General features: G+C 38.2%; 2 protein-coding genes across 27 annotated transcripts; both read right to left on the reverse strand.

Moving 5' to 3' along the window:
* Positions 1-9,164: 9,164 nt before the first annotated feature.
* On the reverse strand, positions 9,165-165,848 carry ESRRB (estrogen related receptor beta). 3 transcript variants are annotated; one of them, XM_034418177.3, is made up of 7 exons: positions 165,607-165,848; positions 60,374-60,783; positions 42,176-42,292; positions 26,080-26,190; positions 23,283-23,444; positions 13,522-13,791; positions 9,165-11,398 (listed from the first exon to the last, which is right to left on the reverse strand). In XM_034418177.3, coding segments are annotated over exons 1-7 (1,317 nt in total). In that variant the 5' UTR covers positions 165,609-165,848; the 3' UTR covers positions 9,165-11,153. The 3 variants fall into 3 exon arrangements, with proteins under 3 accessions (XP_034274068.1, XP_034274067.1, XP_087730044.1); XM_034418176.3 differs by lacking the exon at positions 165,607-165,848 and adding an exon at positions 112,141-112,522; XM_087873918.1 differs by lacking the exon at positions 165,607-165,848 and adding an exon at positions 105,903-105,977.
* Positions 165,849-219,461: 53,613 nt separating this feature from the next.
* On the reverse strand, positions 219,462-264,410 carry GPATCH2L (G-patch domain containing 2 like). Of its 24 annotated transcripts, none has more exons than XR_015728915.1 (11): positions 263,580-264,275; positions 261,915-262,579; positions 250,601-250,665; positions 248,470-248,646; positions 247,400-247,479; positions 240,675-240,742; positions 238,847-238,901; positions 236,752-236,837; positions 235,690-235,954; positions 229,244-229,341; positions 219,462-222,123 (listed from the first exon to the last, which is right to left on the reverse strand). XR_015728915.1 is itself a non-coding variant. In XM_087873924.1 (10 exons), the coding sequence occupies exons 1-10, from the start codon at positions 263,616-263,618 to the stop codon at positions 222,062-222,064; spliced, it is 1,392 nt and encodes a 463-aa protein (XP_087730050.1). In that variant the 5' UTR covers positions 263,619-264,275; the 3' UTR covers positions 219,462-222,061. The 24 variants fall into 24 exon arrangements, 15 of the variants coding, with proteins under 15 accessions (XP_087730050.1, XP_087730048.1, XP_087730058.1 ...); XR_015728916.1 differs by having other exon boundaries at positions 219,501-222,120; XR_015728918.1 differs by lacking the exon at positions 238,847-238,901 and adding an exon at positions 238,953-238,992 and having other exon boundaries at positions 219,501-222,123.
* Between the last annotated feature and the right edge of the window lie 23,948 nt (positions 264,411-288,358).

Here is a 288,358-nt window from a genome sequence, read left to right on the forward strand (position 1 = left end):
GAGGGTTGGGTTTATATCACTACCATCCCCACCCCTACTATTTCTTCTTCTACTACTACTTTGCCTCTACCTCATCTGATCAAAGAATATATTAAAAACATAAATTTATATTCTGAATATTCAGTAAAATATTATATTTTACTGAAATTAATGCAGTTAATTTCAAACATTTAAAACAAAATTTAAAACAGTTTTTTCCTGAATGCCATCACTCTGCTTAACAACTAATTCCCACAACACTGTCAAATAATTTGCTAAGGCTGTATTACTACTATTCTTATCTTTCTTACCAGTATCTATCTCTTTCCACTTATTACTGTGACCATGTTTCTTGTATCTTTCCTAATACGGTTTGATAGCTTATTAGTAACCTTGACTATCACAAAGTATTGTAACTTTTTATTCTTGATGAATGTATTTTATTCTCCTTATGTATATTGAGAGCATATACACCAAAGACAAATTCCTTGTGTGTTCAATCACACTTGGCCAATAAAGAATTCTATTCTTTCTATTCTATTCTAATAAATCCATGTTCATGTTATTGCACAGAACAACTTTGGGCAGGAGTTACTTTTATTAAAATTATGTTGTTTTGGTGGTATTTCTGAAATAAGCAGTCTGATTACCGTATGGCACATACAGACATATTTCTCCATTGTTTTTGCTAAAAATTAGAGCAATATTATATGACAACCACAAAATGTAACCTGAGGCTGATCATATTGATGAAACAATTTCTTATTTTCTGTCTGGAGTTAAAATGAAGAGCATTCCATATACGAAATGGTGAAATGAGAGGGTTGGTCCCAATTTATAAGCAAACTGATCAATTTTAGAAATCAAAACTATTGTTTTGCACTCTTTTATGCTCCTTGGAATTTTGTAATACACTTATAAGCTCAAAAAAATGAAAATACATATAAAACATTTCAGATGGGTAGGAAGATGTGTAGGAAAATAGCTTTAAAAGTCAGTTTATAAATTTACATTATTATATCATTCTGTATTACCGGTATATTATTAAAAATGTCAAAACCACTATGAATATTAGTGTAGTTTTTAAAAAGGAATAAATTGATATTCAAATGGGAGAGGACTGACTTATGAAAGAACAAATGTGTGCACAGGGTATGGCCAAAAGAACCAAAATGGCAGCCACAATGGTGTGATTTGTTTGTTTGTTTATCAAACTTGTACACCACCCATCTTGTTGAAGGTGACTCTAGGCAGCTTGCAGACATTGAATAAAATACAGAATAAAACATTAAAATGATAGCGATTAAAAATATAATTAAAATAAAACTAAACAGGATGGAGAGGGAGAGAACAAAGTGCTCATAGAAGAGGAGGTGGGGTGTTCTCTACTCCATCAGTCACCTCAATGGGCCACAGCCCCATTAGGACCTTAGGCTAGTTGAGATAGCAATGTCATCAAGTCTTTCAGAAGGGTGAAAATGTATCTGGGGGGGGGGGCAGGGAAGATGTTCTAAAGGGCAAGAGCCACACTAGAAAAGGCTCTTCTTCTAGATCCTGCCTGCTGAAATTCCTTGACTGAAATTCTGTGGCACAAGTGAGGCAGGCTAATCCCATCAGAGTGAGCCAAACCCATGCCATGTAATGAAGGTCTTTAAAGCAGGGGTGAAATCCAGCAGGTTCTGACAGGTTCTAGAGAACCGGTAGTGGAAATTTTGAATAGTTTGGAGAACCGGCAAATACCAGCTCTGGCTGGTCCTAGAGTGGGATGGGAATGGGGATTTTGCAGTATCCTTCCCCTGCCATGCCCACCAAGCCACACCCACTAAGCCTCACCACACCCACCAAGCCAAGCCCACAGAACCGGTAGTAAAAAAAATTGAATTTCACCACTACTTTAAAGGTGATAATCAACACCTTGAATTGGACCCAGAAGCAAACTGGCAGCCAGTGCAGCGCATAGAATAGTGATGTAACATGGGATATGTGACAAATGTTTTGTCATTTTCTGTACTTACCGTATGTTGCACAGACAAAAGCAAACTGTTCTCTGCATATTGGATTCTCACGTATATGGATAAAAATTCTTCTTTGATGATGAATCTGCTTATATACTGATTTATCACTAAATCAATGTGGAATGCAGATTTCCTTTGATAATTCATCCACATTGTCATAAGGGAATACTATGATGCAAAAAACCTTTTTCTGTTAATGAGTTATATTCTGGCTGTGCAATTCAAATTGACATACATCAGTCTTTCTCAATTTTTCTTCTGCTGCCTGAACCATGTGGAAACTGTGATCTGGGCACATCTGAAATATTCCAAGGTGGGAAAGTCTACATTAAGAATACAGGTAGTCCTCGACATACAACCACAATGGAGCTCAGAATTTATGTTGCTAAGTGAGAAATTTGTTAAGTGGGTTTTGTCCCATTTTACGACTTTTCTTGTCACATTGGTTAAGTGAATCACTGCAGTTGTTAAATTAGTCAAACTATTGTTAAGTGAATCTGGCTTCCCCATTGACTTTGCTTGTCAGAAGGTCGCAAAAGATGATCAAATGCTCCTGGGATATTGCAACAGTCATAAATATGAACCACGTGTTAAGCATCTGAATGTAAATCACGTGGCCATGGGAATGCTGCAATGGTCATTAGTGTGAAAAATGGTTCCAACTCACTTTTTTCAGTGCCTTTGTAACTTAGAACGGTCACTAAATGAACTGTTGTAAGTCGAGGACTATCTGTAGTAAAAAAATTAGTTAGAAAAATAAAGAATACAGTAAATAATTAACTGCATAAAACCGAACAGCAAAGTAGAAACCAGATCATGTCAGAATAGAATAGAATAGAATAGAATAGAATAGAATAGAATAGAATAGAATAGAATAGAATAGAATAGAATAGAATAGAATAGAATTTTTATTGGCCAAGTGTGATTGTGTGTCCAATACATATGCTCTCAGTGTACATAAAATAAAAGATACGTTCATCAAGAATCATAAGGTAACAACACTTAATGATAGTCATAGGGTACAAATAAGCAATCAGGAAACAATATCAATACAAATCGTAAGGATACCAGCAACAAGGTTACAGTCATACAGTCATAAGTGGGAGGAGATGGGTGATGGGAATGATAAAATGAGAAGATTAATAGTAGTGTAGACTTAGTAAATAGTTTGACAGTGTTGAGGGAATTACTTGTTTAGCAGAGTGATGGCATTCGGGAAAAAACTGTTCTTGTGTCTAGTTGTTCTGGTGTGCAGTTCTCTATAGTGTTGTTTTGAGGGTAGGAGTTAGAACAGTTTATGTCCATATTTTCACAGCCCTCTTTTTGACTTGTGCAGTTTACAGGTCCTCAATGGAAGGCAGGTTGGTAGCCATTTTTGGTAGCATATGATAAACATTGTTCATTCTCCTATTTAGGCCACTTGCTTTTATTAAAGCAGTTGCTTTAATAGTCCTCTCTCTTCTCCAGGATGGACGGGCATGCTTATGAACTCCAAATTATACCATGGATTAGAATTGGCCACAATTTTAATTTTCCAATGTGTCATTGGAGACAATGCAAGAAATTTAAATGGTAACTAATTCAATTGCCTGGCTACTCAAAGCAGATTTTTTAAAAATATGGAAGACTGGCCAGACTGCAGCCAGACAGTGGGCTCCATTACAATACCAGGATCACTGAAAGTACAAAATGCCAAGCAAAGGACCTGGAAAGTAAAATAAAAAATTATCTCCGAAATAAGGTTCATTAAAGACAGGTTACCAAGTTACAGTGATTCATAGCATAAGAGAAGTGGCTAGCACCAATGTCCTTCCAGTCAAGTCATCTAAGGTAGTAGACTCTGACAGTGATCAGTCTGGACAGCCATTACCAGAGAGAGAAGTCTAATTCTATATTTAGAGACTTTTAGAGTACACTCATTGAAATAATAGCACTTACGTCATAACTAACTTAAGGCTCATTGATTTATGACCGAAACTGGAATGCAGCCCAGAGGATGCAATTGATTCAGAAAATGTGTGGAGTTTTTTTTTTTATTATTATTATTATTATTACATTCACTGATTTTCCAGCCAGGTTTTTTTTTTAACTACAACCAAAGATTTCCCCTCCCCTCTTCATTTTCTACTGAGAATTGTTCCTTTAGCTACCGAATATAATCTGTTCTAATTGCACTTGGAAATAAAATCAGAACACCCCTTCCAAACTTAAAAGAAGAATTTATCCCAAGCTTATCTGACCTGGAAAAAGCATCTCTTGAGATTGCCAAACTAAGTGAAATTATGAGTTTTTGCATAGCTAGCACAATTTCATGTTGTCCACTTCTGTTTTAGGAGATTTTTGAAGTTTCCTGAATTCTCAATAGCAATAGCTATAGCACTTAGATTTATATACCGCTTCACAATGCTTTTTATAGCCCTCTCTAAGCGGTTTACAGAGACAGCAGATTGCCCCCAACAATCTGGGTCCTCATTTTACCCACCTCGGAAGGATGGAAGGACGAGTCAACCTTGAGCCTGGTGAGATGCAAACTGCCAAATTGTAGGCAGCTGGCAGTCAGCAGAAGTACCCTGCAGTACTGCATTCAACCACTGCACCACCACCACTCAAATCCTCAAATCCTGAATTCTCAAGATAGGAGATAACCCTCCTCTTGTGCCTCTAACACCCTGGCTGTGTTAGCTGTGATCAGGAATTGACAATTTCTTGTCATCCTCCAAATGAGAACTCCAGTCATCCTGACCCTAACACCTGAGGAGATTTTTACTGCCTTTGTAAAGGCCACTGTGGTTGGGACCAAATAAATGTCAGAGTGAAGATCATTCCAGAAGGCAGGTGCCCGGAACAGAAAAGACATACCTCCTAGTCTTGGCAGATGGTATAGTTTTAGGGAAGAACCCTGGGCACACCCACCCTGTTAGACATGTGGAACAATCCAATAGCATTGGCGGTGATTCCCCAGGCCTTGTAAGACTTCATGGTGATAAATAGGACCTTGAATTGCAGATTACAGACAGCCAGTGCAGCTTGCAAAGTAATGTATTACACTGTACGCATATAGCGGTATACCCATAAATATCCTGCCACTACATTCAGGATAAATTGTAGCTTCTGGGGTGCCTTCAAGGGCAGCCCATGTAGTGCACATTGCAACAAGCAACCAGGAGGCAGGAATAACAGTGAGTAAGGCCCCTCAATCCAGGTATGGGTGCAATTGGTACACATTACAAAGTTGTGCACCAAAGTTGTTCTCCTGCCTACAGTTGTTAGCTGCCATCTCTCAATGTCAGCAGCAGACAACACTGACATATTATAAATAGTATTATTTTTTTAAAAATGGAGAAGCAGACTTTTTTTTAACTCCACCACAAGACCAGGTGGGCTATAACTATTTGCTGCTCATATCCCCCGAATCCCAAAATAATGTGTCATTGCCCAATTTGGGAAGATGTTCTACAATAGAGACCAGTGGTGGGTTGCCCCCGGTTCGCACCGGTTCTATAGAACCAGTAGTAAAACCAGGAGGCTCTGCCCACTGACCTGGACGTCATGCACACTTGCTTCGCTCACGCGCGGGTGCGGCCCCATTGCAAACCGGTAAGCAAAGGTAAGTAGAACCCACCCCTGATAGAGACCTTGTTATTTCTGGAGAGTAGCCATAGGAGAAACCTAGAAACTTTTAGGGATTAAAGGGAGCAGTGAACTCAACATTCAAAAGGTGCTTCCTACAAACTTCACCCCATATGTTCAGTTGCAGATACTGGCAACAAAGTGGGATGAAAGAGGATTGCATTTATCCTTTATCCTTGGGGCCGACTTGAAAATGGAACTATGGAAACTATGGGATGGCTAAGATGAAAATCCAGATGCTCCTTGAAAAGTGAGTTTGCAAAGAAAATAATTAGTGTGAAAGCAAACTTGGACTATATAAATGTGAGCTGAGGTAGGTATATCCAAACCGCTATCGGCTGGACTAATTTACATGTATGCTTATGGCATTAATTTAGGTGTTTGGTCTATAATAAAAGGGAGAGTGCAAGGAAGGGCAAGGGTACCAATGCCATGTGTGTGAGCATGCTAGATCCATGATGGTAAACTTATGGCATGTGTGCCAGAGGTGGCACACAGTGCCCTTTCTGTGGGCATGCAAGCCGTCACCCAAGTTCAACTTTGCTGTGCATGCGCGCGCACCTCCCACCAGCCAGCTGGTCTTCGGGTCTCTGCCACACATGCGTGGGGGTGGGCCTCATGTGGGGGGGGTGCGTGCAGATGCACAGGAGCATGTGTGAGGGGGTTAATTGGTTAATTGATCTAACATGCATGCACGGGAGGCGGGCCACATGCAGGAGGCCACGCATGCATGTGTGGAGATCAGGCACGGGGGCCACACGCACATTGCATTTTGGGGGGTTCGGGTGCTTTGGGCACTCGGTCTGGAAACGGTTAGCCATCACTGTGCTAGATGCTTCAGAATATGCAATAAATACCATTTCAACCAGTTTTCTTTGTACATTGTTTTATTTCTCAGTTTGTTTGAAATTATCTGCAGCACAAGAATACATTTTTTAAATTTAAACAGGGCCTTTTTCTCCCCCCACAAAGAGAATAGTAATTGAGTAGATATTGTTGATTTTGCTTCTGAACTGTGACACTTTGCTTAAATTTGCACAAGCTTCCCATTTTAGAGGGAGGGGTGTGTCTTAAGCATCAAGCTATAGGAGCTGAGCCTGGTTTGGGCCACATTCATTAAAGAATGGCTACAAGTTGGAAACACAGCTTGAACATGTAAAAAATTCAACCGCTTACATTCTTCAGTCTTTCTTTATAATCTCCCCCCTTTCCCCTCTTCTTTTAGAGTTGTTTTAGCTTGGTTTCTAAATACAGTTTTAACAATTTCAGAATGGGCATCTAGTTATGAAGAACAATACAATAACCCCTATTTGGCATAAACAGTATTGTTTGGCTGGGGGTTTGGAGTTCCTTTACATTCCACTCCAAAGTAATGCCCATTATTTCTCAGATACAAGTGGAATGAATGATCTGAATTGATCTCCATCAAACCAAGGAAGTGATTTTCCCCCCCCTATTCAAGGCCAGAGATCTCTGTTTCCAGAGAGGAATGTAAAACAAGAGCAGCATCTGTTGCCTTCTGGGCTCACAGAAAAGGTTATGTTTCACAGACAACTATTGTCTGTGTATAAATACGCAAAGCTTTGGAAGGGAGAGAGTACATCACAGGATTTGGGTGTAGGCTCAGAAGAAGAATGATACACCTCTTTGGGAAGGTGCAGAGTTTTGCTAGCGTCATCACTATATCCTAATGAGGGCACTTACCTGCATGCCTTGTCCTAATCTAATCCTGGATTAGCATTTGGATAAGATTTCTGAATTGCCTACTCCATGGAAGCTATAATTGTACTTGCAGATAACAAACCATTCTTGTACTTAAAGAGACTTTCCTCACACTGAACCATTGTATATGCAAGATTGTTTAAACTGCTGTAAAGAACAAAATATATCTTTGCACATTCACAAATACACTTCCATATGGGATTGCCTGTTCTCTATTGCTGGTTGAGGGTATTCAGCCCCTCAGAAATCGCTGCTGTGGCAAACTACTGTAGTCTTCCTTTGGGACATGACTGAACATGCTAAACCAAAACATGCTGCAAAAGCCCCCTTATATCCTATATAAGGCAGACTGGATCACCTACAAATACGAAGGAAAATGCTTTTCTTTTTCTTGTTCTCTTACGTTCACTGAATATTATATGGTCTATTTACTAGAGTGTTGCAGCTGTTGGCTTTAATGATCCTAAAAGGGCCCAGTGAATAGCAGAGAAACAGGATCCTCATTTCTTCTAAAACATATTGTACATCAGTAGAATATATTCTAGATGGCTCAAAGATATGAGCCCAGTTTTCTTCCATGTCAGAGTCAGAGATTCTGCTGTTACTGACAATTGAATGCTGGAAATTGTGGGTCTGGGTAGGTTAAGAATGGCCCCAGTCAGTTGCAGGGCTAGGCAATCTTAACTGATCTCAAAAGTGATTTAAGATCAAAGGTGATAAGTAATTGGATATCAGATTCCCAGCAAATCCCAGAAATGTAGGTTAGACTGGAAGCCAAAAAAAAAGCCACTTCCATATTACTACTAAGAAAACTATGGAGAATGCACCCGTCAAGTCGCTAGGAGTTAAATTTAAGGTGAAGAGATTTTATTTTAGCTTACAAATGACTACAAGTTATGTACAATGAAAAAATAGGTTCACACATTGTACTAAATCATAATGTGACATCATCTGTATTTAGAATTAGAATAACAGAGTTGGAAGGGACCTTGGAGGTTGTCTAACCAACCCCTTGCTCAGGCAGGAAACCCTATACCATTTCAGACAAATGATTGTCCAATCTCTTCTTTAAAAATTTCCAGTGTTGGAGAATTCACAACTTCTGGAGGTAAGTTGTTCCACTGGTTAATTGATTTAACTTGTCTGGTTTTGCCTTAAAAATGCCATATGATTTAAACTCAGACTTACTCAAGATAGAATGATGAAGGAAATTGTGGCTTAAAAAATTTGTGAAGCAAATCATAGTTTCATCAGTGCAGGAACAAGCAATAATAGTTTCTACATTGATCTTCCTCCTTCCTGTTTGATTTTTTTATTATTATTATTTTCTCTAAGTGACAAGGAGGAATACTTCTTGGACATGCCTTTGAAATATACCTCTCAACTGAAATTTAAACCGTGCCTGTAACATTAGGTCATGAATAAAGAAATTATCTTATGAAATCAGACTATTGCTCCAGCTGACCCAGCATCTAATCTTTGGCAGTGGCTCTCAAAAATCTCCTTCAGTGGATTTTCACATCTGCAAACAGAGGCACCAAAGGATATACCTGGGAACTTCTATATGAGGAACAGGTAGCCTGTTTTTTCTTCTACCAATGATTACTGTCTTGGAGAAAAACTGTTGTTAGGACAATAGAAGCAGTAAGGGAACACACTGGAATTACGTGGAAAGAACTTCTCTCTCCTTTCACCCTATGTGAAGAGAGGAACGAAATTTCAAACTTTGAAGAGTAAAAATGAATCAGCGCATCCTTTGCCATTCCTCTAGAAGTGAGGTTTACACTTCCCCAAACAAAACTGCCAGGACAATATAACAAGATTCTACTATTTTAATGGACTTTGGCCACAAATAGTTGCCAGTGGGTAGCATAGCAATACTTTTTTTATGAAGAACATTTTGCACAACTTAGTGTTCTCTTGTTTTCCCCTCTTTATCTTATTTTTTTTTTAAAATCCTTTGGACTACAATCTCAAAATAGCAGAGATTAATTAAAAATACAAAGGTTAAAGCCTCTTTTCTCATTGCCTATGGAGAGGAGATGGGAAGATGGGAAGCATAACATCCACTTGGCAATAGGCTCCCCCCCCAATTATGTCTTTTATTGCTTTTATTGGGGTTTTGGAGTGTGTATATGATAGTTAGAGTGTGTGTGTGTGTGTGTGTGTGTGTGTGTGTGTCAAACTCCTTTTCTAAACCAACTTCATTTGTTTTGTTACCTTGGCTCTTTGAGTGTAATTAATTGCTGACACTCAAAAGGTGTCTGAAAACACAAACCCAAATACGATCGCCTTCTGTTGAAATATTACAAATTAGGAGAAAAGATATTAGCTGTGCTTTTGGTTCCAGGGGGTGATTTGATGAAATTCAACTAATCTCCCAAAGGGATAATCTGGACCCAGGTCAACTTGGAAGACAATTTTTGATGACCATGAGGCTCTACTTCTACCATCTTTCTCCTGGTGAGGGAAAACATACCAGCAAAGTTTAACCTGGCATTCATAAGAACTGAGAGTTAGGTCTGCAACTAAGGCTGGACAACTTCTGCTTTTCCATCTTGTGACCAAAACTCTGGCAAGAGCTATCTGTCCTCCCAATGGCAGTTTTCTAGGAAGTAGGATTGTGATAGAAAGGAAGAGAGATAGAAGCCATCCCCATATACTGCTGATTTTGTCTTAGCCTGAAAATAATTTATTTCCCTACACGCAGCTATTTAGATTGGATTCAAACAAATGGCTAAAGAATAAGAGAATAAGTATTAAACATTTCCCTTAAGGAATTTGATATACCGGTAATTCCCTTAATATGGAACATGAGTCCATATTAAGGTTTGAGATATTTTTTCCTAATCCATGAAAGGATCTATCTAATATCAGGATTTGCTGAAAGAGCTGAACAAAAGCCCTATCAGGACACGTTATCATTTTGGCTTGATTGTTGTGAGCAGTCTGAGTCTTGAGATTCATGCCAGGTGTTGAAGAAAGGAGGAGATTAGAGGTTTTAAAAATAATATCACATATAGGAGAAGAAAGGAATTGTGCTGGAAATTTTTTGGGGGGGAATAAGACAGGGTGTGGACTTGTTCTCTCTGCATCCTCTGAAACTGTAAGACCTTTCTCTCCCCAGAATGTATCGTATCTCCAGCTTGTGTAGCAACTACCACTGAGAATGTTCTGATTGCACAAGAATAGGAAAAGCCAGATGCTCAAGATCACAGAATATCTTACACAGTCACACCTGCTCTTCCCAGTAGGAAATAGGCCTCTATGTACACATTACAAATAACTTGAATTTGGACTGAAGGTGCTCCTTTCCAAAGAAGCAACTGGCACATAGTCCTGTGCCTTGACACACTTTATCAAGTGCCAGGTCTACTGATGCCCACATTTTTTAAAAAAATCCTCTCATACCACCATGCTATAAATGCTGTATTTTTTTAACCCCACCATTTCCTGCTTCAGATCTCCACATCCTTTCATTAGAAGGTGGAAAAAGCTAGGAATCAGCTGCCCTAGATAGTGCAAAGAGCATCACTGCTCAAGAACTCCAAATTTTCCTTGGTTCCCTCTGCAAGTGCAAGAGCTTAGTTGCGAATTTCCCACCAATTTAAAAAAAAACAAAACTTGATTAAAAGAGTTTCCATCTCTGTACATGATAATCTTCAGATGGCAGGCTGCCAGATGAGCGTTAAATAATTCCTCCACGTAAATGATTGAAAATAAAAGCCAGCTGCCATTTTTGGTTTCCTCCACGGCTGCTTCTCTTTCCAGTTTGTTTCCTGGGCTCTCCAGGTGGGGCTGGGCACATCAGACCTTGGCCTCGAGCATCTCAAGGAAGAGTTTGTGCATGGGGACTTTGCCTTGCAGTTTGATGCTGTAGAAGTGCTGCACAGCTTTGGCAGCTGTTTGCCGCAGGAGAGGCAGGGTCAGCAGTAGCTTTCCTGCACGTCGTGGTTCCTCATGACGTTGACTCAGCTCGTAGTCCTGAAGGGCTTCATGGAGAAGATCTTGTAGTTTCTGCACTGCCTCCATGTCCTCTATGTGCATTGAATCTTTAGAGGAAAAGCAAAATTAAGGAGGGAATCAGTCTAGATAAATGGGCAGGGAACATATTTAATCTCAGAACACAATGTTCCATGGTAGAAGGGAGTTATCTGAAGAACCAAGAGAAACAGCTTTTGGAAGGTGTATCCTATTTGAGAATCTATGCAAAAGGTATGTTGGAAGAAACAGACATATTACTAAATCAATCTATTTTTGCATTAAATTATGTAGCAAAGCGATTAGAATATAATTTTTGATATACCTGAGATATACATTCCTCTCTTCTTACATTTAATCTTTTTGATTTCAAAATGAACAACAACTTCAGCACTTGGAGCTTTATATCATGAGCTCAAAGACCGACCTAATTAATGTGCTACACTAACATTCTACATTCTCAAGAGATTTCTCCTTCTAGATCAACTTGAAAATACTGAAAGCTAATTTAAGAAGCCTTGAAACGTTGGATGGATTTGCCTGCTTTTTGATAATCAGATATCAGTTTGTTTGTCTATATTTCTGCTTTCTAATTTGTATACCGATGCGTGGATTGGAAGAATCCTCACTGAATTATTTTCAAAGCTCTTGCTGCAATTATGTGGGCTGGTAACATGTACCAAAAAAGAAAGGCAATTAGGAACAAAAGTAACAAAAACACTAATAATATATTAAATTTATATGACTACCAAATCAGGGAGACTCAAAATCAGTCAAAACATTTATTTTACATTAAATGAGTGAAATGGGAAATACGTAGCTTTGTATATATGAAAAAGATCTTGGAAAAATAGTTGATTGTAAGCTCAGAATGTAATTTATAATTGTGTCAATTGAAAAACAAATTCTAAATCACTGGAACTTATTTTTCATTTTATTCTGCTTTTGTCAACCCACTTCTGAATTGCTCTTTTCCTGCAACTCGTACAAAGAAATGCAGCTGAGGGGGGATTTGATAACACTTTTTAAATACCTGAAAGGGTATCATACAGAAGAAGCCCCTGACCTGCCTTCTTTTGTTTGAGAGTGCAAGACATGAAATAGTGGGTTTAAGTTACAAGGGGGCAGATTTTAACAGAATGTTAGAAAAAAAAATCCTCTTTCTAAAAATAAAAGCAGTTTAATAATCGAACTAATTACCTTGAGAGATGGTGGACGTCCCTTTATTAGATGTGCTCAAATGGAGTCTAGATAGCCATTCACATGGAGTGCTTTAATCTGGATTCCTGCACTGACTAGTGGGTAGGAGTCAGTCAATGGTACATAGCCTCTTCCAATTCTGTGATTTCATGGAAGGTTTTTATTGGCTTTCTCTTCTACCTCTGCCCACAACTCTGGGAATTTTTCCTAGTAGGACACTGGTATGAGCAGACAAAACAGTCCAAAATGCAGATTTTTGGATTGTTTTGTCTGAATTAAATTTTGGGAAGGCAATGGAATTTTACCAGCATGGTGACAATAGGGAGAACACTACTCACTTACTCTCTTTTATTTCTGAATAGAGTAGAAAAGGATTTATATTTAGATATGGGTCTGAGGAACAGGTTTAGAGAGATGGCATGTGTTTACTGGCTGGTAAGCAAGAAAGTAATTGGCTGATAGCTCATTGTGCTCAGCTTTTGGGCAGAAAGTAAAATAACTGATTGGCTGGTAGGTCTCTGTAACTTTAGTGTCATAAATATATAAACATGCTATGCTTTTAGTGTCCTTTGAGCCAAAAGATCCAAAAATAATTAACCCACCCAGATCATTTTCAGGTGCATTTAAATAGTGCAAAAGCTCTGCAAGATGATAGGTTGGTGGAAGAGGAAAAAAACCCAAAACCATATATAGTGATTATAAAAATGAGCCAATATTATGGGATTTATTTCCAGCAAGCCAATGCTGAACTGTTATCAATATAGCTCTGATGAACTGTTAATTACAAAATCAATAACTATTATTATTTTTTCTTATAGATGTCAGGAGATGGGGAGCTATTAGTCTGAATTCAGATGGAGGGCAATTTCTTCCAAAGGTGTAACAATGGGCTTATGCCTCCTTTCTAAGCACAGGTATCATTTTTTATTCTTACAAAAAAAAATAATAATCTCCCCACATTCCCAGCTGCTGATTCTTTTGTCCATGACTTTACCTGAATTGGCGAGAGCCAGGGCCTTCAGAGTGACAAACTCTTCCTTCTCCACCTTCAGCTTTTTGTACCTCCGCACCAGCTGCAGGATGGCCAAATAGAGCTCCAAGAGCCCCGTCAAACGTGAATGTTCCTCATCCATGATGTAATCTTCAGCATAGACCAGTTTATCCTCATACGGTAATGAGCGATACACAATGCCCAGAATGAGGATTTCCATCCAGGCACTCTGCAGTAAGCTCATCTGGTCTCCCAAAGAAAGGTTAGAAAATCCTGGCAAGGCAAAGGAACAACAGATTAAGAATATTGACCAAGTAAAGGCATCGGGTTGCTGCTTCCTAGAAAATTGGCAGAGGCAATTCATTTTATGGTGGTTGGGGGGTTTTTTTTCTTTTGACATAGGAAATGAACCCCAAAACAAATGCAAAAGTGTATCTTAGACTAACCTTCCGAAGTGGGTTGCCCTTTGCTGTATTGTGATTGCAACTTGCAGAATTCTTTGGCTGTTACAGAAAAAATGTCCATAGACAAACTCCTCAGTGAAGTGGTTTTGACTCTGAGCCAGTCCTATAGACGTACTTTAATAAGACAGAGGCCTATTCAGATTTTCAAAAGGGAAAGCAGCTTCATATAAGAAGCTACTTCCTATTTATCTGAACATTTATTCCTAGGACTGGACAAAGCATTCCCAAGAGATGCATCACCAAATACCATTCCTGAAGTGCTGGAGCAGCTGCCTTTGCTAGAAGGCCCTCCTAGATGACTCTCCATACGTGTGCATATAAAGCCCCGATTTTCATCTGAATGAACAGCAAATTGAAGTGGTGGAACCGTGCAAGTAAAGACAATGAGGAAAGCCTTCAAATCGCTGCACTGATCCCTATGGAGAATGTAACTGCTTTAATATTTAAAGAGCTAAGTGCTTCAGTCTTGCCAGCATGCCTTGTAATATGCCTTTTCTGGGATGTTTTGTTCCAGTCTAGTCATTGCCGTGTTAACATAAAAAGGAGAGAAAGAGAAGGATGATGCACTATACTTGAATGCACCCTTTTGAAACCAGTTAGTTATGTTATCATAGAAAACACTACTTCAAATCCACTTGTATTAAAGCAGTATCAATGTTGGGAGGGGATGAGGAGGATTAAAAAGGGCAAAATGGTAGTTGTAACAGCACTATCAAAGCCTAATACTTTGTAGATGTGTGCAACGTTATTATACAGAATGTACAAACGGAGAAAGGTCTGACCATGACTCAAAGAAATAGGGACTTAATATTAGCCATCACTGAATCATGCATTATTTCTCCTCTTTAATAAAGAGTTGAAATTTTTCTCATAGAAGAAGAGTGGGCCTTATTGGAAGATATAAGTTCTCACCTTAACTGGGTAAAATATCTTTGTAAGCCACTTCATCAAAGCAGCAACATCTAACTTTAAGAAGTCAAACATGATTTGATTGGGAGCTGCCCAGAGTTGGGTGAAAGATGGGCAGCTGTATAAATATTTTAAATAAATAAACAAACAAACATTAAATGACTATGGAATCCCAAATACTATAACTATATCTTCAGGACAAGGGGGGAAAGAACTACCCTACAGACAGGTGCACTGAATTAACTGTCAAAGTAAAAAGATAAAACACAAACAAAAAGTAACAAACTGTAACTAAGTCCATCAGAACCAGTTAAGTCTAATGACTGAGAACAAATGTGATCATAAATAAGACTCTCATCTGCTTTCCAATCGCAGATCTGTGAAAAATCAAAAATAAGCTTGAAAAGGAACTATTCCGTAAATGAAAACATAAATTTAGGCATTCTAGCAAGTGTGGGAGAGGAAGCGGGGAGATTTTGTGGTATAAAACATAAGGAAGTGTAAAAATAAACTTTTTTCTCAATATTCCAATTTAAAATCCTTAAAAGTGCTAGGAAATTTACACCAGTATCAGTAATGATTCCACTCTGAGATAAAACAATGTTACAATAATAATGATACTCAAGAGAGTATCATTCTATTTTCATTCTTGCAATATGAATATGTTTGCTTGTGGGATACTCTTTCAAAATGATTGAGAATAGGCAAGAGTCCTTGTATAAAAGATTTTCCTCCTTGCTAGTGATAGGAAAACAGAAGATAAAAACATTATTGGCAACTGCAGCCATGCCCCAATATTATAGCCATGCCCAAGATACCTCATAATATGTTAAAAATGTGTGCCTTTCAGAATATTAGAATTGTATCTCCTAACACTTCTGAAGGTACCAATTTGGGGAAGAATGTACTAAGAGTTCAAAATTTGGATGCCTTGTGTGAAGATTTAGTTAAATCAAAAAACATTCATGTTTCTTCTATAAAGGATACTTCAATTTCATTGCTTGGTAGCAAATTGTATATAAAAATAAAAAGTATGAGCAGTTTGGCCTAAAATTTTTCCATGTGTATTATGAGATTATTCTCTTCTTATTTTAGTCTAACTGCTTTCACTGTTAGTTTAGAGTTCTTTCATATGACTTAGTGATGTGCATGTCTCACTAACTGTGATATATCCTTATCCAGAAGCCTTTATTCCCCCCAAAAAACCCTCAGCTCATGCAGTTGTGTGTGCCTTCCTGCACTTGGGAACCAAGGGAGCCAGGATGTTTTGATTCCTCTTGCTATCAACCTGGCAATTAACAAAAGAGCCAGTGATTGCTATATTGACTGGTCGGGAGTTCTATTTTTCTATCTCAGCTATCTCAACTAAAGGAAGAGAGGGCAGAGGGATGGGTCAGTGGCATTTATTTATCACTATACCCTGTTTTGTATTTGTGTTGCCAAAGGAGGTAAGGGGTGATAATGGCACAGCAGTCCTTAGACATCCAATTTCCCTTATCGGGCCACTGAATAGAAAAGAGGCCGCAAGCCACATTAATTAACAGATACCAATCAGCTGTCACATGTTGTATGTGCGTGTATGAAGTCTGACGGGTAAGAGGTATGGATCAATAAAGCACTGGGGAAGAGGGCAAGAAGAAATTAGAGGACAGCTGAAGAGGAATCTGGGGCACTCTGGAGATGAATTACAAATTTGACCTTTCTTTGGCAAATGTGGAAAAAAGCTTGACTTGGCCAAACTGGGCTGCCATGCATTGGTGACCACCAACTTTTGCTCTGTCCTGTATCCCTGAGCAACAACCACCTACAATCAGTCATGGCTGAGTAAAGGAGCTTTTTGACTGTTACACTACGTTTACTTAGTAACAAAATTGTGTTCCTAAAGTTTTACATTTATTGGAGAATTACAATATACAAAGTACACAGATTATTTTAATGTCCATGCTTCAGAAGAAGTTCTAATTTCGACAGTAAAATTAAGACATGAAGATTGCCCATCACTTTAACGCATTAAAGACATTAAATCTACTCTGAGTCATCAAAGAACTCAAAATCTGAAGATGAAATCTAATATGAGATATTTTGCGCCAACCATATAAAAAGGTCTTCAGCCAGGTAAGGATTATATCAATTTTTAAATTCAGGTTCTTTTCTCATTTTGACAGGTACAGTTAAACATTTTAACTATGCACTTTGTGCTTGGATCTTGCATTAAGATATTCATCAGACAGTCTAGCTTGTTTTTCATTAATTTGTGAGACATCCCTTGATGAATTGCCTCAATATTGCTATATTTAACAGTACATACAACTTCAGATTTTGGCTGCAGGATTCTCCAGCTCAAACTGAAGTGGATGGTTAAAACTTCTTTCTCAGGTTCAGTTCTGTGTTCTGTCATTTATGTTTCCCCCAATCTTGTCATCTCAACTAATATTGTTAAATATTTTACATGAGACAAAGGTGCTTTTTCAGGAGGCAACTGGACTTTCTTGTTTTTTCTTTGAAGACATTTCGCTTCTCATCCAAGAAGCTTCTTCAGTTCTGACAGGATAGTGGGGAATGGAAGGATTTATATTCCTTGCAGACAGCTGGTCATTTGCATCGTTTTAGAGGGCCGTTGAAGCACTTTAGGTTTATCTGTGTACTCAGGGTCACTTGAGTAGTGCTCCTGGTTCCTGTAGTCTGCAATTTTTTCTCTTGAAATCCATTCCTACTCCCACACCATTCAAAGGGTGTCCATCCTAAATTGTATAGCTAAAAAGAACCAGGAACACTACTCAGGTGAAGCTTCTTGGATGAGAAGCAAAATGTCTTCAAAGAAAAACCAAGAAAGTCCAGTTGCCTCCTGAAAAAACACCTTTGGGACAATCATGATCTGGATGGCTGAGAATCTCTACAGAATTTTACATGAGAGTCTTTCCTTAGTTAACAATAAAAAGAAATAAGCATTGTTTATTCCTCACTGCATTCATAATTTCTACTTCTTCTCTGGTGCTCTTGAATGACTCTCAGAGAGTCAACAGGTGCCTATTAGGCTCCTGTTGAAAACTGATTTCTTTATCCAGGCCTTCACTGAAAGTTTATTGTGGAGGAATGATTTTTATTTGTTCATTTTGCCTTCCCTTCCCCACATTTTAATGAAAGTTCTTTTGGCATTACTTTATTTCATTTTTATTGTTGGATTTTAGTATTTTTACATACTAAGTATTTGTGAGCTATTTTATTTTGATACAAGATTGAATGAAGAATAAATTTGTAATGCATTGCATCTTTTCTGAGACTCCACTGTAGTGATTTCATTTCCCATCTTTCCAATGCAAAATTTGAAGAGAAAACACGGGAAACTTTGTTTAATTCCCATAAGAAAAAAACAACTATAATTAAATTTAAGAAAAAAAACTGAAAGCAAATGTCCAATGTTGCATTTTATAAAATCTTGACTTAATAGGCTGTTTAAGTGGAAAGAAATGTCCATTAAATCCAAATGTCTGTTAAATCCAAATTTGTATCATTGACATAATTTATACCATCTGCCCAATTACAGAATTGACATTTGCATATTTGTGTCAGGAAGAGTGATTTGGATGATGTAAACATGTGATTTTCATAATTACACAAATGTCACTAATTGACACAAATGACTTATGGTACATTATGTAAATTGTCTACTGTAGTAATTTTTTTGCTATTGCACCATGGGTGGGTTCTACTTACCTTTACTACTGGTTCGCAATGTGGCCACACATGTGCACTTGCTTTGCTCGCGCATGCGTGGACTCTTCTCCACATGTGCAGAAGATTCTGAGCATGCGCAGATCGTCATTTATGATGTCAGGGCATGTGGCCAGAGCTGATTTTACTACCAGTTCTATAGAACTGGACAGAACCGGGACCAACCCACCAGTGTATTGCACCAAGAGTATGCTTAATGGAGGTCTGGAGAATCAAGAGTTTACTGTATATGAATCTTTGCTGCAATTCATATTCAATAATGCAAATCAGGTTTGATCTGATTCATATTCCTAAACTGATTTGTAAAGTTGAACCAACTCGATTTGGACTTTTGAAAAATCAACCCACATCATATTTGAATTTTTGAATTGATTTGGAAAACTGAATTGATTTGGACTTTCAAACTGATGCATAAAAAGTGTACTTTTGCCCATAAACAAAAGTCTTTCAAATTTCCAACCCATGTTTATATCTTTCTAAATCCATTTGGAAATGCAATCATTTTATGCCTTAAATCATCTCATACAGTCAATCTGAAAATTTAAAAAAAAATTTTTTTTGGCAGTTTAGAAACTAAAGAATGTTAGCCTTAGTGCAATACTTAGTTGGAGAACTGCCAGGAAATTCCAGGTTTGTAGATTGGATTGGGAAGTTAAAACAAGAAAGAAAGGTATTGTATAATGGCCAATTACTTCCATGTCACTGCCCAGAAAATGCATGGATGTAGTCACCAAGAATCAAGTTTGACTTGAGGGCTTTATTTTTTCAAAGATTAGCATTCTAAATTAGAACATTTTTTATTAGAAAGATTCAGTTGACTAATTTATTATATTTTAAAAAGATCATTGTAGGTGAATCGTTAGCTTAAAGTTCAGGACACATAAAAGAAAAGATGATGAAAAAGATTTCATGCATGGATAATCAAATTTATGAAGATTACAACAAATTGGTATCATTTAAAAATGATAGAAACATTTGATCTATTAATAAGTCTTAGACAAGACACCTAAGATAGGGCTTTCATATTCAGTAACAGAATGTCACCAATAAGATGAAAGATAGGAGCAAACAGTAGATATCTGTGTATACTATGATTGGTTTGTAAAAAATAATAAAGGCATCTCATGCAACTATTTGAAATGAAAGACCAGAATCAGATACAGAGTTCAAAACTCTTGCTCTAGGAGCCAGGAAAATCAGTTTTGCCCAAGCTGTGGTTCAGAATCTTCAAAGGCACACCAGGTTGGACCATTTCTTTTTGAATATTAAGAATCTACAGAAGGACAACTTTTATTATACTGATGTTCTTTAATCCTCAGTTAAAGAAGTTTCATATAGGTTTAAGAACTTAAATAATAACTTTGCTATTTGGAAATAAACTTCTGGAATGTTACTTAAAAGGAATAACATTAGCACTCTTAAAAGTAAAAAAGATTTGTAAGGTTGGCTTATTTCACCAAGGTTAAATGTTTATTTTTTTTTTCTAAGCAACTTTTAATGTTTTTTTCTGGACCGGAGCTCCTTCTCTTGAGTCAAAACTCTTCAATTAAAGCTGTAGTATTTAGGTTCATGAAGTCATAACCTTACATTCTTTTTCAACATTTGAAAGCCAGAGTTTTCAAAGAGAGAAAACGCATAATTTGTAGCAAGTTGAATTCATAATCTGTTAATTTATTATCATTTCTGTCATCCTGGAGGGCCATTAGCAGCTGTAATAAAGAGAGATTTAATTATAGCATCTGAGATCGCTATAGACACAGTTGCTGTCATTCCACTAGCCGTATTTCATCCTGTGTGTGGCTTTCACCTTCTTAGCCAGGGTAACACCAAAATAGGCACATTGGGAGAGCCCCTCTCATCACAACATCTCAACAGACATTTCTTCTTCTTGCAGAGACCTATCATGGAAGTGGAAGCAACATTCCAGTCATTAATAGCTGGAAGGGATGAAATGCAGTTCAGTGGTGAGAAAAGTAAAGCAAGAAAGACCAAATGCACAGGTATAGAATAGGTGGTACCTGGTGGTCAACAGCAATAATTGTGAGAGGAGTCCTAGCCTACAATCACTTAAGTATGAGCCAGCAGTGTGCTGCAGCTGCCAAAAAAGCTAATGCATTAACAGAGAGATAGTATTAAGATCATGAGAAGTGATATTGCTGCTTTGTACTCTACTAGTGAGATCACATTTGGAATACTGCATCTAATTTTGGTCATTATTCAATACACTATATTGAATGTCTAGTCCAATGAAGGGAAGGACTAGGGATGAAATGATAATAGGTCTTCCAGTATTTGAAGGGCTGTCACAGATAGGAGGGAGTCAAACTATTCTCCAAAGCACCTGAGAACAGGACAAGATGTAATGAATGAAAGCTTAACAAAGAGAGATCCAATGTAGAATTAAGGAGAATTTTTTGTTGGTGAGAATAATTAATCAGTAGAATGGTTTGCCTTCAAAAATTGTGGATGCTCCATCACTGGAGGTTTTGAAAATGAGATTGGACAGTCATTGGTTTGAAAAAGTATAGGGTCTCCTATACTTTTATAGGAGTATATTATAGGGTTGGTCTAGAAGACCTCCAAGGTCTCTTCCACCTCTGTTATTCTGTAATTCTGAATCATATTTGATAAATCCCATAAATACATACAGTATTTTGATATATTCAGAAAAGAGAGTTTTAAGTTTTTTGCTCTCATAGTTTGATACTACAGGGAGTTTGCACTAGAATAAGGAACTTCTAGAGGCAGGTTTTTGGAATTAATACAGACTTAAAACATGTGTGTTGTATATACACACACAGGGTTCTGACAAACAAAAGGGAAGTTCCACTATGCCAAGTTTAAAAAAATCTCACATGAGTGCAATTATATAGTATTACACGTAGCTGAGCTCTTCCTTTCGACTAAATATTATTGATGGATATATAATTCTTTATTAACAGGGAATGCAAATAATTGAATTGAAAAATCAGGTCAGACTGCTAAATTTTGTTAATGAAAGTACAATTTAAGTAAATGTTGTATAAAGTACTTACTGTATTATCTCATGTTGGAAATATCACAATACAAATATGGATGCCTACAGCAAACTGCAATGGCATCAAAATGATGATGCACATGCAGTGAACTCATGAGGAAAAAGTTACTATTATGCACTTGACACCCGACATAGTATGTCACTCACAGTTTTGAATCATGTTGTTGTGATGCTTGTTTCATCGCTTCCATCCTACCAGCCCCACTCTTCCCCACTTTTCTAGCTCCTCCAGATGCTGGGCGGTGGGGGGTGGGGGAGTTATGATGCACTGAGTTGGTAGATGTTTGTTTAAAGACTTTGATCTGATCTGCCACTAGACAAATGTACCTATAGCCTCTCATGACCATCCACATATTTCCCAATTCAGTTTCACTAATTTCATTAAAACAATTATCTTTATTATTTCACCTATGCCTATGCCAATAACAAAGAACCAGCAAGTGAATTATATGTTCAGAATTTTTATCCCCAAATGCAAAATGAAATCCAAAAATGATTCAATTATTCAAGGAACAAATTGTTTAAGTTATATGTCAATTTCCAAATAATGGACTGCATTTTACAAAATGGCGCACTTTGCTTTAATAAATAATAGAGAAGGATGCAGTCAACTGTGGATCAGAGAAAGACAACAGCAGTCCACATTGAATCCAGAAAATCAATAAATATATTATCTGGGAAATGTTCCATATATTTTAGGTGGATACATACAATGCACAGTATATATCCCAGCAGTTAAAAAAATGTGGTATTGCTGCAACTAAAACTCCATTTGAGCAACAAAGTGTCTGGTTAACTACAAAATGATCTCAGAAATTCTCAGGCAGGAAGAACATATCAAAATGAAATAATTGGTGTGAGCTTTACAGAAGCCATAGTCTGCTTTGGCCCATGATTATCCTTTCTATTAATTCTCTTCAGCCCTTGGGTCTTCAGGCTGAGTTGCCTTAATCAGTAGCCTAACTCGGTTTGTGCTGAATCAGGTCCTGGCAGATTGTGCAACTAGTGAGCAGTGTAATCCCTAACAGAACAGGTCTCCTTCAAGAAGAGCACTACCAGGATTAAGATTTGCTGAGAAGCAGTATCTAAAGACTGACCTCTTTCTCCAAATCTCTATCTACTCCAGCTTTTCAGGTCAAAGTTAAATATATAGTGCAATCGCCAGGAGCTATGGATACATTAATTTACACAAATAAATCAATAATTGTGCTGGAAATCATAGTACAAGCAAAAAGGATATTGAAGCTACAAATTGTCCTCCTGTAACCTTTGTCTGCTAAAGAATACAGATTTTCCCTGTATCCCCTATGTGCATTAGCTCAGGAAACAGAAGCAACACAATACCAATGAACTAGATATATTTGCACAGTTTTGTTTCCACTTCCTGTTCATCCAGGTGACATTGGAAAGTGGAACTCATAGATTTCCTTTTTAGTCCAAAATGTATGTTCCCCCTTCCACATATTGAAAGCAACAACAGAAAGAAACATTTTGTTATTTGTGACATGCTGAAGAAGAGTGAATTGCTCCTGTGCCATTCAGCAGACAAAGATCTGTTTACCATTCCCCTACATGAATAATTTCGTCCCCACTTTGTGTCTATTTTAGCTCTCCCTTCTTACCTGGGATGTGCTTTGCCCAGCCAATGATCACAACAAGTTCTCTGTCTGCCAAGTCACAGAGCGTTGTCAATGCTTTGATGTCACTTTCCGGCATGGTAGGGTCAGGCATAGCATAAATCTTCTCTGGCTCTGCCACCAGTAAGTGGGAGACTATTTTAGTCACTGCAAATCCCAAAGCAGAAATTAGAATATACTTGTGGTGAACTCCTGCAACTAAAAAAATTAAAACCTTTACAAAAGAGAGAGCAAGACTTTTTTTTGTTTTTCTGTTTGTTTTGGATACGCTATTTGAAATGTATTAGAAATATAGTACTTTTTATCTAATATCTTCTCTTATGTTTATACATTTATACATTAATTTTGGATTCTTTCTCCAACCAATTATACCATCTATTCCATGTCTCGTAATAAATCGTTTCCTCTCGGTCTTTTAGTTCCATTGTTAATTTATCTGCTTCTGCACATTCTAGCACCTTTTTTATGATCATCGTATTTGATGGAGCAAATCTGTGTTTCCAATTTTGTGCAAATGAAATTCTGGCGGCCGTAATTATGTGAAGTATAAGGTAATAAATTTCTTTCCTAATCTTCTCTTTTATAATTCCCAATAAAAATAGTTTGGGTTTCATAGCAATTTTTCCCCCTGACATTTCCTCTAACCATTTTTGAATTTTTAACTAATATGCCTTTGCTTTGGGACATGTCCACCACATGTGGAAATATGTCCCATGTTGATATCATAGAGGAGCGAAATAGTTATTGTGTAATAGATAGGTATAAATTGTAGTGAATATAGAAATTAGTAAGTAATATATAAAATGTATGTGTATATAGCTGGTTAAAAGATAAAATAGACATTATCAAAGATGCTGGTATTGGAAAGCTGTAAAAATGTAACAAGAATGTTAAAGATGTAAATGTTGAATAAAAATTATTTTTAAAAAAAGAAAAGAAAAGAAATATACTAGTTTTTATCTTGACCCAGCAGTTCACTGGACAATTCTTCACTTGATATTGGGCCCTTTTAAAATGGAAATAGCATGCTGAACCTGTAAAATTAAGCAGGCAAACTATATATCCTACCACCAAATTTGTGACCCTTTCCTGATCCTCATATATCTTTACTCATGTTAAGTTTATTTACTTATAAAATATTTTAACCACCCATCTTACTTTAGGATAACTCTTGATAAATTTAAGGTAATTACCGATGTCTTTAAGATTCTTATATAAAAAATCAAGTTCTATTTCTGAAAATGCTGAATATTGTAACTAATCAGTGTTATATTGAAACAAATTTTGTAAGGGTACCTATACTAGTGCATATTTTCTATAAAGGAAATGGAACTCTCCTGAAATAATGTGAGGATGCAAAAAAAAGAAAAGAAAAAAGCCAATAACCTTTAACCCTGTGCCTGGGAGAAAATACAAATGAAAATAAAAATGAATCATTTCTCACTTCTCTTTACAAATTTTTCTAATTATTCATATGAGCAATTTTTACGTGAAGTGCATTAGATTCTGTTAGTTCATGCACACAGAACATAATTCTTCTGATCTTGTTGAATCTATTAATTACAGACACTGCAGAAGCAACATAGATTCTCTAATGTTCTCTAATGAGGACAACGCCCCTATCACAAAGGGAGCCTTATTTTTTTCTGTATATTTTTTGCACATATATAATTTCAAGATGAACCAAGAAATTGTTAAGAGGACCCATTAAATTAGGGATGGGCAACATTTGGCAGTCAGGAATAGCATTAATTTGGAAGCGAGAAGGGAGAGAACTGGGAGATAAGAAGGGATCCCAATGGTGATTTGGATCATTTTAACATATATGGATTGAAATTTTAAGAATGGGCAGTTTTTTAAATGTTTACTTTAATTATATTAAGTTTATTCTGGACCTCTTATCACAATCTTGTGTTTATGTACACACTGATTTTCAGCAATCACAATCAGAGGAGGTTCTGGGTGGAAAAAAGAAAATTTTGGGGCCATGCATGGTTGCAGGGAGATAATTTGCCAAAACCTGGTCTAGTTATTGTAGAAAAAGAGCTATGTTAATCTATGGTACTAGATAATTAATTCACAAGCAATAAAAGAAATATATTGATGAAGAAAGAGTATAATTAAAGTGTGTGCCTCATACAGGTGAAAACATTGAGCTAAATGTCCATTTGGTGTCAGCATTAGAACTATTTTTGTAGTTTGCCAAATGCTTCTAGAATTAAATATCATTATTACCCCTACGTCCTATCATGAAATACTTCAAAAATTATTATCAGCTGACTGAGGGAAAGAGTATTAGCAATGGACAAGCTGATAAATTGGCATGTTTTTTTAAAAAACACCTCAAAAAAAGAATTGGTGATGGTAGGTCATCATACCTATGTGGAGGTTGATGACTAAACAGCTACAGGAGCTGGGAAATAATAGTGTATTCCTTATATTTATACAAATATTTTCCATTTTTCATAAACTATCAACCCTGCCCTCCCATTCCAACCCATCTCCCAAATTTATTCTGCTACCTATCCCATGAAAAATTGAGAGACCCAGAAAGAAAAGGTGGAAGAAAATGTTGGTTGTGTCAGTGGAAATGCTTTCTATATAACATTCAATTTAGCTTTAGACTTGCACACTATAGCCTCAGATGACCTTATTTAGGCCATGCTATTTAATTGCTGTATAATTAAAATTATTGAGAATTTGATTCTTTCAATGAAAAGTTAAGGAGATCAATGATAATTGAAGGTTTAATCCATAAAGAGAATGTGCAACTGGCACCTACATGGTTTTTTGGCCGGAGGGGAAATCTGTAAACTCAAATAAGTACTACTTTCAGAGTCCAGTCTTCTTTTGTACTTCTGGCGGCCTCCACGCACTCGATCCAAACGCACTCCTGCAAGCAAAAGAACGAGATCTTAAGGATCTTACATGAGATTCTGAAAGGGGGAAGGGACATTCCTTTACCATCAATAGCAATTATAAATGCAGAAAGATTGATGGTACAAAGAAAGGGGAGCGGGAACATATTCCTAGTTTAACTGTCAAATATACATAAAATGGCTTCTAAGATTAAGTTTAGATAAAAGCATAAAATATATGTATACATCTGCAATTCTTTGACAGTTAATTGGAAAGGGAAAACAGTTTCTTCCAAGTTTGGTATATAAAACAGAGGCAAAGCTCAGTTGTTATTCCTGAAGTGACTCAGGAATTAAATAACTTCTTCAACAAATTAGCCTGCAAATATTTTCTAAAACCCAGATTTCTGAGGGCAAAAATTGTGACAGAAGATTTCATCTTCCTTTTGTACAAAAAAATGCCCAGTATGGCAAATTATCTTTGATAATATACTTGTGATAATCTAAAAAAAAAAACAAATTTATTTTTCCCATTCAGTAATACTGTTTTATTTCCATTAATTTCTGTATATATTTCAATTAATCTAAATATAGTTTTCAAATAATCAGCCCAATAAGAAAAAAAGACTTAAGATTGCATTATTAATTAACTCTAAAATTGGGTAAAACTGTTTTAGGTTTTCTTTCACTGAATATTAATGAATATATATTACCAGTATTTTTTCACTTCCTCTTCCAAATTAGAGATAAAAACATATAACACACCTTAAACATTATCTCTTCCTGTCTTTCTAAATCAATAGAATTGTTTTTCTTTTGTATCAGTTGTTCACTAATATCCATGGCAACCTGGCCCAACCATTAGGCACAATGAAGCAACCATCTCAAGCAGCAAATACAGGAGAGCAGACAATGGCATTGATTTGGAAAACAGAGCTGGTCGTGGATGGTGCCATCTTGGCTTTTGCCTTAAGCGGAAAAAATATTTGGGCATGATGAAGAGGACACCAATAGTTATTGACCCAATTCCCAGAACACCAGTCTGATTCTTGGGTAATCTACAGTTTGTAAAAAGGAGAAGCAATTAACCTTCATAAATATTACTGAAAAATTGCAACCTTCAAATCACAATGAATTCTTCTTGCAAAAATCACTCTCCTTTTCGGCTGAATCTGTAAGTACTTCCTATTTTACTTCACTGACAATCGGCATCCTTTTTATCTGTTTCTTAAACAAAGTCATGCTGAACTTTCATTCAGGCTCATAGACAAAACATTGTTCAAGGATCTGAAAACGTTACCATTTTATTTTAGGAATTTATGTATGAGTTAAAATGCTACAGCTTTGTTTATTAAGAACGCAATCAGTACATTCAGGTTTGAACACAATCAATAAAGGCTTACAGGTCAATCTTTTCACGTGTATGCTGAGATGTAAGCTGCACTGAGTTTCATGGAACTTCTAGATCATAGTGAAACACTGAAACCTTAGACGTGAAATTATTTTTTTAAAGTGGGATCCTTTAAAAAGTTGAGGACCTTTAAATACCATTAGAAAAAGTATGTGACTACTTATTCTAATGCTATAATGCTATTATAGCCTAAAGTTTAGACCATGGGTCCTCAAACTTGGCAGCTTTAAGACTTGTGGACTTCAACTCCCAGAATTCTCCAGACAGCATAGCATAGCTGGCTGGAGAATTCTGGGAGTTGAAGTCCACAAGTCTTAAAGCTGCCAGGTTTGAAGACCTCTGGTTTAGACAGACTGAAAGATTAGGCTAGATAAAGGGATGTCAAACCCAATCGCATCGCAGGCCATATTGTGACTTATTGTTTTTGCCCTTGTGGGGCCGGGATGGGCATGGCCTGCATGGGCCATATCCAGCCCGCGGGCCACTTGTTTGACATGCCTGGGCTAGAATAATAGTTGACATAATTGTTGACAGAATAGTTTATAGTAACATTAGCTTAACTTTACTCCAGGTGTGTCCAACCCATGGTCCACAAGTCCCATGCAGTCTTGGACAGTTAGTAACGCAGCCCCATAAGTTTGCAAACTTTTAAAGGAAGTTTGTTGTTTATCAACTATATTATATATTTTATATGTGATCCAAGACAATTCCTTTTTACTCAATGAGGCTCAGGCAAAGCAAAAGGTTGGACATCCATGCTTTTTACTATATTTTCTCTATTTAAATCTGGATGCATCGGAGGTCCAAATCAGGACATTAATACTTTGTTTGGTTGTTTATGCAATCTATATGGCTTCCCAACCTGCAACTCTGAGCAGCCAGCATAAAATTAAAACTTCATAACCTCTCCAAAACTCCACAAAAACCTAAAAGCAAAACATATAACAGCACAAATTGAGAACAAGATCTTCAACAACACAAATTAATAAATAAATGGGATTACTAATATCCTGATCCAGTGAATTCAATGATCCAGTGGATAAAAACCAAATTTTAAAGTCTTATTTAAGACCAACAGGGCCATTTAAATCTTGGGAAATGAAATTAAAAAATGACTGTTATTCCAAAGGGCAGATGCTTTATCAGTAAAGGCATGCCTTCTGGATCCATTAGAAGATGTTAGATTTAGATTAATAAAGAAACCCAATATATGCTTTCTTGGTTAGACGTCATGATTAAGGTAGATATAATCAAACAGTCCTTTTGCTCACCCTGTGCTATGAAGAATTTTCTAGTGACCAGAAACTTGTGTTATACTTGGAAACCTATAAGAAGCCAATGCAGCTCTGATGTTACATGGATGCATCCATAACTACCTATTCTGCATTCTGGACCAAGCACAGATTCTAGATGATCTTCAAGGATGGTAGAATACATTGCAACAGTTAAAGGGGAAGGTGACAAAAACATGAATAACCATGAGCAGCACCTCCTGAACCAAGGAATGGGAAGAGTTATACAAACACTGTTTTGGCTTATGCAAAAGACCCTTTTTATAAGTTAAGCAAAGACTCTTTTTGATCATATCTCCTTCGCAAGCAGGAACTTGGCGTCCAAGTGAAGATCCAAATGGTGTACCAATTCTGTCTGAGAGAGTGCAACACCACACAGAACTAAGAGAATGTCTCTGGATTTGGGAAGGACTAAAGCCCATAGCCACTGGAACCTGCTTAACAGATTAACAGAGGTGGAACGGACCTTGTAGGTCATCTAGTCTAACCCCCCACCCAAGCAGGAGACCCTACACCATTTCTGCTTGAGCTTAGACAAAACCTACTTATGCCCATCCAAACACCAGGAATATTTCACTAGCATCATTTGGTTGACTGGGGAAGAGATTTATAACTGCATATAATCAGTGAACTGATATTTAACCCTATGCTATTAGATATTATCTTTAATCTTTTTGTTTCTTAGTTTTACACTGATCACACAGATGAACATCATCATATGTCTTTACATTATGAATGATAAAATTCATCTTATCAATGCAGATTCATCCAAAAAGTAGTTTAATTTTTAACACATTTGCATAGCATACAAATGGTGAAACCTTTGGCTGTTTCTGAATTCCAAAAATACTACATCTGTAATCCACATGGTACTTTTCGGGGGGGGGATATTTATTATTATGGTTTTCATAGCATCCAATTTCAAATTGGATTTCTGCCACACAAGTTTCTGGGCCTTTTTTTCTGCTGACAAACTGCAGAGCAACACAGAGTTGCAGTTTGTCAGCAGAAAAAAAAAGGCCCAGAAACTTGTGAATGAGATTTCACAGAACCAGGGCTGTAGAACAACTTAGTTTATGTAGGTAAAACCTGGCTAGAAAGAATATGCATATATACATATACATATACATATACATATACATATACATATACATATACATATACATATACATATACACATATACATATACATACATACATACATACATACATACATATATATATATATATATATATATATATATATATATATATCATATCGTATCATATATCTACAGTAATGTACCATATTTTCCGGCGTATAAGACGACCCCCAACTTTTCCTGTTAAAATATAGGGTTTGGGCTATACTCGCCGTATAAGACTACCCCTCTTCCAACGTACATCAAATAAAAATTAAAAAACATCAGCTGGCTCAACCACAACGTAAAAGCAGCTGTGCTAGACCCAACATGGCCCCTGCAACAAGCAAGAACCTCACACAGCCACAAAAAGCCCAAAAAAACAACTTTCACACTTTACACACACAAAATTCCACATACAGCTTTGTGAGATTTTGTGTGTTTGTGTAGTTAGAGTGAAACACTACAGAAACACACTAAATCTCAGAAAGCTGCACAAATATTATTTTATTTTATTCTATTTTTATTTTTATATGAAAACTAAATTTAAAACTTCCTAAACTTTAAATGGCTAGGTCTAAAAAAGAACAACTAAAAAAAACCCCAATTAACTATTTTTTTAAAGCTTCCAAAGGGGGAAAAAACTTACCCAATAGAACAGGGGTCTCCAACCTTGGCAACTTTAAGACTTGTAGACTTCAACTCCCAGAATTCCTCAGTGAGCTTTGTTTTGCTGGCTGAGGAATTCTGGGAGTTGAAGTCCACAACTCCCTGCCTGCTTGATTGCAGGCAGGGAGTGGCTTGCTGGTGGAACTGATTCAGGCAAGCGAAGCAAGGCAAGCGTTGCGACTAGCAGCTAAGGTAAGCAAGCTGGAAGGGGAAAACTTTTTTCCTTTTACATGGCTCTGGCGATCCCAACTGCATTGCCTGATTAGCAGGCAACTCAGCTGGGATCATCAGAGCTTGGATCGCCAGAGCCATGTGAAAGAAAAAAAGTTTTTTCCTTTTACATGGCTCTGGTGATCCCAGCTGCGTTGCCTGATTAGCAGGCAACGCAGCTGGGATCGCCAGAGCTTGGATCACCAGAGTCATGTGAAAGGAAAAAACTTTTTTCCTTTTACATGGCTCTGGCGATTCCAGCTGAGTTGCCTGATTAGCAGGCAAAGCTGGAATCGTCAGAGCTTGGATCGCCAGAGCCATTTAAGGCTCGTCAGAGCCTTTTGGGCTGGTCTGCCTGGTTACAGGAGAATGACACCCAGCATATAAGACGACCCCCGACTTTTGAGAAGATTTTCATGTGTTAAAAAGTCATCTTATACGACGGAAAATACGGTAATGATATTATTACTACAGTAATATAATCTGCAACTGCCTCAACCCAATGGATATGGAGTTTGTCATTCTGTCTGAGAACACAATGTATATGTGCTTATATTCATAGTGGAGAGGGCCATAAGGGTATGCAAATTGTATTCACTAATGTATATACCAATGCATACGAAGGAAAAATGGTTTCTGCTGGCTATGTTCCAATTGCCATGCATTTTCTTTTCAAAGGTGTCTGCTAAAGTCTACTGTGAAACTTTTCAGGCTAAATTCTGGTATTTGAAAAAAAAATAAGCAGATAGCAGCCAAATAATACTGAAAATAAAATATAACACGACAAAACATTAAAACATAAACCACACAAAATATAATAAACCACACAGATTGGGAATAGGTACAAATACATTTAGACCTCTCTGGAATTATCAGTATGTTTAACGGCTCTGGCCCTGAATTGTTCAATGTACGTAACAGGGAACATTTGCACAAGGCTACGTCAAGTGCTATGATAACTTGACCATATCTTCCTTAGAGCAAGAATTGGTTAGTAAATTGAACCACCCAAACTTCAGCTCCAGGGCCAAAACTCATTACAGGATAAGGGAAGGAGAAGATAGGGAAGAAGTCACACAATTTACTAAAGAAATATACATATATTATATTTATAATATAATATATTAAACTTATTATATTATATTTATAATATAATATATTAATATATTATTACATATATAATATAATATATTAAACATTTTGCCCTCAGTACTTGGCTGGGAATGTGGCTGCACAGGTTGCAGAGGAATTAGGCATTCTCAATCAGATTAGAGAGGCACAAAAGAACTTAAGTGTATTAGAAGAGATAAGAGACCGAAGTACAAGAAGATTTAACCTCCACATCTCTTTTCCTTGTTGTGCATATGTCTTTTCATTCAAGGACTTTACCTCATTAATTTCCATCAAGACATTGTTCTCCTCCTGTTCCTGCATCCTGTTTGACACTCCTTGAGACAAACACTTTAATAAGGTCACTGTTGTTTCATCCCAATGCAGACATCATCACAGACAGTGTTAAAGAGACAGGATGTAAGCTAGCTGATTTATAAACATTTCATTCAGCCTTGCAAATGCCATTCAGAGAAATTCTGAGTGTTTGGGCTGCAGAGAAATGAGCTCCTATTTATTCAACCAAACAGGCTGAATAAACAGATACATCCGTGCCCTAACAAGTTTGCAATCTCACTCAAAATTATGGAAATGCAACTCAGGAGCTACATTCTACATGTAGCTCCTCGTCATCCTCATCCTCCTCACTGAAAACAAATGAAAGAAGCATGTACATTAGGACATTGTACAAATGTGTTGGATAGCGTAAAAATTATCAAAAAGTAATAGAAGCATTAGGCACTAGATTGAAAGATAAGCAGTCAGTCCATTCTACCACAAGACCACTCTCAAATATTAGTTCGTATGAGCAGATTCAATTCTGGCAAAGCATTGCCTGATATATCCTGGTCCTGCACTGTATCCAGGGCTTTGAAAACAAAATCTAGCACTTTGGACAGGTCCTTCAAGACTACTGGTAACAAGTTCATTGACTTCAAAATTAGTTTACCGGGATTGTCCTGCAAGCAATCTTACTCTCTCCTATTGTATCAACTGTAAACCAGCTTCCTAAAGGCAGCCACATTTTCCTCTACCTGTGGACAAAATAGATTTGTCTCTCTCTCTCTCTCTTTCTAACTTGCGCTAGCACTTGAGTGAGGAAAACTTAAATCCATAGAGTCTAAATACAATCTCTCAAACTTTAATTTCAATCTGCTTACTCTCCATCAGTCCATCTTAACTCACTTTAAGCATCTTGTTCTTTGAATGTTAATCTACTGTATGCCACAATTGTACACTTCTTTCTACCACTCCATGGCCTGACTTACACTGGATAAGAAATTCAAGAGAGAAGCAAACACTAAAATGCTTGGATTTAGCAGAGATGGACAATTTACCTGATAGGAAAAATGTGATTTGTCAGATTATTGGTCATGATTTATAGATTCTGGAAATGTACATAGAATGATTTATGCAAATTATATAATTTGAACAAAAGTCTCAATTCACAGAAATTAGAAATGGAGAAGTAGATAGATGACAGAACTGAACAGTTTGCAGAAATGGGAATAGAAACAGGATGAATATACTAAGCATAAGATGCCAACAAGAGGATGCCAATTGAAAATGAGATCATAGTAAGTTTCTGCTTTTAATGATAACTGCTGAGATTCAAAGTCTGACATTAGCTAAAATTTCATAACAATAGAGCCAAGTCATGATCACTATGTGAGAAAAACTGGGAACTGTTAGCAAAAGGTTCTGCAGTGCAAGCTGTCATTCTACAATACACCTGATCTAGTTTGTTGCTTCACTAGACAGAAAACAAGAGGAAAACAAATTCTCCTGCTGCCTTTTGAAGCAGCTACCAACCATGATTTAGTACTTTTGCATTAGGAGAGGGAGGCCATCTAACACAAAGCTGTTTTAAACAGTCCCAATTAGTTTACTTGCCTAATTAAAAGAAAACAAAATTCATTCTCAATTGTAATTTATCTGAATCATTAAATCTCCATGCATTTAAATGACTTAGCATATGAAGATAACAAAATGTTTTTCCCCCCCTCCGGGAAACATAACGGTGTGTGTGTGTGTGCATGCCTGCATGCCTGCATGCATATACTGGTACATGGAGTGATATGAAATACAACGCTTAATCAAAAATTTTCAGAAGAGGCTTTTCAAAGGGAAAATTCTGAACATTTTCTTTTTTAGCCCTATGCCCAAAGAAGGTATTTTGTTGAATCTCTTCAAGATGAGCATGGATTGATCTCTAATTTCTTCTACAATTGTCTAAAAACAATGTTAGATCTGAGGCACTGGGGAAGATGCAAAATGCAGCTGGTGTGCCAATATAGTGATTTAGCTCTGTGAATGCTGTCACTTCTGACATAAATTCCTGGAGGAGAAAGGGCCAAAAAGGAAAGAATGTCTATCCCTCACAAGCAAAAATGGGAATTGTTCAGAGAATTTGCTTCTAATTCTATCTCTTCTGAAGATGATGGAAACATGGGAACACCATTTAGCTCAGTTCCTGCATCTCACCATTTTTATGTAAAATCTGTTAGATAATGTTTTGAGGCAATAAAGCCTGCACTGCATGCTAGAATGAGTCTTCCATGAAAGCCTGCTCCTCACTAAATGCAATCTAAACTGTTTGAGGATGGCCCTTGGGTATACCTTTGCCTGATCCCTCTTCTTTTGGGATGTCACTGTCTTCATGCTAACTTTATGAAAGAAAAAAAATGAATTTGATTTTATAGAAGGAAATTATTTATAGGAGATATGAGCACCTTTTGGAAATCATGACCTGTCCTGGATGACCGAGAATCTCCATAGACATAGGAGATACGATGAAAAACAGCAGACCAATTATGGTGAGGGACAAAATACAAAAGCAAGCAACTGGGCACCTCTCTGGGCACATCTGAGATTGTAAGAACTGCTGTTATTATTACCTCAAAAACGGTCTCCCACAAACCTGTCACAACCCTACAGCCAAACTTTAGGAGGCCTGGTCTCCTAGGGTTGCTCAATACCCACAAAAGAACTGCTCTAAGCTTGTCAGATGAAAACTGGGTTGTACTTCCAATAATTAAACATGAGCACTGGATCGGGGAAGGGAGTTTCTCATCAAATAAACTTGTATAATGATCAGCTTCATATGCTACACTTGTTCCTATTTATCAAGGTCAACCTCTTTCATGGTCCTTGCATCTCATAAATCACTGCCCCATCTCTATTTCTTTGGGGATATATCTAGGGAAGTATGAAATGCTAATTGTTGTTATTTTTCAGGTACAATCTTCTTACTCTTGAAAATCTCTAAACTTTAAATGCTACCTTTGGGCATGTGGTGGTGAATGCATCCTTATCTTGTATACAAATGGACTAGCTATATGAATACTAAAGCACGAAGCAGTACAAAGTCAATGAACTCATATCCTGAGGTTTGACTATTTTTCAAAGCTCTTGGTAAGCGTAGAGAAAAAAAAATATTTTGAACCCAAAAGAACAAATGGTTTCCTGCCTTTTAAATTAGTAGCAAGGCAGCTTTTTTTTTTAAAAAAAAAAATCATATAATTTTCCAGCCTGCTTGGTGATGTTTTCAGAAATTTTTCTCTTTCCTAGGCTTTCACTTTCTGCTGTGTTTTATGTTGTTTTGGTTTCTGAATAAAGTGCCATGCATGGAATCCTGCAATAAAAAAAAAATCTGCCTGCAATATGCCATTACCTCATGTTTCAAATAAGTCTGACAGTTTTCTAACCATCCTGTTGGTGCCGCTTATGTTACAGAAGTCCTTTAAAAACATCTGCGCCCATATAATTCCTCTGCCGTAAAAGGAGCTGTTCTGAGGATCCATTCAAGTGGAAATTCAGTGTGGCCGAGCCAGGTGACATCTGCCCAACAAGTTTGAGATCAGATGTTCCCTCACTGGTCTGATAACAACAGTTTTTGGAGAGAGATCTTTTTCCTTCTTTTCTTAATGGGTGTTAAACAATTCCACCATTTTATTTTCTTTCCAAAATATTGGCTAAAGACTCAGTTTGTTACAAGTGAAAACAGCCAGATGTGTAGAGATAGAACAAATAGTATAGTTACATTCCTTCCCTACCCCCAAGACTAAAATACAATTAAAATGTCCAATAAACATCCCATGCAATGGAAAATGAACTTCAGGCCTAATATTAGTTGCCATGTTGAATTTCCATGACAGAATTTTTCTCAATTTTATCCTTATGATAAAAGAGGTGTACACACACACACAGACACACAAGGTTTGCTATATGTTAACTTATAATACAACAGAAGGAGATAGTTGGGATCTTTATACTACAGTAAAAGTTGTTCTTAAAATAGCTCAGTGTCTTTACAAATACACTTACCGACCCTAAAATAATCTGTCTGAAAATGTGTGCTGTTCACTGAGAAAACTTTGCATCATTCGCTTCATTCATCTAACTGTGTAGAAAGATGGTATTTCTGGCACAGGATTGAAGCAGAGTGCTCTATAAATACAAAGCCATTAAACCTGAGGCAGCAGCAACCTGATCAGGGCTGCCTTTTAATTTCCTGACATGAGCTGGCCACTAACCCAATTACCCAGAATCCCCGGAGGAGTCTTCATCCTTCCCAGGAAGCACAAAGAGAAAGCACAAACATACTGTCTGGATGTCAGCAGAGCTTTCACTGAAATCAAATATCCTTCAGAAAACACATGGAAATCGAAAGCTGGGGGGAAGGGAACTCAGCAGGGACACTTGACAGACAGACAGTGTTCTAGAATGGCAGCGTGCCACTGAAAGGGATTTAAGGAGAAAATGGGGGGGGTAGTAATTGTTACCAACTGAACATTTATTTTTTAACCAAGGGCCTTGCTTACAAGCAGTGGCTATAGCAGAAATGACTTTGGATTTCTGGTACTTGCAGACAAGACTATTCAGCGACGTAACATCTGTCTTGGTTTCTCTGGCTTTGATCTTCCCTCTGCCTTTGAGAACTGCATGACAAGCAGAGATTTAGCAGCTGAAGCATTTTTCTACAATGGAAATGCTATCAATGGGAAAGCATTCCTTGATAAAATTCAGCCTGTAAGTTAATGTTGAAGGCAACAGGGCAATATATGAAATAGTGCAAGGTCTTTGCAAAAAGAAGAGCAGCTTTAAAGTCAAGGCTCAGCTCAAACCATTTTTAGCTTAATTTTTGTTCAGAATGCAGCCAACCTACTGTATACTTATTTTCAATTCTGGAGCATCATTCAGCAAAATCAGAGCTCTGGTTTTCAATCAATTGTTAAAGAGCAAGTATGATCTCAATGTGCTTTCTCCACATACAAAGATGTGCCTTGTAGTACTCTTTAGATCTCCCTTGTCTTTATGGATGGCAGGATGATGGAGATTGTACTATGATATATTTAGAAAGCACCAAATTGGGAAAGATTTCTATAGATCAAAAATCACATCTACAACAGTCTTCAGGAATTTCCAATAGTTATCCCCCACTTGAACATAAAGCTGATCTGAAATAGGGTGATCCACATAATACTTGATATGGAACTAAAATGTCTAATACATCCTGTTTCTAATACAAAAATCCTATAGGCAGCAAAAACTCTTAAAGGTGGTTGGGAGTTCAGTATGTGGTAAAGGCAGAAGATAACATCAAATTCCCCAAAGACAATTTCAAATAAGGTATTCTGATGTTTTCTTGCACTTCCAATACAAATTTTTAATTTTAGTTTAATTTTTTAAAAACTTTAATTCTGTAGGCTGCCTGGAATCAATGTGTATGAGTTGGACAGCCATATAAATTGTTTAATAAATAAATAAAATAAAATTACATAATTGTCTAGGTAAAAATCCTTAACACTCAAACTCATATTGCACTCATAATCTGTGTTCTGTTAACAGAAACATCTTTGGCAGCAAGTTACTGGCTACAGCAACTGACTGCTATTCATGAGACAGAACTATCAACGGTATAATAATTAGGTTGACTGCGTTGTATTCCATTCAATAGGTTTTACTGAATTTTAGCTTGCTGTTGAACTTGAGCATCTTTGAATCAAATGGTAAAATATGAGCATTACCAATATATAAGGACATTTTGGAAAATTAAGGACATGCTTCTTTGATTTGCAAGTCAAAGAGTTTGCCTTAAGACTAAGTGGTCCACAAAAGAGCGCTGGGAGATGGATTGGAGAGGGAAACATTTTAAAAGACTTTCTGGCATTCCTCCTTTCCTACTCCTGCTTCTTTTTCATTAGGTTTCCCACAGGGCCTTGCAAATATAGATTATATCCAGAGTCCAGACCAGTGGTGGGTTTCACTTACCTTTACTACTGGTTGCATGCGCAGAGCATATTTGATGACATCCAGGTGCGTGGGCGGAGCCTCCCGCCGCTGCTGCTACCGATTCACCCGAACCGAGGCGAACCGGTAGCAGCCCACCACTGATCCAGCCTTTTTCAAAGACAGGCTTTCCCAGAGTATAGGATTTGGTTGCATAAGCTGCCAAGAGACCATTGCAATCCTGGTGCCTGCTAACTGCTCAAAACTATCTAAGGTATTCATAGCTTTCCAGCAACTCTTTCTCTCTCACAGAGGAAATGTTCAGAATAGCACTGAACCACTACTTCAGAAGCTGAAGATCACAAAAGAATGGCCTCAGCATAATACAGAAATATGAACTGAAACAAAAAATATATATGCGTATATGACATTTGATCTCAGTTATCCATTAGTGTGTCTCCTGGTTTTATTAAAATAATATCAGAATTTAAAACAAATATCTAGTGTCTTGCAAGAGCCTTGGTAGTACAGTGGTTTAATGCACCCTGTTATTAACACAGCTGCCTGCAATTTCTGCAGGTTCGAATCTTACCAGGCTCAAGGTTGACTCAGCCTTCCATCCTTTCTAAGGTAGGTTAAATGAGGACCCAGTTTGTGGGGGCAATAAGCTGACTTTGTATAAATATACAAAAGTATGAAGGCTATTGCTTAACGCATTGTAAGCCACCCTGAGTCTCCAGAGAAGGGCGGCATATAAATCAATTTTAAAAAAAAAAACATATCTTCCCTATTTCAAGCATGCTTGAAGGTCAAATTCTCCTGGCCAAAACCTGGAACCAATTTTTTTCCTCCAGGGTGATCTCTGAGAGCAAAACTGTATATTCAGCAAAAATACTTTATGTCACTTTGGACAATCTCTACAGATTTAAAGCCCCTGAAGGAATATTAACTGACACTTTTTTCTGTGAGAAGGATGATTAACTATAGGTTAAAAACCAACATACTGAATACATGTGCTCTGGACTTATATCTCAGAATTTAAATAGGTAGTTTTTCACTTAGAATTTTAGGTATATCAGTGAGTCTCTACTCTGCAGTATAAAGATGGAAGTAATTGAGATGGCTCTATGCTCATGCATCCTTTTAGTTATAGTGCATTGATTGGGGCTCTCTTAAAGAAAACAGCCACGATATCTGAGAAACCTATTGATTGTTCATTCTGTCCCTTCCTGCCTCTTTCTTATTCACTTTCTGCATTGCTCTACCAAGCCCCAGTACATCACAAGGGTAGTCTTTCATAGTCTTGAAGTGTCCCTTTGGAACCTTACTTTTTCCCTTTTCCCTTCCATTGACCCTATTTGAAATGACAATCCTTATCTTCCATCTTTTCTTTTTGGGGATGTCAAAAATTATTCCTCAGTAAGTGAACAATAATATGTAGATGATACATGAGTGGGACTGGAAGGCTGTGGTACATGTGTTATTAAATGTGTGGGTGGGAGTGGCTCTCAAGTATGAAAAATGTTGATTTCCACCAATGCTTCAGAGCAAGTGTCAAGACCTATTTTTAAAAAAATAAATAATAAAACCTAAGAATACCAATAGTTTTTCTGAAATTTGAATTTAGATTTGAAGATTCTGCTACCTTTCCATATGTGTGTGTGTGTGTGTGTGTGTGTGTGTGTATGTGTATGTATGTAGGTCTTTGGTTATTCGGGTTTTCTCCCACGTAAAATTGGAAGTGTCTAAAATTGGACACTTCCAATTTTATGCAGGAGAAAACCCGAATAACCAAAGACCTACATACAAACACCCATGAAAACCTCAGAAAACAAATATATATATAGTTTGCCGGACAATGATGTAATAAATATTCTGGAATTTGATTCCACATAATTCACTGTCGACTATTAATTTAGATGAGTTTATGGAGAGATTAAACAAATTCATGGAGAATAAAGCTAATCTTATTAGCTCTAGTCATGCTGGCTATATATTGCCTCCAATAAGGAAGGCACAAGGCAGTATGTCTTTCACTAAGGTACAGATCTGTGTGATACTATTACATTCATGTCAGCTTTTTAGCTTTGCTAGTCCAGCCAGACATCTGCTGAGAAAAGAATGCTGAATTAGACAGGATCATAGTCTGACGCAGCAGGTTTCTTGGGGTCTTGCAATCATACATCTACAATGATACTGATGAAAATGATCACAATCATTTTGTTTAGAGTTTGAAATAGCTCTAAATACTAAACATGAACCTGTATTTCTTCCTTTCGGTAGATTTTATTTTCTTTTTTCTGTATAGCCTTATTGACTGAAATAATATAACCAAAACATCTAAAACAGTTTTACATCAGGAATAGTTCCTAGCTAATTAGATACATTCATAGCTATCATGGGTAAGAATGGATGTTATGGCGAATACAGAGCTGTTGCTCTTCCACTTTATTTTAATGCATTTACAAATACTTCACTTTCCAAATCTTCCTGCAGCTTTTTACTCACTGTCTGAATGCGGAGACAATGAAATGGCCAACACCATCAGGTTATATTTCAAGCACTGCATTTCTGAATCTTAGAGGAACAGTTTAGACAAATGGCAGCTGTGTTTATCTAGGTCTGCCATTATTCTATGAATCCAAAGATAAGCACACTATAGGTCTGCGGTCATAAGTGCCTCCTGCCCCACCTCCCTAGCAGCCTCAATTCACCTGGCCAAAATTTGGTTCTGCAATTTGGCGTTCAAACGTCAAAATGTTTGCAGGCTTCAGTCTGAAATATTTGTGCATGTGTGTTTAGAACACACTGTACATCACCTGAAAGCATTTTTTTTTCCTCTGAGGAGACATTTAACAATTGGGTACAGCAACCTAGCTCAGGTTCTATTGCATTAGCTTCTGCAGCTTTTTACAATTACTTTAAGATCTCCAGCTTTTAAAATACAAAAATGGTCTAGTTTCATTCTGATCTTTTTTTCTCCTTTCTGCCCAAGTACCCATTTATGTCAAATAAGGATGAAGACAGATACAGGTAACAAACAGAATCTAACTCACACCCCCTCCCTTTTTTTTTAAAAGGGCTATCCTAATTATGTTTTTCATCTTAGTATTCTTCGGGGCAGTCCTAGATGCAATCTGAAACTTTCACCATATCTAGCACAGCCTAATTTGAATGGCTGCTACCTCTTTCACTCATTGCATCTTGAGAGCAACAATACAGAGACTCAATCACTCTAACATCATCCATCTTTTAACCTGTTTTTCTCTTCACACCTGCTGCTGCAGATGAAGAAGCCCTGAGGACTCAATAGCTTGCATGCTGTATTCTGTGGAGGATTTAATAAAGGAATTGCCCTAATAATAAATGGGCAAGAGAAAGCTGTTTCACAAATGAGATCTTTGCCTCCGCTCATCAGAGAAACAGAAATCTGTAGAAAAAAGTTTTTTTTTTCTCCATCATCTTCGTACAGCAAAACCAAGAAAATGATTTCTCTATGGTGAGTTTCTATATAGTATTTATTTATTGACTTTACCCATGGTAGTTTACAAAAATAATTAAACTATAACTTAAATAATCAAAATATAAATGAAAACAGCATGTCAGATTTTAAAAGTGACCATATATGATGATGGTAAGCCAGAACACTATCAATACATATCTGCTGATGGCGTATATACATGCACCCCTGGCCAAATATCATTTAAGGTTGGGATGAGTAAAAAATAAAAATAAAAATCAAGATGACTGAAATCCTGCAAACCACAATACTACTTCAATAGTACTGCTCAATCTTGATTTTTTTAAAAAAATCCCTAACTCTTCCATTATCTGAAGACCTTCCCTAGGATCATCCTCCACATTCTGAGGCAAGAGACAGTGAGATCAGATTAATTGAACTGCTCGTTTTTCAGCCATTCTCTTCTTTTGTTTCACTTTTGTATTCAGACCAAAAGCGCAATGCAGCCCACCTTACCTTCTTTCAGCATCCCCACTTTGAGGCATTTCATAAAACGACAGGCCTGACAGGATTTGCGCCTCCGTTTTGTGATTTCACACTCATTGGTAGCTGGACAACTATATTCAATGTTCCCTGCAAATAAGAAGTGAAACAAAAATGAGGACAGATGTAAGCATGCCCTTTAAAAAAAATACAAATCCTGAAAACAAATAAGAACGAGAACATTCATCAAAATCTTTCTGCCGGAATCAGAGGGAGTAGAATCAGCGGAGCACCAATCTACCTAAGTTCCTTGGACCAATTCACTTTTTGCCCTTTAAATATATTAATATTAATGACAATATTGTCTGAGGATTCCTATAACTGGACCTAATATGTCAAAACATAAGGGTCTAAATAAAACATTGCACTTATTTATTTATTTGTCTTGGGACAGAACAATCCCAAATGGTGCATGTGAATCCCAGTCATTTCCTAAAGAGCCTCCCTTCCCCCCTGTGAGCTGCTTTATAGTATATTAATATAAAGAAGGGTAACCAGCCCAAGGAGAGATTTGTGAGGCAACAGGACTCTATCATCAGTCTCCAATGAGAAACTGGCTGAATCACATCGATTCATAGTAAACATGTTTGGAGATAACATAATTCCAGTAAATAGTTCCATCTTTAAGACAGATAGAAATAGTGGAACTATCAGGGCAATATTTTGGCTTCATTCTTCAGAATGACTCAGAAAGCACATGAACAGTTGGGCTGGCTTACCACACTGTGAAGTGATGTAATGCATGTTTCTATCTAAAGAGCATCCTTCTGCCCAAACACCATTTAGTCTAAAGCTGAACTATATATCTGGAGGCAAATATTTCTTTCTTTCTCTTGGACACATTCATACAAGCACAATTACGTAAACGCAGCTTTAAATTTTTCTTGGCTCTGATTAACTCTAGCAATCAAGACTATTTCACAGTAGTTTGCAAAAGCCCTTTGCACGGAATGAGGTTTGATGAGATTGATGGAGAAAGAAATGCCAGAGTTCTTGGGCAATCGAGTATTAATTTCTTTTGCTTTCTTACCAAAATAAAAACACTGTGTGCACAAGCTAAAACTCAGCAAGGAAACAGGCTGGAAAAACTAAAAGTATTTCCCCAAACAAATCAGCACGATCTTTATCTTTTATCTAAAAAATAAAAAAGATTTTAATGGGCTGCTCTAAAAATCATCTTTGTTGGTCTTAAATCAAACTTGTAAATTTTCCTGCCATTGTTGTAAGATCCCTCTAATGCAGGGGTGTCAAACTCATGTCGTCACGGCGGTGTCACATGACACATCGGGACTTTTTTCCCCTTCAAAAAACCAAGTGGGGGCAGAGCCAGCACGTGACGCATCTGATCTGCGGGCTGCGAGTTTGACACTCCTGATCTAATGGGTCTGCCTTAACAATTTGGTAAAGAACACATCAAAGGGAAAGGGATTCTCAGGTCATGAATGAAACCAAAAAGTAACTCCCGAGTTAATCCATCAGAGCCGATTCTGAGAGTCAAACAATTCTCAGACCTCCAGGCTGCTACTCTGTGAAATCTCCAGCAATGAAGCCCGTCCATTCCCATTCCCTTCCCTTTGACTTTCTTTGCATTGTCTGATTTTCTCAAGAGGACCAGCACTTCCTCTTGGCCTATAATATATGGTCTCACACTTAAATTCAAAAACAGTACAGTTATCAGAACAAGTACTGTGGCTGAATGAACTCATGACAAAAAAAAACCCCTGTTTAATACACTAATACTTCAATATTAGTAACTGCAGCCTCAATTTCCTACATTTGGTGTTTTTCTCACAAAGGGCGGTATTTGCGGATTCAGAACCAGGCACAAATACAAACAGAAAACACTCTGAAGAGCAAATTACATGGTATGCTAAATATACTCCCTGTACCATCTTTACTCAAAAGTAACTATGAATGCTGAACTGGATTAAGGTCACTGTGCATTGGAGGGGAGGAAGAACCCTCCCCTTTCGATTTATGACTACCACATCAGAATCCATCAGAGGCAGCAAAAAATTATCCACTCTACTTAGAGAGCGATTCTAGGAAGATGGAAACTATGTGTATAAAAGGAGGATCAACCTTCTGGATACCATTCCAGTCTGTAATATCATAACACTGAAAAAGGTGATTTAGACTGAAAGTGTCCAACCCTTTCTTCATGCAAGAATCCAAATTAAAGCACTCATGACAAGAGATTGTTTAGATTCTTATTGGATACGTTCAGTGGAAATGAATCCACCACCTCTCTGATGACATCTAATTACACATTAAACTAGTCTTAATATTCAGAAGTATTTATCATTTGACTAGAATTAGTCTTGCAGTAAAGTAAGATTGTTATTTTCCAGTCAGTACTCTGGGATGATAGAGAACAACCCTTGATATTTAAAGAGTGCTCTGATAACCTCTCCCACTCTTGTCTTTTAAGAGCTACATATTCCTAATCCCTTCAGTTTCAAAACTGTATTTATTTTTGAAACCATATTATACTGTTACTTCATATTCCATTTATAATCAACTATTGTTCCGATACTGTTTTCTCAAGTACAATTTTGTGTGTGTATGAGTGAGTGTGTGTGTATATATATATATTAAGTGTTTTTCTATCAAGATACCTGGTCTACCCTAGTATGTGGGAGGAAGCATTCTGCTTCCCTTTCGCCTTTCAGCTCCAATCCAGGAGCCCTCAAGCAGTCGCATTCACGACAAACCATTTTATATCAAATTTATATTTTGCTGATAAAGATAAATAAAGTCTCCCTTTATTTCTTTATCAGCGAAGTATTATATATGTAGGTCTTTGGTTATTCGGGTCTTCTCCCACGTAAAAACTAAAAAAACGTAAAAACATAAAATCGCGAAAACCTGAGAAAACAAATATATATGTTTCGACGAAGTCTCATTCGTCATCTTCAGGCTGGTGTTCTCGGCTTCGTGCTTCCAGGAGCAATGTGAGATCGCAGCTGTCTCTTCCTTTTAACTGCTAGTGGGGGTGTGAGCTGATTGGGTGGGAACTTGGCTGTGTTCTGATTGGGTGGAGGTGTGTTCTGATTGGTTAGGGGCTTGGCTGTGCTCTGACTGGATGGGGGGTTGGTTGTGCTCTGATTGGCTGGGGGTGTGTTCTGTTTGGGTGGGGGCTTGGTTGTGCTCAGCTTAGTCTGAGTTGCAGGAGGATTTGAGCTGGTGAGCTGCGTTGTTGTTGTTTGGCTTCGTGTTTGTGGCCGTGCGAGCTCTTCATGATGGGTGTCAGTCTGCTTCATGTATGGATTGGAGGGGTTTAAAGTGGCTAATGATGCAGCTGCGGTCTGGCTTCTGGTCCTTGGTCATGGCTCATTATCAGTGTGGGTTTGAGTCTGCTTTCTGCGTGGATGTGTGGTGGTGACATCCTGTGTGGCTCTCATGAGTGTGGGTCTGGTGTCATTCGTCGTGTTAGGGACTCGTTTGTCAATAAGGGCGGGTTTCCAAATGGCTGGTATTTGGGAGGTATCGTCTCGTTTGTTCATGCTGTGTGGGCGTTTTTCTATCTCGATGGCTTCTCTGATTATTCTGTTGTTAAAGTGTTCAGTTTTGGCGATAGTTCTGGTCTTTTTAAAGTCAATATCATGTCCTGTGGCTTTAAGGTGTTGGACCAGGGAAGAAGTTGGTTCCTCTTTTCTGACTGAGTTCTTGTGTTCTTCTATGCATGCACTTATTCGTCTGTTGGTTTGTCCGATGTATGTGGTGGGGCAGGCGGTGCATGGGATTTCATATACTCCTTGATTTTCTAACTCAATTTTGTCTTTGGGGTTCCTTAGGATGGTGGATATTTTTCGGTTTGTGCAGAATGCTGTCTTGATGTTATGTTTGTGGAGGATTTTGCTTATTCTGTCTGTGGTGCCTTTTATGTATGGGAGGAGGGCTTTGCCGTTTTCTTGTTCTCTGTCTTGGATTTTAGTGGGGGTTTCTTTTTGGATTAGGTTGGTGATCTTATTTCTTTGGAATCCATTGGATGTTAGTACGTTAGTGAGAGTGTGTAGTTCGGTTTTTAGGTGTTGTTCGTCAGCTAAGCGTTTTGTTCTGGAAATGAGTGTCTTGGCTACAGAGTTGATCTGGGCAGGGTGGTGGTGTGAGAGTGCGTGCAGATAGCGGTTTGTGTGTGTTTTCTTCTGGTAGATAGTGTGTCCTAGGGAGCCATTGGATTTTCTGTAGACTAAGACATCCAGGAAGGGAAGTTGGTTGTTCGCTTCTGTTTCCATGGTGAACTGTATTTTGGGGTGTAGGCTGTTGAGGTGTGTGAGGAAGTTGTCCAGTTTTTCTTTCCCATGTGGCCAGATTATGAAGGTGTCGTCTACATATCTGAGCCAGAGTTTGGGTTTGTGATCAGATTTTTCTAGAGCTTGGGTTTCAAAGTATTCCATATAGAGGTTTGCAATGACAGGTGAGAGGGGTGATCCCATGGGTGCTCCTTCTATTTGTTTGTATTTCTGTCCATTATAGATGAAGTATGTGTTGGATAGGCAGTGGTTGGTCAGATCTAAGATGTGCTTGGGGGGGTTATATTTGTTTTGGATAATTGTCAAGGCTTCTTTGATTGGTACTTGGGTGAAGAGGGATATGACATCAAAGCTCACGAGTAGGTCATTGGGCTGTAAGTTTTGTTGCTTTATGATGTCTATGAACTGGAATGAGTTTTTTACGTATACCCCATATCTTATGGGTACATAAACCCTACAAAGAAGTAAGAAAATTGATATTGTACCTTTACAGGGAGGATACATAAGATATGGGTGTGGCCTACTGATGAAAGCAAACGAGCTAGAAATGGATCTATTTAGGTCTCCCACCTAGCAGTTAGAGCTTGCTAGCTGTTAGAAAGGAAAAAAGCCCAGAACCGAGTAGATGTGATTCTACTGAGCTGGAGCTACAAAAAAACCTTGGTTATGTAGGGAAAACCTGGCTAGAAGAAACACACACACACACACACACACACACACACACACACACACACACACACATATATATATATATATATATATATATATATATATATATATATATATATATATATATGCAAGTCTTGGCATATTCGGGTCTTTTTCCGTGTAAGGTTGAGAGTATCTTGGCAATGTTTCGACAAGGTCCTACTCGTCATCTTCAGGCTGGTGTCTTTGGCTTCATGCTTGTGTGATCGGAGATGCCGTCTCTCTATAAATACTGGTGGAGAGGTGTGGAGTGCTGGCTTTGTTGTTGTAAGCAGGTTGGTTGGCTGTGTTGTTACATCTTGATTAGTTGATGGAGTTGATGTTTGTAGATTAGTCGGCTGTTTTGTAACATCCTGTGTGGGCGAGGTCCTAGCTGTGTGCCCATTAGTCTTTTATGTTTTAACAACTTGGGTAATGGGTTGTGTGGTAGCATCCTGAGCTCTAGTGTTGTGACATCCTGAGTTCTGTGATGTATTGTCTTGAGCAGATGGCTGTGATAAAATCTCCCGGGCTTTGGTTTGGCTCCGAGTCTGAGGTCTTGTTATGTGCTCATGGCGTGTGTTAGTTTGCTTTGTGTGGGGATCGGAGGGGGGGGCAGCAGCTGCCGATGCCGCTGTGGTCCGGCCCCTGGACAGTGGTTGTATTTCATCTATGGGATGGGATTGGGTTTGAATCTGGTGAGGATGATTGGTGGTGGTGTCATGTGTTATCCAAGGAGCTGCCCTTGAAGACCATCCAGAAACTTCAGTTGGTCCAGAGTGCAGTGACACAAGCAGTGATGGGTATACCTCTGCTCTATGAGCTGTACTAGTTGCCAATTAGTTTCCAGGTGCAATTCAAAGTGATGGTTACAACTTAAAAAGCCCTTTGTGGAATAAGGCCAGGCTATCTGTCACTGGTATCTTTCTGCCTGTTTGATTAGACAAAGTTGGCATGTTTCATTGATCAAATAATGTCATCTGATGTGGGCCAGGAATCAGGTTTTCTCTGTTTCTGAATCTTCTTGTTGCTGTTCCTACCCCTTGAATCATAAGTTCCTACCATAATTTCTGCTTTTCTATGGTTCTATGTTATTTTTATTGATGACACTCAGAATTATCATGGAGTTGTGTGAGCTCCTATGGAAGGAAGGAAGGAAGGAAGGAAGGAAGGAAGGAAGGAAGGAAGGAAGGAAGGAAGGAGCAAGCAAGGGATTGGTTGGGGAAAAGTGCTTAAATGAGAGTGTGCAGAAGGTAAACTTAGGGTTTGAAGGATGTTTTGAGGTTTGTCAACAAAAGGACTTTCCTGGGTGCCCCTTCCTACATTACTGCCATTTTAATTCCACAGTTTCTAGAGCATTATGGGACATTTTACACATGGCTCCTAGCCACCTGACATTGTTAGAGAGCCTGGAAAATAATTAAAGGGAGTACAAGAGGAGTATTAGAAGTGGACTCTTCTTCATCATTGGAGTTTTGGTATTTTTCTGAGATGCCATACAATGTACCTAAAATGAATAAAGTAGGGGAAACTGAATAGTTTATAGTGTTTCTGGCTCACATGGATTAGATTTCTCTTAACCAGCAAATACAAATAATGCTGACATGTAAATGAGCAAACATGGCCTTCCCCGTTAAGATCACTTTTACCTAAAGGGGAAAAAATCTGTTTGGAAACAAGAATCAGTCATCAGTAACATGAGGTCATTCAAAAATCAGAGATCACTCTAAACCTTCTCCCAAGATCAAACTACATGCTGTACCAGGAGATCTTTTTGGGGGGGAGGGTGCTCAGAAAGCTTCCTGAGACCATGCATTTGATCTTAGATTTGATGCTATACTGGGACAACAAGCAGTTGACTCTATAAAGATTGTCTCTGCAATCAAAACTGCTCCCCTCAGTCTTCCTTTCCAAAACAGGCATTGGAAAAAGGGGAATTAAACACGCTAACAGATACAAATACCTCTCTGATACATTAGCAAATAGTAATTTTCATGCATTCAAAGAAATAGCTTAAGAGGCTCATAGGAAATGGAAGCCTCAAGTGGCATAAAACGGCCTGAGAAATATTTTATTTTTGTATTTATTTATAACAAATTTAACCTGCTTTTCATTAAAATTAGTACCAAAGAAGATGCAATAAAACAAGCCAATAAAACCATATAAAATGTCATTAAAACAATTCAAAGGCATAATAAGACAACTACAGCCTCACACTAAATGATGCATCAGCATAAATTAATCCTTATGGTGAAATAATTAAATCTAGAAATGGCACGGTCTCTGCTGACTAGAATGAGACAAATATGTGTTTGTTGGAAGAGGAGGTTGTGGATTTCTAAGGTGGGGAAGTGAATTGGAAGATTATGTTGCAAAGGAAGAGTCATGGGTGTTGTGCAAATGCTTTGATATAGACCTGGTCAGATATTTGCCTTTTCACCAGTGGTGAAATCCAGCCGGATCTATCCGGCTCACACGAACTGGTAGCGCCTGCGGTGGGAGGCTCCGCCCACCCACCGGGATGTCATTACGTCCCGTTTTTGACCCTCTGCGCATGCACAGAAGAGGTGCACATGCAGATAGCACATGCACACTCCCGCACGCTCCTGTTCCTGAACACGTAGTGAAGGTAAGTGGATTTCACCACTGCTTTTCACATACCTGCAAAGACAGGTGCAACTTCCATATGCTCTCCAAAATGCTTTCTTTTTTACAAATCTGAAACTTAGAATATTGCAAGGCATGTAATTCTTATTTTTTCAGCAATTAATTTAATTTAATTTAATATTTAAATTTATATACCGCCCTTCTCCCGAAGGACTCAGGGCAGTGAACAGCCAGAAGTAAAAAACATCAAATACAAAATATAAAAACAATTTTAAAATGAATTAAACAATTTGGTCCGACAGTTAAAATCCCCCATTAAAAATCCAAATTAAAATACACAATTGGAGAGATTAGGCCAGTCTGACTTGATGAAATAAAAAGGTTTTGAGGGCCCGACGGAAAGTACGTAAGTCTGGAATTGTCTGTATCTCCGGGGGGAGCTCATTCCAGAGGGCAGGTGCTCCCACAGAGAAAGCTCTCCCCCTGAGGGCCACCAGTCAGCATTGTTTGGCTGACGGCACCTGGAGAAGCCCCTCTCTGTGGGAGCGTACTGGCCAGTGGAAGGCTCTCGGTGACAGAAGGTGGTCTCGTAAATATCCTGGCCCTAAGCCATGGAGCGCTCTAAAGGTGGTCACCAACACCTTAAATCGCACCCGGAGGACCACCGGGAGCCAGTGCAGCTCACGTAGGAGAGGTGTTACATGGGAGCACCATTGCAATGAAGCATTAAAAGAAAGATGAACTCTTCCAGAGAGAAAAACTGTGACAGACGCGATGAAGCCTCACAGAGGGTGATATGGGCGTTAATATGAAAGAATGGCTATTTGCTGGGTGAGGGGAGAAATGGGTCATTTGGATTGCCTTAAAAACACTTTCACTTTCAAGTCAGGAGTCAGACTGATCAAACAAGGCTCCTCCACTGCAGCAGAGACCTCTGTGGTAAGGAGGGGGATACCATATAGCATTTCTGTCTCTTTTAGGGACAGACTCGAATGGATTGAAATGTGCAGCGATTGAAAGAAATATGATTTGGTGTAATTGACATAAGAAGTTAGGACCCACTTAGGATCAACAACAGGAGCAGGTGTTTTCTTCCTTGCCGAGCTGTATGCTGACAGCCTTGCTGCTACTATAGATTTACATTCAGGATACAGAGAGATTGATTAGAAGTTCCATAAGCTATATGCATCGGCTTCCATTCAGTCTACAATCTGGCACTGCACAGTAATTTCAATAATCGGGGCAGTATCAAATACCTCTAAAAGCTGGAATCTGAAATGCAGGCTTGATCTCCAGTGAAGAATTGAACTGCAGTGGCAAGGCAATCAGTCCATTCAGCTGCAAACTTATTTTTTCCAAGTTTGCAGCTGAATGGATGGATTGCCTTGCCATTGCAGTTCAATTCTGAATCTTTGCTTTTTTTTATATGCACAAGAAGTAGAATTTAAAAAAATAACAACAGTAAATGACTGAACATCAACTTCCAGCAACTCCAGGTACCATGGACAGTGGCAATACGGGCTGGGAATTGTAATTGTAATTGTAATGCTATACTAGGAGATTCATAGATTTCTAACCCCTGTAGCAACTTAACAATGTCCAGTTGTATAATGACATCACTGGACATAGGTTTTCCTGTATGAAATTGATTCCACATTAAATATACTTTTCAAGAACTGCATTCTGAGATTTGTAAAAAAAGAAAGAAAGAAAGAAAGAAATGAAATAAAATGAAAGATAAAATGCAGGAATATGGAAAGGGCAAATTCTACAGTTCCATAACTTCTCCACCAGTAAACTAGTGGAATGACACTTCTCCACACTCTGCCTAATCCCAAATCTGCTCCACATGTGTGTGTGTGAGAGAGAGAGGGGGGAGGGGGGAGGGGGGAGAGGGAGAGAGATTGCAGGCATACATCCCCCCCCCCAAGATCTCACCAGCCAGTAAGTTTGAGCTTTTTTATTATTATTATTTTTATTTATTTATTTTTATATGCCGCCCTTCTCCGGAGACTCAGGGCGGCTTACAATGCGTTAAGCAATAGCCTTCATACTTTTGTATATTTTATACAAAGTCAGCTTATTGCCCCCACAAACCGGGTCCTCATTTTACCCACCTTAGAAAGGATGGAAAGCTGAGTCGACCTTGAGCCTGGTGAGAATTGAACTCGCAGTAATTGCAGGCAGCTGGATGTTAAATGCTGCCTTAGTAGGAGGCATAAGCCTCCTACGCCACTCAGGTTCCTTTTTGTTTAAATATTGCTTTAAGTCATATTAATTAACCAGATTGTGCCAGGAGATCATCCCATTTAAAATACACCTCATTCAAAAGAAAGAATCTAGACAAACACTCTCAAAATATTAATGCCCACTAGGTGACCTTGTATGTATTTATAAAGGCAACATGCTGTAATTTGTGAAGTTGGGCAAGGACATTTTATTTATGAATGAAAGTGGATCAGCCTGTTTGTTAGGCTTCCCATGCACAGCAATAAGCAGAGTTTCAAGAAAAATGCATGTTTTCCTACCGCTCTGCCAGTTTATACATTTAAGTCTGCACAAAATTTATACCCATTTTTGTATATCCCTAATTCCCCCAACAGACGCGTTGTTGCAAGCAAATGTTCTGCATATATGCATTATTACTGTCTAATGCCATTCATGTATGCATTTTATGATTGGAAAACTACAATGCAATAATTGTGAGCCAAAGTAAATGGCAAAATGGTTTGTATTTTGGAAATTATATATTAAGCTTGTATTAAAAGAAAACAAATTTCTCTCCCATTCTTATTCTTATCTGAGGAAAAACCTACAAAAGCAGATGATGTATTCCCCACAAGCAAGCAATTCCAGGACAAGATAAACTATTGTCTTCAAATATTTAACAAAGTTCTCTGCTCTGTTGTTATTTTATTTTTACCCCCATCACAAAGTATGTCAATTTCTTTTATGAGTCCTGGGCTGCCTGCCAGAAGAAAAGAGCTACTCACACCACCTTGCAATTTCTGTAAGTGCCTTGTGATAAAGTGATGAGATTAACTCATCAGGATTCCAGTAGCCTTCTTCTACCTGGCAGTCATGCTGTCACTTCAGTCACTGTGGACTAGGGGCAATCTGGCAGACAATGATGGAAAGAGCTCCAAGGTATCCTCAGCAGCTAGAGGAGGAAGCAATGCATGCCAATGAGCAAGGAAAGCTACATGGATATTTGCAGGCTTACACTTGTCCATGAGAATATGCTCTCTGAACGTGAGTTATTCCACTGTACCACATCTAATTGAATCAAATGAACATTTCCCAACAATGCTTGAGGATCCGCACAATGAAAGTAGAACCGAAGCAGCTCTGAGCTTTTTCAGATAGAGAAAGAGATAGGAATGTGTGAGATTTAGCCTTCCTAGGTTGGCACAATTACATAGGGCCCTTGAACTGCAAAATATGTGCCCAAAGCCCAGATTTTTTTTTCCTGGTGGATAAACAAAATCAAATGTGTATCCTGACACACTGCAGCCCTCAAAATTTTGGTAAATAAGGCAGGCAATCTCATGTATTAAGTAGAGGTACCTTCTAGGACCTACTATAGGCCTTATTCTACTTCTACTTTTCTTTTCCCCTTCCATGTCAAACAGCTGGGACTAGAAGCTACTATTTACTATTTTTATATTACAATGCCTTTGGATATCAATTGTTTTGAGATACAGCGAAAACAATTTCTTTTATTCTTTTATATAGATTTCATTTTGAACATAATCTACACTGAATATTTGTTAGAAAATGTTTGGTAAAAATGCTGAAAATAAATAAATTGTTCACATCCCATGACTGAAGACTGTCATTTTTATTTCCCATGATTTTCTCAAATATTGTATAAACTATAAGAAGATTACTGAATGACCATTGTAATGTATCGGTTCCTTCTGATTATAGAACATCATCACATGTTATTAAGGTCATCTCCAATTCAAAATCCTTCATGGAAATCCTTAGAGACACTCTCAATAGGCTGTTTTAAGAGCAGTTTCCACATGCTTCTTTATTTTATAGATGATGGTGGTGGTGGTGATTATTATTATTATTATTTTATAGATACAGTTTTCAAATGGTTTAACCAACTGGAATGCACCAAACAGGGAAATTTCATCAAATCAGTTTTTAGAAACTAGCTACTCAATAGCATTTATTCATAATCTCCAAACGGATTATACTCTTGAGGGTTTCCTAGATTTCCTTCATAAGGTTCTATTCTTCTGAAGTAATGATCTATTCTTCAAAATGGCCCATACAAATCATAGGATTGAGACAAACAGCCTCAATGAGAATAATGAGAAACAGTTTACACTCCATTATTGCTCCAAACTTTACTCAAGCAAATGCCATATGCCCATGAATCTTGAAGAACTGTCCTTCCAAATAACTCCAAGGATGCCTTCTCAAATAACCTGGTGATCATTTATGAGGACTGCATCATATTACTTCCCATTCTTTCAATGAAAAGCAGTTCCTAACCACCTAAAACACATCACAATATTGCAACCAATAGAGAAATCTTCCAGAAAATGTACCAACACTGGAGGACTTATCAGGTTGGAAGCTATACCTGCACTAGCAGTAAAGCCATTACAATAGTACAGTCACAATGGGTTGATGACAAATTAAGAACATTTTATTCCATTCCCTAGACTGATTCAAAAGTCCTTCCTCTGTTGGGATTGAATAGTACATGCCTGCAGTTACACTAATGTACAGATATATCTAATGTAATTCAGAAACTATTATTTGAAAGTAATTGTCCACTAAGTTCAGGAGGAATTTCCATCATTTGATAGACATTACTGCCTCAATTCAAGATCAATACATCTATCATTTCTATCTAGTTTTGAAAAAGCAATAGGTACTAAGATTAAATGTAAACCTTCAGCCTATCTGGTGTTCCTATCTTATAGGTTTATTAAAGTAATAATTAAAAGCATGGGAATCCACTGTGAACATCTTCTCGGAAGTTGCTTTGTCTAAAATCACTTTCACAAACAAAATGTTGAACTTTAATGCACAATAACAGACAAGACTAAATGCTAAAGGTGTCACAGGCTCTTAAAAATCTTCGCACAGTTGTATGTAACAAACCATGATTACATTCTTATTTTAAATGGGAAAAAGTGGCTGGGTTAATCAAAACCCTTCATTAGAACTTTTTGATCACTTTTAAGAAGCTACATGAAGGTAAAATTTGTTATTGGAGCAGTTGCATTGGGAAGAGTTAAGCTTTTCTGCACTACAAACCTGGTTTACACTTTTATACTCCAAACACCACTATGCAATAGGAAAAAGATAGACAAGGGGAAAGTACATGTTTGCAATGGTAATAGCTTTCCTGACGGTTAATAGCATATTGAAAACGAAGGATTTTGACCATGGAAATGGAGCAAGGGAGAATCAAAAGCATCTGCATTTGCTTATCAAGTAAATAGGCAATCAGAAGAACTTAACAAAAACTGTCTGCTTTGACCCCCAACAAATTAAGCAATTGGTTATAATTAAAACTTTCTCATTAATCTCCTATTGCTATCACCCAAGGATGGAGGGCCAGTTATGAGATTTGTTCCAACATAACTAATAGATTTCAAAGAAAAGGGTATGAGCTGAGAAAATCTAGATGACCTAGATGTCCAAGATGTCATGCCTATAACTGATTATTTTTAAAGCCCCCATGTGGTTCATAGGTAGTTAGGTGGGAAACCATAAGGATTAGTCCTGGGCCTGTCAGTCTCTAACATTTTTATTCATGATTTGGAGAAAAAGGTAAAGAGAATGCTGGTCAAATATTCAGGTGAAATAAAACTGGGTGGAATAGTTTACATCTTTGAAGGCAAAAATGAAAATCAGCATGCTATTCCTCTGCTACAGAAGTCAGCTAAAGTATTAGAATGAAATTTAATAGAGACAAATGCAGATTTTTCTTCATTTAGTAGTGGTAGTTTTACTTAGAGGAAAAATCAAATGAGCATATATAAGATTAAGCATACAAAGTTTGATAATATGCATGAAAAAGATCTTTGAATTCAACTTGATCTAAATGTTGATATGTGCAAATGCAAATTTGGACTGCATCAACAGAAATATAAGCTCTATATAAATTGCAGAAAGTAATAGTTCTAGATTGCCAAGCATTTGTATTTGTATTTTTGTATTTTATTAAATTAGTATACCGCCCTTCTCCTGCTAGACTCAGGGCGGTGCACAGCCAAAATAAAAAAACATCCCAATACAAAATTTAAAATTTGTTAAAAGAATTACACACTTTGGCCCAAAATTTAAAACATCCCAACTAAAACCCATAGACAATTAAAATCTAACATCTCAAAAAGGGGGGGGGGTTACGCCAGCCCTGCTTGGTGGAAAAGAAAAGTTTTTAGGGCACGGCGAAAAGCCCGGAGATCTGGTATCATGCGTATCTCCGGGGGCAAGTCGTTCCAGAGGGCAGGTGCTGCCACAGAGAAAGCCCTCCCCCTGGGGGTCGCCAGCCAACACTGCCTGGCTGACGGCACCCTGAGGAGTCCCTCTCTGTGGGAGCGTACTGGCCATGGGAAAACATGGAACTAAAATTAAATAAAATGAAGACCCAAGCTAATGACAATAGATTGAACAACAAGTTTTAGAACTGATAATGAAGATACCGAAAAGGTAGATAGCTTCTGCCTTTTTAGGATCAACCAACAATAATAAAAGGAACAAGCAATCAAGAAATACACTGTAGGCTAGCAACTAGTAAATCAGCCATGAAGACATTGGAGAAGATATTCAAATGCCACAATGGGTCTATATCTACAAAGATCAGAATTATACAACCATGGTACTGTCTGTGATGCTATGAAAGGAGAAGGTGGACTTTGAAGAATCAGGATAGGAAGAGCATTGGCATCTTTGAACTTTGGTGTTAGAGAAGATCTCTGATTGTGACTATGTCATGAAAACAAATAGATAGATTATTGAACGAAATCAACTCAGAGTTGTCACTCAAGGAACAAGTGATCATATTAAAATTATAATAAGTACATAATGTGTATTTCAGACATATTATATGAAGACTAAGTTCTCCGGAAAAGGCTCTAATACTGGAAAAAAATGAAAGGAAAGAGAAGAGAATGAGCAGCAGCAAGGTGGATGGATTCAGCTTCAGTGGCAGTGACTGCACCATTGAAAGACCCGATATATCAGGCTAGGGACATACCGTGTCTTCATAAGAAAAAATACCATTATGGTCTCTAAGAGTCAACAACAACTTGATGGGACATAATCAATAAAATATATAACTTCTTTAAAAAGAAAGAAGTTTAGAAACGAGCATTTGGAAAGAAAATACATTTAAAGAAACATACTTGGGAAAAAATAGACTCAAAAATATATAATGATATAGAACTTTTATATGAATTATTAGCAGATACAGAAAATAATGGATTTATGAATAAACATGCAAACATGACATTGATTAGAAATAAACTGATCCATCAAGCTTTAGAGAAAGATAATCTTTCAACTGTTCTTTGACAATTTAGTATTTCAATATTAAAGGCCTCTTTTCTCATTTTAAAAAAATTGTAAGAGAAGATTGTGAAAAACATTTCTTATATATGTTGAAATTTTCTTTTGTTAAACTGCAAACACTAATAACTTGGTTTTCAGGTTCCAATATTCATGCATATGTTTTAAACCAGGGGTCCCCAACCCCAGGGCTGCCACTGCAGCCCATTCCGAACTGGGCCACGCAAACAGTGAGCGCCTGCATGTATGTGTGTGTGCGTGCGAAGCTCCACTTGCGCAAGCAGCGGGTGCTTACAAAATGCAAAATACTCTAATTTCCAACGCTTGTCAGTTTGCAAAACTATAGATAAGAGAATGCATGTTATAATACATTGAGTCTAGATAAGATTCAGTTTGGTGTAGCAGTTAAGACATCAGGTTAGAAACTAGGAGACTCAGAGTTCTGGGCCTGCTTTACACATAAAAGCAGCTGGGTGACCTTCGGCCAATCACTCTCTCACAGCCCTAGGAAGTAGGCAATGGCAAATCATTTCTGAAATCTTGCCAAGAAAACTGCAGGGACTTGTCCAAACAGCTACCAGGAGTCAACACTAATTTGAAGGGACAAAGAAAATGTCTGTTCGTACATTATTGATATGCACACATATTGAAAAATGAAGCAGATATACTTTTGTAGTTTGAAATGTATTGATTAGAAAACTGACAGAATAGCAGATTAATGACTACAGTTTACCACATTATATTACTATAATAAGGTCAATAAAATGCAGTGATTTTTGTAGCACGGCCGTTCTCTAAATTGAAGATTTAAGTTTTATAGCAGTTTTCACATACATGCCCTTATAACTTTTTATAATTTTTCTTTTGATGTAAGATCAATTTTCTTTCTATATTATAGAAGGGAAACTGAGTGTGATCTCTACAAGTCAGTTCATCTGGAACAAATTCAGTGTTTATCTGTTGGTTTATATTTTACTTGTTTGATGTATGCATAAGAACTAAAAGCAGCTAGAAAGTCAAAATGTCATATTTCTTCAACAGATGGTTTTCACTAGTGGTTAGTTACTGCTGACAGTTTCAACATCAATAGGATATAAAGAAAATAAATTCGTCCATTTAGGAGATTTAGTACAATAATTATATTACGTGATATAATTAAAATGATTACCATCATTTTCTGTTTAAAAAAGAACTGGCATTTGAATGTCTAATTGTTTATCTGGATCTAAGAATAACTGTTCACAATAATTCCTAGGCAGCGGATCAGTAGTTAACTTACTGGGATGTTTACAGAAATAGTTAAAAACAATCAAGATGGCAAGCCTGTAATGGAATAAGTTTGTGGCCTTGAGGAAAAAGAAGGAAAAATTCTGCCTTGGAAACCATCAGACAAGAGGGCCTGCCCTAATGGATCAGGCAGTTAAAACTGGTAGGCGGGAAGTTTGTATTTACAAGATCAATGTCAGCCCCCCCTCGTCCCCCCCCCCGGGCAAACCAGACAGGAAAAGAACTAGAGCGGCTCTAGTCCTTTATGGTATGGCTACATTAACAGAATCTGTCTGTCCCTCTGGTTTGATTGTTCCCTAGGCAGCATCTCTCCTTTTTCCTCAAGGCCACTAATGCATTCCATCACATTGTCACAACCGTGCGATCAGAACTTCACCCTTTTTTTTTTTTTTTGCATTCATTGCAACACAGATAAAAGAGGATAGAGCTTTGGGGGCTGCCATCTTCAGCTTTTTGATTGTCTCATCCAAAATGCCCGTTATAAATTACATTTTATTCTTGAAATGTCAGTATTAATCTGCAAAAATATTACTGATTTCTTGGTTTGGCATGAGCTTCGTAGTTCAAAAAAACATTGGTAGTTCAAAAGTAGAAAATGTTCCTAGCAGTCTAAGAATATTTCTCTCTTAGAGAAGCAACAATAACTGAATGAAAGAGTGCCCTGAATCTGCAGGATGAAAAAACTTAATTTAACTTTCACATGGATAAGAAGAGAGTTAAGCATCTACTTCTGAGGGTGAAACATTTAGCGACATCTTTGGCACTCAATAGATTTCTATTTGAGCCATGGTGGCCCAGTGGTTAGAATGCATATTGCAGGCTGACTCTGCTCACCAGCAGGAGTTTGATTGTGACTGGCTCAGAGTTGACTCATCCTTCCAAGGTCAGTAAAATGAGGACCCAGATTGTTGGGGGCAATTGGTTGACTCTGTAGTTTAGAGAGTCCTGTACAGCACTCTGAAGCTGTATATAAGTCTAGGTGCTATTGCTATGAACTAACATCCCCAAACATGCTGGCTGGGGAATTCTGGGAGTTGAGGTTCACAAGTCTTAAAGTTGCTAAAGCTGGACACTTCTGATTTAAATATGCAAAATTTGCAAATTCTACTTACTTGAGACTACCCAATAGCCCTAGAGAGTTCTCTAAATCCCATTCTGGAAGGTGCTTTTGCTGAATATATCTTCCACGCACAAAAACAGACAGTTCTTCTGGCCTCAGAACAGGGTTATTCTTGTATTACTTCCAAATTTTGGAATGCTTTTAGTTCAATTACTGATTCTCACCCTTAACATTTTGAATAGGGTGTAAAATAGATCTCTTTAACCCAGTCTTTTATAACTGGCAGCATTGTTTTTCCAATTATAAATATGACTCAGACTATTTTAACAGTGAAAAGAACTTTTTTTCTAAAACACATTAGATTATGTGAATGAGGTAGCAAGCATAGAAATAATATAATCTGATTTACCCAGAGTTGCAAAAACTGAAATAATATTGACAGCCAGGATTTAGAAAATTCACTTAGGGTTTTGGTGCCAAATTATAAGACGACAAGAAAAATGTTGCTAAGGTTAGCAAAAGATACCATTAAGCCTTTAGTGTGACCCTATGCTGTCTAAACTCACATTGCCAAATTGCTTACTTTTCAGGTCTAATCTCCCTTGAATATTCAAAATATTTAGCCATCATCAATTCCAAGATAAAACCCTATAGTGAATTCTGCCTGTCAGTCAACAAAAACAGTGTTTGATATAACCATTTCACTTGCATTTTCTCTCACCAACCTCCTACCTTGAATTGTCCGCTTGAAGAAGGCTTTGCATGCTTCACAAGAGGCCACTCCATAGTGATATCCAGATGCAATGTCCCCACACACTAGACATAGCCTTTTTGGGATGGCATTGAGCATATATTCGCATTTAGTGGGTGAATCTTCCATAATAGCACTGGCACAGTCGTCATATCGCTTGCGGCAAGGCCCACCACCAATCCCTGCACTGCCGAACATGGGTGGTGAGTCCAGGCCATTAGAATGGCCACCTATAGTGATGCCATAACCACCACTGGCATCAGATGAGCCACTAGGACTGTGATGGCTAATGGCGTCAATTCCAGAGGATGGACTGGATGGCTCAGTCTTGATGAAAGATCCACAACTGGAGGTCAAGTGTCGCTCATCTGTGGACATTCTGCCTAGTAGCCTGTGGGTTGCAAGAACAGAAAAGAAGCCCATTAGCTGAGGGAAATATCCTACCTAATTCAGATAGATCCCATTCTGGCTGTTGAATAATGCAATCACTGCCAGCATACTTTTCTGATAAAGCCCAGATAACTTGTGTTAAATCTATGGAATGGGGAGCAAAAATGGAATCGGTTACCCTTGTAAGTTGGGCAGCGATATACATTAGATTTATAAATAAATAAATTTTAAACACAATAAAACTGAGGCACTGAAATTGATAGATTTAATTTCCTTAAACTTCCCCAACCACCAAAATACAGTTATCCCTCAAGATTTACAATACTGCAACTTATAGAATTTTCCTCTAAAAACTATATTTGTTAAAGAGAACAATATACAAAACTGAATTGGGGAAATGGCTTGGAAAAAAATTAATTGGGCAAAATAATAAAAGCATGCTAAATGGACATGAACATTCATATGAAAAACAGTCATAATAATCACAAATTGATATGGAAATCTGATAGAAAAATATCAGTAAAACTAAAAGAAAGGAAATTAACAGGTTCATTTGTTCTTGGCTTTTTGAATAATGTAAGATAGTTCTAGGGAAAAAATGCATCTTAACTATAACACCAATCTGGGAAAAAATGTTTATGTGATGCCCTCATTGTTCCTAACCAGAGCATCACATAAATTTTTTCCCAGTTCCTTCTCAATGAATCACTGTCTAAGTTTTTGCAATATTACAACATGATCCCTGATATTTATTCTTTTCTTCTGTTACATCTTTTTAGAAATACACATATAGCCAGGGGAAAAAAGCTGCTAAATTTTTAAGGACAGAGCAGACACAGCAGCAGATGTGTGATTTTAGGAAGTGGTTTTTCCCAGCTCCTCTATATACATGGGACTTAGACAGTGATGAATACAACTTTTGCCCATATTCAGCAAACATCCCTGACACCACTGCGGTACAAACACTGCAATAAGATTTGAGATTTCTGCTAACTGCATCCATCTTTGTAAGTTCCATATGAATCATTTTCTGGCTAATTGGCACGATTAGTGCTTTAAAAGCTTCATGCAATTTTTAAAAGCCAGAGCAATGAATCATTATCACACCAGACCTGCATGCAGATAATTTTCATGAAATCATACTGAAAAGCCAATCAGGAGCTTCTTTCCAACTTTTTAAAGTTCTGATTATAGTAAGAATTAAAACAAAACAAATGCCAACTCCCCGCTCGCGGCGACAATCAGCTGAGGGAAAGTCCGAACTTCCCCTAGGTCTCAATTATCGCTATTAACGCAGCGGAAGGCGCCCCAGCCGGGAACGCCAGTCCGCGCAGCGAAAAAAACAGTTTGAATTAAAATTCCTTTTCAATTTTCTATCGAAATAAGTCGCTTAAACAAATAGAGAAATAAGCACTCCAGTCTGATCACTAGCGACTGAGTGAAAAGACTGGACATGCGCAGTTGGAGTAGGCGGGACAAAGCTGTGGAGGAAGATTTGATTGGCACCCAGTCGATCTAATGACAGAGAAAAGTAACCCATACAGTGGAGTGGCGGAGCATCGAGGAGGTAAATTAATAGGGAAAATATATCCCTCTGTTGGAACACTAAAATTCATGCAGTGGCTCACTATATGACGTACATTCAGGGCAGACAAAATCCCACGAGACTGATACAGAAGACAAGGAAAAGAAGACCATTTCCTCAATTTTGCTGACAGACCAGATCTCCTTCTCCCTCTTCCATCACCCTGTCAATTCCATCAGTTGGTTTTATATAATGCAATTTATCTATTCATCATTTTTTTTTCTCCCCATCCATTTTTTTCTTTTATACAATGTCTTTTAGACCGCAACCTTGTACAAAGAGACTTCATTCTATATTTCACTTTTAACAAGTAGATGCCCAGTAAGCCCTTCTAAGAACCTTTTTCATTGAAGACTGGAATAAAAATTCCATTAAATAAGGAAATAAAGAAAATGGAGTAACCAATACGAAATGAACCTACTGAATTTGTTGTCCTTATATGTTATGGTCCTTGGATGAGAGAGTTTTAGGATTTATCAAGAATTATTAGACTAAATAATAATAACCTGGCCTAGCCTCCCTTTTTAATTGTAAATTTTAAATTTGTCTAAAATTTTAGGGTTGTTTTAATCTGTTCTGGGCCAAATTTATTTAATTAGGTTTTTATACTGTTTTTAAATTTTGTAATTCTGTGTGTTTTATCTCTTGGCTGTTCACCGCCCTGAGTCCCTCGGGAGTAGGGCGGTATATAAATCAAATAATAAAATAAAAATAATATAAATATATAAATAGCTAAATAAAATCTCCATGTTCAGAAACAATATTATGGTAAAAATAGATGCAAGAAACCAATAACAATGGAGAACCTTTGTCAGAATAGAATAGAATAGAATAGAATAGAATAGAATAGAATAGAATAGAATAGAATAGAATAGAATAGAATAGAATAGAATAACAGAGTTGGAAGGGACCTTGGAAGTCTTCTAGTCCAACCCCCTGCTTAGGTAGGAAACCCTACATCACTTTAGACAAATGGTTATCCAACATCTTCTTAAAAAACTTCCAGTATTGGAGCATTCACAACTTTTGGAGGCAAGTTGTTCCACTGATTAACTTTCAGGAAATTTCTCCTTAGTTCGAAGGTGCTTCTCTCCTTGATTAGTTTCCACCCGTTTCTTCTTGTCCTCCCTCAGGTGCTTTGGAGAATAGTTTGACTGCCTCTTCTTTGTGGCAACCCCTGAGATATTGGAACATTGCTATCATGTCTCCCCAATCCTTCTTTCCATTAAACTAGACATACCCAGTTCCTGCAACCATTCTTTATATGTTTTAGCCTCCAGTCCCCTAATCATTTTTGTTGCTCTTCTCTGCACTCTTTCTAGAGTCTCAACATCTTTTTTACATCGTGGTGACCAAAACTGAATGCAGTATTCCAAGTGTGGCCTTATCAAGGCATTATAAAATGGTATTAACACTTCATGTGATTTTGATTCTATCCCTCTGTTTATGAAGCCTATAACTGTGTTGGCTTTTTTGGCAGCTGCTGCACTTCTTGCAGTGCATCCTGATGCATGATAAATAATCCTTGTAAAGCTGTTACACTTTCATGTCCATCCTGCAAGGTTCATATTCAATACAACCATCATTCTAATAAAAACACCAGTTTTTTAAAAGAGAAACACCATCCCACATTTGTTCTTTTGCTGGACCCATATAAAATGAATGTAAGTATAAGGAAGACACATAAAATCCAATACCATTCAGTAAGACAAGATTGACGGGACTTTTTATCCAAGGATACATCCACAACCAAAAAGTATTTTGCTAGGAACTCTTTATTTAAGCAAAGATGTTAAATGAAAGATATTTAATCCAGCTCTCCTAGGAATCGATGAAGGCATCTCCAGAGCTATTTCTGTCTGAATAGGCTTACAAAATCTAAACATGGCACTTTTCATCCTTCCTTTCCCTTCGTTCTTTCCTTTAAATATTTTCATGGCTATTCTCTGGATTCCCTCTAAACTGTCTCAGGAATAGTAATGTACCTAGACATGAACACTGAAACTGAAATATAGATGGATTACTCAGGGGAACAGAGAGTCTGCTTCCTAAATATGAAGTTTGAACTATTACTTATATAGTTGTCCCACTACTTGCTCAGTAAGACTCATATCAGCTTGCAGATTGATATCAATTCTATCCCCTCAGATTTCTCTAGCACAGCATATTAGCCATTTTGCAATCTATTAGCTGTTGCAATACTTCCTGCCTGCTACTTTCAAACTCATGGCTACTGGCAGAACTTCTATGCAATCCTAAAAGCTTCTTAAGCACAAACTTCTCCTTTGCTAGTGCGACAAACACAAGCTGCTTCTGAGACACCAGGAGAACTCTCCCAGAGAATTACTTGTGGGTTGAGAAATCATGTGGGTCCAATACAGAGGCAGTTATGTGTGTGATACTTTGGATTCTAAATGCATCTCTTTCCTTCTTCCCCAAGCCAGTATTTCCTCTTGAAAGCAGCAAATGTTACCTGTAGGTTTTGCTTACATAAAGACAGCAAATGGATGGATTTCCTCTTTAAAAAGGTTTAGTACTCAAATGCAGTGGCTATAGAGATTTTCAGTCATCCAGGTCATGGCTGACTTGTCCCAAAGGTGCTTTTTCAAGAGGCAACCAGACAGTTGCCTCTTGAAAAAGAAAAGTCCAGGTGCCTCTTGAAAAGCACCTTTGGGACACTCAAATGCAGTCTGGATTTTTAAAAAATCAAATCTTTTCATCTCAGCGTAAATGTACAACATACTGTCAGTTTAGCATCAATGTCAAAAATGACACATTTTATACTGGCTGTCAGCTTTAACAGGAAACATAACCAAATGAGCTAATTCTATTTTATTGTAGGGTTATAACAGAATCTTGCAAGTCTCAGAGTGCAAGTTTCCTCCCATATACTTTACCCCCAAGAAATTAGAGAACGTCCCTTCTGAGCCTCTTGCTCACCCACTGTCCCGCTGGGGAATATGCTACTTCTTATCCGACCATTCCCTATGCAGGAATTCTGGACCCAGTCTCTCAAAGTCATTTCCATATATCATTACACTGTACTTAGCTTAGTTCTTAGTTAAGAAATAAAATGTTCTTCATAAGCCTAATCCTCTTACCAAAATACAATTGTATCTTTTAGAATTCTTTGAATCCTGTATTTATTTTATCTTATCCTACTTCATTTTGGCATATTTTTATAGCCTGCATTTTTTAAAGTCTTGCCTTTCTCCTCCCTTGCCTTTGTATTTACTCAGCTTGAGTCAAAGGAAAGGAATAGAGGGTTGCCAACTTGAGTAATAATATATTGCAACATTAACAACAAAAAGTTTAAGAAAACCATTTAAGAGAACTAATTTCGTATATTAAGGCACATATTAGAAACTGAGAGACTGTGAGTTTTACCCCTACTTCAGGCATGAAGCCAGCTGGGTAATCTTGAGCCAGTCATTCTCTTAGTCCTAAAAAGGACACAATGACAAACACCTTCTGAAAAACCTGCCAATATAACTGTAGAGACATGTTCAGTCAGTTGCCAACTGACTGAACTGCCAACGCAGACTTGAAGGTATTTCCCCCCCCAAAAAATGCAACCCCCTCTTTTTAAATAAAATATAATCCCTGAATAAATTATAAGGAAAGCTTTCCATTTCAATGAAGAAGTTCCTGGAGCTTAACATTAAACTTTTTCCATTCAAAAGGCAGTTCTGCTCTGATACTACAGAAAGTAGTGAGTTGAATGGGATACCTTGGCTCACCCAGCTCACAACATTACTTAAGTTGCTCAGTGCAGAAGAGGCAGAGGTCTAGCAGAAAAAAAGATCTGGAAAAAATATAAATGATGCTAGTAATTATTAAGTTATACTCCCGTATCTGATTTCTTTTTTTAAAAGACTTGTCCTAAATAGACTGAAGATAATAATGGACATTTGTAAATTCCTTCGAGAAAGTAACTAAAAAGCAATAGGCAGGATTAATCGAAAGAAGATTTTCACAGGAAGATGGCATTTGCATCTCCCTGTACTTATGATGAGATGCATACAGTGGTTTAGAGGGAGGGGATACGATATTAATTGGCAAATTGGATTTGCTTGGAGAGTTCACTAATGAAACACTGGGAAGCTGGAGATTTTAGATCTTCTCGTTTTAGCTTCCTCTGGGGATGAGCTGCATAGAAGATGATGAAGTGATTTTGAATCTCTGGGATAATCTTAGTCTTGGATAGCTGGGCATGTGATATTGTGGAATCAATAAATTAGGATTTCCTGTCTCAGGTTGATTCATGGGATGAGTTTTATGGTTTTAGAGTCCAAAGGGAAAATAAAAATGAATTTGCATCCCAAATTAATTAGCACTATACTCAACTGAGCCATGCACATTGATAGTTTCTTGGTCTAAATATAGTTGCTGCAGCTTTTTTGATGCTGCAACTGACAGTGCTAATGAATTAAAGCAGGAAAGTACATTCAAGGGTACTCAGATTGGTTGGATTGATATATTCTGATTTCCAGGTTTACACATACAAAATAATACCAAATATTACATATTGGATGTTGGAGGGAAAATTAAATAAAGTTTAGAACTTTTTTGCCAACCGTATTTTGATTATCTGCCATGTTCCTCAAGATAATTTCCAGAGGGCAAGGCTGACAACAAACAGGATATGCTTTTGTATGTTTACACATACAAAATAATACCAAATATTACATATTGGATGTTGGAGGGAAAATTAAATAAAGTTTAGAACTTTTTTGCCAACCGTATTTTGATTATCTGCCATGTTCCTCAAGATAATTTCCAGAGGGCAAGGCTGACAACAAACAGGATATCCACACAGACTGCCTCAAAGTTGAGGTCCAAAATTAAGATTGTTCTAAAAATCAGCAGGTTTTATAAAGTAGTATTGACTGGTTATCTTCCATCCAGTAGCATACCTAGAAATATTATTTATTAGAAAAGCCTCCCTCTCCTGAGACTAGAACCCTCTTTTAAAATATTAGTTTAACAAGCTGCTCACAAGCATCTTAGTTACCTGCCATCTATGGGCCAGAGGGTGACCATGCCTGCTTTTAAAATATACTTTTGATTCTGAGAAATGAATCAAATACAGTTCTTTTCACTGTGAATCAAAAAATGTAACATGAAATCCACATTACATATTTGCACCATAAAGTTTATGCATTTAGGTACTCTTCAGAGATGCATTGTTAAAAGCCAGGAAAATACAGGATAATGATTTTATAAATAAATAAATTTCATATCCATAATTGGATTAAAATAGCTGGATTTTTTTTTAAAATAAATCCAGTGTTTTCACATATTGCATGTTTATGTTACAGTACAAGAAACTAGAAAATGGTAGGGAGTATAGTGTTTTTTGGAAATTTGGAAACTGGTAGTCCTTGCTTATGGCCACAATTGGGATCAGAATTTTCATTGCTAAACCAGGCAGTTGCTAAGTGAGTTGTGCCCGATTTTACAACCTTTTTTTGCCATGGTTGTTAAACAAATCAGTGCAGTTGTTAGGCATATTCCGCTTCCCCAATGACTTTGCTTGCTGGGAGCTGGCTGGGAAGGTCACAAATGGAATCGCATGACCTGGGATACTGCAACTGTCATAAATACATGCCAGTTGCCAAGCACTGAATTTTGATCATGTGACTGTGGGGATGCTGCAACAGCTATTAGTGTGAGGGCTGATTGTAATACACTTTTTCAGTGCTGTTGTAACCTTGAACAGTTGCTAAATGAATGTTGTAAATCAAGGACTACCTGTACTTCAAGACTTTCTGCAGAGGAGGCCTTTAACAAAGGTGAGAAACCTGTGGCCACAGCATTCCACAGAGCTCTTGTGATCCACTTTGGCATTCCTATATACCCTTCTAACATGGTTCTCAAGAGAGATTTTGGTTTCTGTAATTTTCCATTGTTCTACAGTAATAAAATCTTAGTGAAAATCCTCAAATAGGAATATCTTGCTTTAAACATCTCTCCATACTTGTGAGTTGCACCTTCCACATACGTTTTGCTATTCTTGGTCTGTTAAGAAATATTAAGTACCTCCTTTAGACACAAAAACAATTGTTCACCTTTAAGCCAAACAGCAAGTTATGTGGGTAAAAAGAACTGGAAATAAGGAAATTGGAAATAATACTTTTGTCACATAAATAAGAACCAAATTTTGATATTTTAGCTTCTTCTTTTTTTTTTCTTTTTTTTTTTTTGGTTCAGAAAGTGTATAGAATCCTAATAAATGTCATGGTATAGTTGATAATAGAAACTGCTATATTATAAAGAAAGAAAACAGAAACTAAACTAATTAAAAACAAAAATACTAAAACCTAAAAACAATGCTGTTAGATTTAAAATCAGAGAACAGTTTTCAGAAGCAAATATTCTTTCTCAGAAGAAAATATTCACAGATTAAAAATCCCATTGGAAAATTTACTGGATTTATATGGCAGTTTCTACATTCAAAGATAAAATAAAATCCCAAAGTAAAAAAAAAACATGACTTAAAACATGTAATACATCAGTGAATAATATACAAAATAAAGTGGCACAAAGATAGTGTGCACTAAGAGAATGGTTAAGAGAAACCATAAAGGCATACTCCAAAGGGGCGGTGTTCATTTGGGAACATTTAGCTACTTCCTGTTGGTATTTCCCCATCATAGTTTCATGCAGGAAAATATGGCAATATTATCACAATTACCAAAGAGATAAACAGGAGTGATTTAATCCATTGAACATTTTATAAAATGTTTATAGAGGTGCTAGGTAATTTACATGATTTATTTTATTTATTTATAAAATTTATTGGCCGCACGTTTTACCACCGGGTAACTCTAGGCAGCTTACAATTATAAAAATCTATCTATCTATCTATCTATCTATCTATCTATCTATCTATCTATCTTTCTATCTATCTATCTATCTATCTATCTTTCTATCTATATCATCTTCAGTATCTATCTATAAAAAAATAAGTGATAAAAGAGAAAATGATAAAAGGTATTAAAACCTACAGTAAACACAAATTCACAGCAAAAAATTAACAGCATTATACAAATATAAACCTAAAACAGAGAGTTAAGTTATTAAATAAATTTAGATCTAAATAAATTTAAGATCAAAGATACAACTAGTGTAAACTACTGTATGTCTAAATGCTGTTTATTAATTCTTTTTGTGTTAATTCTTTTTTCAAAAGCAAACAAGATGGAACAGAAATATACATTGGTATACATTTCAAAACCAGGAACTACCAGAACCAGGAAGCAGCAGAAAATTCTCTTGTTGTTACTGGGACCTCAGTATGAAAAAATACTTGGGCAAGAGGAGTCTATATTGTAGCAGATGATGTTGGTATCAGGGTTAGATACAATTGGAAAGCATTCCATCAGAGATCCAGAATCTTGCAATTTAATACATTTTAAAAAGGTAACCTGAACTGGGACTGAAAATAATTGGAAGGAGTGTAGGTGACTGATTTGCATAACACAATTGCAACATCAGGTCCTATTCAGATTGACTTCCATCTGGACCAGACACCTGTTCTATGCATGCCGGAACTAAATAGCCATGACAATCAGGTACTGAGTAGACAAGTGGTCCTTACTGAGCATTTTGTTCCATAAGTTATTTAAAGTCTCAAAAGCTCTTGCAACCCATTTACTTTCAGTGACAGGCTATCCTAATTGATCCCCCATATGGAAACTGTCACTGTTAATTTATATCTCAAGCAGAAATGAACTGACAATTACACATTGTAAATTTTTCAAATATTATTCTCTTCCAATTAGAAAAAAGTCTACTATGTATTCTGCTCACATGTTAAGACTGCATGTTTGCCACAATAACCAAAGCTAGTAAAATATGAAGAAGCTAGGAGCTAGTTCAGCACCCTGGACAGTTCTAAATGTGCATTCATTGAAATCTATAATACTGAACAGGACAGTCTGCTCAAATCTTGAGGTAGCTTGTGAATTTTGAGAATTGTTAACTTTTCTCAAAATTTAACTCTACATAAATTGAAGTGGGTGTAGATTAGAAAAAACTGTATCAAATAATGCCCGCATACAAATAAGAAATGTGAATTTTTTTTGTTACACTTTTAGAGGTTACCTCTGTTTGCTTAAGAATCCATTGATTATGCATTATTGACAAAATGGGCAATTGTTTAATTGCTTTGTATCAAATCTGTCTTATTGAAAATAAGTTATCAATAACTTATAATAAAAGTATTTGCTTAAAAATGTCCTACTGATTATATTTTAAAATGCAAAATGGAGCTAAACAACATTGCTTTGACACTACCCTTTTATTCTATATTGTTATCTTCCCTCTATTTAAAAAAATAAGGAGATTAAATCTTAGTACATACTAAATTAGGTTGCAATCCTGCCAAAATACTATTGAATTGTGTAAGATTTTCTATTGGAAAGATATGGCTAGGGTAGCTTATATGGGCTTAATTAGTATCATAGGGAATGAAAATCTCCTTTTTCTACCTAAAGTGTTCTTTAAATTGCCACCTTCAGCACAATAATTTTTTGAGAGAATTTCTTAGTAAAGAATAATATACTTATCTATACAGATAGTCCTCAATTTATGACCACAATGCAGCCCACAATTTCTGATGCTAAGTGAGACAGTTGTTAAATGAATTTTGCCCCATTTGCCACACTTGTTAAGTTAATCATTGCAGTTGTTAAGTAAGTAACAAGGTTGTTAAGTGAATCTGGCTTCTGACTTTGCTTGTCAGAAGGTTGCAAAAGGTGATCACATGAGCCCAGGACACTGTCATAAATATAAATCAGTTTCCAACCATCTGAATTTTGATCACATTACCATGGGGATGCTGCAACGGTCATAAGTGTGAAAAATGGTCATAAATCTCTTTTTCAGTGCTGTTGTAATTCAAGGACTACTTGTGTTCTTAAGTAAATGAAGATAGAAATATTCACATCAGACATTTTGAATGTTTAAACGTTTTACATGCATCTATTCATATATTCAGGAGAATATTAGTATTTTATGTGCTTAAAGGATAGGGCCATGTATATTATCCCACACTGGGTTCCTTCTGTATATTTCAATCCCAATCTGCCAACTGGATTTGCTTTAAAGTTAAAAACATCTGAGATTGGGACCCTCCATAAGCATGAATCTCTCTTCAGTAATCTTAAAAATAGTAACATTTATCTGTCTTCATATATAACTGACAATAGGTATCTCCTCTACTTTCATAAATTTTCTAGTTCCCCTCTAATTCACTTAAAATGCATAATACAATCTGTGAATTTATGTGAAAAAATATGCTTTAGAGACTAATCAAGATTTATTTCCACAGGGGACAATACAATCAATGATAATTGTAAGCTTGATTTTAATACTTCAGTGTATACTCAAACAAGTTTACAATAGAGATTAACTTTATATATAAGATTCTGGGGATGTATCTTTTTAAAATATAATAGAATATCTATCTGGATATTCCCTCTACAGACAGCATTCCGCAACCTAGGAGATAAGGTGACTTGATTTCTTTTGCGAGACTAAGTCTTGGATTCAGAATTTGGAACAACAACCAATCAGCAGATAAACTGTATCCAGCATGCAGGAGATGGCTATTATCTACCATCAAGCTGCCATAAATACAAAAGGAAAGCTAAAATATATACTGTAATTCATGGAGCTAAATTTATCCATCCATGTACTACTTACCAAATCACATAATTAATAACATGAGGATATTTAGCTCATTATCAAGTAATTAAATCAGTTGTAAAATGAATATTTTCTACTATGTCTAGACCAATCTTACAGATAAATTATATTAATATCATTGAGGCTAAATTTTTACACACAGCTAGGAGTAAATACCATTTAATTCAATGGGATGTACTTTTAATATGTTTTAGTAAACATATTAAGATTGTATTACTAATTTCCTAATTTTCATAGTTTTCTGAAATGATCAATTGCTAAAACTTTGAAAATTAAGTAGGCCAGATTTACTTTAAGATGAATTGATTTTGTTGAGAAGGAGTAATCAGAGAAGCAGCCAGCTGAGCTTGGGTCAGTTGAGGCACAGCTGCAGCAGGACAGCCCTGAGGCTTCAGGTTGAGAGAGTATGAAGCTGCAGACAGGCCAGCGAGGAAGAGAAGAAACTGCCTCCCCACCTGATCTGAGAACATGCAGGGAAGACAAGAGACAGGAGCAACAGAGGTTGGACTAGCTACTCGTGAGGTGGTGGTCTTGCCCTCTTGATAGGCTTCACCAGGAATTGGCTATTTAGTGCAGCAGGAGAAGGGAAACTACGCTGGAAAAAACACATCCATTTTGGAGCCTAGTGTTTGCCAGTCTCTTATTTGAGCTTCCTGACCCTGACTGTGGATTTTAGACCCTGGATTCATGGCTTGACTCTTGGACCTGCCTCTCAGAATTGCCTTTGCCTTGAATTCTGTTCTCCAGACACTGAATGGTGGACCTTGGTCTTTGTATCCTTGCCTTGCTTCTATTTTGTCTTGCCTTGTGGACTGCTCCAGCTTTGTGGATTCCGGAATTGAGTTGGGAATTTGTTGGGGCAGGAAGGTTGCCTTGATGTTGGACTGGGGATTTTCTGAGAAAGATTCTTGGAAAGGACTGGAAAGCTTCAATAAAATCCTTGAAGTCTCTATGCAGTGTGTGCATGTAAGCTGGAGCAGGAGAGAGTTGGACTTAATACATTTGTGGCCACATAGAGATTCTAAGCTGATTTCTGTTTTAACTCCCCCTTCCCAGGTTCTGCCACTCCTCCCCCTGCAAGTACTTTCCTGTACATACTACAAATTGTTCTACTGTCAATCAATATAATCTAAAACTTAGATAAAATTATAACTTTCATGTTATGGTCTGGTAAGTGATAAGCAAATAGGATTTCCAATCAAGATTGTGATCTATGACTTGATGTGAAAATGTAGAATAACTTCACATACAATCATTTATATGTATGCCAGACTCAGAACAAATTCCCAGACTTCATCACTGCAGAGGTTATAGGAAAAGAAAAAAGATATATAACTATTCTCCAACCATAACCTATTCATACCAAGTGGATTGGAATTCCTCTTCTTTTTTTATTGTCTTTCTATGAAATAGTGGGTCTCTTCACTGATAACAAAGGAACTTGCAGGTGGTTACTTATAAAATTAACTCCTGAATCCTTATCGGTGTAGGAACTGACAACTAACCAACAGATGAAATAGAAGTAGCAGAAATATTGCAGAAAACTAGGTACGTAAAATTGAAAATCTTGATTTCTAAATAATAGAAAGTAATAGTTCCATTATCTTGAGTACTGTATCTATTCTGAGACCATACTTTTTAATGGAGATGCAGGACATGATTAGATTTAAATAGACAGAGGAGAAAAATCTTGAAAAATCTGAAGGAATATCACACAGGAGGAAATCAATTTTTCTCTGTTGTTCCAGATTTCATATCACCAAACAATGTGTTTAAAATATAAAAATATATTCTAGTTGGATGTTAGGATATATTTCTAACAACATAATTTGAAAAATTATCTAGAGAAACGTTGGGGTATTTTTCATTGGCTATCTAGCAGGGATACTTTAATTCAGATATCCTAAAAAGCCTCTTTCCAACAGTAAGAATCTGAGATTCTAGGACTGAAATTACCTTGATATAATTTAATTTTAACTAGAATGGTTCAAGAGAGGTGCTTGCAGCATTACCAATCAAAGGAATCATGCAATTATTCCATCCTTCACTGGACTTTTTCTGAATAGAAAAATTGCCAAAGTATGAGAGATGATGGAAGGGATAAAAATGGAAAATGACATCATTTTGTACAAATATATGAATGAAGCAAGTTACTTGAAATTCAATCTCATCTGAAAACTTCTTTATACATATATCATGCCCAATGAATGTTTCCCTGTTTTGACTAGTTCCTTATTCTCTGAACTGTTGTTACTTATGAGAGCAACACATACATAAGGTCCAGAATCATGTACCATGCGACCTATTTATTCAAAGCATTTATTTATATGCTATAAACTATTCTGGAGCAAATTTTAAATGTTCATTGTAAGTCATAATTTTGTCTACTTTTCCTCATTGTAAAACAGAGCTATGAAAAAGAATTTGCTATTTATACTGAATACAGCCACTGTAAGAAGTGAAGCAAATGGCAAGGCAGAAATCAGCAGTTCTCAGGCCAGACAGAAGCTTTATGTTAACAAATGGATTAAGTTATATTAACTGAATGAATGGGTGCTTCCAATGTCATGACTATGAAAAGAAGGCCAACTCTGTGCTGATTCAAAAAGATGAGACAAAGGCTAAGAACTGAAACCCTGCAGCAGACATACAAATACAGGTTTTGATTTCTGAATATGGCAGCAGATCAATCATGCACACGCACAAACTATTTTCACACCTTTTTTCCCTGCAATGAAGACAAAATTACGTCTATGGGATTCTTCTATCAGTAAATTCCTGAATATGAAAAGAAGTGTTTGGAGAACTGAGACATATTGCTATGTTTTAAAAGAAGCCTGATACACATACAAACACATCATATTTTGAATTTTAGTTATACAGACACTTCTGATGTAGAGAATTTATTTTATTTTTTAAAAAAATATCCTTTGATCACCCTGAAGGAATGGTGAAATACAATGTTAGTATTGTAGGCTGGAAGTGGTTGATGCAGTGACAGAGAAGGTACATTCAATCTTTTGTAATTTTATTTTGTTTTTATATTTATAATGGTTTTTATATTTCTATGTATTATGTTGTAAGTCACTCAGGGTCATCTCAATTAGAGAGATGGACACTATGTAAATTTAACAAAGAAATAAAAATAAATAAATAAATAGCTTATATAAATGTTTGAAGAATTGTTTGAAGAAGAGTCATTCTGGGAAGCAAAATAGACAATATACAAATTTAATACTAAATAAATGAGATAAAAATAAAAATTCAACACAAATATCATTCAACATAATACCACTGTTGCAAAAGAAAGTTTTCTAATGGATTATATTAATTATTTTGTATAGATGTAATAGGATGATGATATAGAGGATTATATTGATACATTTAGATATTTATTTCAGCACTCACATATTTAATCAAGACAAAATAACCCAAGGCTGTCTAAAAAGCAGCATGGTCTTCTACCTACTTTCTAATCTCAAGTTACCCTATAAAATTTCTGTTAAAAATAGCATACTATAAACTGAGAAGAAATGCACATCAGGAAAGTTCAGGCAGTTGAAGTTAAAGTCAGGCAAAGAAAGCCAAACTTTCATTTAATGCAACAAAACCACAAAGGCCAAGAGTTCCCAAGGCAAAATAAACTGGACATTTTTGCATGAAGACATAAACATATAGAATTACATTCCAACATTTATACTCTAGTTGAGGCAGCCCATAATGGTACAAAGAAAAAAAGGGGGGGGCCTAACAAACCATCCTCTGCCCAAATAGTCATAATTGCGAACACTAAAAACACATTATACCTTTTGTAAATTCAACTACTGTATATTATGAATCAAATGTGATTCTTTATTCCAGCCCAATTTAAAAGTGAATATTCCAAACTATTTTAAAGAAGCAATTTAACATTTTCTTCTTACTTTAAATACAGTTCTTCAATATTCAATAATTAGATATTAATTCTTCTATTTACTACTTCTTTAACTTGACCTCTTGTGGTATGATGTTGCTATATTGCTAAAATGCTGTCATGTGTTTTGAGCACATCTTTTTTCCAAATTAAATGAGTATTCTTATGCTCAAAACAGTTTGCCCTTGTTGCTATCTTAACAGTGTTTGTTTTTCCTTGATTGGAGGCAACATTATGTCCTGTAATGTAAGGATACAAATTCAAATTACTTTTTATTTCATCTTCTGAAAAAGGTGAGAAAATTTAGTTCACAAAAATTAAATTATAGTCAACACTGCTGGAAAATATCTCTTTTTTAAAATACAAGCTGAGGTGAATGTTCATTTCTCAGCTATCTATCAAACCACCAGATCATTTTCTAGTCAGAGAGGAAATGCATTCAGCAGTAAATAGGACAAATAAGAAGTTTATGTTAGATGTAAAATTAATATTATTTTTAAACAACCCACAACCATATATTATTCTAAAAATCTTATATTATACAGATAAGAGGGTCAAGCAAGGTGGAGGGGGAAGGTGACTGAAAAGATGATCACGATAATCAAGATGAGAGAAAATCAAGACTTTGCTTCCAAGCAGTGTGTGGTTCGCTACAGGCAAGCTGAAAGTTTTTCAACGTATTTTTCTCCCCATGGCAACAAGCAAGTTGCTTTGAAAGTTAGGGGACCTTCAAAGATTATTTATCTTGTGATTAAAGCACCAGAGGGATGTTGTTAGTCTTACTGAGCCCATGAAAGCTACCTCTCCTGATTAACATTTGATAGTTTGTCATCCAATCAGTATCAGCACTTGTCAATGGAAGCAATAGGGATAAATTCCATTATATCTTGTTAGGTCCTCTTACTTACTTATAGCTATTGAAGGCTAAACATAGATATGACATCAGAGAAACATGAATGTATCTCCTGTTGTGTGTGTGGGGGGGTGTAACAGCAGTTCTTCTGAGGAGTAATTTGAATGACAGCAAAGCATCTGTCCTGCATATTAATTACATAATGAATATAATGCTTCCCCATAGGCCTAACATCAGAACTGCTTGCCTAGCAACTAAAGAGGTTACCTATTAAATGCCAACTAAAAAAATCTTAAGGGACTTAATAAACAGAAATTTGGGGTTGATGTGATGACTTTCAGATGACAATATAACCTTTTAAATTTGATTTCTAAAAGTGAGCTGGAGTTCACGATAAGAAAAATATAAAGAGATGGATCTGGCTATCAAAAGCACATAAGGAGTAACAAAATATGATGTGCTTGATTCTACAAAGAGAAAAAAAATAAAGTTATAGATGAAAAAAAGCCTCTGTCGTGTATTCAGCTATCAGCAACAACTCACTTAGCAGCTATTACACCATCCCAGGAAAAGACATATTTACTTTAAATAGTTCAAGCCCATCCATCTGCTGAAGCACCTTCTTCCCTTCAAAGCAAAACAGAAACACTCAAAGCCTTACTAGTTAGGCTGTGCAAAGAAAGCACACACAGATCACCTCTTTTTTTTTTTAATCATTAAAGCAGCCGCTTCCTATTCCAATCTGGTGTAACTGCTCCACATACTGCTTAACACTATCTCCATAGTATGTGCATGGACAACCAATTCACTTTTTTAGTGAGGTAGACTTTTATTAGCTTTATTAGTTTTGTTGACTCTTTATTGAGTCAAATTCTAAATATGTCTGGAATCCAGGTCAGCAAATTGTTTAACCATTTTAAACAAGGGATGTTTAAATATTTCCTTTAAAGAAGGAAAAGAAGGTACATGCCATTAGAGTATTTAGACCAGAGGTCTTCAAACTTGGCAGCTTTAAGACTTGTGGACTTCAACTCCCAGAATTCTCCAGCCAGCTATGCTGAGAGTTGAAGTCCACAAGTCTTAAAGCTGCCAAGATTGGGGACCCCTGATTTAGACTATCCAGATTTGTTATCTGGAAACTAGTATACACATAAATTGATTGTGATAAGGTATCATCTTGACTCCCAAAGCATACAGACCCACACACACCATTCTAGCCTCTGAGAACCCAGCTCTTTTCGGAGGCTAGAATGGTGTGGGTGGGTCTCTGTGCTTTGGGAGGCAAATTATACCTTGTCCCAAAACCTGGCTGTTCTCAGATCTTCAGGGACCTAATGGGGTGGGGCAGGGGTGGGGTCTACTTACCTTTACTACCGGTTCGCAACGGGACTCACTTCGCTCACGCACTTCTGCGCATGCACAGAAGCTTCCTGATGACATTGGGGTCAGTGGGCGGAGCCTCCCACCGGTTTTACTACCGGTTCTATAGAACCGGTCTGAACCGGGGGCAACCCACCACTGGGGTGGGGCCAGCCTAGTTATTTACTTTTGTTTACTTGAGATTTTAAGACGGTATTCTTAGCTAATGTATCTGCATTGAGTCCAAGGAACAAAACAGTTTATAACTGTGCAACAAATAATATATAAAATTATTACACCAGCTCAATTTTATACATAGTAAAGAAAATCCTTATAGTTATTCTAGATGAATGGGACCCTAGGCCTGAGTTCTGCCCCTCTTGTGCAAACCAGAAAAGAAACTTTTCCCTCATGGAATCTAAAATTGGGTTTAATGGGCTATTTAAGTGGGGTTGGATTTCATGTAACTATATGTGGGAAAAACTGCTGTCCATGGTGAGCTGCTAGGAAGACCTTTGAGAAGAAAAAGAGATGGGGGGGAAGCATGTTTTGAAGACACCGACCACATTGCACACCCCACCCTTCTCACTGGTCTTCCCTACTGTGCATGTTCCACTTGCCCTTGGAATCCTATCACTTATCACGCTGACTTCTCCAGATGGGGCATCTGGGCTATTGATCTGATAAATAAACAGCCTGCTCGCTCGATCAAAATGTTATTTTGCATTTCAATTACTGTTCACTAATGCAACCTTCATCCCGCCAAGAGTGCTGCTGGCAATGACACTCGACCTGGCATAGGCACTGTGAGGAAGTTCAGCAGCAGTGACTGCTGCAAGCACCTAACGGGACTCAACCCCCTTCCATGAAATATACAGAACGGAGAAGGAAGAGAGTGTCCTGCAAGAAAAGAAGGCAGAAGGGACAAAAAGCGGAGCTTGCCTGAGCCTATTATGGTCAGGAGAAAGGTCACACATATCTGAATCAGAGTTATTCCTGGCTTTTACTTAATTGGAGAGTTCATTAGATCTTTGGTGGGTTGTTGAAGCTGGATTGAGTCCAGTTAGTTACAACATCCAAGAATTCAATGATACAAGGACTGGAAATCAATCTGCAGTGATGGGCCAGCAGTGTAAACATTGAAACATAAAGGATGGGGGTGTTGCAGTTGTTGTCGCTGTTTCACTTGCCATTTTGGCAACAGAACTCCACCCAACTTTTAAATGTTAACTGCTTTTCTTTGCCACTCCCATCACCGTCAATGCCAAAACCACAGAACTGGCTGTGTTACGGCTTGGCCGGCTGCCTGGGCTACAGCTTCTTGAGGGTGGCTGCAAGGTGAAGCAAATGCTCTGCTTTCTACCTGCCCTGTGATCTGAGTTTGACTTTGAAGGGCCACGCTTGAAAAGAGACATTTGTTTAGTACATCTGTTAGGGAATACAAGGCAGGATGACTGGAAAAGATACGAAAGCGGTTTCCAATGACAAGCCTCTAAAGAAAAGTTTACAAATCAATAACAACAGCCATACAGAGGAAAACAAAATAAAGCAGCAAAGCCGTGTTGCACCAAAAATAAGAGGATATATTCTACAGACCATCAAGGTTTAGTATTTAACAACCATAAGTAATTATCCAAGTGGATGAACCAACTTTGCATTTCCTAAACCGTTGTAAGTGAATTACAATCCAGCAGGATCACCTACGACACCTACAAATGTCCTCTGTCTCCCCTTTCTAGGTTTTATTGATTTCATCACTTTAAAAAGATCTATTATTATAACAGTAAACATGGCTTAAAACAATTAAAGGTCACATCATAAAAATCAATGAGGTAACAGAAAACACTACGAAAAACAGGCAGACCAAGAAAAGGACAATAATAAAGTGCCCGAAAACCTCTGCAAAATGAAACGAAGTTAAACGCCTGGGACACTTCTTGTCAATGAGCAGGGAAGGGAAACTGCTTTGGGAAGCAGGAATGTGTTTTTAGTTCTGTTCTTTTGCCCTTGTTAGCAGCACGTCCACAAAATGACTCTGCACCAGTTCAGAAACAGTTTCTGGATCTCTGAGATCCCACGATGTTGGCTGAGTTTGGTAGCTGAGCCAATTTATTTCTGATTCAGCTGCTTTGTAACCCAAACTGCAACTTTAGTTTAATCTCTCTCCTGGCTCCTGAAAAGCAGCTGACCTTTTAAGAGAAATGATCTCACCCATATTGAGTTCCAGCCTCTGAAATCTAAAAGGTTTCTTTAGAACTAGCCATCCTCACTTCAGCCACCACAGCATTCTGCAACCATGCAGTGCGGAGTTCCAGTGTGATATTAGGGTTAAAATATTGGACTGAGAGTGGGGAAACTGAGGCATTGATTTCCTTTGAACTGGAGGCTCATTGGTGGCTCTGCATCCTTCAATTTGTCTCAAACTCATCTACAAGGCTCAAGGCTTTTGTTATGGGGGAGAAATAAGAGGAGGGAACACAATATGTGCCACTTCAAGTCCCTAAATGAAAAGCAACATAGAAATACGATAGATTATGATAGGCAAGTAGGCTTTAGGAGAAGCGCTAGTAAGACTGAGTGAAAAAGTCTGAAGAGGGCATGGCCAGACCAACGGTAAAAGATTTGAACACCCAGTCTCGAGCTAAGCATGAAGTAATTACCCATGTGGATTGTCAGAGCAGTGAAGCTGGAAAACTGATTGGATGATATTATGCCACATTCATGGCTCTCGGTAAAAAAGGAGAAAATGTTCATGGCAGTTGGACAGGTGGGGAGAACTGAAGTGCCCCTGAAGTCAAAAAGTGCCCAAATTTTGATGACATGGCTGTCATAGCACTACAATACTGTTAACTTTAGACTTGGAACATCATAAGTCATTTTTTTCAGCACCACTGAGCAAATAGTTGTAAACTGAGGACTACCTCTATATTACAGTTACACAATATAATTGACAAGCCAACTAAAGAAGATAAGCAATAAGCCTGTATAGATCTAAATGAATCTATCTTAGAGGAAGACAAGAGATAATCCTGTCTATGGAGATTCTCAGCCATCTAGGTCATGGTTGTCCCAAAGGTGCTTTTTTTTTCAAGAGGCAACTGAACTTTCTTGTTTTTCTTTGAAGACATTTTGCTTCTCGTCCAAAAAGCTTCTTCAGTTCTGACTGGATGGTGAATGGAAATTCTTCCATTCAAGGACTCTCATTGAAATTCTGTAGAGATTCTCAGTCATCCAGGTCATGGTTGTCCCAAAGGTGTTTTTTCAGGAGGCAACTGACTTCCTTGGTTTTTCTTTGAAGATGTTTTGCTTCTCATCCAAGAAGCTTCACCTGAGTAGTGTTCCTGGTTCTTTTTAGCTATACAATTTAGGATGGACACCCTTTGAATGGTGTGGGAGTAGGAATGGATTTCAAGAGAAAAAAATGCAGACTACAGGAACCAGGAGCACTACTCAAGTGACCCTGAGGACACAGATAAACCTCCAAGTGCTTCAATGACCCTCTAAAACAATGCAAATGACCAGCTGTCTGAAAGGAATCCTTCCGTTCTCCACTATCCTGTCAGAGCTGAAGAAGCTTCTTAGATGAGAAGTGAAATGTCTTCAAAGAACAACAAGAAAGTCCAGTTGCCTCTTGAAAAAAAAAAAGCACCTTTGCAACAAGAGATTATCCTCTTAAATTGGTGCATAGGGTGTAGGTTACCTATCCCTGCCATAGGCCCAAGAAATGTATCCCAATGTATTTGAGTAATAATGACCCATATTTGCTTTCTTTATTGACTATCATGTATAATCATTGTATGATACTTTTTGGGAGATTACGTCTCTTAAACCATCTCATTCCAATAAATATTGAAAAATATTGAAAAATGAAAACATGTTTTAGTGTTTTTACACCAAGGGGAAAGAGTAGCAAGAATCAAGAGGCAAAGTATCACTTTTTCAATATCAGTCGGTGGCTTCAGACAGACAAACCTTGGTATGTATAACATCACTTCATCTTACTCTCCTCTTCCCTGCTTACTAGCACCTATATAACTCTAGCTTTAGGAGAAATTTTCCAGAAATGGGAGACAAAGCTCCAAAGTGTAGAGAAATCACACAAAGTTCTGGGCTATTTACCTCTATTCTCCTTAGTGATCTTCATATTTTTAAATATTTAGTAGTCCGTTATTTTAAATGTTATTTTAATCAATTGGTTGGAGGTTTTATTTAGCTATTTTTATGGATATTTGCACTCTTACTCTATTAATTTGATCAAACATTATATACCTTATGATGATCCTGTTACAAGTATGCTGTAAACTGCAATAGTCAGATGTTAAGAAGGGTAATATAAAGCATATTATAAATGCAGCTAATAAACTAAGCAAAAATGAGAAGACAGGAAAGTATATGCCTTCCTCTATTAAATGAAGAGCAAAAGCTGGAAAGAAAGGGAGGAGCAAGGCAGATAATCAATTCACTGCCAAACACTTTAGTCAAAGTAGCTTCCAGGGACTATAAATTGGACCCCAAAAGCAGCTCTTCTTACAAACTAGATTGGGAGTGATGAAAAGAACCAACTGGGCTTTGAGAAGTAGCAAAAGCCAGGGAGACATGGAATCAGGAAATTTTGGGGAGGAAAAAAAACCTTCCATTGATACAATATATTGTTCATTCACAACCTTTGAGGATTTTATCCACTTTTTAAATTAAGCAGCCTGATCTGATTACTTGAATTAATATTTATTTATTTGTTTATATCCTGCCTTAATTATTTTTACAAAGAACTCAAGGCAGCATCCAATACACCTTCCTCCTATTTTCCCTATAACAACAACCCTGTAAGGTGAGTTGAGCTGAGAGAAAAATGACTGTCCCAAGGTTACCCAGCTGGTTTTTACGACTAAGCAGGACTAGAACTCACAGACTCCTGCTTTGCATCCTGATGCCTTAACCACTATATACAATATAAGATCAAACAATATTATCGTCTGATTTTCACAGTACATCGGGGAGGAATGGCTTGACTATATATTTATATGCATACACACATAAATAAAGACATATTTCTCTGTGTTAGGCTAAACTATATAAAGTGCACATTGTAGCATTAAACACTTATGCAATGTATATTTTCTGGAAAACTAATGCAAATTTTGTCCATTTTTTTATAAATACTAGAAACCCATGCAGAATTGTGAAAGAAAGAAGTTATACATGCAAAAATGAAATGGACCAAAATAAAGTAATTCATCCATCTTACATTTAAATAGAGCTGCAAGATTTCATAATTATATTAATTTATTTCAAACCTTCTTATTTAATTAAAAGTTGCTTTTGCTGAATTGTGCACCAATTTCAATTTTTTTTCATAAACACACATATATATCATGAGTCCAAAAGATTTATTCTACCTTCTCTCACATATAAGGGAAATTCTTCCAAAAGGATGAGTTAGAATGTCTATATGCATCAGCGGAAAATAAAGGAATCCTTCTTTTTTCTTCAAAATAATATACCTATCCAGATGCAAAGTTCCTCAAATGATGGATGGATTAAAGCTCTTACAATTAATCACCTTAGGCTGTAACCAAAAGATCTCTGCAAGGTGTTGCAATACTCAGACAATTTTTTTAGATCCCTACCTTCAAGGATAAGAAAGAGAGTTCTGTTTTCAGAGGGTAATATTCTCAACTTTCCACCACTTTAAGGCCATAGAAAGGGCCGGCTAGCATTTGTAACATTCCAATATATGGTCAATACTAACAGGAGACGTTTCAGGAAACACTATGGATCCCAACTCTCCCATTCCACCACCATCACTGCTAAAACTAGCCCCATAAAAGTCTGAAATGCAAATAGAATTACTCAAACTTTGAATTTCACTTCATTATCATCAATTAGGGAAAAGTTGATATGGGGAGAAAACCCCCAAAGTGTAAAAGAAGGAAAGTGTTACTCTTCCCTCACTTCTGTTCCACTATAAAACAGTTCTTTCATCTTTGGATTTTACCCCCAGAATAAGATTTCTTTGACTAGTAATAAGTCATTGGAGCAGCATTTTTCTGGTGGTTTTCAGCTCAAATATAGGATAGCCATTCTGCAAATTATATCAAGACAAAAATATTAAGGAAGGAGAAAAAAATGTTTTAAAAGATTCTTAAAATGAGATGTCTAGTAGAATAAGAGCCTTGATAGTACAGGGGTTTAGTGCACCCTGTAATTAACACAGCTGCCTGCAATTTCTGCTGGTTCGAATCTCTCCAAGGCTCAAGGTTGACTCAGCCTTCCATCCTTTCTAAGGTAGGTGAAATGAGGACCCAGTTTGTGGGGGCAATAAGCTGACTTTGTATAAATATACAAAAGGATGAAGGCTATTGCTTAACGCATTGTAAGCCGCCCTGAGTCTCCGGAGAAGGGCGGCATATAAATCAAATTAAATATATATATATATATACTGCATTACAGTAGGTTTACCAGATCTGGGCAGCAAAACTTAACAGCAAAGGGAAATCTAACCCTTTGCTTCCAATCAGTGGCTCTCTGGACTTTTGAAGTCCAGATGTGATCACAAAAAAGAAAGTGTTGGCTGGATCAGATATGGGGTGGGAAGAAAAAGTATTTTTTGATGTGAAGTGATCTGAATGCTGGGGAAGTAAGAAATTAATAAGAAATTAATCACACATAGATAAAACACCACATATGTCACTCAAGCAGAAAAAACTGGGTTCCTTGGGAAAACCACAATTGTGCAATCCTTGTGCAATAAATAATACACATACATTCATTTAAATCATGTGGATAATTTGTATTGGAATGTTACATGATGTAACACTTCATGTAGAGATGCATATTTATGTATTATGCATAGGACTATCACAGATAGAATGGAACTTTGCAGATTAATTTTATTTTTTTCTCCTATTATATTCAGCCTATACTTATTTCTTTATGTCCACTATAGATCTCAGGGTTTTTTCTGACCCATACACTTCTAACTTCCTACACCTTCTTTTGTTACGCTCCAATCTCTTTTGCTACATGCCAAGTTTGCATTTCAGGCCGGTAGTGCTTTGATCTCATCTGCAGCCCATTGATTCAGCACTTCGGTTTTCTATCTATAACTCTGTATTGTAGACTAAAATTTGAAAATTCAGTTCCAAGTTTAGATGGGTAAAAAAATGTACACATAATTCAAACTGTATCCAAATGATACAAAGGCTAACAGAATATACCATAGAAACTGTAGAAATTCAAGAGTCTGATAATAATTCACAAGCAGTGCATGCTCATATATACATATGCTATACAATTATATACTATATGCAATTTTTAAAACAATTAATTAATTTTTAAACTGTATATGCCATACAATCTGCATTTTCTTAAATAAGCAACTTGGGAGAGAGCTGACAATAATCATGAATGCAAGCATAGAAGACAAGAAATAATAGAGGTGTTTCTTAGGATTATTAGGCACACAGTTTCATTGGCCATTCAGCATATAGCTGATGCTATTTTCATTTTCATTAAAAAACATTCTTCTACTTATTAAATATCATGGTTCACTCATGTATTTGCTAGATATCAATCCCCATATTTTAACAAAGAATCATGAGTTTCAGTATGCAAATTAAAAGATGAAGTTATGCAAATAAGTGTCTTCAAAGTCACCATGTGTGAGGGAAAGGTAGTTCTCTGGCTGATGATTTGCCATTTGCTCAAACCGGGAACAGTAAAAAAAAAAAAAAAGCTACATTTACCCACCATTCCTGACCCTGAATGGCCCTGCTTCACTGACAGAATGCAAATCACCTGTCCCAGTGGAAGATTTCAGGAGGGCCTCGAAGCAGCCGTGCCAACCTTTCAACAGTCGGGGCTGCTTGGCTGCTTCAAGGAACAGAACCAGCAGGGCACTTGCCTCAATGAATGATTTGCACTACTGTTGTCCATAAGCCAAATGGGAACAATATCATCCCAAAATGAAACCTACCCTATTTTTAAAGTAGGGCACATATCTGATGTCACTGGAACTTATTACACACAGGTGTTCTGCAACCTGACTTGTCACCATTGTCAATATCTGCAAAGTGCTTGATTTAAATATGGTTGTTGTGAAACAATTTATAGGTAAATTTCCCCCTTTCATTTTGATTAGACAATAAAGGTTACTTGGTGAAGCCACTGGAGCACTGGAACTTGAATCACTGAATTTTAAGCAGTTGAAGCTTGCAAAGGCCTATCAAGGTCATAGTAAGCTAATTTAAGGTTATGAAGATATAACTGACAATTACTAGGGCTGAAATGATATAAAAAGCCTTTAAAGGAAGATTATTTAGACATAGATTTTCATACTTCTGACTCAGAACTAATACAGTAAAAGACCATCACTGCAATGCTTTCCACAGAGGCTTCCAAAATCTCCACAGAGAATTAAGGGAAAACACTGCCAATACTAAGGAAAGCCATTGTCAGTCCATGTAACAATACTGAATCAATAAAATTAAGGCTCTGACCTTAAGCTTTCTATATTCAACATGAACCATTTCGTTCTGTCAATGCCCATTTTACTAGGGTTATAATTTTGCCCAATTTACATTTACAAAAAATATATCACAGATTAGAACACCAGATTTCAGGACTATTCTGTGTATAAATATGGGAACAAATTCTGAACATAATTACTATAGCAAATTCTCACAAGACTAAAAGAACCATGGTTTGTAAGGTTAAAAGATGCAAGGACTGTACCATTGGGTAGAATGAGGAGAATCATGCAAGAGTAGCATCATGCCATTAACTCTATAGCAACACATATTACTGGCTGCTTCTTCAGTGTCGGTCAGTGTCATCATAACAATATATTCTGCAAAAGTTCAGATCTATTCACTGCACACACAAATCCACACAGTTGACTATACTAGCCTATTGTAATAGAAACAAATCTCATAAGAGCCCAAACAAATTCACGTCATAACAAATTTGTTCCAGAATTTACAAGATTTTTATATTATTGGTTGCGGTTGGCATCAAGTTTTGAGATCAAACTTTTCAATAGAATCTTGAAGCCTATCATTTTTAGCAATTTATAAAAGAAAGAATTCTGAAATTCAGCATTTGTATATATGTTCAGTTGTGATGCAAATGCTAGACCTGAACATGACCTATATAAATCCTGTATATAAACTTTATTACTCTACAATCTCATTGTTTAACTAGAATAATTAAAAGTGGGGCGAAGCATTTTATTGCTAGCATTGTTATAGAACTATGAATAAAAATTCTTACTAACCTATTACGAATTAGTCAGATTTTTCTCTACTAATACATGTCCTTCAAAATGCTATTCATCACTGCATCTATTCCACTTCTCTTCAATGCAGTCTCTCCTTGAACATTCAAGAGATTGGAATCATGAAGGTGTTAGGTTACAAGGTGTGCAATAACCTGTCAGATCACTGTTTATTTTAATCAATCGACTCAAAATAACAGTAGGGACTAATTATTAATAATCAAAGAAAATTTGATTATTTCTCTGCAATGCAGTGCTGACTGGATAGAGATGTAGATGCAGAACTAAAGTTCATTGATGCAATCTACAGAAGTTAAAATGCTGACTGCTATGATTTGATGAGGAAGGTGGAAAGAAGAAAACTAAGCACAGACTGATAGCATCTTCCAGATACAGTAATACATGTATCTGGTTCATGTTCACTGCTATTTTTCAGACCCATCAACATTCCTAAGCACAAATACCTGTAATACCAGGCCAGACCAATATGCCACTGTTCCATAGCATTTCCTCTTACTGATAGTGTTTCTGGGTCTCAAGAACCTAGTAGTATTCCCTAGTTATTAGTCTTCTGCATGCAAAGTCTATCTTCCAATCATGATCCAGCTCAAACAGTCCATCATCTCTAGCAGGTGGAGCCTCTCTGGAAACCTGAATCAGTCTAACTACAGAATACAGGAATACAAAATAACAGAGTTGGAAGGGACCTTAGAGGGCTTCTATGCCTTGCTCAAACAGGAGACCCTATACCATTCTGGACAAACGGCTGCCCAATTTCTTCTGAAAAACTCCTGTGATGGAGCACTCATAACTTCTGAAGGCAAGCCGTTCCACTGATTAAACGTTCTCACTGACAGGGAATTTCTCCTTAATTCTAAGTTGTATCTCTACTTGACAAGCTTCCATCCATTACTTCTTGTCTTGCTCTCAGATGCTTTGGAGAATAGGTTGACTGTCTTTTCTCTGTGACAGCTCTCAGATATTGGAAGACTGCTGTCATGTCACCCCTAGTCCTTTTGTTTGATAGACTAACTATACCCCATTCCTGCAACCGTTAATCATGTTTTAGCTTCCAGCCTCCTGGAGGCTAATCATTTTTTTGCTCTTCTCTGTACCCTTTCTAGAGTCTCAACATCTTTTTTTGTATCATGATGGCCAAAACTGGATATGGTATTCCAAGTGTGGTCTTACCAAAGCAGTATAACACTTTGGTAAGTGTTCACATAATCTTGATACTATTCCTCTTTTGATGCAGCTAGAATTGCATTGATTTTTTTTATTTTTATTTTTTTGGCAGCTGCAGCACCCTGCTGGCTCATATTTAAGTGGCTGTCCACTAGAGCTCCTATCCTCTCACAGTTACTGCTGTTGAACCAGGCATCACCTATCCTCTACATATGTGTTTGGTTTTTCTTACCTAAGTGTAAAGTATTACTTTTCTCATCACCGAATTGCATTTTGTTAGATAGGGCCCAGTGTTCAAATCTGTCAAGGTTCTTCTGGATCTCAAGCTTATCTTCTAAAACATCAGCTATTCCCCTCAGCTTGATGTCGTCTGCAAATTTGATGAGTTCTTCTTTTATCCCCTCATATAAATTGTTTATGAAGGTGTTGAAGAGTACTGGGCCTAAGACAGAATCCTGGTATACCCCACTGCATGCTTCCGTCCATGTAAATGTAGTTCCACTGAGGACTACACTTTGAGTGCAGTTGGTCAGCCAGTTACAAATCGTTTATTGTTTATGATACAGCTTTTAAAAAGAAGCAGTTTGATAGCCAAAGGCAACCAAGAATTCCATGCAGGCAAATGAGTGGTTGATGGAGGAGGAATACATGTTTCTAGTCTTTTAGCTCATTTCTTGATCTAGTGTCTGTCTCTCTCCCTAACTAGACAGAACTATTTTTTAAAAAGAAAAAATTAGCCTAACTAGCTTATAGTCTGCCATGCTGGCCATTGAATAGGAGGCTTTTTTTCTTCTACCTTTTCCCAACTTTTTCAAACTTATTATGAGATACAGTAGAGGAAAAACAAGTAGAACAGATTTCAAGACAATAATTTTGATGGTGAAAACTAGCCCTTTTGAAAATCACCACTCAGAAATGGTGTTTAAAATACTTCTTTTTTTTCCCCCAGTAATTTTTAAAGGTGACCTATTTCCTGTAGCAATGTTATCTCATCCAGGATTGTTATACAAATAAGTGAGAAACTCACATTTTGTTAAAACACCAAATTTCTGGCTCTGTGCCTCCATCCAAGAGCAACAAAAATCTATGGGCTACATAATGCCGCTTTTTCTGCATAGAAGGTTCGCTTATATTCACTAAGTGAATCCCATTTGTTTCACTTGAGCATCTATCAGTGGATTTTACTCTCCATCCATTTTAAAAAGGAAAACAAAGTGCCTACAACGTATATCCTTATTTAACAACATATGACAGCAATAAATTAAAGCAGATAATACTGTGATCCTATGAGTGTTCTATATGAGTAATACAGTTGGAGTTCCTTGTTCCTGATTCATTACCGGCAGGTCTGTCATTAAGATGGCTATTAAAATCAAAGTACCGTAATCCACAGAGCTACTAAAACTATGGGACTAAAGATATTCAGTAAAGGTTTGCAGTGAAGTTTGGAAAAGAGAAAGGAAGATTGTAGAACAAAGAAAGAAAACTTTGCACTCAAAACCCCATTGCTGGTTCTGTTTTTGACTGTGGATTAAAACTGCTTGAAATTTTTCTTTGTTGTTTATGAAAAGCTGACAAATAATCAGGAATGTCTTGCCTAGTGTCATGACTGAAACCTCCACAGTTTATCAACAGATCTTTTCCCACCCCCACCTCTCTGGAATGCCCCACCCCAAACAGGGCCTTCTGAGGTTGTTTTGCTAATGTATTCTCAAACCAAATTAAGGGCCTTGACTCTCGGTAAAGTCCATGAGTTAGTTGCCACAATGTACTGAATTAAAGATACCATCTTGGACTTAAATTACATTAGAGTCCCCACACACACACATGCAAAAGCCCAGTTTCCAATCAATTTTATAAAGGGCCATCAGCAGAGATACACTAATGGTATTGAGCTGAGATCTTTAAACTTAGGTCTTCAGAAAGAGTGCAGAGATAAAACAGGCACTGTAATAAAGAAAGAGCCCTTTGCTATTCCTTTCTTCAATGAGATTGCCCTACACACTACACATGGGAAAATAGTTTTAAAACACCAAACATGTCACCCAAAGTCTCCTGGCTTCTCTGCATTATGTAGCTACAAATACATCCTTTTCTCCTTCAACCACATCCCTACAACATTTGCCCTCATTTAAAAGACTTTAAATTATTTTATACTATTATTCAAATATCAACACATCCAATAAAACCTTACATTTATACCACAATGCTTATGTTCGAGCTCAGGTGTTTTTTCTTTTTAGAAGAAAAATTCTTGAGAAAACTGGTGTATTAAATCTTTGACTGAGAAACAAAGAAGGGGTTACTTGCATTGATTTAAATATTAAGGATTCTGACTGAAAATTGCAAACCTTTCTCTCAGTTCCCTTCATTGTAACAGCCTGTCACATTCATTACTGACGTATTCAATAATCTCAAACTCCTTCCCCCAGTTCAGGAGGTAATTTAGATGTAAAGTCTTTAATCCTCATAATGGGTCCTTCTTACCATTTCATTCCTGGTGTAACTTCCACCATGCCTTATGTGAGAACCAACAACTACCGATTTACACAATACTCTGAAAAGTTGCTCGGTATAGGTGCAACATCATCATTTCCAGTCAGTCCAACCTTTATGAAGTCTCAGAAGAATATGTGCTTCGCTGAAACAACAATTTCCTTTATTGTCAGTAAAAACCTTCAGTCAGTGATCTGTCCAAAACCCTGCTTAGTTCTTGCTTGATTCTGCTGTTAACTTTGGGTCTTTTCCTTTAAGAGTTAATGTTCAAATTTACCTGCATCAATTGCTATGTCACACAGTCAAAAGTCACTGGGATCATGGTTTAGATCCCTGAGAATTCGGAAATGAGATGGAACTAACCATGTCATGCCTTTCCAACCATATCATATTCAAAACTTCAGGAGAAAGTTCCTGCGCATCATCCCCATCCAAAGCAAGGAACACCAGCTGAAACAGGATTTTTTTTTCATATGAATTTGAAAGGTAAGGTGCAAAACTAGAAACTAGGAGACTGTGGTTAATTTATAATTTATAATCCTTTAGGCTTTGAAGCCGGTGACTTTGGTCCAGACATTGTCTCTTAGAGCAACCCCCTCACAGACTTATTGTGGGGAAAACAGGAGGAGTATTATGTATATGCCTTAAAAATATCTTTTCATGCACACTTCTGAGGAGATAGGGCCATGGGAAAACACATGAACACATCTACTTAAGTGAAGAAATTTTAAAAAGTTCTAGCTTCTCCTTCTCATTCTAGGCTCTCCTCTCAATATGTTTACTTTCTTTCAGTCATATATAATAGTTATATATGTGACAGAACCAAAAGTTGAAGATTTTCTCAAAGAAAAAAAAAACATAGTTGTGCACCAGAAGTGTGCTTGTGCTACAGTTTATTTGTGTCTCCTATAAAAAGGAAGAACTTTACTTTGGTGGAGAAAAATAATAGAAAGGAAGCATTGATACTTGACCTAAAAACAACTTTCTAACAATTTTCTAACTGGAAACACTGCAATTTCCAGGGCAGAAAGTAGCTTTGAGTTTTAGCAAATGACTAGCTTCCCGAGTGTTTTCCAGGATTGGTTCTTGTTACTCTACACCAGGGGTGTCAAACTCACATCGTCACAGAGGTGTCACGTGATGTATCAGGACTTTTTTCCCTTTCACTAAACTGGGCATGGGCGTGGCCAGCGTGTGATGCATCTGGCCCGTAGGCCAGGAGTTTGACAGCCCTGTTCTTCACAGATCCTAATGGGGCCGAACCTTGTGTGATTCTGCAGGACAAAAGCCCTAACAGCTTTGTGCAGCCTGACATTTTCCTGTGATGGAGAAAAGCAAAACTACTAATGTTCCTTTGCTTTACTGCTATCCCGTTTCTCTCCCTCAAAGAGAAAAAAATGAAACATGAACAAATTGACATAGGACAGACTTTGGGAGAGGGGGAAAACCTTCATCAAAGTCCTGTATGACAAATGGTTTGGTTGGTGATCAGGTTGAGTTTGCAAACGGAACTTTCTTAAACTACAGAAATCCATAAATTCTTGGAAATATGCTTTTTCCAAATACCCTTCAGAGGAATTGTTGAAATTGATTGGATTTGTCAATCAAGTAAAACTCAGCAGTTCCAATTGTAACAGATCTGAAACTGGTTGATCAGTTAATATTGTTTTTAAATCACCAAAGTGCTGAAGTTTTCTAAAGTGCTGAGAACTCACAGTACTGTACACTGCTACCTGATTGTAGAACGCTCAGTCCTGAAAATGGTTTAATATTGTAAATGTCCAAAGGATGTATTAGTTCCAGGATTTTTTTTTTCATCTTCTTTCTAATCTATGATTGAAATTTGTTGCTGGCAATTACTCATATAGTTTGCTTCTTTGCCAAGCCACTTGTGTTGGCAACAGTTTCCAACCATTGATAAAATATCCTCAAAACAAATAAAATAGAGGAAGTACTTTATAAATGAAATATTAAAAAAATAAAATAAAAGCAAAGCTGGAAAGCTAGAAAGCCCAGTAGAAAGGATATATGAAAAGAAAACTGGCTTTGGTATTATTTCTTTCAGGTATTTTTAAACACTTATTTATTGCTGTTTATTTTTGCTTCTATTCTGAGTAATCAAAATCCTTTTGAACTTTCTCCTATGGTACAATTTTGCAATAATTATACAGAGAAAAGAATGCTAGCTAGCTTTAAATGCACTTAATTTTTTCCAATTAACATAATGTTTTCACTGGCCACGATGGTGCGACCTTTGCCTTCACAGCAGGTTCCTGAGAAGGAATCACATCATCACAGCAGGTCCTTATCAGCATGAAAGAAGTATTTATTTTTATTTTATTTATTGGAATTTGTCAAACAAAAATGAAAACAAGAATAAGAGAATAAAAATACAATGAGAGGGACAATAGGCACTTTAGTGCACTTATGCACTCCCCCTCTACTGACCACTTAAGTATGAAGTAGGATCCACGGAAGTCAATTTGTGACTGAAACTGTGAAAATTTTTAGCTGAGACAACTGAATCTGGTAGGGCATTCCAGACTTTGACAACTCTATTACAGAAGTCATATTTTTTACAGTCAAGTTTAGAATGATTTACATTGAGTTTACATTTACATTTGAGTGAGGAAGGACTCACTGGAGAAGAACCTAATGCTGGGAACAATTGAGGGCAAAAGAAGAAGGGGACGACAGAGAATGAGGTGGCTGGATGGTCACTGAAGCAGTCGGTGTGAGCTTAAATGGACTCCAGAGGATGGTAGAGGACAGGAAGGCCTGGAGGAACATCGTCCATGGGGTCGCGATGGGTCGGACGCAACTTCGCAACTAACAACAACAACACATTGAGTTTAAAGCAGTTGTCCGCGTAGACACAGTTAAACTCATCCCTGTGTTTAGAGTAATCCAAGGACGAAGGGAAAACTTGAATCAAAGTTCATTGACTTCTTGTGTCACAGACAAAAGATTTCAAAAATGGATCCCTAATGGAAAGAAGCCAAAATATATCTATTTAAATAAATTTTAGGGAAATGGCGTAGGAGAAGAATATGTGAAGAATATGTGAAGGTAAAATGATATAATCCCCACCTCTAGTTTATGGATCCAACAATGTCTAAAGTGCAGTATTAATCACTTCAGAATTTGGTAGTTATATCATGGCTTTATAAAGCATCATGTTCCTTGGTTTGTATAAACAGGGCTGTTTTAACAAATAGATTTGGATCATTAACATAATAAATATAGATATCTGCATTCTTCTTAAAATTACTCTCCAATAACTTCTTTTCCAGAGTAGAGCAGAGGCTCTTGTTTGCATGCACTCTCTTTCCTTACATGAAACCTCTGGGCTTTAATACAGTTCAACTATCCTTCCCACAGTTCTACAATGTAGAGCAAAATCAGTAGGATAATGGCAACTGCTGTCTTTATCCTTTAAAATCCTGGGGAGTCACCAAGTCACCAAGTTTCTATTGTCTCACTCCAATTGTGCATCTTTTCAGACAGCATGGCTCCTTCCTCAACCATATGTGTCTAGTATCACCTGAGAAGGGGCTGTCACACAGTTCTTTCAAATGATATCCCAGCATTCCTGGATTTTGCCTCCTTTGCATTGGAAATGAATCCTGCCAATTATGCATTTGTTTACTCTAAATCCAAACTGTTGTTCTATCATCTCTAATTTACAAAGCAAAGGGTATAAACACCTACTTTTAAGGTATATATGTTTTCTCCAAACATACTAATAATTGTATGCTTTTTAAAAAATGTGATCGGTTTTGTTGTATATTTTTAATCTAATAGCCACATCATAAAATTCAGACAAGTACACAATCTGAGGTATAATTGAATTCCAATTAATGTATATTCCAGGAACTGAAAATCAGGTCTGTTTGATTTAGAATCTAGGCTGGAATACGTTCTCCAATAACTTTAGTTTTTAAAATTAATAGAAATTATTGAAACAATATTCCAATAATAGTTTTGTCTTTTTCTATTAGAAATCCTGTTAGCAGTGTTTGTTATTATCTGGGATTTTTTGGGGGGTGGGGGGAGGAATTCTCTTGAGTAAAATCATATGTCAAATGAAAAAGAACCTTTCATCACAGAGAAAAAATGAATTATCAAAGACATTCTTAATGGGAGATTACAAGTTTACCTTTAATATAAATGTGATGTGTGTAAAACAGGCAATTGTGACATGGTATAGAGAAATACTGCCATGCAATCATGGAAGTTACTGCGGGCCAATCATCATGACACACTCCATGGCCACGATCCAGTACTAAGTTAAGTGCACTTAAAGCTATTACATTGGCCAGTGGCCAGTATATGGCCTATGAAGAGTGTATCTAAAGATGGTGAAAGGGCTTCCATGGACAAAAAGTCTAATATTTGAATCAGCCCTAAAATATTCTGAAATCATCTAAGCTCTTGTTTTTCACAAATAAGTTGCCTGACAGAAAATAAAACTATGCTCAAGGCTTTGCCTTGCTTTTTCAAACAAGCTTTTACACAATATCTAGAAATTTCTAGCACAGCATACAGAACATTGTTTCTTCACTTTCATTCTAAAATCTATCTTTTCTGGTAGGAGTTGAGTTTCAAAACCCAAATTTTCATCACAGAGACACTGCAATTTGTTTATAGTAAGCTTTCAGTTATAATATGTAAATAACATAAATATCTTTATGTATTCTTAAAAAGAAAAGTATTATTAAAGAAGCTTCTGGCAATCATTGTACATAACTTTAACTATTGGCAATACATTTATTCCTGTGCATATAACTAAACAACTATCCCTATTAAAAAAAGAAAAAGTGAGGTCTTCTGTATCTTATTTGGACCCCAAATGGAAATAATGCCATCTGATGGGATCTAGGAGGTATATCGTTTTTGTTGTGGTGCCTGCCCTGATTTATGGATTTTTTTTCTTGACATTATATGTTTTTTATTTGCAATATTGTTTTGGGGTTGATGTATGCTGCACAGTCGTGATTATGTTGGGTGGCAACATAAATCTTTAAAATCAATAAATACATTGAACCATAGCAGCAAAATGTTGCCCTTTTAATCTCTGTCCCCAAATTATACTGATGAAAGGAGGAAAGCTTTGGGTCATCAAGAATCAATACTTGTGAATAAGGACCATAGCTCTCTTCAGTTTTGAGACTTGAGAAAAATTCTTGGAGTTACCATACTTTAATTTTACTTATATCCTTTATCAGATTCAGATTGGGGGGGGGGGGTCTTGGAGTTCTATTTTTAAAAAAAATAAATCTCACAAAGTGGAAACCATCTCAATCCTGATGCTGAAATGCTGTTTCTAAGAAATAAGGGGAAGGAACTTAACAATGAAAATGCTATTTATTACAGAAATTGAGTGTACCTATGTTCCTGAGCGTTCCTATGCTGAAATAAAAGATTGATGTATTCTATAATGTACTTCCATTGTTATTAATTTTACTGAGTGCTGCCATTTGGTGACTCTTGAAAAAACAACAACAACAACCCTTTTTGATCCCACAAAGATATTAGCTGTACTGCCAAACACCAATATTTTGCTATTGCATGCTGGATCGGGCAATTCTAAGCTTTTATAAAAGTAAGAAGAACAAGAAAGCTGCCAAAATATTTGGATCGACTAGTCCTTCATGTCTTGCAAAGTAGCACAATCGATGCATAGTACTTTTCTACTTCAGTCGTATCTGTGTTAGTGTGTGTTTGTGTGTAGTATGAAGTTTACCAGCCTCTGCCCTAAGTTATTGACTAACTGTTCCTAAAAAACTGTAAGGATAAAAGAGAACTGCCCTATGTGGCAGTGACTGAAACGTTGTGTGATTCATCAAACAGAGTCCATTCATACTTAAATCTGACTGCAGTTAATGAAGTATGCTAATATGTATCAGCTTCCACCCAAAAATTCAAACAAAACTAATGCATTTATGAAAGCTGCAGTTAAGAAAAATATTGTATCCATTTGAAATTACATAGGGTAACAAAGAGCTTATTTAGGGATGGTTCAGCTTTAAATTTTTATTATCAAATCTTAATAGATGTAAAGGAATGTTGCATACAAAGATCTATATATTAAGTAAAATAGTCGTCTTCTGATGTACTTCAATTAAATTAATAATGCAGAATGTTTGCATTGTTTATTTATTCATTAAACATATGTTTATGTCATCACACTCAAAAAAGACACTTGGCAGCTTACATAAAGCAAATAGAGTTAAAACACCCAGAGTTCCTTTAAAACAACTACAAAGATAATTAAAAGAAGCATACAATGTTACATTAAGATCAGGGATCATTCAAGGAACAGGAAACATTCAGATCATGGAAGTGCTCTCTGAAACAATTATCTCTTGGACCAACCAAGAGGGAGGAGCCAGTATGCCCTCTATGGGGTGGGGGGAGAAGTCTACTCCACAACATTGACGCTGCAGCCTCGCCTCAGTCCACAAATCTACTCTCCCGAAAGGCCAGAGTTTGCAGCAGTTGTTCCCTGGTTCATCCAATTGGTTGGTCAAATGCTGAAATTAGGTTCAACGCTATTTATAAATAGCTAGTGTAATTTATTAAATGATATGATTCTTGCCTTTTTCCCACTCTGAATTCATAATTTATTTTTTGTTTTCTCTGGACTGATATGTGTAGTCCTAGGTCTGTGCAGGAATTCAGACTCAAAGGTGTATAGGGTAGTTCAGCATGTACAAGAAATATCATTTCCTGACTTTGCACACCTGTCCTTTGCAGCTGGTGTGTGATTTTGGGAAAAGATGTGTTTCATTTATAGCGCCTTCGACGGGTGCTACGTGTGCCAAATTGTGCTCCTAATCACATTCTGCTCTTTGAATCTGCATTTCTGTACAACCCTAATATATATTCCTGCCAACTTGCGATATGTCATTCATCTTATGATGCAAACTCTAGTCCATAATAGTTGATGCATTTCTAAATATATCAGTCAATCTGACCTTTTAACAGGCGTCAAATTTTCTTTGTTTTGTTCCTCACTGTGTTTTATTTGAATTTTAAACATGAGTTGCCTATTTATTTGACTGGGGAGGAATACTTATTGTTCACTGCTAAAGAGTTTTTTTCTGAGTTTTTTCTGTTTCTCTTGGCACCAATTGTTTGTATTTTGTGAATCAATAGGGTGTGCAAAATATTTTGCTCTGAACCATTTTGAGCACAAAATGTCATGAAACTTCCCTTAGTTTTCTATTTCAAGCTTTAAATGTGTTCAAGTTTCACGTATTTTAAAAATATTTTAAGTTAAGTTTATGGGAACAAATATATTTGTTGGCACTGGAGCTCAGATTCTACCCATGATATTGTTGGTTTGTTTGCCATGTTGCTTACCTTTGAATCCCACCAATTTCATTCCTGTGATGGTGGAATAAAAAATTCCTGAGTTTAAAAAAAAATTGATGTTAATTTTTTTAATTCAGATTTTTCTTAGCTCACTTCAGGAAAAATGCTTCTCCCATCACCATCAAATCCATAGTTTTGTGAAATGCTTATACTTCCCAAAATTCCAAATATATTCAATATCCGAAACAAGGGGCTCAGTTTTCTGTGTCTGCTCTTTTTTTAAAAAAAAAATTGCTTCTATCAATAATTCTATCTAGATTATTCTGAGCTTGATTCCTGTTTTTTTAACATCTCAGCTATGTTTCCCATTTTTGTGCCATGTGTACCATAAAGATTTCTCCTGAATCTATAATAAATTATCTTGGATTTGGATTTCCTCTTGCTTTATGCCTGTTGTAAAGGTCTACATTTGAGCCCTTAGTTGTAGAAATCTTTATGTTTTAAATTTATGCAATTTCAGTGAGTTCATGCATCATTTCCTCTCTTACCTCATTTGCCTCTTCTGTTCTCTGAACAATTTACCAGTTAAAAACAAGTCCCCAGTTGCTATTCTGGAATTTTCTCCAAAACACTCCAAATTACCCTCATAGATTTAATGGGATCATTTTATACACTGGAAGAACAATGAACCCAGAGCTGTAATTTCTCAGTATTGCCTCTACCATCATGGATTCTTAGGTATGAAAAAGAACTAGAGGAAGAGAATGGTAACAAATTCCAATGTGTGAAGCCTCTGAGTTCCTGACCTCACTTTGTTTCTCAGAATATTTCCCTAGGAAGACCTATTACAAGTATTTTTATGGAGTAGGAGAGGGCAACAATCTTCAGCCCTAAATTCACAAACAGTTTTCAGCTTTATTTCATGTATCCCTTAGCCTCTTTTCATTCACACTCACTCATACACACAGAGTCTTATGAAACAGTCATAGTCTGCTAGGAGTTCTTTGTTCCTGCATTACTACTTGGAAAAATAAGGGAATTATCACAAAGATGGAAAGGAGAAACAGAATAAGTTTCTCCCCACCCCACTGCCCATTTTAATATTGACCCCCATGCCAAATAAACAATCTCAAAGGAATAGTACCTTCAAGTACAAAAATAGTAAAATTAGATGCCTACATTTAAAACAGTGCCCTTTAGTTGTCCTTCTTTCACATATCCAATAATTTAATCACCTGTAGTTTTTGAGGTGGCTTTATGATACATAAGTAAATTGGTCGAAAACCAGTCAGACTTGCCATTAAACAACATACAATACTTAAGAAAATCTAGCTCAGTTTATGCAGCTCCCCTCACTTGCATCTTTAAAAAAAAGTAATTATTACAAATGTAAAAGAATTAAAAGATACTTAGATTTAAAGGTTCCCTCTGTTTATCTGAAGACAAAGATACTCTTTAGATTTACACTTAGAATCGAGAAAGTATTTTTTTAAAAAACAACAGGTTTCTCTATTTTCATCTTAGCTGCCTGTTTTAAAATATTTTTTTTGAAAGCAAGGACAATTTTCAGAAATAGTAACTTTATAAAATAACCACAATTATAATTTAATAAGCAACAATACACAGAAATAAAAATTTTATTTTTTTAAAAAAAATAATAACCTAACAGGACAGTTTTAAAAATCAGAGTTGATCCTTTTTGAATTCATTAGGGATGTTAGGCATTTCAAAAATATGTTTAAAAATAGTACATACTCATATTCTACAAGATTGCTTTTGAAAATTTAAGAATCATTCATAAAGCAAAAATGTATTCTTATGTCCAATGTCAAAAACAATTAAAATTATTTCTGCTGTAACGCTAACCATTTTACCTAGATAGCTGCCCTCTCTTAAGCACTTCATAAGCAATGCGAGGAAAGGAATCCTAAATTTTTGGCTCTAATGTCTGTCAAAAAGATTTTATTATGCAATAAATATAGAAAAGTTGACATATGAAGCTAATGTTTAATGCGTACTGAAAACTCTCTAAAACCCTTGAAATTTTGAGCCTGCTAAAAGTTATTGTTTACCATTTGTCAAGATTAACACTGAATCAATTACATTAAGATTACATTATAAACATGTTAAGAGCAAAGTTTAGCATTTTAATGAAAATATGAAGAAAATAACTTATGACAGAGGAAAAAATGGTCACATTATTACTTGTAGAAAGAAATACTTGTAGAATATTCAGCTCACAAATACACACCTTGTTTGAATGGAAAAAGAAGTGCATTCTATCACTAATATTTTTACAATGAATTAGCTTAGAAGCTCTTTACTTATCTTGTCAGACTCGTGTACCAAGGATAACAACAGCCTATCTTGGGCAACCACCAAAGTGGCAATAATTAGTTCTGTGGCTTAAAATGTCTATTAACAACATGCAAAATGAGATTGCTCCAATATCTTGCAGGGCAGAATCCCCACCTTACTAAGAGAAAGCCACTTTGATAAGCTTCATTCAAACATTAGAGATCTATGCAGAGGGGGGGGGCGGAATTTAATACATCAGAGAAAAGCATTATTTTACCTTTCAAACCACAGTGTAATTTCATTACCATTCTGGATTACCTCTGCACAAAAATGCCATAACTGACCCTCCAGGACAATTCATAGCAATAATGTCTCTTTGCTGGGCTGAAAATTGTGTGCTGCACAGTGTTAGCTAAATCCTGCAGAGGGCTGCCGTGTTCTTCTGTATTCACATCTTATGGCTATTATAGTATAGGGACCCCAAAAGCAATCAGAGCAATTCAGAGGAGGTTTCTAAAGATGTTAAGCTGAACTACTTTGTATCTGCCAAAACAAAGCCCTTTGTCCCAACTCCTCTAATAAAAGAAACAAGTTTGTACTAAACAGGTCCCTGAATATGCCTTCCTGACTAGGCTTTGGGGGAAACAACTTTACACAGCTGTCACAATGAATTTAGAATTTTCATCTTTTTTACAAGGTTTATTCAAAATATTTCCAGGAGCCAGGCTATATGAATACATGATTTGCAGGACAAATTAGGTGCATGTGTATTTATAAATAAAGTATATCAAGAAATCTGTCTGTGTTCAATGGATTTGCATCTAGGAAAGTGCTCGGCTACATTCTTACTTACCTCAGAATATGTAGGCATAAACAAGAATGAAATAGTTGTTGGTTTTCTCTTTTGCATTATGAATGGAATTTCTTGTCACCTCTTGCTGTACACTAGTCACATAAGCAAATAATACTCCACATGAACAAGTATTCTTGTAGTGCCAGTTATGAAAATGGCTGAAGTTTGAAAGCATCTACAGAAAACCAGGTTTTTCTTTTCCCAAGATAGTTAAATAAGGCATAATAAATAGGTCAATATAATGTAAATATACATGTAAACAATAATGTAAACTATCTCTATGTATAAAGAACAAACAGGACAGGCCATGGGATGAGTAGCTAAGAAAATCAAATTCAATACAGCTTAAACAACAAGAAAAGGACAGCAATGAAGGAGATCAACAGGTAGAATGTGTCATTTTCAGTAAAGCATGCTATGTAATAGCCACAAAATAATTAGGACTGAAATATTTGATGATCTAAGTATCCAAAGGAACCCCAAACCCTTTTTACCTGATTAATATAGCACCACCAAATAATTGGAAAAAAATTACTTCATCATTTTTAAGACTAGTAGTTATAAGAATTAGACTAGAAAATACTAACAAAACATTCCTTTCTACCACTTTTCTTATGTACATACAGAAGATGTGTGGAATACTTATTTTGTGATATGCATGTACCATCTCAAAGCATCTAAAATCTGAAAAAAATAGCTTTATTCTTTGACATGTTAAGCATTATCGGTTGATTGGTGAATCACTGAATTAGTCAATTAAGATACTTTAATGAGGTGGTAGTCTTAAATCAATAGGGGAAAAGAATTCTTAAATTATTATGACTTGTATAAAGAATATGTTGTGGCTTCTACCTATGTTAGTATTTCTTATAAGGAAATACTGTGGGTATTCCCCTGCCTTTTCACATCAGATCTTTCAGAAGAAAATTGCTATTCTTGGTCTCTCATAAAAATCTCTCCAAATCAGTTTTAGTAACTTTTGTAAAAATTCAGTGCTCACGTTTTGATTCTAATGCATTGTAAGTTCTTGCCATTTGGAAGGAACAAGTTCATCACTTTTTTCCTGAGATAGAACAAAAGAATCAACAAAAATGATTTTGCACACTGATGAATCCTACCTGGATTCCACCACATGTTTAACTTTGGTTAAACAAGACACAAAACTCAGGAGACATTGTTCCAGTATTTTCGATACATTTTTGCACATGCATGTCCACACAAATACTCCTTCTGCCTTTCCTTCTCTCTGAACTACGATCAGGGAACATAGATGAAGACTGTAGAAAACTGCGGTGTCTACACCATGTAATAGTAGAAGCAAATGAATACACTGTGGGAACGCTCAAATCTTCAAATGGATTTCAATGATAAGTGACAATCAAAATCACAGTGAAATTTTCTTAATATTAGCAAACCCTATTTCTTATTTAAACCTGCTTATCATTCAAACCGCTTTCAAATGACCTGAATTATCTTAGCTTGATAACCTGTATCAAGCACTAGCTCTTGTAATGTCTTAATCCATCCAATACTAGGCATGTTAAAGCATGACAATTACAACTGTGCTGTATACATTCATTATAAGATAAACCAGTGAGACCCAATACAATGTCCAATAGTCCAACCACACTAGCACTAAGATATACAGTATAATTTATTCTGTGCAAAAACGTTTCTTTTAATCCCTTTTAAACTCACCAAGGCTGATTAGTCTTTATTATTCATGATTTAATTTTTGTTTTCTTATTGTTACTCAACAACCCTACTCAAGTAACAATAGGGAAACTGACACTGTAATATTTTATACAAATTTAAGAAAAGAACCTGACAACTTAAACCTGATTTTTGTTTTCATTGTTTAATCAACATTTAAAGAGCCTTCCCTAAATTCCTCAATGAATAAAAAGGAAATGAAAATACAATATAAAGTTGTTTGGGCCGCACATGTATTTGCCAAATGTATTTCTCAAGCATATTTATCAACAAAAATTCAGAGAACAAAACACTATTAGGACCACTGTAGTGTTTCCCTTAAACAGTATATTGTTTCTCTTGGAAAGATTTCATTAAAATAAGAGCATGGATTTACTTTATTCAGTATAATTCTCCCTGCAATACTAGGCTGCGACTGATGGTTAAGAATTCAGCAAGAAACCACCATTAAATTATAACTGTATTTTTAAAAGTTAAAGAGATAAATGTTATGTGACATACTGAACAAAAATATAAAGAACTCATCGTCTACAACAACCCTCTTAAAGGGGATTCAAATATTGCAACACCTTAAAATATTGCAACAAAATTCCTGTCTTTAACCATTCATGCTTCTTAATGTTAAACAGACAACAATCTAATCACATTTTCTTATCATTTAACTAAGGGACAATCTCTTGAATTTTTCTATAATGTAGTACTTGCTCTCTTTCTGTATTTATTTCTAATAATTCAATTCCATCCAAAAAGAAAAATTAATATCCTCTATTTATACCTTTTAAAAAATCTATAATTTATTTTTTATACAGGTGACTTTATATTGTATCAAAACTGGGTTCAGAAGAGAGATTAATTCCTTACAACTCAATTTATTTAAAGATACCAGCATAGTGGTATCTTCTACTCAGCATAGATAAATATTTACATTCACGCCAGCTGTAAGGAAATGCATAGCTAGATATGCTATTTATACTAATTAAAACATATACAGGTCCCAGTAACGTGCACAGACAGTAAATCTCATAAGCTTTTGTATGACACAGAAACTCATAATGTATAACTCATAATGAAAAATAAGATTTTTCAAAATGATTTTTGCTTTTATTCATGTGACACTTATATGAGAAGGCAGGCACCATGTTTATTTTATTTTCTGCAACATTTTTAAACCAACCCAATCTACAAATGTCTTTTGCTTACAGAAATACATGAATATACGATTACATCTGACTCCATTTTTAATATTTTCAAAAACATTTATTTATATATTCTCCTGATGATAAAGAAATTGCATCAAAGGGCAGCTACTGTACACTTTCTGAAAAATTTTAGGGAATCCAAGACAAATGCTTATCAAATATTTTTTATTAGAAAGTAATGTTTAATATCTCCAATAGCGTATGTCTAGTGGTGTCAATTTAGACTGCATTGCAGGCAATATGGCCTTAATTGTCACCACTTTCTAAACTAAGGAATTACATGTTTTTCTCTTCTGATACCTAAATGCCCAGTTGACTACTAATGTTTGACATTAAGATTTTAGGTTTTGCTTAAATTGCCACTCCAGAATATATTGCCCCATAATTAATCTGGATTTTTCTCACATATCACCAAATTTACTATAATGAAAGAGTCAATATTACATAAAAATAGAGCACTTGAGATATTGAATGAAATCTAAATCAAAGAAGTTCAGCAAATTTTCTCAAGACTATATTCCCCCAAATAATTTAATACCTATCATAGAAGAATGTGAAAAATTTTCTTAGAATTAATTTTTTTCAGAAATAAATATCTAAGAATTTCATAGTCTTATACCAACTTTATGATAAATTGTATCACAAGGTAACTTTTACAGATTTTGGACAAAATAAAACTTTATTTGTCTAAAGTCTTCCTCCTGTAAGCTTTTTTCATAGACATTTAATTTTTTCAGAACTAAAAAATGGTACAAATATCAGTGGAAGAACAATTTGTATATGATTGTGATATGTACATTGGACAAACACAATGAATTTAAAGATAACTATTTTGCAGATCAACATAAGTGATGACAATAATATTCCATTCTCTCTGTATTTTAAAGAGGAAATCAACAATTTTTCAATAGAAAAAGTAAAGCTTTTTGTAAAACCATTCTTAGGATTCTGTTCTCAAGAAAATAGAACAAAATATGCTTTGTGGAGCTGTTCATAAAGGCTGTTACACAGAATTTATCTTTAAAATATAATAATGGAGAACTAGTTTATATGTAGATGTGTCTGACTGTCCATCTGCCTGCCTGCATATAAAGGAATGCACAACACACAAATATGTTTGCAGGAGAAATTATCACACATGGATTATAACATAAACAATTTGTTAAGTTAACATACAGGGAAGGGGCTAAAAAGATAATTTTAGCCTGATAACCTAATGGTCATTCTAACTATTACTTAGAAGCACATAGAATGAAAGATCACACTTCATTCCAAATTTCAATAGTCTGTCTACAATATTTCCTACCCCAGAAACAGGATATAATGGTATGGAAATACCCTAAAAATCAGCACCTCACCAGCAGTGCAGAATCGGACAAGATACGCCGCCTCTGTCTATTCTCAATCCATTCCCTTCCACACTAAAAAACAAAACAAGAATAGCTTGGTCATGGCATGTTACTGCACACAAAAGGGGTAAAACAGAATCTCTAGCATGCTAAAATTTGCATGAGAAGGCAAATACCCTCTGAATATACAGTCAAAGTTTGTCACTTATAGATTACATGTTTACCGTTAACAAAAAATTCAAGAATATTCTGATAAAATGAAGACTAGCTTGAAATATTGATGGGAGATTACTTCAAAATCTAAACATAGACATTTTTCCTTTTTAGGAGGCAGGAGAGAAGGACACCAAGGTGAACACAGTAGACACGAAGAATGCAAGAGGAAAAATGCAGTACGCACAAGTTACGTGACAATAGAAACTGCTTTTTTGCAACTTGTCCCTGAGAAACACAAGATAATGAATGGCAAGGTTGATTGTCTGAACTATTCATGTGCACTAGCAAGCCAATATACATTAGTGCAGTCTTCCTTCATATTGTTTTGAACAGTACCCAAAGCTCAGAAAAAGAACACCACCAGTTCCATTCAAATGGCATCCAGAAGCAGCACCCAAATCAAGAAAAAAAAATGCATATCTGGCATGGAGTAAAGGGCACATACTACTTTTCTTTGGCTAACGTAAGGTTAAGTCATGTGCAGTGAAAGTTGCCTTAATCTGCAAGAGCTTGTTTGTAATTACATTTGCAATTACAAATAGGGCGAAGATACCATTTCTACAATATGTTCCACTTCAAGCAGTCATACTTTCCTAATAGAAAGTAGTCTCAAGCAGCAGAGCTCTCAAGTGCTTCTTGATTGACAAGTAATGGGCACTTACATAGAAGGGCCACTTTATGGGCAACCCAAGTGCTCAAAGATCAAAGGATAGAATAGGACAGATAAGGCAAGACAAGCCCAGGCAGTCACCAGGAGTCAACACTCGCTTGTACATCATCATCATCATCATCATTATCATCATCATCATCTTCATCATCATCATAAATAATAATTATCTGAATGCCATCAGCATTGACAAAATCACCACCAGTCAGTTGCAAAAGGCAGCATTAGTTGGACAAGCTTACATCCTACGATGACACTTTTAACATACTCAAACAAAAACATCTACCCGTCCCAGGTCCTTGGCAAGGACTTGACAGGTGGATAAAAATGCCAAACCCAGTATAAACATTTGGCGTACTGTGTAACCAAACACAATAATAATTTCAAAATCAGATTTTCCTCAAATCCTGTATTAATTATATCCATAACATATCAGATCAGTCAGATGGAGTATTTACTACTTCATTCTGAAAGCTGAGGTGTGTTTCTCTCTTACAAATTCCAAACACACCTGCCCAAAGAAATAGAAATACATCTGGATTTCTTTGCTGATGATCTGCAAAAGTTAATTACCACCAGCATCTGCTGTTGAGATACCCCTAAGTCAGCATCCAGGAAAGTCATGAATATTATATACACTAAGAACTAGGAATGACTGCATTGTACAACTGCTACTTTATAAATGCTGCACTATTTTCCTAAAGATACAAAAATATAGAAATATTTTTAAAACTTTAAAAAATACTTGTTTTGCAGTTGACATAGAAAAATAATCTCAGTGTCACCGGAAACCCGTTTACTCAGCAGTATGATCCAATGAAATCTATGCGATTGCACCTTAGTAAAGGACTGCAGCTTCTTTACAGTAAGCTGATGGAGCATCTAAGTATCCCTAGAGTACCCTAATACTGCCCTTATAATACTGCCCTAAGCACTTCTTTCCCCTCTAGAGTATTAGTTGTAATACAGAGTGGCAGAATCATAAGTGTATCTGGCTTATTTGGCTTCATTTCTTTCTTTCTCCATGTAAACACTTTGCAAGGTGGAGATATTTTAGAAGAGATCAGTTATTGGTGCATTCATGATTTGGATTCCAGTTCTAAAAACTCTTATCAGAGAGTAAATGCTTTAAAACAATGGAACTTTTTTTCTATGTAAAACAAAACATTACGTAGTAAACAAATGTATATTTCTCTTTCAGCATTTATTAAAACTTAACTCTATCCAAAACAAAGATGTTACCAATATTTCAGCACTTAATGAAAAGCTTCAGTATGGCATTAAAATGGGGAAATTATCAAAATTTGAAAAGAAAAGAAAAAGAAAAGTAAATCAGAATAGAAATTAATGGAAAGGAAGCAGAAAATTCAAGGCAAATGGTTTCAAGTAACAAATATTGTCTTAGGAAAAACAATCCAATCTGCTGTAAAAATTTCTATCCCAGCAGTTTTCTTTGATGTAAAATGCTCTTCTCTCAGGCTAAATGTGATAACCAGTGATTCCTTTCAATCAATATAATGAAAAAATCCTTGTGAGGCCATTGTTTTGCCTAAAATGTTAATAATAAGGCATGTTGTTATTATTTTAAGTAATTGATATGGGAAAAATGGAAACCAAATGCCAGGTTCAAATTTTCTTTTAATGTTCTGGGCTATATACACAAGAATTCATTTCATGGAAATTAACCCACTCATTTCTTTACATTAGAATTTCTTCCTGAACTATTATGTCAGACAGAGAGAGCAGCTATTGCCTACTATAGTGGTCCAGGAGTATCCAGACCACTTACAGCGTTATTCAGTGATTCTGTTTAGATTTTGTTTTCAAATCACAGAACTGGAAAAAAATATTTCTGTCGTCCTAGATTTCCAGAAAGGCCTAGAACATAAGAAATTGATTCATCCAGCCTTTCTGACTTGGATTTCTTCTTATCACAAAAGTATGATCTTACCATAATCCTTCAGAAACCACAATGATCAACAAAAAGCAGCAAACATTAATAATGAATCTCCTTTCTCTAATCAAATAGTTCCATCTGATCACATGAGACTAACATTAATGTGGCTTCTTTACCCTACCAATAGAATCTTTAACATGCATATTTGGTGATATATTTATGTACCAAACTAGTCATCTTTATTTAATCTATTTGCCAGCAGCCATTATCTTAGAACTACAGAAACTCCTTAGCAAGAACTGGAACTTAATGCCAAAGCAAATAAAAACTGGGAAATTTCACTCTATATGCATGACCATGTATAGCATAATATTCAATCATATATTCATCATGCATCTAGATAACAGACATATACACAGACACACACACACCTATGCAGAATTCATATATTACATAATTACTGTACTGCAGGGAAGCACTATCATTGCAATTGAACTAATTTCACGCACTACATCTTTCTTGACCTGTAAGACAAATTGGAGGCTCATTTATTTTGTATCCTTACTTATTAATCCTACTTGGCCAAAGATTTTGGTTTCTACTTTATTCTCCTTATTAAAGTAAAAAAAAACTTTTTAATGCTATGTCTTAAAAATTACAGAAAAAAATCCACTATGTGTATATAAAGGTCAAATTAATAAAAAAAAAATATAGATATGCTTATTGTTACATTCTTTAAGGGTAAGTGCTTGCACTTTGTGAACTTATACTGAGAAGGTGATTGTTCATAGTCTTCTTTAGTTATTTAAAACATTCCTATATCATAATACATCTGAACAGGTGGGGAAAGATGTTCCTTAACCCAAAGGAGTAAAATGTAAGCATCAGTAACCTAAGCCTAAACAAAAGCTGATTTTTAGAATTAAACCACCCCCTGATTAGAGACAGAACAGAATCAGAATTCAGCAATGTATAGAATTTTGCCTTTCACTTCCAGCACCTTAATGGATTGACTGACTGACTGACTGACATTTATTCTCTCTCTCTCTCTCTCTCTCTCACACACACACACACACACACACACCTCATTAGTGGAAAACCAAATACAGTAAACAAAAAAGGTTTTAGTTATGCTATGCCATGCCCATTTTTAATAATGCAAAAGAAAAAATACAGGTCCTTTTTATCTTTACAAATTGCTATTATAATTAAACATACAGTGTTTATGTATAAAAATGGCAACTATTAAAGAAAATTAAAGGAACAACTTTATAATCATTGGGTAACTGAACTAAGTTCATTATACAGGTTTCTCTTGACAGATGACGCATATGTGCAGAGAGAAAAATGATCTTGTACCAATATTATATATTTGCAACATCAGATGAATTATTATTCACATAATTATAGTTATAGTTATGGTCTTCTATACTGTATAAGCATGTAAACATAAGTTGAAATAAGATCCAGAAAGGGATTTTTAGAAATGTATACTCTCTGTTACCATTTTGCATTTCAAAATCATCTTAAAGATTAGACACCTCTGAGTCTTATTTAATAGCAGTTCTTTCTCTTTAAAAACTGCAAAGTCCATTATTTCATAGCTGAAATAATACAGTCCTCATTTTGGATCAGATCCAGTTTTGTTTCCTTTCCTTTTTAATTGCAAACTAAAACACAACACTGTTGGCTACTTTATGTTACTGTAATCCTCTCAGAGTACAAAGTCATTAAGAAGAATCAGGTAAGGAGCTTTGTTTATTTTCTTGAACTGTTATCTATTTACATTCAACAAGGTGGGTACAAACAAAATGTTTAAAGGAAAAACACAATGTCAGTGGCTGTAAATATTAAGCATCTTTTTAAAGGCAAGCATGCTTCACTTTTTTTTTCTAGTTTCTATTCTAGTTAGTATTTCTAACAAAATATTAAAAGTATCAAATACATTCTTACATTAAGCCACCATTCATAAAATGTAAGCAAAGATTTAATGATACTTTTATTCAGGAAGGTAGTTGCCACTTACCAAAACATTCATGAAAACAAAAACCTGAACATTTTTTATTGGCAAACAAATGGAATGAACACTAAAATACAATGAACAGACAAAAAGAAAACATAGGAGCGTTTAGTCTTTTCCAGGAAAAGAGAGATGTCAAAAGGAAACAAGAGAAAATGCTAATTACTTTTAGTAAAACTGTGATTTTCCTTAACCGCTACTAAAGTGTAGCTGTTGAAATTATGCCATATAAATCCACCCAATTGATACCTCTGATGTTTTTAAATTGTTTACCGTTCAGGTTTTCTCAGATGAAGGCACGAAGGGGGAATGGCTTAGAAACTCATTTGTTTAAAGAGAAGAAGCAGACAGGAGAAAGAATCAGAGCAACAAGAGCAGACCGGGATGGCAAGCGAACTCAAGCCGCTTTCCAAAGTTCACAGCACAAGACTCAAGACTTTCGCCAACAATCTCACGCCAGAGCCGCGCCGCTCCTCAAACCCATCACACGAAGGGAGAAGCCACCAGCCAAGTGTCAAACTGACATCAGTTCCAGCTTGGATTAACTCTAACCGCCGCTGCCCAGGTTGCCCTACGCACAGAAGATCTGGAGAACTTCAAATCATCTACACACCTTTACTTGAAAACAACAACTAAAAGTATGCAAAGTGGTTTACAAGGAAAGAAAAAGCTCAGCTTTTTGAAAGCAGAGAAGGCGATCTGGCCGTTTTAAATCAATTTGCACGCTCCGGAAAGAAAGAAAGTGGCGCGCGCTGAGCAAACTGCTTCGCAAGTCTTTTTTTTTTTTTTTCTTTTCCCTCTCGCTTTCTTTCTTTCCTTTCCTTTCCTTTATTTCTCCCCGTAAGCTCTATACTTTACAGTATAGGAGACCCTATTCTATATAAGAGAAATTGCATTCTTCTGGACGGAGCAAAGTAATAATACACGCGCGGCGGTCGCCTGCACTTTCAGGAGATCGGGGAGCCTCTCCTTCGCATTGCAGAAAAGGGGGAAAAGTTTGGGCGCGCGTTTAAAACACTCACACTCGCACACGCACACGCACAACACGTAAAGCCCCCCCCCCTCCGGTCCCCTTTGCAACTCCATCTAGGACGCCTCTGAACCCGAAGCCTTTCCTGTCATTTCCATCAGAAGCAAGAAAGAAAGAGAGAGAGAGAGAGAGAGAGAGAGAGAGAGAGAGAGAGAGAGAGAGAGAGAGAGAGAGAGAGAGAGGGAGAGAGAGAAAGAAAGAAAGAGAAAGAGAGAGAGAGAGAGAAAGAAAGAAAGAAAGAGAGAGAGAGAGAGAGAAAGAAAGAAAGAAAGAAAGAAAGAAAGAAAGAAAGAAAGAAAGAAAGAAAAATAGAATGAATGAATGAATGAATGAATGAATGAATGAATGAATGAATGAATGAAAAAAGAAGAAGTAAGACATTCCGGCGAAAAGAAGAAAAGCAAGGAGGGCACCTACTGGTTATGGTAGCTGAGAGGATCTGAGATGCAAAGTTCGGAAATGTCCATCAGTTCTGTTTTAGCATTCCCAGTTGGTAGAGAGAGAGGAAAAAACGACTAGGTCGCGGCGAAGAGAAAGAGAGCGGAGGGGAAGGAAGGCAGGGGACGGCGAGGCAATGGAAATAAAGACCAGAAGCGGGACAGCGCGCGCGGGGGGGGAGAAAAACCAAAAACCAAAACCGAGAGTGACCGGGAAGGCTTCGGGGGAGGGAGGGAGGGGGGGAGACGGACCAGAAGAAGCGGGGAGAGCGCAGGGAAGACGGAAGGAGGAGAAGGAGAGAGAGAGAAAAGACAGAAAAGCATTCAGGCTCATCCACACGCGGCTCTTCCTCCAATCACACTGAAGCGAGCCGGCAGCCGGGAAGCCAGCGAGCGCGGAAACGGCGGCTGTACAGATTTAGACGCCACTAACCCCTACTGTAGCTTTAAGACGGGGGAGATTGATGAATATGGCACCGCCGCTATTGGCTCCCTCGCGGGGGGTTGGACTTAAAGTGACAGAGCGGCCGCGCGCTGGTGGGGGGAGGGAGGGGGGGAGGGAGGTTGCAAGGGGCAAAGCGCGGGGAGTCGCTAACCTCGCCGCACGTGGCCGGGAGGCCTCCGCCTGCCTCACCCTCGCAGGCCGGATCCCGAGCCGCCACTTGAGGGGGGGGGGTCACGTGCGACGCCCGCTCCTCCAGCCTCTTTCAAACACCCCCCTCCCCTTTCCCGCACGGGGAAGCCTTTGGCTGGGGACGCGGCTGGAGGGGGGGGGAGGGGGGAGGGAGCCGAAGCGCGAGGCGGCCCGAACCCTCGTGGGCTGCGGGTGGCGGGCTGAGCGCGAGCCCGCCGATTTCGAAGCCTCTGCTGGGGGAAGCGGAGGAGGAGGAGGAGACGCTTCTACGCGGTGGCGCCCGGTTCCCCGCGTCCGTCGGACTTGGCCTGGCTTGGCTTGCCGCGCCGGCCTCGGCGAGCGAGTGAATCGGAAAGCGAGCGGATCAGAAGAGAGGGAATCGGACGGAGGAGCTGCGTCCGGAGCCTCGTCCCTTAACCTTAACCCGCCTGCGATTACGGGCTGATGGAAAGTGAGGCGTTGAGCTCCTAAAACTCCCGTTGTATAGTGGTTGGGTGGCCGGGGGGGGGGAGCGGGGGAAAGCGGTCACGATTGCTTGCGATTAAATAAGATCACCTTATATGCAACTTTTGAAAAGAATTGGTTTCCGTCCTCGCGTAAATTGGCGGGAGATCGTCTCAAAAGCTGTCGGCTGGTTAACCGGCCCTCCCGGTTTATCAGAGCGCGTCTCGGGACGGAGGTCAAGATAACTTCTTTTTAAAAAAAAGAAAATCTTGCTTTTCAGAAACAAGTTGTACCTAGTTTTTTTTTATTTATTTATTTATTTTTTTATGCATGAATTAATAAAAACGAGCTTTCTTTTTACGAACGCAGAATTCTGTAAGGCGAAAAGTTTTTATTTTTCGGTCCAAGATGGAAAAGAATGATGTGTGTTAAAAGAGGTGCTACACTAGTGTTGGCGTGTGTTGTTATTTTTATCAGTCTGCAGGATGGAGGCCTCTTGGCTGAAGGTTATGGGAATGGAGTTTAGCACATTGGTCCATAGTGGGTTGGGAGAAAGGGAATGGCCCAAAATCACCTGCGGATTTCTCTCCTTTTTAAAAATACGTTGATCTCCCAGCACTTCCTTTGGGTATGTATCCCATCCCAAAATTGCAAACCCCTCAAGTGAACACCCTCCTGGTCAAACTCCGTCCCTCAAAAGCCAAGAAAGGCCAGAGGGATAGGGATTGGTACCTAAGGTAAGTGTCTTGCCCTCATTCAATATTAGCATACAAAAATAAGACACATGGAAAACTGATGGCAGAAAAAGATGCAGTAATTTACTGGCTCTGCCTTTTGAGTTTTTTTGTTTTTAACTAGGTAACATCACTAGCCAATGGGTACCAATGATTGCAAGAAAACAAGCTCAGAGAATAGCAAGGAACACCCTCTCCCTCTCTCCCCCCCCCCCCCCCTGTGTGTGTTGCTGAGGAAATAAAGAGACCATGAAATTGAATCTTACAAGACTCTGGATCCAGCAGGCATTTTAAACATGCTAAATGTTAGCTGGATCATAAACATGAGCTGCATTCCCAAGGACATTTAGTTTCAACATAAAGGGAAGATGGGAGCTTGCTGTGCACTATATCAGACTATTGGTATCTTTTAGTGCACCAAATGGCAGTCTCTAGTATTGCTCTCTAAGTAGAAGCTTTTCCCAGCCTTTGGTGTAAATGATTGGGATTGAACCTTGGACCTTCTCCCTGTAAAACATTCTCTGATGGTGCTCTGCCCCTTCTTGTTAAGAATGAATGCACTGAACTGGGATATCAAATGTAGTACTTATAAGCCTACAGCTGCACTGGAGTTAATTTTATTATGAAGTTTAATGACTACATTTGCTTTTTGGCATGAAGCAGATCACATATGTAAAAACACCATTAGCAAGTGTCAAGTCTAAAAAGTTGCTTGATGGCATCCTAGGAACTAGCAGCAAACAATGATTTGTCAATCCAGCTTTAGCTCATTAAATGATATTAAGCAAGATACGCATTAAACGTTTTCCATGTTCATCCAAAGAAGTATTTATGAAAATCCTAAGTATGAAGTACTGTATCATAAATGTACCTGATCACCTGCCCAGAGTCGCAGAAAATCAGACTTGGAGAAATGAATGGGCATACAAATGTGCGTATTTAAAAGGAATGTCATTTTCTTGTAAAGCATCAAGCAACCAATGCTGCAGAGGATGAGGAACAAGTGGAATTTTATCCATGCTATTCTGAGAAGTTCACTACAAATTAAGGAAAGCAAGATCATTCTGTAATTTTTATATAGAGGGATAGGCGAAAATGGACAAAACAATAGATCATCAAGACAACCTGAAATCAGTAAGATTTTATAGCTGTAAGGTATCTTAACCTAAAATTGCACATTATATTATGCAAAAGGCATCATGTGAATACAGTTGACACCATTTCTTTCTTTGTTATTTTAGTCAACTAAAAAAGAAATGGCAAAAGCAAAAGAAATGCAAGAAGAAATTCCAAAATATTGTTTCTTAAACTTTATGTACTTAAAGACCAAGCTGAAAAACAGCATAGTGAAAGAAGCAGGGGGGGGAGGATTTGGGGAGAAGAAAAAAGGGTTTGGGGTTTTTTTTAAAGGTTGCACCATAGTATGAAAGCTGGCTCTGAAAATTGAAACACACTTCTAGCATGTCTATTAGAAATATTCTATTAAAATAAATAAGATCCATCTTAAAACAAATCTGAAGACAGCTTGCAATAATATAAAAACCACAAAATAAAAATTCAACTCACTGAAAGACTAAATTGTCAACAAACCTATAGTAGAACTTTCATGCAGCAAAAGTACAAAAATAAGGATTTAAGAGCTTGGCATATTGTTGACTATGAAAACATACTCTATGATGTCAAGCTCAGAAAATAGCCAGATTGCCACAGAGAAAGGCAGAAATAGCCAGGAATAGCTTACTGTATTGCATATAGATTTCACTTTAGCTAATGAAGACTGATATACCTAAAAGCTACAGTGCTCAGATTAATAAAATCACTTTTAAAATACAAGAGATGTTATGATGCTTTATATAACGTAATGGGCTTTTAAAGAAGCAAGATTTTATTAATTGATGTTCCATATAATGCAATTATTTGTTGACTTCGTATGATGTAAATCTAAAAGGTCATTCAGTTAAAATATATGAATGCATAACAAAGGCATCATATACATGTAATATATTGTTCATCAGTGGAACTTGATGTTCCTGGAAATAATAATTTTAAAGGGGATAGATACTATATGTTGTAAGAGTACATGAGACCAATTCAATAGCCTTTACCATCACATTGCAACAAATGCAGTATCTTTCAGTCTTAATTATTTATACTTTTGGTTTGAGGTCAGATGAAATTAAGCTGTTACATAGCCTATATGCATCCAATGTATGACCAGGGAAAATCATTGTGCCCAAATTGGCTCCATGTTATGATATCCAGGTGTTTGTGAATTATTTGATACATTATGAGTCATGAACAATACAAAAATAGCAAAACTGATAAGCAATTTATTTCCAATAGTCACATATAGGAGAAGCATCTTTCATACTTTTGAAGTGATCATATCATTCAGACAACGTTGTCTTAAATGCAACACATCAGATTTCAGAACCGCAAAGAATAAAACTGTACAGTGATTTTGTGGTAAACAGCTATTGGAGAAAAAGCTAAACATACTGTGATACTCAAAGTTAATGCCTCCAGAAATTAATTAATGTTCAAACATTTTTTCTAAGTGTGTTAAAACACTGTCTTAAAAAATGCAGCCTTTAAAATTGTCCTACTTGTTTTGGTGTCTTCTTATATTTATATATATAAATAATATTGATTTTTATAGTTCCTGTGTTTTATTTATTATCTGCTTTTAGTTTCTCTTTTTAACAAACAGTACTGTAGTACTGATGAGAGCAGCAAATGCTACTGGGGAATTCTAGAAATGACATCCACAACAACTGCTCTAGAGTCATAACCTGAAACTGATAAAGGAGTATGGAAATTCTGTCATGAAGCATAACTAATTAAGGATATGCAAAGGAGGCGTGCAGTTTCCCTTTCTAAATGTAGATTTAGAAGCCTCAAAACCACAAATTCCCAAGAAACTCAACTTTGTCTCTCAAGGAGGAATGCTTCCTGTCCTGATCCATTTCAAGATTGTTGGCTTGCCATTCTCAGATCCCATAATATATCTGAATGGCAATCATGAACAGGATTCACCATTGAAAATTGCAGGAATAGAGGGGAAAGTAACACTTTGTGTAAATGTGGCCCATTATTTACATATTCTTAAATGCTTAGCTGGACCTCCAAGAACAAATACTGAATTTTAAGGGAGGTACTGGCTTTCAGTAGCAGAAGTTTTTAATTTATCAGGGCCTGGTAGAGTAAACCACCTGATTGGCTGGCACTGATTTCATGTGGTCTAATTAACTGATAACAGAAATACAATGAAGGTTTGTGCTCAGATAATAGACTCCTGCTGACAGGAAAATGCCCATGTAAAAAAGAAAAGGATTTCTGAAAAGGGCTCAATAGAACTATTACTGGTAGAAAAATTAATTTTGCTTTATAGTAAGTGTAAAAGGAAAAATAGAACTTTTTCTTTTTCTGGACTAGCTTCTTCAGCCTCTAAGAGGCCACTAGTCTAAACTGTCTCTTATTTTTCACAAACTTCCCAAAATCCATACGTAAGAAGAATGGCTCATGAAGGCACTGGAAAAAGCTCCTACATAGGTGAACATGGGCTTATACTAAGGTATATAGATCTGTTAGCACAAGATCTTCAAAATGAGTGTTATCTATGAAAAATACATTTTAACGTCATGACAAAAATAACTGTCAGTTTATTAATACAATCCTAGACATATTTGTTCGGAAATCAATTCCAGATAAATAGATAAAAACATTTCTCCTACATAAAGTTCTCGGATATGTTGGCGGAAAATAGTAACCTACATTTACTATAGTTCATACCTAGAAGTTTACAGCATGATTATTACAGGCTGTAATACAAATTATTGTGTTATCAAACAATTTATATGTGTAAAATGACTCTTTCAAGTCAAAAATGTTGAGGCAGAGTTCTATAATATCACATCCCCAAAATCAAATGGATACAGTTAACATCTTTGGTTGAACATTGCTAGATTATATACCAAAGTATATAAGATGCACAATTGATCCAACCATTTCCCACATTGGGAAGTATTCTAAATCTGGGATGGGGAAGATTTTGGCAACCTGACTGATAGCAATACCACTTAGACTTATATACCACTTCACAGGGCTTTACAGCCCTCTCTAAGCAGTTTACAGAGTCAGCATATTGCCCCCAACAAGCTGGGTCCTCATTTTACTGACCCCGGAAGGATGGAAGGCTGAGTCAACCTTGAGCTGGTGACATTCGAACTGCTGAATTGATGATAGAAAATGAAGCCCAATGACATCTCGAAGACTGCTGATTCTGCATCTCTACTTAAATAAATACTTTTATAACATCCTGTCTTTGACTTCAGAAAACATAACAGTAACTTCCACATTTCTGTACTATCCTGCAAAAATGTAAGTGTAAAGTATCGTAACTAAAATGTAGTTTCCTGTTTGTAGGAACGCCTGCCTCATCCAGTTTAGCAGATTAAATTACCAAAAGTAATTTCATTTTGTCTCAGTCCATACTTGCTGGCTTGTTCTTTTTTGTGCATTCAAAACAAACTTTCTTTAAAAAAGAAAAAAAATGGAAGTACTGCAGGTGAAGTAAATAAGCACAGAAAGTCAAGTGTTAATATAGATGTTGAAGAAAGTTGATTTTATCTCTTTTTTAATTAATCGATCATATTAAACAATAAGTGTTTTCAGCCATACTGTCAAAATTCAAAAACCAAAAGCTCAGATTTTTGGACTTTATTCTAGCGCATCCCTGCATGTGTCAAAAACACTAGTCTGTTTGAAAGTCACAGCAATTTGAGCAGTTTGGTTAATAGCACCTCTTCTCATCCTCTTATCTGTTGTCAAACTTTGCAATCAGGAAGAAAGGACTAAAGAGGAGCACAAGATCCCTCAGAATAAACCTAAGGAAGCAGATCACAAAAAAGGGAAGGTGTCCCACTGGCTCTATTCTCCCACTGTCAACACAAGAAAAAAAATGGGGGGGGGATATCACCAATACTTTCTGGCTTTTTCCAATCTCTTCCCAAATTGGAATGCTAAAAGCTTTCCATTCTCCCAAGAATTGTCTCTCCTCTCTTAGGAAGATTTTCCAAGCAGCTTTAGACCCTTATGAAGAAGTTCTGCCAGTCAAGTCAATCTTAAGGCATACAGCACCTTGCTGGGTTGATGTGATTCTTGCACTCTTCTGCCCCTGGTGAGATGCATAAGCCTTCAAACTGAAGACACACAACTGAACAAATTTGTACACTGTAAAGCCTACAAACAAACTTTTTAGGTCTGCAATTTGATCGTTCCTCTCTGATCTTTATTGAAGGTCCAATTTGGTGGGCTCCTTCCAAAGTGGGTCCACTTTAGAACATTTATAAATTTATATTCTGTTTACATTTATATTGAAAGACAGATTAGAAATCATTTAAATTATCTGAATTCTTAAGATTAGGAATGAAAAATCTGTAGCCCTTCTAAAGTTGGACTAAATACAAGTTTTTTAATATGACTGAACCCAATTAGATTCATTGCACAAAATATCTGAGGAACGCTGCACTCTCTACCCTGGCTTTAAAATATAGATGAACTTTGATCACACATTTTAGCTACTATCTTGACTTTTTGACATGCAGAAACACATCCCGTGTAGATGTTTCTGAGACCAAAGGCAGACTGAAATATCAGATAAGCCTTGAAAGCAAGTGATTCTCATCCTTGGCAACTTTTAAGATGTGCATGCTTCAACTCCCAGAATTCCCCAGCCAACATGAACTGAAATTCACACATCTTAAAGTTGTCAAGGTTGAGAAGCACTTCCTTAAAGCATACAACTATTGTTCTGGTTCTCAAGGGAATGTTCTCCTAACTGCAATTCCCAATTCCTATTAGTGCACATCCCAATACCCTTCTGTTTTTATTTGCCAGTCTTTCTCCAACCAATCTAGTTTGTTGATATTTATGTTATTCATTTGTAGAAAGTGCTTCCACCTTACAATGCCTGGAGCTGTGGTACCATTGCAACAGTTCAGTCTTCTTATTGCAAGGTAACTTTTACAAAGATCAGTTCAGAAGCTCCAAACTCATAGTTTAGTTTGTTCAGCTTTTGATTTATATTTTTTGTTGCCTGAGGACATTTTCCCAGGAAGGTGGGGAAACTGGCCATTTAGAATTACAATTCCTAGCAACCTGAACCAAAATGCCAAAATTGTGGTTTAACAAGAACTGGAAGGCCACAAGTTCCCCATCCAAGTCTTGAAATAAATCTGTAGTTTGATGGAACATTAGAAAATATTATTATTTATAGAGGTATATCCATGGTGTCTAATGCATTTCAGAAGTTCACTCTATGCCAAAGGAAAGCTAGAAAAATCTGTTCTTCCTGAGACTGGGCCCATTCACACATGGTATTTAGGCCACTCCAATCTGCATGTTCAAATTGTTATCCAAATTGGGCTGCCCACCAACTGATTTTGATGATTGAACACTGGAATTTGAGGGCCAGTGGTTTTCTCTTAGTAGGAATTCCTGCTTCATCCAGTGTAGCAGATCAAAGTACAATAAGTGATTATTATGGGGATAGAAGGAAGTCAGGAGCGAATGAGACTAGGTCAAATCCTAACTTTCCTCAGAATTGTTTTAGGTGTCCTTCCTATCAAACCATAGCATAAATTAAGACAATCCAGTTTGGTTTTGAATAAAAATAATAGTTTAGGAATGGTTTTGATATAAGAATAATCACCATAAGTAGACATTATTGCTGACAGTTTGCAACAGGCAGTGAGTCACTGCTTAAGATTGTAAGGAAAAAGTTGCTACAGTTCCTCTATGTATCTATCCACAGAAATATGAATAAAGGGGCTACAAATTTTAAGAGAGATGTAAGTACAAGGTGGAATGGTTTATTGCCTTAATTCAGATGCAACTTTAGCATCTTCACACATGTTCATTGTGGAACGCAAATTCAACATCATGTAGGAAAAAAGAAAATTTAGCTGGCCCAGGACTGAATGGCAGTGAAGTTAAGATTAAAACATGACCGAAAAATTTTTTATAGCATTGCTCTGAAGATCTGCTACAGCTTTCAGGTATGCATAGTTCTTGTGCTTCTCCTCATTGCCATTAAATACCTGGAAATATCCTCCCCCAGTATTTTCTGGTCTGTCACCAAATTCTGCTATTTCTGGAGACTGGGTAACCTGAAGTTTCTAAAGCACACTAACAATGAGGTGAGATTTGTCTCAATAATCTTACTGTTTTAGGCCCAGTATTCTTCAACGTTTTCATAAATGATCTAGATGAGGGGATAGAAGGAGAACTCATCAAATTTTCAGATGACACCAAGCTGGAGGGAACAGCTAACACTAGATGATAAGACTCAAGATTCAGAAGGACCTTAACAGGCTTGAATACTGGGCCCTTTCCACAAAATGCAATTCAGTGATGAGAAAGTTTTTACACTTAGGTAAGAAAAACCAAATGTACAGGTATAGAATAGCTGGTACCTGATTCAACAGTGGCAAGAGGGAGAGGGATCTCTTAAGAATGATCCAGCAGTGTGCTGCAGCTGCTAAAATGCTAATGCAGTCCTAGATTGCATCAACAGAGGGATAGCATCAAAATCATGAGAAGTGGTAGTGCCGCTTTATACTGCACTAATGAGGCCAACATTTGAATACTGTGTTCACTTTTGGTCACCATTATACAAAAAAGATGTTGAGGCCCTGGAAAGAATTCAGAGACGAGAATTTTGTTTTAAAATCTGAAGAGAAGTACCTGAATCTGGGCTTGGTTAAGTATTAGAAACTCAGTAAAAAAGATAAAAACCCTTTAATCTGAACTTAACTCCTGATGACTAAATAAATAAGTGTGCAATTGGGTGAATGGGTGATTTTTATTTTTTTGTTTTTTGGCCAATATAAATGGGATTGGCCAATGTCTTCTCCAACATCCCAGTTTACTTATGCTATCCTGGTGGTTTCCTATTCAACTACTAACCAAGTCCATCTCTGCTTAGCTTTTTTTCAAGATCAGCCAAGGTCAGCCAGGTGTTTCTGCCACTTGAACAGGACCTAAAAGGTAGCAGCCTATAGTAGAAAATTTGCCAAGCTGAAGTTAAAAAAAAAACAAAAAACCTTCACTAGAGACATAAAGTGAAACTCTAAACCCCAAACAAATTCTCGGCTTCCTCTAAATGGGCACAAGGCCTCCCAAAATGTAAAACCCTGATCTTGTGCCATGATATGCAACCAGACTGAAGTACCTGTCATCATAAAGCTCCAATTTCCAGCTGATGCATAGGTAAGATAACCATTTAATATAATAAATGGGCAGCCTTAGCTACTTCTGGGTGTGACCTTGCCAAAAGACGGCAGAGGGAGGACAGGAAGCATAGAGAATGGCAGGGAATATGTTTTATATGCAGAATGTCCCAGTTGAATCCCTTGGCATCTTCAGTTCAATAAAACCAGTAGAAAGTGGGTGAAGGAGAGAGATGTTCATGACCTGTGATTAGAGAGCTATGGCCAGAAGAAACACTGCTAACTGTCTGAAGAGGAGCATCCTAGCAACAAAATGAAAACCAGCCTTCTTAACAAGGAGGGAAATGAACCAACTTTGATACTGGAATAGGGGGAACTCTTATCTACCTGTTCCGTGCTTGGGCAATTCATACAAGTGTTTGTTGTGTGATTGTTGCATCACAAGGATAAGGAGTAGTTACACACACACACACAAACACACACACACACATCATCCTATTTTCAGATATCGGTTCATTAAATTGGTTTTATATACTGTTCCTACCCAGTGTGATAGATTTATTTTTAAATTTTTAATTTTAAAAATTACTTACTTTTTAATTTTAGATTTATTTCTTACTTTTTAATTTTTATGTTGCAGTAGTGCCAACTTCCTAATGAGTGACACGATGACTGACAGAAATTGCATTTGTTATAATACACATGAGAAGCTGATAGCCATGCTAAGTAAGTCTGATTTTATTGCTTAATAACAAAATATAGCAAAATAATAAAAAGGATTATTAAGGATTGCATTTTCAATGGCCTTCTGCTGACATCTTAAGGCACTCAGGCCTAACAAGGTGCTTTCTAGACATGTTGAGTCTGCAACTTTCAAACTTCCCAGCCAGTCAATTATCGGCAGTGGCTATTAACTTTGCTGGTTGGGAATTCTAGAATCCCAGACCTAACATACCTGGAGGACACCATGTTGGGAAATTTGTTCCACTGAAATTTCTTAGGGGGCAGGGAAACATGGAAACATAGCACAATCCTACAGAACAGGTTAAAAATCAACACAGTGTAAGTCACATGAAAAATAATTGTCCATATTTTCCATCAGATACTGTAAAATGGGCAAACAATTATGGGACTGAAAAGGGAAGAGTCAAGGAAAAAAATAACTTCATTTATACATAATAATTCAAAGCCAAGAAAGGGCCTACATTCAAAGCTATACTGTCTATATTATAAAGTGTAGAAGAATTTGGAGCTTTAACAAAGATCAATGTAAGCATCACCAAAATGTAACACAAATGAGGGCAGAGATTTCATATTTTATTACATAAATATAGATATATCATTTTGTTAGAAACACAGTGTTACATAGTGCAAAAATCCAAACTAAACAGCTCCGTACAGATAGCTGTCCTGCCTCTACTTATGTACAATTAATGAAGGGGAATTCACCACGTTGAATTCACCAACATGGTGAATTCCCCTTCATTAATTGTACATAAGTAGAGGCAGGGCAGTATTTGGGTCTGGTGCTAAACTGCTGCTACACTAGGAAGTTTTTCATTATATTTTAAGGGACTCTGCCTTCCTACAACTTAACACCATTCAACCTAAGATAATTGAGAACAAGTCCTGACACTCTTCTATCTAAGACTACTTCAGCTACTTGAAAAGTGCTATCATCTCACCCTTCAATCATCTCGTCTCAAGGCTAAACAAACCCAATTCCTTCACTTTTTCCTTGTACAGATGTATATGCTTCATTATCTGTCAGTGACACTAGCCCACTTTAGTTGATCTCAGAAAGGCAAAGCCAAGTTAGAGTGGGTTAGTATGTCTGATGGGGATCACTAGAAAATTCCAGAGTTATATGCTGGACTGAGAAGTATAAAGGGAAATCGCAGAAGAAAATAATAGCAAAGACTTCCAAATTGTGGCAAAAACAAACAATTCTCAAAACATGTGAATCCATGATCAACAGGAGTTAAGATCTAGTCAGAGGTATTTTTTTACATCTTAATAATCTTGTTTTTAGAATAACTTTTTCAAAAGTGGCAGATACCACTGTTTAACGAATAGCGAACTGGTACTACACAGCATTCAAGATCTGCCTAAGGCCTTTATCTGACAAAGCTGGAATTTGGACACAGATGTTCTGGGATTTTGTTTCTTTACTGGATAGCTAGATTTATGTCCCTGCCTTAGTTGATTTCTAACATTTTTTAAGCCACTGCAGAACACGGAGGTGATCTTTTACAATTATATTAATTTCATTAGTTTCCCAAAGTTGGTAATTTAGAATTTACAGAGCTGACCCTTAATGAGTAACAATGAGCCATTGCAGATCTGTTAAGCAACGTGTTACACATACAATCAACTATACCTTGGACTCTATTCTGTTATTACTTATTTGTGTATTCTCCAGCTACGTGGACAACTGTTGATTTGCTATTATCTCCATTATCTACCATGGAGATCCACCATCACTTTTACTGCACAAAAGTAATATTTGCCTTCCTTCAAAGATCTCTTCGCTACAGACTATATCTCATTCTGAGAGGGTATTGTGGACATGACACTGTGCTATCAGTGTTTTCCACAATAGCGACATATTACTGTTATAAAAAGTTGTTAAACAAACTAGAAATAGTATTTAATATTAAAGTGAAGTAGACGCAGCAATATATACTCTAAGATCAACTCACACCAAAAACATAATGCTGATGAAAACTCTTTTTTATTAAATGTGGCAAGATGCCCTCCTCCCAAATTGTCAGATAGCCTATGCTATAAGTGGTCATCTGTGTTTTTGTAGCAACAGTAGTGCTCTTATTACCACAACAATATATATGTTTTAATATATATATAAAATATAGTTACACAGCTAGCTAAGTAAGGGGAGTGTTATCAAAATTATAGCTTTGTCATTTGCCACCAGTGAATTCCATTGTGCATGTCACAATATCTCTATTCTTTTTTTTTCAAGTACATGTTTTTGTTTTTGTGCTGTTTCAGTGCTTAGACAATTTATTTGGAATTTTTGCTCAATCTTTTTGAAATGAATGGGTGCTGTGCAAGAATGCAGCAATTTCCATTCATTTTTATGGAGCTAGCTTCTTAGTGAACTATAGCCTTTTGTACGGCATTGTAAGGTAAGATAAATGTTACCACACATCTCATTTAATACAAATTAATTAAAATTCTGGCTAATCACTATTCCTTGTTAGCCAGGCACTACTGGTTTTCTGTCACTGGGTGCCTTTTTTTGCTCCCCCATTAATTTCATCATATTTAGAATCATAGAGCTAGTGATGCCTCATAGTTCATTTAGTCTAATCCGTCACCAAAACAGAACACCTAAAATTGAATCACCGTATTTACTGCAATCTTTAATATCACAGTTCCAATTGGATCCTGTTTAATGTCCATTCCGGTTTGTGTTCATGTCTATGCAAATAAATGTTCAGAGCCAGTGCCCATGCATTTGGCACTCTACAAATCAACTGAAGTCACTCTTCTCAGAATGCTGGGTGAGGATTTATCCAGTTGCAGCCTCACTACATCTGGAGGATACCAGCTGAGGACAGGCTTTGTCAAATGTGCTTATATTTGAAGATATGGGGTTTTATTTATTTATTTTATTTATTTATTGCGATTTATATGCCGCCTTTCTCCCTAGGGACTCAAGGCGGCTTACAAAATGACAACTTCAATACAAATCACAATACAATACCAAATTAAAATCAGTAACCCAATTAAAAACAATTTAAAATTATACCAGTGTACCCCCAAACGGATCAGTTTAATTGGCGAAAGAGCCACGTCTTCAGCTCGCGATGGAAGGAAAGAAGGTCGGGGGCTGTCCTGAGCTCAGTGGGCAATCCATTCCAGAGGGTCGGGGCTCCCACAGAGAACACCCTCCCCCTGGGGGTCGTCAGCCGACATTGTTTGGCCGACGGCACCCTGAGGAGGCCGACTCTGTGAGAGCGCACAGGACGATGGGAGAACGGCTGGAGATGGTCCTGCAAGTACCCCGGGCCTAAGCCATGAAGGGCTTTATAGGTGAGCACCAGCACCTTGAAACGTATCCGGAGTGCCACCGGTAGCCAGTGCAGCTCACGCAGGAGAGGTGTTACACGGGAGTATCTAGATGCCTCCGTAACTACCCGCGCGGCTGCATTTTGGACTAGCTGAAGCCTCCGGACACATCCCAAGGGCAGCCCCATGTAGAGGGTGTTACAGTAGTCCAACCTAGAGGTAACAAGGGCGTGAGTGACCATGGCGAGGGCATCCCAGTCTAGGAACGGGCGCAACTGGCGCACAAGACAGACCTGTGCAAAGGCCCCCCTGGTTACGGCCATCAGATGGTCATCTAAAGACAGCCGAGAATCCAGGAGGACACCCAAGTTGCGGACCCTGTCGGAGGGAGCAAGGGTTTCACCTCCGATCATTAAGGATGGAACCTCCAGATCCCGGGATGCCGGCATCCACAGCCACTCAGTCTTGGGTTATTTACAGTATATAAAAAACAAGGCACACTTTGGTCAGCCCCAGAAGTGTGTTCACAACAACACACCGAAAAACAAGAGTTCTTAAAAAGAAGAGTGACAAAAAGGCATTCATTTTCAGGTATGGCCAAAAGCACATTTACAAGTAATCATCTTCAGAACACCAAGACATTGCCTCATGAAAATATTTTGTATTTGTGGAAACTGGGCAGTGTTTGCAGTCACTGTCATGGTATAATCTCTTTAAATCCTGTACAGAAGTTGATCATCTAACAAATGTCATTTCAGGACTCTGCTGCAAAAGAGATAAAAGTACAACTTTGCAAAGGGTTCTAGAAGAGGAAGGACACCTCTTCTCAGATTAGCATTCCCGTTTTTATCTCTTGCTCTTGCTGCAAACATCCAGGAGAACAGATTATGTTACTTTCCTGTCCCAGCTTCTGAGCTGGTCCTATGTCAGCACAAGACATTTTGCAATTTGAATCAGAGCAGCAAATGGGTCCCACATTTCACCACACACATCCCGATCCAGGTGCCTAATTCCTAAAACCAGTCAAATTATTTGCATACATTAAGCAAACAATCCAGAAACACTTTTTCCCTCTGAGTGGCAGTAAGTATATAACTTAGATTTTGCTGGTTTCCCATGATGCACAGTAGATTTCATTCTGCCTAACAGCCAGACCGAGTTTGCTTGGTATCTCAAAATATGTCTCTACTCTTGTCAACTTAACCATGCCCTAAGATGATCAGTGGAAATCTTTTTTTTCAGGTGCCCCTTTCAGTCGGAAATCCCAAAAGATATCTCTGAGAAAGAAAGCTTTTTAAATTTCCCCTCCAGGTGTAGAATGCTTTATGGCAGAAAACTATGGCAGCTCATGCAGTTAAATCGGAGATTTGCAGCAATTTGGTTTAGTCTGCACATAAACACACATTGGCATTTCATCATTTCAAGGACACAGCAAGCAAGTTACAAGAAAAGATAAGCTATTTTTTAAAAACAGCAAACAGTTAAATATTAAGTATATTTATTACAGTCACTGACTAGTATTAAATGACATTTATTTGTTTCAATTTGAATTTCCCAGATAGGTTTTTTTTTACATAAGTATTTCCTAACTGAGTACTGAGAAGAGCCAGTTTGGTATAGTGATTAAGGAATTGGGCTAGAAAGCAAAAAACATGGGTTCCAGTCCCACCTTAAGTACAAAGCCAGCTGGGTGACCTTGGACAAGTCCCTATCTCTCAATCCTAGAAAGCAAGCAATGACTTATGAAATCTTGCCAAGAATATTACAGGGACTCGTCAAGGCAGTCGCCAGAAGTCAACAATAACTCAAAGGCAACACACAGACAAAAATGAGCACTGAGATGGCCCCGCAATAGGATAAGTAATAGTTTCAAAGGCTCTTAGTAGATCAAGTAGATGTTAGTCATTTCCTTCCTGAAATTGTCAGAAGTCCCTCCTTGTGCTCACATTAACAAGAATGACCTCTTTCTAAAGATCCTTAGTTGAAAGATAGCGGAAGTTGTAATTGATGAGTATAAATAAAGGGTGATTTTAATCTTAATTCATGGATGGATGAATTCCCTTGATTGTCTGCGCGGACAGTTTTACATCTCTAAAAGAACAATCATGCCAAGCAATCCAGAGAATAAAAATCTTATTTGCCTAACCGATACAATAGGCAACATTTCTGAATAAATAACACTAAAAGGAGAGTAAGCAGGCTCATAACCTATCATCCCATTTCCTGATCCATTATTTTATAGACTGACCAGTTTAGGAAAGCAGTTAATCTTTCTCTGCCTTTGTGGGGAAATAGGCATCTTAAAGCTGCCCTTGCAGCACATGGTGAGGGTTAATTAATTAATACTTATACATGGAATAAAACTGTCTTTGAATGATGGGTGATGATATATGTTACATGCTGAAATACCCATGGGAAGAAACGGCACACTGTAAAAAGTAAAAGCCTTGCTGTGTGTTCCCTGAATGTCATTCGGCCAGGCCACCGTCAGATGGCTGGGTAGAAGAGCTTCAACCCAGCAAAGATTCCAGCCTCAAGAAGAATCACCAATTGGAATTGGAAAAATGATAATATACCATCCAAAGATAATCTGATCAGAAAAGTTTCAGAATGTGTGGAGATGGACAAATTAACAAAGGAGATACAAGAAAAAGAGGAAATAGAATATTACTTAGTGTGGGAGAAATGATATGAATGGTTGGAGGAGAGAGATAAAAGGAAGGGAAAAACTAAATAATGGTCAAAATAGGAGTTGAAGTATAATTGCTAATATGAGGAAACAAAAGCTGTAGAAATAGAAGTGGGTACACGGGTATTGTTATGTATATATGTAAATAAATAAACAAATATTAGAAGTATATGTATAAAAAATATAGTAGAAATGAAGGAGGAAAAAATGTATAAGTATGAAATTTTTGACTGATGTGAAACTGTTGAAACAGAAAAAGTGTTAAAGCTTTCTTTTCTTTATGTTTAATATTAAACATATTAAAAAAATGTTTAATAATTTTTTAATAAAAAAAAGAATCACCAAAAGGTCAAGACCACAAGGAGAAGAATAGGGAGAGGAAGGACAAAGACTTGCAAATGCTGTGCTCTAATGAATTGGCAGGTAATAAATGAGTGAGATAAATGCAAAAAACAAAACAAAAACCCAACTCCATAGAAAACATAGTATCTGGATCATGAACAAAATTTAGATACAGCTCCCAGAGTTTACAGTACCCCAAAATCGAACGTGGTGTTTGGATTTTCTCTCAAGAGCAGGTCTAGCCCAGATAACCCCATCTAACGACTTTACACTAAGAAAATTATTGATTGCTGCCATCTCATTCAGATAAAGTTCTCCATGCAGCTACAGTATACCAGTGTTATTCTCACTCCAACATGTGTTTGATGGCAGTCACGAAAAATGTCATAAATGCATACATTTGTCAGAATTTTTTTTAATTACCAATGTCTGTAGAGATTCTCAGTCATTCAGTTCATGGTTGTCCCAAAAATGTTTTTTCAGGAGGCAACTGGACTTGGTGGTTGTTGTTTTTTTGAAGACATTTTGCTTCTCATCCAAGAAGCTTCTTCAGCTCTGACACTGTCCTGTCAGAGCTGAAGAAGCTTCTTGGATGAGAAGCGAAACATTTTCAAAAGAAAAAACAACCAAGTCCAGTTGCCTCCTGAAAAACTACCTTTAGGATAATTTTCAATGCATTTGCCAGTAGTCACTAACCAAGGTAATCATTAAATCATGAGTGGCTATATTTCAGTACTGCATTATAAAATTTCCACAGCATGGCAAAGGAACAACTTCTTCTACCATATACAGCCATCTATGCACTAAGTCTTGCTTCACTGTATCTTGTTATACTGTAGACCTGGGTGCATATCACATTAGGCTTTGCACAGAATGCCAAGAATGACTCAAACCAGGATCCCAATTGTTGAGTTCTTCAGAACTGAAATGGTGCCTTCAGATTTCCGGCTTGAAAACCAGTTATCAGTACAGCTTTAGAAGAAAAAAAATGTTTTCTTCTCACAGGCATATTGGCTTTTGAACCATGTTGTCTGAAATGTTTAAACGCTTTGCAATTGGTCGAGAGAACATTTGATAGCGACAAGATTTTATGTATATAGTAAACATGCAATTAATTGATTAATTAATTAATTAGATTACACACCAGATTAGTTATCCATATTTACACTCCAAATGTTTTCAGAGCTGCCCACCAGCATCAGCCATTGGGTTACATAACAACCCAAAAGAGTATAAATGGAATTAGGAAGCTATCCATATTCTTTGCTTGCTAAGTTGATTTAACCCAAGGACTTAAATTCCTCTATTTTATATTCACACACACACACACACACACACACACGACTGGAATGAACTATTTTTAGGGAAGGTGAAAAGAATTAGATTCAGGGAAGCACTTGAGAATGTCAGTCTGGAGAGGACTGGGAATGCTATGGGGGTAGATTCCCTTGATAAAATAATGTGGGTCCTTATGCCCCTTCTCCTGTAAGTACATATGTGATTTCAATTCCATATTTAAGTCCCTTAGGAGGATTGCTCTTCATGTAAAAGAATAGATGTGCATGTGCAGAATAGATAAAAATAGCAAGGAACTTATAAGGCAGGTTTTTCACTTGTGAAAAATGGTCTTCAGATAAAAGATCTTATATCTCCTAGCTTCCTAGTCCTAGGAAAGTTGTGGGGATGTCATTAGCCACTAGAGGGTGCTAACCATCTCAAAGACAGAGTCAATGTCACAAAGCACACTCCCAAGTCACGAAATAATGGAGTCAGTTAAGAAAACCCTTATTTCCAGCAGTTGGAGAAATACGAGCAGAGAAAAATTAGAATATGAATAATAAATAAATCCAACCATGTATGTCTCTCCTTCTCTAACTGCACCACGCAAGCTAGAGATTTTTTTTGTCCCATTTGTCCTCTGCTGCTTTGCCTGCCTGCCCAGTCAGATGATTCCCAAATCCGGTTTATGCTTCCCACCTAAATCTGGAATCCAAAGCCAAAAAATGAGCACTTGATCTGCATGAAAGATAGAGATATAGAGTAGAATCTCTACCCTAAAAACAAGGAAGATGTTTCTGCAGCATAGTAAGTCATTTCAGGAGAAGGGCCCGTTAAAAAGCAAAGAAAGAATAATCCTACACGAATTCTGCCAGACAAACCCTGTTCGTTTTTACCCCTTTTTTACCCCCTTGGCCGAAGAGTTGGTAAAAAAAAATGCTTTGAAAAGTCTCTGACGATCTCAGCTGAGTTTCCTGATCAGCAGAGGCTTTTCAAAGCATTAGAAAAAATTCTTTGAAAAGTTTAAAAAAAAAAAGTTGGCCACCCCCACCCAGTCATATTACCACCACCACCACCAAGCCATGCCCACAGAACCGGTAGTAACAAATTTTACATTTCACCCCTGCACCACCCTCTGTAATCAGGAGGCTGATGTCACGTGAAGTCACCTGATCTTGCAAGTGCACATTTCAGCAAACACTTTCTAACCATCAGCACTCATTTCCAACATCATTAACTAAACAAGCCTAGAGAAAGGCTCATCTCTGGATCAAACTAATATTAATAAACATTCCAGAATAACAGAATTGGAAGGGACCTTGGAGGTCTTCTAGTCCAATCCCCTTGCTCAAGCAGGAGACCCTATACCCGTGATGACAAACCTATGGCACGCATGCCACCTGTGGCACGCGGAGCCGTATCAGTGGGCACGCGAGCTCAGCTCCACCAGCTGATTTTCAGGCCTTCCAGGCCCACCGGAAGTTGGCAAACGGGCCATTTCCAGCCTCCGGAGAGCTCCAAAGGAATGGGGAAGGCCATTTTTGCCCTCCCCAGGGTCCTAGAAAGGCTCTGGAGCCTGGGAAGGGCAAAAAAAAGGGCCTACCGGGCCCACCGTGTGCCAAATGCGGGGGGAGCACGGGGGGGTTGCATATGGGTGTGGGCACACGCGCGCATAACCACCCCGCACTCCCCCAACTTTTGGCACGCGATGGCAAAAAGGTTAGCCATCACTGCCCTATACCATGTCAGACAAATAGCTGTCCAAACTCTTCTTAGAAACCTCCAGTGAGGGAGCATCCACAAATTCTGAAGGCAAGCCATTTCACTGATTAATTGTGCTCATGTTAGGAAATTTCTCATTAATTCTAGGTTGGATTTTTCTTTGATGAGTTTCCATCGATTGCTTTTTCTTCTTCCTTCAGGTGCTTTGGAGAATAGGTTAATTCTGTCCTCTTTGGGGCAGCCCCTTAGATATTGGAAGACTGCTTTCTCTTCATTAGACTAAATATACCCAGTTCTTACAACCATTCTTCATATGTTTTAGCCTCCAGTCCCCTAATCATCTTTGTTGCTCTTCTCTGCACTCCTTCTAGAGTCTCAACATCTTTTTGGGATTTGTAATTGGCTGACCAACCGCACTCAACGCATATTCCTTAATGGAACTACATCTATATGGATGAAAGTACGCAGTGTGGTACCCCAAGATTCTGTCTTAGGCTAGTACTCTTCAACATCTTCGTAAATGATTTAGATGAGGGGATAGAAGGGAATTCATTAAATTCACAGATGACACTAAACTGGTGGGAATAGCGAATACTTTAGCAGATAGGTTCAAGATCCAGAAGGATCTTGACGGACTCAAACACTGGGCCCTATCCAACAAAATGAAATGCAATGGTGAGAAAAGCTTTCACATTTAGGCAAGAAAAACCAAATGCACAGGTGGAGAATAGGTGGCTCAATAGCAGGAACTGTGAGAAGGTCTAGGATATAGCACAGCACCATTACATAACTTTTAAAAAGGCCAGGTGTTTCCATCCTGTCCCTACAATGCAACAGCATGGTTATTATTGATATAGGCTGTAAGATCATGGAGAGCTGGCACTTGTTTTTATTGACTCCTAGGCATGACAGATGGCTGCATAAGTCTGTGTATCAGTCCCTGATTTAGGTTTTAAAAAGTCCTCTCCAAAGAAAGATATGAAATGGTTACATGCAGACCACAAAAATTACTGCTCAGGAAATGGTCCTCAGAGAAGTCATATTCATACATTTATTTTTGGCCCATGATCTTATATTTTAATAAACAAAAACTAAACTGTATCAATATTAGCAAGGCATGCCTTCAACTAATGAATTGAAAAAGGGTTTGGACTGAATTTTAGAGATTAAATCCTTTCAGAGAAAAATGTCAGCTCTTCAACTTATTTTCCATGCATTTGAGAAGTGCTGAGAACCCCCTCTACAGGGGGTTCAAACAAGTCAAGATGGCAGGCACAACCACATGATTGAAGCCACACCCATTTGTACTTGTGTCACAATGCACTTTAGAAAGGGGGGAGGGCCTTTGATTATGTAGATTCCCTCCATAGACATCCCACATTGTCTACATATTGTCTTGCTATAAATTACCTGATTTCATATTCCCCGGATAATACTTATTGAGTGGTAGAAATGGACAATAAATGAAAACAAGTTTGAAAAACAAAATAGTACATTATTTGGGAGGCCAAAAGAAAAGATTTACGTGAAAAAGATAGCTAAAGTACACTAGCTAAAACAGAGGTGGGTTTCAGCAGGTTCTGACCAGTTCTGGAGAATCGGTAGCGGAAATTTTGAGTAGTTCGGAGAACCGGTAGTAAAAATTCTGACTGGCTCCGCCCCCATCTATTCTCTGCCTCCCAAATCCCAGCTGATCGGGAGGAAATGGGGATTTTGCAGTATCCTTCCCCCGGAGTGGGGTGGGAATGGAGATTTTACAGTATCCTTCCCCTGCCATGCCCACCAAGCCACACCCACAGAACCGGTAGTAAAAAAATTTGAAACCCACCACTGAGCTAAAACATACCTCTGGCAGAGTGCAGAGGGCAAAACACTGCATAAAACAGGATCAGGTCACCTCTATACTGTTGTTCTGCTTTAATTGTGAAGAGCAGGAATTATAATCTAGACAAAAATGCAGTAATTTCTCAGAGATCCCTATTAGCTTTCCTTTCTCACAACCAAACTATATGTTACTTTTAAAAAGCACATGCAAACTGGCCAATCTCACATGAAGAAGCAACCACGGAACACAGAACCTGCAGCTACTCCAAACTCAAATGGAAACATAAACCAAATAATTTTAGACTTTCTCTTACCCCTGCAGACATTTGAAGGTATTGCTCACCTGATTGCTCCACTCATAGATCTGATGAGAAATTTAGAAAGGCCATCTTCACCCATGTTGATGTATGAACGTTATAAATTTTGGGCAGGTCAAATCCTGTTGTTTCCAATTCATCATGGTATTGATAAATTACTAAAGTTATTGATTAAGAATAAAAAAACCAAAATTACTTAGTTTTTTTTGATTCAGGGCGTTCTCATTTTAACTGTAAATTAAGTTTTAAACTATGGAATAACTCACTAGTGAACCTTATCTCACTAGTTATCTCTGTGCCCAAAGCAACTCACCTGCCATTCTGTATGGAAACAGGTTGTTGGTTCAATTAGCCTGGAATTGTTTACACCTATATGTGGAATTATTTACACATGAGTTTCCTCATTTCAGGCTGGAGTTTGTTTTGCCCAGCTTGGCAGAGCCAGAACTCATTCTTAAGACTATTTGCATGTGCTGTATCTCAGAGCCACATGCTTTTATTACTGCCAAAAATATTTTAAAAATTTTAAAAAATACCAGTTGGAACACTTGCAAATAACCATAGCATCATGTCTATATTTGTATGTGTAGTAGATTAGATAATATATTTGGTAGTGTTTGTATCGATTTTCTAAATAAAAAAGGCAATCAAATTATATCCTGAATGAAAAGAGAAATAAATTGACTAAATCCAGAGTGGGGGAAATAAAGCCTAACATAGACTTTAAAATAAAAAAGGAAAATACTACAAAACCAAATGAGCCTTTTCATATAATTTAACACAATGATTAACTTGACAGAGAAATACTGTGGCCTCTTTCAAATAGGATGTATAAAGGATCCCCTTTAAGTGGATAGGATGGTGGATATCAGACTTCCATGTACTAATTATTATTTTTTTAATAATGTTGTATTCCATCCAATACTCAGGACTGTCAGTAAAGCTTATAATAAACATAATTTATACATGAAAAGTAAAACAATAACATCTAAATATAGGCTACAAACCAGTGGTGGGATTCAAATTTTTTTACCACTGGTTCTGTGGGCGTGGCTTGGTGAGCGTGGCATGGCTTGGTGGGCGTGACTTGGTGGGTGTGGCAGGGGAAGGATACTGTAAAACCTCCATTCCCACCCCACTCCAGGGGAAGAATGCTGTAAAATCTCCATTCCCTCCCCACTCCAGGGGAAGGATGCTGTAAAATCTCCATTCCCTCCCCACTCCAGGGGAAGGTTACTGCAAAATCCCCATTCCCTCCCAACCAGCTGGGACTCGGGAGGCAGAGAATAGATGGGGGCGGGGCCAGTCAGAGGTGGTATTTACCGGTTCTCCGAACTACTCAAAATTTCCGCTACCGGTTCTCCAGAACTGGTCAGAACCTGCTGAATACCACCTCTGTTACAAACCAACAATGACCATATGAAAATTTGTAATGACAACAGTAAATTTTATCAGATCTCAGTAAATTTCATTAAATTCAACTTCATTAAAATAGTTCAAGATGATGGTGGTGGTGGTGGTAATTTATTTAAATTGTACTCCACCATTCAACGCAAAAAAGAGCCAAATGTGTAGAAGCTGGAGAAATAATGAAATCTTTATCTTTTTAAATAAATAAAGTAAGCACTGCAAACTTCCCTTGGCAAGGCAATCTGTAATAGGGACACCATCCCTGGAAGGTCTCGATTTCTCAGTAAACCACTTACCACAACAAGGAGATCCAGAGAAAGATCTTCCAGAAAACATATTATTCCGGTAGCTATGTCAGCGCTATGTAACATAGACTGTTTGGCCCTTCTGAAGGCAGAACTACCACAGAGATATTTTGCCTTGTGGTTCACAAGCTTCCTTACCTCAGTTAACAGATGCCTCACAGAGTCAAGTCATGCTACACTGGTGGTGCTCAGGAAGGCATTGAAGCATGCCAGTCAGCCTCAGTCAGTCTGTTCACTTCAAGAAAGGGCATGGCGGGCCTATGTCATGCATGTACAGAAGAACCTGTTGCCAGCTGAAGCAAAGCAGGGTCATTATTCTGCTTCAACAACTACAAAAATTGAGCACTTTGCTTTACTACAGAAGGATACCTCCCTCAAAAGTCTGATGCAGCAAAGTGGCATTTAAAGTATGCGTAATCTGATTAAATAAAAGCCAGTAGTCATATAACTGTCCTTATATTAAATTAATTCAAAATTTACTGGGGTGCGTGTGTCAAGAAAACAAAATAGGGATGCCTTCTTTCATGCTATTAAAAATAGATATAAACATCTAAAAAAGAAAAAAAAAACCAAGGGCATCCAACATGCATCGTTTGGGATATCAAACGATTTGTGTTATCCTGGCATTAGTTGCAAGTTGCTTGAGAGAGTTCAGATGATAAACAAGGAGGTGTCAGTTTTCAGGAAATCTTTCTAGAAAGGTGATAAAGAGGAATTCTATAGACTGTACTTCACACCATATACCTGTTATATACTGTATGTGTCTGAGAAAAAGAATGAGTGTATATAAAGCGCACCCCCAGATTAAAGTATTCACAGGCAACAGCTAACAATAAATAAGATAACAGGGCTTGATTCATGAGGACTGACAGGAAATCTATAATAGGTGGGCTCTATAATCTGTTCGTTCCTTGCGTAGCAAAATGGAAGAACAACAAGCTAATTACTCTGACTTTTCTCCTTTAGGGAGCATCTGCTGCTGGGGTCTCACAGAACCAATGGGAAAAGTCTGTTGAAATCAGTTTTTAGACTGTTCAGAATAATGGACTTAGTTGCCCCAACCTTGTGATTTCTAGATGACTTGAAGGGATTTTATACTTGTAGAATATAAAATACTGGAGTAGATTAGCCAATGGCCTGCCTTTATACAAGGCTATTTACTTTGTAAGTGAAATTCAAAGAGAGTCAACTAGTTTTCAAGATCTATTGAGCCACTATCCAATCAATTTTGGGGATGCCTGGCAGTTATCTTGATTTTCTAGCTGATATATCCATTTTATTTATAGCATAGTTTTTATTTATAGCCTATAGATCGAACTTCTCGGACAGCACCTCTTTGTTCTGCAAGGCTATTTTTACATGAAAATAAGAAACAATAAGAAAATAAGAGAAGAGACCCAGTTTGATCCAGTGATTAAGGCACCAGGTTAGAAACCAGAAGACTGTGAGATCTAGTCCTGTTTTAGGCATGAAAACCGGCTGACTGACTGGTCACTCTCTCACCTCCAGAGCTGAGGGAAAAAAGGAGGTGGAAACGTATGTTCACCATCTTGAATTATTGGATTATTTATAAAAATAATAAAGACGGGATAAAAATATTTTAAAATTACTATAGTACATTTCCTTTTTACAACAAATCCTTTGTCCCTGAGCCTGAAAACCTGACATTTTGTGAGATCTGACAGCCACAGTTTAGTTTACACATACTACCAAGCCATAATCTAAGGGACTGGTTTGGATACAACTCAGCAGCACTTCTTCATATGGCTGTTGACAAAAATAGGATTGCCAGCATGATCGCCAACGTCTGATGATGGATATGGCACAAGAAGAAGACGAAGAACCAAGCCATAATGTGCTTGCTTATTTTGTTAGGATGATGTGAGCTCCTGCCATTATTGCTTAGTGTTGTATACAAAATAGACTACAAAGGCCTGTTTGGCAAACAGGAGTTTAAAATCTTGGCTTGCCATTACAGTTGGAGGTAGCCAGTATAAGGCAAGAGTTAAATTTCACAAACTCATTTAAACCAACCAGAGAAATCAGGAAATGGAAGCAAAACAAACGATTCCAGATCAGACTTCAATAACCTCAAGAAGAGGTTGGTATTGTATATATAGTCATCACATTCAGTTTCATTTCCTGCCCCCTTGACCAAATGTGAAGCAAATGGAGGGATGGAGAGATTTCTTAATATTTTCACTTCCCACCACGGTTCCCCTTCCCTTTTCTTGGACAACGTCCAGACGTCTTTAACTTTATTGTTGTTGTTGCTCATAAATTCACAAACATACAGTGGAAATGGATGAATTGGCAGATGTTAAGCACGGATGTAATAAAACATGGCCCCAATTTATTTGTCCTATTACATCTGTACACGGCTCTGTGTCTATTCCATGCCTCGTGGCATTGGGCAGATGCTTGTTGTAGGAAGGAGAAAAGATAATCTGCATAACACAATCAATACACCAGACTTCTGGAATTAATATGTGGCCATATTTTCTTTCCTGAAACAAATCCAATCCTAGGCAACTGGTTGGAGCCATAGCCCAAAGCAACAAAAATTTCCTTTCGAGTGCCAAGAAAAAGTCATGGGTTTTGCAATGCAAGGATATTCTGGGTGCGCTGCCCTTTCTCTGAAACCTCTGCCACCCCCAGCCCCACTCCTTGTTATCTGTCAGTAAACAGTAATTAAAGATGTGGCCTGTTTGATAACACTCCTGCCCGCCCTCACATAGTGTGCCCTCTCGGACGTGTCTAATTAAAATCCTGATGAGAAGATGAAGAAATCTCAGCAGCCGGGCATCTGCCGACTTTCCCTGTACTCTGCCTCTTCATTAGCCATGACAAGGCAAGAGATATAAAGGACCCCAGGAAACACTCTGACAGCCCAATCGATAGGGTCTTTTGTGGAATGCGACAGGCCATTCTGGGCTGTCTTTTCAACTACATGGGAGAACAAGGCCGCCACAGCAGGGAACTAACTGACCAGGAGCCCCAGTCATGACATCCCAACTGTTGCCCCTGCTAAAGAAGTGAGGTTCAAGATTACTCTGAGGCATTTTCAGTGTACCTTCTTGTGATGGAATGTGAGGGAAGGGGTAGATAAACAGTTACGGTAGGGGTCTTTTTTAAAACAACAAAACAGAATACTCGGCCCTGGGAAAGAAGAAAGCATGAAAAAAGAAACACAAAATAACTCACCTAGGTTTTGTCTATGGAGATTCTCAGTCACCCAAGTCATGGTTTATTTATTTATTTATTTATTTTGTCAGATTTATATGCCGCCCTTCTCCAGTAAGACTCGGGGCGGCTCACAACAATAGAAAAACCCGACAATAAGTAAAAATTAAAATAGTATTAAAACCAAATTAAAAATACCCAAATACCCAAATTAAAATCCGCGGCAGATCAGGGAAGTTGGTGGAAGAGCCATGTCTTTAGGTCGGCGCAGAAGGTGCGGAGGTCAGGGGCCGTCCGGAGCTCGGTGGGCAACCCATTCCATGTCCCACAGGTGCTTTTTTCAAGAAGTAACCGGACTTTCTGGTTTTTCTTTGAAGATGCTTCGCTTCTCATCCAGAAGCTTCTTCAGCTGGAGACTGGTATTTTGCCAGGTTTGTTTGGTTCAGGTGACTGTCATGTTAGGATGTTTTAATGATCTTTTTTACTTTAAATTTGTGTTTTTTTTAAATTATATTTATTTATTTATTTTTAATGTTAGCCTCCCAGCAATTATGGAATCAGGCAGGCAATGATATAAATAAATAAATAATTTGCACAGAAGAAATTGAATGATTTCATGGTTATTTACTTTTTAGAACCAAATGTCAGTAATGTAACAATTATATGAGGGTCAATAAAAAAAAAAAATAGGCTGCCAAATTCCAGACGACCAGTAGTTGGTGGCAAAGAGAGTTTTCTGCATCTCTTCGTTGATGCACAACATTTTGCATTCCAGATGTAATAGCTCTACTAAATGACCTATCTAAAGTCAGTTAGCACAACAAATACTAAGTAGTATACAGTGTAAGCAGTTACAAAATTTTGTAAGTGGAAAAAAGTCATCTGGCATTAAAATACTAACAGTCCTCAGCAAGCCTCCAAAGGAAGATCATTTCAGGTGCCATAGACTCTCATAGAAACTCAAAAAATGAGAGTGTGCAAAGAAATGATTGAATGGAACATTGCTCATCTGCTGGAGTCTAATGTCAGTTTACAAGGTCGAATGACATCCTTCAGGCATGTTCAAATGCAAACATTTCATATTCTCTTTTTTTTTTTACTTTGAAAGCAGCACAAATATGTTTCCAAACTTTTCCAAATGGGATCTCTTCCAATTTTTTTGTCAGAAAATTGATAGTTCAGGGGTGATGGGAGAAGAGTTTGCCATGGGATCAAGGAGTCACAAACTGATGGTGCATTCAGAAAAGCTGCAACGTGCAGGATCCTTAAATATCTGGATATTTGGATCCAGGTTAGAGATTTTGCCACTTCGTTCAAGTGATGGCCAAGGCAAAATCTAAGAACAATGACAATGGCAGAGGGAATATAGTCATTTAGGTATCTCAGTCCAGGTGATAATAACATGAATAACATGAGAGTCGACTGGGAATTAAGGCTAAATTGCGCATGATGCTTGAACATATTTATAAAATTTTATTTTCTAGTAACTTTATTGCCATTGTCCAGAAGCAACTTTAGAACAGAATAAGTAAAATTCTAAACAGTGAGATGCTGTGTCATTATTTCTTTATTAATCTTGTACAGTATCTCACTTGACTCTCAAGAACCACGAGTCATGATTCTGTAACAAAGAAGGTATAATTCTGGGATTTTATGTTGATATTTGAAGTGCTTCCCTATGTCATATATACTGTATTCTCTCAAGAACAATCAATCCCAACAGTCAGTCATAGTGCATAAACAGGAGAGACACTGGGAAGAGGGACACTGCCCAATTATGACCCTAGTAATTGGGGACATTGACCTACATAAAACTTGATTTTTAAAAAATAATATAATAAATGCCTACTTCTCAAGACTCATGCAAATATTTCTCAATACTGATTTTGTAAAGGATCAACAGGTTTGGGGGTGGGGGTGGAATACAGTAATACATTCTATCTCTATTTATCTTATTAACTAAAATTGGCAGGGGGGGGAAACCATGCAAATATAGCTCAGTTATAGTATCTATTTCCACAGTCATTGAATGAGCAGTGATTGGGACAAGAAAAACTAAAAAATGTTTTAGTAAATCAGCGGTTCTCAAAAAAATAAAAGCAGGGTGATAGTGAAGGAGTCAAGAGGATAAGCATAATTCATAAGATCTATTTTTTTCTTGAGATCTGAATGGCCTCCAGATGTAGAGAGGCAATAAAGCTGCTGCTACTTTGCTATGCTTCTTTAAAATGTATGTTTCCACAATGTTCTACATTTAATAAGTTTCAAAAGAAAATAGTGGATTATATAAATATTATTGTGCAACAAAAGCTAACATTTTCAGAGGATAATATATCTATTACATGGACTTTATATAGAGAAGTATAATAAAATATGGGACTCATTATACAGAATACACTAGGTTAAAAACATATAAATGTAGTGTGCCATATAAATGTATTAGAAAATTAAATCTACTTGAATACTAGACAAGCATATATACAGTTGCAACTGTTTATTGTTAACAATGACCATTTTTGTCATATTTTTCACTTTTTTCTTAGAGCACGTTTTATGCTTTTTCTTCTCTTTGACGATGTATCAATATTGACACTATCAATATTATTTTTGTGTTTGGCTCTTTCGTCTTTGCTATTCATTAAATAGACGAAATAAATAAATAAATAAATAAATAAATAAATAAATAAATAAATAAATAAATAAATAAATAAGTAATTTGGTTGTGAATTCTGCTTTAGCTACGTTATTTTTATGATTGGGTTTTAAGCTATTGTTTTTATGACAAGCACCTGGAGTTTGTAAAATTGGGCAGGATGTAAACTCTATAAATAATCATTACAATAGCAATATTAGCAATAATTGTTCTAATCTTGTAAACTAGAATTTTGCCACATGGAAGGAAATATGATACACTGTAATAGAATGACTTGGTGTGCTGGTTTTTCAACTGCAGCTTTCAGAAACCCTGTCACTGTTGTCCTGAAGCTGCCTACTCAAGCAACAGCGAAATTCACCTGCTAACCACAGGGACTAACTACTGAGCTCTTCTTTTGCTGCAAAATTGCAGTACTGGAAAAGAGAACTCTAGGATATTATAAGGCAAAATCCTCTAGCTTAAAAGGACCACTCAAAACATCTGCCGTGCCCCCTAATGCAGTGCCACAGCTATGCTTTTTTCTAAACCTGATCCAAATCTTACAAGATCACTGTGTTTAATCAGGAGCTACCCTGTTTTAGAACTGCAGTATTTTTCCAGCTTTTTTTTAAACAATCCCTTGAAGATTGTTTTTCAGCGGACCAAGACTTCAACGGGGATTATAGTGATACATGCTTGGGGAGAGAGGGGAAGGGATTTTCTCTCTTTTTCTAGATAGGTTTAGCCTGTCTGGGCTCAATATACCCACAGTATTTTTTTTCTCTCTCTCTCCACAATAGAGGGATTAATAGGAGCCACATGCTACAAACTGCTCACCAGAAAATAAGTTGCCATTGTTTCTTTACACAACATTCATACCATTCAGTTGCAATGGTTCCAAATTTAACCAGACCCTTAGTCTCCCAATATATTTGTGCTTCTCCCAAAGCTATACCTTTGTTCATTCATGTAATTATGTTTCAGGATGCACTAGGAATGTGTACCCAAATGTAGATTTTTTTTCATCTCTGAATTCATTTCAAAATGTGCTGTTTGCTCACCAGAATTTAAACAGGATGGGAAAGACAAATATCCCCCCTCTTTTTTCTTCTTCTTCTTCTTCCTAATACGGTAAAAACCTGAATTCAACAGTAAAACAGTTGAATTAAAAGGGAACAGGATAAGGTTAAGGAGAACAGGATAAACTTTTCTGCAAGGGAGAGGAGAGAAGAGACGGGGAAAGAAAAACTCACTTTGAATTCCCTTACACATGCAAGAGGAGACACTACAGGGATAAACTCCTGGCTGAGAACAGCTTGCTGTCCTGCCCCAATACCTACCTTGTTAAATGGCACAGGGCTACTGCAGCTAATAAATAGAAGTAATTAACTAGCGATAAGATCCTGACAAACCCTTTTTAATGCATTTCTGGAGCAAGATGAAATTGTTTCATTTGGGAAGAGCCCCCCCCCACTCCTTTCCCAGGGGGAGTTGCCTCCAAGCTCTTTTAGTGAGAGGTAAAAATATGTCAATCATTAATGAAGGGAGAATTACAGGGCTTTTAATGCAATCAGAAAAGAGGGGCCCTGGCCAACTGGGGAATAAAACAGAGACAGGTTGCTGGAGCACAGGACGACAAGCAATGCTCAGCCCTAAACATCAAGTCATCCACATATTACGAATGAAATGAAGTAAGTTATTTTAAGATTCATCCACTTACACCAATCTCTTATTCAAAATGAATGAATGCAAATATTAGAATGGCAATAAAAGTTTAAAATGCAACCAGAGCCATTGCAGAACTGCATAAAAACTTCAAAACCATTTTTTTTATAAGTCTTAAATATGTAGATGACCCAAATATGTCACATTATTTAATGAACATCATCTCTAAATAAAGGAGGTGCAATATTCCAGTGGGTTTACAGTCGATACCCCACACTTGTGTTTCATAGTTCACACTTGCCATCTTCAAATCATTTCAGGATCGTAGTATATGTTGTTATGCTATTTACGAGTTACTGTATATGAGTTCTGCAAGGATACATTCACAAAGAAAGACAAATATGTGGCCAATGGATTAAAATAATAAATCATGGTTGAGTGATCTGCAGCCCTCTGCCCAATTTTAAGAACCATTTACAAATAATGAGATCCTTGTTAAGAGCAATCTTTCCTTTCTACAAGAGCCCACTTGAGAAGGAGGCAGAAAGAGAGGAGTGTTGAAAGAGATGAGAATGACAGGAAGAGAAAAATAAATAAATGGCAAATAGAGGAAGAGAAAGAATGAGAAGATAACAACCCTGTGCACGACTTTGATCCTGCTCATCACTATCATGCAGCTTCCAACAAACTCTCTCTGAGGAATATAACCCTCAGTGAAAACACTCTTCAGACCTTTGTTAATATACCAAAGACAGACTATTCGAATGTGGCACTTTCCTTATGACTTTGACTCAATAAAATAAAGAAGATAAAGTCTCCTTTATGATTCAGTTCTCTCAAAACCAGTGGTAAACCTTTCCTTCCCATCCAAATATCAGCATTCTACAACTATAAATTACATCAATGAGGAAGGCCGTGATCGGGCAATCGCCTTCCGTGCTCCATATTTGCCATCAGTCTTCTTGAAGTAGTTCATTTAGACCACTAGAAACCTTTTACATCATGGCCAGTGCTACTTGTGCCAGGTCCCATCAACTGTTTTGCCTAGTACACCACAACATGCTGAACCAACTCTGCAACACTATTACGAAGTGAATATGATTTTTGACATTCCCCACTGGATAAACATGGGTATAATAGGAGTTGACCTTCCTTACCTTTTTGGGACCTTCATTTATTCATTGGATTAATGTTCTGTCTTCACTGGAGGATAACTAAATTACAGTTTTTGTTTTATTTTAACCATTTAGTCGTGTCCAACTCTGGATGACTTTATAGGCAAGTTCTCTCCATGCTATCCTGTCAAGCATAGCTTCTTTCAATTCTATCAGATTTGATGTTATCAAGCCAACATGTTCTTTGCTTGCCTCTTCTTTGTCCACTAACCATTCCTAGCATCATTGCCTTCTCCAATGAATTTTGCATGCATAGCATGGCCAAAGTAAATCAGACTAGTCTTATGATTTTAGCTTCTATTAATGTGTCTGGTTTTATATGAATTAACACCTGTTAGTTCTCTGGCTGTCCATGGTATATGAAGTAATTTACACCAACACCACTGTTCAAAGGCATCAATTCTTCTTCAATCAGCCATTTTAGTATCCAACCCTCATACCCATACATCATTATCAGGAAGACTATTGCTCTAACTAGCCTGTTTTTTGTATTTATATCAATATCTCTGTTTTTCCAGAACTTATTCATGTTAACTATTGCAGTGTGGCCTAAGGTTATCCTGCATTTGATTTCAGGAGTAGAACTGTCATCGTAAACAATTTTGGAAGAGCAAACTAAATTACTATTAAATGACATTTTCAATTGAACACATAAATATCTAAATATCTATCTCATGAAAAAATGTATGTGTAAGTGGATCCATTGTAATGTTTAGTACTGCTCTCTCCCTCTCCCTCTCCCATTTTATTCATTTCTTTTATATATTTAATATATCCTGAAAGTAGATATTTAACATCTGCAGGTTAGCAATAGGATGTCAGTCAGTTTTCTACTTTCTAAAGCAGTTACATTGCAAATATTTTTTGTTTGGGGGAGAAGTAGGAAAATGATATAATCAGTTAAGGAATAGGTTAATTTGGAGAGAACCAGATCTGAAGGCATTTCTTCACTCCAGCCTCTATTTTGTTTTACCAAACTGGTCTAGCAACCCAACAGAACTGCTTGTCAGAATCCATTCTGATTAGATTCAAAAGCACAAAACAAGTTCCTACTAAATATGTTCAAGAAATTCAATCTCTAAATATGGAACTGCACTTGATAGATAATGCACAAATCAGCTGTAGCTACTGGTGGTTGCACTATGCTCATTTCTAAATACATACCCTGTTTCCCCCAAAATAAGACATCCCCTGATAATAAACCCAATCGGGCTTTTGAGCGCATGGCAATAAGGCCAAGCACTCATTTCAGGGTTCAAAAAAAATCAGACAGGGTTTTAATTTTGGGGAAACACAGTAGAACAGATTTGAGTTGTAGGCAAATATTGAAATAAAATGTGTTTAGAACAGAAGGTTGAAAAAATGTATGCTGATGCCTGATTACCCCATCATTTTCCAGATTTTTGTCTTCAGCTGCCTGAAAATCCACCAAATAATGTCATGCGTATCCTGGGAAGGTGTTTGAACACAAGCATGGAAATTTAGTGACATAGTCTAATACAACAAAAAAGAAAGCGTCAAAATAAAAACAAAGTTATAAAGAAATCATGATGAAGATGTGAAATAATATTTGGTTACATTTTCTTCCAAACTAGAACACAGTGATCCCTGAAAGATGGTGGAGAGTAGATTCCATTCAAATGGTGTCACAAAGCACAGTTTTTTCCTTAAGAAGGGAGGTGTACACAAGATGCATCACACTCAACAGCTCTACCCACAAAGCTGCTCTGTCGTAAATGCCTCTTCATTCGAGTTTGTTATGATTAAAAATGCTCGTCTTCCAGCGAAGCCTTGGAGTGGAACCCAGCTGGAAATTGAATCATTAATATTCCCCTCTCCTGTCCATTGCTACAATTTCTTGCCTTTTCATAAGCAATTGCTCCTCACGCAACAGTTTGTGCTTGGAAATGAAAGGAGTGGAAAGAGAGAGCCTAACGGTCTGTACAGATCCTTTTCAGCAGTTCCCAACAGATGCCAAAAGCTGACATGTTTACCAGGCAGGCACCTATGACATGTTTGCAGGCAGTCTCAATACTGGTGGGTTTTTTGTTTTGTTTTTAGTCACTCTGTACATCTGACTCGTCTTTTGCTTGGCCAAAGAAGCTCAAAGTCCCAAAAGTTCTAACTCTTCCAGAAGAATGCTTCAATTTTATATAAATGTTATAACTTAAGAAAATTGTACCCCAAGAGGAGAAGTTTGTCACACATGTGAATGGTGGGCAACTTTGAGCAAATGGGATGAGTATCCAATAAATGATAGAACTTTTATCCTCTACAACAGGGGTGTCAAACTCAATTTCATTGAGGGCTGCATCAGGGTTGTGCCTGATCACAGGGGGTGGGGTGGTGAGGGGGCATGGCCAGGGTGGGCATGGCCAGCTCGACATCCTGCAGCCCTCTGCCATGCAGCCCTCCTGAGCTCCATTTTCAGCTGCAATGGCCTCCTGCAGCCCTCTGCCAGTGAAAACGTAGGTCAATTTTCACTGGTAGAGGCACCACAGGCTGGTCCTTCGCTGTTTCTAGGATGGCCAGATCTTAGCCGGATCCGGCCTGCAGGCCTTGAGTTTGATACCCCTGCTCTACAATATTCTCTTCCAAATTTATACTGAAGCAAAGACAATTCTAAAATCAGAATGAAGACTTTTTTCATTGCTGTGCTATCTAAGAGCTAATCCAACTATCAGTTTTCATGTTTCAGCAATTACCAATATAAAATACTTCAAAAATGCTGATATAGTTTATGTCCACAGGCTAAAAAATTCCCATTCCTGGTGCCCTTTGGATACGTAGTAGTGCAATGCACAGTTTCTAGGCAGCGTCACAATCTGACTGGGGATTCTATCTGTAGTTGGGGGAGCCCATTGAACCAGAAGGTAACAATTCCCCTTATAAAGTAAATCTCCTATGTGTCACTGCCCACAGCACTGATATCCACCATGAGATGAGGAAAGAATGTGATGATGCAGAGAACACATGAATGCAATGAAAAACACCAGTCCGACCTCCCCTTCTTCCCTCTCTTTTGGTAAAGCCTAATCAGTGAGAAACAGCTTTTCTGTTCCCACTTTACTTCCACAGCTGTCACCTACAAATTCTTAGTGAGACTCTTTCACCCAGAGTCTTGTGGAATTGGGCAGCCTTCTAAACTTAATAAGTGAGCAAATTTAGCAAAATAAAATATCATGGCTTTGAGGTTCACAAAATTAGAGACTCTCCATTCTTGCTGTAGCACAACCCTCTAAAAGGATAAATGAAATTGTGCAACACTCTCACATAAAAAATGATTTCATTAGGATCAGATTTGGACAAGAAATAAATATACCTTTACCTTATTTTTAATAATTCCATTTTATTCTATATATTAAAATAGTTCTCAACTTTGTAATATTATCTCCCTCTACTGTAGGCCTGTATGGGCAAAGCAAGGAGTAAAGTCCAGAATAAGTTAATTTCTTATACATCTGGGCAAATGTGACACCCCCCCTCTTCTAAATTGCTCACAATGTCTCAGGCAGCTGAAGCACCATTTGAGAACTCCTGCACTAGATGACACTGTAAAAGGAGGAATGGGAAAAAGATCTCACTTGATCTTCTGCATGGCAGTCATAGATACTTCAAATCATCTGATTCTATTGTAGCTTCAACATATGAGATACTGTATATTGCTCTGGATCCTTCCCATGTTCCCAATCTCAACATAGCTAACCCCAAATCTAAAATATGACTTAGTAAAACTGTTTTACATAGATATGGTGATGGCAGTTCTATGTATGTAAACATGGAACTAATCTAGCCATGTGGAAATGGGATTTATTTTTTCATTTCAAAAAGGATACACAAAACAGTAATAGTTACTTTCCCAAATGTCTAGAAAAAGAGGGATACATATTCTCCTGAATATTTTCTGTTTTATTCTTGTAGTTTTCGCAACAGCATGGTAGCATCCTGCCTTTTAGAGTTTGATGATTGCAATTGTATTTCTTTGATTACATTTTTTTCCTAAATTCTAAATGCAGCAAACATTTCCCTATAATTCTTTCCAGAATGCTTTGTTCTCCGAGAGCTTTGGTTTATTTCCCTTCCCAGAGCAAATTCCAGCAAAAAACACAGCAAGTAATTGCAGGGCAAAGGGGCAAATAATTGAACCTTATACTAATTTAAAAGAAGAATTAGATTCCACTACTTTCTGAAATGTCCATAATGACAAAGAAGAATCTTCTATTGTTCTTTAAGTTTAAAAAGTTTACAGGGTGTTTAAGGCCTCTTCTTTGGCTGATTCCTAAAGTGACACTGTACTCTTACAACAGTGGGTACAGCAGTCATATATCCAATTCCACAGAAGTGTTGAAAACAGCCTGGCACTGAAATAGGCTGAGTTTATTTTAAAAAAAAAGTTTACGAAAGAGAGGACTGTCTTTTGTTTTTGCTTTGTTTGGGTTTTTTTTTTCTTTTTCTTTTTTTGGAGAAGTACAAACACCACTTGGGTTTTGTCCTAGCTAGCATTTGCCCTACTGTAGATCCAGGGGTGAAATCCAGCAGGTTCTGACAGGTTCTGGAGAACTGGTAGCGGAAATACCACCTCTGGGTGGCCCCAGAGTGGGGTGGGAATGGAGATTTTGCAATATCCTTCCCTTGGAGTAAGATGGGAATGGAGATTTTGCAATATCCTTCCCCCAAGAGTGGGCTGAGAATGGAGATTTTGCGATATCCTTCCCCTGGAGTGGGGTGGGAATGGAGATTTTGCAATATCCTTCCCCTGGAGTGGGGTGGGAATGGAGATTTTGCAATATCCTTCCCCTGGAGTGGGGTGGGAATGGAGATTTTGCAGTATCCTTTCCCTGGAGTGGAGTGGGAATGGAAATTTTGCAGTATCCTTCTCCTGCCTCGCCCACCAAGCCACACCCACCAAGCCACACCACACCCACAGAACAGGTAGTAAAAAAATTTGGATTACACCACTGTGTAGATCTCCTGATACTGAAACCCTGACTCACCCCCTGCAAGACTTACCTATCTTTAACACTGAAATACTTGAGTTGCCATTTCCTGTCACCAAACCAATCTTCTTCCCTCATATTATACCCAGGTAACCAACCATGGAAATTGGTCAACTGCCTTATTCTGACCAAATGTCTGATTACCGAATCAAAACACAAAGGCATTTTTTTTTTATTTTAGTTTTTTTAGTTTTCTCACTCTAGCCTCAGTTTCATTATTCTGCTATGCTGGGACATTACAACCTGTTAATATTCAACCCTTGGTTATTGGCCATCCCTGGAGCTGGTGGTTTTCAGAGAGAAGAAAGCAGAAAGACTCACCTGGGATGGTCTCCCCTTCCCAGCTAATTCTCCCCGTCCTCTTTGGACCCTGGCTGGGCTCCCACTTCCCCGGGTCCCGAGCAAGCACTGGTTGGCTGAGTTCTCCCACTCTGGTCTTACCTCCACGCTCCCCAAGGACAAACAAAGTTATTACGGTAATGAATTAGCCCGGCTGCTTACCGCTGCCAGTGGCGAAGGCAATTATCCCACTCTCTGTCCCCAGCCACTGCTCAGTTCCCTCATAAAGGGAGGCTTTGGGGCTGCTTTGTGCTTTGATTGGAAATGAAGAGATTGCTAATTAGGGAATCCCTGCTGGGATCCGGCTGGCAGGAAGAATGGCAAAATGGACAGAGTGCGAGTCCGTTTCAGGGAGGGAGGGAGGGAGGGAGAGAGAGAGAGAGCAGACAGGAATTTGCATATCTCCATAAGGTATTGCATCCACACAAGCCACCCTAAACAATAATGGAGACAATTTTATTGGGCTTTTCACCTTTGAAGACAGGCTAATTTGTTGGAAGGGGAGGGAGGGCCTATCATTTGGTTAAAGGTTGGCCCAAGTCAGTAGCCAAATACACGCAGAATTGGTTTGAATCAGTGTCCTTCGAAATACACGCTCTATCTTTCTGTGTGTCCCCCCTCCTTGCACCAGATAATATTATTCCAATGTAATTTTTAAAGGGAAGGTTCCAAAGGGCTTACTGTATCCATGGTCCTGAAACAAAAATGCCACAATTATCATTTTTCCTTTAAGATGACTATCCATTCTCCACTTGCATCTTTTCTCAAGCCACAGAACGGTGCTTAGTTGGGTCCTCATGGAGTACAGCATTTGGGGGAGGGTGTCTTGCTGCAGGGAAGAGGGTGTTGCATTGCTGAAATCATGCTGCTGCACACTTCCCCTCCCCCTTTCTCCCCCTCTCTCGTTTTTATGTAAATAGATATGTGTTCCAATCCTGGAATAAGAAATTGCAAAAGTAAAAGGGAAATGGGTCAAGATTGGGCTCTTTAATCTGCCAGCTGCATGTAGATTCTAATTTCCCCTTTCAAAATAAGACACCTTTTCTACGTTTGTTCCTTGTTGGATTTCAGATCTTGCAAAAACAAAAGAAGTAGCCAAAAAAAATTGATGATGATGATGATGATGATGATAATGATGATGATGATGATGATGACGACATTATCACTATCACATTGAGTAATTATTCAGAAAGGATTGCGGGTTCTCCATTGCAATTATCAAGATCATTCTTGATAATGTAACATTATGCCATTTGAATGATAGGAAATTCCTGAATCAAATGCGTAAGATGCAGAAAACCTAGTGGACTGTTTGTCTCACTTAAGAACCAACTGTGCAACACAGAGCTGAAGGGAGCGAGGAAGGGATGGAGGCAGAGAAAATGCTTGTATTGCTCTTATTTTCCATTTGATCTGTATGCCCTCAGAACAATAAAATTGGAGAAGGCCAAGAAAATCAGCAATACATCATTTACCCTGGATTCCACTGCAGTATTAAACACTGGTATGTGAGTGGGTGCAATTACTACTTTCATGAGATTTAACTGTGCTGCAAATCACCCTTGTCCAGACTGCAGCTCTCTAGCAATGTAGTATCAACTCACATAATCCTCAGCAATCATGGCTTTCTCCAGAAGACTACAAAAAGTGACCTAATTGAACACTGAAAACTTGCCTTTTACTGTAACAATTTTATATCATAAACAATTTCATATAATTTGCTTCTTCTAGTCCTGGAAAACTAAATACTTCCAAATTCCCTGAATCACCATGTGTGTCTTAGTTCTACCTATTATTACAACCTCTTATCTAGGACAGAAGATCGTGTATTTTTACATAACTTGCATACCCTGAAACCTTTGAGATTTTTTTCCCCCAAATGTTGCTACTTGCTACTTACTCTGAGATGAGCGCTCAAAGAACAATATATAGCTAACGTTCTAATTATGATTACTGTTGTTGTATGAGAGTTAATTTCTTTGCAATCTTTGAGGCAAAAGTCCAGTTTACTTTAATTAATCTGGCCCATTTCTAAAGATTTGCACAGCTGTAAAAAATAAAAACACCCATCCAATCATCAACACAAAATATGAGAGCAATTCCTATTGTGTAGACACCATGGCTGGCCTCATATCCTTTGGTCCCTGAGAGGATATGATAATGGCACTCTTTCTTCCAAGTAAAGGCCTGTACTGCTCAAGGAGATCAAGTCATTTAGGAAACTAAAGCAGAGCCTGATTATTTTCAATGCTGACCACAGCATGTAGAATTAGCATCATGAGACAGTTGTTTCACTCTCCAAATGTAGGGTCTGGATTACTGATGGTGCAAGTTTCTAATACAGATGCCAATTATTTAAGCATTGGAGTTATGCTATTACAGATACATAATTGTTTATTCATTTATGCTATTTCTCCAGTCCCAATCACAATACAGCTAAAACAGGGCAAACTACCATATATGAATAGAGAGAAAGCAGCACTTCATTCTAACATTGGAGATATTATCTAGTATGATAACCAACCATCTACAAGCAAACAACCGAGCTCAGAGAACATCAAGGACTCCACAATAGGACAGCACAGATCACTTAGATAACTACTGACTTCCTAAGTAAAGTTAAGCTAAGCTTTAAATCTGGTTTGCTGAACAAAACATATAGTAATGGCTGGGTTCTCATATAATATTCATCCATAATAATAAACTTGTACATTACACTAAATCCAAAAGCATGCAAGACATATTGTGGCTTAGTGTTATGTTTGAGCAAATCATTGTAGTTGAACCATGCTGTTATTCTCCTCTAAACTCTTAGTCTCTATATATCTCCATCCCATTCCTTACTTCCAGGTTTAATACAGCTATAGTATATTTTAATGTAACATTCAAGTTATGGAATCCATAGTTTCTGCAAAACATGGTTTGCCATCAAAACAAGCCAAGAAACCCACTTCAAAATTTGTTTCCATTAATGATTTGGAGGTAAACCCTAATTTGCAATAATCATATTGTGCCCATTCAATCTCCTCAACCAACTGTGGATATTATATACCAAAACTAATGGCAATGACATTGAGCATATGAGAAAAAAGGAGGATGGAGAAGAAATCAAAGTAAAAAAGTAGAGGGATATAGTTCTTGAGACAATGTTCTGAGATTAAAATATCTTTCTCATCCACGCACAGCATTGTCCAAGTGATAAGAGAACATATTGGTAATGCTGATTAGCAAAGTTGCAGAAGCCTAAACTATACATAGAATGCTGGCTATGAAATTCAGCTTCCACACAACCTCTTTATTTTTTTTAAAAAAAGCATAAAATAAGATAAAAATCACCTTGTGTAAATCAAGTGTTTATCTTAATCTGTGTTAGTGCTCATGGTTTGTGCTTCTTGTCTGGATTACCTCTATGGGTGGTTGCCTCCAGAAGTTGTGGGTGCACAATCACTGGAGGGTTTAAAGAAGAGATTGGACAATAATTTGTCTGGAATGGTGAGTTGCCCCTGGTTTGGACCGGTTCTATAGAACCGGTAGTAAAACTGGAGGGAGGCTCCGCCCACCGACCCCGACATCATCAGAATGCTTCTGCGCATGCGCAGAAGAGCGCGTATGCATGCGCGGCCCGGTTGTGAACTGGTAGTAAAGGTAAGTAGAACCCACCCCTGGTATAGACTCCCCTGTTTCAGCAGGAGGTTGAACTAGAAGTCCTCCAAGGTCCTTTCCATTATTCTGTATTCTGAAACCTTGAAGAGTTGATATCAATTTTACAAGTCCAAAAGCACTTCTTTACTTTTACTTTCTGGAAAACTAGTGAGGATCCCTCCTGAGACATTTCCCATGCCCCTTTTCCTTGCATGATCATTGTCTAGTCTGCAGTTTTTTCTCCTGTCTCCCAAGGTCACTCTCACATACCATTACAATCCACCTTCTAAATACTGTAGCTTTGAGAAGTATTTTGACTACAATTCTCAACATTACAGTCTGGTGCTTATCACTTGCTGATTGGGAATTCAGGGAGTTGAAAATCTTAAATATCTGGCACGTACCAACGACATACTATGATATAGGGAAGAGCAAGCAGAAAGTGTCAAAATTGGAGTGAAAGAAGAAAAGGAAGAATATCAGCAAATGAGTTAGGGCCAGAGAGAGCCAAGATGAGGAAAAACTTAAGGAACATCCAAAAAATGTTCAATGTGCTAAATTCCGGTTGTCAGCAAAACTTCCAATTACATAAATAATTCTAGCTGTGATCTCTTGGAGTATAAAGCTCCTTATAAACAGAAAGGATTACAGTATATGAAAGCAACTGTCAATTGATTTCTTTACAGACTGTCCCTCTAATTCATAATACAGTGTGACAGTGTGCCACGTAAAATTGTAGAAGAACTTCTGAAATCAGACTGAAGCTCTTAAAGGTTCATGGAAAAGCTATTTGGAATGCCAAGTTGCTCATAGGATACCTAGATTTGGTAATAGATTAGGAAAATGAGATAAATACGCAGACAACACATTGTTTATTCAGAAATGGAATTTTTTATATTTAATAAAAACTTTTAAAACTTCAACAAAAAAAAAAGGAAAGTGAGATAAAGATTGTAAGAAAGCCAATCTCCCCACGGTCTCACAGTCTGTCCAAATGGAGAGGGGGTTTCCCACTTCCCTTCTGCTTGAACATTACTACCCTGATTTTGTGGCTTTCCGGCGTTTTATAGGATGTTGTACCAAAGGATGATTTATATTTTGGCTGTTCCAATCAGTGCTGAAAATAGCAGCCAGGTCTCTCTCTGCTTGCTCTCTCTTTCTCTCATTATGTTTAGCAATAAAAGGTTGCATGATATACCATTGTGTGATGATGAGCTTTCCTGATTCTGAACCACTTGATCGTTGGGCGGGGGGGGGAATTGAAATGCAGGGGCGCCATGGCAGGGGTGGGTTCTACTTACCTTTACTACCAGTTTGCAACGGGATCGTGCGTGCACGCTTGCTTAGCTCGCACACATGCCTTGCTTCTGCGCATGCGCAGATCACTTCTGATGACGTCAGGGTCAATGAGCGGAGGCTCCCGCCAGTTTTACTACCGGTTCTATAGAACCTGTTCGAACCGGGGGCAACCCACCACTGCGCCATGGCATATTTTTGCTTTAAGAAACTTTACAGAAGCACACAGAAGAGAAGAAGGGATAAAGCTGCCACAAGGCATAGCTTGTAATACAACAAGAAGTAATCCAAAGTAACAGTGAACAATAGGTCAGTGTACACATATTTAACTTATTTTAATTTGCAGTTTTTAGCATTCTGAAACTGCACAAGAGAGGCAGAAATTTAGAGTAACAGACAGACAGATGCCGAGATGCTAGCTGGGTTAGATGACTTTTTTTTTCTCTTCATTTCAGGAATGATCTTTCAATAAATGAGAGCTTAGTTCCATTTGAAAGGAGAGATGTCTATACAGGAAAATCTTACTGTTGTCTACTCTCAAGGGAAATATCAGATTTTGGAAAATGGCATACTTGGTAGACAGTAACAGAGAATGTGAATTCATTTTATAGCCCAGCACCAGAAACCTAATCTTGACATTTAAGAAAATCCAGGAAGTAGTACTCATGAAAGTAGCAAGAGAAAAAGAAAATGGCATATACAGCCCATATAAAGCTCCGTTGAGATCAGCTATGGAGAAATGTTAGCAAGATTTGATAAGGCTGCTGCTGCATTTATAGCTGGTGAGAGAGAAGGCCAGGGGGAGGACAATACTAATTCACAATCTTTATTGATTACTAGGATGCATATATTTAACAGTGCCTAATGCTGTGATTTAATATCAGGAAGATGTATGTTGATTTGATAGACCACACAGCCCCTCCTCACCTCAAGCCCCGATTAGATGATTAGACGGGCTATCTTTAATTCAATTAGCGCTTGCATGAAGGGCTCCTCTCAAAATAAATAGCAAATGTGGGGAGCCCAGTCCAGATATTATTAATTTCTCCATTACGGTCACTCCCCCTTTCCCTAACATTTTTGCCATTTGTGCAGGAAAGAAAGTTCCTTTCTCTTCCATTACAAGGACTAGTGTAGGGAAAGTCCAGACTGGGGTAACACAGAATTGAAAATATGATTAATATATTCCAACAAATATGGAGAGCAATGGAAAGATTCATCAAAGCAATCATCAAAGCTCGACTTTAAAAGCAAGCTGGTATTTCAAACACAAAGAGATTGGGAACAGGCTTAGGATCAATCCACATAGTGAAATGAATTCAACAAAACATATAATTATACAGTCTAAAAAAAGATAGCCTCCTTTAGTCAAGCTTAACTCCCAGTGACAAAATGGGCATGTTTTTATACTTTTCTTGGCAACATTATAGGTGGTTTGACACCGACTTCTTCCAAGATGTGTTTATTTGATTATTTCCCAATCTAGTCTTCAGATTTGCTGGTGTTGTCCATTAAAGTAAAAATCTGAGCATTTTTTTTTTCAAGACCAGCCAAGATTGGTAAAATGATGATGCTGTATTTGGGGGGAAACTTCCAGCATTTTATCCACAATATTGTCCACATTCTGGACAGAGAGGACCATTGGTTTGAAACAGGGATCAAAGAGGCCATCTACATTAATATTGACCAGCCCTCTCTCAACAGAGGGGAAGAGATACAACACTACCTATCTCCTGTTTACAATACAGTCCTTTCAGCAGTTCCAAAAAGGTTCCACACCACTGGTGAAATCCAAACTTTTTTACTACCGGTTCTTTGGGCGTGGCTTGGTGGGCGTGGCAGGGGAAGGATACTGCAAAATCTCCATTCCCTCCCCACTCCAGGGGGAAGGATATTGAAAAATCTCCATTCCCACCCCACTCTGGGACCAGCCAGAGGTGGTATTTGCCGGTTCTCTGAACTACTCAAAATTTCCGCTACCTGTTCTCCAGAACCCGTCAGAACCTGCTGGATTTCACCCCTGTTCCACACCCACTATTCAGGTGATCTGTGGGCACAGATAAACTTTCAAGTGGCCTCAACGATTCTCAGAAAGAGTGCTAATGACTAGATGACTGCAATGAACATAAATCCTTCCATCCTCCACCATTTAGTCAGAACTGAAGAAGCTTCTTGGATGAGAAGCAAAATACCTTCAAACAAAAACAAAGTCCAGTTCTTTTTGAAAAAATAACTCTGGAACAACCATGACCTGGATGACTGAGAAGCTCCATAGACATTTGTCCACAATATAGTTTTCACAGAGGTAGGCCTATCTTCTCTGTCTTATGCATTCCTGATTTAATTGTATGACCCCTTCCCATATTGGGCCAGCATGAGAAAACCCACAAGCTGAAATCCTTCTTTAGCCTTGAGATCAATCTTAAATTAATTGCTTCCAAATATCCTTCTTTCATGTTTTGCTGTCCAGCAGATATCCTGTGAGTTCAGATATTTTCTAGTTACGAGGATATATGTCTAGTTATAGGATATATACATATGATATTTGACAGACAACCAATTATGTTTGATTTTTTAACACTTGATTCCCTAATTGACATTTTGCACTATATAATACTCTGCACATGAAAATTATGTTTGGTATTTTTCAGGATTAATAGTTAACATGCAGTGATATATCAGAAAGGATATCCTGTTCCAGTTTTTGGGCATAACCATAACCCATGCCAATAGAAATACTGAACATTTCACTAGGAAAATTATTGTTGTAGCCAAATGTCTTTCAGCTATTTTTCTACCTGGAGAACAATTTGCGAGTTACTGATATCCATATCTGTCAAGACTTGGTAATTCACATTTAATCTTATAATGAATTATAGATAATACACAATAGTTAACATGCTACGTAGGATCAATTGGTGAGGGAGCATCTGGGACAGATTCCCTCTGCTTTATACAAGTCCCTTGGTTACCCCCCCCCACCTCCCCAATTTTTAACCAGTACATTGTAATGGCTACTTCCAGGGATGGAAATATTATGCTAGTACACACTTGAAGCTTTTTTTTTAAAGCTGTACATCTAAGCAGAGAAGTAGGGGTTCCATAAGCATTCTCAGGGCTTATCAGCTCTGCAGCCTTCAGCTGCCAGACAGCTTAAAGAAGTCCCTCTCCGATTTTCATCCTGTTCCTCTATTTTGACACAAAGTTGGCCTAGTGTTCTATACAGCAATTTGTTTACCACAGCCCTTTATTGGTGGATTCCCCTGCTTTTTAATCCCTCCTGGACCTCAAAGTTAAGATCCTGGCATTGTTTGGGACATCATATTCTTAATTATATGCCCCACATATTAACCATGAATGGTTCCCACTCTTGGTTCCCTCAGTGTATAATACATGATCTGAGAGTACCCTGTTTTCCCCAAAATAAGACAGCCCCTGATAATAAGCCCAATCAGGCTTTTGAGTGCATAGCAATAAGGCCAAGCGCTTATTTCAGGGTTCAAAAAAATATAAGACGGTCTTATTTTTGGGGAAACATGGTAATAATAATTAGACTAGGATGAGATGGAGATTTATCAGCCCTTATATGAGGGCTGCTGGCTGAAACATTTAAAACAGTACAAATATGATATATGCACGGCTGTACAGAAATCAGTATGCACATATCATATCTGTACCCAGAGGCTCCAGCTTGTCCACAATGAGGCCGCACGGGTTGTAATGGGAGCTTCCCGTTACTCCCGTGTTACACCTTTCCTGCGCGAGCTGCACTGGTTACCGGTGGTCCTTCAGATCCATTTCAAGGTGCTGGTACTTACCTATAAAGCTCTATATGGCATGGACCCGGGGTATTTGCAGGACCATATTCTGCCTGCCTCCCACCACCCTGTGCACTCACATAGGACAGCCCTCCACCGGGTGCCATCGGCCAGACAATGTCGGCTGGTGGTGCCCAGGATGAGGGCGTTCTCTGTGGCCGCACCGACCCTCTGGAATGGGTTATCCCGACTTCCGCTCTTTCCGCCGTGACCTGAAGACATGGCTTTTCCAACAAATTTGCTGATCTGTTGGGTGATTTTAATTGGGAGATTTTAGTATTGATTTTAGTAGTTATTTTTATTGTTTCTATTGTTTAGTTTTGTGAGCCGCCCCGAGTCCTTTGGGAGAAGGGCAGCATATAAGTATAATAAAATAAATAAAATAAATATCTAGCAAGAGTTCCTTTACAGAGATGCAATATATATCTGAACTGGTTCCTATACAATCATGCAAAGTCTAGCAGGAATGTATTCTGGGCAGACATGCAGTAGATATGTCGATTGGCTTCTATACAGTCCTTGAGTATTTCATTCATTCATTCATTCATTCATTCATTCATTCATTCATTCCTGCATTCATTCATTCATTCATTCATTCATTCATTCATTCATTCATTCACAGTATATACTCCAAATACATAATCCCAGTAAAACTATAAAAATAACCCATTCACGCAGGGTTTATTATCTGATAGACATTGGAACTGATTCCTAAACACTGCCATGCTAGATATCTAAACTGAATATCATGCACTTATGCAATATACATCTGCAAAGGATCCAATTAAATATCAGCCTACATATTGTTTGTTTGTTTGTTTGGCTTCCCATCTGAAATAACTCTGAGCAGCTCACAATAATAATAAAACCAATAAATATAATAATCATAAAACAATAAAAAACAGTGAAACATTAAAACAAAAACATTGCACCATAATCACCCTCCGGGGATGCCCCACAGCAGACCCACTGCCCACTTTCCATACAGTACTTACTACCAGTATCTATACTGTCCCAGTGCCTAAGTAAAGAACCAGGTCTTAATGACCTTCTAAAAGAGGGGTCTCCATCCTTGGCCACTTTAAGACTTGTGGATTTCAATTCCCAGAGTTCTGGGAGTTGAAGTCCATAAGTCTTAAAGTGGCCAAGGTTGGAGACCCCTGTTCTAAAAGGCTAGAAGGGTGGGGGCCTGTCAAATCACCAGTGAGATTGTGTTCCACAAGGTAGAGGCTGTTCTGCCCCAGCTACGGACTCCAAAGAACGCAGCACACACAAACTCTATACAAAGCTTATTTTACTCACATAACTTAGTCTTTATCATTCAAACGCTGTTAATGAACTGTCTTAACAGCCTACCAGAATTCTAAGATAAGGTAATCACAGTCTTACTAGAGTTGGCAGAAAGCCCAGAAGCAATTTTGCAGACACAAAGGAGAGTGAACTAAAGTTGTTCTCTACAGCTTGTTGCAAGCGGCGTTCCTTCTTAAATAGGCTAAGGGAGTGGCCAATTAGCCCCAAGCCTTAATCTCGAGGAGACCTCCTCCTGAGGACCCACTCCTGTCTTTTGGCAGCTCTGCGCGCTCATGCATTGAGAAGAGGCTCCTCCTCTTTATCCTCTTCACTTAAAGGAGCTTCTGGAGGTTCTGAAAGCCCTGGCTGAATCCCTGCCTCTGGCACCACCAGCCTCCAGCCTCCTCACTGTCCGACTCAAGCGCCAGCTGCACAGGCTGCTGACGCAGCACCACACCAGCCTCCTCGTTGTCGGAATCAGCTACAATCTGCACAGGCCGCTGACGGGCCACAACAGAGACAGCCATGGGAAGGGCATGCCTTTGAGCTCACTAGATGGCAAGATTTCAGGGAGAGGATCTGGCGTGAGCTCATCCAGTCTAATCTAGCGGGACAGGCAGATATTCTTACAGAGGGGCAATCCTGAAAATAACCGAGTCATATGCTATGTAGGGTTTTCAAGGTGATAACCAGCACCTTGAATTGCAACTAGAAGAAAATTGGGAGCCAGGACAGCTTGCACAATAAAGATGTAACAGGAGCGAACCTATGGGAACCTAATACTGTACACTCTGCTGCATTCTGGACCATTATGTCTTTCATATGTGTTCATTTTTCAATGGTTGACTTGACCTCCAGTTATTTCCTCCCAGGGACTAGCTAAATAATGAAGCCTGAAGGAAGTAACAGAGTGCTTTTGGGATACAGAGAAACTGCCTTAATAAAGAGAATGCCTGACAAAGACTGTGAAAATCTGTAAAACTGTATACAAGGTGAGGGGTCTGCTTTAGGAGTACTCCATGATGAGGTACATAGAACAGCCAAGCAAATGTTGTTCACTGCACTGAGATCAATGTAATATTTCCTTAACCTTATTCAGAAGAATCTTCCTCATTAGACCTTTCTATCGTTGCATGCATTCAATCCTTTAATAATAGCTTCTATTAATTCTTAACAGAAGTTTAAATGTTTTTTTTATTGTAAAAACAATGTTTTCTCTTACTGCCTGTTTTCGAATGCAAGATGCAAATGTATTCCTCACATGTAAGAACCAAATGCACATGATAGTAAATATCAATAGAAAATAGTTGTGTATTTATGAGAATTCGTTCCTGAAACATATTTGAACTGAAACATTCAAGGAATACTGAGTGTGTCTGTATTGTGAACTTGAATTTCATTTCAAGAAATTACTGACAAAAACTAACCAATCTTCCAATCCAGTTATTAATATTAAATTCAGTTTTTATCTTCTAGCCACATTGGCATGTCTGGAACGAAGCAATCTGTTAAGAGAAATTTCAATCAATCTGATCTATCAGCTGGAAAGGAACTTATATAGGTAGCCCTCGACTTACAATCAGAATTGGGGGACAGAATTTCTGTTCCTAAAACAAGGCAATTGTTAAGTGAGTCACACCCAATTTTACAACTTTTTTGGCAAGTTGTTAAGTGAATCACTGCAGTTGGTAAATGAATCACGTGGTTGTTAAGTGACTCTCGCTTCCCCATTGACTTTGCTTGTTGGAAGTCATCTGGGAAGGTTGCAAATGGTGATCATATGTCCTTGGGATGCTGCAATTATTATACAAATATGTCAGTGACCTAGTGCCTAAACTTTAATCCTGTGACTGTGGGGATGTTGCAACATTCAAAAATGTGAGAACCAGCTGCAAGTCACTTTTTTCTGTGCTGTTGTAACTATGAACAGTCATTAAACCAATGACTGTAAGTCGAGGACTACCCATCTATTGGATATAATGCATGGAAGACCAGTCACATGATTGTGGTGAAATCCACAGTACAAAACTCATTTCATTAAGCCACCCTGCTCTGAAGTAGCTCCAAAATTGGATACATGTGTGCAAATGAGATGAATTGTACATATTCTTTCAACTATTTAAGAAAAGGATACAACATTTTTTAAATGCAATGAATTTTTAATATATAAACCCTGTTTTAAACAAACGGGGGGACCCTTTTTCCTGGCACTCAAAATATCCACTATTTGTATGATTATTTATTGCACTTGCCAGGCCTCTATACATCCTTGCTTTCCATATGTGGCTACCTCCAGGAGAAGTATTCTGGAGCATCATTTGATTTTGTTTTAAATACCTCGCTGCTGTTTTCATTTTTTCTTCACTTCCCACACCCCAACCGAAGAGAAGTTGTACAACAGTTGAAAATGCTGATGGCTTAACTTTTCAATATTTTTCCACGGCAGCCCTGAGGGGGTTTAACTCTTTCCACTGTGCTGAGATCTTTCTTTTGGAGTTCAATGTTTAACTCAGGCTGAGAGACTCATAAATATTCGGAGTCACTCTCTCCCTCTCTGTTTGATTAGGAAATGAGCATTTAACTCAATGTAATCCCCAAGCCATTAACAAAAAAGCCCTCAACAGCTCCACTATTAGAATTTCACTTCTAACCCACCGAGGATTGAATTAGATTAACATAACTACCAGCAATCTGAGTTTATTTTCTGTGCCAGAAAGAAATGTATTTTCCAGGAAAAAAAAAGTGCGCACAGCAGGGGAAGAGAAGCGATAGAAAAGAGTAAGCATAATGAAATGTAAAACTGAGATATGATAAAAAGACAGGGTGAGGTATAAGTGAAGAGATAGCAGAAGAAAGTGAAATAGATGGCTGCATAATCTTTTTAAAATGTGCGGTTCCCAAGTCCTCCTATTTAAAAAAAAGAAAGAAAAAGATAGAGGCCTTCATGATTTATAACTAAGCAATTCTCTGGCTGATATTTCTTACCTTCCAGATGTCCATTTCATCATTTCAAGCTTACAAACACAGAAGAAACCAACAGGTACATTTTACACACCTGTGTGAGGTTCAGCTTTGCATGCAAATGTTGTAGAATATTCATAATTGGAAATTCAATAGAAAGAGGCTTCCTAAAACAAGTCAAGGGCCATAACTCATGACTTTATTCATGACTTTAAAGGCAAACAGATAGAAGAGGGAAGGCTTCCTTCTCAGAATCATGAACAGACTCATTAAAAACTGAGAAGAAAATTCAGATGGGGTAGAGCTGGGACAGGGTTTGAGCCTGAAAATAATAATAAGCCGCCCTGAGTCTCCGGAGAAGGGCGGCATATAAATCAAATTAAAAAAAAAAAAATTGCTATAGAAGTAGCTATTAAGCAATATCAATCAGCAAGGTACCCAGTTAATATTTCAGAATGTTCTTATCATTTATCTAGGTATCCATAAAGGCAAAGAAGAATGTCCTATACTCCCCAAAAGGACTTGGGTTTTTCAAAAGCAAGAAAAAGAATCTACTCGTTGAACAGAAGGGGAAATAAGTAGCAGATCACACATACATTCAGAGAGCTAAACATACCTCTATGCATGCCAAGAGATACCTCAAAAATGCCACAAGAAAATAGTTTAAAATATTTCCTTCAATTACCCAAAGGCCAGCATTTTTAATAAGTGAGAATACTGAGATGGCATATCAGTAGGGATTTCCTCTTGTTTTGTATATGTTTGTTAGTGAAGAAATGGGGATTACTAAAACCTGCAAATAACATTCATTTTTAAAAGTAATAAATGTAGCAAAAACAAGTCTAAAGAAAGGTGTTCTTGAGCATAGTCTATGTTTTTAATCTTATTGCAAAAAACAAAAACAAAAAACCCTTTCCTTTTAACTGCTAGGTAAAATCACATTTGTGCATTTGTCTTCATGGAAAAATTCAGGCCACCATTCCTGAACATGAAGAATGAAACAAGGAAAAAGTCTAGTGATGATTTTATGTAAAACCAACATACAATGGCTTGGGACAGAATAAATACATTTAATTTTGTATTTGAATAACAAATAAGTACAAAGAATACTTGATTAAATTGCTAGATTTTTCAGGATTCTAGGTTACCTTCCTTAACTTGGTTTCTATAGAAATATGAATCATTCTTGAATTATGTTAAATTGCATTAAATAAATTTACAGCCCCTGTTGTATTACACCAACATAGACATTTATAGGGCTCCCTTAATTTTTTCTAAGAATAAATATAGCACAATAAAGTAAACTATATAAAGTATGTGTGAAGGAGTAATGTGTTAACTGTAAAATTTCAGTTCAACACGAATGAGGAATTGGTTATAGTGAAAATGTATTTAAGATATTTATCAACATGTTAACTATCCTCAGCTATTTTATAACATTTTCTTCACATTCACTCTGACTTAATATAAAATATATATTTGTCCAATTAATGAAAAGGCATTGTTTATTGCTGTTCCATTAAGTTAATTCACACTCTTGAAAAAATAGAGGTATCTTTACAAATTGGACAGATTAATTTTATGATTACTTTAAAGCAAATGGAAAAGAATTTGAATAGGAGAATTAAAAGGAAAAAATTAAAATTTGCAGCTTTTAAAAAGCATCCAATAAGAATTTATTTCCTATTCAATAAAATGAACTAAAAAGGAATTTAATTAGAAATTTACAAAACTGAGTGATAGCTATAGAATTAATACAAATTATTCTCACTATATAAAAATATATACCTATAAACAGTAATTACTGATGTTCTTTGCATTTTCAATTGGCAATTATCTGCAATTTTGCTTGTATAACAGGCATATCACAAAAATAATTTTTGTATATTTAATTTCTTAAAAGAATTCACTATATTAACAAAGATAATCTCTAAATGGTTTCCACTCTTGGGACATCATATACCAATCAAGTACACATACACATAGAGCTCCAAAAATTAAAAAAATATCCCCTTTTCACATGATTTCAATACATTTGTACAAGTGTTTGCAGTGATCAATATTGAGATGTACATTTCTTACAAGAGGTCTTTAGTGCTAAAGTTTTTTTTTCCCTTTTCAGATTTTACAAGGCTGCTGGAAAATTGATTACCTGTCCTTGATAAGCCCTTAAGCCAAGTTCCCTTCCTTGTTGCCATGTGGAATGCTGGCAATTTATTTGCATTTCCCAATGAATAGCATCTGGCACAAACTTTCACCAGCATAGTTCAAAATAAAAAGGAAACCTGAAACTATTGTTAAAAGTTCTGAAATTCCCCTCTGTGAGCTTCCTTTTAAAAGGCAACCGACAGGATACGAATCCTATCTCCTGCTTCAGTTCTGTGTTTGAAAGGGTATGCATCCATAATTTCAAGTTCAGATAAAAGAGCAAATATAACTGAGGAAAAGAAGCTTGACACACACACACCCAAGATACTTACATGCTTTGGGCTAAGAAACCCTCAAGGTAGGGGAGACTTTTCTCTCAGGTGTTGCTGAGTGAGTATCTTTCAGTTCTGCTTGCACAAATCAGGAGTCCCTTCCGTGTCTCTGGCTCTCTTTGTAACTGAGGACACAGCACTCTGAGTCCCAACCTATAAATAGATCTCAGCTCCGTGATTGATATAACAGGCAGCTGACAAAGAAAAAAAATAATAATAAGTAGGTCTTAGGCAAAGCAGCAAATGCTGGGTTCTGACTTCACACTGCATCCGGGAAGGAATCCACACACCCCTCCCAAGGTCCTAGGTGGGCTCAGGAAAGGAAAAAGTGTAAAGCAATTACTTCCCCAGCAGCATTGCAGGGAATGTGAAGCAAGGAAACCAAAATGAACAATATCTGATTCATGAAAAATGCAAACTGCTAGCCAGTCTCAGATTGGTCTATGTCTTCAGAAACAGACTTGCCAGGTCTCAAATATACTTTTTCTTCCCAAAGCAGAAGATTTACACCTTGGCTGGCTCAAGCAGTTTTCTTTGACAGAGGCTTGAAAGGAAAACAGCTGAGTGGTCTCTTATTAACGTACCTGTTGATCACTCACTGCCAGGAGTTTCTCCCGAAGAATATTGTCCTAGCTCAAGGCATTTCCCAACAACGATTAATCGTCCCACATGCTGTAACCACTGTAACCATTGGTAATTTTAGAGTCAAGACAAAGTTGAATGAACTTTTGTCATTCCCTGATTTTATTGATTGTATACAAGTTAGTTGCATACATATTGCAAAAGAGGAAAAAAAATAGTAGCTTGAAGTATACTTGGGAGAAGGGACAGAATACTAATAATTTTTTTATATAAAAGTGGAAGCCCATGCAGATTTATGGAAGTCATCCACTGACTAAATATTTGGGACAATGCACACCCTGTGAACGTTTGAGAATTATCCCCCAGAAGTTGTTCAGAAGTTATCTCCAAAGGGCAAAAATATTAAATATATGAGGAGATATTTTATGAATATTATTAATTTTAATTACAGTTTATGGCCTGACCATGACTTTTTCCCCCTGATCCAGATCTTTTTATTGGTTGACTGTAACATTGGCCCAGAAAGACTTACATGCGCCAGTTTTGTCCTACAAACATTGGGGCCCATGCATTATAGCAAAATTAAAATAGCTGTGGCGATCAATCAAACCATATAGGGCCTGTAGTCCTTTCAGCACTGCTGCAATCTGATAAACTTCACATCTGCAACAGATTGGCTACCATACTCGATGTTACAGTTTGCCATATGGTTATATATGCTTCTGCATTTGTGTGGGTAGATCAGAATCTGACGCATTCCAGATGTTTCCACTTTGTGGAACTTTAGCAAAGTTTTGCACCTGTCGGAATAGTTATTACTAGTAGAATGGGGCAGGGAAGTTCAGGCAAAGAGATTTCAGCTATCAACCGTTGTACATTTGGCTTCACAAACATCCTCAAACAGAGAGTTTCCCTAAACACCAGAGAGTTGTCTCCCGTATCTTGGAAAATTGTGTTACTATTTAGCATTGTACTTCTAGCACTGAAACCATGAGTACTTTGCAAGACATCTCAATATCCTCATAATAAAACAGCTTCTATTTCGACCGATGTCTTAACAGATCTCACTCAGCAAGGAAATGAAACTACCCATGAAGGGAAACTGAATTCCTACAGTACTTAATTTTCTGACACTAAATGCTGGAGGGTAGAACTACATTCAAGCCGATTTCTCTGGCTTCCAGACTTCTGCCCCCCCTTGGAGCTTTCCAAGGTGCTAGTCATCAACTTGTCTAATTTCACCATGTTCTTTCTCTGTCCATGGAACCTGGATCTAGTGGTGATCCAGCAATGCCTAATATTTTCCTCCAGAGACTGATAATGTCGAAAAAGTATTCCCTTACCTTACATTTCCCAAATCTGCTATGGACAATTTAAAAACTGCTGGGAATTTAGGCTGAAATGACAAACTGGTGGCAAGGAGAGGAGAAGAGCAGAAAATATAATACAGGTAGTCCTTGACTTATGACCACAATTGAGCTCAAAATTTCTGTTGTTAAGTGAAACATTTGTTAAGTGAGCTTTGCCCCATTTTATGACCATTTTCTTGCTACAGTTGTTAAGTGAATCACTGCAGTTGATAAATTAGTAATCTGGTTGTTAAGCGAATCTGGCTTCCCTGTTGACTTTGCTTGTGTTGTGGCTCCATTACTTGAGCCTGTGTCATCGGCAGGAGAGGACTCCGAGAGTGAAGGAGAGCAGTTGGCAAGGCCTCCCTCTCCAGGACCCTCCTCTCTGGCAATGCCTTCGGTGTCCGCCGAAGGGCAAGAGATAGGGCCGGGGCCAAGCACGTCCATGCAGCCACAGGTGGACAGTGATGAGGGTAATGAGTCTTGGCTGGATCCTTGGCAGCGTCGCAGAGATAAGTGCACGCAACAGAAGAAAAGGCATGCCAGAGATTAGGCTGAGTCACTGGACCAAACCCCACAGGGTATAAAAGGGGGTGAGGTGGCCATTCAGACTCTGTGGCGGACAAAACTAACTACTATCAAGTCACATTGCATCTGTGGAAACAACATTATCGGCCTTGGATTTATTTTACAAAATGGACAATTCTTGACTGTGTGTATTTTGTTTATTGAGTAAAAGTTCTTGGCAAGCAGCTACTGGGTTGCTGCCAAGCGTCTTATCGGAAGAATTGGTTGTCTGCCAGTTTATTTAACCCCCGGCTGTCTGTTTGTGGGTGTGTGTGTGTGAGACGGGGACAGAACAGCTTGTCAAAAGGTTGCAAAAGGTGATCACATGACCTTGGGACATAATAATAGTGATAAGTATGAACCAGTTGCCAAGTATCTGAATATTCATTACATGATCATGGGGATGCTACAAAGATTGTAACTAAAAATGGTCATAAGTCACTTTTTTCAGTGCCGTTGTAACTTTCAACAGTCACTAAATGAACTGCTGTAAGTTGAGGACTACCTATACTACCTATACTAAAAAAGGACTTCAGGTTCTGTGATGCTGTATTTCATTTTTAAAGAAATCATTTTAGGTTGATTCACAATTGCAATCAGGATAGAAGAAGAACCACAGGTTGCATTTTCATAATCACTCACCTGTAAATTTGGGGGAATCCTTGCAATATTGTAGAATGAACCAGTTTATCTGTTGTAAAAAGGAGTGATGAGAAATAGTATGAACAATAAATCTTAATTAGCCCTTTTAAGATAAACTGTAGTAAAATATGTAATACACCAACAAGAAATAGTTTTAATGGCAACCCAGAAGCTAAACTGATGTTATTAAGTTCATATTTTAACTTGAAAATGTTAACGGAATATGGAAACTTATTTTATGCTGCCTAACAGAATATAACTTTTTTCACAGTATCCCTCTTAAATATTTATCTATTTGTTTATATTTTATTTTATGGCAAAACAAATCACCTCACAGAAGTCTCGGGTATTAAAACATAAGAACAATACAGTTATTGAATTTCAATGCAAACAGCTTATGATGTTTAATTATCGTACAAAATTCTGTGTAAGTTATACTTGCACTCACTTTGAGTGTGGGAAACAATTTCTAAGCAAAGTATATGCAGATGGATAGTAGATGTGGGAAAAGCGAGTTGTGATCATATCAGGTTGTCATAATAGGGCACTATTTCATTATAAGACCACTGAAAGCTGCATTAAAAAATTGCATTGTGAATTCTGCTGTTCAACATTCTACCCCATGCTTTTCCAGCAATAGAATGTGTGTCCTCATTTTCTCCCCAAAAAAACAAAAAGGAAAGGAATGTAGTTAAATCCAGTTTATACAGAATTTACCGTATATAAACCTCTTCATACCTATCCTTGCAAACCATCTTTGTTTCTATTATGTCCATATACCACTCCATATACCGTATTCTCTCTTTTTGAGTATTTTATCAATCTCATTCAAGACTAACTCAATCTTGCATCTCCCTCTGTGTCCCCTTCACTTTTCCTTCATATATTTATTTTTTATTTGATCTTCAGTAAGTAATAGTAATTCTTTCTATATAACCAAGCTGCCTCAACATACTTCTTTCATATTGATCTCTTATTTTTGTATTCTACCCACATTCATTCTCTACCCATTGATTCTTGGCCTTATCTCTTCCTGCTTAATCACAAACACTCCTTAAGTATGTCTTCTCATTGTGTTCAAATTAATTTTACATTTCTTCTGACATACCCAACTCTCACTTCCATCTAACCAAGTGGACAAGCTTGTACACAACTCTTATATGTAATTAGTTTCACTTTTTAAATCAACATAATCCTTCACAACAGATTTCATACTATCCATAGCTTTTTTTACTAGTGTTACACATCTTGAAATTTCCCTATCCATTTATCCACATTTTATTAAGGCACACTATGTGATTTGATGTAGTTTTTCACCACTTACTATGACATGCAGTCATTCATTCCCCTTTTCCATTACACACAACTACCTTGGTCTTTGATTCATTAATTTTCAAATCCATGTCCTTTGTTGCATCATGCAATCTAATATTTGCTACAGATCATCCTGCTTCTCAGACAACAATATGGCATTGTCTGCATACAAAAGTGTATCTGCATTCACATCCCCAACCAACATACCTCTGCTGTCACCACAAGCATTCTTTAAAATTTTCCTGTAAATAAACACCTTAAATAACCAAAGGGACATCATATATTCTTGTCTTACTCCTAAATGCATGCACCATTCATTTCCTAAATTTTGCTCATTACCACCTCTCACACAATTTGATCAGAATTATGCCAATCCCCCTTCCAGGCATAATTAACAAGCTAACCCCCTGCAGTTTTTGCATACTCTGTTGCTACTTTTCTCTTTGTTTCCTGGAACAAAAAAAAAAAAATTTCCAGGCACAGTGGCAGTGTTTACCCAAATGTTAAATATGACACATAGAAACCTTACTGGAACATTTCTTCAGCTATATCATCTACACCTGCAGCCTTACCTTTTGCCAACATTCTTACAGTATTGATCCTTCCATTTAATCCTTTTATTTTGGTCATTAAAATTATATTATCTGTTTCAGTTCTACAACTCAACAGATCACTATTATTTAAACACAGGTGTCTAAAATACACTCCCAGCAGTCTCTCATTCCAGTTTCCCCTCAAAATATTTCATTACTTTTATCTGAATGCGGTTCAGTGAAATGGAGGCTGCTTATTTAGTCTTCTTTGCCAATCCCAAAACATTTTTTTTTTATTTCTAGCAAAGTTGTTCTGCATTTTCCCTGCCTCTTTTAATTTTAACCATTCCTGTCTGTGAGAGTAGCTCACTCTGTATTTCATTATTATTGAGGTTTCTGTTGTTATATGCTGTTGTTACATGTTCTTGATTTAGTATTTTTATATGAAGCATTGGAAGGGACCTTGAAGATCATCTGGCCTGATCTTTTGCCAAGTGCATGAATATGCTATTAATCTTTTACAACAGCCTGATAAATAGTAATTCAGCCTGTTTAAATAGCATCAGTGAAGGAGTTTCTACTACCCCCAAATGTATATTTTTGTTACAGAAATATGTTGATACATAGCTATGTAATCAATGTAGGAAGCTGACAGTGCTAGTTGCATTCCATTATCCAGCTCTGCAGGTTTTCTAATTCACAACACTTCAGATTGGTCCAGGAAGGGTTTTTCACTTATCTCCCGTCTCCAAAATTGTATGTTGTGGGGAACCTCCAGTATCCCATTAACTCTGAGAGTTGCCCATGCATGTGGCCAAAAAAGAGGAAATGCATCATTAAAAAGTAACTACAGATTTACATGTATATGTACCAAATTTTTGACTGCTGTTGTTCAGTTGCTAAGTCATGTACTACTCTTCATGACCCCATGGATCAAAGCACGTGAGCCCCCCTCGCCCCCATCCTCCACTGTCTCCCAGAGTTTGCCCAAATTCATGTCAATGACACTATCTAACTATCTCATCCATTGTCATCCCCTTCTCCTTTTGCCTTCAATAATTTTATGATAGCCATTTACAAATACATACAATAATATGGAAATGCATTTTAATCCAGCAATGAACCCTGCAGGTAATAACTGATCTGCTTTCTGAGTTAAGCCTGCAGACGCTGAGTACTGAGGAGCAACTTCAACTTACTGTCCTCCTTTAATCCTTTTTGGATTGAGTTGCATAGACCTTCAGAGAGGACATCTTTTAGTCTAGGACTAACCTTTGCAAAGGACAGTATCATACCATCCTAGTTCAGTCATAAAGATGAGCCATTTCTCTCAGAGTTTGATGCTATTTAACTTTATAAAGCATATTAGAGAGGGCTGCAAAGCACTGTGAAGCTGTTTATAAGTCTAAATGCTATTTATAAGAATGCTGTTTATAAGTCTAAATGCTATTTATAAGAATGCTGTTTATAAGTCTAAATGCTATTGCATTTTACATTTTGCTGCTTTGCCCAAATGATCAATCTATAATCCAAGTTAAAAGAAAATGGCTTGGTCCTTTGGAAGGAAACAGCATTTTTATCTCCACGAGTAAGATTTCATTGCACTGTAAACTGTTCGTCTATTCTGTATGTATTAATGCAGTTATTTTATTGAATGTGTAAGGTTACCTAATTATCAAACTACTCAAGGTGGGATACAAGACAAATTAAAACTACAATATAGAAAAAGAACCAAATGGTGAACAACCATCCAGAGAATGCAAAATTAAAGCAGCCATGGCGTGCTAGTGGGTTCACAAATCCAATGGCCCTGGGCCTGCTAAGAGAGCTAGGTCTTTATTAAACATTAAATATTAAAGAAAGAAAAAACTTCACTGCTGGGTATGCAGCATCAAGCAGAAAGATATTCAAAGTGTAAGTATACCTGGAAGGAAAAAGTGAAACGTTCTTTCAACGATTAAGGGAAATCAAGCCAAAAGTACCAGGAGTTTTCACCATTAAAATATTCAGATCATAGTTAGGGACCTTCCGTCTCCATTGGAAATTTTCTGAATTCAAATCTATACCTTCAAATTGAAAACAGGCTATTCTGATTAAGTCTGCACTACTATTAATCTTCTCATCTTTCCCACCACCCATCTCCTTCCACTTATGACTGTATGACTGTAACTTCGTTGCTTGTATCCTTACGATTTATATTGATATTGATTGTTTCCTGGTTGCTTATTTGTACCCTATGACTATCATTAAGTGTTGTACCTTATGATTCTTGATGAACGTATTTTTTCTTTTATGTACACAGAGAGCATATGCACCAAGACAAATTCATTGTGTGTCCAATCACACTTGGCCAATAAAAAAAAATTCTATTCTATTCAAATTCTATTCTATTCTCTATTCTATTCTATTCTATTCTATTCTATTCTATTCATTGGGAACAATTCTACAACTGTTCTGATCATGCTGGGTGCATCTGACAGAGATAAGGTTTGCATGTCTATGTAACACCAAAGAACTGATTTGACTTCTTCTAGATTTTCAAATTTTAACAAGTAAGTATGTACCTTTATACAGGATACATAGCAGGCAACACTTACTGACTTCGTTGTAAATTGGGCATACACATGGTGGCAGATTTGGGATTGCATCTGTAACATAACTACACTATAGTCTTTATTTCTTTTTAGTATTAATTTGTCCGCCTGCCCCCCCCCAAAAAAAGAATCTCTAAAAAGAAAGGTACAAACCTCTTAACATTTACTGTTTTAGTTTTACTTTTACTTTTACTTAATGTATATGGCTACTGAACTTAAATATTGGGACGTCAGGTGCTATGCAACAGATTACTCAAAAGCAACAGAAAAACAGATAAGCCATTCCAATAAAAATTCAGCCAAACAAATTCAGCCAACCAGAAGCTCAAAACTCCCTCCCACAACATGGAAATACTTCTTTCCACATGGAAACTCTGATTATTGTGGCTCTGAGGCCCAATGAAAAAGCCAAGGTTTTAATTGCCTTTCGAAAAGCCAGCAGGATTGGGACCAGCCATATATCAAATGTAACCACATTTATAAAACAGTAAGCAAAGGTCCATGATAATAAAAGTAAATAAAAAGACGGATTATACAAGGGCAATACGGAAGGGAGGGAGGGAGGGAGGGAGGGAGGGAGGGAGGGAAGGAAGGAAGGAAGGAAGGAAGGAAGGAAGGAAGGAAGGAAGGAAGGAAGGAAGGAAGGAAGGAAGGTTGGTTTACCATTTTAGTTGTCATCCAAAGGCACTGAGGGCCAACTCTACAAAAACAGCTATCATCAAATCAGTCTTGAATACTGTTCTTTCTTTACTTCCACTTTATTTGCCTTGTCGTCAGTCAAGAAGCAAACTACAGTGCAGGAAATAGCCTGAATCTCTCCTGTTGATTGCTTCCTTTCAGAGGATGCCAGCTTCACAACTAACAAGCTACAAAAGTAGATAGAATCAGCAACAGAATGGAAATCCTATATGTAAAAAGTGAACAGTTTGCATCTCAGCATATTAGCCTGTTGACATTCTTGCAAACTCGCAGCCAATTACAATGTAGAAATATAACTACAGTATTTGGTGCAAGATGAACGTTGTACATTATCAGCAATGAACTGTTAGCTAAACTTTAATTAACATAGTTTAACTTGTAGCTGGTGAAGCCTGAAAAAATAATCCATTTGGATGGTGGCACTTATTGTACATTAAAAATCTAAACCAGGTTTCAGATTAGAAAGTATAATTTAACTATAATTATGTGAGGCTTACATTTTACTTATTACTGAATATCAAGGATGTGATTTTCCAAGAATGAGTAGCAGAAATAATGAACTCATTATTCTTGTAAATAAAAACATAAAGTTATGATCAAGATATCAAAATAGCACATTTTGTCCACTGTGTAAAGATTTCAGAGATTCAAGAGGCAAGCCTGTAGTTGTGTTCCTACCATGTATGCAACTAAACTGAGTAAGGGCCCATATACACAGTGAACATTGTGTATATTCGACACATAGAGAATACAAGCCTATATACACAAAATAGAACTGAACAACATTTTAATATGGTAGCATTAATATAGTAATGGTAGCCAATGGTCATTGCATTTGTATAATATATTCTTCGACATACAATTCTTACACTCAGATTGGTTCTTGTTAGAATAAAAAGAAAAGGTACATATCAAGGAACACAAAATGTTGACTATAGAAGTCCACCAAAGAATAATCAATCAATACACTGACATTTAGCTCATGGTATTTTGCAATGCAATTGTAATGGTATGTGGGAATGACCTTGAAGATGGGGAAAAGCATCATGTAAAAGATACCTCAGTCCATAGAAGGAAGTGTTGTGGTCCGCCTGCGGCCTGCAGAGCTGGCAGCAGAGTCGGACAGTGAGGAGGCTGGGGAGGAACATGGGCCAATCCTGGAGTCTCGGGAAGGCTCGGACAAGGGCTCTGCGTCAGAGGCAGAGATGGGGCCAGGGCCATCTGGGAGTTATGTGCGGAATCCAGAGCCTCCAGAGCCAGACATCACTGAGGCAGAGGAACAGGGGGAGCCTGTTCCCAGTGCGCACATGCGCAGAGCTGCCAGAAGGGAAGAACAGTTAAAACAAAAAGGACGACTCGGGAGTAGGGCTTGGAGATGATTGGCCCCTCCCATAAGACATAAAGGAGGAGCAAAGGTACGTTGGCCTTTGCAGGAAGCAACTGTTGTTCATGCAGCTCTGTTTTGACTTTGTGTTCCATGTGGCCTTGCAAAGTTAATTGCCAATTAGGTCTTGGCAGCGTGTCAAGGAGATAAAGGTTGGTGTTTATCAGCCTTATCCCGAAGAACTGTGGCAGACTTCTGTCAGACTCTTTACAACTATTTGGGACTCATCTGTGAATGAACAGATTGAGAATGAACAGGCTCTGAATGAGCAGAATTCACAGCCGTTGAAATAAAAAGAGGGTTTTTGGGACTCATTGTGTGCTTTTACTGTATCAGGAAGCCTAGGTCAGAACAGGAAGAGGTGGTAGTGCAAGAAGTGTTTCAGAAGGGATCTTCTATAGTTTTCCAAAGGGTAGAAGAAGAGTATAGGAAAAATACTTTATACTTGCAAGATTCTATATCCATATGATTGTCCTGTTTTTGGAAGTGATTATATTTTTAATCTGCCTCCTTCAGTCTGATAAGGAATTCTGATGGGTGCAATCCAAAGCATTTGGAGGGCATCAGGTTGGGAAGACTGTTTTATTCCATTCCATCTGAAGTTTTGGACAAAACAAGAAGAGGTTGCAATGGCTTCAGTAGAGTATGACTCCAAGTATCACTGGAATTTTCCTATCTTCTGCCTGAATAAGACCAGATGACTCTTCTGGCATTCTTTTTCCCGTGGCTCCTAACCAAATAAAACAGCCAGTTACAAGAGGGGCATGGCTCATGAGACCTTAAAGACAATAAAAATTGCAGCAAGAGTGTAAAATCATTCAACGGGGTACATCTTTCTCTTCCTCCTAAACAAATATAAGCTTCATCTATATGGATCAAAGTGCACTACTTGAGGCTCTAGAAGCTAGATATGGCCCTTAACATCCCTTAAAGAGTAACCAACAAATTGTACTTTTTAATATGCTACAATCGGAAAAAAGATTAATTACATGGTACACAGCAACATTGATTAATTTGAAAAAAGTTAAAAGGCAAATTAAAACAAATCTAGTTGTAGGCTTGGTGCCACTCAGATCTTTCTCATAATTCCATATTTATTTTGAAGTGCAACCTCTGGCATGCCTCTCAAAAGTCAAATGCAACTTTCAACCTAAACGTGTTCTGAAATAGATCTAACAAAATAGAAATAAAAGGTTGCATCCACATTGACTCACATTTCACTAGAATTCCTTAAAATAATCTCCCATAGCATCTTTTCCCAATTTCAGCATACTAAAATAAGAATTCTGGAAGTTTCAGCTCCAACATATTTGAAGGATGGCAGTCTGGGAAAAATTGTCCTACAAAATTCCATCAACGTTCTAAAATATATGTCACCCCAGTATTTTTCTGAATTCAAATATGGTGCCACTCAAATTCCCACTTTGGTCCAGTTACCTGCAATAATAGAAAACTCTAAGAAACAAAATCTTTAGTCATCCTCAGTGTATGGTACTTTAAAACAATTTCTTTTGCAACCATCTGACTTGAGCACATTCAATGCCTTTTGTTATTCTACACCAAAAGCATCCCAGCAGCAGTTTTCCAACTAGTGTATATAAGATGCATTTAAGGTCAGGCTCCAAACAGGGATCTGGTTTCATGTTCTTAATAACTTTGAAGATGTGGGGAAGGAGGAAATGAGTATATCTTGGACGGCTTTTCTCTCTTAAAGCAAAATTTACATCAGTATGGTACACACAAACTCTCCTAACAAAGAAAAGGCAAAGGAGATAGAGACCAAAAGATAAACTGATTTTGAGGCTAAACTAATTAAAAGCCAGTTTAATTTAATGTAATGTTAATTTAGAATTAGCTTGGTGTTGTGGTTGAGGGGCTGGCCTAGAAACCAAGACACTGTGAGTTTCAGTTGCACTTTAAGCATGAAAGCCAGCTGAGTGATTTTGGGCCATTTACTCCCTCTCAGCCCAACCTACCCCACAGGGTTCTTGTTCTGGGGGAAATAAGTTAAGGAAAGAATTTTAGATATAGTCACCACCTTGAGTTAATTATAAAAGTGATAAAGGTGAGATTTAGAAAAAAAATTATGGAACTGCCAGCACATTTTCCTTACAGATTTTTTTCAAATTCCCTGTGAAAAAATATTGAACATGGGTTCAGCCATTATACAGAACTACTTTATATCAAAAAACAGATTTAACTTTAAAATGTCCTATGTTATTTTCTTCCCAAAGTAACTTGAAGAAGCCTAGAGGATTATTGGAGCTAAATGGACCTACCTGATTCCAAAAGATCCTTGGGTGGTCAGCTGCTTAAGAAACACTTCAGAGGAAGACTGGAATGGTGTCATTCTAATATCCTTTATAGAACAAATCAAAGTGTATCAACTGACCAGTAAGTAGAGAAAACAAGTATCCGACGCTGGATTTAGCCCATTTCCTCATTATTTTTTCATCCTTAAACTCAACCCATTTGGTTTCTATAGTATTTTTTAAAATGTGTTCAAATATTTGTATTATTTTAATGCAAGTTAATTTGTATTACTTGCAATAAAGCAGTTTTTTTACACTTTTCCATAATCTAATCATTCTTGCAACCATTTTCCTATAATGCAATGTGATTTCTATGCACATTGTTTTAACATAAACATTTTTATGCAAATAGTGAACAGCTTAGTTAAATTAGGAAACCCCCAGACCCTGACTTAAAATTGTATTCTGGTTCATCTTTGAAAGCACAACATGGATAACTGATTCCCTCCTCATCCCTATTAAAATGTGAGATTTGTAATTGGAAAGCCCTTGCTTGATGCAATATTTGTAGCTGAATTTTGAGGAGTAAATCTCTTCTACATAAAAGATGGTAATGATCAAAAAAGACATTGTCCCCCTTTAACATATTTTTTCCAAAAATAAAAGTTCTATGCAATATGTTAAAACATTTCAAGAAACCAGATCTACAGAACTGGGCCAAATTGCATATACTTCCTTCCTTTGGGAAATTCTGCATTTATATTTTTAGGTAACCCACTTGCTAAGTTGTTGCCTCTTTTGTGAAATTATTTCTGATTCAGACACACTTAATTTTTTCCAAATATTTCCCTTTCCTTCCTCTTTTTCATCAAGGATGTATAGATTACTAGTAATGGTATAAAACCCCCACAGCCTTACTGTCTTTTCTGGTAATCTTTTTGTGCTTTTGACTCCAATGAAATAGAGAGGAGGATTTTGACTTGATCCATGCCCCTCCTGATTCCTACATAGACATGCGGGGTATAGTGAGCTGGATCTGGGAGATTGTCAATGCCTTTCTTTGGGACAGAGTATTGGCAAGCCTGCTTGAAGGAGGTTGTGGTATTCCCCCCTACTTATGAAGTTCTCCATGAATCTGGTTAATATTGACAATGATCATCTAGTCTCAATATTAAGCAAGTGATGGTTTTGCAGCTATAGAGAACAGGATCACAGTTTATGGATCTCAGTCATGGTTCAGGTCTACACATGGGCTCCAAAAGGCACTGACACCTTGGTTAATGGATCAGAACATGGATAATACATCCCTGTGGATGCTGTTTTGTCTCTCAGTAGCCTTCAATATCTGTGAGGATTGGGCATGAGAGGAATTGTTTGGCAGTGGTTCTAAGCAATCCTTCCTCAGCAAGTAGTTATGGTCAGTGACAAACAATTGGTCCTGATGCTATTCCTGCATAAGATGCCTCAGGGTTCTGTTTTCTTTCTTCTGATTTTAATATCATTCTTTGCTTTGAGGTAAAGTGCTAAATGCCTAGCAGCCACGAAGCATCAAGGGAGCTAGATTTCACAGTGTCTTATTAACCAGGTGGCTGAAAGGGAAAACGGGATTATATTACAAAAATCTTGGCAATTTAATATTTGGCCACCCATTTATCTTTGCGTTTGTTGTAGTGGAAATTTCTTCATTCTGTTATTAAACCACTTACTGATGCAGTAGAGAGGTGGCTACCCTTTTTTTCTTGATAAAGGAAGATGTGCAGTTATGCCAAACTTGTAATACTTTGCAAACTCATTCTTTTCTCCAGCTCTGAGTAATATCCATATGCTGATGGTATCAAGTTGTATACCCAAGGCCAGGCCAGATGCTATGGACATTTTGCCCCAGTTACCCAGTGCCTAGAGACTATTGAGCTTGCAAGTTTCTACTATTATAGCCTATAGTCCAGGAGTGTCAAACTCGATTTCATTGAGGGTCACATCAGGGTTGTGTTTGACCTTGGGGGAGCCAGGGAGACATGGCCAGAGGGTATGGCCAGAGCTCCATTTTCGGCCACGACGGCCTCCTACAGCCCTCTGTCAGTGAAAATAATAATAATAATAATAATAATAATAATAATAATAATAATAATAATAATAATAATAATTTTATTTCTATACCGCCCTTCTCCCGAAGGACTCAGGGCGGTGTACAGCCTATTTAAAAACACAGAGACAAAACAACAATTAAAATTTAAAATCATTAAATAATTAGGCTCCAATTTAAAATCCCAGAAATTTAAAATACCCCAATTTAAAACATTATGTTAATAGCCCGGCCTGGCGGAACAACAGGGTCTTCAGAGCGCAGCGAAACACCCGGAGGTCGGAGATCTTACGTATTTCCGGGGGCAGTTCATTCCACAGGGCTGGGGCTCCCACAGAGAAGGCCCTCCCCCTGGGTGTCGCCAGCTGACATAACTTGGCCGATGGCACCCTGAGGAGACCCTCTCTGTGGGAGCGGACTGGAGCTCAGGTGGGTGGCACCCCCTCCCCTAGCCTGCAGGCCGGATTTGGCCTGCGGGGTGCTTAGATCTGGCCTGCAGGGCCTCTCTGGAAACAGTGAAGGCCTCCCGAGCTCCGTTTTCACTGGCAGAGGCACCGCGGGCTGGTCTTTCACTGTTTCCAGGGTGGCCCTGTGGGCCAGATCTAAGCATCCCGCAGGCTGGATCAGGGGTTTGACACCCCTGCTATAGTCTAACTCAATGATTCCATTGTTCCAGTAGAGTCTGTTCCCTGATCTCAGTCTTGCAAGTCTGCTTCTGCTTTACCTCCCATCTATATATTGTGTGTAAGTCTCTTCCAAACACTAGCTTGTTGCCTAGGGCATGGAATGTTTCAGCCTTCTTTGCCTTTATTCTTGCCTATTTCCCACAAGGTCATCTTCAGGAATTTTCCCTTGTCACACTTTTAGAGACGTCAAAAAGGGGGGGAAAGTGCAATAGAGGGGCAAGCTCAGATTGGCTGAAGCATTTTCAAAAAATAGCCTGAAGTTCTACTACCTTTAAATTGAAGAAGACAAAGTAAGAGGGGATCAAACTCAGCCTAAATTGCACTGATCAATTACTGGGACATCTGGGGTTAAGGTATAGATTTATTTATTTTTATTTTTGGTAAATCCAGGTAATTGTAGAGCTATCAAAGTAAGTTGCAAAAATCAAGATGGCACACCAAAGTACAGAAAGCTCTAGCTTTTTGCTGCCCTCTAGTGGTTATTTGTATTTTCTAGCCCAAATCTGGCAGCACTGCATTTGGAATACAAAAAGGAAATTATATATATATTGGTTCTGCTTCATATATTAATATGTTCATGATGACATTGATAAAAAGAGATGAAAAAGCAGTGAATATAGGTAATCCTGAATTTCACAGTAACAATTATATTTCTTATATCCCTTGTGGGACTGGGAATGGCTCGGATCGCTTACATATAGTAAGGCTGGAACCAAGAAAGGATTACTATTAGATATTCTTTTTTTCCAGTCAAATCCAGTTGTATGTCAAGATCAGGGGTGAAATCTAAAATTTTCTGCTACCGGTTCTGTGGGCGTGTCTTAATTAGTGGGCGTGGCTTGGTGGTAAGGGGACTGGGAGGGCGTGGCTTATTGGTAAGATGGGCGTGGCTTCTTTGCCCTTTTTTAACCTACAAAACACAACACAACACAACTGGCTCACCCACAATGTAAAAGCAGCTGTGCTAGACCCAAAGTGGCCCCTGCAACAAGCAGGAACCTCACACAGCCACAAAAAGCCCAAAAAAACAACTTTCACACTTTACACACACAAAATTCCACATACAGTTTTGTGAAATTTTGTGTGTTTGTGTAGTTAAAGTGAAACACTACAGAAACACACTAAATCTCAGAAAGCTGCACAAATATTATTTTATTTTTATTTATTTTTATTTTTATATAAAAGCAGCTAAATTTAAAACTTCCTAAACTTTAAATGGCTAGGTCTAAAAAAAGAACAACTAAAAAAAAAAACAATTAAAACTATTTTTTTAAAGCTCCCAAAAGGGAAAAAAACTTACCCAATAGAATAGGGGTCTCCAACCTTGGCAACTTTAAGACTTGTAGACTTCAACTCCCAGAATTCCTCAGCCAGCTTTGCTTTGCTGGCTGAGGAATTCTGGAAGTTGAAGTCCACAACTCCCTGCCTGCTTGATTGCAGGTAGGGAGATTCAGTTGCTTGCTGATGCAATTGATTGCAGGGATTACAGCAAGGCATTGCAACCAGCAGCTAAGGTAAGCAAACTGAGGGTGGGGGGAGGGATCATCAGAGCCATTTAAAAGGAAAAAAGTTTTTTTCTTTTACATGGCTCTGGCGATCCAAGCTGAGTTGCCTGATTAGCAGACAACTCAGCTGGGATCGTCAGAGCTTGGCTGGTCAGAGTCATTTAAAAGGAAAAAAAGTCTCTGATGATCGCGCGGCTCAGTTGGGCATGGGGGGCGGGGGCAGGGATTTTTGCTACCGGTTCTCCAAATCACCCGCCGCCATCGCTACCTACTCGCCTGAGCCGGTCCGAACCGGGAGCATTTCACCCCTGGTCAAGATCTTAGCAATGTAGTTTATAGGAAAAGAAGCCAAAATAAATATATATTACTGAACTGCTGCGCAGTCGCAAGAGATCTAGGATTGTCTCCTCCCCAAACTCTATGTGTTCCCAAGGCACGTCAAGCAGCCTGAGGAGATTCCTGTGTTATAGATAGAATTGTAATAAAGTAGTCAATTTGAACTAGATCAACATATTGATCTATTGCTTGGGCCTAACACTAGCCCAAAGTGACCCAGCTAGCTTTGTGCATCAGGAGTAGAACTCACAATCTTTTGGTTTCTGGTGCTTTAACCATTACACCAAATTGGCTCTTGGCACAATATAATTAATTATTCTTCATTATTGTGTAAAGGATTGTTTAAACTAGGGTTGGAGTCAAACTTGCAGCCCGTGGGCCAGATGCATCATGTGCTGGCCACGCCCACCCCCAGTTTAGCAAAAGGGGGATATTTGTGATACGTCACGTGACGACGTGTCGTTGTGAGTTTGACACCCCTGGTTTAAACCATTGTTATGGATATGGACTGCATGCGGTTTAGAATTCTGAATAAGTATAACATCTTAGAATTCTGACTAACAAATAAATAAGCAAACTAAATTTTGAGAGTCAAACTGAAATTAAAACCACAGTGATAACAATCTCTGTAAAATGTCAAACGTATGGGGAAAGCATTACATACAAAGTATTTATTTGAAATTAAGATACATCTTTGTGAATGGAGTAGAGCTGAATATTGAGGGTTGAGACAGAGCTTACTGGTCCTTTCTGTAAAATAAATTGGATGCTCAACCACACTAGCTAGCTAATACACGAAATAGTGTCATGCAACCACTTAGACTGAAAGACAGGTCAATGATGACATGGAACAAATTATAAGCTTATGAATCTCCCCACTGAGTGCAGTTTACACAATTAAACAAATTGCCTGAGTATGCAAGAGGCATTGAAACATGAATTAACATGACCTTATTATACTGGGTGGCTTTGAACAACATGCTAAATGAATGTTGTAGGGGCCTGTAGTTTAGTATTGTTGCAATATTTTCAGGATCAGACTCAATAAAGATAATAGGAGTTAGAGCTTTAAATATATTTCTTTTTAATTATGATAGGCATTCTATATTCACTGAATATTCAAGGTAGAAGCACCGAGAATGGTGAGGGTGGCTCCTTATATATACAAGGGGTGGAGTTAGGAATGGGAGTGGTAAGTTATGAATACATTAAAGTCTAAAGAATAAGTTAACCTCTGATGTTCCATATATACATTATTTACACATTGGAGAATAAGGCATTTACATCTGACAAATCCCCCTCTAAATGCCGGTTCGTTACACAACACCAATTACATTCTGATTCAGGACAATATAATACATATAATTTAGAAGTTAAATATTTGTGTTGTTTAGAAGGTAAGGGTTTTGTTAATATGTCAGCTAATTGTTCAGAAGTATCGCAATGTATTGCTTTAATGAATCCGTCTTGAGACAGTTGTCTCACATGCTTAAACTTTATATCAATATGCCTGGACCTTTGTCCAATTGCATCGGATCTGGATATTTCAATGGCCGCTTTATTGTCTTCATGCATAATAAATGGTAAGGTGGGTTTCTTCCAAACATCAGTGATCAGATCATTGAACCATACAAGGTTATTTGCAGCCTTGGACAAACAAACATATTCCGCTTCTGTAGTAGAAGTGGCTACTAGTTCTTGTTTACCAGTATACCAGTAAACTGGACAATCATTCAATAGAAAAACATAACCAGAAGTACTCTTTCTGCATGATGTATCACCAGCCCAATCTGCATCAGCATAACAAGTAATTTTTGGTTCTCTGTCATTATTGGGTTCCAACATTAAACAAAAATCTAATGTACCCTTCAGATATCTTAGAATTCTTTTGACAGCTTCCCAATGATACAAGGTTGGTTTACTAACATATCTTGACAATAGATTGAGAGGTAATGCAATATCTGGCCTAGTCCAATTAGATATATAAAGGAGTGAACCTATAACTGATCTGTAAAATGTGTTGTCTTTAAATTCAGGGGAAGATTCATCAGTGTTTCTAAGAAAATCAGTTTGCATAGGGGTGTCACAGGTTTTGGCATTATTTAAGTTACATTTGTTTAGGAGTTCGATGATTTTATCTTTCTGTGTAAGTTTGAATCCCCTTTTAGTTTTGTTAATTTGCACACCAAGGTATTTATTCACTTTACCCAGAGATTTCAGTGAGAAGTGTTCATTTAACTTATTTACAAAGATTTCCCTGCTCTCTTTATGCTTTCCAATGTATAAAATATCGTCCACGTAAATTAATACAAATTCAATATGATCATTACTCTTTTTTACAAAGAAACAGTTATCAGCAGTGGTGGCGTTGAAATCCATGGTCTTAAGTACTTTTACCAAGCAGTCGTACCATCTTTTGCCGGATTGCTTTAATCCGTACAGACTCTTATTTAATAACCAAATTTCGTTCTTATTAGTGTATTGACTGTGTGGTGCTCTTACATATATTTCCTTATCTAATTTTGCATGTAAGTATGCGGTCTGTATGTCATATTGGAATACGTCCAGATTGAGTGCAGATGCTACTACAAGGGCTGTTTTGACACTCTCTGTTCTCACTGTGGGTGAATATGTATCAGTATAGTCTTCTGGATATTTTTGTGCATAGCCTTGTGCAACTAGTCTAGCCTTGTATAAGGTATTGCCTCCTTCTAAGTTCTTAATTTTATAAATCCACCTGGTACCTATAATTGTTTTATCCTTAGGTGCGATCGCAGGTGTGAATACATTTAATCCTTGTAAACTTTCCATCTCTTTTTCCATAGCTAGTTCCCATTTTTCTCTTTCTTCATGTGGAAGTTTCAATACTTCTTCATATGTATTAGGTGTTATTTGTTCTCCATTCATATGCATTACGTAATCTTTGTATTTATTTGGTATTTGGTTTCTATTGTTTCTAATAGTTCTTTCAGGCTTGCTATGGTTATCATGCAAATATCTAGCTTCCTTTTTTGTTAATGTGTCTGTCTTTATTTTATGCTGACTATTAGTCCAAGTTTTGGTTTTGTTCTTACTTTTGTTAATATTTTGATTTTCTGTTGTTCCTTCCTCGCAAGATATCGTATCTTTACATTTATTAGGAAATATTTCATTAAGGTGCAATTTTGACCAATTGGCCTGTTCATGGAACACAGCTGTTCTGGATACTATAAATTTGTTATTACTATCAATAAATCTGTACCCTTTGGTTCCAGTTTCGTATCCCATGAATCTTAATCTCCTGGATACGTTTTCTCCCTTTCTCCTCAATTGTTTAGGTATGTGTACGTCTGCAGTGACTCCAAATATGTGCATGTGTGATAATTTGGGTTTTCTATTGTACATCACCTCATATGGTGTCTTATTCACAATACTGGACCAGGTTCTATTTTGAGTGTAATTCGAATAATGTAATGCCTCTGACCAAAATTGTTTGCCTAAACCAGCATCCTCTAATGTGCACCTAATCATGGTTTGTAGTGTGGAATTTTTCCTCTCTGCAACTCCATTTTGAAATGCAGAAAAAGGATTGGACGTGAAATGTAACATTCCTCTATCCTTTAACCATTGGGAGAATTCTTTAGACATGAATTCACATCCCCTATCTGTCATAATTTGCTTTATTCTGATATTATGTTGTGTTTCTATACGTTTGTAGAATTCCTTAAATTTCTGAAATGTTTCATCCTTGTGCTTTAATGTGTAAACAAAACCATATCGGCTGTAGTCATCCACTATTGTTAGGAAGTAACGTTTTCTATAGGTAATTGAGGGACTTAATGGGCCAACTAAGTCCATATGTACCAAATCAAAAATATTGTTAGTTGATCTGTTAGATTTTTTTGGTCTGGGACTGGTTTTTAGTTTGGTGGATTTACATACTGAGCATTCCAAATAATTTTCACAATTTTTTATTTTGACACCTTCTGCGTGTTCAGTCATTTTTTGTACTACAGGAAAGCTTGCATGTCCTAACTTCCTGTGTAAGATGTGAGCACACTCATCATGAATTGGTTTACCTATTTTTGGTTTCTTTTCCTTGTATGTATTTTTGTGATCATGGGTTATTCTACACTCATCATTGTCACTGTTACTGACATTTTCATCATCTGCTTCAATACAATCTTCCATATTTGAATCAATGTTATGTAAACATCTTTCTTTAGTTATCAGATAAGGTAGACCTCCTTTTATCATTACAGTACCTACATTTGTTTTGTTCTTTTCTATAGTTGCCTTCCCCTTTGAGAAAACTATATTGATATCAGATTCTCTGCTTAATTTTATGGCACTTAGTATGTTGTGAGGTATTTCTGGGATTAATAATACCCCCTCTATTTTCCCTAGACCAGGCAAGGTCACATTTCCTTTGCCTAGTACTTGAACCTTTTCTTGATTAGCTACCTTTATCACAAACTTATCTTCTATAAATGAAGATAATATACTTTTGTTGTTGGTGGTGTGATTTGTTGCACCAGAATCAATAAGCCAATTGTTATTCTCATCCTGTTGTGTTCTGGTGCTGTCTTGTTTATTTAGCCCATTCAGTGACCCAGATTTCCTCTCTTTTGAATTTTCTCTACCCCCTCTACCTTCTTTGTAATTTGGTGGACTTCTATATTTGTGTCTATCTGTGGAAGATTGTCTGTAATTATATTTGCTCCTATATTCTGGTCTATGTCTCTCTCTTGAGACTTTGGGGCAGTCTCTTCTACTATGTTCCCTGGATCCACAATTGTAGCATCTAAAGGCCTCATTATGTTTATCTTGAAAGACTACTTTCCTAAAAGGTTTGTGGTCTGTTTGGTTACTGGATCGATTTTTTCTTGAATTGTCTTCTGCTATCAATTTGTTAGATAGACTTTCTATGGATAAATATCCCAAATTAATGGTATCTAAGTGTGACATAAAGCTATCCCATGATGGATCAAGTGAATTGATAATAACACTTTTCATTGTTTGATCTGAAATCACTTCCCCCCTCAATTGTAGCTCAGCTCTTATTTTGTTTAGATTTATCAAATGCTCACTTATAGAAACCCCTGGTTTTACTCTAGAGGAAAAGAAATCCTTAGACATTCTTGTGGTTGTAGCTACGCTATCGCTGTGAAATAGATTAAACATGCATTGAATTATTTCTGATACAGTTAGGTTTGGTTTGATGCTATGATACATTGCAGGAGACACGCTAGATATTATTATGAAAAATGCTCTATGATGTAAACAATCTATTTTTAAAGTCCAAGGTCTTCTTGGAGGGCTAGTTATAAAGAATAGTAAATTTTCTTTCATGAAAATAACCTGAAGCTGTTGGTACCACTCTTGTAAATTAATGCCATCAATTCTAAGTTTTGGGAAGTCACTGGGTAAGTTACCTACATTATTCTGTCCATTACTTACAACCTGGGGCAGTCCGTGATCTCTCAAGTGCAGGAAATTACAGAACGGCATTGGGATGCTTGCAATGAGTCTGCGCGGTTCTCTGGCCAGTTCAAGTCCTTCTGGGTCGTCTACGTAGTTTCGCACATGCGCGTTGCTCATTTCTTCTTTGGTGGCGTCGTGGAGGGTTCTCTCCCTTTCAGCTCTCTCGATCCGCTCCTCCTCAGATGAGTCGGTCTCTGGCTCGGTTTTTGGGGTTCTGGTGGTGGCGACGGTTCTTTTCTTCTTTTTGTGTGCGTTGGTATTCGATCTTGTCTGTGGTGTAGGGCGAAATCGGCATGGCTCTCTGGGCTCGGGCGTCGTCGCTTTCGAAGTCAGGATGGGAGCGTGCAGGTCTTGAGTCGCCGGTTTGATTTCTTGCTTCTTCGTAGATGTCTTGGTAATTTTCAGTCTTGGCCCAAAAGCAGCAAAGAGCGTTTTCATTGCTGATTTTACTTGAGATCTTGTTAAATCGTCTTCACTTTCTGATTTTGGATCATCTGAAGAGTTTGAGACTTCTTTCTCACTTTCTTCGTCTGATAGTGTTTTTCGCGCCAGAAATTTTGAACTGAGCGTTTTGATTGGCTCTGCTCCATTCTCTTTTGAAGTTCGTTGAAACCAAGATGGCTGCCATTCAAAATTTCGCGCGGGATCACATCTTTTCTTTTTAACAACTATTTTCTCAGTAGTCATCTCACTTACGGTTTTTTGATCTTTGGGTTTTTCTTTAATGACGTTTTTCTCTCTCGCTGCTCCGCTGTTCTTCAGCATCTCCTGGAGGTCCGCGATGAGACTTTCATCATTCTTTTGGCTTTTTAGTATCTTTAATATCTCCGACCTGAGTTCGTTATTTTCTACTTCGATTTCTTTCTGGTCATTATTTTCACTCATTAGTTCTTCTTCTTCAGTGGTGTATTCTTCGGATTCTCTCGAAATCGCATTGGTGGATTCGTTGATCATCTCTTGATCAGTTTCTATTTCTTTGCTGTAGGCCCTGGTGTTGGGCCTATCTTTCTTGGACATTTTTAATTACTTATTGAGTCAATTAACCATCCTCTGCTACCAGCTTGTTGCAATATTTTCAGGATCAGACTCAATAAAGATAATAGGAGTTAGAGCTTTAAATATATTTCTTTTTAATTATGATAGGCATTCTATATTCACTGAATATTCAAGGTAGAAGCACCGAGAATGGTGAGGGTGGCTCCTTATATATACAAGGGGTGGAGTTAGGAATGGGAGTGGTAAGTTATGAATACATTAAAGTCTAAAGAATAAGTTAACCTCTGATGTTCCATATATACATTATTTACACATTGGAGAATAAGGCATTTACATCTGACAAGTATGTTGTATGAATATAGCCTTTGTGTCAGCCATTTGACAGGAAACCAAAACCATGAGCACTAATACTGCCTTTATTGTAAGGTTACAGGAACATAATTTTGCAAATCTAAAAGCATTTCCCCCAATCCCTGTCTTTATTTTCCAGAGAACTTAGGGAAGGTCCCCTCTGACACACTCTTCATTCCAATCCATCTGTTGGATCTAGACTTCTCTTATCACAGATTAACAGAGTTGGAAGGGACCTTATAGGCAAGGGTGGGTTCTAAATTTTTTTACTACTGACTCTGTGGGCGTGGCTTATTTTGTGGGCGTATCTTGATGGTCATGTGACAATTATTTAGGATTTAGCAGAGGTACTGGTCTACCAGGTTTTTAACTGCTTGCAGAGCTGTACCGATCTGCCCATTTATTTTTTGCAGGCACTGGTCTACCCAGTTATTTTTGCAGGCACTGGTCTACTCATTTGTTTTCTTTTAACACTGATCAGCCGTAGGGAGCCCTTTGAAGCCCCGCGGCAAGAGTTTAAACAGTTTTTTTCCCTCTAGCCATCAGCTGGGACTCAGGAGGCAGCAATAGATTGGGGGTGGGGCCAAATAAAAGGTAAGAATAACGCGGGGGTGGGGGGGCACGGGGAGGGTGGGAGGGTCCGGGGGGCAGGGGGCAGAACCGGTTCGGTGACGTCATATCGTCACCGCTACCGGCTTGGAAGAACCGGGCCAAACCAGGAGGAACCCACCACTGCTTATAGGTCATCTAGTCCAACCCCCCACCTAAGCAGAAGACCCTACACCATTTCTGACAAATGGCAGTCCAATCTTTTCTTGAAAGTCTCAAGTGATGAAGCTCCTACAACTGTGGATCTTTCTCCCGTCTCCCAAGGTTATTCTCACATGCCTGTGAGAATCACATATCAGAATCACACATTGTGAACACAAGCAATCATTGATGTCCCAACTGCAAAGATCATTGGGTTTAAAGGCCAATTCTGATTTGGTTATTGAATCCAATACTTCTTTTTTTCTTCCTTCCCCACTATGAAGTGTAATCTAAACAGTTACATTAATTTATTTTTGGCCTAGACCTTTCAAGCCTTACAATACAATGGAGATAGAAGAGACAAATCCGTAAGGAAGCTTTAGTAGAATAGACATTAGTACAATTGGAATGGAGCAGGTTCAGACTTGTCCATGTCATCCCAAATAAATCAAACACTGTTTCAAGTTACCCCAGTCTGTCTCATTAACTAGCTCCAATGCATACCTCTAAAGTAAATAAATATTACTACGACTCTAGGCACTGGGAACTGAGGACTTCTGAAGCCAGATTATCTGAAAGCAGCATAGGTATACTTATCCTTAGTTAAAAGCACTGCATCTCTGAGTCAAAATTTTGGGGGGTGCTTTTTAAAAGAAGTTGGCTTCTTTTTCTGTGTCAAAGGCCCTCTATCTCATGGCATCAGCAACTCTATTTGTAGCGCTCAAGAGCTCTGGTTCAGCATCATAGTTAGCCAGCTTGCCAAGTGGAAGTTCAGACAAGGACCATTTTAGGACAGATTCTAGAGCATTTTACCTTGAAGCACTACAAAATACAAACATTCCTCCTTCCATCCATCTACCCATATATATATACACACACACACACAATGACCTCATTTCATTGCCTATCAAACTTGGTTCCTAGGTGGCTCAGTGCTAAGACACTGAGCTTGTCGATCAGAAAGGTTGGCAGTTCGGCGGTTCGAATCCCTAGTACAGGTCTCCTGCGTGAGCAGGGGGTTGGACTAGATGACCTCCAAGGTCCCTTCCAGTAACTCTGTTACTGTTACTGTTGCTTTTGGGGCTCCCCTTTTTAGCATCTCTTTGCTTTCTTTTTCTTCTTCTGCCAATATAGGAGAATATTTGTAGCTTAGGGTTGAAAGGCTGCACTGATAACGTTGCCTTGTTTGGGCAATGAAATGTCTGCAAGAAAACCAGCAAGCTCAGAGAGCACCAAGGACCCCTCTTTTCTTCTTCTTTCATCATCCACGTTCCCTTTAATCACTGCCCTGGTTTCTCTTCTCCCTTCTTTTTCCCATCCACCCCTCATGTTGTGCCTCATCTCACAGTACACAATGTATTCATCATAGGATGAAGTCCTTCATCTACTGCATAAGGCTCTGTCCATAATGAATGGAGAAAAGGCCAAGGAAAGGAATTAAGGGGGAATTTAAAGGAAGGTAAGAGAAAGATGGAGACGGAGGAGTAGGTAAAAGAAGGGGAGAGAGAGGGGCCATAAATTCCCTTCTAATTCCAAATAATTCCGATTACACGGATGAGTAGTTTTCAATCAGAAAGATAATCTCAAAGATAGATGGCAGGATAATTGCTCGTCGGCGCGACGTAAATATTGTGTCGTTTCTATTAATCTCAGCGAATCAGGTGTCAGAGTTGTCACTCATTCATCAAAACAAATTAAAAAAAACATATTAAAAGGAGAGAGATGCCAGGAAGAGGAGGGGGGGTTGTGTATCCAACCAACAGTGAGAGAGGCTAGTGCACAGTAATAAATGTTGCTTACATGCTATTTGTATTTTTTTTTTCCAGAAAAGCCTGAGGTAAACAGGCTGTAGGTCTTTATTAACCTTCCTGTTGGAATAGAAAAAGCCACTGCTACAGGTAGAAGAAAGCAAGAAGCACAGGCACACAGACACAGCCGCAACTGGACAAAGAACAAGGTGAGAACACAATACAAATAGATACAGTCAAACAGCTTCCAAATATGGTGGCAATGACTTTTAGGGGCCTTAGGAAAAATACTTTGAGTAGGAGATAGTGAAATACATTAAAGGTTAACAAGAGCTGAAAAGCAAGGACAATCCATATTCTAACATAAAACAATCACTTTGGGCTATATTTTCCTGAGTGAAGTGTGGGGGGGGGGGGGGTTCCTCACTTTTTCTGAAATCTGTCTCTACATTTGAAACAAATGAGTTCCACTCCGAAGTAGAGATTGGCATCACTTTGATCCAATTTGGGATTATTTTAAAATGAAAATGGCCACAGATTAATACATTCGTAAAGGCAATATTGTGCCAAGTGCAAATTGTCTAGGGAATAACAATATTGAAGAAGTACATTACAAAGAGGAAAACAGAAGAATTATTTCATTTCTCCATATAAATAGCAATTTAGAATGGATGATGGACGTTGAGTTTGGAGATGTCCCATATGAAAGTAGAAGTAGCGACACTGCTTTACTATCTGGATTAATTTTGTTGCATGCATATATTGATTTCTCATTGAAAAAATAAAAGAAGAATCTATTCCTTAGGAGAGGGAACCGGGAACCTTTTTTTAAAAAAATGGTAGCAGAAATTACTGGGATATTAGAATATTGAAATTCTAACTTTGAAACAATCACTTTGGGCTACATTTTCCTGAGTGAAGTGGAGGACAATTTGTCTGAAGAGGAAATTGTAGCAAATGTACATACTTTTATTTAAATATACATACAGTTATTTAAGAGATGATTGAGGCAGCAATTCTATATTTAAGGGCAAATCAGATTGAATTCATTGGGCTTTGTTTTTCAGTAGGCATGCTTAGGACTGTACTCTATGGTTGCAGTATCACACATATATATAACATGGTAGTAAGACTATGTGTGACTTGCTTAGCTGAGTAAACAAATAAGGGAACCAGGGTGGTATGTGGTTTAGGTATTATATTAGGACAAGACAAACCCAAGCTCAAGTTCAATTTTAGCCATGGAGCTTGCTGGGTGAATTTGGCCCATTTTTATTTATCTCTCTCCCTTTCTCAATCCAGCCGATCTCACATGCTTGTGCAAGTGGAGAAAAATTTGGAAGAAAGGAAGTTATATAACTTGGTTTGGATTTCTAGACAAAAGGCAAGATATATGTCTAACAAATAAATAAATACAATGAATGTGATTGTGTTCCATGACAATTATTCAGCATTAGCATAGGAATCACAATATTTATTTGAAGTGACATTTATTTAATCTTGAAGAGAGTGTCCTATCTGATTAAACATCAGGTTTAGTTTCTAAAGCATTTGGGACAAGAGTGTAGAAAATCCATAGGAATATTTAATAGGATTTGTCACCATTTATTTAAGAGATTCTAATAATTTTTCAGTTCTGTGATCTAAATTAAAAAAAACCAAACCACTATTCTGAATATTCAAAATGACAATTGACCACATAAACACACACATAGAAAGAGAGAGGAAGAGGAAGAGGAAGAGGGAGAGAAAGAGAGACGGCAAATAATATTTCATTCCCTTTTTACTGGTAAATTGAAACAGGAAGTCAATGACTCTGAGATGTTCCTGACATCAGTTTAGCTGATATAACTTCAAAACCCTACTTGAGCCTTCATTCATCTTCTGAGGATGTTGGACTACAGGTCCCATTAACTTCATTGATTTTGGACAATAGTCCTACCTGAAGGTAGCATGCAGTTAAAACCAAATCTTGTCCCCTCACCCCAAGTTCTACCATCTGAATTGTCATTGCAAGCTTTCTGGAAGGAATGAAACCTGCATAAGGTGTGTTTCCAATTTATCAACCCTAAGCAACGCAATATCCGCTGGGAGACTTTGGCTGTCACTGGCCTTGGTCTTATCTCATAATCTGCTAGTAGGCCCACTGCCTAGCGAAATGCCCTTTCTTTTTCCCTTTTTTTTTTTCAGATGGAAGTGAACTTATGTACCTGGCATGGGGGGCTGACAGACATGAAATGAAGGGCTGTCAAGGATCTTCTGAAAAATAGTAGGTTTCTCTGGGTCAGATTTCGTGGTCTAACACTGCAGCTTTCTGTCTGCTGAGCAGCCAGTCTATAGAGCCTTTGATGAGGAGCCAGGGAGCTGTCAGCAAAGGGTTGGCCTCCAAGGCTAAACTTTGTAGGCATAAACACCTGGAAAGGATGTCCCAAGCAACAGAGAATAGCAAGAATATTGTAAATGGAGATGCAGCACAAGGTTCCTCCTTCATATCCAAAGGGGAATCAAAACACAAGTGCTGATAAATGAGAAGGAAGAAGTTTTTGGCAGCCATATCTGCCTAAAATTCAACTAAAGGAAGCAACCTCATGGGGAAAAAAGCATGGACAATTCCAAAGAAGTGTGTTAAATGCCCTAGAGTCGTGATGGTGAACTTATGGCACGTGTGCTAGAGGTGGCATGCAGCGCCCTCTCTGTGGGCACGCGAGCCATCATCCCAGTTCAGTTCTGCCGCGCATGCACGTGTGCCTCCCGCCAGCCAGCTGGTCTTTGGGTCTCTGCAGCGCATGCGGGGGGCAGGGGGCATGTGGGGGGGGCGCACATGCATGTAGGGAGTAGGGCACATGCAGGGGGCATGCACATGTGTGGGTGTGGGGTGTGTGGGGGGGTGCATGCTCATGCATGGGGGGCAGGGGCACATGCATGCACAGGGTGGGGCACATGCACAGGGGCTGCGCACACATTGCATTTTGGGGGTTTGGGCATGTACGGCCAAAAAAAATCAATCTGTTAGAGCTAAAAAAATAATATCTCAATCAGCCAACAGAAATATTAAATCCTTGGTTCATTTGTATGTTTAAAACATTGTTATAGAAATATAGCACTATATCCCTGATTTGGAAATGAGAAATAATACAGGAAAAAAAATCCAGTTTACATACTACCCAAGTATGTATGTACCTGCAACGTACATGCGCATTTACATTCAGTCCAATATTTACTTTCCTTCCACATTTTTAGGAGAGGCATCGTAGTGATTGGTCATTTATTTCAGCATCCACCAGATGGTGGATAGTTCCCCAAATCATGGTAAACCAAAATAATGGAGAAGAGTTGTCTTAATATAGCCCAGTATGTGAAGTCAGCCATTGTAGCTTATGAAGTGTGCTTTCAATTTAGCATTATGTGTGAATCAAACCACTATTAATTATTCAATAAATCCTGGTTAAAATGATATAAGTGAATGAGTAAATCAATCACAGAATGTTATGCTCTGTAACCTGGGAGCTGGGTCCCATATCTTTGCGGCTACACTGCATTATTGTGTAAAAAATATGCTCTTAATATTTGATTCAAGCTGGAAGTGTCAGACTAGTGTTTCTGTGAATGGAGAATTTTATGGGGTGTTTTTTCAAGGATCACATTCAAATGTGATTTTCCAGTAGTACATCAACTGAACTACTGTCACAAGATACACAGTATATATTTCACTTCTTCCTTTGGACCTGATCTTCTTTTGAGATGACAGGTCTCTCAGATAATGACTAATTATAAAGTTAGAATTCATAAACTCCCATGTATTATTTACCTTGAAATTGATAATCTTAGAATTCATAAACTGCTGTGTACAGTGTGCCCTGCAGTTCCTAATCCATCAGGTTTATTGGTGAGATTCTGCTAGGTGCACTTGATTTGTATAAGAGAAATCAAGCCAGGCACTGTGAAACTTAGCAGAAAGAATTAAGATCAGATTTGTTGATAAAAATCAGGGTGTAGAAATTATCAAAGAGGAAGTTATTCTTCAAGGATAGCAAAGAAGTGAAGAAAATGTTCTGGTTTCTGCTTCTCCTAAGGCAGGTGTCAGCAACCTGCAGCTCCGGAGCTGCATGCGGCTCTTTGAGCCCTCTGCTGCAGCTCCCTGTCCCATCACCCTCCCCTCCCAGTCACTCCTCGCCTGGCCTTGGAAATCTGAGAGATACAGAGAGGGGCAAGATAGAGAGGGAGAGGGAGAGGGGGAGAGACAAAGATACAGAGAGAGGGGGAGAGAAGGGAAGAGAGAGGGGGAGACAGAGAAATACAGGGAGGAGGAGGAGAGAGAGAGAGACATAGAGACATAGAGAGAGAAAAGGGGGGAGAGAGAGAGAGAGAGAGAGATAAAGAGAGAAAAGGGTTTTGTGGTTTCCAGTGTTTTTTAACAACCGGTTCTCTGCCCTAATGACCGGCTGGGTAAGCGTGGCTAGGGGGTCATGTGACTAGGTGGGAGTGAGTGATGTGGAGTTGGCCATGCCCAGCAAGGTTTTGTGGTTCCCAGTGTTTTTTGGGGGGGGGAAACAGATCCAAATGGCTCTTTGAGTGTTTAAGGTTGCAGACCCCTGTCCTAAGGCATTAAGGGTTGGGAAAGAATTGATTTCTTTTTAAAAAAAGCATAAACAAGAAAGAAGGAAAGATAATTTTAACCTGATGGTCTATGCAAAGAGAACCTGGGCTTAAAGAAATGAAACACAATACCATAGCTTGGAGATGTACTGCTCTTGGTTGCTCAAAATATAGAAGGGAACTCTCTAGCACAGGGGTGTCAAACTCGCAGCGTCACGTTTTCATCACGTGATGTATTGTGACTTTCCCCCACTTTGATAAAATGAGGGTGGGCGTGGCCAGCAAGTGACGCATCCGACCCATGGGCCGTGAGTTTGGCACATTATTATTATTATTATTATTATTATTATTATTATTATTATTATTAATTAAATTTATATACCGCCCTACTCCCGAAGGACTCAGGGCGGTGAACAGCCAAAAGATAAAATACACATAATACAAACGTTAAAAACCATTTAAAATACATTAAATACTTTGGCCCAAAACAAATTTAAAACACCCCAATTTATAAGACAAATTTAAAAATAGCAATTTAAAAGGGAAGTTAGGCCAGACCAGCCTGCTGGAATAGGAATGTTTTGACACTCTAACACCTTCTTCTGCTGAGGTTATAAGAGTAGTGTCTCATATACGTGTTATAAGTACAAAGAAATGTCCCTCGTGTGATATGGACCTGCATTAATACTACATAAGGCCTTAACCCTTCTCTTTACAGCCTTCTCTACTTCTTGCTTATATCAGAGCTTTGCCATTTACATCCATCGTCGATTGCCGCAATCAGAATAATGGTAATTTGGCCAGTATACATAAAGATAGTCACTGAATACAATTTATACAAAGAAAGTTGGATGTATGACAAAAACACATAAACCTCTGTGACTGCCGGGAAGGCTCTCGATTAGATCATCTTGTGAGTTCTGCTGAAGTATTTGACTTGTGCTTGGTTCCCCCCCCCCACCCCCCTCCCAGCTATCCCTCTTTTCCCTCTTTTCATTCTGTACTTTTTTTCCTCCACTTCATCAAACATCTTGGCTTGACAACAGTGTTTACATTTTTCCTCCACCATCGATTGTTGTTGTTTTATCCAAACACAGTGCAATTTTATTTCTTCCTCATTTTTAATCTACTCAAGGCCGTCTGCATTATTGCTATTTCCTCACTCACTTGTGCTTGGAACACTCCCAATTAAGTATGTCTGCGGATTTAATTAATGGACTGTTTACCTCCTCTTCTAGAGCACTAATGAAGAGGATTAATCACACTAGACCTAACATGGATGCTTTCTCCTCTTACTGGATTACACTCCCCCCTTTCCCCCCCCCCCCCAGCCATCTCAATTATTTTTTTATAACTAAGAGGACATCAGGAATCTTGCAAATATCTTTTCCATTACTTCTTTGAAGAATTATTTTTCAATATTTGCTATCTTGGGCTAGGTTTCGATCTTCATAGCGATCCTTTCATCAAGAGACCATTTAATGCTAATAAATTATGTAAACTACACTTCCAGATACAGCATAAAAAACATGGTGTTTCTTTCTGCTACTTCATGCACACAGACACACACATACGTATATAAGGAATATTTTGATTTACTGTTTATACAAAAGTGTAGCATTTGTATAGTATAGAAATGTCAAGTGCCCCTACTAATGACCATGATTTTTATAGATAGAAAATATATTCTTGATCAACAGTAAGGTAAATCACATGTTTTCATCCCGCAAATGATGAGGAAAATATTATTTAAGTATTATCTAAGGCCACATAGTTTTGCAGGACAATTCATCGTGTGAGCTTCTTCATGAAAATAAATATTGATTTATAGATATTTGTTGTCTTTTTTTCCTATCTGATTCACTAATTCTTTCATAAGAACCATAACTTGGCTATGTTCCTGAACTTGGGGCACTGAATTTGCCAAGGGCTCCATTTCCTGTCTATATTATTAACTGGCCAAAATCTTTTGCTCTTGTGTATGTTGAATTGAATGTTTTTAATATTTTTACTGGTTTACTGTTTTTATTGTTTTAAGATGTTTTTAAAAGTTTTAATTGTAATATATTTTCTGAATTGTAAGCCACCTAGAGTTATTGGCTGACATAGGCAGCCATAGAATATAAATGAATGAATGAATGAATGAATGAATGAGATTGTTTCCATTCCATAGTTCAGCAGCCACTTGACGTACAGCAAGAGATTTAACCAAACCGAGTCCGTAATTTTTGAATTTCTGCAAAATAGTGGCTTGTGTAGAATTTTCAATTCCTGGATTGATTACAATGCGGTTCAGACATTAAACCAAACTCATTCATGTGTGTTTGCTAAGAGTGAATGACACAAAAATGACACAGTTGTGTAAATACTATTACATCTTTGCATCTGATGCAAATATATAAGTCAGAGCTTTTGCACCACTGGTAAAATCCAAATTTTTTTACTACTGGTTCTGTGGGCGTGGCTTGGTGGGCATGTTGTGGGTTGGTGGGCGTGGCAGGGGAAGGATACTGCAAAATCCCCATTCCCTCCCCACTCCAGGGGAAGGATACTGCAAAATCTCCATCCCACCCCACTCTGGGGCCAGCCAGGGGTGGTATTTGCTGGTTCTCCGAGCTACTCAAAATTTCCGCTACCAGTTCTCCAGAACCTGTCAGAACCTGCTGGATTTCACCCATGCTTTGCACAATGACTTTATAGCTACATGTTAATGTAAGCTCTGATTGGCTGTAAGAGAAAAGCCTCTCCTACACTTGAAACTGACTAAAAATGTCACCATGCTGATTCTGAGTAGAGAAGCAGCCCTAGACTGAAGTTGTTTTTGAAATACAATTGCTTGCAGACATGATTCTTGCTTCTCAAGACTGTTTACAGAATTTGGGTGGGGGGGGACACAAATAAGGTGTTTTTCTCTCCCCCTTCTATAAGAATGCTCCCCCTGTTGCAATTGCAATGGTAGCTTCCACCATCATTTCTCCCAAAATCAAAATTCCATATTTATTTCTGGCCCAACGTGGTTAAAAATAAAACAACCTCCCCAGTGGTGAAATCCAATTTTTTTTACTACCGATTCTGTGGACGTGGCTTGGTAGGCATGGTGTGGCTTGGTGGGCTTGACTTGGTGGGCATGGCAGGGGAAGGATATTGCAAAATCTCCATTCTCACCACACTCTGGGGCCAGCCAGAAGCGGTATTTGCCGGGTCTCCAAACTGCTCAAAATTTCTGCTACCGGTTCTCCAGAACCTGTCAGAACCTGCTGGATTTCACCCGTGAACCCACCACAACACTCATAACAGCTGCCATGCTTTTTTCTGGCAGCATCCATGCTCATTTTTTTAGCTATGATGTGAACTTCTACCATTCTGAAGTCTTTATTTTCATAAAATACCATCATAGCTGCAAAGCAGATCAGATAGGAGCTGATATAATGATGTCCAATAATATGTGTTGGGCTACCTACTTCTTATACATCTGTATATGTATACATAATGTATAAGACATAATGCATTATACAAATAATACTGGTCTATATCAAGCCCTAACAAAGGAACTAACCTTACTGGTTTGTCCCTACAATTCCTACCAAAATTGTGGCAACTGCAACCTAGCCAATCCATAAATAAAGCCCATTCTAAGAAGCATACAATTATGGTATAAGGACGTATATCCATGCAAAACTCTCCAAAAAAGAATGCACAAAACCGCTACTCAGAGCAGCAAAGGCTTGAGGCCAGAGCACTTGAGTGTTGACAACTGAACTGACAAAACAAAGCAACATCTGACACCCACATGAAACCTACCTGACTTACCCTCAGGCCAGTCCTAGAACAAAAGACTCTCCCATTAGCCTATTCTTCCTCCTGTCTTTTTCTCTCTCCTGTCTCATCCTTATCAGGCCAATGATGGAATTATCTCTCGGCACTTCTTACAAGGAGGAAGTACCCTCAGATTGCTCTCAACATCCAGAGGAACTCTGCAGCTTTGGTTACAATTATTCTGCTTAAGCAGCAGGTTGATTGTAAAGCACAGTGTTGACAAGTTGCGCAACAGAGTTGTGGGGTCAGAAGATGCCTGGAGATGGCCAGGACTCATTGATGCCTGTAAAATTGAAGTTGTTGTTTCAATCAAAGTGTGTTTCAAAGCACTTTCATACCATTCTGAAGCTGACTCTGATCATCTTCGCTTCTGCCACTGACAACTTTTGGGACACATCATAAGCCAATCATTGCTCAACTGCAACTGAACAATAGGGGTGTGTGTGTGTGTGTGTGTGTGTGTGTAAATCTAATAAACATTCCCTCCTGAACTACAGTAAAGCAAACAAAACTAGGAGAAAGAAATAATTTCCTGACACATTAAAACTTTGCCAACAGACTCCTGATTGTCTTATGAAAATATTTGACAGTGGGTCCAGTAGCTAATCTTAGATCAGATGGTGTTGATGGATTTGTACTTCTTCCTAATGCAGTTGCTAACCCAGTTTATTTTCCTGTAGTTTCATCTATAAAATATGTATAGTCTATGTATTGAAATCGGTACAGATGAAGACCATCTGATTCAGTCCAACTAAGATTGAGTGGCTGTGGATATTAAGATCGCTGGATCTGCATTTTCCCATTCAAGGCTGGTGAGAAATCTGGGGTTCTTGAACTCACAATACCTACTTGATGAGCAAGTGGCAGGAGTGGATGGGAGGGCCTTAGCACAACTCCACCTAGTTGAATTGGACTGAATTGAATTGGACTGAATCTCACTGCTTGTGTTTGGAAAGTGTCCAGGACAAATAATTTTAATTTGCGTAGCACTGTACATAAGATACAGGACTCTAAGCTGTGTGCTTCTTCTATCTGATTACAAAGTTATCCCTCCCCCTCGTGTTTTCTCTCACACACACCTCTAAGTCCAACATGTTAAAGGTCACTGCATGATCTACTGAGCCATCCCCGGCTCTAGATCACAGTGTTAACAAATCGCCATTTATCTTTGTTAGCGTAGCAAGTGTTCTAGGGAAAGTGTACCCCAAAGATCACATCTGTTGGGATAACCTATTGATTTCTATCACATTCCACCCAATTCCTATTTTATTCTTGTTGAAGCAGGGGTGAAGATGAATTAAAAATAACTTTTACAGTCTGAGTTGTCAGAATGAAGGAATGTGGAAATCCACCTAGCCCCCACTTCATGGAGACTATACAACAGTCAATAGCTGACTCGTATAAAAATACAAACTGCCTGTTAAGAAGTGTCACAATTCAGAATAACATATAAAACCTCTGGAATGAGCATTCCTGTATTTCTTTTAATATTTTACACTTATAACACAATCCACAGAAAATATGTGTGTGTGTATTAAGAGAGTCAGATTTTGCTGCATGTATTGTTGCTCTTTATCTATAAATCTTACTTCTAATATTGAATCACTAATTACTTGAATGTTGTATCTTTATGACTTTCAATATAAATAAGACTACCCAAGAGACTGCCCTTGAATGTTATTCAGAAACTCAGTTGTCACCTATGTAGTGATGTGGGTAGATTGGCAAGAAATGCAGTCACTTATTTTCTGAAATAATTCTGTTTGTTGTTAGCCCATTTCCAAGGGCATGGTGTTCATGGTGCTGCTTTTGATCTTGTTACATAATGTTAATTAAGTATAAACCAACTAAGCCTATCTCATTACTACTGAATATGATTTCTATTTGCAATTCTCAAAGCAGCCTACATAAGCAAAGGGCCAAGTCATCTAATATAGGTCCTTGGACTTTATGGGTGGAAGGTTTATCATGCCTCCTTTGGAGCAATGGCATTGCACTGTAGATACACACCATGTTCTCACAATCTGTTTGATTAGCAGAAAACCCACTTCATACTGTTCCACCTACTTGCTAAGAAATGTCATTGGGCCTTCCTCTTGATTATCTCTGTTTTGCTATTAAGATGAATAAGTCCCTACTTTGCTCTTTGCTGTCATGCTGCCGTTACCCCCCAAAAATTGAAAGAAATATAAGTAGTCCTCATTTAGTGATTGCCCCAATCTGCGACCATTTGCAATTAGAAGGGATTGTGCCTGCATTTAGGACAACAAAAGCCTGAAGTGGGAAACCGACTAAGATCTGTTCTGTTTCAGGCATCCTTTGCAAGCCAGCAGGAGGGATTTAATCAACTAATTAAGCTGAGCTTGTTAAATTGCCTTAGCACTTTCAAAAGACCCACTGTGATGCAGAAAATAGCAGCTCAGGAAGAGCTCCTTTAAGGCAATGGTCTCCAATCTTGGCAACTTTAAGACTTGTGGACTTCAACTCCCAGAACTCTGGGAGTTGAAGTCCACAAGTCTTAAAGTTGTCAAGGTTGGAGACCCTTGCTTTAAGGGATCTCTCCACCCTGCAAGGGGCCAAAAAGGGAAAGCAAAATGGATTAGACACTGGATGAGAGAACTTTACCTGAATAAGACAGCAGCAGCCAGCAATCTTCGCAATATCCGTCTCTGTTATATGGTTCACTTTGCAACCAAGTCAATTAGTGAACGTTTCACTGGAGCAAATTGCAGTCACTAAATGAGGACTACCCATATTCTTTTAGGTCTGCTGTTTGCCCTCAGAGAAAGCAATGGCTTCTTTTTTAGTGTGTCAGCCTGAAATGGGGCCACAGCAGCCATGGTTAGCTGGCTTCATAGAAATGGCGATTTCCCACATAGCGGTCATTCTATCATGTCCCTCCCTCTTTTGCTCACTTTTATTCTAAACAGCTCCTAATGTCATGTCCTTTCCTCACAAAGGAGAAACTCCACAAATACTGTTTGTTCTTTTTTTGTATTGCTTCCAAGTCTACCATGACACTTTTAAGGCTTGCTATAAACATAGACAACCCTAACCCTAATCCTGATGAGATGCATATAGAAGCATTTGAAAGAAAAGCTTTTCGTGCTGAAATACTTCCCAAACTTTCCTCTTTTTTTTAACAATAGAGGAATGGGAGACCTCAAATGGTGAAGACAGTGCCGAGAGTTAACTAGCGGTGGCCTCCAATGCTTATTTACAGGTGAGGAGAAAATGCTGAGAATATGCAGAAGGAAGAAGCGGAGACCAATTGCAGCGGAGGTGAAGTGCTTTAATTCTGCACTCCCTCTCCAACTCACCTCCGGTGGTTCTGCGGGCGATTACTCTGAAGCACCCAGCCGTACCAAAATCAATAAACAATTTCAACGCAGCCCAGGGAACTTTGCCACACTTAATAAAAGTCTCCAGTCACAGTTATGGCTTCATTTCACCTTAACGTCTTCTTTAACTGTCCCTTCTTTTCAAGATCAATTAGAGACATGTGCAAAGAGAATTAAACAAAAACAAAGCACAAGGTCAAATCAGCTGCTGGGATACACTCTCTCCTCCCACAACAATATACATTGAAGGAGAGAAGTATGAAAATCCGACAGCCCAGCATGTAGCACACAACTGACACACTAAATACACCCTTCATGTAAAAGTACTGGTAGTAGATATACAATGGTGAAGCGAAGTAAAGATTGCTAGAGTGACTAGATACAAACATGGGTGAGATCCTGGATGTTTTTTGTATAAAACCTGCTTGCTGGTAGCTATGTTGTGGCCTAGGGATACTAAAATGTGGCACATTCCACAAATAAAAATTCCCTTTTTGGTACACTCCAGTGAAAAGGAGTAAGGTACTTTTCTCCTTTGTTTAAAAACCATTGTTTCTAGATTTTGTCATGCAGTCATCCATTCACAGAATTTTACACCAAAATTTAGATAATTTTTCCACTTATGACCTTCCAATTTTTTCCCACTACATTATGTCTTTCTCCCTTCTAAAAAAAAAATCCATCAAAGATGGAGAAAGTGGGATTGTCACGCAAAGCCTTTTCAATAGTCAGGGCAGGAGTTCTCCCTCCGAAGCAGAACTTCAGAGCAAAACAAAACTTTTCCATGGACAACTTCAGAATTTTCTGAAAAATTAAACTAAGGGAAATTCATTCTGGCTACCTCATATTGATTTTTTAGTTTTTGAGATTGAGTTTTTCTCTGTTGTCCCCCTGAAGTTTACTTCCTTTGTAATGAACTCACCCAGCCTGGTGTATTGGGACCACAGTGCTGGGAATTCCCTCTCAGGTTTTATAGTTGGGAGGGAAGGAGGTGGCAAGCTTAATATTTACACCTGGATGACTACCGACTTCTGATGTTCTGGGCATTGCAAGAGTCCCCAACCAGCATGACAATAGTTGAGAATTGTAGAAGTGGATTTCTGCATATGTGCAAAGTTGAACTATGCTTACACCTATTCTCAATCCACATATTTTGAAAGATTTGAAGTTGGCGAAGGAGGAATCTCTGATTCTCACTATGGAGAAAGACATTTTTTAAACAAGAGACAGAAGAAATCTTCAAGAGCAAAAAGCTAACATTTAAGTGGTTTTTGACTTTAAAACAAAGAAAGAGGGAACATAAAAATTTAAATCTTGAAATTAACATATACAACAGGGCAGTCTTCTTAGCTGCTTTTGGAACCAGTATGCTTCACCACAATTCTTTGGCAAGGAAGACAATGTTGATATGCAGAGGAAAAGCACCTTGCCAAAATGGAGGCTACCCATTTGTAATTTCTATTATGGCCCAACAAGTTTAAGGAAAAATTGAATTAAGAGTTACAGGTATTTCCCCAATTTCTATATAACTGTATACAGTACTGAGGCAATGCATGGCTTAATGCAGAGTTCCCCAACATTTCCAGCTTTGTGGACCATCGGGGGTGGGGGGTGGGGAATGGTTCATGCAAGTTACTGGCAGGTATGCATGCATGCACACAGCTCCATTTCCACAAGTGGCATGCACATGCACATGCTGCTCATGCAAACGGAGCATGAATGCACATGCTCACTTGCTGCCCACGCAAGTGAAGATGCGCATTCATGCACGTGCACACTTGCTAGCCATTTTCATGGCCTAGTTGCAAATTCCTCACAACCCACTAGTGTGCCTCAGTCCACAGGTTGGTGGCCCCTGGCTAAACGTATAAACACATGGAGTTCAGATCTGTTGACAGATCTAAATTTTCTAGTTGGATTTCCAAGGATTCCATAGAGACAGTGAGGTGGGTTGACACAGCCAGAGAAACAGGAAATCAAACCACACACAAACATGTGCAGTAGCAACATTGATCTTGACCCATTACATTCTTTAACACTACTGTAGTAGTAAATTGAATGACAGTATGTTGCACATTGGCTTGAGAAAATCAGTGAATTGCAATTAATCATTCTGATGGTGGAAAAATGCTATTATTATTATTGTTATTGTTGTTATTAAAGATTTAATCCTTAATTCAATTCACAGTCTGGAACTGGTAAAACAGTTTAATTCCTAACCAAGGATCTAAAAGCTGTTAAGGTAACATCCAAGTATATAGGCAGTTCTGAATAAGGTGGGTTTTGCAAAGTCAGAATATTCAGGTTTAATAAGATCAAAATTTCCATGCATCTGGCAACCCTTTGGGTATTGCTCCAAGGGCTCCTATTACTATTGGTACAACCATTGATTTCTTCCCCCACAGTCGCTCAACTTCAATTTGCAAATCACAATATTTCGTTGTTTTCTTCTAGCTGTATCTCTTCAATTCATGCATCACCTGTTATTGCAATATCAATGAACCAGACCTTTTTTTTTTCTTTTCCACAAAAGTGATGTCAGGTGTGTTGTGGGCCAGATGTCTGTCTGTTTGGATCTGAAAGTCCCACAGGATCTTGACTTGTTCATGTTCAAGAACTTTGTCAATTTGGTCTATGGAGATTCTCAGGCATCCAGGTCATGGTTGTCCCAAATATGCTTTTTCAAGGGGCAACTGGATTTTCTGGTTTTTCTTTGAAGACGAAGAGCTGAAGAAGCTTTTTGGATGAGAAGTGAAACGTCTTCAAAACCTGAAAGATCGATTGCCTCTTGAAAAAGCACCTTTGTCAATTTGGTAACAACAACAACAACAACAATAACAATAATAACTACAACTATTGCTGCTGCTGCTGCTGTTACTGCTACTACTACTTTTAGGCAAGCAATTTTCAATTTTATTTCGCAGATTTATTTAAGTCGTCTTCATCTGTCTATCTCTCTTCTATTGCCAATGACACAGAAGAGAAGGCAAAAAGAAAGAGAAAAAAATAATGGGTGCCCCTGTCTATTGGCTCCACCTCCACATTCTCTGATGTGCCAAAATATAATCTGTAATCTAAAACTTGCTGTAATACAGTGCTTCTCAATCTCAATAATTTTTAAGGTGTCTGGACTTCAACTCCCAGAATTCTCCAGCCAGCATGCAGGCAAGGGAATTTTGTGATTTGAAGACCACATACTTTAAAGCTACTCTGGTGAGGAAACCCTGCTGTAATACGATATATATTGTTCTTCATTTGTATTATAATACTTGAATAAAAAATAAAGTCTCTGACTCCTAGCAACTGTCAAGGCTGACTCGCAAAACTCGCAAATCACCACTTTCTGCTCACAGCTTGACAAAGAAACTAAGTGTGTGTGTTTGGGGGGCGGGGGAATGCTGTGATTGGAATATGGGAGAAGCCAGGAAGGAGGAAAAGGAATCTACGTGAGCCGTTAGAGCCTGAGAAAATCTTGCAACTCCAAGGTCGTGAGCTGAAGACTTTCGACAGGCGCAGACTCTTTTCCCAAAATAAAAGGCTTAACCTGGATTGGAAGACGGTGGACACAGAATGGCCCGGGACAAGGAAAAGGGGGTTTCATTAAACTGCACTTCATACCAAAATCTCAGAACTAGCTTTGCTGCTTCTGCGCCTATATGGATCTGTTAGTAAAGTTTTACTCTTGGTAATAAAAAAATGTCCCAGGAGTTTCTTTTGCTGTGCATGCCAATGGGATGGTTGATAGTATCTTCAGGGATATATTGATATATAATTTTCTTAGCCGCAATATTATCTGGCAGACTCCATTTATTGGCAATGGTATGGAAATATTTTGTTATTACCTTCTTCTATAATGTTTTTTCAGATTTTCTGTGTTGATTACAGCCCCTGGGATTTCCTGGCAGTCTCAAGTATTAATCAGATATGACTCTGCGTAATTTTTTTCACCAGGACCAGCTAAGGTCAACGTGATATTGCCATATGCTCTGACTTCTATTGTTTGAAAGAGTTCTTATGTGGTCATCATTATTTACATTTATTATTTTTAATGACACCTTTGCCTCACTTTTCTTCCAGAAGCTGAGAACAACTTATACTGTATGTCATTTATGATATCCACACAAATGGGTAAGACAGGTAGGTTAGTTTAAGCAGACATGGCATTAATGAGACATAGAATTGGGATACAGAAAGCAGGGAGAAGACCTTCAATTCTTTATTTTCTCCCACTTCCAAAGGCCTCCTCCCCCAAAACTGCTATTTGCACTGAAGAAAATCTGTTTGTTCAGGTACTCCATCCTCCATGAGGACTGTATACTGCACGAGTCAAAAAGAGGGCTATGAAAATATTTACAGACCTCTCACATCCAGACATAAACTGTTTCAACTCCTACCCTCAAAACGACGCTATAGAGCACTGCACACCAGAACTAGACACAAGAACAGTTTTTTCCCGAACACCATTACTCTGCTAAACAAATAATTCCCTCAACACTGTCAAACTAGTTACTAAGTCTGCACTACTATTAATCTTCTCATCGTTCCCATCACCATCCTTCCACTTATGACTGTATGACTGTAACTTTGTTATTTGTATCCTTACAATTTATATTGACTGTTTCCTAATATGATTTGATTGCTTATTTGTTCCCTATGACTATCATTAAGTGTTGTACTTTATGATTCTTGATGAATGTATCTTTTCTTTTTATGTACACTGAGTGTATGCACCAAGATAAATTCCTTGTGTGTCTAATCGCACTTGGGCAATAAAGAATTCTATTCTATTCTCCTTAAGTTACTACTTACATTTTTAATATACATGTTAATTGCAAATATTTACATACCTATTTACTTACCTGCCAGTCAGAAATTAAGGCCCTTTGGGTGATTTATGATAAAATGTAAAATAATTAAAAAACAAATAGCAAATAAACATTTTTTATTTATTTATTTTTTAATGCAATTTATATGCCGCCCTTCTCCCGAAGGACTCAGGGCGACTTACAAAGAATAAAATTCAACAATTTAAATTTAAATGTAAATTAAAATCCAGTTAAAATTAATTAAAATTATTACAATATAAAAGCCCCTAGACGGGTCAGTCCATTTGATGAAAGAGCCACGTCTTCAGTTCGCGGCGGAAGGAGAGGAGGTCGGGGTATGTCCTAAGCCCGGTGGGCAAACCATTCCAGAGGGTCGGCGCTCCCACAGAGAATGCTCCAGTGCCCCTGCCAGCAAAAACAGACCCTCTCGAGCTCCATTTTTGCTGGCAGAGGCATTGTGGGCCGGTCCTTTACTGTTTCCAGGGCAGCCCCACGGGCCAGATCTAAGAACCCTGTGGGCCAGATATGGCCCGTGGACCATGGGGCGCGGCCAGGAGGGGTGCAGCCCACCCGAGCTCCATTTTTGCTGACAGAGGGCTGCAGGAGGCCATCATGGCTGAAAATGGAGTTCTGGCCTCCCCGAGGTCAAACACAACCCTGATGCATCCCTCAATAAAACCAAGTTTGACACCCCTGCTCTAAAGCAACCTTCATCAATCTGCAGCCCCTTCAGATACTTCAACTTTTAACATTCTTATTGTACCTATAGTCAGTCATGGACAGACAGCAAGTTGACAATGCCTTTCTAAATACTTCTATATGTCCTGGTATGGCTGTGATGAATCTTTCCATTATTCATCTGCAATTGCTCTGCTGTTGCCATTGCTTCCTGCTTTCTCTGCCATTCTCTCTTTTTTATACAGTCTAAATAAAAAGGAAAAAAGGGCAATGATAAATGCTGACAATGGGTGCCTTTAAAGAACCTGATCAGAACATAAGGAGATCATGGAAGGGGATGGGAACTGAAGATGCACTTGAACAAGTTTGCCTGCTCCATCCTGGTATTTAAACACAAGAGGGATGTGATAATTCTCCATCCAGTAATTCACACAATAGGATAAAAGTATTCCAAAGACTGATCAGTGATGAAAACAGAGTGAATCTTAATACCTGGGAGAAAAGACATACATGTTGAATTGACTACACAATCCATCCCTGATCATCAACCAAACATTACATTTGGGCAGTTACAAAGTGCAGATGTCTGCCCATTTCTTATAACACAAAATGCTTTCATGAATGAGGGTTGGGAATCATTGAGATCAGACCTTGCAGAAGCTAGTTATTCCTTATCCTATGAACACCATTCTCCCCCATGTCTTTCAGGCAGAGATGACAATGTGACCAGAGGTGGTATTCAGCTAGTTCAGACCGGTTCAGGTGAACCAGTAGCGGAAATTTTAACTGGTTTGCCGAACTGGCAAATACCACCTCTGGCTGGCCCCTCCCCCACCCGCCTGCTCCCCTTGCCCCACCCACCTCCTGGAGGCTTCTCACGCCAAAAAAGAGGCGGCAGATGCAGGCTTCTTGCGCCGAAGGAGGCCTGAAGTCCTGTCACTGACCTGTTCTTTGTGCTGGCCGTGCATGCACATCCCATTGCTTGCCGGTGTGCAAGCATGGCGGCACTCCATTGCCAGACCTGGCCAGGAGAATGGCCTGCTGCACCAGAGAGACTGCGTCGCAGCGGAGCTGCTCAGAAAGCAGCCAGACTGCGGTGTCCCTTTAAGGTTCTTCAACACGGGGGGAGGGGGGACCATAAAGGGACAGGCCAGAGCTGCCTTTTCTGCTGGTTCTGTGGGTGTGGGTTGGTGGGTGTGGTTTGGTGGGGTCATGTGACTGAGTGGGCATGGCCAACTCAATGCCACTCACAGCAAGATGCACATAACACCCTCCCCACCGCCAAGTCACGCCTACAGAACCAGTAGTAGAAAAATTTGAATCCCACCACTGGATGTGACCCAACAATATCTAGAAAGCCACAGGTGGAAATATGCAAGGAATGGAAGAAAGACCATAACTATATTTGAAGCTGACCAATACAACTTGGCTTCAGGGTGAGGATTGTTCTCACACACAAATCACTTGACTGGTGTCTTCGCAATTCCTCTCTATATTCTCTCTTCTTACAACTAGAATTGTTGCCTCCTGTTTCCTTTTGACAGTCATTGATCACCTTGCTTGGCTTTATGTGTTTTAACTGATATGAGAGTCAGAGTGCTAAGTTAAGGGGTTGAAACAGGTATGGGTATTGAGGAGTCCAACCTCAGCTACAGCAATTCACTGGCTCTCTCTCCCTTCTCTCTTTCTCCTCTCTATCTGTCTCCTGATAGTGGAAAATAGAATGAAAATGCTATGTATGCTTCTTTGAGCTTCTGAACAAAGAACTCAGAGAAATCAGATAGAGAAATGTTTATATCACACCCTTCTTCTGGAAGCTCAAAGCAACATACATGGGAATCTTCCCTGGTTTTCCTCTCACAATAACAATCCTGTGAAATAGTGAGAAATTTGTTAAATTTGTTTTAAATTGATTGGGGTTTTAATCTGTCTGGGCCAAACTATTTAATTCGATTTTATTTCTGCTTTTTAAATTTTGTATGTATGTATTTTATTATTGGCTGTTCACCACCCTGAGTCCTTCGGGAGTATGGCGGTATATAAATCAAATAAAAGTAAAGTAAAGTAAAGTAAAGTAAAGTAAAGTAAAGTAAAGTAAAGTAAAGTAAAGTAAAGTAAAGTAAAGTAAAGTAAAGTAAAGTAAAGTAAAGTAAAGTAAAGAAATAGTGATTGCTCCAAAATTACATAATGAGATGGTTGAATGAAAACTTCACGTGTTCCTGTCTAGTATCTTAATTGTTGTATTACACTGACTTTTTCTCCTCTCCCAGTTTCTTCAATCTCCACTGCCTTGGCTTCCTCTTGTGAACCCTGAAAAGCTTTGACTTAAACTTGCTATTGGAATGGTTCATCCCTCCCACTGCCAGCCAGCTCTGTTATAACCCAGCCATTCGTTTTGCTTAGCTATATACACCTGCTGCACTCATCCAAATCTCTTCTACTTCCTGTTAAAACTTGGCCTTTTGTCCTTGTTGCTTCTTTTAACTGGCATCTTCTCAGTTTCCTGCTACTGTTTCTGTGATGTCGTTCAAATACCTCCTTAAATCTCACTTTTTTGGAAGAGCTTTGGAAACAGTACAGCTTTGAACCTTGTACACTTCCCAAAACAAACATCATGCCACTGAAATAATTATATGATTTTATTTCTATCCCATTCTCCTCTTTCTGCTGTTGTCTTGATGTTGATTTTTAAACTGAGAACTTGGGTATGAAGCAGTTCTCCATAAATATTCTGTTCATGGAGAACACTAATCATAATGCTGCCTAGTGACTCTCAAGTTTCAAGAAACCTGTTCTTACTTCATGTTGTGCAGAACTATTATCACCCCATCATGTTTTATTATTGTGTGGATCTGCAGACTCTGAGGTCAGAATGTGATTCTACCACAAATCTCCAAGAATCCTGGGGAGATTGCCAGGGTGGCCAGTAATAATATTACTGTTGTTTAGAAGAAGTGTGAATAAATTATATGTGAATAAAACAAATCTGTTTCACTTGGAACAAAGACTGAAATGGTGTTACTGTTGACTCAAATGTTTCTAGGACACATGTTCAGGAAACTGCTTTAGGATCTTAGCATTCACAGCAGTACTAATTCCTCTCAGCAGCTTTATCCCTGAATCCCAGAACTTGAAAGAGAAAAATTGGTGTGCTGATAGAATGTGACCAATCAGCCTGCAGAAAGCACTTTGTTAAGTTGGAACATCCATCTGTAAGGGGACCAAACCTAGCCTCCTGATACCAAGCCCCCATCTGTTCCACTAAATGAAGAAACATGACAAGCTTTTAACTCAAAGGGCGCTCCAGGAAGTTACATTGATTATTCCAAGTTAATGCTTCCCCAATCCATAACAGGAAAATGGGGAAAGGGAATAACAAGAGCAGTATATGGCACCCAAGAAGGAAAATCCATTTGCTTTTGGTTCTTCTTTTGTCAAAATCATCTCTTCTCAGGATAAGCCCTCCCTCTAACTTCAAGAAAAAAACCTTTTGCTATTTTTTTCTATTACAGGCCTAAGGTGACAGTTGTCTACTTTGATTATAACCCTAAAAGTTGCAAGCCCTTTCAATCACTATGTACTGTATATTTCAATACCTATTTGTAAATGGGTTGGCTGAAAAATCTTTACCGAAACAAAGAAGTGATATTCATGCTAACTTGAAAGGAAGGCTGCTGAAAAACAGCAATGCTCCAAGCCATGGAAGTATTTTGCTGCATTGTTTTCATCAGTTGTGCTGATAATCTGCCTCATTAGCTACTAGAATATAAGGCACAGCTCATCTCGTGGACTGTGTTAGAAAGAGCTTCAAATGCAGAAGGAAAAACATGGAGAAAAGCAGATGGATATCAAAGCTAGGATCCTTGAAGACAAGTGAAATGTTTCAGCACTCTGGACAGAGCCCGCGGAACAACAGATTGTTGTTAGCCAGAGCTGCTAAGTCACAAGCAAGCACTTCCATTTTCCAGTAAATGATACTAAAAAGGAGAATATTTGTAGTTCAGGTTGAAATGAGGGGTCCTTGGTGTTCTCCGAGCTTGCTTGTTTTCTTGCAGATGTTTCATTAATGAAGGTAAGGCATACAAAGCCTTAAAAGAGGCAGTTCTACACCTGGATCCAAACACATTGCCATGTCTCCTTCTTGAATCTATGTAAGCCTATTAATACATTATTATATACGTTTTTAAGAACGTACACTTGTTTATTACAGAATAACTGTACTTTGAAGAAAATATGCAGTGTCTACTGTAAAATCTGAACTTAGTCCACAAAAACAAGAAAGTGCAAGAAGGAAACTAAACATCATCCCACCTTGACTCTCTTTGGAATGAGGGAGACAAGAGGAAACACTGTCAGGCTTTCAAGATGCTTACTATAAACTAATAGGCTTCTAATATTTCATGATGTGATCTATTTCCTAACTTGGCCTACCTTGAAGGGATGACAGCTAATGAGGTAGATATTAACTAGATGGCCTCTATTTCCTTTTATTTGCATATCTGGGGTTCCATTGCTATGTATTTAATTTGTATATTTTTATTGTTTTCATTATCATCTCCAGGCATCCATTTAATGAGTAAACATGACATGAAGTTTTATCAAACTATAAGGATATATATCTCATTTGCATATTTTTATTGTTATATTACCACACATGAATCAAAATAATCTCAAGAGGAATAAATTAACAATAATTAATTATCTGTAATAGAGTATTACTATGGAGCAGAACCTATATGAACCTTCCTGTCTTTTTATGCCTATCATATATGAGAAGGCTCTCAAATGATTAACATACACCGGTCTAGGAAACAGAAGCGTGCACTGAATTTTTAAAGTGCAATCAGAAACTCAATTCACACATGAGCCACTTCCTACAATTTCTTCCTTTCCCCAGTCTACACTTCAAGCCAAAGTTTTGCAATTTGCTAACCAAATTAATATCCCGATTATGTAACCGCATTGCAAGGTAATATTTTAATGGGTTGTCTTCCTAATTACTGCATTGTAGGAAATTGCTATGCAGCAATCCAGGAAACATCAACAAGAGGGAACATGAACAGATCTTGCTAGTTCTAATATAGTTAGAATTCCAATGTCTGAACTGTAAATTTACGTAGGAAGGATTGTTCTATCTTGGTTGATCGTTGAGGAATCAAAAATGTTTTGAACCTTGTGTTACTTAAATCTAAAGTTGATAAATATTGATTTATTGCAGGGGTGTCAAACTGGATTTCTTTGAGGGCTGGATCAGCATTATAGTTGTCCTCCAAGGGCCAGCTGGCGGGAGAGATGGGACAGACGCCTCCTGCAGCACTCTGCCAGCCAAAACGGGGTGCAGGGGCTGTGCAAGCCCCCCCACCCCCGGTGGGCCGGTCCTTTGCTATTTTCAGCTGGCCCTGTGGGCCAGATCTAACCACCCCGCAGGGCGGGTGCAGCCTGCGGGCCTTGAGTTTGACACCTCAGGTTTATTGCATATATATGCTGCTGCAATCCAAAGAGACTTTTGGTGGTTATTTGAACACTTAAGGACTAATATAAGCATAATTCATTTTTTTTTTCTATTCCCCCTCCCAGAAACCTACTAATTTCACTTCTTGACAGACCAATCATGTACCCTTATACCAAAACATAAACAATTGCTTCACATTAAAAAGTTATGTCTAGGACCAGGAATGTTGAAAAAAGCATTCAAGATAGCTAAATAGAGATTAGGAATATTCACACCCCCATAAGCGAGGCCAGCTCCAAACTATTCAATGTCCACTTACTCTCTTGATCCCCGCTCAGCTGTATTCAGCATCAAACTCTGAAAGCTTGAAGACCACCACACATACAAACTGCTTCATATATAACCTTAAGACAATAATTTTAACTAGTCTGTTAAACTAGCTTCAAGTTGCCTGATACACAGTACTAAATTATAACATTATACAAATGATAACTGCACATCAAACTTTTTGAACCAATTCTGCTTCTAAGAGATCTATGTCTGAAATGCTTCTTTTAATATAATGTATTTCACCAGGGGTGAAATCTAAAATTTGTTACTATCGGTTCTGTGGGCGTGGCTTGGTAGGAGGTAATGTGACTGGGTGGGCGTGGCCAACTTTTTTTCTTTTTCTTTTAAGAGCATTTTTTCTACAACCTCTTCAGCCAAAGAGGTTGCAGAATAAAAATGCTTTTAGAAGCCTCTGACAATCAGGCAACTCAGCTGGGATCGCCAGAGGCTTTTGAAGGCATTTTTTCCCCTACAACCTCTTCGGCCAAAGAGGTTGTAGAAAAAATGCTTTTAAAAGCCTCTGATGATCCCAGCTGAGCCACGCAATCATCAGAGGCTTTTTTTTTTTTACTTTTAAAAGCATTTTTTCAGCTGAAGAGGTTATAGAAAAAATGCTTTTAAAAGTAAAAAAAAAAGCCTCTGATGATCACGCGGCTCAGCTGAGCATGGGGGGGGGCAGGGATTTTTGCTACCAGTTCTCCGAACCACCCGCCACCATCACTACCGGATCGGGCGATCCGGTCCGAACCGGGAGCATTTCACCCCTGTATTTCACCCTGTTCAAATTTAATATTGCAGTTGGTAGGGGAAGCTGTTAAGAGGAAATGTTAAGAGGAGGAATAAATGAAATAAATCCATATCACGGTTAGCAGTAAACTTTTATTCAACATAAGCACATTACTATCTTGAAAAGTATTTTCTAAGATAAAATTCCCAAACCACAACATAGCATATTTTTATAGTACTTGTCCTAAACAAAGCTTGTAAAGGCCTCAAGAATCCAGAACCTGATGAAAACAAAATACACATGCAAACAGTTTCTATGTAGAATGTAAGTAGACGTTTTGCAGAGATTACAGTGAATGATCAAACTTCTATTTTATTAACGATTTGAGCAAGAATCTCAACTCATTTAAATCCATAAAGTTCCTACTCTGGGTTACAAAACTTCCACAGAGATTACTCATGAGTAGTTCCATGGATTCTTAGTTCTCATCAAGGTGGTATAAGCTATCTGTAGAGTTCAGATAGACTTAAAAAGGAATTTAAATAATTAACTTTGCTCAAAGGAAAAAAAATCCTTTATGCTGACAGTTAACATACTAGTGAGTTTAGTCTCCTACCACCAAGATGCTAGTTTTCTATATGAAAATATAGAAATATGAGATAGATAAAGAGATTTGATTTACAAAGTAGGCTCTCCATTTTGTAGTTTGAAGGAAAGACACCTCCTTTTGTGCATAGACTTTTCATTTAAGGGTTTAATCCAGTGGTGAAATCAAAATTTTTTAAACTACTGGTTCTGTGGGTGTGGCTTGGTGGGCATGGTGTGGCTTGGTGGGCGTGGCAGAGGAAGGATACTGCAAAATCTCCATTCTCACCCCACTCCAGGGGAATGATACTGCAAAATCCCCATTCCCTTCCCACTCTGGGGCCAGCCAGAGGTGGTATTTGCCAGTTCTCTGAATTACTCAAAATTTCCGCTACCGGTTCTCCAGAACCTGTCAGAACCTGCTGGATTTCACCCCTGGTTTAATCCCATCGTCTCTCAACCTCATGTAACAACTAACCTGATGCATAGCATTACGTATCACCAACTCCAGCAGGATTTCAAAAATAATTGGATAATTACAAAGTACAGGTAATCCTCGACTTACAACAGTTCACTTAGTGACCGTTCAAAGTTACAACAGGACTGAAAAAAGTGACTTATGACCATTTTTCATACTTGCAACCATGGTCATATAATCAAAATTCAGATGCTTGGCAACTGACTCATATTTATGACAGTTGAATGTCCCAGAGTCATGTGATCACCTTTTGTGACCTGACAAAGTCAATGGGGTAGCCAGACTCACTTAACAACTGTATTACTAATTTAAGAGCTGCAGTAATTCACTTAACAACTGTGGCAAGAAAGATCGTAAAATGAGGCAAAATTCACTTAACAAATGTTTCACTTAGCAAGACAAATTTTGGGCTCAATTGTGATCGTAAATAGAGGACTATTTTCGGGTAGGTCATATTTTCCAGGAAACATGGTATTCTGCCGTAAGAGGCAGACGAGAAAAATCAGATGGGCAGCAAATTAAACTGGTCAACTTTTTTTTAAAAAAACAATGTATCATGAAAGGGCTCCCTCTATCTTCTATATACTTCTCTATCCAATAATGTTACTCATTCAGTGTCTCTCCTGGATAGGTTGCTATTTACGAAATATTTGACAGTATTATTCATGCAGAGGATGGAACAAAAGCAAGAAGCCAGAAGCCTCAACCGATATTTGTATGGAGATTATTAAGCTAATCGGCAGAAACATTCAATGCATCTAATCCTAATGCTCTGAACACCCCAGAGATATTCTGTAGAGGCAACTCATATACAGAGGCAACAAGGGTTTCGGCATCAACAGCCTGCATTGCAAATTTCTGAACATTTCTCCAGAAAAAAATAGGGTCTGTCATTCCAATTGGAAATAATCTGTGTGCATCTGCAATACCAAGCTGCATCCTTCAGGGGTAGAAAACACTAGAAACAGCTTCTGAGCTATTTCTTTTCAAGGTGAGTCACTTTAAATCACGTCCACATGGTTCTGCCCAGGGAATGGGCTATTTCATAGGTGTTGATTTTCCATGTGGGCTTGCTTATGTGCCATCAGGATATAATTAGGGCAACTAAAATAGGCCATACAGTGAAAGCCAAAGCCTTAGCAAGTATACACAGTACTCACAGATCAGTCACTACATGCAGTTTTGAGCAGTTTTTATGTGTTATGTCGTTCTATTGAGAACCAATCTGATTTTCAGAATTTTTCTCACGTTTTTTTCTGTGTACAGGGAGCGACAAAGAAAAGCTCTCCTGGATCTAATGATTTGTTCATTCCCCACAATAGCCAGTTGGGTGTTTTATAAGCAAAATGGCTTTCTCTTACATTTGCTCTGCAGTCAGAAATATTCAGTGCATCTTGCACTTTTCAGCTGTAGCTGAAGGCTCCGTAGAGTAAATTTGGGTACAAATAGTACCAGTAACAGATTGAAGCCATCTAAGTTAATAGTCAGCACTGTATCACCATATCATCTGGCAGCAAATCCCATAAATCGTGTATTATGTTAAGAAGTTAGTTCCTTTTATATATTTCACTGTGTCTTGGGATGACCTTGTGTTATGTCTTCCACACCAGGCATAATTTTGTAAACCTCCATCATGAAATATATCATTTGTGTTAAAATTCCAGTACCTTAATCTAGAAAGAAACATCTGTGTACAGTATCAAGCTTTGCACAAGAAGGTGCTGGAGAGATTCCCCCGTTCATTATCCGTAACCAGGCCTTAATTAAGTTGTTGCACACTTCTTTTAATGGGAGTTCTCTGATACTGTAATTACTAATAATTAGATTTGGCACAAGGTCTAGTTTAAAACTCATTTATTCCATCACTGAAGTGTATTATTTATTGTTATTATTATTAAATTAAATTTGTAAGCCACCCAACTCCCAACAACCTCATAAACAGCAGTGCTCTACAGATGATAAGATGATAAGATTTTTGGATCACAATAGTTTTATAAAATTAAAATAAAATCACTGAAATAGATACAGAAACTCTAACCTGAAAGATCAGTAAATATGACATCAGAATGTAGCCACAGCTTAATACAGAACATTTAAAAGTTGCAAGTTTTCAGGGTCCAAGGAGTTCTGCACTCATATGATAATAGGTATTCAAGGGTCTGCTGCTTTCTCTTTGTTATACCATATATCACTTTATGTATTATAAAGAACTCCATAATACTGTAATGAGAAGTAAGATCTAACAGTTGGTTTTTATTCCAGTAACTTTTTCTTGTTAAAAAAATGTACGTATATTTCTTATCCAAGATTTCAAATATATTCTGCATGGAATTCATAGGGCCCTATTTATATAGTGCTATACTAAATAATTATCTGACTACAAATATAGTAGCAGTTATGAGTGTAAATATCGAATGTTCTTATGGAAAACCATTTTTCCAAAGATAAGCGGAAATAATACTTTTATTAAATTTGTAAGTAAAGGTAGTTAAAGCATAATAAAGAAACAAATCAATAGATCTAGGCTTATTTCTATATCCTTTGACTGTCAGCTCCAAATGTTTTGTCATTTTTTTTACAACTAACATGCAGAACAAAGTTGATATTTTGAAAGAACAGGACAATCGTGATAAGAAACTAATGAAACAGCAAACAGTGCCCTTGTATCAAACTGTATTGAAGTATATATATTATAAATCCCAATCTAACCTTATTTGAGAAATTTCAGCTCTAAATCTGAGAACATGGAGAGTTTTACAAGATCTTCAGCATGTCTAAATGTGTAGTGTATATTATGCAGCATAGGATCTGAGGCATAGTGGAGCTTCCATTCAGTTCTATGAGAATTTATACAGGAGACAATAAAATGACTAATCTGGAAACAACAGTTATCATAGTGATTTCCCCAAGGCCGCTCAAATCTTCACAAAGCATTCAAATAAATTGACTTGTGCATCCTTTATATATGATTAAAAGGGGCTTTTCTTGACAATCAATTTCGGAGTATATTAAGAGAATATAAGGAGTCTACTAATGAAGATCTGAGTCTGTGCCTGGGAAACATGGTTAGCATTAATGGCTTGGACACAGGGACAGCATCGCTAACTATTTTAGTAAGGCATGCATGAACTGCAGTATGTTACCGGATAAACCCATATCACCACATCTTGCAAAATCTATCAACAAAACCAGTGCCTGTTTGCAATCAAATATTTATATAGAATTAGTACATTTGTTAATTCTGTATGTAATTCTTTAATATTATCAATTGACATAACACATTACAAAAGCATATGAAACATACCAATCCTTTCTCTGTTCCTAAGCATCATTTCAACTGCTAGCTGAATACACCAAATGCCACAAGGGAAAATTGCTGCCTACTTAAATTTCAAGATCCACCCAAGCCTGCAGCCCCATTCACTCTGATTTTTGTACCCTAATATATTGGGTACAAATCAAATGTATTACTGTGGTGTCCTATTCAACACTCAATCATTTTAACTTGTCAACATTAAATGCAGCAGATTTCTAACAGAGAAGGGCAGATGATTTAAGAAAGCACCAAAAGGCATATAATATAGTGTAGCAAAGCGTGCTGGACTGATTATATGGACATCTAGTTGTCAGGCCCCTAAATATGAATGCTGATACCTGAAATGTGGACTATTTTGCAGTCCTGTTCACATATGATGACTCTTTACCACGATAGGAGTAACAGGTAAAAACATACAAAATAAAAAATACAAACCAGTAAACAGTGCTTCAAAAAAAATAGCCATTCACATATATAATTGTATATACACACACATATACAAGTGATTCACAAAAGATAAAATTTAAAAACTTCTCCCATATTAAGCTCATCTGGAAAATATTGCAACTGTATTGCGTGCTACTTCAGAATAATGGGAAGCCATTCCTTTTAAACTTTTATATCTGTGCTATCACTTGTACCAACAGATATTCAGTTTAAATGAACATCCTTCTGAGAACTACAACAAAAGTTGAGGCCAAAATATGGAATATTTTTAAAAGGTGGAAATCTCAATTCAGGATGGTTTTGCTGTTGCTGATGTTAGTTTTTTATTTGTGTCTAGGAAACCAAGCAATATTTATGCAGCTATGCTTAGGAGTATGTCAAGAGGAGTGATAATCTGAGCTGTTTTTTATGTTCTATGCTGGACAGAGATTGTAAAAGATGAAAAGCCAGGGTCATCATGATAAACTCTAACTGAGGACCATGAAGTAGCCGAGGGGTAGAAATCAAGCAGGAAAGGGAGACCAGTGTAGCAATGGCTCAGCCCCTGTGAAAAGGCTCTAGAAGCCTAAAATAGAGATGGAAGTTGGTTAGCTGGCAGTGGGATTTAGGGCAAACATAGCTACTATGTTCCACAATGACCCAAATGCATCCTAGCTACTTTTTATTTAAAAACAGTTGTGTGCATGGGCTTTCAGAAGCTGAGGGCTCCAAACTACTTTACCTAAAAGGCTGTAATACAGCAACATACATCAGGGTAATACAGCAGATGTCTATTAAAATAATATTCAGAGTATATCCTGCTGGTCGCCCGTTTTCATTATCAATCACTTCAAAATACTATATATTTCAAGGTTTCTTGACATAACAATTCATTCCAGAAATTATCATTCCGTTGGTTGTTCACAGGGAAAATAGAAAAGTGAGCTCAAAGGGGAAATGCATCTCATTTAAATCAAGTTTAGGACATTCCAGTGGTTCTGGAAGGAAAAAATCAGAAAGGATCATTCTACATAAAGAACCACTTAAAAGAGATTTAACCAGCATACAGGTAATCTTTGGGTTATGATGAAAATTGGGACTGGGTAGGGGGTGTTGCAGGATAGTGAAAGAGCGGGAGCGACTTACTGGAGCAACTGGCAACTTTTCCTGTTGGCTTCCCTATGAAGTCAACAGGAAAGTTGCAAATAGCAATTCCATAACATGGTTCCTGGTGATGTTGTATCACAAACCAGACACCCAGAAGCTCAGATTGCAATCGTGTGTTACAAGGGTTGTACAATGGCCAAAAAGTCTTGAAGACCAGTCATATTTTCATTTTTTCAGTACCACCCAAACTCTGAACAATCACTGAATGAAGGGATATAAATGGAGGATTTCCTATATTGTGCTTGATTTTTTTTCTAACAAGTAACTGTTGGGAAAATGAACCCTTTGTAGCACTCAGGTTACCCAATCCATACCAAACATCTATCGTATTCACTCTAATCAAATCATCCATGCTGGAATGACAGAGTCTGCTTCTTCAAAATACTGCAATTAGAACATTTCCCTGTTTAATACAGAAATTTTAGTACAATGGATACTTCCAAATATGAAGAGGTCAGTAACAAAAGTAAGCATTTTCAATAAACAATAACATTTTGCACATATCCACAATATTCGTTTGCTTTGAGAACAAAGAAGTAAGGGTGTGCAATACCTAATTTGCACACCAATAGAAACATTACTAGTATAGAAATCTCAACACTGATTACATTTGCATTTGTATATAAACATGATTTGCAGGATATATTGAATAATCAAATAATATTGACATGTCACATAATAATACTGAGAGACATTTATTGCCAGTCAAGGCAACTGATAAAAATTGTGATATACTCTGGAGTCCAACAGATTAAAAAACAGAACTAGTTGCCAATAGAAGAATGGCCTGCTTTTAGTACCGTCTCATACGACATTTTTTAAAAAGCTGTTGGGAGTGACCATGATGATTCTTTCGGATGGTGGATCGATTCTGGCTCCAGAGTCAGTTCTGGTGGGTCACAGGCAGATCAGGGTTTGATGCATCTATGTGGATAGATAAAGCTGCTAGAACACAACAATAAAGAGTGAAGAAAATACAGTGAAAAGTCATGCCAAACAGATAAAAAAATCTACCATTTTTAATATCAAGATTTATGTGCCAAACCCCACCATTTATCCATTCCTGTTGTTACTAATTAATTTCCTTTCAACCATTAATTTCTTTTCAACCAGTTTGGGATGAGGGTTGAGGCAAACTACTAAAATAGTTTTAAGTTTCTGCAACAATATTTCACTGCCTGCTTGATTTTTTTTAAAAAAATGCACTTGCAAGCCACACTTCACTGATATATGTTTTGCTTTCTGATCAATATATTCTGTCCAGCCAGTCACTACACAAACATCAGTAAAACATCATTTTGCCAGACTGCAAAATGCAAGAAGAAAAAATCAAACCATTCACAGCTCCTATGAATTAACTCACACTAGAATAGTGTTTCTCAACCTCTGCATGTTGCCAGGAGAATTTTAAGATCCACACATCTTAAACTTGCAGAGTTGGGAAACACTGCGTTAGAGCTTTTGAAAATCACTTCTGAACTCACACTAGAGAGCTCTGATAGTTACAACAAGTATCCCTGTTATTATACATTGTGATAGTGAAACACACCAGTCAGACTTTTAGCTATACAATTTGGGATGAAGACCCTTTGAATGGTGTGGAAGTAAGAATGTATTTCCAGAGAAAAATTGCAGAATACAGGAACCATTAGCACAACTCAGGTGACCCTGAGGACACAGATAAACCTCCAAGTGCTTCAACAACTCTCTAAAAGGATGCAAATGACCAGCTGTCTGCAAGGAATATAAATCCTTCCATTCCGCATCATCCAGTCAAAGCTGAAGAAGCTCTTGGATGAGAAGTAAAACGTGTTCAAAGAAAAAACAAGAAAGTCCAGTTGCCTCCTGAAAAAGCACCTTTGGGATAACCATGTCCTGGATGACTGAGAATCTCTACAGACTTCCTGTTTTATGTATTAATATATCCAGGGTTGTGCTTGTTTTGTGCCCAGTTGAAAAAACTGGATTTTGTAGCCAAAATAATCAAAATTCTATGATGAAAAGGGTGAGGAACTATCTGCAGTCTTCCCTGCTCCAAAGATCATTCAAAAACATCTACTGTGCATGTAAAAAGCAGGATAAGTCCCTTGTTGAATCTACTTTACGAATACTAATAGGATTCAGACTAAAGACCATAAGTATCTTCTAGGCAGTGTGAAACAATTTGTCTGCCAAGAGAGTGAGACAAGATGGAAGAAACTCTTCAGGTTGTTGGTGAGGCAGCCTAACCTATCCTCGGTGCCTATCCATATCACAGGAAAGGAATCAAAGAGAGAACTAGCAATGTATTTTTTTTAATCCATTGAGAAGAAAAGTCAAAAGATAGGTCAAGATCATACAGACAGAGATAAAAGACCATATATGAATTCAGTATCTTCATAATTACATCACTGAACAATGAACAAATGCAAGCTCAACTCCTAGGTCCAATATTGTGAAGTACTTAGATAAACTATCATCCTGGGCCCCACCAGCTGACACTTCCTGGGTACAATAGTATCCAGAGCATGTCCTTCTTGCTGTTCAGGTAGGGCAAACATAAACTGGGGAGAGACAGTTTCATAAGTAAACTAGTCCTAAACTATGAAGGGCTTAGCCTATCTCTTCTGGCCAGATCTTTATAGGCTGATGGCTCCATCTTAAAGGCCAGAAAGCTGGATTGCTGGGAACCTTGGTTTCAACATGCTGAAGGTCAGGTTTGTTTGCAATAAAGCCAACCACAAATTGATGGTGAATGAGATAGCAGACTTTGGGGGCACACATTTCTGAAACCTGGTCAGAAGAAGGCAATGAACGGTGTCACTTTGTCTAAAATCTGATCAGCTATGTAACAAACCCTTTATCGGATTTGAAGAAAGCCAGGAATGGGGGTGGCCAAAGATTCTGCTCTCGAGATTCTGAGGTGGGAGTGCCTATCTGTTATGCTGGAATGCAGAGAAATTTGGAATCTTACTGATATATAAGCCATCCTGCTGCCCAGCAGGCTTCCTCACCGACTGCTGGAATTGGTCTCTGGACTGGTGTGGAGAAGCACTTATCTTCTGATGAGGGACTTCAACCTCCTACTTTGGAAACTGGCTCCAGTAAGGTCTGGGAGTTCATGGCCTCCAGGACAGTCATGTGTTTCTCTCAAGTAATCTCAAGAGTTAATAAAGATGGGTAGTCATACATTAGACCTCATCAGCAGATCTGGTGATGGAGTAATTGTCTACCTCCCATAGCTATAGCCATTTATTTGAATGGAGGGGGCGGGGGGGGGGGGTGTTGCAGGAAACCACCCAAAAATGGCAAAAAAAAAATAATAGTGAATCATGGTCATGTGACCACAGAATGTTGCAACCAGTCAAAAAGCTGACCCACCCAATGTACAGTCATGTGACTGCAGGGAGCAGTGTGATCATTTATGATAGCCAGGTACGCGTTATGGGCCATAAAGCACCCATTCCATGGTCATATAACTTCAAGTGATTGTAAAATGACCCATCTTTAAGAAAGGATTACCTGTATCCAAGACATTAAAAAAAGGGAAAAAATAGACAGGTCCATATAAATAGTATATCATGACATTTAATTAAGGTTTTAAAAGATAGAGAATTGTAGATTGACGCTTTCCCTTCCACTATAGAATGAGGGCAGCATCTTCAGTAGACTGACTATTACTATCTAAATTCAGTCAAAATTCAGCAAAACTTTCCATAGATGGGGGAGGGAAAGGGCCTATGACAGAGGAAGATTTGTTGCTGCATGTTTAAGAAAGAAGCTAAATTCATCACAATGACAGGGCAGAGTGTTGGCAGAGATTTGAGCTATTTATTCTTTTAGGAAAATCCTATAAAGAATGACATGAGGAAGCCTCTATCTGCAGTCTTGTTCATCACGTTGGTGAGGAGTCTGATAACAGATGTATGCAGTAGCATGATTTAGTGCCGGGAGCTGGCCCCTGATGTGTATTAATACAGCAGCAAAGCGGAACAAGCTTCTCTTCATCACTCATCTCTATAAAAGAGGTGGAATCCGAGATGGCCTGATGTTAGGCAGAGCAAGCCCATTTGTTCTGCTGACTGATGGAGCCAGCTCAGGCTGTGTCCTTCACCTCTGTGGGGCACTCAGGTTGCATAAAGGAGTTCACTGAAGCAGGACCTGGTCAACAAGTGAGTTGAGAGCAATCGAGCTCAGACGGAGATCTGTGCTGAAGAAACATCCTTGCCTGTATAGACTCCCTGAACTGAAACCTGGGTCTGAATTCTGATTCATGACAATCTTTTACTGAAGACACAAGAATTCATCAAAAGAAAATTGCACCTTCGGTGAAAGAAAGTTGCCGTTCATAAGCTAATCGGAGCAACTATCCAATGAATGCTGACTGAAACCAAGCTGGAGAGAGAGAAGGAAGGATTGTCCAATAACTAGGGATGCTCATCACACAAAATACAGAAATGTATTTTGCTTTCTTGGAATAACAAAGCATTCAGTTACACTTTTTTACAAAAGAGGTTCACTTATGACCATAGAAAATGCCCTCCAAAAAAAATCAGAAACGAAAGAGATCCCCAAATTAGTTTTTCAGGTAGAGTTTATACATTCTGTCTTGTCTGTCTTTCTTGCCTTGCACTCTGCTCCAGTGATCTGTAACCGTGTCTCTTTGCAGGGATTTACTGCTGTTTGAATCTTGTCATTACATGCTTTTGGAAGACTAAACTAAATGTGAGGATTATAGTTAAATTTACCATCCATCCCTCTCTCTTGTTGATACACACTACTAACCAATAATGTTAGTACTGATAGTGTTATCAATAGTACTAACAGTACTAACAATACTGTTAGTACTGATTTTACCAATCAGTAAAAACAAACAAAAAAAAAAAACAGAGTTTACACATCAAAGCGATTTACAATATGGGGGGGCGGGGGCGATAATAAAAGTTGTGATCTCTCTCTCTCTCATTCATATATATATATATATATATATATATATATATATATATATATATATGCATACTGAAAATGTTTTTTAATCTACTTTTCACTCTATAAAGGCACTCTGTAAGGATGTCCACTTTCCTTTTTGATTTTTGTCTAGAACCTTAATTTGTGCTACTAGACTAAGATTAAAATGTCCATGGATTTTTGCTATTTTTCAATTAGCATTACTGATATTTTATTGTTTATCTCTGAAACTTAACCTCTATTCTACCTTTGATGCACCTGACTGTCTTCAGCCAAACTGTGAGATACACTGTAAATAGACCTACACTGGAACTGATGACAGGGGTAACAATCTTTTTTGATATGTTACTGTGACACATTCTACATGGGGCTGCCCTTGAAGAGCATTCGGGAAGTTTAACTGATGTAAAACTGATGTCGACAAGGGTAATAAAAGATGCTGGCTACACGGCACATGTAACACCACTGCTCTGTGAGCTGCACTGGCTGCTGGTGTGTTTCCAGGTGCAATTCAAGGTGCTGGTTGCCACCTTTAAAGCCTTACATGGCTTGGGATTGGGTTATCTGAAGGACTGTCTTTTCCAAGAGTTTCTACCCATCCAATCTGATCCAACACATTGGGCATGCTGCAGATTACATCAGCCAAAAGTGTCTAATGAGGAACTAGAAGATGGACTTTGTACAACACTGTACAATACTGTAATTGTACAACACTATACAATAGCCACGATGGCGCATCGATTAGAATGCAATCTTGCAGGTTAACTCTGCACACAACCAGGAGTTCAACCCTGACTGGCTCAAGGTTGACTCAGCCTTCCATCCATCTGAGTTCGGTAAAATGCGGAGCCAGATTATTGGAGGCAATATGCTAGCATTTGTAAATGGTTCTGAGAGTGCTGTAAAGCACTATAGAACAGTGTACAAGTCTAAGTGCTATTACTAAGCTACCACTTTTGGCTTATTTTGGCTGCTCCTTGCTGTAGCTTTAGAAAGTTATACAAAGATGCCTGTCTTGACAGAAATTTGGGCACTAGCGATGGTGAGAGATTGCTTTTTTATTGGGGAGGGTTTTCATTGTGGTTGGGGTAGATCTGATTTATGAGGTTCTGGTTTTATGGGGAGTGACAGGATATTTGGATTTTATGTTACGCATGATACTGTAAGCCATCTGAGTCATTGTGATTGAGTGATATAAATCTAAGTAATATATGAATCAAACAAACTGCAGCAGGAAAGGTTTTAGTTCATCTCCCCATAATGTCTTCTTTTCACGTAAGCTATACTCTTTAGAGGTAGTTTGGCATGATCAAAATATAATAGCCTCTATATCATCATTTTTTGCCCTAAAAACAGAAATCTTCAATTTACATTAAATGTTAGGCATCTGTACTTCTCTTGGATTCCTTCCGACTCTCTCTCCTTCTCCATTCCTCAGCTGGTTTTGATGGTGGTTTGAATTTCACCAGCAGAATTATAAAATTGGATACAACATGAATACATATGAAGTTTAAGTCTTTCCTCAGCCATGTAAACTCACTCAGCAACTTTGGATCAGTTGCTCTTTTTCAGCCCCTTGTCCAATTCAACACTATTATACTGATAATCCTCAATTTATGATAAATCACTTAATGACATTCAAATTATGACAGCCTCGGAAAAAAATACTTATGACCCATCTCAAAGTTACAACTGTCATACTACCCATAGTCATGTGATTAGACTTCAGGTACTTGGCAATCACCTTGCGTTTATGACTTATTGCAGCATCCTGCAATCACATGATTACATTTTGAGACTTTTTTGGAATTTTCTCTAGGCTGCTCTGCTTGTGTTCTGATATCATCTGAAATCACATCATGTTATTAACAGAATTGATGATTGATAAATCACAATGGCTGGCATTGCACAACATACTTAACCAAAGTGAAATAGATCACATACAGTAACTGCGTACAATGTGTAAACCTGGCCCAGATTTCTTGGCATGAATGGTATGTTTGGTGAGCAGAAAATCCAACAAAAATTTAAGTACCTCTATAATAAACAAGTACCGGAAAAGTATATCTTCACTGGAAACAGATCTCTGCATTATATAAATCGTTATTTATTCATTTTTTCCGACCTATCCAAGTCATAGGGATGGCACTGCACAATATATTTAGGCTATCCCTGACCCTGAATATTTTAAATCTAAGCTTCTCCTAAACACAGTAAGGACATTAACAAATTCTATGGCTGAAAATGTAGACTTCTTGATACTGCAGACTCCTTGGTAGTGTCACACAAAGGAACTTCAACAGCATTTTTCATGTTATTTTTTATCTCAGTTCTTTCAAAATATTTGCTCATTGATGGTAATGTATTTCATAATATAAAATGATTTTATTAAATTGGGTCTTTTAAAAAAAAAAAGATAGGCACCATGCAAAATAAATTACAGAAGTCTAAAATATGTAGAGGACACCAGATTGGGAAAGACTTGCCTAGAATCCCTTGGGATATCATCATGCTTCCTGTACCAAGCACATAAGAACTAGCACTGTACTTTCAAACACAATATAATTTTGCCTACTCAGAATGATGCTCTTCAATCAAAGTGCTCAGATACTGACATAAAAAAGCCATAAATATCGTATCTTTCTAAATCAAAATCTTTCTAAGGAACCACAACTGGTGGCTGGACAGGTTAATAATGCAATCTTAAAGGAAAACAAATTTTGTGGGAAGCAACACCACATTGTACAGAATTCTATAAAATGAGTCAGGTTTGCATAGTACATACAACTTGCCCATCTTTTACTATACAAAATAATTTGCCTCTGTGAGCTACAACATGCTGGGAAGGCTCCAATTACTGCTGACATCTGCGTTTTCATCAGGCACTTCTCAAACATTTGCAAACCAACAGTTACTACCAAAGGGGCAGTTTCCAATATTAAATTTGGCATTTGTGTACAACAAATTGAAACTTTATATAATATTGCCATAAGATGCCTGCTTTTTAATATGGTCAAAAGGCAGATCTCTTAAATTGTGGATCTTCTCATGAATTTCAAATAATTTCTCCTCCAAAACTGCCACAGTCCACATCACTAACTACTGAAGAAAGTTTTACCTGAGTTGGGGCTGGAAAGTGAGGCTGTTGCCATGACTGGTTTGCGTTTCCTCTTGATGTCCCTTGAGCACGGTGGTCCCAGGTGTATATTAGTCTGCCTAAAGAATGAATAAACTGTACCAATTAGAAAAAGAAGCCAACAAGTATCACACTGATGGTCTTTTAACAGGAAATGCGTCAGCCAGATAATTTTTAATTAGCATTTACCCTGCACTATTTTTATAATATAAGAACAATTCTTTTTATTGATTGATCTAATTTATACCCTGGTTCTCTGCTGAGCAGTGAATGCAGCGAACAAAATTTTAAAAGCTTTTAAAAAATCAAATACATAGATGAAAGCTAACAATCTAATTATGTGTACAGAGATTCTCAGTCATCCAGGTAATTCAGCTCTGGAAGCTGAAGAAGCTTCTTGGATGAGAAGTGAAACATCATCAAATAAAAACAAGAAAGTCCAGTTGCCTCTTGAAAAAGCACCTTTGGGATAACAATCTAATAATGCTAACAGTATACAGTATAGTAAAACCCCGCAAAAGAAAGGGAACTTGACAGACATTCTACATTCCTGAGGGAGCAGGAACCAAAAGCAACCTTACAGGGAATGTTTTCCATAACACTCTTCCAAAGAGCAGAGATACTGTACATTTCCTATCCTATGAAAAAACAATTAATGATTTTTGTTAGAAAAGAAAACCAGATTGAATATTTATAGTTAAATTATCTGGCTTGGAAAATGTTCTTCCACATTTATGCTAAAGGTAACTTAAGGGGGGAAATGCATAAGCTCAAAGAATGCAGAAGAGTTACATGTGTTTAACTAGAGATAAAGGGCTTCAGAAAGGAAAGAAGAAGAAATAGCCTTCACTAATCTATCTATTAGAATCAAACAATAAATATATGATTGACAGAATTACAAAGTATTAGAAAAGACCAGACCCTTTCCTGATGCAATGGTCTGACCCAAAGGAACTGCTATAGGGCAACATCATAGGCTAATCCACAACAAATGCAGATTCAAAATTTTTGATAACGTTTACCGCACAATAATAAAGCAGCACATTCAAGCCCTTTTACTTCAAGAGACTGAAGTACCCATTGCCTTGTGTTACAGCTGTGCTCTCTGTTTTAAGCACATTGTACTCAATGCATATTTAGAGTGCAAATGAAACAGCTAGATAGAAATCAATTTGTTTCACAAGTGGCTCCCTTACTCCACATATTAAGTTCTGTGATGCAAAAGGCAATGTGCTGTTTAATTATGCTCCTTTGTGGTAATATAGAAGCATCTGCCCTATATACTTTCACTGTTAAACCAGATAATTATTATTCATGCCTGGCTTAGTCCTGGCATCAAAAAATAAGACAGTACTATGAGTGATAGACATGTATATCCCTCTTAAACAAGACATTGATTTTGATGCAATTTATAGATTTATAGTAGTCCTATTAAAAGCAGTGGGGGAAAATAATCATAAATTCAGCTAATCTACTTTAAATATGGTCATTCAATGCACGGTGTTTTGCCTCCTTTTTAGGTGGCAAAATGATACTAAGAAAGTCCTGGGAATATTAACATACAGTTACAACAATTATCAACAAAGGAAAGTAAAGTATAAATGTGGTAAGATGAGATAATGCTAAAAATATTTTGCTGAAACAAAAAAAAGTAACTAGTTAAGTAAACATAGATACAGCGGGTTATAAATTTTGTAGCTATTTATTTATTTATTGTTTTATTTATGGCTAATAAATCAAGAGTCTATTGATCTCCGGCTTGGACTAACAATGTGTTCAATGTTTATTTCAAGCCTACATTGCACTACACAGAGAAACACAAGGCTTATTCCACTTCTGGCCTGCATCCCATGTGTCCTCGGTATGACAGATTGTATCTCAAGTTTACAGTGTGGAAAATTAATGCACAGTCTCCAGCCTACACTCTCTTGCCTACTTTTGCTATCCTCAAAGTAATAACAGCAGCAATGGCTATTGACAACAAGTATAGTCTCAATTCAGATGTCCTGCTTTCAACTGTAAGGAAGGAGTCTTGATGTTTAGCAGAAGAAGAATACAATTAAGCTGTCAACTTCAAACCAAACCTGGGAGAAGCCATTTTGTTGGTTCTCAGTTGCTACATGGTATGGGGAGGGGGGCGGGCAGGAATGCACTGCCAGACACAACACTGCTCTATCTCGTGGGACCCAAAGTCTTCTCCACAGGTGTCGGATGAGATTGAAGAGGAGTGCCTAGGGGGCCTGCCAATGAACCTAATTGGACAATGTGACCTGTGACACTTGGGGAGGGGATCATTTACTATTTTAACTATATTGAAACCGCAGGAAATATTCAGAGTTGGTTTTACATTTAATCATGCCAATATGATGTGCCCAATAAAGAAGTTATTTGAGAGAGATCTGAGTTTCAGAGTTCTGATTTGCTTGGGCTCGTTAGTCAGAACCTTGACAAAATCATTTCTATTAGATTTAAGCATATTTGGTCTATTAATAGAGGGGCTGAAGAGAAATGGAGATATCCACCACTGAACATATTCACTGTTCTGATAATTAACGACATTCTTATGCTACTCAAGAGAATTAGCACACTGCCAATTGCAGGAAAAACAAATAAAGCCCTAGCATTGGGCCAGAATATCAACATCTCTAAACAATAAGAATCATTTAGAAGTTATGTTTAGTTGCAAATACAGTACTCAGAATGATAATCACACAAAGTATTCCATTGGAAGCAAGAAATAAGTCCTTTCATAATGAAATATTGAACCTGAGCAACAATAAAAGTTTTCAAAAGATCCAAGATATACACCTTTTAAATCTACATACATACAAATGCATAGAAATGAAAGGTCTATAATTAACTCATAAGCAAAAAGCAGAATGTTAGACATTACAAAAATAATTCTTCCTTAATTTTCTACTAGAAAGCACCCAAAGCAGAACTGAAATATTTTAAATTTGAATTATATCAACTGTAGTAATGGAATTGCGTTAAAAAAAGGTGTAATACAGGATAACCAGTTGTCTTTTAAACAACTTATTCAGCTATCTTCGTGGAAAGGAACCATTAAGAAGAAATACTTCCTATCAAGGGTATTGGATTGACAGTATTCAGCTCAGCTATTGCTGTTGTACACATTGCATCCACAGCAGGCAGCATAAAAGATACCTTTTTAAAGCCTTGGGGTACTACCTGGGGCTATTTCTGATGCCTTCAAAGGTCAAAGTTAATAGTGAGAACAGAGCTCTTCTGCCTCTTTGAAATGACACCAGATAGCTGAAAAACCATCTCTGATCTGCACACTGCACATAGAAACCAGTGTTCATCCAATCAATTCAATAATCACATATCTGTATCGAGGAAATAGCTCATTATACAGCATGGACAAGTGCCCAGGTATAAAATTACATCTAATTCAAAAGCTTGTCTACTCCAGAATGGCAAATAAAATGCCTTAGTGAAACAAAAATTCCACCTTTTTCCTCTTGCCCCTTAACTCAGCCATATAAAACTAATAATCAAAATGTATGGGTAATTAATTAACAATTACCCATGTGATTAATTCCTTCCACCTTTGCAACATGTATCATAGTACTACCATCTAAAAGACCTACCTGCAGGGACAAGTGAAGAATTTTTCTGAGTGGCTAAACAATTAATATCTTCCTTTAGACCAGAGACATTTTCCAGAGTACTGAAAAATACTTAATGTCTGACTCAGTACAAAAGTAATTTTCCCAGGGATTCATTTCATTGCCTACACTGACAGAGCCAAATGTTCCTATTATCTTCACCTACTGGGCATTCAACTGACCATCCAATGAGTCCAAAATTTTACTTTTCTCTGTTTTTTAGGTAAAGGATCTCAACAGGCACTGACACTGCTTGGGAATTTACCATTAAGCATGGTAATTTTTTTTTAATTTATTACATTTATTAAGGCCATCTATCTCACAAAAAATTACTCTGGATGACATATAAAAATTTATGAAAACAATGAATTTATAAAAACAATCATTATTAAAATTACAAAACAGTCATTATTTAAATATAAAAACCACATGGCCCAGGAGGGAGTGAACATCAGCCACAGTGAGGGAGCCATCTAAACATTTCACTGGTCCTTTGGGATTCCCATAGCCAGGTCTTAAGGGACATCCTGAACATTAACAAGGATGGCGCTAACCTCACTTCTCGTGAGTGTTGGCTCATTAGAGCTTTAGCAAAGAGGTCCCCAACCCCCTGGTCTGAGGACCGTCACCGGTCCGCAGCATGCCAGAAACTGGGCGGCGCAAACAAGCAAATCCCTATCTGTGGGATGCAGACAGCATGTAAAACCACGCTCCCTCCAGTCCACAGAAAAACCTCTCTCCACGGAACAGGTCCCTGGTGCCCAAAGGTTGGGGGCCACTGCTTTAGCACACTATTTGTGTAAAGGAAAGCTGTAATCACTCTCAAAAGGGGGCATTCCATTATTAGACAATGCTCAGTATCATGGGGAGGAAAAAAAATCAAATCTGCTATCACAATGAGGTTCATATATTTCAAAACCAAAAAATAATGCACTGAGCAAAAGTGCTCAGTGCCAACTTCTTCATGTTTTCTACTCCAGAGCACAGTCAAAACAGAAGTTATGATAGGCAAGCATGATTAGTAAATGCTTTGTGCCCTTAAAGAGCAGCAATTACAGGCATGTGAAGAGAAGGAAAAGAAGCCCCTGAGTTGCTCTTCGTCACATACCTCCCGAGAGGCAGCAGGCCATTAAAATTCCATGATGTAGAATCAAAAACAGCCTGGGAACAGCCAGGAGGCAATACAGCAAATTAATATACCAACCATCTCCAGGGAAAGAGACAAAAAATGCAGAAAACTCTCTTCACGTTGGAAAATAAAATTATACTACTAATGATAACAGCCACCAAACACACAGACACAGAGTACTTCTAATGATGGGTGTGGAATTCCCAGTGCTGCTTCTAATGCTTTGAGAGAAGTCTCAACACATCACAGACAGAAATCTAGAAAAGAAATCTTGCTATAGTACAATTTATACAGTCTTTTAACTGCATCTTCCAAGGAAACCTCAACAAAGCCATCTCCTTGACACTAAAGAGCTCCTCCTTGCACACTTGTGGCCTCATATGCAACACTCTAGCTAGGGGCTCTGTTTAAATGAAGCAGTGGGTTACCAGGTAATCACTACGCTACCAAAATAAACTGAATCATAAACCATTTGAGAGGCAAAGAAAATATGGGCTATGATATACGGCTCCCTCCCTCCAGGATCTGCTTGACAGCAGTACTTCCAGTAATATAATACATCTGCAAAGGCAGACAGAACTAGCAAAAAATAAAATAAAAATGGCAGTCTAAAAAAATAGGGAAACAAATTGGTAAAATAGAGCGGGATAGAGAATTGCAACCAAAACTAACTGCGATTTCTGAAAATTATTTATTCACATTTCTTTCATTTGGTGAAAGTGGAAAATCATTTACTTATTTAACTGAGAAAGACTATGCTAAATATAGTGTTATTAGGAGGAAAAACTGAATAATTTGTACTTTTGATTGAAAATTCAGATTCTTACAAGAGAGGTAAATAGAAATAGAATATAGTACATGAAGTGATGAGTAAGATGCAACAAATTTGGAGACTGAAATTTGGTTTATCTATTTTAATTAAGTAAACTAACTTGATATTCTTTCTTTTTCTAGCATCTTGATCTTTAGTCCCTTCAACTAATGCCTTAGAACTTGAATTCTTTTCACTTTTTCTTTGTTTCTTCTCACAAAATTCCTTTTTTAAAAATCCAATATAGGAAAATTGTCCAGGTCACTCTCTGGATTTCTTCTTTGTATATCCCTTTTAATCATTAAGACATCCGCAGGTTTCTTTTGTATATTCTGTGTAGTATCTTTTTCCATGTCATTCTTGTAGTCTGCCATTTTTAAATCCACTTTCAAATCAGTCTTAAGCTTGTCAGATAAAAGTTGTTCCTCTTTCATAACAAACTTTAAGTATAATCTATCTATATCTTAAAATTAATTTCTGGGTCCAATGTTCAAAAATATCCTACAATATGTCCAAAGTTAAAATATTTTGCTTCATACTGTATTTGTAAGTCAAATTTAAGTGATATTCTCATTTGATTGTAATTTTTAGTTGCTTCTAGTTCCCTCTAGTGTCCAATTTTAAAAGTCTAATCTCATGTGTTTTTTTTAATTCAAAACAAAGGCATTTTCCCACAGGAAAGATTCCTATAATCAATTCCCAAATCTTTTTTTTTTCTTCAAATTTATTTGGAGCCTTATTCCATTTGTAACTTTCTAAAAACAAAGTTTTAATCACCCCTTTGCTGTTTATTAAATAAATAAAAAAAACCTAAGTCCATATATTTAAAACTTATTTTCCTAAGGAGAAAACTCACCCAGCAGTGACAAGCTTGTCAATCCAAATAAGTGAAATAAGTTCCTAATAAGTGAAAAGCAGGTAACAAGTAATTTCTAAAAGTGATTAGAAAAGGAGAAATATGAAACTAGTGTCTTTTTAACGGTGCCAACTGTGTTTTGAACTAGATGGCTATTTCCTCATCTCGCAGATTTCTAAACTGGCCAGGCACTGCTGTCTTTCAGTCTCGTCATGAGCAGCAACTGTCTGGAGTACTTCTGGGTGATGTCAAGTCCTCTCCTTGTCTGAAAAGGAATTATGAAGAGCCGTCTACTTGCTGGCTTTTCATGCCATATGATCATCAGCTCCACTTTTCATGGAGCCATTTTTTTTCTGCCATTTCTTCCCAAAAAGTCATACTGTAGGCCTTATAAATTAAAACAGCTAAACTAATTCTTGAATCTTATTGCTTGTTCCCTGTCCCTTGATTTTTGTAACATCTTGTCAACTGAACAGTTCTTTAAAACTGTACGCATTTTGATCAAATAATAATTATAAATATTTGGTTGGTCCTAATAAAGGTACATCCCATGGTGTTTTCTCCCCATAGAGCAGGGGTGTCAAACACGTGGCCCACGGGCCAGATTGGCCTGCAATAGGCCCAAGTTGTCCCACAGGACTGTCCCAGAGATGGCGAGGGACCGTCCCATGCCATCCCAGCCCCAGCCCACCTCTGCCCATCCAGTCGGCCACGATAACTAGACCATGACCACCCCGGCCCCCCAAGAGCAAACTAAATCCTGATACGGCCCGTGATGGGATAGAGTTTGACACTCCTGCCATAAAAGTAATGGTTATGAATATGATTGTGTTTCATTAAAGTGAGTACTTTTAATGCTTTCTTATACAAAGCTCTTTTACTTTTATTCTTGTTAATCCTGTATTTACTTTCATGATTATTATTCATCTTGGATAGCCATCCAAGATTCTCTTTAGAAATGGTAGAAATGAAATTTTGGACAAATATATTGTATGTTTTCAGATTTATATGTTCCAAAACTAAAAAAAAAAAAGTATCATTCTATGTAAAGCATGTGATTACCTGGCTGAGCAGCGTGCTGGTGAGCATCTTCGATGTGAAGCATCAGCAAGAACATCCAAGGAATACAGTGGAGATAATGGGCTGAACTATAAATTTAAAACACAGGCAGTTAATAACATTCCAAGTTATATTATCTGAAAAAAGATGCTTGAATTCAATCCTACACAACGTATGACCATTTATGGTATCATCCAGTATAGGGAACTCTGAGTCAATCCCACATCTACCAATTGTATGTCTAATATACCAGCCCAAATTGAGAACCAGTTGAGAACCAAACGGGGTGAGTTCCCGTCACTTGTCCCAGCTTCTGCCAATCTAGCAGTTCAAAAGCACGTAAAAAAATGCAAGTAGAAAAATAGGGACCATCTTTGGTGGGAAGGTAATAGCATTCTGTGCACCTTTGGCATTTAGTCATGGCGGCCACATGACCACGGAGACGTCTTCGGACAGCACTGGCTCTTCGGCTTTGAAACGAAGATGAGCACCGCCCCTTAGAGTTGAGAATGACTAGCACATATGTGCGAGGGGAACCTTTACCTTTATTATGAACCCTGACAGCTTGGAAACTGTCATAAATGCCTCTTTAATATTACAAACAGACAACTGACATAGTGACATAATGTAACAGCAGAAGCTGTTATTAAGAATGACATAAGGAACAGAATGTATTAGCTTTACCAGCAGAATAAATTATTTATCAGAAACAATTAAAAAGACATACTCTATTTATTATTCATTTATTGTATATGAGCTATTGGAATACCAAAACTTATTCACAGATAAGATTTTCTTCTTGAACACAAGGCAGTGACTGAAGTTCTTTTAAAAGCTGTGAGCTGTTCAAACATTAAGCAAAGTAAGTGGCACAGCCCTCCTTAGAGAAGAGTCAATAGAGTAGCATATTCTTGTATGTTAAAAACTTTTCTCTGTGTGTATATTAGAAGCAGATTACCTTAGATATTTCTATATGATAAGTCAAATTTGCATATTCATTTGGAGATTTCAAGATGGGAAATCATTCAAATATGCAATTCCCAACTGCCTTACTTAATTTTTAGATCAACTCAATCTTCAGAAATGCTTTCTGACAAAAGACAGTGATGAAAAACATAAACTGCAATAGAACAAGATCATATTCCAAACTCCATCTTCATTAGTCCTGCAAATGTTAATGTTAATGCCTTTTTCTATCTCTTTCCTATTTAATTCTGTCAACATTTAACTTCTCTCCACAAAAAAAAAAAAAACCAACATTTTAACTTTGAAGACAACATTCTTCAGTTATTACAAGATCTTTCTACCAAGGAAGCATAAATTGTAACAAAAACAACTACAAAACTAAATGCTCAAGCCTACTATAATTAAATAATCCCATTAAATTAATTTGATCACAGATTCTAATATCCAAACATATGGTAAAGAGGACAATCCCTCAGATTCATAAAGGAACTCTCCTTTCCTTTGCATCTGTCTGTCTCTCTGTCTAGAAAGTACAAATTCACCCAAAAAAGGTCTGATAGTAGTAGCTGACTTTCAACAGTCCTAGGTATGTAAAACAAAAGTGAGTTCAGAAAAAGAGTGGTTGGTGAAATTTTAATATTATTTAGAGTGAAACAAAACAGGTTGGTACTGAACAGGGACAAGCACGGTTGATTCAAAACTGAAACTGAGACCTGCTTTTCCATTAAAAGATGAAATATGATTTCATTTTATTAGCATAAGTGGTACACACTTAGAAATTAAACACTTACACAGGCATAATTTTGTTGAGATTTCAACATCAGTGGGCATTAATGTAAACACTATATATTTATAAAACAATATCATAACTAAAATTCCCGTTTCTCTGCTTCACAATTGTATGTAAGTAAGTATTAGCGTGATTGAAAATGTAGCTATAAAATATGGGAAGAGAGTGAAATATTAGGAGACTGCATAGAGACTGAAAAGTCATAAATACAGAAGAATTGACAGAAACATGCAAATAACATATGCAACTACAAAGAAAATTGTAGAAAGCTAACATTCTGGGGTTCTATTTGGTACAAGGAGCCATAGTGGTCTGCTGGACCAAAAAATGGGGCTGCCTTACCTCGTGGACCCAGGCTGCAATGTGGAAGAAATTGGAAGCCAGCACTTTGTTCTTTCTAGAGAGATAGAAATCAAATGAGAGAATATACAAAGTAGAGCCAGCTTACCTGGTTGCGATCTCTCATTCCCATTGATGGCAACCAGAAACTAGAGAGAGATGGTAGGAGAGATGAAGTTGAACGGAGCAGGAGAATAGAGTTGGAAGAAATGAGGAAACAAAAAAAAAATGGATGCATAAAGAAGAAGAGAAAAAGATTAAACATCCATGTTAGGCAGATTTGCTAAAGCTAGTTATAAGTCAATAGGAATTAATCTAAATATTAATGGAAGACAGAAAATTCAATCCAATGGAGCACATCCACAGGAAGCCATATTATCTTTAACACTCACCCAAGATGGGGGCATTAGGGTATTACAAATACCCTGATTTCCTTTTAGAAAGAGAAATTTCAGTATATCACCCATCAAAAATATATGATTAGGATGGTCTAAAGCCAGGAAAATATAATTTCAAAAATGGTGAAATTTTTACTACAAAGGTATCCTTTCTATTACAACTGTGGCTATACTATTTAGCATTGACATCCCTTTTGTTTGTTTGTGTTGGGATTTTGTGTTTTTTATATATGCGCATTTAAAAAGGCTAAAGTATATGATTCAACTAATGGGGAGTAGTCCAATAGCCATTATTAAAAGGGGGGGGGGGAACAGGAATACCATGTCAATATAGAAGGGGAAATACATGATCACTTCTTCAAGTGGCAGCTCCCTATCATTTGTTTAAATTTTGAGACTGCCTGATTTCGCAACAACTCTGGGTAGCTTACTAATGAAAAGAAAACAGCATATATCTAAGAAAAAGAATCTAACTGATTAGAAGACAGAATCAAAAACCAAAGGGACTCAACCACATCTTAATCCTAGGCCTGGGAGGACAATCAGGTCTTTAAGAACCTGCAGAAAAGCTAAAGGTTTAGAATTGTTTGGATATCTGGGGGGATGTCATAGGATAACAGGAGCTATCGCCAAGAAGGTACACCTCCTAGGTCCTGCAACATGACACTGCTTAATCAATAGGACCCAAAATGTAGCCTCACTAGCTGATCTCACTGAACAGGCTGGAGACAAGTGGTCCCTCAAGGAGCCAGATCATATGACATGAAAAGGCAATAACCAGCATCTTGAATTGCCCACTGACAGCCAGTGCAGCTTAAAAGCAACAGGGACACGTGTGTGCACCGTTAACACACATTACTACATTCCACTGCACTGCTATCTGGGTCATTTTAGCTTCTGAGAGGTTTTCAAGGACAGTCTCATGTACCACACATTACAGTGGCCCAATCAAGAGTAAACAAGATACAAGTGGCTGTCTGAAGGGCTTCCTGGAAGAACTTATGTAAAGGCCTTCTTGGCTACGGTTGCCACCTTCTTTTTGAACAGGAATGAGTCCAAACAAATTAGGGTGGGTGGGTAGTCAAACAAACACAGCCATTGTTTGCTGAAATATGCTGAAACAATATCCTTCAGCAATCCTATAAAGTGAAAAACAAATCTAATTCTTTATTATGAGAAGAAGCACCCATAGGATCTGATGCTTTCACATATTCAGGCAGTGCTATGATATACATATGAAGGGTTGGAGCTTGCAGTGTGCTACTGCATTCATCATTTGCCCTCCTTCCCCAACACTCCCTATGGATGCCTCCATGGACAGACTTTCATATTTGATCTATGACACACATTATAGTAAACTTAAACTAATGAATATTTGTTTTCTGCCCAACCCCAAAGTTCTAGATCTTTATCTACTGTGCCCAGATGCTTACTCTTTTTGGCAGGAATCACCAATGATGTGGCTAATCCTCTCAGTACCCATTGCATTCATGATGGTCTCCTGAAACACAAAGTAAGAGGGGGAAAGACTAAGGCTAAAACTACACTGACTCATTTACTGAAACCTAAGTCAGCCTCAACTAACTACAAGTAGAGTAGGGTAGAAGTGCTGTTTTGATCCAAAAAGAGCATGCAAGACTTCTTGGGCAGCGGAAGAAGAAAAGGAGAGAGGAAGGAAAAGTGTGTATTAAATGGTATAGTCTTTTGTGGGATAGAAAACCATTTTCAGATTTTTCAATATCAGAGCACAGTTTCAAAATGGCTGCCACAAAAATGGCATTAATGATATAAAACAATTGCCACAATTATGTGGACATTTTTAAAACTGAATTCAATTAACACAATAACATCGTTGTTTCCCTCCAATTCAATTCCACAAAAAAACCCTACATACATAGCAAAAATAAAGTTCTATGATTCCTTTCTGGGAAGAAAACAAAGGCCATAAGGCTTGCTTCAGCACCACCCACCTCCAGGGAGGAATAGCAAAACTGCCACATATTAAAATGAGGCAACAGCAGTAGCAAGAATGAAGGTCCGAGAGTAGAAGAGCTACAAATGCTGTACCTTCCTCTGTCAGGCCCCACAAAGCTGGCAAACTCAAGAAACAAGAACCACTTGGTTTCTGGAAAGATCAATGTTGCTAACAGGGTGATATAACAGAATCATGAAAGCCTACTAGAAAAATTATCCTGCTCAAATTATACCTAGCATAAGTAAAGCACAGTTGCTTTGTGTCTCTTTCTTAAGCTTCTCCACTCTTGAGGTGTCTTTTTTTGCAATTCCTCCTTCACTTCCCAAGGTCTATTGGACATTCCATCACATTTTCCTCTAAACATATGTGCTACGTTGGCCAGCAAATTGAGGCTGCAGTCATAAAGGATAGTTTTAAGATACTGTTTACTTCCTGAGCCAAAGAAAGTAATGGTAATTTAGGGAAGGAAAATGTAATTTAAAATAGTATTTAGCTATAGTAATTTTTTAGAGTTTTAGGAAGAGGGACAATCATGAGGTACTTCAGAAGAAAACTGCTAGCACCCATATTACTGAGTATATTACGTAACATATTTCAAGCAAGATCTAATACAAAATTGGATGTAACAAGAAGCGAGGTTCAAAATGCAAACTGCATTCATCCATGTGTCCTCTTCCATATAACATGGCCTTCAATCCTCACATTAAATTGTGATGGTGGTTGGCTCAATTTTATCCTCTCTTGGTTGCTTTTATTTGATTTCTGCTTTGAGAATGGAATCAGAATGGATCGCAAAATGATCCCTTCCTACTCTATGATTCTATATAGTTTGAATTTCAGACAGTCTTACTCCCCAAATCACAGTCTTCCTTTACAAACCAATTCTACGTTCATTTCTTACATGGTATGAAATCAACCTCTGAGAAATTAAAAGAATATAGTGAAACAATCTTACAAGTTAACTTTCATGCTCAATGGAATCATTTTACCTAAAGCAAACAGAGAGAGCCAGTTTGATGTAGTGATTAAGGTACTAGGCAAGAAACCAGGTTATCACAAGTTCTAGCCCTGCTTTGGGCTAATTACTCTTTCTTGGGAAGAAGGTGGCAATGGTAAACTAAAAAAATTTGCCAAGAAAGTTGTAGACAAACAACTAAAACAACTAAAAACATCACCAACAATACACTCACTGCTTTGTTTAAGTTTGATCAAGGAGCAACACCTTAGTGATATCAAAAAATTCAGAGATTGAATCCTGGTTAGTATTTAGATGAGAGATCACAGCAAATCCCCGGACTGAAGGTTAACTGGGAAGATGGGAAAAAGCAGAAAGCAGGAAAAAACACTTCTATATTCTGCCAAGAAAATTATGCAAACATATCTATATAGCCATCAAGATTCCAGCTCCGCTCAATGGTGTCTTAGCTAATATTATTCTGCTTATAGGTAATAGTCCCAAGATAATAATAATGCCTCATCTTGAATCTGATTGACTTTGAGTGGTCTAAGAATAGGCAATCTCAAGACCACACAAAAAGCTCAACCGCAACCTGATTGAAAAATGCAGTCTATGAACTTTCTCCTGGAAGTTTGTACCATTGAGTTCAATGGAACTTACTTGAAAAATTGTATTACAATGCTGTATAATTATCTAGATTGCAAGGATAATATTCCCTACAAGGACTTAGTTTTCAACTTTGCTAAAAAAAACAGAATGAAACAACAAGCATTTTAGAATTTCCTCTTCTCAATCCATTTCCCTTTGAAATGTTCACTCCTGTGCTATTTCACACCTTCTGCCTTTGTTTGCCTCCTAATTCTCCCTCCCATAATTAGCAAGATGAGAATTATTTTTTGTATTTACATTCAATGGAGAGGAAGTAGTCCTTGAGCTGCTAGACCCATGATGGCGAACCTATGGCACGCGTGCTACAGGTGACACACGGAGCCATATCGGTGGGCATGCAAGCTCAGCTCTGGCATGCATGCGTGCGCTGGCCAGCTGATTTTCGGGCCTTCTGGTCCCACAGGAAATCGGCAAATGGGCTGTTTCCGGCCTCCGGAGGGCCTTTGGGGGGGAGAGGCCGTTTTTGCCCTCCCCAGGCTCCTAGAAAGCCTCTGGAGCCTGGGGAGGGCAAAAAACAGGCCTACCGGGCCAACTGTGCCATCGCGTGCCAAAAGCAGGGGGAGCGCAGGGGGGTCACGCGTGCATATGCGGGGGGGGTCAAGGCGCATAGAATTATGGGTGTGGGCACACGCATGCGTGACCCTCCCATGCTCCCCCCGCTTTTGGCACGCGATGGAAAAAAGGTTAGCCACCACTGTGCTAGACCATTCATTCAGCAACTGTTCAAATTTATGAGGATAACAGAACACCATAGCTGAAAGTGGTCTTGGAGGTCTTCTAGTCCATCTATGATGCTGAATGAATGGTGATTACAACCAGCTCTCATAGCGCTGGCAGTCCCACACCCCTGCCATTGCTATTTGTAGCCCACCCTGCCAGCTTCCTCAGAAAATCAAGGGAAGGTCGTGGGTCATTAGGATAAGCCTCTGCCACCCATGAACCTTCCTCCAGCCCCTCTGAGGTTGAGCTGCACTGGCCAATTGCAATCCTCATGACCTCTTCCCAATGTGCACACCTCCACATATTCTTCCTAACTCATGCTATACCCCCTCACACACACTTTCTGCACTGTACCTGTGCACTCCCTCACACTCTCCCTGACCCATGACTCTCACTCACACCCTCATCCCATCCCTGAGCCACACCGTACCCTCATGCACCTTCTGTGACCCTCCCCCATACAACTGCACATTGTATTGTCTTGTAATTCCTTCCTCTCAAAGCTCTCCATTTTACTGTGGGGAGGGGTCAAGATAAATGAGCAATTTCTATAAGCAATCTTTCCTGTGCATGATCTTTTTTTTCTTTCTCCCTCTCACAAGAAAATATTTATTTATTTTTATTCTGCTTGTGTTATTTTTATAAATAACTCAAAGCAGTGAACATACTTCATACCCCTTCCTTTTTCTCTTTTCCCCACAATAACATCCCTGTAAGGTGAGTAGGGCTGAGAGAGAGTGACTGGCTCAAAGTCACCCAGCTTGCTTTCATGTCTAAGGTAGGACTTGCAGGCTCCTGGTTTACAGCCTGATGCAGATTGGAGAGACACACAATGAGGAATACACCAAGTTATTTGTTAGCATGTTCACAACTCCCAGCCCTGAAAACGTTTAGGGATGCTGATGCCACAGCATTTCTTTCTTGTAAAAGGAACAGAAAAACGGAGGATGTGTAACTGATGTGTAACTGATTGCAATCAAATGACTGAGTAATGTTGTGAAGGTCATACATGCAGATATTGGTCGCATAAAGTTATTTTTTTCAGCACCTAATTTATCCCAATCCTAATTCTGAGTTATCATTGAATGACGGAGACAATAAGAAAGGACTACCTATATTTTCTATTCCATTCAAGGAATCAAAATGGGAACATTTATGACAATTATTAGGCTATGGATTATATGAAAGTTAGGGGGAGAAGATTACCATTAACTATATACCTATAATTTTTATTCATCGTATTATTAAAGTACACAAAAATTGAACACATCATTTTAAATGGTATAATCTTCCTTCTAATTTTAGACCTAGTGTTAGAGACAAATTAAACCCTTCCTTCTTTAGTCATGTTCCAATGAAAATTACCCCTTTGTATCAGCCTTAGAGAAAGGATCCATTTGAACATGTTATCAAATAAAAAACTGATATAGATTCTAATGACGTATTTAGCATCATATTATTCCCCCAAGGAAATGATGAAAGTTCAAGAGCTTTGTTTGCATTTTTTTTAATCCTAACTTTGTTAATTACAATTAAGTATTTTGAGTTAACTGCAGAATTCTCATATGAAAGCTCATTAGCTTATTCTTAGCTATATAAATTACATAGCATACAGTAGTGTATCAAAGCTTAGGTCCAAGACTAAGAAACAAAATTACTTAAACAAATATCTCCTTTAATTGGAACATGATTCCTAGACAATTATCAGCCATTTCTGTTGCAAGGCTATTTTACTTTCAACAATTTCTTACAACCAACAATTCCATAAAAGTTTTTCTTTCAACTGAATTGGCCTTAAAGATATGTAATACCATACTTACAGCAATAGTTCTTAAAACTGGGGGTTAATTATTCCCAAAGTGGTAGTTTGTGCATATCCCGGAAATAATGGAGCAATCTGTAATTGCTTCTTTGAGTCTAGGATCCACTTTGGGACTGCCACTGCCAAAACCCTTATGTAAAACAATAGTTCGCATTTTTATGGGGGCAATGACATTATTCAAGACCAGGAAAAGGGGAAATTGGGTCAAACTATTTCAGAACCATTGTGCAAGAAAATAAAGTAACATTTATATTCATATACTGTCGGGTATATCATTGTATATATTCATATGTGTTCTCTATAAATAAACTGCCTGAAAACTAGGATTTCATTATCAATAAAAATGTGTGTTGGTGTCCAGAAACACAAAACACCATCAAATGAAAGGCTTGTGTGAAGGCAACAGCGGGGATGAAAGATGAGCTATTTGTTACAGTAGAGAAATTATTAACTTAAACTGCCGTAATGTTTAAATTTACAGTTTATTACTGTGTAAATTACAAGCGATACTTTGGGTAATTAGCAGCTTGCTGGCAGGGAGCTTTGAATGAAACTCATTATTTATTATTACAATTTAGAAGAGAAGAGAGGAGGGGAAGCAGTGACCTCCACTGCGAATGACATAGATCCCTTTAAGGTGATGAAGATGAATTAAACAAGTAAATATTATTTTTCTCATTAGAGGAACCTTTAAAAAGCCTAGGACCCTGGGCCTTTACCAGTGGCCTAATAGCCCTTGCCCGAGACATAATATTCACTATAACTGAAAACATATTTGGACTCTTTAATTTGATAAGGTAAGTAGAGAGAAAGGGCTTGAAGAATTTGTTGAAGATGGAAGAAACATATTAAAATAAAGAAGCAGCCATTCACACATTAAGCTAATTAACTGATGAGTCAAACTTTTTTAATACATAAGATTTTTCTTTCTAGGCTCAAATGAAATTCCTAAAATAGCAATAGCACTTAGATTTATATACAGCCCACTCTAAGCGGTTTACAGAGTCAGCATGTTGCCCCCAACAATCTGGGTCTTCATTTTACTGACCTCGGAAGGATGGAAGGCTGAGTCAACCTTGAGCCGATGAGACTCAAACTGCCGAACTGCTGGCAGCTGACGGTCAGCAGAATTAGCCTGCAATACTGCACTCTAACCATTGCGCCACCATGGCTCTTAAATAAACTGCACATAAAGTCTAACTACCTTTACACATGCTTGCACTTTACACATGCAAATTAAGCTCCCAAAAAAACTTTCTGCTTAATATGTGGGAGATTGAGATTGCAGAATTCCACCTTCACACACAAAAGGATTCCAAGGATGGTAAGAAATGCTTGGATATATATATTTCATAAAAAATGAAATGACCTGCAGATGACAGGCACAATTCTCAGCATTTAAATCTACTGTAATACAAGAACCACACTAATATGTGGTTGACTCAGCCTTCCATCCTTCCGAGGTAGGTAAAATGAGGACCCGGTTTGTAAGGGCAATAATCTGACTTTGTATAAAAAAGAACACCGCTTGGGGGGCCGAAAGCCCTACTAAGCAGGTATATACAAAAGTATGAAGGCTATTGCTTAACGCATTGTAAGCCGCCCTAAGTCTCCGGAGAAGGGCGGCATATAAATCGAATCAATCAATCAATCAATCAATCAATCAATAAGTCAATCAATATTTATTTCCTCCATCCTAGCTATCAAAACAGCTTTCCTCATCCCACGTACTGTACCTCTGCTTGGTATCAACATTCTTTCTTCTATTTACAGATTTTTTTTTATACTGCACACATTCATATTTAGTCAGCCTCCTTTTCATAACAACATATTATTTTCCAACAGAACCTTATTGCCATTTTTAAAAAATTATGAAAACATTTATACCTAACTAGAGTTTGTATATGAATACACAGTTGAAACTGTTAGAATGAACCACATGGCACATTTCACCAATTGGTATATTTCTTGACATTATGTGCTAAACAAATCATCATCCCCTATAAAGCAATACCTTGCTAACCAGCCTTCTACGGCCCTTCCTAAGACAGCGGGTAGCAACACTGGGAAGACGGTTCAAGCGAGGGTGAAATCCTGAAAAGAAAGAAGAGTATAATGAAGAAACGTGAAAAAAATACAAACAGAATCAGCTGGAATAAAGAACAAGAATCTAGATCAGCTTCTGATTTCCAGGTTCTGTTCTATGGAGCTTGTGCATATTACAAACTAAGGTAAGAATGCACTGTATATTGCTGTGCCTTCTTTTCACAAGAGTGTGTTATAGAGTATAGGGCAGGGGTGTCACAGTGCCGGTCCGCGGGCTGCATGTGTCACACGCACGCCCAGCCCACCACAGTTGCACGAAGGGGAAAAACGTCACGATACGTCACATGAGGGCAATGTGACACTGCAAGTTTGACACCTGTGGTATAGGGTCTATTTCACTGTTAAGCAAGCCAATTCCTTATGGTCAAAGAACTGAAATTAATTCAGGTATACAAAACAGAATCAGAACATATCGCTATTACATCAATTCATATGTATGCAAATTCATATTGGTTTCTCAGGTATGTACTATGATCCCTAGTTTCTACATTACACTATAATCCAAGCTACTATGTTATTATCACCTATATTCTGAAAGTTGCACATGCTTATCACATATCTGATTTGAGCTACAGTATATCCACAATGAAGGACACGGTGGCTCAGTGGCTAAGATGCTGAGCTTGTCGATCGAAAGGTCAGCAGTTCAGCGCTTCAAATCCCTAGTGCCGCGTAACGGAGTGAGCTCCCGTTATTTGTCCCAGCTTCTGCCAACCTAGCAGTTTGAAAGCACGTAAAAATGCAAGTAGAAAAATAGGGACCACCTTTGATGGGAAGGTAACAGTGTTCCATGCACCTTTGGCGTTTAGGCATGCCGGCCACATGACCACGGAGAAGTCTTTGGACAGTGCTGGTTCTTCGGCTTTGAAACAGAGATAAGCACCGCCCCCTAGAGTGGGGAACAACTAGCACATATCTGCAAGGGGAACCTTTACCTTTATATCCACAATACGAAAGTATTAACATAAAGAATCTCACCTCTTGTAACAGGCCGAGAGGGCAGAAGGAATGTTGGCTCTGAGATTTTTTCAAGGCTCGAGTCCATTCGTTCCATATCAGATGGGCGGTCAGGTCCCCACTTGGGCAAAAGATTGGGAACTGTGAATCCTGAGACACATTCGCCCTCATAGAACCAATCACTCTGTTCATCATCACCTAGGAAGGAAATAAAAAGCTATTCAAATATATTCTTACTGTGAATCTCCTTATACACTAAAACGTCAGAACAACTAAACAGGCAAAATTTATGAAGCTGTCAGTAGAGGACAATTTAAAGGTAGTCACAACCTTTTTTTTTTTTTTAATCTTACAGGTTTGGACAGGCAAAGTCGTGTCAAAACTCACTCAGGGGTCTACCAGCTGCAGTATGCCTAGACAATCTGGGAGCACCTTTGACTTCTTTTAATGTAAAGAGACAAAGCTGGAAAGCTGTCAAATCTTATCCCGGCCTTTGCTATTTTGCCTACAGTTGCATTCCACAAATTTTGACATCTTTTGTGATATATCAATTAAAATGTAATTGTTAAAAACAGTAAATTTATTTTTTACCCAGACTTGACATCAATGAAATCATCAGATTTATTCCTAGAAAATTCACCCAAATTCATTAATCGTTTTGGAGGACTGGTTTATCACAAAGTTTGAGAACCACTCTTCTAAGATAAATCTATCCCTAAATTCATTGATGACAACAAAGTCTTAAATTATAATAATAGGTACTGCATCTTGATGTCTCTATAGTTATCTGTAGACATCTCCATCTCCGACTCAAATGAACCTGTAAGTATCTTTACATAACTCCTTGCCATTCTTAGAAGAGACAACATATTTAATAATATGTCAGTGCCTTTTTAGGCCATTTTAAATGTTTTTACATTATTACAGGAATGGTAAAGCTCGGAGGCTCCAACTGGTGCAGAATGCAGCCGCGCGGGTACTTATGGGGGCGACATGGCGCTCTCACGTGACACCTCTCCTGCGCGAGCTGCATTGGCTTCCAGTGGTCTTCCGGGTGCGCTTCAAGGTACTGGTTCTCATCTTCAAAGCGCTCCATGGCTTAGGGCCCGGTTATTTACGAGACCACCTCCTTCCACCAATAACCTCCCACCGGCCAATACGCTCCCACAGAGAGGGCCTCCTCAGGGTGCCGTCGGTCAGGCAATGTCGGCTGGCGACCCCCCGGGGAAGAGCCTTCTCTGTGGGGGCACCCGCCCTCTGGAATGAGCTACCCCCAGGGATACGACTGATCCCGGACCTCCGGACCTTCCGCCGGGCCCTGAAGACTTTTTTATTTCAGCAAGCTGGGCTGGGTTAAAACATTTTAATTGGTGAATTTTAGGGGTTTTAAATTGGGGGAAGCCAAAGATAAATTTAATTTTGTTTTATAGTATTTAATGTTTATATTGTATGTTTTTTTAATTTTGGCTGTTCACCACCCCGAGTCCTTCGGGAGAGGGGGCGGTATAAAAATTTAATTAATAAATAAATAAATAAATACAAACCCTCCCCCCCGCCACCCCCCGATATTACTGAAGTGCAACTCACAGCAACCCTCGCCATTTTAGTTGGGTCTGTTAAGCCTTATAGTTCAGCAAAATATAATGGCCACAACATGTTTATCTTTGCTTTAATAAATGGCATGGGATGTAAAACGGAGTTAGCCTTGCCACAAGTGATCACTGAAATCCGCATTATTTTTTAAGACATTTTGTTATAGTGCCACAACACAGACCAAAAAATACAGTTTTATACCATCTGGCAGGTATGCAACTGCTAGAACAGCAGAAGAATTGCAACAAGCAAAAAAAACAAAAAAAAACAAAAACAAAATCCAAAACTCCAAAGCCTACAGAGCAATCAGGGATGAATGACTTGTTACAGCTCAAGGAAGAATCAGAATTCAGCCTCAAAATAATACTTTAAATTTTCCTTCTTTTCTTCTTCTCCTATACAGATTGACCACAATTACCTGTGCCTGATATCAATTTCATTTTAACGTAAGCCAATTAGTGTACATATAAAGCGACAATAAAGTTATTTTAAGCCTAAATCTGATTTATCATTCAAAGCACTAAATTATAGAAGAAATAGAGACATGACCTATTCTTACCTTGGCGACCTTCATCATTGGTGAAAAGGCCAGTGTCACTGCTGCTGCAAACACTGCTGGTTTCACTGGAAAGGGAAAACAAAGAATTAAGTATATATGCATTACATATATACTTTTTTCTAAGAATAAATCCTTCACTGCCAGGAAACTTCTCACAAACTTTCAGCACAACAAATAATAGTGGTATTGCTTTATTCATCTCAACAACTTGATTAATCCTGACATGGATGCCCCCAAAAACTGGATGGGTGAATATAAAATATATGGAATGAAAAATAAATTAGGAAAATATGCAATAATCTAAAAAAAAGAGACTAAGGGAAAAATACATGAATTACCGGTAATATCATTGATTTTTACACATAGTCCTTGACTTATGACTAGAACTAGGAAACGAATTTCTATCACTAAGGAATACGGCCATAAAATTCAATGTCATGCTGTTGCATTGCTTAGCAACTGCAATTCCAGCAATCCCAGTTGGGGTTATAACTCAGGACATGCAGGTAAGCGGAAAGGGGAGGGAATCCCAGCTGCAACACAGCACCAATTTCTGGGAGGCCAGAGACCACATGGGCACTGCAATGGCCATAACTTCAAGGACTGATCATAAGTCCCTTTGTTCGGCATCAGCATAGCTTTGAATAGTCACTGAATGGATAGTCATAAACTGAGGACTACCTGTATACATTGTACATGGTTAGAAAGCAGAAATGCACTGGTTTCCAGACTTGTCCCCTCTCCTAGCACAACAGTACAATCGTCTGGAAAATAAAATGTTAAAAGCACTGCAGTCTGCTATCTCTCCCATATTAAAAGAAATCTCCAAAATAGATTAAGTTGCCGGTAAAGTAATTTTGCAGAGAAAAGGGACGCCCTACATATATATTAGCAGAGAAAAACACAGAGGAAATAGAGAAGAGATAGGAAAACCAGCATGTAAAGACATCAAATGAAAACATCAAGAGCTACTCTTCAGGGTGCTATGTGCTCATATATGACATCTGATGTAATATTTGTATACTCGCCTCCTGCTCTCAAAGGCTAAATGTAAAGGTAAAGATTTCCCCTGTCCAGTCATATCCAACTTTAAGGCACAGTGCTCATCTCTGTTTCTTGGCTGAGGGAGCCAGCGTTCTCCGAAGACATTTTCCATGGTCATATGGCCAGCATGGAATGCTGTTACCTTCCCACCATAGTACCTATTTATCTACTCACATTTGCATGCTTTCAAACTGGTAGGTGGATAGGGCCCTCAAAGGCTAGGTCACACAAAATGAAGGTTTAGTTCAACATAGAAATCCCCAACTTAAGGACAAGTTCTATTCCTAACTCTTTGTTTAACCCAAATTTGTACGTAAGTCAGAACTTAAAGGCTTTCAGGGACTGCTGAAAACAGACCGCACATTAAAGAAATGCACAGCTTCAACAGTTTGTCAGTTCAAACAAGAAGAATGCAGTCTCCACTTTTAGTAAGAGGCAGTGCGTTCTTATCTAAGGGTTGTCCTTAAGTCAGACATTTTAAACCCAGAGACTGCCTTCATTAAAAATATAAGGAACAGCATATTTAAAGGAGAATCAATATTGCAGAGAATGATGCCAAGCAGGAAGCCTGGGTGAGAAAAGATTGCCACATAACAGAATAAAGCAGGTATAAAAATAGCCTTCAAGTGAGCATTCTAGCGATACAGCAAAGCTGCTGAACATCATCTCGCTGACTACAGCTCACCTGACATTAAAATTTTTATGAGGAGACAGAGGCGTAATGGAGAATATAAGGTTTAGCCAATCATATGGGTGGATATAGAAAGAGAGGGCTGTTTCTAAGCTATTTAAAACTTTGGTGTTGCCTTCCAGAGCATCTGAAACAGGCAGTCTTTAGTGATTTTGGATTGGTGCCTGCGCCTTAGAGCCGTGATGGCGAATCTATGGCACGCATTCCAGAGGTGACACACAGTGTCCTCTCTGTGGGAACGTAAGTTGTCGCCCCAGTTCAGCTCCGCCGCACATGTGTGCGTGCCTCCCGCCAGCCAGCTGGTCTTTGGGTCTCTGCCGTGTATGTGTGGAGGGCGGGGACAATGCAGGGGGCAGGGCGTATACGGGGTCCTCATGCGCGGGGGCCACACACGCATTGCATTTTGGGGGTTCGGGCACAGCGCACTTTGGGCACTCGTTCCGGAAAATGTTTGCCATCACTGCGTTAGACTCATATTGACCCCTGACCACTGTCTGGACAAATCCCCACAGTTTTCTTGGCAAGATTTTTGAAGTAATTTGCCACTGCTTTCTTCCCAGGGCAAAAAGTAAGCAATGATTCTTTAAATTATTCAGCATTGCACAATGAACATATAAAGAACATATCTAAAAAATAATTGTAAGGAATAATCATATATCAGTATTATTAGTAGAAAATAACAGATATCTATTAGTGGAGTTAGAGAAAATGAGCACAACTGATTGTTGAATGATGACATGAGGCACACTGTACAAGCAAAGGCAACATTACAGATTTTCTCAATCTCACAATTATTTTGTTACTTTTATTAATTAAACTGCTTCAATTTAGTGTTTCTTAACTTTGGCAATGTTTAAGATGTGTGGACTTCAACTCCCATAATTCTCCAGCCAATTGAAGCCCACATTGTTTTAACAGCCAGACATCAGTTTTTTAACTAGAATAAAGGGACACAAAAAGCATACACTAATAAATAGGCATTTTTAAAAATAATATTTGGGAGGAGGGGTAGAAAGCAAAATGATTTGCAGTATAACATTGTGCTTATATTACATGTGAATATCTTCTTCATTTATTTCACTAGAAAGGAAGGATAGATCTCCCTGGGTAACACATGCATCTCGAATCAACAGCCAGATCAACATTCCAAATACTTGGATATTCATTTCTCTACTAATTATTATGATTTGTGGTCAGCTTCATATTTTGTAAATAAAAACAAAGCAAGAAAATTAGGTGGCCTTGAATTTCTTTAAACAAAAGAACACACTCCAGCATTTCTTCTGTTTATATACTGTAGTTACAAATGCCAAGTGTATCTGACAATTATTTGAGGATCAGGTATGTATGATAGCATGTGATTTATATTTACTTATGTGGGGCATCTTTGTCAGTGCCATTAGAAAGACACTAAGAGATCCCATAATAATCAACTCCTGCAACCATCTGTATCTCAGAGTTAAATGGTTATGTTCAAAAATAAAAGCATAGGGTCTCCCTTTCATAATTACTGAAAAATACAAATATTAATAAGGATTGGAGACTTAACACTTATCATTTGCTCAGTATTTTCTTGTTAAAGAAACATTCATTGCAGCTTTAGAGAGCAAAGCCACAGAGTGCATTACAGGTAATCCTCGATTTACAACAGTTCATTTAGTGACTGTTCAAAGTTATACGGCAGTGAAAAAAAGTGACTCATGGACTGTTTTTCACAATTACAACCATTGCAGCATCCCCATAATCATGTGATTAAAATTCAGATGTTTGGCAGTTGGTTTATATTTATGACCTTTGCTCTGTCCCAAGATTCGGTAATCACCTTTTATGACCTTGGAGGGTAGAGCCGAGGACTTTGTACAGTATCTGCATGACAAAATCACTCAGATTCGGGAAGGTCTGGACTCCGACTGGGTAGTTTCAGGGGGGATGACTGAGGCAGGTCTTGAGAACGGTATCTGGGATGAGTTTGATCCTGTGACTCCTGATGACGTGGACAGGATTCTGGGTAGACTGAACGTGACCACATGTTTGTTGGACCCGTGTCCCTCCTGGTTAGTGCTGGCTTCTCGGGAGGTGACACGAGGCTGGCTCCAGGGGATTATAAATGCTTCACTGAGTGAGGGTGACTTCCCCGCCGCCTTGAAAGAGGTGGTGGTGAGGCCTCTTCTCAAGAAGCCTTCCCTGGGCCTGGCAGTGTTGTCTAATTATCGTCCAGTCTCCAACCTTCGCTTTGTGGCAAAGGTTGTTGAGAGTGTGGTTGCGCGACAGCTCCCCCAGCACCTGGATGAAACGGTGTATATGGATCCGTTCCAGTCGGGCTTCAGGCCTGGTACAGCACGGAAACGGCATTGGTCGCATTGGTTGATGATCTCTGGAGGGCTCGGGACAGAGGTTGCTCCTCTGTCCTGGTCCTATTAGATCTCTCAGCGGCTTTGATACCATCGACCATGGTATCATGCTGCACCGGTTGGAAGAGTTAGGGGTGGGGGTCACTGTGTTGAGGTGGTTCTCCTCCTTTCTCTCCGACCAGTTGCAGTCTGTATTGGCAGGGGGGCAGAGGCCGACCCCGAGGCGCCTCCTATGTGGGGTGCCACAAGGGTCGGTCCTCTCGCCCCTTCTATTTAACATTTATGTAAAGCTGCTGGGCGAGATCATCCGTGGTTTCGGGGTGAAGTACCATCAGTACGCTGATGATACTCAGCTGTACATCTCCACCCCGGACCACCCCAACGATGCCCTTGAAGTGATGGAGGCCGTGCGGATCTGGATGGGGAGAAACAGGCTCAGGCTCAACCCATCCAAGACTGAGTGGCTGTGGTTTCCAACGTCCCGATATAGTCAGTTGGTGCCATCACTGACTATTGGGGGCGAATCGCTGGCCCCCACAGAGAGGGCTCACAACTTAGGCGTCCTCCTGGATTCACGGCTGTCTTTAGAAGAGCACTTGACGGCCGTGACCGGGAAGATTTTTCATCAGGTTCGCCTGATTCGACAGTTGCGTCCCTTTCTTGATCGGGACTCCTTACGCATGGTCACTCATGCCCTCGTCACTTCCCGCCTGGACTACTGCAACGCTCTCTACATGGGGCTCCCCTTGAGGAGCACCCGGAGGCTCCAACTGGCGCAGAGTGCGGCTGCACGGGTGGTTATGGGAGCGACATGGCATTCCCATGTAACACGTCTCCTACGCGAGCTGCACTGGCTCCCGGTGGTCTTCCGTGTACGCTTCAAGGTCTTGGTTACCACCTTTAGAGCGCTCCATGGCTTAGGACCTAGTTATCTACGGGACAGCCTGCTGCCACCAGTAGCCTCCCACCGGCCGGTACGAGAGAGGGGCTCCTCCGGGTGCCATTGGCCAAACAATGTCGACTGGCGACCCCCAGGGGGAGAGCCTTCTCTGTGGGGGCACCTACTTTCTGGAATGAGCTCCCCCTGGAGATACGGAGGATCCCGGATTTACGCACCTTCTGCCGCACTCTCAAGGCTTTTTCTTCCATCAGGCTGGCCTGACCTAATTTTTTCCGTTTTTAAAATGCAAATTTTAATCTGTTTTTAATTATTGGGGTGTTTTAAATCTGTCTGCAGCCAAATTGTTTAATTTGGTTTTATTCTGCTTTTAAATTTTGTATTTATGTGTTTTATCTTGTGCCTGTTCACCGCCCTGAGTCCTTCGGGAGTAGGGCGGTATATAAATCAAATAAAACCTAAACCTAAACCTTCTGACAAGCAAAGTCAATGGGGAAACTAGATTCACTTAACAACCAGGTTAAGAATTTATCAACTGCAGTGATTCACTTAACAACTATGGCATGAAAGGTCGTAAAATGGGGCAAAACTCACTTAACAAATGTTTCATTTAACAACAGAAATTTTGGACTCCATTGTGGTTGTAAATCGAGGACCACTTGAATATGGCAGTAGACACCAGTAGCGTCTCTAAAATTGGCTAAGAGCACTATAAAGAGGAAGAGCATCCTGTCATATTGCATTACTGTCTGGTTTGGAAGCATTGCTGCTTCAGACAGGAAGGTGATGGAGAGAATGGTGAGAATGGTGAGAATGGCAGAAAAGATAATTGGAAGTTCACTCCCTTCCATCCAGGACATGGCATATAAGCACTGCTTGAGCAGAGTCCACAGGATTGTCTGGGACACTACACATCCTCTTCACAACTTGTTTTCCTTGTTACATTCTGGGAGGAAGCTTTATGGTACCCGAAGCAGAACATCTAGATTCAGTTTTGTTCCATATAGCATCAACCTTGTGAACTCTCAAGTTTCCTCTTTCCACTATGTATTCAAAATGGACAGTGATGATGATGATGATGATGATGATGATGTGTGTGTGTGTGTGTGTGTGTGTGGTGTGTAGGATCTTCTGCTTGGGCAGTGGGGTTGGACTAGATGACCTACAAAGTCCCTTCCAGCTCTGTTAATCTGTATATGTGCAGGTACATATTTATGTATGTATATAGCATGTGTATATGTGTGTTATGTATGTGTTTGGGTAAATATACACTTTCTCTTGAGAGAAGGCAACAGAATTTCATTTTTAACATGGGCCAGTGTGCTCACAGTAAAAAAAAAAGACAATAAAGTTATCTTATTTTATGTATCTTATCTTAATTTATACAATTATTTCACCGTTAAATGTAAACTCAGAGTGATCCTTGTTCTCATTTCTCAATAAAAGATATGAGCAAAACAAAATGGTAACCTGTTCTCTTATAAATAAATTCTATCATACATCTACTTACAGGTCTTAAGTAGATAGGAGGTAGCAGGACAAGACAGTGTTAGGTAATTGGCAACTTTAGGGTATGAGGGTTTGTGGTTTTGACATGTATCTGTTTTGGAAGTACTACCAAATCCTCAAATGGAATGAAACAAAAATAACAAAGTGACCAAGCCTCATTTCTCACTTTTCTCACCCAAATGATCATACAAACTAGGTTATTTTTACATTAAATTCTTACTGGAAAGTTCACAGTCCCTTAGTACAGGCCATACAGTCCAGTAAGCACTGATTAATGACCTCCAGTTACAAAGAAGGCTACTTGCCTTAACCAGAAAATAATGAATGCCATTGATCCAACAAGCTACTGCTATAGAGTTATTGATCACCCAATCTTTGGTTAAAACGGTCTTCATTTAGCAATTGCACAATTGCCAACACCTGGACCAAAGCACGCCTGTAATTAAATAGTTCAGAAGAGTTAAAGTGAGAGGTGATGGACAGATCTCAGCTTTCCCCCATTCAGTTATGCTTCTGAGCTATTGTTTGTGTCAAGCAGAGTATTGATTTTCTATAAAAATAAGAAAACAAGAGGCACAGAGGAGGTGCAGAAGGTCAGGCTGGGCTGAAGAAGGAGGGGGAGGCTAAACACTCCATCTCTGTCACTTGCTCTGTCACCAAACAAGCAAGCATTCATACCTCTTTACCCAAGTTCTAAAGTAGCCACTTCAGCTTATTGATTGATTGATCGATCGATTGAATTTATATTGCTGCCTATTCGCCCATGGCAACTCAAGACGGCTTACAGAATATAAAAACACATTTAAAACAATAAAAACTAAGAAAAAGAATCAAATAAATTAATATAGTACAATATAATAAAATGACCCCCCACCTCCCAACCCCGGCCCCGGCAACAGCAAATTACACGAGCCATTTAATAGGCTCCATCCCGCTCTGGGTTCCCCAGGCCCACTGGCAAAACCAGGTCTTCAGCATCTTCCGGAAGAGTATTAGAGTGGGGACCATTTTAATCTCTGGGGGAATGATGTTCCAGAGAAAGGGAGCCACCACGGAGAAGGGCCTTCTTCTGGGTCCCACCAGGTGTATCTCCCTCAGGGATGGGACCTGCAACATTCCCTGCCTCCCCGCTCTGATGGGTCAGGTAGATGTGACCGGCAAGAGACAGTCCCTCAGATGGTCCCAAGCCATGAATGGCTTTAAAGGTGACAACCAGCATCTTGAATTGCACCCTGAAGCAAATCAGCAACAATGCAGTTCCCAGGGTCTGCACAAAACCATACGGGCCACTGCATTTTGCACCAACTGGAGCTTCCAGATGCTCTTCAAGGGCAGCCCCATGTAGACCGCATTGCAATAGTCAAGACGGGAAGTGACTAGGGCATGAAGTGACTGTGAGTATGGACTGTTGGTCCAGGAAAGGGCATAACTGGGGCACAACCTGCAGTTGCACAAAGGCCCCCACTGGCAACGACTACCACCTGCTCTTCGAGCAGGAGTCATGAGTCCAGGAAAATCCCTAGATTACACACAGGATTTGTTTGGGGTAGTGCCACCCCATCCAAGACCAAAGGTGGCAATTCTCCCTGAGCCAATGAACCCCAAACCCAGAGCCATTCGATCTTGCAAGGGTGTAGTTTCAACCCGTTGCTCCCCATCCAGTCCCTAAAAGCCTCTACGCACTGCGAGAGGGAGAACACAGCATCACTTAACACACCACAGGCCGAGATATACAGCTGACTATCATCAGCATATTGGTGATACCTCCAATAATCCGTATTGGTGACGGATTATCTCATCCAGCTGCTTTATATAAATGTTGAACAGGAGCAGAGAGAGTACCGAGCCCTGCATAAAGCAATGAGTGAGGGCTGGATCTCTCCCCTCCTATCAACACTGACTGAGAGCGGCCACAGAGGAAGGAAGTGAACCAGGATAGAACAAGGCCTCCCACCCCCATCCCCTGAAGCCACCCTAGGAGAATCTCATGGTGGATGGTATCGAAAGCTGCCTCTTCACATCTGAGGAAAAAGAAAATAAGCTAAAAAACCCAAGATGCAAGTTAATGTTTCATATTAAGTCTCATATTTGACACACTACAAAACGTATAAACCCACAGGAATAATGTACATGAATACATCCGAACTAGACTGTGTTGTTTCTCTGTGTCATGTATGAGGATATATGCATAATTTTGTATTTAGTTAGTTAGTTAGGTAGGTAGGTAGTTAGGTAGTTAGTCATAGTTATGTAGTGTATATTGGAAGTGGTGATCCTTTGAGAGCTGTATGGAACAAAATTTCATTTTAATGTATAGTATACATTCAAAGTGACAATAAAGTTATTATTCTATTCCATGGGTGTCAAACTCGCGGTGTCAGATTACTGTCCTGTGATGTTTTGTGACGTTTTTCTCCTATGCGGAGCTCGGGTGGGCGTGGCCTTCGCATGATGCATCTGGCCCATGGACCGCCAGTTTGACACCCGTTTTATTCTATTCAACAAAATACTATTCATAATCTTGGATATACTTTTCCTACTGGTCCCTCCAAAGTGTAACTGACAACTTTATAAACTTATTAAGTAGAACGGTTTTAGACTCCATGCCTACTTCACTAAAGTATTATAGGATGACCCCTCTTGAATGCTGTGGATTTAACTGATTTTAATTAAGGGCGCAGAGGAATTAGGATGCACATCTCTGCCCATTTAAGAGAATTCAAAAAAAAGTCTTACTTCAACTAATCTCTTCCTGACTCCTTACGGGTTACTAAATCTAGCATTCTTCTGAATATAGAAAAGACCAACATGTAATTCAGGACTGAATCATTACGTATACTGCCCAACCAGTGCTGTCCACCTTATTTGATTTCTTACTGTCAGAAAAGAATTGAAAGCTTCTGCTTTCCTAATAGTTCCCTGAACAGGAAAGAAAAACAACACACTATAATCCATACATGGCAAAAGAAAAAGAAAAAAGAAAAGCACATAAGAAGGGAGAAGATGGATAAATGATATGATTTTAATTAAACTTAAGATGATGAAGGAAAATATAAAGCAATTCTTGGACTGTTTATTTGTATAAAGGATTAGTAGTGAATTTAAGTTCCTTGACAGGATGTAATGACTAGTAGATTATTCTCTTTACCCAGAAGCTGTTGAAATATGGTACTAGTATGTTTTTTCCTGAACTACTATTTCTAACACATATTGAAAACCAATCATTAAAATAAATTCAAAGATTAACTCCAGGTGACAATCCTTTTATAGAGTTTTATCAAATAAATAATTCAAAATTCATTCTATAAGCCATGGAAAACACTTCTACTCCTCAGTATCCTAATGACTATCCTCTTTTTAGTTTTATCAAAAATTCTTCCATTATTTAAATATCAAATGTATAGATTAAGAAAGGTATTTTATTCATCATATCTGACTACAATATCATACCATTCACATATTCAATCAAAATGTAATAAAATATTTTTGAAATAGTTCAGCATTCAATGAAGTCTGAATAAAACTATAACCAAATAAATTTTCTTAACTACACTCAGACAACACTCCCAAGGTTACTCCAAAATCTACAATATCTTCCAAGACCTTAGGAACTAAGGTAGTGGTGAAATTCAATTTTTTTTTTTTACTACCGGTTCTGTGGGCATGGCTTGGTGGGCGTGGTGTGGCTTGGTGGGTGTGGCAGGTTAAAGATACTGCAAAATCCCCATTCCCTCCCCAATCCTGGGGGAAGGACATTGCAAAATCTCCATTCCCACCCCACTCTGAGACCAGCCAGAGGTGGTATTTGCCGGTTCTCCTAACTACTCAAAATTTCCACTACCAGTTCTCCAGAACCTGTCAGAACCTGCTGGATTTCACCCCTGAACTAAGGACATAATGGAAGAACCAACTGGGCCTCTTCTTCTAAACAAATTTGCTTCATTCTAAGTCTCAATCAATTGCTTACATCTTTTATAACTGATGACAAGAAACTGATCAATTAAAAATAGCATGTTTTTGGAGGTAAGTGGTTTCAGGGAATACATGCAGGACCATTTCTTCTCTCAATCTTCCTACAAGTGAAGAAATTTCATTTACAAGGCCAACAATTACATGAACCTTGATTTAATATTACAAGTTGCTAAACTCCATCTAGAACATGGGAGCCAAACGTGCGTTGTCACGGAGTCATCACATGACATATCGCGACTTTTTCCCCCTTTACTAAATCGGGCGTGGGCATAGCCAGCATGTGATGCATCAGGCCTGTGGGCCACAAGTTTGACACCCCTGATCTATAACATATTATTCAGAACCTGATGCAATTCATCTAAAATGAAGGTGCAAGTTATATGCCTAGAGAATGACCAGCAATGGAGAGCATTATATATTCTCATTCAACATCCTTTAATTACACCGTGGTGCTTAATGTTCTACTCAAATCAATAGCATGAATTATACCACTTCAACTGATACTTGTTTCACAAAAATCAAAATAGTAGTATTCCTTTTGGAACATCTCCATTTCAACATCATCCATTTATTTTCAGAAAATAAATAACATTTAAAATAATGCTGACTAAAGACTAAACAATCACACTTTATTTTTTTCTTAACAAACACTGGAAATTAGTCTCATACAAAATACTGGTCTATACAAGTACACCCTGCAAAACAGCTTTCCATAAATTATCTGAGAAGACTGGATTGAGTTAATCTAGTTAAAAAGGGAACTACCTAAAAGAAAGAGACACTACTTCTGAAGAAACAAAGTAAAATATTAGAGCCACAGTTAAGAGAAGAAAGGCCTAAACATCTCACCATTCTGACATGTTTTCATCAGAACCTTGTTTCTGTTCATCTGCTTCACACTCCATCCTTTCATTCCTTCCCCCTTTGCTGAGGAAGGCCCTGGTCTCTGCTGACTCACAGAGTCCACGGCCAGTTGATGTCCAGGGAGCATTCTCCTTCCAACGGGACAGGCGCTGCTTTTTAGCTGATTTGAATCTGCAGCCCTTCTCATAAGTCCATTCCGATACTCGGAGTTTCTGCTGAAGGCTAGCTGCCACTTCTGATGTCACACGCTTAACTTTTCGACGGCGCCTTAAGGGTCGACAAGGTGCATTCTCAGTGAAGGAGTCTGATTCATGCCATGAGTGTTGCTTATTCTTGAGAGCTGTGCTGAGAGTTGGATGTTTGGCTATTGCCATGTCATCAGAGTCACTAAAGTAAGCAGTTAGCACTTCCCGGCAGTCCTCCACAACTTCTTCTAGGCTGGATTCTGAGGCCCCACTATAACAGCAAGCATGTTCCGCTTGGTGTGTAAGGTCTGAACGCCGCTTGCGTCCCCGTCTCTTACGAAGCTGTCGACGCTGCTGCCTTGGGCTCAGAGTCATTTCTTCCCATAATTCATCCAGCTTGTTCTGTTCAGAGGTCTGCTCAAGAGCTGAGGCCAAATCATGTACTAGCTCATCCATCAGCAATGTCTACCAAAGTAAAAAGGACACAATTAAATCAGCCATTTTGCATGTCATCACAATGATAGAATTTATTTCCAAGTGACATATTACATTTTTCAAAAAATGACTTTGGGTTAGCTTTACTAAAGGAAGAAGATATAGTTAATCTATATTGTGTTACTATGTACAGTATTATCTTAATAGTTAATACAGGTGTTAACATGGCCTCTGTATCATATACTTCAATGACTTCTTTTATAGAGAAAAGAAACTTAAAGAAAAACAAATGCTGATCCTGAAGATAGGAGGTGGTCTTCTGCTTAGTCTTTTTGAGGTGATGGAGAACTGTGAGAATGGCTCTAAAATCCCCTGCAGACTAATAACCAAAACTCTGTGTGTTCCATTTTTGCAGAAAGTCACATAGATGTAATATACAACAGTAATACCTATCTGTTTATAAGTGTCTCTCAGGCTAAACTGTTTTACAGAATTAAAAAAGAAAGAGACCTAAAATTTAGGCATTGGCCTAAAATCCTTGATGTAATCATGGGAAGAAAACAACAATAATGGAAGGGGCCATGTGTAAAACAGGCAATGTAGATCAATGGAAAAGAGTTATATTATAAGGGAGGAGGGGGAGTGCATGAATACAATAGCATCTACTTTCTCTGAGAACAAGCATCTTCCTGTTCTATAGCCATTCTAGTCAACTGGCACCTCGCCTTGCCAAATTGAGAGAGAAGGGTTATAAGGAAATGGCACGTTACTTCCTTTCTGTGATCAAACGATTAGCCAACTGGTGTCCGAATTAGCTACCTTATTAAACAGATCGTCGCTGTGATAAAAGCGATTCTCCCAATTCTATTTATTTAGACCGCCAGAGGCTGTTGGAAAACAAGCAACCTTGGCCGAAACTGGGGGAAACCGGTTCTAGATAGCGCCGAGAGGGTAAACAAATGGCGATCTAATCCAGCCACCCACCCACCCTCTCCTCCCCAAACACACTGGGGGAGGCTCGGGTCATCACCTGCTGCTGCTGCTGCTGGAGGGTAATAGCCGAAAGCATCGAGCGGTCTTCTGCCACCGGACGACAAGGATCTTTCGTCCGATCCAGCGGGGAGCCTGTTGTACTCCGCCCCCGATACTCTCACACAAATCTCCGCCCTCCTCCCGGCGCCACCGCCGTTTTCCTGAGCTACCGATCCTCCCAAAACACGGGTGTCCCCACCCCTCTCCCCACTCCCGCTCCCCCGGAGGGCGACAGGCCTCCTCAAGCCACCCCGGCAGTTCCCCCACCTTTCGTTTCCGCGGCTAGGCCACCGGCGCTCGGCATCGGACGCTCCCCCCTTCGCGCATCGGCTAACTCACTCGGCTCCCGCAACAACCTCCCCAACTCCTTCACCACAACCGCCGCTCTAGGCCTTCCCGGCTCGGCGCGGAGGCAGCGCCAAAAAAAAAAACAAAAAAAAAAACCACTTCCGGTCCTGGGAGGCATGTCCTCCACTTCCTGAAACAATGACGTCACGCCTCGCCTCGGTACCAACGGCCGGGAGGGTCGCGCGGGCTCTCTCGTGGCGGCGCTTGGAACGAGGCGAGGCGAGGCTTGGCTGTGCGGGCGGGGGAGCGACGCTGCTCTGCAGCCCCGGCGACTTTTTTCCCTGTTAGGGGAGGACTCTCGCTTGAGCCACTCCGCTTCTCTGGGTTAAACTCGCCGCGGGGAACTGCTGAATCCAGCGGGATTTACATTTGAAAAACGGCGGTTCTTAATAAGTGAGACCAACACTCGGGCGCTCCGTGGGGAAGCCGAGCCGAGGAAGCCTCGGCAGTCGCGTCCGGAAAGGCGCCTTCGTGATCTCCCAAGAATTGGCGCGCCACAGTCGTTTCTGAAGGACACCCGTAGCCCGCCTTTGCCCCTGACAATAGTCCATGCTGTCCGGTTGTGTTAAAACACACGGGCGCCCCTTTCACAGTTATTGAAGTGACCCGTGTGTTTGTGCTGAGCAGTGGCCGTGCCTCAACCTGAAGGGCGTTGCAGGCACAAAAGCCACTCGCCTTCTCGTTGTGTTTTTGCCGCTGCAGACTCATTTATTTTATTTTATTTATTTATTTATTTTGTCAAGCATATATAAGATAACAGGTAAAAGTATAAACATAATTTGAAAACATGAAAAGAGTAAGAGTAAAAAGGAATATTAGGACAGGGACGGTAGGCACGCTGGTGCACTTATGCATGCCCCTTACAGATCTCTTAGGAATGGGGTGAGGTCAACAGTAGACAGTTTTTTTTTTTTTTAATTTGATTTATATGCCGCCCTTCTCCGGAGACTCAGGGCGGCTTACAGTGCATTCAGCAATAGCCTTCATACTTTTGTATATTTATACAAAGTCAGCTTATTGCCCCCACAAACTGGGTCCTCATTTAACCTACCTTAGAAAGGATGGAAGGCTGAGTCAACCTTGAGCCTTGGAGAGATTCGAACCAGCAGTAAATTGCAGGCAGCTGTGTTAATAACGGTGCTTTAAACCACTGTAGTACCAAGGCTCTAGTTTTAAGGTTAAAGTTTTGGGGGTTTGGGGAAGAAACTACAGAGTCAGGTAGTGCATTCCAGGCATTGACCACTCTTGTTACTGAAGTCATATTTTCTGCAATCGAGTTTGGAGCAGTTTACCTTGAGTTTGTATCTCTGTCAGTCCTTCTCTAGATACAGAGCAATCTCTGGTTTAGGCACTAAATAACCAGACCAACTTGGCTTCAGTAGGTGCTGTATATCTCTTCCCCCCCACTCCTTTTAAGTGATGATGGCTATTTACTCCTGAGTTGTTTTATTGTGTCCCACTGTAAACATCCTAGGAATAGGCAATAGTAAATCACTTACCTACGACTGCCAAAAACAACAAAAAAAAGCACCCTGTTGGATGTATTTGGCCTTGAAGCCTACAGGTATCCAATCATTCTTTAAGTATTTTTTATCTATCACAGATGGATCATTCTCCAGTGGAATATATCCATACATGATGCTCTTTTTTAGGTAGGACTTGAGTATACAACTAAGTATTACCTATCAATACTGGGGTGTTTATTTTAAGTAACTGTAACATTTTCATGTATTATGTACACATTTCATTTGTATTATTTTCTCCAATCAGAAAAAAGGACCTTTCAAATAAATTGCTGCCTTCTTAAACCATAAATGAAGCTGGTGTGATACTGTAATGAAATGACTACTTTAGGGACAATTCAAGTCCCTTCATGAAATTCACTGGGTGACCATAGACTAGCTGTCGGTCTTTTTGCCACTCTGTCTCTGTCTCTATCACACATAAATCCTAGGAGTCTCTGAATTAATCCAGAATACAACTAGGAGTACCCCTCTAAACATGGTCTTGGAAAATAAAAGGATTTATTCACACATATTCCCAGTACCCTGTTTTATCAAATGTTAAAGACAAGATCTCACACGTTTTTAATATTCATATAAACACTGAGATTTCAGTTGAAAATGTCTGACATCTTGCAGAATCTTGGTTTTTGGATGACCTTAATATTGTGTAAGAACCTGAGATGTTGAGGATAAGATTGCCAAAATAATACAAAATGTTGTAGTCTCACAATGTTTTAGCTATTATGATTAATTATTATTGTCTGGTATCTGAAAAAGTTACTATATTCTGTCCTCACCATTTTAGTCAGCACATATTTAAGTTTCTATGGGCTTATTTACAAAGTTGCATTAACATTTGTGTTCATAATTAAGTGTTCAGACTTCCTGAACTACTGGCCATGTTCATATGAAATATTCATCCAATTATTTTTACTATGATTTACTCAGTCTGGGTCTGAGCTTGCACAAAACAATGAATCAGGCTAAGGCCACACAACATTCTAAAATAAAGTGCAGTTTAATAATCATGATTCATTCTGTCATACAAATACAGCCACTGTAAAGATAGCTACTTTTAATTTTTTAACAAGGTTTAATTAGATTCACCTTATTGATGAGATGGACGGTATATAAATTTAATAAATAAAAGCAGCCCATTATTTCCTAGAACAATCAGATTTCCATATAGGAAATCAATCTGATGCTACACTTCTTTGGAGTAGATATTGAGATACCTTCTAAAAATATATTTGTTATTTGTTGACATCTAAATGAGTATATTTTTCTGAAGATTATTAAGGTTATAAGATGTCTATGGGAAAAAAATGCCAATTCAGTGGCCATTTCTAAAGAGTCCAAGGCATTGTTGGATAAAGGAGTTATAAAGAATAGAATATAATTTTTTTTTTATTGGCCAAGTGTGATTGGACACAAGGAATTTGTCTTGGTGCATATGCTCTCAGTGTACATAAAAGAAAAGATATGTTCATCAAGAATCATTTGTAGATTTGTAGTGATGGTAAAGGACAATACAACCCTATCATTGGCATGAAGAGTGACTATTCACATTTTGGTACTAATTACATTACACTAATTAAGCTTGATCACTCATCTGGGCCTTTGGAATATCTCTGCTGTTGTCAAAGGGGGCTCTCAACAGCTGAAGGGAGAGCATCTTGCTTGGTATGTTATGTTTTATATTCCTGTTAAAATCTGCCTACTAAAGTTATTAATAAAGCTTACATTCTCCTGATTCACTGGTTTCATTGTCTCTGAATCCTCAAAGAACCAATTGTCTGGCACCTGGCCACTGCCTGACTCTTGGCAAAACATTACTATGTTCCTAAACTTGATGTCACCTACCTGATTTATTGTTGTGTACATTCACTTGCTTCAGGATATGAAATTCTTAATATAAAATTACCAGTGAGAAGTTCACTAACCTCCAGCCTTTATATAAATTAAGTAACATTTCTCCATATTGAAATTATGTCATGCGTGTATTGATTCACTTAAAATTTATACTTTCTATTGGAATTTACCTTTCATTCTTGGCAGGTTACTCATGAAAGTTGTTGCCTTCTTTATCATGACTAAGATTCATGTGACTTACACAATATGTGGTGTTTTTGTTTTCAATTGCTACTCTGCATGTGTTTGTGTTTATCTTGCACTCACAAGAAAGAAATCTCTCTTACATCAAATAAGGCTAATTTTCTCTATTGGGTATGAGTCTACCAGGAAGGAAATAGTGTTAAGTTTTTTAAAAAGTCATGGTCAGAAAATGTCCATTTACAGGTAGGTATGTGTTATGAATCTGGGATTGCACATATTATTTTTTATTATTTATTTGTTTAATATTTTTATATACTGTTAGCCATTCAGAGTTTTTGTAGTGCATTGGGCAGCCATACAGTTCCACTAATAAGTAAATATAAATAAGGCAGTGGCTTTCAGAAAATCCAATTATATCCAATGTGCATACAAGGAAACTAAATGAGCATTTAGCCACCAGTCTTTCCTCCTGCTTCAGGCTGTTTGCCTAATTTTAATTGCTTGAAGTGTCACATGAAATCATGCATATATCATTAATGAATCAAGTTAATTGTAAAATAGGGAATTTGTAAAAGTGTAAAATTACTCCTAAATAAAGATCCTTAGTGATGTCTTTGGGCTGTGGAATACTAACTTATAATTGAAATTTGAAGGGTTTTTTTTCAAAGCTCATTTTTCAGCATATTAAGTACATTTGATTGAATGCAGTGATAGCACTCCCACCCCTCTGCTACAATTTCATGATTAATATCTCACTCAGTACGATAGCTTCTCAACAAACTTCTGTTTCTCTTATAAAAATAAAAGTAAATGTTTCCCCTGCCAGTCATGTCCGACTCTATAAGGCAGTGCTTATCACATTTGATGAGCACTTATTCACAGCCATAGAGCCAATGTTGACTGAAGATGTTTTCGTGGTCATGTGGTTGGCATGACTATATGCAGAAAGTGCATGGAATGCTGTTAACTTCCCACCAAAATGGTACCCATTTATCTACTTGTATTTACATGTTTGCTAGGTTGGCAGGAACAGGAGCAAGTAATGAAACTCACTCTGCCGGTCTCAACAATAATAAAACCCATTTGGCAATCCAAATTATTACTGCGGCTAGAATAGCCTTTGCGAAACTTTGGAAATCTAAATCTACCCCCTCTGAGGAAACATTAATAAATAAAATCCTAGAGTGCGCAGAGATGGCTAAACTGACAAACGAGCTAAAAAATGAAGAAAATTCAAAGCACTATGAAGTATGGGGAATTTGGTATAACTGGTTAAAGAATAGGATAAAAGTATGATAATAGGCTATAGTTGCTTAAACATCAGAAATGGACTCAATTGTATAGAAATGTAGAGAATTATATAGTATTGTATAATATAATGTATAGTGATAGTTATGGATGGAATCCATCCAATATTTGACTTATGTAATGTGTATACACCGTACCCCGGATCAAGATTGAGATTGTATTTTGTCTTTTTAAATACTAGAAAACTCAATAAAGTATATTAAAAAAAAAAAAAAAAAGAAACTCACTCTGCCATGCAGTACTTAGATCTTGAACTGCCAGCCTTCTGCTCAACAAGCCCAGCATCTTAACTGCTTGGCCGCCATGCCTGCATAATATAATTATACTTGTATTTTTTTCTGCTCTTATGTCTAGCTATGCTTTCTCCTTGTGCAACAATACTTGCAACTCCCTCTTTCAATTCCTCTTTTATCTATAAATTTATTTGATCTAATCCATTCAGATTATCTGAAATATCAAATAAAATGAATTTTATGCAGCCTCTTCTGCTTTATTCACTACAGTTCAACATTCTAGTCACTCAGAGTCATGACAGTGTGGTGAGTGGCCATACAAATTGAAATAAATTTTTAAAATATCTGCTTTAGCATTCTTCTTTATGACCCTTCTGTTAACTTTTAATCCATGTAAGAGTAGCAAGCAATATCAATTCATGTTAAGAGTGGAGAGTGGTTCACAATATATATGAGGCATTGCATCAATCTTTTTTATATATGTTAAATATTAAAACACAGCTTTTCATTCATCTACTAATTTGGGAGTATTAGTCAAAGAAAATAATCAGATTGGCTTAACAAGTTTTGTTTAAAAATACACATTAGGATTTCAGGCCTGTATTTGTATCAGCTTCTTACTTTCTTAATATACTGTATATATTCCATTGGTCTTCTGGCTTGGCTTCACAATTGTTAATATACAAAGTGTTCAGGTTCAGACAGGTTCATAAGAACAGAAATCCATAGGAATAAATACTGGCTTAGTGCAGAGCAGCAAATGCCTAGAGGTTGTTTTAATGGCTGCATAACATTTCAGAGATGTTGTTTCAATCTTTCACATTATATTCTTCAGCAGTGCATCAGATAAATATGAAATGATGCATTATTAAACTTTCCACAAAGTAATGTATTTGAAAATGAAGTCTTGATTCAGCATAAATCCAAACAGTAGCATTGTTGTTTGCATTTAAAAAATGTTTTACTTTCATTAAGGATATCTCCAAAATAGCTACGGTACTCACACCCACAATTATTGTGGTGATGGTTGCTTCCATCTCTCTGCAAAAAGGGCACTTATGAGTTACAAGTTTTTTTAAAAAAAGAAATCGAACCGTTAAAATCACCATTAACTAATTCAAAATCAAAATGACTGGATTACAGAAACTCCTTAATGAAATAAAAAGCATTAAATATATATTTAGTTGTTCATTACTCAACTTTTAATATTTGTTATATTAACTGGTGGAATGTGCCAATAGCAACCTTGGTTTACCTCAGTATTATAAAAGGTAAGTGTTACCTAAAGATAATACTCTGTCACACACATTTAGAAGTCATGGCTGGATTCACATTTTACATTAATTCATAATTCTTTTTTTTTAATATTCCAGAGTGGCATGTTTCACTCACCTTGCTAATTAGAAAATAAGCCACATTATGACTTAGCATGAAGAATATACCAAACTGAGTATCTAGGAAGATACATGTTTAAATTAACGAATCAATTCATTTAGATTGCCAGGGAATTTCTAGTTTTAATACAAACAGATTATGTTACATAGACTTGTCACATCAGAAAATACCCCAACATATGCTGACTTCTCATGTTTTCAATTAATGATTAAATTTTAGAACTGCATATTTGTCACTGCTGTTAAATACAGTATAGTTCTTCAAATACTACGAGAAAATAGTTCTTCAAATACTACGAGAAAAGTAGATATAAGATATGTAATTTCCTCCAATATCTTTTGATATAAATTATTTTACTAATTTTCCATTAGTTCTTGTCTTTTTTCTTTTACATCTTTCTTATGTGTGCTTTCTGAACCCTGTTTATTTCCTGTACCTCATGTATTTAACTTAAATTTACTGAGCCACAGAACTTGTGTTATGCTCTGACCAATGCAGAATATAACATATTTCTCCAAAAATAAGACAGGTTCTTATCTTCTTTTGAACCCCGAAATAAGGGCTTGGCCTTATTATTGGGGGTCTTATTATTTTGGGGGCGCAGGAGGCCTCGAGCATCCTGCGCACTCACAGCCGGGAGTCAGGCAGAGAGAGGCTCCCTTCGCATGCCGCCATCAAGCTCCTCTCCTCCCGCGGGGTGTGTATGTAGAACGCAAGCAGCCTGAAGGCACCAAGCCGCGCAAGTGCCTGTCCCCATCCCCCACTCACGCGCCTCCCAGGCCTCACCACATCAATGTGGGCAAAGTCAGTGAGCACCAGATCCTTGAGGAGCTCGTAGCCAATGCCACCGGCATCCACCACCAGCACCCCCGCGGAAGCCACGGCCTGAGCCAGTTCTCCCTGCAGGGTCCAGCTCCAGCCATCACCATAGAGTGGGAAGCACACTCTCAGAGCAGCAGCTGCCCTGGCTGGGGTTTGGAAGCCTCAGAGGCAGAGTTTGGGGGAAAGAAAAAAAGACTTCTGCAGCTTCTGCTGCTTTCCTTGCATGCAGGAGCAGGAGCAGGCACTCGAGGTCTACTGTGGGCGGTGCTGTGGGTGGCGGAAAGGGCGGGGGGAACAGGAGTTTACAGGGATGTGGCTGCCTTAGAAAGGTTGGGGGGTGAGGGACAGGGGTGGGCTCTACCTACTTTTACTACTGGTTCGCAACAGGGCCGCGTGCAGAAGCTTCCTGATGACATCAGGGTCAGTGGGCAGAGCCTACTGCCGGTTTTACTACCGGTTCTTGCGAAGTGGTCCTAATTGGGGGCAACCCACCACTGGTGAGGGACCTGTGTGTGTGAGAGAGAGGGGGGCTTATTTTGGGGGAGGGCGTATATTTAGGCCCACCCCAAAAATCAGGCTTGGCCTTATTTTCGGGACATGTCCTATTTTCAGAGAAACACGGTAGTATAACTATTACTCCATTGATTTGAATTAATCTAAAGAACAGAAAGCTACAGGAAGACAGTAATATCTGAAGTGCTATCACAGGGAAGTGTAGAACTAGGGATTTATTCTCTATAGCTCCTCAAGATAGGACAAGAACCTACAGGTAGAAACTCTAAATAAGGATATCCAAAGCAACAATAAAAGAGGAATTTCCTAATCATGATAGCCATTAAGCTGTAGAATAGCCTGCCTCCTGTGCAGGCTCCATCACTATATTTTCAAACAAAAGCTGGGCAGTCATTTGCCTGGAATGATATGAGGATTCCTGCCTTGGACAGAATATTAGACTAGAAGACCTTTAAGGTCCTTATAACCTGATGATTCCATGATTCAATCCTCTCTAACTTCTAATTTTTTTTATCTATTGAATTTTCCCCATAAGTGGATATTCAGCTTGAAATTCTATATTTTTCTACCATATGCTCAAAGCTTTCTAAATAAAATTTTCATGTTCAGTTTTCATACTTAAATATTATTCCTTGCCATTTTAAAATATTTAACAGCATGATTTTCAACTGAATGCCAGTTGAGTAAGATTTCTTTCTTTCCCTGTAATTCAGTTGTGAATTAGACAAAATATCTCCTCAGTGATATTTAGCTTTACATTTCCCACTTGCATACTAGATATGTACCATCACTATGTCACAAATAACAAGGTAACTTTCTACTATCCCAAAGATGCTTTTTTCAAAAGGCAACTGGACTGTTTCAGTTCAGTTGAGAACTGAAGAAGCTTCTTGGATGAGAAGCAGAATGTCTTCAAGGAAAAACAAAATGCAGTTGCCTTTTGGAAAAAATGCATCTTTGGGACAATGGTGAGCTGGATGACTGAAAATCTCCATAAACATTTAGCTATGCACTTTGGGATGAAGACCCTCATAACTGTCTACTACTACTTTACACAGAGACCTCCTTGCTCTATTTCTGCTTTGCACTAGTTCTGTAAAAAGGGTGGGAAAGAGCTTGAACCCCTTTTATTTAAAAAGGTATAAAGATTCTCACAGGTTAATTGAGCCTCATCTTTGATAACCTTTTTCATAATTCTAAAGAAAGTATCTATAAATGAAGAGTGTAGATATGTTTTAAGGCTGCACAACCACTTTTATCTTATTATTAGACACAGCTTTCCTCTAGGACAGGGGTCAGCAACCCACAGCTCTGGAGCCGCATGTGGCTCTTTCATTCCTCTGCTGCAGCTCCCTGTCGCTCAAAATATGCTTCACAACTGCCAACGTGTGACACCCGCTGACACGCAATTTATTGAGCTTTTCAACCCCCAGTAGACCAATCATGGATAAATCCAAGAAAAGAAAAGTTTCAGAAGAAAACAGAATGTTTAATTCAACTACATATGCTAGTTTTCTGGCCGCTCAGGAAATAGTCAGGCACGAGAAGGGTTTTGTGGCTCCCTGTGTTTTCTTTTCTGTGGGAAATGGGTCCAAATGGCTCTTTTAGTGTTTAAGATTGCCGACCACTGCTCTAGAATCTTCAGGTAGAGTATGTAGAACTCCTTGTTCCAGTTTTTTCTCCTGTCAGCAACAAAGTGAGGCTAGACTGGGCTGTGGGAGTCATTGGCTCAAAATCACCCAGGGAAGTTTCGTGACTGAAGGCAGGCATCAATTTGGGTACCCTCAGTCCTAGTCCAACCTTTAACCACTATTCCACTCTGGCCATCATTTATTTCAATATTTTTGCTTCCCTTGTTAGAATCTTGAATATTTTGTATTTAAACTGATTTTCCTCAATAATCATTGAAGCTTACAGGATGACAGCTTGAAGAAGTATCAATTATGAATCATTTCTGTTGAAGAAAAAAGAGCAGGAGAGAGGGATGAGAAAATATATAGGAGAAAGAAAGAAAAAAGAGCAGGTCCTATGTTTCCTTAGTTACCAAATTGTGTAAGTGTCCTGTTTAAGAACATCCACATATTTGGAAAGATTGTGAGCTGGACAAATAAATTGTACTCATATCTAGAAACCAAATCTTAGACCCTGATTTTGTCTGTAGAAAAAATATTTAGCTTCTCTTTCAACTATACTTATTATATTGATTGATCTTTATACATGATTGTGAAACCTGATAATGTTAAATTTCAATAATAATAATAATAATAATAATGGACATTGCAATACCTGGAGCAGAATAGAAGAGCAAGAATTGGAGAAAATCACAAAATATAAAGTAGAAGCAAACAGAAATAGAATGACTGTAGCAAAAGAAAGCAAAGATAAGTAACAATAGTAATATATGCCTTGGGTGCAATTCCAAAATATCTGGAGTACCACTTGAAGATACACCATCAGCCAATTACAAAAGGCAGTTTTACTTGGAACAGCCTACAGGTAGCCCTTTCTTAACAATCAGTTGTTTTATGACCAAAATTATGAGGACCATAGAATGGGTATTTTATGGCCCATAAAGCAGCTCTGGACATCATAAATGGGGATCTGCCATCCCTTATAGTAATAATAATATATTCATTTATCAAGTAGCATAGGTGGGCTTGGAATGTTGTAAGTACACCAGATAGAAGAAGAAGAAGAAGAAGAAGAAGAAGAAGAAGGAGGAGGAGGAGGAGGAGGAGGAGGAGGAGGAGGAGGAGGAGGAGGAGGAGGAGGAAGAAGAAGAAGAAGAAGAAGAAGAAGAAGAAGAAGAAGAAGAAGAAGAAGAAGAAGAAGAAGAAGAAGAAGAAGAAGAAGAAAGGACATTGGAAGAATATCTGAAGGACAATGAAGAAGGAAAGTGACAGTAAGCCTTTTCACCACGAAAAGAGACATGGCAAAATATTACATGGCTAGCATATTAAAAAAAAACTTTTTTTTTTAATTTGATTTATATGCCGCCCTTCTCCTGAGACTCAGGGCGGCTTACAATGCGTTAAGCAATTGTAACTATCAGGCAAAGTAGATAGCATAGAGACTTAGCAATGGTTCAGAGCCAGAAAATTGAAAAAAGAGACAGATTGACTAATTATGGCTGCAGGAGACCAAGCCTTAAGAATAAAAGCATACAAACCCAGAATTGAGAAGACAGTAACAGACTGCATATGCCACCTCTGCAAAGAAGCTGAAGAAACAGTGGCCACTTAGTTAGCTGCTGCAAGAAGATCTCACAGACTGACTACAAATAATGGCACGACAAAGTAGTAACAATAGTGCATTGGAGCAACTGCAAAAATACCATTAGCCTGCAAGCGTGAACTGATAGGACCACAAAACAGATAAAGTAATAGAAATAATTCTGGGACTTTAGAATTTAACCCGACAGGCACCTGCCACATAACATCCCACACTTAACAATTGTTGGTAAGAAAGACCCAAAAAAAGTCTGGAGAGTGGACATGGCAGTCCTTGGAGACAGTAGAATATAAGAGAAAGAACTGGAGAAGGTAATAAAATACAAAGACCCACAAAAAATAGAAATAGAATGCCAGTTGCAAAGATAATAGCAATAGGCGCATCTTGAGGGCAATCCCAAAATATCTGGAGCACCACGTGAACACCATCACTATTGACAAAATCACCATCAATCAATTGCAAACATTCACTTTGAACAGCCTACATGCTCCAAGGATACCTTTTGACACCATCAAACAACAATATCTGCCTATCCCAGGTCTTTGGAAAGGATTCAATAAGTGGATATAAATGCCAAATTCAGTCTAAACATCTGGCTGACTCTCTGATGAACTGTAGTAATAATAATAATTTGGATGGGATCCAGCATGAGTCCAAAAGCTTAGAAAACAAATTCTCCGGTCCCAGTGACTGACCCGGATTGGACCCTGCAATAATAATTTGTGCTTGTGCTAAATTGGAAGCCATTTTTATTTTCATTTGGTGTATGCAAGTTACCATATAAATAAAATGAAGGGGATAATTTCCAAGAATATACCATCTTCTTGGTTTTTCTCAGCTACGGTCCAACTTTTATTAGGGATGTTTTGCTCTCCCTCAACTATCACAGGCCTGCTGCTTCTCCGCTAACCCTTTCAGGGGTTAAAGAACAAGATAGACGGGACAAGAGACAAAGAGAGGAATAAAGTCAAAAAATGTGCCGTGAAGCTTCTCCCAGCAAAATGCAGAGAAAGTCATTTCCAACTTCTTTCATCTCAGAGATGAAGCTACTAAATAAAAGGGCAGTGCAGAACACAAGGGCTTTTAATCTGTCTCATCTCCTTCATAATAACTGCAAATTTTCCCTGGGCTCCTGGGAGTGAGCCTCTTTCCTCTGTCTTTGCCTTATCTCCCCCCTCCATATTTCACAACCAGCTCAGCTCCTCTCTCTCAGCTGCCCCCGGCCTGCTCTCTGCAAGGCCTGTGGGAGCCACCAGCTCCTCGGGCCTCATTGTTCCCGGCTTGGGAGGAAGCTCCGAGAGGGAATTGAAGGCAAGTCAAAGGGAAACGGCATCATTGCTGCTTCATTAATAGGAGCCTTTCAGCAGCAAACATATCAGAGCGAGGTCTTTTCAGAGGCAGTAATTAGCAATTTGGAGCCTTCCCCCCTCAGGAGATGCAGCTGGGATCTAACGAGCAGCAAGCGGGAGCAGCACTCGCCTCCTTTTACACTCCGTATTTATTGTTTTTCATTTTCTCCATCTTCCTCCCATTGTCCAGACTCCTCCTCGTTACCAGATAAGGCCCTTTTATTAATCATTCTCTTTTAATTCTTCATTAATGATAATAACTTTCTCTGGTACAGGAGAAGAGTTAATCTTTCCTTGGTATTGAGAAGGACAGAGAGGAAGGAAGGAAGGCAGGAAGGCAGGAAGGCAGGAAGGCGCAGACTTTGGGCAAAGTAATAACTGTACCCTTCCTCACCTCCCTGAAGAGGTTTCATGATGATACTTTGGAATTTGGAGGGTCAGAAAGGCAGCCCTGAGGCTTAGTGATATATTTATAGACTTCAACCTCTTCAGTCATGAATGGCTCCTGAGGTGTCATGTGAAGGAAAAGAAAAGAAGGCATTTGAGAGAACTCATATTCAACCAGCACCAACAAAGCTCTGGGAGACTCTCCAGATATATTGAAATTGACCCCTGAAGCACAATCTGAGCAAAGCCAGCTGCTATCGCCACATTAAGGCCAGTTGTTATTTTCCCTCATTAAAGAACTCTGCAACACCCTCACAATCATGGCACAACATAGGCGACTTCTCCTTCCCTTCCTGGCTGATTGAGTACTAAAATCCAGAGTAGCTATTCTGCTGCCTGTGGGAACCAACTGACTGGAACTGAACCAAGAATAAGGATTCCTCCAGACACCCACTTCTAATGTTGCCAGACTCAATTTCTCAAAAATGACTCTCCTGAACACTGATGCCACTTCTGTTTAAAACCCTACAAGGACCACCTACAAGGGAACCCCTCTCAGCTCCATTGTGAAGCTATCTGGCTAGCTTCTTCCTCAGCTTATCAGGATTTGTAAGCAGAAAGGTATTGAGTTGCCTCTGTGCCCTTTTTATGCCTTAAGCATATGTTATTCATCCTTTCCATTTAGGGTAGGTCAAAGGGACCTATTTATTGGCCGCTGCCATGGCCAAGCTCCATGAAGGCTAGAAAAAGCTGTAGCAAGGAAGAGCTGAGCTGCAGCAGGACAGAGTTACTTCTGGGAGGGGCAGAGAGGAGTTTGACAATCTCTTCCGAATTATAAACATATCCTCTTTAAATACATTTCTAAGGATAACATTTGTATTACGGTGTCCTGTGGTTGCTGATAGGGCCCCCACTTATCGCCTTGGTCTCTCCTCTTTTCTCTAGACTCTGCTGGGAAAGGTCCCTATCTGGATCAGCACTGGCAATCCTCCACTAGGCAATTGTTCCAGTCCCAGGGAAAAATTAATTTCTGCCTATCGTTAATTGAGAGAATTGTGTGAAAAACAGGGAGGGGGTAGAGAAGGAGGGAGATCGTGTTATTAACAGTGTCCCTTTCATAACCAAATACCCTGATTTCCATCAGCAAGATGAGAGACTCATTACAGCAGGAAGGTGATTAAAGAACTTGAAGGAGCTATCAGGCTGAGCAGCAGAATGCTGAGGAATCTGGGAAGGACCAGCTATTTCACCTCATAGCTGATTTCTCCTATCCTTAGTCCAGCTGACCACCAGAGCTACAGGATTGCTTGGAAGCCATAGCTCATCTCTGGCTTTACAGGACTATGGTTATTATTGTGGGGATAAATAGTGTTTCTGAAAGTAATCTCAGACTACTGGAGAAAAGTATCCTTAGAAGCAGAAAATTGTTTCTAATTCTCATGTTTTTTAAAAAAGTCAACATACCCAGGTGGATCACGTTTGGATCACAAATTTTTCTGTGATCCAAACTTCTATAGGAGTTCCCAAAATTATAAACACCATATTCCAACCCACTACTTCAATCTAAAGAGTTGAATGTGCTGGGTTCAGTCCTGTTCCTTTTCTTCACATGTACCACATAAAATCCTAGTGAGCTTTTTTCCTAAAACAGGCACCTATAGCATGCCTATATTAGGTTCGAAAACCTAATACATGCCATATAGGAAGCATGGCATTTCAACCTTTCTATGTCTGTTACTTGTGAATCAATGCATTCTATCTGGAGTGCATTTTGAACCTTCTAGCTTTTCATATATTAATTTTTCTATCATGCAAGGAAATCTGTCATTCATCACTATAGCTGTTGTGGCTTTCTTTCCAAATTCTTCTTTTCTTCTCATGACCTTGGGAATGGGAATGAGGATTATTTTGTTTACAAATATGAAAATGACAGGTGGTAATTTTCCCCAGCACTATGTTTATTTTCCATTTAAAAGAATGTATGTAGTATAAAAATATAATAAAAAATTACATTTGAAATTATTAAGAGTTTTCATCTAATTCACAGATATTTATGGCGATGGGATTTTTCTCAACTACCTCAGGCTCATTGGAGACCAAAGGGATGAAGCTAATACCAAAAGAAAAAGAATACAAAAGTGTCAGTATCTACCTCAACAGGAGATTTGTAATCTTCAAAAGGCTATTTTAATCTTCTAATTGCAGACCTGTCCTTCAAAGAAGAGCAGGCAGAGCTGTGGGGGGGGGGAGTTAAACAAGTCCAGCCCCCCCAAATTCCATTGACCCTTATCTGGTACTGATTCAGATTTGAAACTTAATTGACTAGATTCTTGTGTATAGGCTTGAGTAATAAATCTGAAGTGGAATTTAACATGTGGTCCTCATTCTTTGTGCCTGGCGTTAATTTAGTCAACTCCCAAAACAGAGGATGGCATTAGACCCACAGACTGGAGCAGCAGCTGACAATACTGTGATGGACACACTCCTCTGGCACCAAGACAGCTTAAAAACTGAGGTGGGAAATATGTCAGCAACGATGTTCAATTGGTCATGTCAACTAAGGAGATAGCACTTATAAAGCAATATTTGGACTCTAACTTATAGAAGGGCTTTATTAGACCTTTGAACCTCAGCAATAACCATTTTTGTCCCCAAAAAACAACACCCAGCCAGTGCAAACCCAAGCAGGGAGATTTCCATGTGTACACATACAGTGGTGGGTTTCAAAATGTTTTACTACCGGTTCTGTGGGTGTGGCTTGGTGGGCATGGCATGACTTGGTGGGCGAGGCTTAGTGGGCATGGCAGGGGAAGATTACTGCAAAAAATCTCCATTTTCTCCCAATCAGCTGGGACTTGGGAGGTAGAGAATAGATGGTGGTGGGGCCAGTCAGAATTTTTACTAATCGTTCTCCGAACTACTTTCCACTACCATTTCCACTACCAGAAATTACTAGAAATTAATGGAAAATTTCCACTACCAGAACTGGTCAGAACCTGCTGACACCCACCTCTAGTACACAACTTTAAAACTCTCAAATCTGTGATTGTGAGACAGTCGTAGTCTTCTTGTTTAGGTTGGGATTTCTCACTTTGTTCATTGAGTTTCAGAGTGGCTAGAGTTGTCTCTAGATTCTTTACTTTTTCTTCCGGTAATTCAAGTAGAATTACTAGAAATTACTAGTATATCATTGGTATATGACACCAGAGAAATTGTCTAGAATGCATAAAATTCAGTTTTAGGTTGGAAATGGGACCCATAAGAAAGGTCATGTTATCATGCTTGGTGAACATGTGAAAAGCTAAAAAAATGTATTTAAATATGTACACTGATCCAGAGTATTTTAAAAATTAATATACAATTGAGACCAGAAATCTTCCTCTTGGGACTGAAGGACAGACCGTTGGAAAAAAAAGTCATGGAACTTTGTTTTTGTACAATAATAACCACAGCAAGATTATTGTATGCACGAAGATAGAAAGATTTGACAATGTCTGCAACACAGAAATGGTTGGTTAAGATAGAATTTTTTGAGATGGCCAAACTGACTTTTGTTTGATTAAAGAAAGAGCCATTCTGTATCTACATTTATTACTCATTGGAAACCCCTTATGCAATTTTTGTATAATAACAAAATGAACTTATGATTATGGTTTGGATGATTAAAAGAAATAGATATTAGAAGGAAGAAAGTAATCGCAAATGTTTTTACCTAACTGCTTCATCTCCTTTATTAGTATAGCTGCTCCATTTTGTTTCCTTCCTAAGTAGACCAGACACTTTAGTCAATTTAGTCTCAGATAATTATGCCAATTTATGGTAATTTATTACCACTGGACTGAGATGTGGGTTTTCAATTGCTTAAATATTATTTTTACGCTGCCTTCTCCTGATATTGTGTCACTTCATTTTCACCTATAACTTTTCTTAACCTCAGTTGTGATCAAATACTGGCAGTCCTTGACTTACAACAGTTCATTTAGTGACTGTTCAAAGTTACAATGGCATTAAAAAAAGTGACTTATGACTGTTTTTCACAGTTATGACCATTGCAGCATCCCTATGGTCTAGGGAAAAAATATTCTAGAAAACTAGGATAGACAGCATCACCACCAGATGGATTTGTAACTGGCTGACAAACCATACTTTACAAGTAGTCATTAATGGCACTACATCTACATGGGAGGAAAGAAGCAGTGGCTCAGTACTCTTCAATAATCTTCATAAATAACTTAAATGAGGGAATAGAAGAGGAACTCATCAAATTTGCAGATGACACTAAGCTGACAGGAATAGCCAACATCCCAGAAGACAAGCTCAGGATCTAAGAAAAAGTTCTTAACAGACTTGAATAACATATGAATATGAACAAATGCCATATTCAGCAACATGGCATTTAATGTGAAGAAAAGCAAGGTTTTAACACGTAGGCAGGAAAAACAAACAGTACAAGTACAGATTAGCTGAAACCTGGCTCAAAAACAGTAACTGTGAGAAGGACCTTGGAGTCCTAGTGGACAATAATTTAAACATGAGCCAGTCGTGTGCGGCGGCAGCCAAAAAAGCTAATACAGTCCTTGGTTGTATAAACAGAGGCATAGAATCAAAATCATGTGAAGTATTAGTACCAATTTATAAAGCTTTAGTAAGACCACACCAGGAATACTGCATCCAAGTTTAATCACCACATTACAAAAAAGATGTTGAGACTTTAGAAAAGTGTAAAGAAGAGCAACTAGGATGATTAAGGGCCTGGAGACAAAAACATATGAAGAATGGTTGCAAGAACTGGGTACGGCCAGTCTAGAGAAAAGAAGGACTAGGGGTGATACGATGGCAGTATTCCAGAATTTGAGGGACAGCCCCAAAGAAGACAGGTTCAACTTATTTTCCGAAGCGCCAGAAGGCAAGACAAGAAACAATGGATAGAAACTAATCAAGAAAGGAAGCAACATGGAATTAAGGAGAAACTTCCTAACAGTGAGGACAATTAACCAGTGGAACAGCTTGCCTTCAGAAGTTGTAGGTGCTTCATCACTGGAGGTTTTTAAGAAGAGACTGGACAGCCACCTATCTGAAATGGCAGAGGGTCATTTGAGCAGGGGGTTGGACTAGAAGACCTCCAAGGTCCCTTTCAGCTCTATTCTGATTGATTTATTGATATATCATTGTATAAGTTTTCTTTAAGATTATAATAATATTTTTTAATTACATATAATTTTGCTAAACTTTTCAAAGTTTTGAGGGAATTCCTTCTCGGATCAAATGAAGAACAATAATTTGCAGTACTAGCATAAACTGGGTACAGATTAGGGTTTCCGCTGAAATGTCTCTAAGAATTAGAGATTTATTTATCCAGTAGATTTTGCCTCAAGCCAGACTGCTGTATTTAGTTTATTTATTTATTTATTAAATTTATTGACCACTCATCTTACCCAAAGTAACTCTGGGTGGCTTATAATATTAAACTATCTTAGACTAATTTATTTAAGTGGGCAGAAATATCATAGACCATGGTTTTAAACTTGCCCAAGATTAGCCTTATAAAGAAAATTGCTTGAGATCTGAGGAAGTGGCTCAGAAGGAAAAGAATTTTTTTAAAAAAATACTGGGGAAGCAACCAAGAAGCATCATTTTTCCAGTTTGGACAAAGCAATCCTTTTAACCCAGTCAAATGTAAAAAAAGAATTGCTCTGAACCACAGGGTGGACCTGAGGATCCAAAAGGCTCTACTGACTCAATGATTCCCTTTATAGGTAGTTTTCGACTAACAACAGGTTGCTTAGTAATGTTGAAAGTTACAACAGACCCACAATTTTATGATCTGGTTTGGAAGTTACAACAGCCGTGCTCCCCCACCTGTGACCACATTTTGGAAAATTGGCAACTGGCCAGCATTTACAGCCATTTTCAGTGCCCTTCTCAACCACATAACCATGACTTGTGACAGTTTTGCTGGGAACTGGTGTTTACTTTTGGTTTCTGGCATAAAAAAAAAAAACCCAGCAAAAAACAAGCACTGGGTTCACTTAATGACTGCAATTGCTTAATAACCACCGCAAAAATAAATAACATAATAATAGGTCTGGTCACATATTGACCCACTTCATGACTACCACAACCATAATTGTTAGGCTCAGTTTAGAATAGAATAGAATAGAATAGAATAGAATAGAATAGAATAGAATAGAATAGAATAGAATAGAACAGAACAGAACAGAACAGAACAGAACAGAACAGAACAGAATTTTTTATTGGCCAAGTGTGATTGGACACACAAGGAATTTGTCTTGGTGCATATGTTCTCGGTGTACATAAAAGAAAATATACATTCGTCAAGAATCCTACGGTACAACATTTAATGATAGTCATAGGGTACAAATAAGCAATCAAATCATATTAGGAAACAATCAATATAAACCATAAGGATACAAGCAACAAGGTTACAGTCATAGTTACTGTTGTAAGACAAGGACTACCTGTAATTTCTACAGCAAAACCATTGTCTTTTATCGCCAAAGCTAAAGCAGCATTTTTATCCCAGTTGTCTGTAAGTAAAGCTCCCTACTAAGGGCCTTTCCCCAGTCCTGAGTTGAAATGCTATCCGTCCATTCCTGAACTGGCTGAAAACTAAGCCATAGCATCCTTTCCCCATTGCCAATTCCTACCCTACCCCGCTTCTTTCTGAAATAAAGTCATTTGTTTTTTTTCCAAGGTAATGATTGACAAAGCTTACCAGATTTTATGCATCTGTAAGGTTAACCTTGAAATAAGGAGGGTTATTTAGGCAACCTCATTCATGGTTTTGTGGCAAAATTATAGCAAGATCATGAGGACCCAGCAGAAAATAAATGTTACCGGTATATTTTTCTATTGTGGTTGGTGCATCTGCCATCAAAAGATGTGATGTAACCATGTAATTTAATGTAACTATTGATAAGTTTTCAGACGGGAAATGTGCGATTTTTCAGGCTTGCAGACAATTCGTAAAAACTTTCAATGCTGGCTCACCTAGGTTAAACTATTTGCATTGTAATTAGCACAGTGTCCCTTTACATGTTATTTGTTTTGATTTTGCTCTTTTGAATTCTGTAAAATTGTGCATCCATGATTTGGGGAGCCTGGCCTTATCCGACCATTTAGATTCTAATCCTTGCAAAGGCCTGTGATAGAAACATTAAACTACTCCAAAACTATGGAAACCGTTTGACCCCGAGGCGGCCAACTGTAATCCTCAGCCCGGCCCGGTTAACTCGAGGGAATCTACTTCTGTGTAAAAAACGCGGGCATCCACTTGGATCGAAACAACCGCCGGACGGAAAGGAGGCGGCGAGCTTCTCCCTTCACGGCTCCTCCGCAGAAAAAGGCGCGAGGGAGACGCTCGAAAAGAAGAAACGCCAAAAGGGCAGAACGACACCAATTGCAGGGAGACGAAGATTCAGGGCGGGAGAGGAAGCCGGGATGATGGGAACGGGGGTTATGGGCTGGGCGGGGCGGGAGGGCAACTCCGAGGCACTCGGTTAGCGGGCTCCGAGCAATCTCCATTCTCCTCAGCACTTTCGCTGGGAAAAAAAAAATAAAAAAGGAATGATGGAGAAGGGGAGAGAGTCAGACAAGTTTAATGATGTGTGTTCAAAGCTCAGATTGGAAAAATGACAGAGAAAAGCAGCCTGTTTCAGCTCTAATAAATTGTTCTTTGCTGTAAGAGGCGCCTGTCGCGGCATTAATACAGGGCCCTAATACACGGGTCAGGGTTAAGTAATTTTCTCCGGCAACTTAAGCGAATAATGAAGCTGGCAGCGGCTGGTGGTGCGCTGGGCGAGATGGCCCCGACCGCGCCGGCACTTTGTCTTCATTTATTATGCCAGCTCTCATGATTTGGGTACCGGCTGCGGCGACGGGAAGCCTCCACCGAGGAGATATCGCTTCATTTCGGCAAGGTAATGAAAGCCGAGATGGGGGGAGGATAAACCAATTTGCTGGCTGACACGGGAAGGAGTGATTTGCGGACCTGCGAGAGGGAGGAGGCTGGAGTCCACGGGAGCGGCGAAGCCCAAGGCTAAGCCGAGGGCGGGGGCTGCGCCACTAGCCCGTGCGGAGACAATGGCACCCCGGGCGAGGCAAGAGACGGGAGTCCCCGGAGGAATCAAATCTCGTTGGGACCTGCAAGGCATGTGACACGGCGTCTTGCTGGGACCTGGGCGATGAAGGATCGCCTGGGAGCCCCGGGGAAGGAGGCAGGTGATGGCACTGGAAACAGAAAGGCGTCCTTAGGTGTGGAAAAGAGGGGAGACTGTCTCTGAGCACGTGCAGAATGCCTTTTGCTAGAGAGCTCAGGTAGCATCTTTGGCAGATCTCCAAAAGCAAATCCATCCAGACGTGGGTAGTACTTGCATGGGAGATCATCGGAGTTTGTAGAATAAGTATCAAAGTGGAAAAAAGGAAAAAGATCTCCCAGAAGTAAGCCGTGGCAAACCAGTTCCTTTCCCACTAGCCAGGGAAATGGTCCATCAATGCGCTCAATTGCTCTGCAAGAGATGACCTTGACCTTAAGAGGGTCACCTGTTTTACTGCAATTCTGCAACACCTTGCTCATCGATCAAGACATAAGGTTCAGGTATCAGTAGGAGGAGATACTGGGTACATTTTCTTGGAGGTGGGAGAGCCAGGACACATGGCTTAGGCTGTGACCGAGGGCATGCACACGTGCATTTAAACTAGAGCTTGTAATTTCAAAGACAGATTTGTACTTCCGTGTGTGTTCCACTACTCTCTCAACATACTTCTTCAAGGAGACAGGGAATTCTGGTGTTTTGAGTTAAACCTAGAGCCAGCCAGTCTGGTGTAAATGTTAAAGCATCAGGTTAGAAACCGGGATACTATGAGTTCTAGTCCCACTTTGGGCATGAAGACAGCAGGGTGACATTGTGCCAGTCACTTTCTGTCATCCCTAGGAAGGACGCAATGATAAACCACTTCTGAAAAACCTTGTCAAGAAAACTGCAAGGCGTTTTCCAGGCAGTCTGTGAGGATCAAGACATGATTGAATGGAGTGGGGGGAGGAAACCTAGAGCATTTTAGTACAGAGAGTTCCTTTGCAATCCATACCTTTCCTGTTACATATTATGTCACTGTGTTTGTTCCCAGTGCCTTTTCAGTTTCTTGAAATCTGCCTGAAATCTGAAATAAATGCAATAAATGATGATGGTGGTGATCTAAATCATTGAAATCATTCTTCAGATTATTTTACTTTGGCAGCCTTGAATGAAAAATTATGATCCATCTGATCATTTCAAATACCTACTTCAGATAAGAACCCTTCCATGTGTGCATTTTGGTTCCTGTTCTCTCTCACACACATACATACACACATACACACGCACACAGAGGGAAAGGGAAGGAGAGAGAGAGAGGGAGGAGGGAGAGAGAGAGAGACCTGGTTATATCCATTGGATTACATCAGGTCAGAACAGGCTATGTTGTTCAGTCTTAAAGTGCACCAACCTCAGAGTTCCTTATAAATATAGGAGGACATCTGATTGTGAGACAAGACATAAAGATCAAGAAGCCAAAGTCAAGGTGAATTTATAATGAACTGGTATATTTATAAAGCATTTAACAAATTGATCCATTAGAACAAAAATTGAAAATACTATATTTAGTATATGCCCATCTAAACTATCCAACTTAAAGAAGTAAGGGGTGTAGAAAAGGGTCAAACTACCTCTTTGTTCAGCTGTTCAGCTATATTACAGTTGAACATCCTTCAAATATGACACAGAAGAAATCCTTCAGACTTTGTAAAAACACAAGTCCACTACCATTCATTAAAGCAGTCTGGTGTTTTTCAGCCTACTACCAGTAGGTAAGTCTGAAAAGAAAGGTTGTATCTCTTTAAGACTTATATGTCAGGCTACTTAAAAAGATAGCAAGTAGGGATTACATTTAGGTGAGGTCCAAAGTGCTTCCTCCAATTCATTCAAAGTGTTTACCTACTGCAATAGGAAGGAAGCACCTTGTCCCTTCACACTAAGTAGCAAAGTGTCTTGACACCATCCTTCCAATGACTCAAATGTACTTCTTCAAATTATAAAATCACATTTCTAAAGTTTTGTCATTATCTGATTGACAATACATAGTTAAAATGTATTTTCTTAAGTCATCTGAAATAGGAATTAAAATGGTAAATCAGCACAGCACTCAATATAACCAGATTCCATACTGCATCAGAAAGCTTTCAGTTAAAATTGTAGTTCTGCTGAAAATACTGATTTTCAGCACAAAGATTTCCCAATCTTTACCAGAAAGGCAGACACAGAGAGTATGTTTTAATGTCCTCACTCCTCTTTACCAAATTAAAACAAATCAGAACTGATAAAATAACAGAGAAACACTGGAGCACAGTGATTTTGCAAAATGCCACCTGGAAGAATGTACAAAGAAAAATCAAGGTAGAACCAGAGAAAAGCTTATTATAAAAATGTTTATAGTCAACATAGACTTAATGTTAATGAAGGTAGGAGCTTTTAAATATTAGCTTCATGTTAATATATATGACTTTTGGATTGCTAATCTTATTTACAAAACATGAAATTTTTGCAGCATTGTTGCACCCAGTTTCTTCAGTGAAACACTTCACCAAATAGGCTGAAAGCTAAATGCAAGAGCCAATCCCCTCACCTGGCCCACTAACACCTCACTTTGGTTAAAGAATTAGAGGTTTAGCACTACAGTCTCTGGAGGAGCAGGCCAATTTCACACTAATCTTCCCCATGAAGGGAAAAAGCATCGGAAGCGAGAATCACTTCAAAGAGAAGTTAATGCCGAGAAATGGAGACATAAAAAAAAGCTGCTTTGGGTTTCAAATGAATGAACACAGCTGGATTAAGAGATCAGGCTGTTCAAAGCTTGTTACACTAGCTTTGGTACCAGGATTTAGCCAGCAGGGAACAACATGATCTGGTCGTGGTTTTAACAAAAGGGAGAAGATTTGTAACTGTGAAGAATTTGGGAAAATAGTGGCTTTCCCACCTTTGATTTTTCTCTTCTAATAAATACCAACAACTCCTGGCAGGGCTGTGCTTATACAAAAACATAGTATTAGGTTTATGGAGACTGTTTAGAAGCAGCTGTCTTTTCCATAAACTATGACACTCAACTTTCCCCAACATGGTGCTTTCTAGAGGTATAGGGCCTACAATGCTCAACAGTTCCAGGCCACGTGCTAGCTGGGAATCTGAAAGCTGTGATTCCAAAACATTTGAAAGAAACTGAGTTGCAAAAACTTGATCGACATATGTACAGTAAGAACATCAACAAGTTCTCATCATCATAGATTGGAACTGGTGAAATTCCCTTTAGTAAATGAATCCTTCCTTCCATTCTTTCTTTCTTTCTCTCTCTCTCTCTCTCACTCAAAACAGAATACTTAACTTTATCTAAGAAATCAAAAATTATGTATGAAGATAAAGTCTCAGAGCAACTATAATAAAACCATTGTTTTATGTTTCTTTCTGTTTTATTCTTTATCTTTATATTTTGTTTCTGGTCAACAAGCCTTAGAGATTTATTTAGTATCTAAAGACCAACTAGGAGCATTCAAACCCAAACATAGCCAAACATTTGGCCCAA

Source organism: Pantherophis guttatus, chromosome 1, assembly GCF_059756535.1.
Source record: "Pantherophis guttatus breed Tessera chromosome 1, ASM5975653v1, whole genome shotgun sequence".
Lineage (NCBI taxonomy): Eukaryota > Metazoa > Chordata > Lepidosauria > Squamata > Colubridae > Pantherophis > Pantherophis guttatus.

Excerpts from the sequence above, each read along its gene's own strand:
- GPATCH2L (XM_087873922.1), bottom strand. The coding sequence starts at position 263,618 with ATGCTTTCGGCTATTACCCTCCAGCAGCAGCAGCAGCAG. Across the intron at positions 229,342-236,751 it reads CCAGCACGCTGCTCAGCCAG|GCAGACTAATATACACCTGG; the intron begins GTAATCACATGC and ends TTCATTCTTTAG. Across the intron at positions 222,124-229,243 it reads ACTTTCCAGCCCCAACTCAG|CAGCTTTATCTATCCACATA; the intron begins GTAAAACTTTCT and ends GTTGTGTTCTAG.
- ESRRB (XM_034418176.3), bottom strand. The coding sequence starts at position 112,190 with ATGGACATTTCCGAACTTTGCATCTCAGATCCTCTCAGCTACCATAAC. Across the intron at positions 26,191-42,175 it reads AGTGGGGATGCTGAAAGAAG|GAGTGCGTTTGGATCGAGTG; the intron begins GTAAGGTGGGCT and ends TTTTGCTTGCAG. Across the intron at positions 23,445-26,079 it reads CCCTCCGGCCAAAAAACCAT|TGACTAAAATAGTCTCCCAC; the intron begins GTAGGTGCCAGT and ends TGGGATTTGCAG.